The sequence below is a fragment of the Mesoplodon densirostris genome, chromosome 3, assembly GCF_025265405.1.
Source record: "Mesoplodon densirostris isolate mMesDen1 chromosome 3, mMesDen1 primary haplotype, whole genome shotgun sequence".
Classification (NCBI taxonomy): Eukaryota; Metazoa; Chordata; class Mammalia; order Artiodactyla; family Ziphiidae; genus Mesoplodon; species Mesoplodon densirostris.
In genome coordinates, this window is record NC_082663.1 from 58,754,003 (window position 1) to 59,042,360 (window position 288,358).

Consider the following 288,358-nt stretch of genomic DNA (forward strand, 5'->3'; position numbering starts at 1 on the left):
AGAGTAGGAGTTATGTCAATCCTACAGTCTTTTGTTTTGGGTGCCTCATATATCTTTAATATTTCACTAGTCTTTTACAACAAATCTTTTAATGAAGCTGTTTTTGGAATTTTAAAGTCTTTTGGAGGCTTCTGCATACCAATTAAAATAGGTATCCCATTCTGTTTGTTTGATATGGGAACTCTTACTTTTTTTTTAACATCTTTATTGGAGTATAATTACTTTACAGTGTTGTGTTCGTTTCTGCTGTATAACAAAACGAATCAGCTATATGTATACATATATCCCCATATCTCCTCCCTCTTGCATCTCCCTCCCACCCTCCCTATCCCACCCCTCTAGGTGGTCACCAAGCACCGAGCTGATCTCCCTGTGCTATGCAGCTGCTTCCCACTAGCTATCTAGTTTACATCTGGTAGTGTATATATGTCAGTGCTACTCTCTCACTTCGTTCCAGTTTACCCTTCCCCCTCCCCATGTCCTCAAGTCCATTCTCTACATTTGTGTCTTTATTCCTCTCCTGCCCCTAGGTTTATCAGAACCATTTCTTTTTAGATTCCATATATATGTGGAACTCTTACCTTTAAGTGCACTTTTTAAATGATCTTATCCGATTGGAATATTCTTCACAGTACCCATTGTAATTCTAGATTGTAATTCCCCTGAGAGTTAGCAGCAGTTTGGTAGGACCTCAGCCATAGACAGAGTTTAACCCGCATTTTTGTCCAGCCATATCTAGATGCAAGTGGGGTGCAATCCACATCTCTGTCCAGCCATATTTTGGGACCCCCAACTTTATGGTTACCAAGTCAAATTTTTGGGAGACAAAATTCTAGGTTGTCTTTAGTAAGATTTTGCCAATTTTGTAGGTATTTATAGCTTTGGGACTACAGTTTTCAGACATAAAGTAAGTAGGTGTGCCAGAAGGTAGCACATTCAACTTGAAACCATGCCCCATAGGGTTAACAGAAGCCGGTGTCTTAACAGAAATCCCCAAGTGTGTCTTATAGAACAGCAGATAAGGGAACAGCTTGTTAAAAACTCCTCTGCTTGTAACCTGCCTTTACTGATTAAGCTTGCTTGCTTGCTTGCTTGTTTTTCTTTCTTTCTTTAATTGCATACCCTCCAAGCTTCACATAGCTTAGATAATATATTACAAGACTTTTTAACCATTAGATAACACCTCTGACCTATGGGTCACTATAATAATGGGGGTTTAAGTTGTTTTCTAGGAATTTGGAGTCAGCTCCTGTCCAGTTCAAGCTGGCTAAAGTTGGTTGGGACCACTGATCCTAAAACTGGGTCTGCACAGGTATCTGATAAATGACCTTTTGATGTCAGAGGGCTGAAAAGTCCACCCTTAAATCAGGCTAAGCACGTCCATTTTTGAGTATGTATCCCATGAAGAAGCATGTAACGCAGATACACCTGCCCAGAATGCTTGTTACCTCACATTTTCCCTACCTCCAATCTCCTTTCCCCACACCTAAGACCACCTTGCTTCTTTATCCCATCAATATCTCAAGCCCCTTGCCTTCAGGGAGGTGGATCTGAGACTTGTTCTCCTACCTCTTCTCTTGGCTGCCTTTTGAATAAACCCTTTTTCTGCTACAAACCTTGGCATCTCAGCATTTGGCTTGCTACAAGTTGGGCAAGTAAGCCTGGTTTGGTAACAAATTCTGGGTATACATGATGCCATTTCTTTTAACTAGGCCTTTGGGTTTTGTGTAGCCAAACTATACCTAAGAGAGATATGCCTGTCGTTGGAAATTGTGGGGTGTTTCAAAGTGTAATTTGTTGCACAGAAATTTCCTTGAGGCTGGTGGGAGACTTAGCATCAAAGCAACCTATTCCATAACCAACTTATCCTATCATGGAAGTCTTCTTGAGGTGGCAAGTACTGTAACAGTTTTTAAATGCTCAACCCATACCCACCAATGTTTTAGGTTTTCTGGCTTCCAAGATCCCCATTAGCAGTAGCTCTTACTGGACCCAGTCCAGTTTTTAAATCAACTCAGTATGATCCCAGCTGGTAACCAACAACAATTCTCATGGATCTTTGGACTGGGGAAAAGGATTAAACTACCAAAGGAGCCCCATACTGAAAGCCCCCAACCCCCCACAAGGGCTGTGAGCCTGCAAGTCGAGGCCACCACTGCGCAAAGCCCACGCAGGCTGAGGTCAAGCACAGAAACCCTTGGACTCTAAAACTCACATAATTTCCAAAATCCTTCTGTTACCTCAAAATTCTTAACGAAATGTACCATGACTCCATTGGGGGCCTGTTTCTTTTTAACGGGGCTGTAACATAACTGCTTGAGCCAGAGTTTAACGGGCACCAGGAGCATCCCCTGGAAGCCAGCATGTGGACAGTAGGTATAATTAGAGAGGGCTCCTAAGAGGAAGATGACTTTGGAGGTGTGGGTCACCCAAAAATTGAAGGCCAAATTGTTTAGGGGCCCCTTCCCAACAGATGATTTCCTACAAGAGACAATCTTGAATATTATTATTTCAATTTTATTTTATTTTTATTACAAAAGGTAGCTTATCCTTTAAGAAGTATACTCAAGCCCTCCCCAAATTCTTTTGAAAATATTTAATGTGAGAAAATTAAATCAAGTAGAACTTAAATAATGACATTTTTATAAGATCTAGCACCAATTAAAAATATGAGTTATTAAGAGAAGAATGGAATATTGAATAGCCAAAGTCCATCCACCCTGACATTCTGATAGGGTCAGTCATTCATCCATTCTTGCACTGAACAGTTACTGAGTGACTATTAAGCGCTAGGTATTATAGACAGTGAGTGAGTGGAATACTGTTGTTACCTATGTACGTTTTCAATAATTTCAGAATGTGTTTGGATAAGCAAGGCCTAAGCATCTGGGGCACAAATACTTTAAGGCATATGAATGAGACTACTGGCTTAGGGCCTTATCTGCACTCTGCATCCTTGGAAAGCTCACTTGAGAGGTCAGAATGTGGCTAATACCATCCCCATTCTTCTACTACACCATTTTGATTGAAGATTAGTCACCTTAATCACTACTATGAAGTCCCACAATTTAAATACCAGGCAATTACAGCATATGATGTTTTGACCCTGATGAACCTTGTAAATACCCGAAATATACAGATTTATCTTCATGGCAGGCCTGCGTCTAATATTTATGGGACCAGAGGTAAGAGTACGAAATGGAAGTCAGTGTACCTTGTGCAACTATTTTAATACTGTGCAAAACTTTCAGTGTTGGAACCACAAATTGGAGCACTAAAGCAAGGAAGATCTCTGCTAGACACTATTTTCTTATGCAAAAAAAAATACTTTGTTATGCAAGAATTTACTGCACTCAAGCTGAGAGGAAGGCTTCATAAGTTAACTAAGTTGTCTTCTCTCTTATCTAAGCACTTCTGCTCAGATTCTGCCTGAACTCCAAAGCAGTCTATTTCTAATACGGACAGCTATAGCAGCCACAAATTTTCACTGCATTTGGGATTCCACCTTTTGTTTTGAAGGTATAAGCAAGAGATAAATGTTTCCTCGGAGCCTGAATAGTGTTGGTCTTGGGAGAGGGTATTGATAAGTTATGCGTCAAGTGTTCAGCATCTGTAGCAAGGCACTCATGAGTTTTTTAATAAATTAATGTGTGTATTTGTGATCTGTAAGGTCCTTTAAAGCATGGGGTGCAGGATAGGGGCCTCTCCTGCCCAGGTCTACATGCAGTAGTGCTTAGTGATGCTGGGAATTTAATGCCAAGCTCATCGGCCGGGTGATCTAGATGGTTGTATTTTTCTCAGAATTTCTACAGCATCAAGAAAGATAATGCTGGGGCTTCCCTGGTGGCGCAGTGGTTAAGAATCCGCCTGCCAATGCAGGGAACATGGGTTCGAGCTCTGGTCGGGGAAGATCCCACGTGCTGCTGAACAACTAAGCCCGTGCGCCACAACTACTGAGCCTGTGCTCTAGAGCCCATGTGCCACAACTACTGAAGCCGGCTCACCTAGAGCCTGTGCTCCGCAAAAAAAGAAGCCACCACGAGAAGTCTGCGCACCACAAGGAAGAGTAGCCCCCGCTCACCACAACTAGAGAGAGCCCACACGCAGCAACGAAGACCCAACGCAGCCAAAAATAAATAAAAAGAAAAAACCCCAAAAGACAATGCTAGACTAATGGCTTAGACAATTGTAGAAAATTTCTAAGTTTGACTTACCCCAAAACTAGTGTAAATGATAGCATTATGAAGACTTTTTAAAGAAAGGAAAAAGCAGACATATACCAAAAAGAGGGTAATACTGTGAACCACGTTTCCATTGCCTAGCTCCTAGAATGACCAACTCATGGTCAAGCTTGTTTCATTTTTACCCCTACCCATTCCTCCTCCCTCAATGACTCATTTTAAAGCAAATCCTAGATGTCGTATTATTACAGCCTATATATTCCTAAAAGATATTCTTAAAAAGATATAATCACAATACCATTATCCAATGATTCCTATTAAACAAACACTTTACAGCTTCATCCATGTGAAAGGCACTGTCTGGTTTTTACTTTTGAGGATGGAAATAATCTGCCATGAAGAAACAGTGGTATAGTGTTCACCGTGTTTGAAGTCACAAGACCCGAGGAGGTGTGATGTGCATGGACAGTTAAAGCTACACTAAATCTATTTGTCGGGCTTGGCTTCAAGAACTGCATATTTTGGACCTAGTTGATCTGGTTTAATTTTTGCCCCTTAACCTCTGGAAAGTAAGGCGTGGGAAGGGGATTTAGTGTCTCTGTTATGCCGAGGCGTGTTTGAACTTGTTTCTTTTTCCAAAATGTACAAGTTGCTAGGAGAACCATGGATTTATATGAACAAGTCCTGCAAGAGACTTTACAACAACAACAAAAAAGGCAAAACTGGCTGAGTTAGGGAAATTCGTTGGTTTCGGGTCACGTTCCTGCTGTCGGCAGTCCCGGCTGGTTTGCTCCGGGCGTGCTAGAGGTCAGCGGCCTCGGCCGAGGACTTGGTGCCTGGGTCTCGCGCAGCTCCCAGGGCTCTCAGGCGACAGGGCGTTTCCTCCTTTTCCGGCCTCGGAAAGTTTTGTTTTGGTTCTTAATTCCCTATCAAGGAAAGGCACCCTGTTGACCATTTCTCAGCGTCTCCTCCTGTTGGCCAGAGGCCAAGTTTCCCCCATTCCAGCTTGCACCGACTTGGGAACCTTCGAGATCCTCGAAAGCTTAGGAAGCGAGTCCTGAGAGGAGGAAGAGAGAGGGCAGCCTGGCTGTGGGTTCCACTGTTCCTGGCCGGCCCCTCTCTTCGCTCCGTCCCTGAGCCAGTACCCATCGCACCGCGAAGGGCGCGAACAGTCTCCCGGGTGACTGCTCCGGTACCGGGTTCTCCACCGTTCCCAAGAAAATACTCTTTCTCAGACGTGCCCGGGCTGGAGCTGGAAGGAGCGGACTAAAACCCGGCAACGGGGCCCGAGGCGCATGCGCAAGCCAGCCTAGGCGTTTGAGTGTTCGCTCCGCAGCGGCGGCCGCTAGGTGGCGCATGCGTCCTGGAGGGTGCGGGCCGGCCTCCGGGAAGAAGGCGGCGGCGGCGGCGGCGGCGGCGGCGGCGGTAGCCGCGGCGGCGAAAGGCGGGGGCGCCGTGGGGGCCGGGTCAGTGTTTACGGAGCGGCGGGAGGGCGCGGACGCGGAACCCAGCGCGGCGGCGGCAGGATGGTCATGGCGCATTTCGTTGAGAATTTTTGGGTAAGAGAAGGATTTTGGACATTGTGTGGGTTTCGGAGTCCGAGGGTTTCTGCGCCTGACCTCGGCCTGCGTGCGCTTCGGGCGGCGGCGGCTCCACGGGCAGGGCCGGCGTCCTTCGACCGCCGCCTGCTGCGTCCCGCCTGGATGAAACCCGTCGGGCGATTCGCTGGCTTGCCGCCCTAGCGGGGGGCGGGGGCTGTCAGCGCGGCCCCTCAGCCCGCGGTGGGGACGCCGAGGGGCCGCCCGCCGCCCGCGCTGGGACAAAGCGCCGGATGGGGCGGGAGACGGCACCCGGCCCCGCCGGAGACTCCGGGCGCCGGGCGCGCTCCGCGGCTCGGACGCGGACGACGGGCCCGCGGCGCGGCCGCCCCCAGCTGCGTGCTGCCGGCGAGCGCGGGCTGGAGCCGGGCGGAGGGGCTCCCCTCATTCCCGCTTCGCAGGCCCCCATCTTAGCCCTTTGGCCCCCCACCATTTCCCCACAAATTCCCGGGCGGGCTTGGGCTGGATCAGCACTTCCTCTCGGCCTCGCAGCTCGGCTCGTTGGTCTGCGCCCAGGACTTTGCCTCTGGGCCTGTTCACAAAGCGTATAAAAGTTGAATTTAATGGAACTGGATTCCTTGGGCTTAAATGCGCCGACACGTCTCCCTCTTCCCCGTGCACCTTCCCCTTCCTCATTCTTTCCACACCCTCCTTTTAACTCGGTATTAGCGTTAGGTGGTTCTCTGAGAATGAGTTCCCAGTCTCCCTGTGGAGTGTTTTTCTGCAGTTATTGTTTGCTGTAATGGGAAGCACAGTTCAGCCATGTACAGGAAAGTAGTATGTGTACTCAGGTATCTCAGGAATCCCATTTTATGGCCTGACAGTTGCGAGTGCCACAATTCCATTTTAGTTAAGACGTAGAAATATTTAAAGTGGTACTCTTAAAGTGAATAAGGTATGTCTTAAGTTCTTAATTTCTGAGTGTTTCAAGCATGGTCTTGCTTAGTAATGAAATCAGTTCATAGTTATTTGTTTTGAATGTACCTTGTTTTCCACAATCGACATAAATACTAGACGTTAGGGTGTTTTTTTTTTTTTTTTTTTTTTTTTTTTTTTGCGGTACGCGGGCCTCTCACTGTTGTGGCCTCTCCCGTTGCGGAGCACAGGCTCCGGACGCGCAGGCTCAGCGGCCATGGCGCACGGGCCCAGCCGCTCTGCGGCATGTGGGATCTTCCCGGACCGGGGCACGAACCCGCGTCCCCTGCATCGGCAGGCGGACTCTCAACCACTGCGCCACCAGGGAAGCCCTTTTTTTCCTTTTTTAAAAAAACAGATTTATTGAGGTACAATTCACCTGCCGTATAATACACCCATTTAAGTTAACAATTCAAGGATTTTTCGTCTGTTCATAGAATTCTGCAAATGTCACTACTCTTTTAGAACAATTTCATCATCTCAGGAAGAAGACCAGTGTTCATTAGCAGTCACTCTACATTTCCTTTTTGCCTCAGTCCTAGGCAACTAATCTATAGATTTCTGCCTATGTAGATTTGTCTGTTCTGGACATAATCATATAAATGGGTTCATACATGTGGTCCTTTGTGACTGGCTTCTTTCACTTAGCATGTTTCCAAGGTTCATCCAGGGTGTAGCATGCAGTACTTATTTCCATTTTATGGCCAAATAGTGTTCTATTGCATTGTGTGGGCGTGTGGGTGTCTCTCTCTCTCTCTCTCTCTCTCTCTCTCTCTCTCTCTCTCTATCTATCTCACATTGTATTTATCCATACATCAGTGGTAGACATTTGGTTGGTTGTGCTTTTTGGCTATTATGAATAATGCTGCTATGAACATTTCCGTACAAGTTTTTATGTGGATATATGTCTTAAATTCTTCTGGGAATGGAATTGCTGGGTCATGTGGTAACTCTCTGTTGAACGTTTTGAGGAAGGGCCAAACATTTTCCAAAGTGGTTGCACCATTTTACAATCCCACTAGCAATGTCTGAGGTTTCTAGTTTTTCCACGTGCTGGACAACACTTGTTGTTATCTTTTTTATTGTAGTGGTTGGGTGTGAAGTAATATCTCATTGTGGTTTTGATTTACAATACATGATTTTATAAGTATTTTCTCCCATTCTGTGGGTTGTCTTTTTCACTCTTTTTTTTTTTTTTTTTTTTTTATTTGCGGGCCTCTCACTGTTGTGGCCTCTCCCATCGCGGAGCACAGGCTCCGGACGCGCAGGCTCAGCGGCCATGGCTCACGGGCCCAGCCGCTCCGTGGCATGTGGGATCCTCCCGGACCGGGGCACGAACCCGCGTCCCCTGCATCGGCAGGCGGACTCCCAACCACTGCGCCACCAGGGAAGCCCTTCACTCTTTTTGATGGTATTCTTTGAACCACAGAAGTTTTTAATTTTGATGAAATCCAATTTGTCTAATTTTTCTGTTATCACGTATGCTTTTGTTGTCACGTCTAAGAAGTCTTTCCTAACCCAGGATTACAAAGGTTTACTTCTATGGATTTTATATGTAGTTTTAGTTCTTACATTTAGGCTTATGATCCATTTGAAGTTAATTTTTGTGTACGGTGCTGGAAGAGGTACAGCTTCATTTTTTGCATGTGGGTCTAGTTGTCCCAGCACTATTTGTTGAAAAGGCTCTTCTTTTTCCATTGGATAGTCTTGGCACTCTTTTCAAAAATCAGTTGACGATAGACGTATGAGTTTATTTCCGGATTTTCATTGGTATCCCATCATCTGTCCTTATGCTAATACCACACTTTCGATTACTGTAGCTTTGTAGTAAGTTTGGAGTGGGGAAGTGCAAGTGCTCCAACTTTGTTCTTCTTTTTCAAAGATTATTTTGACTCTCCTGGGTCCCTTGATTTTCCATATGAATTTTAGATTTAGCCTATTGATTTTAGACTTCAGGTTTTACAATGGCAATTTGTAAAACCTCTATAAGGATTACTTAAAATTTGGCGTTGTTATAATGTTTTGTATTTTTTTAATTAATTAATTTATGGCTGTGTTAGGTCTTAGTTGCTGCACGCGGGCTTTCTCTAGTTGCGTGGGGGCTACTCTTTGTTGCAGTGCGCAGGCTCTAGGCTTCAGTAGTTGTGGCACGTGGGCTCCGTAGTTGTGGCTCACAGGCTCTAGGGCGCAGGCTCAGTAGTTGTGGCACACGGGCTTAGTTGCTCCGTGGCACGTGGGATCTTCCAGGACCAGGGCTTGAACCCATGTCGCCTGCATTGGCAGGTGGATTCTTAACCACTGCACCACCAGGGAAGTCCTGTTTTGTATTTTTGGATGCATGAATGTGTTTTTGAAGTTTGCTAACTTAATTCAAAATTGCATATTAACATTTTAAGGTTATCTTTTGTGTTCATTGAGTTTTGAACATAGCCTTTTTTATGTTTTGGCTATTTTATGAATAATGCTTTATGAACATTTTTTGCAGGTTTTTGTGTGCCCTTTGTTTTCCCTCTTAGTAGAGGCATGGAAATAAATTTGGTTATCTGAAATCTAGAGAGAATCCCAAGTCTAGTTTGTGTTTTAGTGTTTGCCTTCACTTCCAATATTGAGTACAAATAGTTAAAATATACTGCATTTTATTTTACTTCCTGGTTGGGGGTGAAAGCTCTAAATTGGATCTTAAAAAGCTCCAAAGGAGGGCTAAATGAATTAGGAAACCCTGGGAACTAAATAACTTATCAGAATTTGTTAGCTGTCTATTTAAGACAACTTAAAAATTTACCTATTTCTGAATCATTTATAAAAAATTTCTTAAAATAGAGAATTTGTAATATTAATTTCACTTTTCTCCCCTAATGTTTAAAGTGGCACTGTCAAAACAAAATAAAACTTGTCAAAGTGAGGTAAGGGGAACCTTTAAAGTTTTAGGTTTCTAACCAAACAAGCTGTTAATTGTTTTTTTCCCTACATATAAAAAGACAGATTTTCTTCTTGTGGCATTTTGTTAGAGGAAAATTTGAATCATTCAAACTCTCTTCAAGTTCTTTTGGAAGCAGCACATCCTGCCTATTTCTTTATAGTTTTTCTTAAAATAAAGCTATATGCTACATTACAAATTCCTTTACCTAATACGATACTTTGAAGAATAAAAATATCCCAAACTTCCTACACAGCAGGTGTTTTGTTGCTGATAAGTCAGTTTTTGCCACAAAGTATAGTGTCACAAAGATAATCAAGTTGAAAATGTTTTTCTTTCTATTAAAATTGGACAGCAAAAATAATGTTGATGACAGAAACCCACAGTTACCTTTAATATATAAAAACAGTCCTTCAAAAGATTATTTAACTTCAAAAGGTATTGACAAATATTGCACTGAAGAAGTTTCTCCATCTGCTGCTTCTTAAAGAGTCAAGTACTAGTTTATAATACTCTTGATTATGTATGTCAGTCTTACAGTATAGTGATTAAAATGGCTTTATATATTTTTATATAAGTCCAAATTATTTAATTCAAGAGTTAAAAAGTTTTTTTTAAGGAATGGATTTCATAGCGATAATTACTTAAGGGGAAAAAACAAGAGAGCACAGCATACCTGATTTAAACACCTTATAAACTTCACTTTACATAGTAATCCCAATCTATATAAGATATAAAGTATTTCCCCAAAGACACCAGGTATTCTTTAGCATACATACATTGTAATGAAGTGACATTTTTAGTTAGGTGACTTTTTCCAAAGATCTCCATTCAGCACATCAAGAATGAATGAATAACAATTATCTTCGGTATTTTTGTTCTGAATTTTTCCTTATTTCTTAAAAAAAATTTTTTTTTTCCTGATTAACCAGTACAGAAGTCTCATACCATTTATCTATTGATTTCACTGGTATTGTCATGCTTTACTTTTAAATAAATTCAGAGCACTAGGTTATACAGTTCTCTCTTGGTATCCTTGGGAGATTGGTTCCAGGACCAATACCAAAATCTACATGATGCCCAAGTCCCTTATGTAAGAGGCATAATACTGTATATCCAAAATTTGATCTGTCATTACATAGATAAACTGGGAGGATTAAAATGTTTTTAAAAATCTGGAGTTGCTATTAATAGGACTTTGGAATGCAAAACGTTATTATATTTTTGCTTGGTTATTTAGTCAAAATTTAGTGTCCTACATGAGAGACTAACAGCGCCCCCCCCACACACATATTCTTTGGGGTTATTTATCCATATGAAAATTTTAAAATATACATCTTTAAAAAATTAGTTGAGGCGACCATAGAAACCCAGAATATAGACTTTTTATTACTTGAAATTTCCAATTATTGTAGTTTGGGGTACCTGCTTAGGATCTGATCCCATCAGATGATATACTGAAAATTTTAAAGTGTGTAGGTTTGTATATTTACATATATACAGTAATTGACAAATTTGCAAAATTTACGTGGTTTAGTATTTAAAAGGTACAAAAGGGAATGTAGTATAAAATCTCCCTTTTATCCACCCACCAAGATCTCTGAAAAGGTAATCACTGTTACCAATTTCTTTTTTTTTTTTTTTTTTTTTTTGCGGTATGCGGGCCTCTCACTGTTGTGGCCTCCCCCGTTGCGGAGCACAGGCTCCGGACGTGCAGGCTCCGGACGCGCAGGCTCAGCGGCCATGGCTCACGGGCCCAGCCGCTCCGCGGCATATGGGATCCTCCCAGACCAGGGCACGAACCCGTATCCCCTGCATCGGCAGGCGGACTCTCAACCACTTGCGCCACCAGGGAGGCCCCTGTTACCAATTTCTTATGTAGCTTTCCAGAAATAACCTCTGTATATACAAACAAATAACATACATGTTAAAATGTGTTATTGTATAACTGTTAGCCAGTTAGCCATGCCCAAACTATTTTCAACTGCAACAAGCTATGAAAATTCAAAATACAGATTCATCTAACTTGGTTCAAATAGACTTGACAGGTAGATATTATAAAACTATAGTATTTTATTTAATTTACTTTTATTATTTTAAAATTTTATTTTTGGCTGCGTTGGGTCTTCGTTGCTGCGCGCAGGCTTTCTTTAGTTTTGGCGAGCAGGGGCTACTATTCGTTGCGGCGCGCAGGCTTCTCATTGCGGTGGCTTCTCTTGTTGCGGAGCACGGGCTCCAGGCACGCGGGCTTCAGTAGTTGTGGCTCGTGGGCTCAGTAGTTGTGGCTCGCAAGCTCTAGAGCGCAGGCTCAGTAGTTGTGGCACACGGGCTTAGTTGCTCCGCGGCATATGGGATCTTCCCAGATCAGGGCTCGAACCTGTGTCCCCTGCATTGACAGGTGGATTCTTAACCACTGCGCCACCAGGGAAGCCCCAAATTATAGTATTTTAGATGGAACTAAATATTATTGTCAGGCTGTTAGGTTTTTTTGGGGGGGGGCGGTGGAAGGGTGTTTTTGTTTGTTTGTTTTTGCCTTAATCATTGAAATTGAGAAATTGATGCTGATTTAGTGTGCATAAGTTTAATTTAGGGGAAGGATTTTAGAGGACTGATATGGAGTGATAAAAATTTGCTGTCTGGGTTCTTTTCCAGCCCTACAGACTAAATCCTAAAGGTTCAAATCCTTTCAGAACTACTGAAATTATTTTGGCAAACGCATGGGAGAAGAGTATGCTTTGTGTCATCCTGCACTTTTGATTACCATAAGCCCTTTGGAAATACATATTTTATACACACATACACACATATATTTTGGAAGTAATTTTTTGAGTCATGGGATATCTCCTGAGATTATCCACATCTTGATTTTATAATTCTCGAACAATTAACAGAAGCACCCTAAGAAGTCTGTATATAAATATAATGGCATGGAGACATACAGAAAAAGGAATAAAGGCTTGGCTTTCAATTTATCTAGTGTGGAAAAATGAAAAGATATTTGAATTGGAAGAATTTTAGTAGGAATCTGGTCCAGAGAGATAAGCAAAAATTGGTCAGATGTGAGGGAAAACAAAAGCAAAACAGTAATGGAGACCTGTAATTACAGTTGACCCTTGAACAATGTGAGGGTTAGGGGTGCTGACCCCTGTGCAGTTGAAGATCAGAGTATAACTTATAGTTATTATAGTTGGCCCTTCCTATCCATGGTTCCCCCGTAACCACGATTCCACATCCGCGGATTCAAGTAGTACTGTAGTATTTACTGTTTAAAAAAATCCACATGTAAGTGGACCTGCGCAGTTCAAACCTATGTTGCTCAAGGGTCAGCTAGCTGTCTTTCTACTGGTAAAGAGGCTAGAGAATGTTGCTGGAATGGCCAGAGGCAGAGAGGATTAAATTGGGAAGTGATTAGTGAACTGTGTGATGAAGTTGAGGTACACAATTCCCTCATTTCCATCATGCACATGCTCCTTAGTGGAATTGCAGGAGTAAAATTATGGAAGATATGACAAGCATGTTTGCTTGACTTTAGGGAAAAGATAGGAAGGTATAATGTAAGTAAAGCAAATTGGTGGTGCTGGGGCCGTAAATAAGAAGTGTTAGTTTTTAGTTGGTTGAAATAACAGCCAGTGAAGATGTTTTTCTTTTTTATTTATAACTTATTATGTGATAGTTAAAACACATAAGAAAATAAAAATTACCTAAAGCCTTTTACTCTGTCCTCTAAGATTTTCTTTGGAAATATAAAATTCAAAACAGGTTCTACTATATAGTTCTGTATCTTGGTAATTTCAAATGATATTAACATCAAAGCATTTTTCTCATGTGATTAAGTATTCTTTGAAAATATTTTCAGTATAGGTTTCATGGAATGGATAAGATGTAATTTTTTTATAGCATTCCCCTTTTGGACATTTAGGTTACTTGCAGTTTTTGTTTTTTTCCATTTATGAATTATGAGGACTGGAGATTTAAGTGTTAACATGAACAGAATGTCAGATTAAGAAGGTAGCCTTGTGTGTCTTTCCAAGCATAGATTGAAAAGTTTTTGAGAAAGCTGAAATTGTTGTTTTATTTTATTTTTCATTTTGAAAGTAATGAAAACTACATTTATTTACAGAATATTACAGAAAATTTGCAAGATAAAAGAATAAAAAATTAGCTCAAAACTATTTGCTTCTGCTATTTTTGTTGTGTCTATATGGTATCTTTTTTTTTTTTTTGCGGTACGTGGGCCTCTCACCGCTGCGGCCTCTCCCATTGCGGAGCACAGGCTCCGGACGCGCAGGCTCAGCGGCCATGGCCCACGGGCCCAGCCGCTCCACGGCATGTGGGATCTTCCCGCACCGGGGCACGAACCCACGTCCCCTGCATCAGCAGGCGGACTCTCAACCACTGCGCCACCAGGGAAGCCCTATATGGTATCTTTTTAGATGGCTTGAAGGGTTTAACTAATTGGAAGAGCTGAGTTGTAATTTAAAAGATTAGGGAGGAGTATTTGAGGGGTGAGAAAATGATTTTTTTTAAGTAATAAGATTTGTTTCCTTCACTCAGTCAACAGATGTGTTTGACGAACTTTTGTTCTGACTGATGAGCATTGTTCATTCTATGTTTTAATCACTGTTTTCTGCTTTAGCAATATCTTGCCAAGAGCTCTGAAGGATAGTTTTAGTGATCTTGTGTGAAAATTTTAATACATAAATAGAACATTGATTAGAAGAGATTATAACTTGTGGTTGAATGTCCTGTTTGCCTGTAGAAAAACTGTGTGCATGTATTTTATTCTTTTCTTCCTAGCAGTTTTCAAGGTAGAAATAGACCTGGAGGGCTGTCATTGCATATTTGTTGAATTCCTATCAAAAATGTCTAGAAGATTCTTCACTAGAGGGGCCATTCTTCAAAGCAAAAAAATATCTCCAGAATTAGTTAAATGTTTCATCATGTTTTTCAGAGAAGGCAGGATAAAGTGAGATTACATCAAACACACATTAATGGTATATTTTACAGTGACTTGTCCAAGGTTACCTAATAAATGTTAGTAAGAGCTAGAGTAAAAGGAAAATGTAGAGAGGTAGGAAATGATGGTATTTATTTATTTATGTTTGAGGCAGTTTAGAGTTGAGAGGAAGCTTAGGCATGTTACTGCTGTTCACATGATAGTACCTCCTGACCCTTCTTTTCACCTTCCAAAAAAAATTTTTTTTGATTAAAAAGGAAACGAGGTAAAATTAACGTTTTAATGAATAGCCTGATTATACAGTGTACACACTTAATCTTTTGCCTATTTTTCTAGTTCTTGGACTTACATCAAAAGTGAAGAATTTCCATGTTTTTAATTTTAGTGTTGGATTTACTGTTGCCCTTAAAAGTTCTTTGAAGGAGAAGTTTCAAAGCCTTAATTAAAATCTATGGGATTTATAGCTTTGTGCTTTTACACTATTACTTTCCGTGGCTCTCTAAAACCCAGATATGTTTAACAGTTCCATTTTCATTAAAATAGGAATTTCATAGCATTGTTAATAGAGGAGTGCATTTTTTTCTTCAAGTGGAAATATTTTGTATTTTGATTGTATTTTATGTCTATTAAAATTTTTTTAAAGTATAAAGTTATAAGATCAACCAGAAAAAGATGTTTTGAGTTACCAAAATAGATTTGATGACTTAAACTTTTTAACTTGAAATTTCAAGGGTATCTCACTTGTAGACTCTGTATTAGACCAGAAAAAAATCTGTACATTATTAGTGACTTGGTGACCTTACTTATAACTTAGTTATCTTTTCAGATAAATTTCACTTTAATTGATAATTTAGATGCAAAACAATATGCATAACATGGTCTCATTTTCATATTAAGCAGTAACATTTCTATATGTATGCAAAAAGGAATCTAGACTGATATACATCAAAATGTTAATTGCAGTCATCTTACTTCAATTAGAGTATTTAGGGGACACAATAGGTACTAAGTTTGTGTTCTCTTAAAGGACCTGTATGATTCTGTATTTCCATCTTTAAAGGATGATAAAACTTTTTTTTTCCACTTTATATTAGGAATTATTAAAAAGATTTTTACACCTGTTTATATTGGGTTATAACAAGCTTTTATTTAGCTCAAGTCACATTCGGGAAACTTTCTATGGAAATGCTACCTCTTTGCAAAGTGCATTGAGATTGGCAGAGAAAAGATCCTGTCTTGGCGTAAACCTTTATTGTAATTGTCCTCCTTGGGTCAGCAATGGTGTTAGTAGCTGTTTTTGTCAGTTAATACTGAAAATTTCCCTGCTAGAATTTATTGATTAAAAAGTATAAAGTATTATTTATTTAACTTTTTTGACAACTTTATTGAAATATATTTTGTGAACCATACAGTTCATCATTTAAAGTGTATAGTTTAGTGGTTTTGGTAATGTTCACAGATACGTGCAAACCATCATCACAGTCTTAAATTACCTCAAAAATTTTCATTACCTCAAAAAGAAATCCCGTACCTTTTATCACCCCATGTCTCACCTTCACCCCACCTCAAGCAATACAGTAATCTACTTTCTGTTTCTATAGATTTCTCTATTCTGGACTTGAATAGGAGGGGAATCATATAGTATGTAGTCTTTTGTGACTGGCTTCTTTCTCTTAGCGTAATGTTTTCAGGGTTCATCAATATTATAGCATGTATCAATATTTCATTTTTTTTTCTTTTTTATAAATTTATTTTATTTTATTTTTGGCTGCGTTGGTTCGTCATTGCTGCGCGCGGGCTTTCTCTAGTTGCGGTGAGCAGGGGCTACTCTTCGTTGTGGTGCGGTGGTTTCTCTTGTTGCGGAGCACGGGCTCTAGGCACGCGGGCTTCAGTAGTTGTGGCACGTGGGCTCTAGAGCGCAGTCTCAGTAGTTGTGGCGCATAGGCTTAGTTGCTCCGTGGCATGTGAGATCTTCCTGGACCAGGCTCGAACCCAAATGTTTCATTTCTTTTATGGCTGAATAAATTCCAGTGCATGGGTATATCACATTGCTTATCCATGTGTTAGTTGATGGACATTTGGGTTGTTTTCACCTTTATTATGAGTAATGCTGCTATAAACATTAGTGTACTGATATTTTTGTGGACATACGTAATTTCTTACATGTTGATTAATGAATAAGCTAGCTGAAAATAAGCTCATCACTGATGAGTAAATACTCTCAAAAATCTAGCTATTCAGGTTTAGATTTCTTTTTGGTGTTCTAAAATTGATTGCAGTGATGGTGGCACAAGTCTGTAAATATACTAACATTTTTTGCATTGTACACTTTACATGGCCAAATTATATGGTGTGTGAATTATATCTCAATAAAATTGTTATTAAAAAGAATAAAAATTTGATCAGAATAAGAAAAAATATTGGCCGTTGATAATCAAGATTTTATATCAATTGTAGTGTACTTGGGAGAAAATCGCATTTTACAGCTGCTTGTCAGTATAGCTTTTAGCTCTGTTACTCCTGTATTAAGGACTTGACCTGTTTATTATTTTTTTTATTAGAAAGTTAACCTATGCTCATTATTCCATTTTCCAGAAATAATTTGCTGTTAATAGTTTGCTGTATATGCCTTCAGATTCTGTTTGTATGCATATATGCAACCTGTTATTTTTTCAATGGAAATGAAATTTTATGTATACTGTTTCATACCATGCTTTAAAACAAAATTTATTGAAGCACATTTTACATATCATAAAATCTACCCAATTTAAGTGTACAATTCGTTGATTTTTAGTAACTTTACTGAGTGGTGTAGCCATCATTAATTTTAGAACATGATCATCCTCCCAATAATTAGATCCCTCATGCCCATTGACAGTTAATGCTCTTTTCTACCCTCAGCTCTAGGTGGCCACTAATCCACTTTCTTTCTCTATAGATGTGCCTATTCTGAATATTTCATATAAATGGAATCATACAATATACGGTCTCTTGTGTCTGACGTCTTTCATTTAGTAAAGTTTTTATGAGGTTAATCCATAAAGTCATATGTGTCAGTGTTTTTTCCTGTTTATTGCTGATTTGTATTCCATTGTGTGGATCTACCTCATTTTGTTTCTCCATTCATCAGTTTGGGACATTTAGGTTGCTCCCAACATTAGGTTATTTTTGGCTTTTATGAATAATTACAACTTCCTTTTTTTCTCACTGACATTATGTATATCTGGGCAGATTTAAGAAATTAATACTTAAAAATGTACTGCAATTAAAAAACACTTTATGTATTTCATTGTAGGGTATACTATCATTTGTTTAACCAGTAATGTTAATGGATTTTTTTTTTTTTTTTGCGGTACGCGGGCCTCTCACTGTTGTGGCCTCTTCCGTTGCGGAGCACAGGCTCTGGACGCGCAGGCTCAGCGGCCATGGCTCACGGGCCCAGCCGCTCCGCGGCATGTGGGCTCATCCCGGATCGGGGCACGAACCCGTGTCCCCCGCATCGGCAGGCGGACTCTCAACCACTGCGCCACCAGGGAAGCCCCTAATGGATGTTTTTGAGTTCTGTTTTCTCACAGTTATAAACAGTACTGCAGTGCATATTTTTCCACATTTATCTTTGTATGTGTGTTTTTGTGGTATAGATTTCTAAAAGTGGAATTGCTGGATTTAAGGGCGTGCACATTTACAGTTTTAGTAAAATATTGAAGACCAGAAAACATCTTTAGCTGTAATTCTTTTTGATATTAAAACTCTGTCGTCAACTTACTTGTACATTTGTGTATTTTAGTTAGCCAAGAAAAAGCAAGTTCTACTTGCTTGAGTTAACAGAGTATGTTAAGAAAAAAAAAATTTTTGTGTCGAAAATGATAAACTTGTGGTTACCAAAGGGGAAAGGTGTGTGTGGGGGGGGATAAATTAGGAGGTTGGGATTAACATACACACACTACTGTATATAAAATAGATAATCAACAGGGACCTACTGTATAGCCCAGAGAACTCTACTCAGTATTCTCTAATAATCTATACGGGAAAAGAATCTGAAAAAGAATGGATATAGGTATATGTATAACTGAACCACTTTTCTTTACACCTGAAACTAACACAACATTGTAAATCAACTATACCCCAATATAAAATAAAAATTAAATTTAAAAAAATGATAGGAACATATCCACTTCACGGCCTAGCGTGATAAAATGGGTATGTAATTCAGAAATATTTCCTGTTATTTTACTTGTCTTTGAATTAGACTAAAAACATTGATGGCTATTAAAAAATTAATAGAACCTACATGGGGGTACTTTTAGTTAAAAAAAACTGGGTAATCTCAAATGGTGACAGAAATATGAGTTACGATTGCCAGTTTCAAGAGTGGTCTTCCCCATTTCCCCAGAATTTCCAGGTTTTTTTGTTTTGTTTGTTTGTTTGTTTTTGCTGTACATGGGCCTCTCACTGTTGTGGCCTGTCCCGTTGCCGAGCACAGGCTCAGGACGCGCAGGCTCAGCAGCCATGGCTCACAGGCCCAGCCACTCCGTGGCATGTGGGATCTTCCCGGACCGGGGCACAAACCCGTGTCCCCTGCCTCGGCAGGCGGACTCTCAACCACTGCGCCACCTGGGAAGCCCCAGTTTTTTTTCAGGTGAAGACACTGAAGCCAAATAGGTCTAGATCTGAGCTCCAATGCTCTTGTCTCCTACTGTATTTTTTCACATATGTATAGATATGTGTATATTTAATACACTGTCATCTCTTATCAAAAGCTGTAAAGTAAGTTTTTGACAAGGTGACAATATGCCTGGGTTCTTGGTTGGTACTTGACTTTGAAGTTTTTTCTTTTTAAAGATACATGTATATTTGTGTGAGACTGTGTGTGTGTGTGTGTATGTGGAGAGAGAGAGAGCCATTTGAAGTATTACGATTTTTGTTTAGTTTGTGCCAGAGAAAAAGTTAATGATCAGTAAATGTTTGTGTTAATAGATTTATGAAATTAAGAAAACTGCCTAGAATCAGGCTTATTACATTTTTTAGAACTCAGTAAATGAATGAATACCCAAATAAGAAGAAATGACACATGGATTTGTAATCATGCAGCGTGTTTATGTGTAGTCGTTAGTGCCTCTTGAAGCAGACCTTTTCAGCTTCACATCCTCATTGGTATTTTTCCTTCTCTTTCCAAGTGAAGACCTGAGGGATGGAATAGCTAGTACTGTTTCCTAAGATATATTATATTACTGTTACTGTAATAATATTATTATATTGAATGGTAAAGAAATTAATAAATCTCATTTCCTCTATTGGTAATTTCACGTAATATGCTATTTGCATATCTGAACTTCCCAAATAAAGAGCTTACTTTTTGAGACCTTCTTAATAAGAACCTACATTTCTGAATGTAATTTAACCTTTGTTTTTTGGCTGTGGTTGCACGGCTTGTGGGATCTTAGTTCCCCAACCAGGGATCCAGCCTGGGCCCCTTGCAGTGGAAACGTGGAGTCCTAACCACTGAACCGCCAGGGAATTTCCACCCCCCCCCACTTTTTTTTTTTAACCTTTCCTTGATTGGTTAATGTTTACAGTACTGTAACAGTGAAACAAAATGCTCAGGACCTTATTGCCCCAGTTACTAGATGATCTCCAAGTTTTCTTGTTTTCTTTAAAAAAAGAGAGATGGTAAATATTATTTCTTCTAATAGTCTGTGTGCTTGTGTGAATAGCCCTTCAGTACCAGCTCATTTCTAATTTGAATATGCATGATGAATATGCATAATACACATTGGGAACCCAGGTAACCTGACTTGTTAGAGTTATGTGCAAATGAAAACTGGTAGTTGTCAGGGGAGAACTTTGGGGACTGAGAGCTCCAGACTTTGGATTTTATAGTTTTAGATTTCAGATTTGTTTTTTTCAGGGTTCACGACTATGTTATGGGAGCTGGTGGATAGTTTATTTGTGGTTTCTTTATTATATTCAAGTAATGGAATGGATCCCTTGGAGGATTCAGGCCCTTGATTATTTTGTCTATAAATTTACTAATCTGCATGATGATGTTATTTTTGCTTGCTATAGACTAGTGTTAATGGTTATGTCAGAGAATATTATTTTGACTGGAATAAATTTGCATGAAAAACCCAGAGAAAGTAAAGAACTAAAGTTAGATCACAGATTTTTTCTTTATTTTAAACATGAAAAATTGTAGAAGCCAAATGGATGTGTTTAGATTTATAGGAGACTATAGTTTTATTTTATATTCTTTTTTAATTTTATTTATTTATTTATTTATTTATTTATTTATGGCTGTGTTGGGTCTTCGTTGCTGCACGTGGGCTTTCTCTAGTTGCAGCGAGCGGGGGCTACTCTTTGTTGCGGTGCACCGGCTTCTCATTGCAGTGGCTTCTCTCCTTGTGGAGCACGGGCTCCAGGCGCGCAGGCTTCAGTAGCTGTGGTGTGCAGGCTCAGTAGTTGTGGCTCACGGGCTCTAGAGCACAGGCTCAGTAGTTGTGGCACACGAGCTTAGTTGCTCCATGGCATGTGCGATCTTCCCGGAACCGGGATCGAACCCGTGTCCCTTGCATTGGCAGGCAGATTCTCAACCACTGCGCTGCCAGGGAAGCCCTATTTTATATTCTTGATAAATGGAAATGGATGTTCAAAATGCTAGGGATATTATTTGTATTATCTTATTACAAATATGATGTTTTAATTCATTGTATGTATAACAGTCTAATTACTTGCTATATTAGTTGACAGGTTTATTAGGGATCACTTCAACTTAGCGGGAAGTTCCTATAATATGTTTCCTGTTTTTGGTGGACTGTGGAAAATTAAGTTTCAGTTTGCATAACACTTGCTTACGGCATTGCTTTCTATTTCCAACAAATATATTCAATTCTTCATTATTGTCATTGAAGAAAAATAAAAACTGCTAACTGCAAAAAGAGTTATTGAGCTTAGTTTCTAAATAGTCTTTCATTTCACCTATAAAATTGATATTTCTGATGTTTTCTTTGTTATGACTTGCTAATTTAGCTTTATATTGGATTAAATGGCATTAGGATTTTCTAGGGTTGTGTAGTAGTCTAGTTCTGTTAATTTCCCATTAGTTGAGGACTAGCCAATGACTGTTATTGCTCTTTTATTAAAATTTTATCTCCTTTCTCACATCTCAAGTTGTTTAAGTTTATTGAAAGACTTAGATTAGTGATTATAAAGTGTTTTGTGGTATTTAGTGCTTATGTTATTAGTAAATTCTGTCTCGACTCAGAAGTCAAGATTCGGTTATTTTAAAGTACAGACTCTGAGTTAAATAATCAGGAATCCCTCAATGCAGGTTAAAGGAATTGACATGGGATTTGGTAATGTATTTTAAAAGGTCCGTGTTTATCTTTCCTAAATTATGTTGCATTTATTTATTAAAATTTCAGATGAATTTCATTAATATATCTTTATGAGTGATTATAGAGTTTGTATGTGTGTGTATATGTGTATATAATATATTGTAAACTGTATCAAAGCATATAGTATTCCTTTGATACAGTTTAAAGTTATACAGTTAGAGCAACAATGGTTAAATTAAGGAAAAACAGCTCATTTGAGCATTAGAATTGCATGGTAGTTATTCTTAAGTCATTTTGATCTCTTTGTTAAACTAAAAATCTTTTTAAATTTTAGGGGGAAAAAAATAGTGGCTTTGATGTCCTTTACCATAATATGAAATATGGACAGATATCGACAAAAGAACTAGCAGATTTTGTAAGAGAAAGGTATGTATTTTTTAATAAGTCATTTAACAATTCATTATCAAGATAACTTTCAGAATATAAATAATTGAGAAAATTTTAGTTGGATTTAGATAAAAGTAATCAGTTACACTTTTAAAAAGTACACTATAGTTATACTTTAAAGTAGTGGTTCTCTGTCATCTACACACTGAGGGCTAAATAGTGGCTGTCAGTGGCATTGATAAACTCCTGATTTGCAAATCACTGCTTGAAAATATTATCTATATATTTTTCATTGAATAGGCTAGCAAGGTGATACAGTAGAAAACTGAGGAATTTTGTAGGATAAGATATTACCATTTCTCTAAACAAATATGTCACTAAACAAACATTAAAATAATTTGAAAAGACTGTTTTCTGAACTTGTAGTTTAATTATGTATTATTATAACTTTTATTTTTAAAAAGTCCTAAGTATATGTTTTTAAATTGTGCAAATTTAGAAACATAATTTTTTATTACTCTTAGAATATAATAGTCAATTAACAACTATTAAAATCAGTATAATTTTTTTGCATTTTATTTTTTTTTATACAGCAGGTTCTTATTAGTTATTATTTTATATATATTAGTGTATATATGTCAGTCCTAATCTCCCAATTCATCCCACCACCACCACCCGGCTTTCCCCCCTTGGTGTCCATACGTTTGTTCTCTACATCTGTGTCTCTATTTCTGCCTTGCAAAGCAGTTCATCTGTACAGTTTTTTCTAGATTCTACATATATGCATTAATATATGATAAAATCAGTATAATTTGATTTGATTAAGGCTATTTTGTGGCTGGACCCACTTGTTAATTTTTATGTGAACACATTTAAAATCTTTACCTTGCTAATATAGGGATACTTTGCCTTTCGATACGATACTTCATTCATTTATTCTTGCAATATATATCCCATGTCTGCTTTGTGCTAGGCACTTGTCTGGATTTTGGGGATAAAGAGGCAGCTTCTGCTTCATGGAGTTTGTCAACTGGTAGGAATTGGGGAACAAACTACTCCATGTTAGACAAATCCTCTTTGACTTCCATCTTTCTACTGGAGTTAAAAGGGGGACCATAAAGCCCTAAGTGCTATGGATAAAGCTGTCCCTCACTGGCTCATTTTTCATTACTGGAAAGAGTAAAAGGAGAGACTCTAGAACTCTGCATCTCCTGGCACAGCACATCCCCTAGCTTCCTTCTCCCCCAATACTTACATCACTACTATAATTATCTACATTGAGACCAACAGAGCAGTGGTAATTATGCTTTTTCGCCCTATTTATGTCAGTTAAGAAGTCCAGGACTCCTGGGTCATCCCTTCTTTGCTCAGAATCTGACCCCTTAATGATTCTGTGGGCAGTGAGACAACACCTCCTTTCACTCCCCCTTCCCTACTTTATTTTTCTTCATAGCACTTAACAGCCACCAGATATAAGTGATATTTTACTTATTTTTTTGTCTGTTTCTCCCCACTAGACTGTAAACCCCACAAGGTCAGGGATTTTCTTTTTTTTGTCTTTTTTGCTTATTGTTCATTCTCCTGCACTTAGGATAGAGCTCAGCCCTTAGTAGGCCCTCAGTAAAGACTTTCTGATAGAATGAATTTCTCACATCACTGTCCTGATCCAAGCTATCAGTATTGTTGCCTGGACTGCAGCAGTAGCACCTAACTGGCCTATCTCCATTCATTCTTGTTCTCCTGCAACTTATTCTCTGTACTGTAATTGGAGTGTTTTTTTTTTTTTTTCAAACTACAGATCAGTTTGTTACTCCTCCTTGTTTAAACCGTTTCAGAGGCTTCCTATTGCTCTTAAGACAGAACTGTGTGGTCTGACCCCAAATTGCCTTTCAAGCTTTAGCTCACACTAGACTCCTCTTTATTCAGACTCCTTTTTCCTCTCCAGAGACATTGGCTATTTTATTGACAGGCTTTTTTTCAGTCCAGATTTTGTACATGCTTAGTTCTTGTTTGTACATGCTGACCTTAAGAGGTCAGCAGTGTGCTCACTTCTCCAGGGATGCCTTTCCTAATCTCTCTGACTAGGTCAAAGTCACTTATTGTAATCTCTCTCAACATCATGTATCTCTTTGTAGTATTTATAAAATGTTGTAATTACTCATTTTTATTTGTTATTGTTTCTGTTCCTTATAGGGGAACAGTATACAATATTCTGTTGTATCCAGTGCCTAGCACAGAGCCTGGCACAATTGGATACTCATATTTCTTGAAGGAGTGAATGATAAAGAAAGGAAGAAAAGACAGACATAAACATATGCTATGCACTAAGGACTTTGCATACATTATCTCATTAAACTGTCAAAACTCTTAAGTCCGGTTTTATAGATAAGAAAATTGGGACCCGGAAAGGTTAAATAACTTCTTAACTTAGTCATTCAGACTTTCTTTCTCTCATATCCTCATCCTCTCCTCCCCACTTCCATGCTCCCTTCATTTCTCCTCCCTTTCTCCTTTGCTCCTTTCTTTCTTCCCTCCCTACAGCTTTACTGAGGTTTAATTGACACACAATATGCTGCACATATTTAAAGTGTACAATTTCATACATTTTGACATATGCATGCACTCATGACCATCACCACAATCAAGATAGTGAACATATTCATCTCTCCTTTGTAATTCCTTCCTTCTGTCCGCCCCCATCCATAAGCAACTACTTATCTGCTTTTGACACTTAGGTTAGTCTGCATTTTCTAGAATTTTATGTAAATGGAATCATATAGGATATACTTGGTTGTCCAGTGCTTTCACTCAGTATAATTATTTTGAGATTGGTCCATGTTGTTGCATGTATCAGTAATTCATTCTTTTTTGTTATTGAGTAATATTCCATTTATGGATATATTGTAATTTATTTATCTGTTGAAGGAAGTTAGTTGTACCTATCTTTTGAACTTTGTAATGAGTGTATCAATTTAATCATAGAGTAGATATTTTTTCTGACTCCTGTTACTCAGCACTTTTGTGAGATTCGTGTTGAATTTAGTATAATTTATTTACAATGCTATTTAATATTAAATTATGTAAATTTACTAAATGTATTTATCTACTACTGTTGACAGACATTTGGGATGTTACCAGTTTTTTACTGTTACAAGTAATACTACTTTGAATATTCTTGCACACTGTTACAAGTAATACTACTTTGAATATTCTTGCACACGTGTCTCAGTATACACATATTTAGATTAGTGATTTACCCTGGAGTAGAATTGCCAGGTCTTAGATCATGTGTATGTTCAACTCTAGTAGTTAATGCCAAAGAATTTTCCAAGGTGGTTGTACCAATTTACACCAACAGCAGCCTTGTTGGAGAGTTCCAGTTGCTGCATGTCCTCAGCAACACTTGTTTTTGTGTGTCCTTTAATTTGAGCCATTCTGATAAGTAGTACTCTCTCATTGTGGGGTTTTTTTTTTTTTTTTTGCGGTACGCGGGCCTCTCACTGCTGTGGCCTCCCCCGCTGCGGAGCACAGGCTCCGGACGCGCAGGCTCAGCGGCCATGGCGCACGGGCCCAGCCGCTCCGCGGCATGTGGGATCCTCCCGGACCGGGGCACGAACCCGTGTCCCCTGCATCGGCAGGCAGACTCTCAACCACTGCGCCACCAGGGAAGCCCTCTCATTGTGGTTTTAATTTGTGTTTCCCTGATGAATAATGAGATTGAACATCCTTTCATATGTTTATTGGCCATTTGCATCTTTTCTTTTATGAAGTATCTCTTCATCTTTTGCCTATTTTTCTGTTTTTTTTCTTCCTTTAAAAAAATAAATTGAAGGAATTCTTTATATATTCTAGATAAGAGCGGTTTGTCAGTTATGTGTTACAAATTTATGTAAATGCGTTTGAGTTTTATATGTCATCCAGCAGCCTGGTGATTCTTGTTTATTCTGGTAATTTTATTTATCTGTACATCCTTTTGGATTTTCTGTGTGTGCAATCATCTTGTGAAAATGACAGTTTTATCTCTCTCTTTTTAATACCTTTTTATACCTTTTATTTCTTTTTCTTATTGCCCTGGCAAATACCTCCAGTGTAATGCTGAATAGAAATGGTGATTGATGATAGGCATTCTTATCTTGTTCCCAGTCTCACATTTCACTCTTAAATATTTATTCTGGTTTTCCCCCTGCTATTTATCAGATTATGGAAATTCTACATACTATTTTGTTTTCCTTTCTAAAAAAATCATGAATGGATGTTTTCTTTCTTTTTTGTTAGTCTGAATTACGTTGAATTTTGAATGTTAAACTAACTTCCCTTTCCTGGTATAAAACAAACTTTGTGGAGATGTATTATTGATTTTATACATTAGTAGAACAGTTTGCTACTATTTTATTTCTTATATTTGCATCTGTATTTATCAGTGAGATTGGCCTGAAAATTTCCTTTCTCTAAATATCCTTCTTACATTTTACTAATCAAGGTTTGTTGGCTTCATTAAAAGGGGTTGGAGAGTATACTCTATTTTTGTATTCTCTGGAAAAATTTGTGGGAGATTAAAGTTTCTTCCTTATGTGTTTTATAGAATTTGCTGGTAAATCCATCTGGGCTTGAAACTGTCTTTGTAAGAAGGTTTTATATCACATATTTAATTTTTTAAATAGTTACAGGACTATTCAGATATTGCAGCTCTTCTGAGTTTTCCTATCTCATGTAAATTTTCAAATTTATTGGCAAAAAGTTATTCTTAATATTCTTCAATGAACTTTTTTTGTTTGTTTGTTTGTTTTTTGCGGTACGCGGGCCTCTCACTGTTGTGGCCTCTCCCACTGCAGAGCATAGTCTCCGGACGCGCAGGCTCAGTGGCACGAACCTGTGTCCCCTGCATCGGCAGGTGGATTGTCAACCACTGTGCCACCAGGGAATCCCTTCAATGAACTTTTAAAAATGTCTACAGGGTCTGTACTGATATCCCACTTTTTTCCCCTGATGTTGGTTATTTGTGCCTTCTCCCTTTTTTCATGATCAGTCTCATTTGATGTTTGTTGTTTTTAATAGTGTGTACAAAGAACCATTTATGGCTTTGTCTCTTTTTATATATTTATATTCTGTTTCATTAACTTCTTTATTTCCTTCCACTTTATGTTCAGTTTTCTGTTCTTTAAATTTTGGGGGATGGATGCTTAACTTAATGATTTGCAACTTTTTTTCTCTTCTGACATATTCATTTAAGTCTATAAATTTCTCTCAAGCATAGCTCTTGTTCTACTTCACTAGTTTTGAGAAATAGGATTTTCATTATACTTTGTTTAAATTTTTAAAGTTTCATTGTGTTTTCTTTCTTGCCTCTGTGGGTTATTTAGAAGTGCATTTCTTAATTTCCAAATATGTGTTGATTTTTATTTATTTATTATTTTATTTTATTTTTATTTTTTCCTTTTTGCGGTATGTGGGCCTCTCACTGTTGTGGCCCCTCCCGTTGCGGAGCACAGGCTCCGGACGCGCAGGCCCAGCGGCCATGGCTCACGGGCCCAGCCGCTCCGTGGCACATGGGATCCTCCCAGACCGGGGCACGAACCCGTATCCCCTGCATCGGCAGGCGGACTCTCAACCACTGCGCCACCAGGGAGGCCCTGTGTTGATTTTTAGAGGTATATTCTTCCTGTTGATTTCAAGCTTAATTGCATTGTGATTAGAGAACATACCTGTATGATTTCAGTGTTTTGAAATTTGTTGACACTTTGTTTATGAACCAGGGTAGAGTCAGTTTACTAACTATCTCTATGTACCTGAAAATATTTTGTATCTGTTGGGTATCGAGTTCTATATGTATTTATTATGGTAAGTTTGTGAATTCTGTTGTTTAATTCTAATATATCCTCACTGGTTTTTGTTTTTTAATCCTGCTCATTTTATCAGTTCCTGAAAGAGCTGTTCTGAAAATCTTTCATATTGATTGTGAATGATCATCCATGTAGTTCTGCCAATTTTTGCTTTATATATCTGGGGCCATGTTAGTACATGGATAGAAATTTAGAACTATGACATCTTCAGGTGATTTGAACTTTTTTTTTTTCATTCATTATGCAGTGTCCTTTTATGTCTCTAGCAGTGTTTTTGCCTTGAAGTCTTCTTTGTTGTTATTAAAGTGTCATCTGTTTGCTTTTGGTTAGTGTTTGCATAGTGTTTGCATTTTTTTCCTTAGCTGTGTTCTTGTGGTGTAGATACGTTTCTCTCTTGTTTTTAAAGCCATTTTCACAATCTTTATTCTTTAATTGGAGCATTTAGTCCTTTACATACAGTATATTTGCAGATATATTTGGCTTCAACTTTGTTGTGTCAGAGGTTGTCAAACTTTTTGTGTAAAGGCTTTGTGTGTGGTCTGGTCTCTGTTGCAACTATTCAGCTCTGTTCTTTTAGTACAAAAGCAGCTGTAACCAACATGTAAATAAATGAGCATGGATGTATTCTAATCTTTATTTATGAAGACAAACAATTGGCTAGATTTGCTGATGGTGCTGCAGTTTGCTAACCCCTTTAGTATTTTTTTTTCTATTCTACTTGTTTTATATTTTGTCCTCCTCTTTCTTGCCTTTTGGCCTTAAAAAGTTTTTTTTTTATTCTATTAATTTTTTTTCTTCTATCACCTTAGAAGTAATAGCCTCATTCTTTTAGTGGTTATCCTAGAGATTATAACATATTTCCTTGATGTATTAATTTCTAATAATAATTGGTACTTTTATCATCTTCCTGAAGATGCAGGAACCTGAGAACACTACCACCTCCTGACTTACATGCTTTATATGCCATTTGTGTGTGTGTGTTTAACTTTTTACTCTGGAAATTAAAAGTTTTCTATTTTTAAAACACTTTTTATTGTGGAAATATACACGTATATGCCATTTTTGTTGTGTGTTTCTTTAGCTTTTTATTTGAAAAATTTCAAACTTAGCCAAAAAAATAGAGAAAGTATTACAAACCACTAAGTAATGAACTATAATATGGTTTCAACAGTTTTTAGTATTTTGACAGTCTTGTTTGAAACAGTTCCCTGACATCAAATTATTGCATCCATAGATACTTATGTATGTGTTTCTTTTTTTTTTTTTTTTTTTTAATGTGCAGCTTGATCCTATGGACAGGTCTGTAGGCCAGATAATTTTTTTTTTTTCTTTTTTGGCTGTGTTGGGTCTTCGTTGCTGCACGCAGGCTTTCTCCAGTTGCGGCAAGTGGGAGCTACTCTTCATTGCAGTGCGTGGGCTTCTCTTGTTGCAGAGCACGGGCTCTAGGTGCACGGGCTTCAGTAGTTGCAGTGCGTGGACTCAGTAGTTGTGGCTCGGCTCTAGACCACAGGCTCAGTAGTTGTGGCGCACGGGCTTCGTTGCTCCGCGGCATGTGGGATCCTCCTGGACCAGGGATCGAACCTGTGTACCCTGCATTGGCAGGTGGATTCTTAACCACTGCGCCACCAGGGAAGTCCCTATGTATGTATTTCTAACAGCTAATGACTTAGAAGACAGTAATATTACCCATCTAACAAAATTAATGGTAATTAAAAAATATTTTTAATATCTAGAACCTAGTTGATCTTTTTAAAATTAATTAATTTTTTTTGGCTGTGTTGGATGTTCATTGCTCTGCGTGGGCTCTTTCTAGTTGTGGTGAGCAGGGGCTACTCTTTGTTGCAGTGTGCAGCCTTCTCATTGCAGTGGCTTCTCTTGTTGTGGAGCACATGCTCTAGGTACACGGGCTTCAGTGGCACGCAGGCTCAGTGGTTGTGGCTTGTGGGCTCTAGAGCGCAGGCTCAGTAGTTGTGGTGCAAGGGCTTAGTTGCTCCGCAGCATGTTGAATCTTCCCGGAGCAGGGATCAAACCCACGTCCCCTGCACTGGCAGGCGGATTCATTTTTTTTTTTTTTTTTTTTCTTTTTGCGGTATGCGGGCCTCTCACTGTTGTGGCCTCTCCCGTTGCGGAGCACAGGCTCCGGATGCGCAGGCCCAGCGGCCATGGCTCACGGGCCCAGCCGCTCCGCGGCATATGGGATCCTCCCAGACCGGGGCACGAACCCGTATCCCCTGCATCGGCAGGCGGACTCTCAACCACTGCGCCACCGGGGAGGCCCTTTAAAGATGGTTTTTTTTTTTTTTTTTTTTTTTTGGTATGCGGGCCTCTCACTGCTGTGGCCTCTCCCGCTGCGGAGCACAGGCTCCGGACGCGCAGGCTCGGCGGCCATGGCTCACGGGCCCAGCCGCTCCGCGGCATGTGGGATCCTCCCAGACTGGGGCACGAACCCGTGTCCCCTGCATTGGCAGGCGGACTCTCAACCACTGCGCCACCAGGGAAGCCCGGCAGGCGGATTCTTAACCACTGTGCCACCAGGCAAGTCCCTATATAGTCATTTTTTAGATTTATTAAAATTACTTACTTTTTCTCTGATATTTTGTCCTGGATCATTTTTCTTCTCTTTAAAAAACATCTTTTAATATTCCTTAATGTGGATTTTCTGGTGATGAATTCTCAATTTTTGTTAGTTTGATCATATCTTTATTTTTAAAACTTTTTATTATGGACACTTTCAAACATATATAAAACGTACTCAGAAGTTAGGAACTTAATGTAATGAACTTCCACATTGCAATCACTGAGCTTCAACATTGTCAAATCATGGCCAGGCTTTTTTGGTCTATTCCATACCACTACTCTTTTTTTTTTAAATCATTTTTTAAAAAATTTATTTATTTTTGGCTGCATCGGGTCTTCGTTGCCGCTCACGGGCTTTCTCTAGTTACGGCAAGCGGGGGCTACTCTTCATTGCAGTGCGCAGGCTTCTCATTGCAGTGGCTTCTCTTGTGGAGCATGGGCTCTAGGTGCACAGGCTTTAGCAGTTGGCGGCGCGTGGGCTCAGTAGTTGTGGCTCGCAGGCTCTAGAGCGCAGGCTCGGTAGTTGTGGCGCACAGGCTTAGTTTCTCCGTGGCTTGTGGGATCTTCCCGGACCAGGGCTCAAACCCGTGTCCCCTGCATTGGCAGGCGGATTCTTAACCACTGCGCCACCAGGGAAGTCCCATACCACTACTCTTGAATTGTTATAAAGTGGATCTCAGATTCAGAAACATTGCATTTCATCCATTAGCATTTCATTTGTGTCTGTGAAAGATAAGGGCTGTTTAAAAAACATAACTACAGTATGTTACCTTATCTAAAAATGTAGTATTAATTCCTAATATCACCAGATATCCAGTCAGTGCTCTCTTTTTCTCGATTGCCATATACACACAACGATACACATAATTGATTTCCTGTAATCAAGATCCTAGCAAGAGTTATACACTATGTTTGATTGATGTGATTTTTGAGTCTCTTAATCTGTAGTTCTCCTCACTCCTTCCTTACTTTTTTTTTTTGTTTAAGAAACCAAATTATTTGTTCTATAGAGGGTCCCAAATCCTGGAATATGCTAATTGCATATTCATTGTTTTATTTAACATTTTCCTTTACTCCTATATTTCTTATATATTTGAATGTAGCAACTAGATCAAATTCAGTTCAATATTTTGACAGGAATACTTCATTGGCGGTGGTGTGTACTTCCATCAGAGGTGTATAATATCTGGTTATATCTCTTTTGTGATGTTAGCCATTGATGCTCATCACTTAGATCTGTTATTTTATTAGGGGTTTACTTTCATTTATATTTTTGCTGGGTATGGAATACTAGTTGGTAGGTTTTTTTTTAAGTCATTTTTTTGGAGCAGTTTTAGGTTTACAACAAAATTGAGAGGAAGGTACAGAGATCTTCCATATGTCCCCTGCCCCCAGACATGCATAGCCTCCCCCATTATCAACATTACTCACCAGAATGGTACCTTTTTTTTTTTAACCAAGGATGAACCTGCATTGATACATCCTAATCACCCAAAATCCATCGTTTACCTTGGGGTTCCCTCTTGGTGTTATACATTGTATGGGTTAGTCAAACGTATGATGACATATATCCATCATTATAATATTTTGCAGAGTATTTTCACTGCCCTGAATCGCCTGTGCTCTGTTTTAATGTCTCCATAGTTTTGCCTTTTCCAGAATGTCATATGTAGTTGACTCTTAAATAGCACAGGGGTTAGGGGTGCCAACCCTCTGTGCAGTCGAATATCTGTATATAACTTTACAGTGGGCATTTCATATCTGCAGTTCTATATCCGTGGATTCAACCAACTGTGGACCATTTAGTACTATAGTATGTATTTGTTGAAAAAAAATCTGTGTATAAGTGGACCCGCACAGTTCAAACCCATGTTATTCAAAGGTCAGCCGTAGTTGGAATCATACAGTGTGTAATAGCATTTTCAGGTTGGCTTCTTTCACTTAGTAATATGCTGAATAATATTCTATTGTCTGGATATGAATTATTTATCCATCATCTATCCATTCATCTACTGAAGGACATCTTGGTTGCTTTTGAGTTTTGGCAATTATGAATAAAGCTATAAACATACTTGTGCGTGTTTTTGTGTGAACGTAAGTTTTCAACTCCTCTGAGTATATAGGAAAGAACACAATTCCTAGATTGTAGGGTACGAATAAGTTTAGTTTTGTAAGAAACTGCCAAACTGTCTTCCAAAGTGGCTGTATCACTTTGCATTCTCACCAGCAATGAATGAGAATTTCTGTTGCTCCACTCCTTGCTGGTATTTGGTGTTGTCAGTGTTCCAGACTTGGGCCATTCTAATAGGTATGTAGTGGTATCTTGTTTTAATTTACATTTCCCTGATGACATATGATGTGGAGCATCTTTTCATATGCTTATCTGTCATCTGTATATCGATTTTGGCGAGGTGTCAGAGTTTTTGGCCCATTTTAAAATCAGGTTGTTTGTTTTCTTATTGTTGAGTTTTAAGAGTTCTGTGTATATTTGGGATAACATTTCTTTTTCTCTTTTGTCTTTTGCAAATAATTTCTTCCAGTCTGTGGCTTGTCCTCTTATTTTCTTGACATCATCTTTCACAGAGCAGAAGTTTTTAATTTTAATGAAGTCCAGCTTATCAATGAGTTCTTTCATAGGTCATGTCTATAGTGTTCTATGTAAAAAGACATCACCATATCCAAGGTCATCTAAGTTTTCTCCTATGTTATTTTCTAGGAGTTTTATAGTTTTGCATTTTACTAGATTAAAAAACAATTCTTTGAAGACCATTGCATTATCTACTGTTGAGACGTTAGCTATCAGGCTAATTATTGTTCCTTTGAAGGTAACGTTTGATGGTGGGAAAGGTTTAGCTGCTTTTAAGATTTTCCTTTTGTCTTTGACTTTCAGCAGTTTTACTATGATGTGACTAGATGTACATACCTTTTTATTTATCCTCTTAGGGTTTGTTGGGCTATTTGAACCTGTCGTTTGATATCTGTGGTCAGTTTTGGAAAATTCTCTGTCATTATCTCTGCAAATATATATTTCTTCTGACCCATTCTTACTTTCTTTACACATATGTTAGACCTTTTTGCTGTCCTTTGTCTTTTATTTCTCTTCTCTGTTTTCCATTCTTTTGTTTCACTGAGCTTTTTTTCTTTTTTTAATTAATTTTTATTGGAATATAGTTGATTTACCATGTTCTGTTAGTTTATGTTTCACTGAGCTTTAATCCAGAGTAGATCTTCTCACCTCTCTCTAGTTTATGTCTCACTACAGTGTATTGAATCTACAGTTAAACTGCATCCATTGAGATACTAATTTTGGTTATTGTATTTTTCAGATATAGAATTTATATCTTTTTCAAATTTGCTGTGCTTTCCCTCACTTTTGAAAAATGATTTCTAGCTCTCTAGTGAAATTCTTGATTTAATTGACTGGCTCCTTGAACATAATGCATAAACTCATAAAGTCTAAGCTTTATAATCTTAGCATGTGGAACATTGTTAAATTTGCTTCCTCTGGTGGTTCATCTTGTCTTGTTTCCTTATGTACCTGGTGGTTGTACGAACGTATATAAGACAACCATGCAGGATCCAATATCAGTTTGAAAATATAATATTTGCAGTCCCTTTGAGAGCTTGCCTACTTACGGTTCATCCTTAACTCCTTGTATCGTTACTCTTTGAGTCTCAGTTTAAAGGGTATGGGATTTTCCATGCTTCCCACCTCTGGCAAGTCTGAAGCTAGTTTTGTCTCCCTTACCTTGTGAGGCTTTGCTCCGCTTCTCAGGATCAGCTGCCGCTTGTAGATGCCCCAAGGGGAAAGCTGCCCTACCTCTCTGTCTCTCTTCTCTGGATAGCCTTCTCTTGGGTCTTGGCCTGCTGATTCTTAACTGCCTCTTTAGTTCTCTGATGCCTTTTAGGCACACCCACCACCTCTCCAGCTTTTTCTCATTTTCTCATTGGAAGGTTTTTGGATCAATTTACTAGTACTGGAAATGAACCATTTTTTCTTTGCTGTTAAAGTTATTCATTGAGATACTATTTCTGTATTAACTTTCTAAAAAGTATCAAAGTACTACCCTTGTAATATAGTATATTAAAAAGACACACGAAAGTTTAAAGGAGCAGAAAAAAATCACAGTGCCCTCAGTGAGAGGCAGTTACTGTTAATAGTTGCTTTTTGTTAAAGCACTAGCTTTTGTGGGGCTGGGGAAGAGTCTGGAGATAAGCTTAGTTTGGATATTCTGAGCTTGAGATGATTAAGATGTCTAGCTAGAGTTATGCTTGAGGCATTTAGTTATTAAACAGACGATTTGCTTCAAGAGCAGGGTGGAGATCTGGATTTGTTGATCTCAGAATGTTAGTTGAAGCTATCAAAGTAACTGGAAGGCAGTGGTGGTTGTAGACTGTTTCTTTGTTAAGGGTAGCACAGATTGAGAAGGGACAGGGTAATTATGGGAGAGGTAAGATAGAACTTAATTTTTGTAGTGTTGTGAAGGCCAAGACAACGTCATATTTTTCATTTGTAAGTTATGTGCCTCTAGGAAAATTTTTTCTATTCTATATTTAATGGTTTAATTTTTTTAGCCTAAAATTCTGTATGCTGAATAGCAGTTATATAAAGCACAGTATCCTAGTGTGAAATACTTGTTAGTGTTTTAGATCTAATCGCAGACTAGATTAAGTACTGAAGTTCAGGATCTCAGACTTGCTAATAATTCATACTTAGTTTTTTTTTTCATACTTAGTTTTGTGCAAATGACTGTCCTCAATCTCTTGTTCCATTAAATGTGCATAATAATGAATTCACAATGTTAAAGAATAATAAAACTATATTAACTACACCAAGGAAATATTAAACACAAATGACTTTCATACTGAATCAGTTTGTATATAGAGAGAATGCAAGAAACAGTACTTTTGTACATCCTGTTCCGATAACCATTGATACTAAAGGTAAGAAGAGGAGTGACTTCACTAAAGGTTTTTTGGTGGTATATCAATACATTATTTTAGTTCTATACCAGACTAGTTCTTTAAGTAGATGTGCACAAAGGACATTTAAAGATAAGCCAGAAATTCATGACCACATACCTACTTATTTTTAACATCTATTTTGAGTTATCTTTTTGTTTCTACAGTTGTGACTGTATTTTAATAATTTTGCTATGTGTTTGGTCATTAAACAAGAGCTATTATAATATGGAAATTTGATTTAACAGAGCTACAATAGAAGAGGCGTACTCCAGGTCAATGACAAAACTAGCAAAATCTGCAAGCAATTATTCACAACTTGGGTGAGTTAATTTCTTTGAAGAACTCTTTCAATGTTGATTTAGGCAAGTTTATGAGAATAGTAGGTTCCCGTTAAGGATAAAATAGTTCATAAATATAATAATATACAATGTGTTTATTCAAAATGCGTCTGTATGTGAATATATTCTCGACTTGATAGAAAGTATAATTGAATTTGCTGAATCAGTTAACACAAAGAAAATGAAACTTACTTTTTTCCCTTTATTAAACTACACAATACAACTTCATTCTTCCTTCTTTTTTACATATCTCTCCTCACTTTTCTGGCAGCCTCCTGTTTCTAACTCCTCCATGTAGATGCGCCTCTTCGAAAACATAATTTCTTCCTTATTGACCTCAGTAGAAGGGCCAGAAAGTAACTGGAATAACAGAAGCTAGCTTTAACCAATTGACCATGGGTTGTTTTTTTTTAACAAATAATTTATTTTTCTTTCATATACTCATTCTTTTAGGTTTCCAGTATGATACTGTAGAAATATTTATTATTTTTAAAAACTTTTTATTAGAATAGAGTTGATTTACAATGTTATATTAGTTTCAAGTGTACAGCAAAGTGAGTCAGTTATACATATACAAATATCCACTCTTTTTTTAGATTCTTTTCCCAAGTATGCCATTACAGAGTATTGAGTAGAGTTCCCTGTGCTATACAATAGGTTCTTATTAGTTATCTATTTTAGATATACTAGTATGTATACGTCGATCCCAATCTCCCAGTTCTCCCCCTCTCACCCCATCCCCTGGTAACCATAAGTTTGTTTTCTACATCTGTGACTCTACTTCTGTTTTTTTTGTTTTTTTTTAAGATTCTTTTCCCATGTAGGCCGTTACAAAGTAGTGAGTAGAGTTCCCTGTGCTATTCTTAGTTGTTAGTTGCTATTGTTAGTTGTTAGTTGTTAGTTTAGTTGTTAGCTTAGTTGTTAGTTGCTATTGTTAGTTATCTGTTTTATATATAGTCGAGTGTATATGTCAGTCCCAGTCTCCCAATTTATCCCTCCCCCCCATCCCTTGGGAACCGTAAGTTTGTTTTCTACATCTGTGACCCCATTTCTGTTTTGTAAATAAGTTCATTTGTACCCCCCCTTTTTTTTTAGATTACACATATAAGCAATATCATATGATATTTGTCTTTCTGTGTCTGACTTACTTCACTCAGTATGAGGCCATAGTTTTAATATGGGAAATTCTTATTTTTAGTTACCAGGTGGGAGGTAGAAAAAAACATGTGTTTTCTAATAAAGTTACTGAAAACATTTCTGTCTTTGGAATATGTGCCTTTCATGAATAATAGGTGATATTTTATTTTTTGTGTTAGTGTTGTTACTTAAGATTATAAAGATTTTAAATATTAATGTTTTTGTTTACTGATGCATATTTAGGCAAGAATTAAATTTTATCTTTCTGTATTTAGTTGCGTTTAGACATATTTTGGATTGGTCAATTTCCTTTCTTAGTGCTCATTGTACATTAACTTGTATTACCTGACCAGAAAAAAGTTGTGTATGTCAAACTTTAAAAAATGGAATGATACTTGAAATTCCTTAAAGAAACCTGTATTTAAAGAAATCTTATGCTGAACCTCCTTTCAGTGTAAATAATCCTTGGGTAAAGTAAAGGGACACTCTCATCTTACCTGTTTTGTAAAGTCTAGACTATCATGTATCAGGTTTACCTGAAGTGATGTACATGTATTTTGGTGCTGTAGTGAGTGGATACTTTTCAGGTGTCCTTTTTTCTCTCAAAATTTTCCATCTAACTGCTTGCCACATTTAGTGCTGATTAGATTTAAAAGTGTGAGGTAAAGATCTAATCAGAACAGTCCTATTTAAGTATTTTAATTATTCTCTTTGAACTTTTTGTTATTGCTTAAAATGATTGTTGTCAGTTAGCTTTCCTACTGGGTAGGAAATGCAGTAATTGGCACAGAGTACATATTAGGATAAGTAATTTCTTTCCCTACCCTCTTGCATTAGTAATCATTGTTGCTATTTGTTTTTGTTTTATCATAGAGCAAAGCAAGTGCTGTTGAAAATCTCTGAGGAAGTACCTGAGGAAAGCATAGGATAAAATTTTTCTTATATCATTCCCTACTGACCAAATTAGTTTAAACTAACCTTTGACATCCTAAGTATTATTCAAAATATTATAATGTAGTAACTCTTGGAAGTACTTGAACCTGTTGAAAATATTAAATTCTCAATGTTGAGAAGAAGTGGTAGGAAAGTATGTCATACGTCCTATGCCAAGTGTAGTAGAAAAGGGACTCTCTTAGTGTTTGTTGAAGTACACGGGTAAAATCTGAAACAAAGTTTCAGATAACAGTTTTAAAATAATTCTTAAATAAATTTTAATCATGAAGGCACTTAAAAAATCATGTGCAAATTTGACTTCTGCATGTTTAAATTCAGAGGAGCTTTTATTTTCTTAATTTTATTTATTTGTTTTTTTTTTGGCCGCACTGCAGGCACGAGGGATCTTAGTTCCCCGACCAGGGATCAAACCTGTGACCCTGCATTGGAAGCACGGAGTCCTAACCACTGGACTGCCAGGGAATTTGCAGGAGCTTTTATTTTTGATGAAGCATTTTAAATGGAGCACTGAAGAGTCTAAAATTTAGATTTGATAATAAGTTAGTTTTAAACAGTAGACAGTGATTAGAAAGGCTTCTGATACAAACCTAAATAACCAGATCAACTCAGAAAATGACACGTTATAATTAAGGGAGGGTCATGGCCAGACCTGTGATATGAGTTAACTCATTTCTCTGTATCTGAGGTATAAAAATATTTTAAGTAATTAACCAAGGATTAAAAAAAAATCAAGGTCAGGCTGTCAGTCGTTTAATTTGTGATTTAGTTTAATCTCATCTTTTGACTAATTAAAATTACTGAATATAACATTATTTCCATTGGTTCTATTTTGGAGCCTTAAACTTTTTTTTCCTGTTAGTAAATTATTCCCATGTTTTCTTTGCTTTAGAACATTTGCACCAGTGTGGGATGTGTTCAAAACATCTACAGAGAAATTAGCAAATTGTCACTTGGATCTTGTTAGAAAATTACAAGAATTAATAAAAGAAGTTCAGAAGTATGGAGAAGAACAAGTAAAATCGCATAAAAAGGTATCAGTTTTGTTAAAGGATTGATTGATCAGATATTGAATGCTTTGTAGTTCTGCATTTTGATGAATCATTTCATACCAAACAGACTAAAGAAGAAGTTGCAGGAACTCTGGAAGCTGTTCAAACCATTCAGAGCATAACTCAGGCCCTCCAGAAATCCAAGGAAAATTACAATGCCAAATGTGTAGAACAGGAACGTTTGAAAAAGGAAGGAGCTACACAAAGAGAAATAGAAAAGGTAATTGTAATAAAAATATTACCTCTGTGGTTTCAAAGCATTTTCAAATACAAGACTGCATTTAATCTTTAAACACTCAAGAATGATCTCATATTAAAGATGAAGTCACTGTGCCTCTGAGTGTTAGTGATTCACCTAAGTGAAACAGAAGTAGGTTTACAAAATATGTTGTATATGGTAGATAGATTAGCAAATACATAAAAAGGAATGATTTCTTTATATCGGTGACACATTTGCAGGATATTTTTATAAGATAATTGATGAGATGCTGCTTGGTGTAAGATTTAATAATGAGGTAAAATTTTTTTTGAAGCAAGACTTTGGTAGATATAGCAAGGCAATAGTTACTTGAGATAAACTTTAAATATATGTTGTGGGTGATTTATTGCTGACTTTGAGCCCATGTATGTAGTATTGTGGTAAACCACAACCCTTTCCCTCACTCTCATTTTGATTGAAAGTAGATTTTTTTCCCCTTTCAAAACAGTTTAACCATCCACTTGTTTGATGTGGTATATATCATTTAGGAATCAGCCATAGGGAGTGATAATTTTGAAAGCTTTGTAGAATATTTGAAATAGCCAGTAAAAAAAAAACTGTAATTATGTTGCAATTATAATAATTATAAAAGTGTATATACATGGGCAAAAACTAGAAGAGCATCTGGAAAAATCAAAACAGTCGATGGAATTTGGGGTAATATGTTTCCTTTAGTGTTTTGGGCAATAAATAAAAATTGGGAGGGGGTAAAAAATGAGGCACAGTAAGTTCATGATTTTAAAACGCTCTTCATTCCAGGCATAGCAGTTGAGAATAAAATATAAAAAGGGAAAATAAAGCAAAATAACATGCTCCAAAAAGAAGAATATTATCTTCATAATGAACCAGAAATGGAACAGAAACTCAAAAGGGCATGTAGAGATTGATTATGCAGGGTTGTTGGACCCAAAGTCCTAAGTTAGGCAGTGGAATTTAACTCTTGTGTGGTAAAGGGGACTAAATATTCCCCACTTGAGATGAAGCCCAAGGAACCCCACTCACGGTGAAACTATAAGTAGTGAAAAAAGACTGTTGAGCTGCTGAAGGGCTAAAGCATTATTGGAAGTTGGGGCTTAAGGATGCAGTTCTGACTGGCAGTCAGGCCAAGGAACCAGTTCATGACTGTTTCGATCATATCCCCTATATTCTTCCAGGGAATTAATTAAAAGCTACCTTTAGGGCCTCCCTGGTGGCGCAAGTGGTTGAGAGTCCGCCTGCCGATGCAGGGGATATGGGTTCGTGCCCCGGTCTGGGAGGATCCCATATGCCGCGGAGCGGCTGGGCCCGTGAGCCATGGCCGCTGAGCCTGCGCGTCCGGAGCCTGCGCGTCCGGAGCCTGTGCTCTGCAACGGGGGAGGCCACAACAGTGAGAGGCCCGCATACCGCAAAAAAAAAAAAAAAAAGCTACCTTTATAAGACTGATACTAAATTGGGACCTTGGAGGGCTGGCAGGAGATAACCTGAAACTGCTAAATGGGGATGGGTGAGCATAAATGATAAAATATAACACAATTCTAGGAGGTGGTGTTTACCTTGTATTCCATAGAGTTTTCCAGCATCACTGGTGGAGGGAGAGAGAGAAGAGAGAGGGGAAAAAACAAGAAACCTCCCACCTGAAATGAACAAAATAACATCTTAAGAAATCTAATATAGCTAATATAGCTTTCCCTGCTATACAACAGTAGAGTGTTCCTATGAAACCTTTCATAAGCCAAAATGGCGTAAGCAGAGAAGCAAGTACCTTAGAACACATCTTGCTAATGCACGCACAAAATAAATTGAGATAAAGCACAGATGCTTACAGACACAGTTCAAAGCTTTGGAGACCGATGCTGAGTGTAGATCGTGGGAAGGAGCTTGGTGGTGCCACTCTCACTGCTTCTCAGGGTGTGCGCTGCCTCTGTAATGACTCCTGCAAAACAAACGCTGAATGCTATTTTTCTTTTCACCTGTTTTTGTAAAAGTGAAAATCCTCTTTGAATGTTTTTCAGTTCGTGATAACAGGAACTAATATAATTCTTTTGTAAAAGCAAAGTAAACAAACTTGTAAGACAAACTTTTGAAAAGCAGGGGATACCTCTGCTAAGACAGATGGCAATAAATTTAACAATTAGAATAAGAATTCACTCCAAATAAAATTTAGATTTATAAAATAGATGATCAGAAATGTTCGTGTATGTTGAGGATGTTCAGATATGCAAATGAATATAAATTTATATTAAAGAAATTAAGAGAGAGAATGAAATAAGATCTAGTAGATGGGAAAACAGCTAACTAGAAAATTTGGCAATGAAATATATGGTTATTGAAATTTTAAAAAAAGCAACAGAGAAGACAAACTTTAGAGCTAATATAGTGAAAGATTGAATTTGGGCACTCACCCATAACATAGTACAGAGAATAAAGGTTACCAACATTCATCTGATATGGATTTCAGAAGAAAAAAAATGGAGAGGATGGTAGACAGGTAATATTTGAAGAGTTAACAGATCAGAATATTTCAGAATTAAAAAAACTCAAGAGTTCTTAGATCAAAAGTACATTCTGGTATTAAGCAGGTTAAATAAAGATAAATTCAGAACGAGCCACCAGAGAAAAAGAGAATATTAAAAGTTACCGGGTATATCTTTTTCCTCACATCTCTGAAATCAGAGTGCATCGTCAAATGATAGTATCATATAATCACTGTTGGCATGGTGGCATTTGTGGTGTAGTTTCACTGCCTCTGTGAACTTGGTTGTTATATACCTGGTGGCATGATTGGACAACTGCAACACGTTGATGTTTCAATTAACAGACCACTTTAAGAGCATTGAGGAAGGATTAGTTCTGACTGTTGTCTGAAAACCTTTTGTTGAGACCTGGTAAGATCAAGAAAATGTGAGCACCAATGTTTGGAAGAAAACCTGGAGATGATAGTGGAACACTTTTAAGAAATGCTCTGTCAGTAATGCTTTTGGTGACATTGAAGATAACACTATGTGGGGAAAAAAACAGACCTCAGCAGTCCCTGAATTGGAAGTAACTGAGAAGGGTCAGAACCTGACTGTGAAAAAAGATTCAGGAATATCTCGAAAGTTCATTTTGCTTTCCTTTTAATTCTGTATCACACAAGAGTAAAAATCTACTTCTAAGTAAGTCTAGAAGAGCTCTTTTAATAAATCTAAAATAAAAATTTTAAGTGATAAGAAAGCATTATTTCATGGTTTGACAGTATTTTTCTGTTTTAGTGGTACACAAGATAATGGTGTGTGTTACAATTAATGGTATATTAGAATTAGTAGTAGTCAAGCATGAACATTAAGCATAACTACTGAGAGAATAGAAGTATAGTCTAAATCTTCTAAATCAGCAGAAAGAAAAGAAGAGGAAGGGGTACTTTTTTTAAATTGTTCTGCTCAGAGGTGATATCTTTGCTTGTGATACTAGATGTGTTAATGGGTCTCTGATTTATATATATTCAAATCCAAGCCTAAGTAAATTTATTTTGGCCTGTAATAAATAAGCTCTTTATTAACATGAATGTAGATTTTTTTAAGACATAGATCTTTGAACTGTTTTTCCTTTGGTGAACTTGAAAACATAAACACTTATTGGCTATTATGACATAGTATGCTTCTCATCTTCATTCACAAACCCTTATTTTTATAAAGCACCATTTAGAAGTTACTCATATTTGTGGACTATGACAAAGTACTTATTTTATATGTATATATTTAATTCATAGGAGTTTACTATAAAAATTATAGACACTTAAACAGAAATATTTCTGGTAGTACATCAGTAAACTTATTTATAATGCTAAGGAAATGAATAAAATATAGGATTTATTTCATTATCAGTAGGTAATCTATTAAGGCCAATCTTTTGTTTATGAGAAGAAATGTAGCTATTGCTTTTAAAGCATAAGTTGCTATGCTCCAACATCCCTTTTAATAATCACTTTACAAAAGTGGTCAAGTTTGTTCCTACTGGGACATTTAGTTTCAATGAGTCTACCCTAAGAATTTACAGTTTTACTAAGCAAAGATACTATTTAGAAAGTCATTTTGACTTAACTGAGTGTTGCTGTATAGTCATTTCCTATGAGAGATGTTTCTTGCTTTCAAAAAATATATATATTCCCAATAAGATTACATTCTTTTTTTTTTTTTTTTTTTTTTTTCCGGTACACGGGCCTCTCACTGTTGTGGCCTCTCCCGTTGCGGAGCACAGGCTCTGGACGCACAGGCCCAGCGGCCATGGCTCACGGGTCCAGCTGCTCCGCGGCATGTGGGATCCTCCCAGACCGGGGCACGAACCCGTCACCCCTGCATCAGCAGGCGGACCCTCAACCACTGCGCTACCAGGGAAGCCCACAATTACATTCTTTTAAAAAATAAATAAATTCATTTTTTAATTTAATTTTTGGCTGCGTTGGGTCTTTGTTGCCGTGCACGGGCTTTCTCTGTTTGCAGCGAGCGGGGTCTACTCTTCGTTGCGGTGCGCGGGCTTCTCATTGCAGTGGCTTCTCTTGTTGGGGAGCACGGGCTCTAGGCTCGTGGGCTTCAGTAGTTGCAGCACGCAGGCTCAGTAGTTGTGGCTCGTGGACTCTAGAGCGCAGGCTCAGTAGTTGTGGCGCACGGGCTTAGTTGCTCCGCGGCATGTGGGATCTTCCTGGACCAGGGCTCGAACCCATGTCTCCTGCATTGGCAGGCGGATTCTTAACTGCTCTGCCACCAGGGGAGTCCAGAATACGATTACATTCTAAAGTGGCCTCTATATTCTTTTATAGGATACCCTTAGTTTTCTTTAAATTTTTTTGTCATTACTTAAAATACCTTGTTAATCAATAAACTCTTTTAAAAAATGTATTCATTACTAAGTACTGCTTTTGCCAGTTTTCTAAGATGCTTCTTTAAGTTGGTATGTAATTTCCTTATTCTGACATATGATGTTTACCTTTGAAGAGTGAAAGCTGATGTAAAAAATATATTAGAACTTATAAAGGGTATCTTCTTTCTTTTTTTGTAAGTGAGAAACCATTATATTGTCTACAGTGCAACATATGTGTCTACTAGGAAAAATAATCATTATAGCAAAATATTATTTGAACTTTTCCTGTTTATTAATATAATAAAAATTAAGAGTTTACTTTAAATATAGGCTATAGACTCAATTCTTCCCCTTTTAAATGGTTCATTCACATATTTTCTGATTGTTGGATTATGAATTTGTATGCCATAGTAAATAAGTGTTTTAGTTTCTACCATGTGCCTGTCATCATGCTAGATGTTATAAGGTTCTTAAAGGCTGAGTACATATTATCCCCTCTGTCTTCAAGAAGCTTCCTTCTTTTTGAGGAGCTAAGACTTATTGAATAGTACAGAACAAGAGGCTACTAGAGAAAGGTTTTAATGGTAAGTTTAGAAAGGGAGGTGTCTTATTTTGTGTAGAACCTGTAATGGAATAAATTACTTAAAAAAGTATGGACACAATCATTATAGTTATATTTTGAGGGACTTTTCCATTGTTTATGAATTTCCTTTCAAATTTCAAATACTTCTAGGAGTGATCACAGCTCATGTATTTATCAGTAGCCAACACATAAATTATAAGGCAATAACTTAATAGGCAGCAGAGAAAAAAGAGTAGTGTTAGGATGAAGAAGAAGCAAAGAAGGGGCTCCCAGTGGGAATATATCATTTTGCTAGACTGTGTCATTAAAAATCACTCCATGGACTGTGGGTTGCTTGTTACTCTTGTATAGACTGAAAATTTAGGTAGCTGGAAGAAATTCTCTTCTTCCAAGACTCTTGGCATAACAAAATCCAAAAGGAAACCCAGATAACCATGGCATTAAAATTGTTTTTAAAATAAATTCTAGCAAACTTGGTTATCTGGACTTCCCGTGAAGGTAGTTTGTAAACTCTAAATATCCATCTCATCTAATTGTTAACTGTTTGAAAGGGCAAGGATGTTAGAGGAAGTATATTAACGGTAGCATAAAATAATGTCATATGGCTAGACAATGGGAAGAGAGTTTAAAAAAGGTCCATAGGAGCAAACTAGAAAATCACTGTAGGTTTTAGACACTTACTCTAGGGGTAGAGCTTAGAACAACTCTTAGATATAATAACAGCAAAATGTAACACCAGAATATAATGATGTATGTTCCTGTTGATGTTTAATAGTAGATACTATTTATTTTGTAGTCCCTGTCCCAAGCATTTACATAAATTACATTTCATCTGTGCCAAAGCTCTAAAAAAAATATGTGGTATTTCCATTTTAGGAATGAGAGAACTGTATAAAACTCAAAGTCAACTGGGTAGTAAATGGTAGAGCTAGAAGTTGAATCCAGTTTCTTTTGGATCCGAAACCAGTTCTGATACAAGATACCGTTCTGATACACTACAAGATAAAGTGGCATCCTGTATTTATTTAAGAAGGCCCACAAGCATAAAGCATATATGTTTAATATAATATATGCAATTATATTTTAGAGAGAGTACAGAGTTGCCTTTTTAGAGAATAAGACTGTATGCATCTCTTGCCAACCCCAAACCTCCAGGTAAACCCAACTTTCTGTTTCTAATACTTATTCTTAGACTCCTGAACATAGCTGGAGATAATTACCTACTGGCTCTGATTGGCTCTGCACAAATTCCAAGTTTTGCAGCTTAGCCCTCAGTGGCTCTTTGCAAGACTTTTACTCCTGTAGTTATTACCAGTTGCATCCTCCACAACCATGGTTTGAAACTCTTTATTCTCCTGAAGTTCCCAACCCTACACTACTCTTCTTCACTCGTAGCAGACCCCCTCTTACCTCATCAAGAAAGTGGAGATCTTTTATCTTGAAATCCTGTAGCTTTTCTTTTTTTGATCTTCTTTAAACTCTTATTTACTTCAACACCCCTTCCCTTCAAACTTCCTGTATCCAAATTGATCAATCCTTTGAGAATAATCAAATTTCTTGATAGCCACATGTCTGCCCCAACCTACAGGTGACACATAGTTTTTCTTCTTCCTTAATGTCCATCTTCCATAAAATTTGTTTTTACTTCTTTGTTACTTTCCACCAATTTCTAGCTGTTTATGTATATGGGTTATACTTCTTCTATGAAGTCCCTGAAGAAAAGATCCCTATATAATTTGTATTCATTTTCGTCACTGCCTAATATTTAACGTATTATTAAGTTTTTATTGAATAAGTAACTTTGATAAAATTAGAACTATAATAATGCAGTAACAATTACTTGAAAAATAGGCAATGATTAAAAACAAATTTATAGATTTTCCGGAGCACAATGGAAACTGAGAAACCTCAAGGAAAATTGATTTTTTTTTTCAACTTTTGAGCTAGCTTTATAGCCACTGATCAGACATTAAATGGAATATCTGTTGTGGAGGGAAGGAAGACTCATAGGCGTGTAAAGGAGTGTCAAGCACATTCTGAGGGTATTGTCACAGTTTTGTTTGTTGAATTTTTAGTAACATTGTACTATTTTGTGGTTGTGTGATCTTACTCTGGGTTATAAAATGAGAGTATTTTAACTTTTTAAAGCACGTTCCATCAGACAAGAGAATTAGCATTTAATTTCTACATTACTGTGTGACTGTAACAAAAAATACTACTAAGGAGGGCTTGAAAAAAAGGTATTAGTTTTTGTCATCTTGAACTCAACATAGGCCTCATTTCTTAAAATGCACTTAAATTATTATTTCATATAAACTTATATCAGGAAATAAAAAATATTTTGTATAGTTCAAAATGTTTCTGTTTTGTTACAGGCAGCTGTTAAATCTAAGAAAGCTACAGATACCTATAAACTCTATGTGGAAAAATATGCATTAGCAAAAGCTGATTTTGAACAGAAAATGACAGAAACAGCTCAGGTTGGTATTTTTAAGGCTTTAAATCTAAAACAGGATATTTGTGTTTATTGTTTATAAATTATAATAAATTATATTAGTGATAAAAAATAATACAATTTTTCTGTCATAAAATTTTTTAGTATTAGAAAATGTTAAAATGCACAATCTCAGTGTTTTAATAATGCTGTTTTTAAAATATACATCTTGTTTTGGAGATTGAAGACCAAGAATCAATAGTTACAATATCATAAGGGATTATTCAGATTGACTAGAATGTTTAAAGAGCATTGGAGAAAATGAGGACATTGGTAGATGATGAAGACAGTAATGATTATGTATGGGTTTTAAAATTGACTTATACTTAAGAAGAAAACTGGAAATGACTCAGTGCTGAGGATATAGTGGTTAACAAAACCATCAAGAATCCCTGCTCTCATAGAACTTCCATTTTAGTAAGGGAAGACAGACAATCAGTTAAAAACAGTCTGTCTCGGGCTTCCCTGGTGGCGCAGTGGTTGAGAGTCCACTTGCCGATGCAGGGGACACGGGTTTGTGCCCCGGTCCGGGAAGATCCCACATGCTGCGGAGCGGCTGGGCCTGTGAGCCATGGCCGCTGAGCCTGTGCGTCCAGAGCCTGTACTCTGCAATGGAAGAGGCCTCAGCAGTGAGAGGCCCGCGTACCGCAAAAAAAAAAAAAAAAAAAAAAAACAGTCCAATTTGGAAGGCAGTATCATAGACCAGTGAGAAGGATGAGGGTCAGTGTGGTGGCCTTGGAGAAGGAGACAAGTGAATGCATTTGGAGATGACAGGGGTAGGGAGAATGGGAGAATTCTAAAGGGATTCAAGATCTCTTCCAGATTTTGGCTTGTAAGCCTATGTGTATAGAGATGAATGACAAAGGCTAGATGAAGAGTGGTTAGTTTGAGGGGTCGGAAGAGCATGAGATGCTCAGTTTTGAACATGTAATTTTGAGCTGCATATACCTAAGTGGAGACATCAAATGGGCAGTTTTGGAGGCTGTAAGTAATCTTGCCTGGACATAATATTCACATCCCTTATCCACAATTCTGAATTCCAAAAGCTCTGAAAACCAAAAATTTTTTCCTGGAACTCATTTGGCAGCAAAACTTGAACCAATGTGAGGCTGATTTGTAGTCTCTTTATCCTACTTAGACTGAATATACATGTTTTCCTTTAGTGTTTGATAAACAGATGCCACTGCAGATCCTGTTGGTAGTATTATGAGATACATGGTAACACCATGTTATCTTTATTTTTAAAAATCCAAAATATTTAAATTCCAAAACAACTGGTCCCAAAGGTTTTGAATAAAGGATTGGGCCTTTATAAAAGAGGGGCTGGACAGTACACACAGCCATAATGACATCACCTTTGGATAGAGTGTGGGGAAATAATGGCCAAGCTCTGAGAGGTTCATCATTGTCAGTTTGGGAGAGGAAGAGATGCTGAAACCCAAGTAGGAGAAGCCAGAGAAGGAAGAAAACTGGGAAATGGAATGTCATGGCAGCTGGGAAATGATAATGTTTCAAGAAGGGTTTACTTGTGTTAAATGAGGCTCCATCTCTAGTGAGATAAAAAGTTTCAACTTCTATAGCAACTGAGGTCATTGTAGACTTCATCAAGTTCTCTTTTATCTTTTAAATCATTAGGAACACTCATTTATAAGGCAGTTATTCTTGATTTGTTAATTTCCTATCAAAATGATTAGTTTCTATCAGTGAAAATGTTTGCCTTTCAGTTATTTAATTTGAAAAAACAAATTAGAATTTGTTAGAGTCAGTGTTTTTTTTCTTTCTTTCTGTGGCATGCGGGCCTCTCACTGTTGTGGCCTCTCCCGTTGCGGAGCACAGGCTCTAGACACGCAGGCTCAGCGGCCACGGCCCACGGGCCCAGCCGCTCCGCGGCATCTGGGATCTTCCTGGACCAGGGCCTGAACCTGTGTCCCCTGCATCGGCAGGCGGACTCTCAACCACTGCGCCACCAGGGAAGCCTAGAGTCAGTGTTTTTTGTTTGTATATATTACCTTACAAAGAATCTTCAGCACTCATCTTTTCCTCTCCTTATCTCTTTCTGCTTCCTCATTACATTTTTTCAACTTGCATTTTAACTGTTTATCTTGCCAATTCCAAGATGGAAACATTAATTTGTTTGAGCAGATGTTTAACCATGGTTCTTTTAAATAAAGATGATGGTATACTGTGCTGATGTGTATATGTGTTCTCTTTCGTGTTCCCTCTTTGTCTCTCTGTCTCTGTCACACACGCACAACTGCAGGACAGGTTAACTTTTGTTTCTTAATAGACAGTAGACTTTATTTTGGGTTATTTAGAAGGGAAAAGAATTCTTTTGCTTCTCTACTTTCCTTTTGTTCCAGGCCAAGCGGGTTGACTTAATCCTAGTGGGAAGGGGCCTGTCAATCTAGTGAGAATGAAATTTGGGTGGCAGGACATATATTTACCTGGGGTGAAAGAAGTTAGAATTTACTTGGAGTACTTGTGATGTAAGTTTTTGCATTTGAGTTGAGAATAAGCATGATTAAAATTGTGACTCTGTGCTTATGCTTTTCACCACTGTCGGTTAATGACACTTAAAAAGCTTGAAACGGTAGGGAGATTTTGTTTACTTTGAACAGTTAGATGGCTAGTTCAAGGAAATTTGAGATTTGCTTGAGCAACACCCTCAGATTAAGGAGTTTTAGTATTAGAGTGCTTTTCTATATCTCTCATGGCTGACAAAATTGTACTTTAAAAAAAAACTAATATAACAATACATGGGAACACAGTGAATATGAAATTGCAAGGAGGAAAAACTCTGATTTGTTCAAGAAGATTTATTCATTTATATTCACACACTTGATACTATATTCCCATTGCTGAATAAACTCTGAGCTTATTTCGTAGTCACTAATTTTGAGGAATTCTGATATTTAGCAGTCCTCCCACCAAAAATAAAGCACAGTTTCAAGATTGTAGCTGAATCCTGCTTTTAGTTCCTGTTTGGCTTCATGCTTCAAGATACTTCTAAATTATTGAGGATCTGACTTATTCAATGTAGGTGTTTCAAGAGAATGAGAAGAAGGCACAAGTTTCCTTGGAATTAGGGATCATCCATTTGAAATTAGTGCCTGTTTGACCAAGCTTTCCTGGATTTGGGACTACCTGTCTATGAGAAAATATCTTGTTCATTAAATTGCAGAAATTTAAGCAGAGGGTGAATTCTTATAACATGAACGTAAAATAGGATCATGCTCCTCCTGAATGTTCCTCAGTTCTTAAGAGTAATTCAGGATCTTGCAGTATTGGTATTCTCATTGGACTTGGTCAAAATTAGTCAAGACAAGCACTCTATTTTAACTCTTGTCATTTCTCATGAATAAAATGCATTTAAGTTTTTGGACTTCGTTGCATTACTGCCAAAACTAATTTCACCATAATTGATTTTTTTAGAAGTTCAGACCCTTTACACAAATATAGACATGATTATTTGGCTTAGTGATTTCTGATCACGTAACTCAGTGCTGAAGAAAATTGGACATTAAATATGGGGTGAGGGAATTTAATTTGATAAATTAGGGGAAAATAGCAAACATTTAGGCCTGCTCCTTAGAACTGATGTAATTTGTCAAGAAAGTGGGTAATCAGGTTTGTGCACTGGAAATGACAAATGTATTTTTGTTTGAAAATGACTAGTTCAGCATTTCCCAAATCCTATTTTGAGGAATATTATTGTTCTGTGAGATATTAATAGATATTCAGAGAAGAAGAAAAAAAGGGTTGTATGGTCAAAGAAATTTGGAAGACACCGGGTTAAGCAGAGTGAAACAAGTTTTGTTACTTTAGTATTTCTCAGTTACTTCAGTTTTTAATACGTTTATTGTGAAGCCAAGTCTAGCAGTGGTTTTCTTCCTAGGGAGTAAATATCAGAATAACCTGGGATTTTTTTTCCAAACAACATTCTTACCTCTTTCCAGCCCATTGCCTAAGGAGTTGTGGAGGATCTATTTGCCTTATAGTTTGAAAACATTCTCCAGGTCATCTGAATCATCTCTACCTTCAGTTGAGAACTGCTGAGACAGAGTATATATACATACAGGCTTTCCCAGATTTCTTTGACCATAGACTGTCTCTTTTGGAGACTATGTATTAACATTTCAAAATTAGACCTTTTTGAAAGTCTATGGGCTAGATTGTAAAGTCTTAAGAAGTAAACTGTAGTTTTAGCTCTGCAAACTAATTGTTTTTCAGTTTTTGAAATACTTCTCCCTTGTTTTTTTTTTTTTTTTTTTTTGCGGTATGTGGGCCTCTCACTGTTGTGGCCTCTCCCGTTGCGGAGCACAGGCTCCGGACGCGCAGGCTCAGTGGCCGTGGCTCACGGGCCTAGCCGCTCTGTGGCATGTGGGATCTTCCCGGACCGGGGCACGAACCCGTGTCCCCTGCATCGGCAGGCGGACTCTCAACCATTGCGCCACCAGGGAAGCCCTCTCCCTTGGTTTTTTGACACTATTCTCTTCTGGGTCTCCTTCTAATTTTCTGACCATGATTATAGATTTTAATTTGTGGTATCTTCTAATTCTGAAAAAGTCATATTTGCCCGAGAAATGATGTAACAAAAAGTTAACTTTTTTTCGATGCTGTATTTTTTGATGCATTGTTAAATATTAAATAATAATGATAACTTGATAAATTTGGTTAGCTGTATTAAGATGACTTCTAAAAAGTGTTTTGATTTCAGAATATAGCTATGTGTGTGTAATTTTTTATATTCGCTACCCAGAAATTTCAAGATATTGAAGAAACTCATCTCATTCATATAAAAGAAATTATAGGATCCTTGTCAAATGCTATAAAGGAAATTCATTTACAAATAGGCCAGGTACGTTTTTACTTTTATTGAACTGATTCATGAGAATTTTATGTTCACTTCTGACTCTAAAAATCATAACTCATAACATGATACTGAATTATTTCAGGTAAAGAATATGTATTTACATGTATTAAATACAAAATAACCTGGATTTTACCATCCTATCAAGGATGATAATTTAAATTAATTATGGAGTTAAAATTCTGAAGTTAACAATTTTTGAATATTTCTTTATTACAAAGTTTTACTATTTTAAAACTTAGAATAGCAACTTCAGTAAGTTATAGAGCTTGTGCTTAGAAATTTTCAAAAAATATAAAAGTGCCTTGATGACATTTGGGGTGCATTGAAATATAGTAGAGAAAGATGAAGTCTATTATTCTTGGTTACTAAATTTCTAATACTATTTTCATTGCTGTATAAGTTTTATTTATCGTAAGATTTATGTCCCTAAAACACTCAAAGATAGGAACAGGACACTGCCTTGACTTCTAAGGCTGTGAGACCATATGTTAAGGGGTTCATGTAAAAAGTGGTTTGTATCCATAGATCTACTAACAGTGTTAGTGAGGTAACAGAGCATGTTAGGCAAATCAAAGTTCTCAAATGCTCTGGGTCAAAAAATATATATTTTGGTATAATGAATTTTAATTGTTTTGTGGAAGTTTTGTCTGAAATACAGTAAGAATATTTATGGAAAGTGAAAAAAAACTTATCTTTATTTCATTTTAATAGGTCCATGAAGAATTTATAAATAACATGGCTAACACTACAGTTGAAAGCTTGATACAAAAATTTGCTGAGTCAAAAGGCACTGGGAAGGAAAGACCTGGTAAGATGACAAACTTTGCCAGGAAACATATTCACATTTCCCATCCAGTAACAAATGTGTTTGCCTTTAAATTCCAAAATTGCAAAATGGAGCTTGGGAGATACCTAAAAATCTGTGTGAAATCTCAGATATCAGTGTCTGATGGTATGTTAGGTTTTTGTTTTGACCTTCAGTAGTTAATAATTTAGTACTACTTAAAGTGGTTATCATACCTTTACTAAATTAATATATTACAGTTTATTTATATTTTCAAAAGTAGAGTTAGCAACAGAAGGCCATTTTAATGAGACAAAGAGTGGGAGAGAATATTAAGCCCTCAGAGCATTGAGGCCAGTGGAGAACATTTCTTAAAATTTAATAACTTTTTCTTTCCTCATTCACATATATATTCAACAGATTTATTTATTGGGTGCTAATAGTATTCTGGGTACTGTTTTAGACACTGGGGAATATACCAGTGAGTACAGGCATCCTGGTTCCTATTTTATGAACAGATGATTACGGGTTTCCTTAATCTTACTTTTAATAAGCATGTTATATTATATCAAATATAATAGGCATCATTCTCTTCTCCTGCTCAGCATACTTACAGTCTTCTAGATTTCTTTTGTTTTGTTTTGTTTTGTTTTATTTATTTCTGGCTGTGCTGGGTCTTCATTGCTGCGCACAGGCTTTTCTCTAGTTGCGGTGAGTGAGGTCTACTCTTTGTGGTGCGCGGGCTTCTCACTGCGGTGGCTTCTCGTTGCTGAACATGGACTCTAGGCGTGTGGGCTTCAGTAGTTGCAGCACGCGGGCTCAGTAGTTACAACACACGGGCCGTAGAGCGCACGGGCTTCAGTAGTTGCGGCACGTGGGCTCAGTAGTTGCAGCGCACAGGCTCTAGGGTGTGCAGGCTTCAGTAGTTGTGGTACGTGGGCTCAGTAGTTGTGGCGCACAGGCTTAGTTACTCCACGGCATGTGGGATTTTCCCGGACCAGGGATCGAACCCAGGTCCTCTGTATTAGCAGGTGGGTTCTCAACCACTGTGCCACCAGGGAAGTCCCAAGTCTTATAGATTTCTTGAATCTATTAGTTACTCTACCATATTCTTGCAAGATACTTGTTTTCATGCCACAGGTAAAAACTATTCAGTCCAGTAAAGAAGTTAAAGTATAGTTTAGAATTCAGGAAGATGAATAAGTGATTTGTAGAGAAGTCTGGGAGCCATTTTTCTTCAGCGCAGTTCACAGCTAAGGCTTGAAACCTAAATCATCTGCACTTCCTTTTTCCCATGTTTCGTCAAGTTTCAAATTGTATTGATTCAATTCCATTAGTATTTTTCCCTTCAGACCTTCCTTCTTACCTACCTCATTGAATACAGCAGCAGGTTTCTAAATACTGGCACAATAGAGATTTCTCTAGTCTATTTTACATGTTGTAGCACATTAATGTTTTGGGTATATAATTATGAACTCATACTGCGTTACTCATAAATCTTTGACTTTTCATTATAGACAGAATGAAATTTAGATTCTGGACTTAGATTCAAAGCTTTTCGGGATCTGCCCTTGCCCAATCTTTTTTTTTTTAAATAGATTTATTTATTTATTTATCTATTTATTTTTGGCTGTGTTGGGTCTTCATTGCTGCACACAGGCTTTCTCTAGTTGTGGCAAGCCGGGGCTACTCCTGGTTGCAGTGCGTGGGCTTCTCATTGCAGTGGCTTCTCTTGTTGCGGAGCACGGACTCTAGGCGTGCATGCTTTAGTTGCTGTGGCTCAGAGGCTCTAGAGCGCAGCCTTAGTAGTTGTGGCACACAGGCTTAGTTGCTCTGCGGCATGTGGGATCTTCCTGGACCAGGGCTCGAACCCATGTCTCCTGCATTGGCAGGCGGATTTTTAACCACTGCGCCACTAGGGAAGCCCTTGCCCTTGTCCAATCTTTAGTCTTACTTTCCATTTTTCTTTTCTGGCACCCTCCATTGCAGCCAACCTGAATTGCTTGCTGTTTCCTATCCATACCCTGCTTTTGCCCTTGGTACCTTAGTTGCCCTTATGTCTACTCTAGAAAATGCTATATCCCACTCATTTTTCAAATGAATAAACTCTTAAAAAGCCGGGTTATGTGTTACTTCCACCATCAAACAGAGAACTTTGTACTTTTTTTTTGCATTGTTGTTGTCTACCTTAAATTTTAGTAATTGTGCTTTTATGAAGAAAAGTTCTGTTTTTGATTCATCTGTTTATCTTTATTATGTGTAAACAGTACATTTGTGTTGAATGAATGAACAGATGAGCATATATGGTAAGGTTAGGATGTTAAAGAGGTTGGAATGGATGGATTTGCTATTAGATAAGTCTTGGTGAAGGAATAGTAAATAATTATGGTTAAATTTAGTGAATACTTACTTTGTGCCATGTACTATGTCAACTGCTTTGCAGGCAAACTTTGATCTTCAGGAATTCTTTGAAGTAGGTACTGTTATTCCCATTTTACAGATGATGGAAATATTGAGAGGTTAAATTACTTGCCAAAGCTAAGTACATGCCAGAATACTGGGATTAAATTTCAGGATCCTTGACCTCAAGGCCCATGCTTTGGAGAAATTAGAGTAGAACTACCTAAGTTTACATATGTAGGAGAATGAGGATGCTGAGATACATAACTACAAAATAGTGTGAAACCCTAAAACTCATTGTAAAGATTAAAATGTAAGTGAAAACCAGTTAAGAGAGGTAAAAACAATTGAAGAATTTTTATATAGAGCATTTAGAAGTATTGATAGAATAAAAGCAAATGTGTATTGGCTGGTTAAAAATGCCTTAGACAGAACTGAATAAGGTTGATAGATTGTATCATTATCAGTATCCTGTTTGTGATATTGTATTGTAGTTTTGCAAAATGTTATCATTGCAGGAAACTGGGCAAAGTATACAAGCAATCTTGCTGTATTTCTTTTCTTTTTTCTTTTTTTAGAACTGTACCATGAATCTACAATTATCTCAAGAAAAAGTTCAGTTACTTTCTTATCTGTGGTACAGCACACTACTTAGTCCTGTGGTTTGTGGTCTATACTTTACTACCAGTGAGACCTATAAGCCTCAGTGCCCTCATCTATAAAGTGAGGATAATAATAGTACCTACTTCATGGGGTGGTTGTGAGGTTTTTATTGAGTACTTAATAAATGGTATTTTCTAAAAATTAATACATACCTGATTAATAGTTAACTACTATTGGTTATTGTTTATAAATTTAAATTTAATGGCCTCTGGCTTCCCTGGTGGCACAGTGGTTGAGAGTCCGCCTGCCGATGCAGGGGACACGGGTTCATGCCCCGGTCCAGGAGGATCCCACATGCCGCGGAGCGGCTGGGCCTGTGAGCCATGGCTGCTGAGCCTGCACATCCGGAGCCTGTGCTCCGCAACGGGAGAGGCCACAACAGTGAGAGGCCCGCGTACCACAAAAAATAAATAAATAAATAAAAATAAAAAAATTTTAATGGGCTCAATATATATGGCATGTAGAAAATTTCTGTAACTAAATGGTAAGAGGGAAGCCAAGATTGGTGGTGATGTGGGCTTTCCTAGAATTACTGAACCCAGAATTATGTGACTGTTTCAGGCTGACTGTTGACATTGTGTATATAGGTGACTGATTTTCAAAATAAGTGATCCTAGAACTAATTTAAGGGGAAAAAAGGGAGTGGTGTGGGTGTGGAATGGAAAGAGTAAGTACTACTTCTCCTGTTGACTTGCTGTGGGTGAAGAGTTACAGCTCTTTCGTACATATTCTATTTATGTCTCTAGAGGGAGTCCATTACAATGATGGAAATTTTGTGTTTCTCAGAAAAATAACACGTGATTGTGGATATTGTTTTGTAAGAAGTATTCTAACCTTGAGTTGTATATACTATTTTACTGTTAACATTTTTTTCTCCTGTTTTGTAAGGGCTCCCTCTTCTGGATGAGTTCCTCTGTAAACTGGTTTTAGGCCTACGGGATACACATTTTAAAAAGAAAACAAGAGGCCCAGTTCTTTAAAAACTTTGTATAACTGAAAGTTAACCTATTTCTCTTGCACTGAAAAATTTCTTCAGTCAGTTATCTGCTGAGCTATATAACCTCTAACTTTATGTCTCCAATTCTCCTATGTAAATCAGACACTTTGAGAGCATTAAATTTTTTTCCTGTTCATTGAGACTATTTTATACTAATTATGTGTAGTGTCATTTTTGTCATTACTTTTTTTTACTGAGATATAAGTGACGTATAACATTGTATTAGCTTTAAGGTATGTAACAATGATTTGATACATGTATGTAATGGAAAATGATTACCAAAGTAAGTTTACTTATTAACATCTCTTCCCACACATAGTTAAAAATTTTTTTTTCTTGTGATAAGAACTTTTAAGGACTACAGTTGGCCCTGTCCACATCCACGGATATGGAGGGCTAACTGCATTATGCCATGTAAGGGACTTGAGCATCTTGGAAACTTAGTATCTGCAGGGATCCTAGAACCAATTGCCTTTGGATACTGAGGGATGACTGTACTCTTTTAGCGGCTTTCAAATACATAATATAGTATTGTTAACTAAAGTCACCATGCTGTGCATTACATCTGCAGGACTTACTTTGTCTTATAACTGGAAGTGTGTATGTTTTGACCACCTTTACCCATTTTGCCTAGGGGGGGACACCCCCATCTGTTCTCTGTATCTATAAGTCCAGGTTTTTTTTAGATTCCACATGTAAGTGAGATCATACAGTATTTGTCTTTCTCTGACTTATTTCACTTAGCATAATGTGTTGTCACAAACGGCAGGATTTCCTTCCTTTTTATGGCTGAATATTTAGTTTGTATGTGTGTGTGTGTATATATACACACACACACATATATATATGTATATATAGATACACACACACCATATTTTCTTTATCCATTCATCTGTCAGTAGACAGGTTGTTTCCATGCCTTTGCTATTATAAATAATGCCACACTGAACATGGTAGTGCAGATATTTTTTTGAGACGGTGATTTAATTTTCTTCAGATAAATATGCAGAAGTGGAATTGCTAGAACATACGGTAGCTCTATTTTTAATTTTTTGAGGAACCTCCAGACTGTTTTTGTCATTACTTTTTCAGTGTTGTAGTGCCTTGCCTTCTGGAATTTGAGTCACTTTAAGTGTATGCTTTGAGTATCAAAGCACCTGTGGTCTGAAAGAGTCATGAATAAACAGGTGTTTTCTAATTTTGAATGTCTTGTTATGTTCTAACGACATTATCCTAGTATTTCTACCCATTCTCTTATGTTTTAGTTGTAAAAGGAGATTAAAATCCATATTTTTGAAATTTCCTGTCTTACAGTCATTCTGCTAATTTCACTATACTTTTCAGAAAAGTTAAGCAAGTTTCCATTTATAAGAAACAAGGATAGATAACTTAAAAAGTTGGTAGGCCATTGTCTAATATGTTTAAATAAAAGATTTTTTTTGCAGAGTTTATTTATATTTTCATTATATGATAATATAGGTTTATAGCTTCCATTTGAGGACTTCCAGGGACTATAATGTGTTTAAAGATACAAATAGAAAAAGCCCCAGAAAGGTAGACATAAAATATTGAAACAGCAAGCCACAAAGAGAAAGGGAAAAATGAGATTATTGTGGTCAGACTGGCTAAATGTGAAATTAATTTATTAGTTTAGATATTTGGAATATTCTAGCTTCTACATTAGGTATATTATTTTAAAGTATGGGGGTGGTGGTGGCAGTGGGATGAATTGGGAGATTGGGGTTGGCATATATACACTAATATGTATAAAATAGATAACCAATAAGAACCTGCTATATAAAAAAAATAAAATAAAATTCAAAAAAAGTGAAAAGAGATTAGATCAGTGGTTACCAGTGTCATGGGGATACGGGGTGTGGGACTGGGGAACTGAATGAAAGTGGTCAAAAGGTACGAACTTTCAGTTATAAGATAAATAAGTCTTGGGGATGTAATGCACAAGATGATGACTGGCTAACACTGCAGCATGGTGTATCTGAAAGTTGCTAAGGGAGTAATCCCTAAAAGGTCTCACCACAAGGGAAACAATTGGGGGGATTAACTGTATGAGGAGATGAATGTTAACTAAATTTATCGTGGCAGTCATTTCACAGTATACGTATGTCAGGTCATTATGTGGTATATAACAGACTTATACAGAGCTGTATGTCAATTACATCTCAATAAAAATGGGAAATAAAAGAAAAACAATAAAGTATAGGGTACAAGTATATAGATTAAAAAAAAAAAAAAAACTAGTGATCTTTCCAGACCCCTCAAGGATTAAGAATAATGCCAAACCTATAAATGGAACCTCCTTCCACTCCCTCCATGAAAGTTTTTTTTTTTAATTCAGAGAAGTAGAAACCCTTTCGTAGAAAGCAAAATTAAAAATAGCCAAGAAGACCAAAGACGCACAAACCACACCAGATATTTTGTGATTACTTGGTTTTTCTATTTGATAGCAAGTGGGGATGACTAGAGAAAGAGAAAAGAAGAATGGATGATGATTAGTGAAGAGGATAAGGTAGATTAGCACAAATAGGAGAGTAAAAGAGGAGAACTCCCAAAGAAAAGAACACAGAGAAGCTTCACTTTATGAAGGAGTACACCTTCACCTGTCGTGTCCTAACCGCCTAGGACAGAGGCATAGGACTCTGCCCTGTGGGACGCATATGCCTCCTGATAGCGATTATCTTTTAGAGCAGGAGTCTGCAGACTGTGGCCACTGAGCCACATTGAGCTTTGCCTCTTTTTTGAGGCCTACAGCAAAGAATGATTGGCCGGGGTGGGGGGGGGTGCGGCGGGGACGGGACAGTATTTTGTGATACATAAAATGGTAAAATTCAGATATCAGTGTCCATGAAAGTTTTTTTGAACACAGTCACACTTGTTTATGTACTGTCTGTGACTGCTTTCACACTACAACAGCAGAGGTCACTAGTGACAGACTTGATGACCTACAATGTCTAAAATATTCACCATCTTGACTTTTTACAGAAGACCTTTGCCTAACTCTTTGTTAGGGCATGTACTTCTTGTGTAGTATAGTAGCAGGTATGTCATAATACATTAGAAGTGTGTAGCTCATGACAATATGTAACCTTTTTTCAAGAGTTGATTCTGCTGTTCTTCTTGGATTCAGAAATCATTTAATCTGATATCCTGCACTAACTACATCTGCAGTTGTGTCACAGCACAGTAACTGATCATCATCATAAGAATCCTAAATTGTGAAGTAAAGATTAAACTGTTCTGAGCAGGCTTTAAGGAAAGCTTAGCTCTTAAGGAAAGCTTAGTTCATTAATTTGAAGTATAAACACTGACAAAAAAATAGAAGTAAAAAAGTAAGCCGATTACAGTTTTTACATATGCATAAGAATTAGGACAGAGTTTTAGTTTTTTGCAGTATGTAAAAGAAGTTAAATCAATCTGAACTTAAAAGGAAGTTTATGGGAAAGAAACTGAGGTATGCCAAGGATTCAAAATCAGGCATATAGCCAGGCTGCAGAAGGAAACCCAAACCAGTAGGAAGACTAGGTATCATTTTTCCTTTATTGAGTCTCTGCATTTTACTGCTTTATTTTTTTTCTTTGCAGAATAGCTTTCTTTGCTTCTCCAGGTACATGATGTAAGGTGATCTCCTAGTAATTTCTAGGTATTTTCACTTGTTCCTTAATTGTAGCCACAGCTCAGAATTAACCCAGGTTTTTATCCCTTTTCTAGACCAGAAAGAATCTGGTCTAGGTATTCTTGGATTGGGGTAACCTTCTTTCTAGTCCAGTCAGTTCTGACTAGATCGTGGCTTCTGTACCACTCGTGAAGAAGGGGGAAGTTCCCAGAGAAAAGAGATTATAGTGAGCAGAGTATAAGCCTTAAAGGTTTCATCAGGATCACAGAAAGTGAAAACATGACTCAGTCTGGGGGTATGGAGGCAGTGTCAGATTTTGGATGTAGGAGGAGATTATATTTCACTGCCAGGATGCTGTGTTTGGAGAACTAGATGAAAATTTAGAAGGTTTTACAGTGACTGAAATTCCATGGTTAAAAACCCATTCCTTTGATTTAAGACCATGGTTCCTAAGTTTGCCTCATCACTGCTTCTCAAGCCTTGGGTACCTGTGAGAATCATTCGTTGAAAATATTTTCCCTTTCCTTTTAATTTCTCTAAAAAAGAGAAATTAAAAGGAAAGGGAATTCCCTGGTGGCGCAGTGGTTAAGAATCCTCCTGCCAAAGCAGGGGACACGGGTTCGAGCCCTGGTCTGGGAAGATCCCACATGCCACGGAGCAACTAAGCCTGTGTGCCACAACTACTGAGCCTGCGCTCTAGAGCCCATGAGCCACAACTGCTGAGGCCGTGTGCCACAACTACTGAAGCCCGTGTGCCTAGAGCCCGTGCTCCGCAACAAGTGAAGCCACCGCAGTGAGAAGCCCGCGCACCGCAACGAAGAGTAGCCCCCGCTTACAGCAACTAGAGAAAGCCCACGCACAGCAATGAAGACCCAACACAGCCAATATAATAAATAAATAAATAAATAAATATTTAAAATGCTTTATAAAAAAATAATAATAAAAACTAAAAAACGAACAGCCAGTGCACTATCCCAGAAATTTTGATGTCATTAGTGTAGGGTGGATCCTTGGTATCACTATATTTTAAAACTCTGATTCTAACATGCAGCCATTGTTGAGAACCTGCAGCATTACATCACTGGATGCTTGTTATAAATGTAGACTCTCAAGCCCTACCCCAGACCTACTGAAATAGAAGCTGCACTTCAGTGAGATCCCTAGGCAGTTTGTATGTGCAGTAAAATTGGAAAAGCACTGTCTAGACTTACTGAATATCTGGCAGTGGACCCAGGGAATCCCTAGGACTGTAGTTCTCGAAGTGTGATCCTAGGACCATCCGCATCACCTGGGAGTTTGTTTAAAATGCAAATTCCTGAGCACCAACCTAGACCTTCTGTATAGGACACTCTGCAGGTGGGGCCCAACAATTCATGGTTTAACAAGCCCTCCTGGTGTTTCTGATACAGGAAGCATTGCTCTAGAAGATTCAGCTAGGACTTGGGATTTGGAACCACTGGATTGAGGAAATTGTTGTTACAAGCCCGCTATTAAAATAAATACTCCTGAAATGAAGTAGCATTGATGTTGCAGCTTACTTTCAAATGATTTAACAAGTGAAGGAAAAAAAAACACTACATGTATGAGTATGTGTAGAGGGAGAAGGAGAAAGCAAATATAACAAAAGGTATTATTATCACCCCCCATATCTTTCATAAAAATGATAAGACCTAGGTTCAAAAGGGTAAGTAACTAGTCCAAGGTAATCAGCTAAAAAGCAAGTGGCAAAACCAGGACTTGAGCTTCCGTGCCCTTTGCACACCACCACAAGTTAGACTTTGATGTTCTTTTTTGTGTTAGCTTGCCCGGTTCATCATCCCAGGTACCTAGCAATGTGCCTGTGTTGTGCTCCATAGGCCCAGGAGCAAGCTTGAAAATGTCACTGACTCTCATTGCTTGAGTCACCCTCCCCCCACCCTCTTTCTCTTTGTCCCTTCCTCTCCCTCCTCTCTCCTCCCCCTCCCCCATTATCATCACTTTTTGTTAGACTTTGGGATCTGGCCATGTTTGTATGTTTTACTTTGGCTTTTAATTAGAACCGGTGTTCTGTGGTTTTAGTTAGGTATATGCAGAAATATACTTGATTTGGGTAGCCCAGACTTCTTATTTGAGTTCTGAGGCCAGTTTATAGCTAGACAGAGTTGCAGATTTTATTGATGACCTGAGATTTGGAATTGATTCCAAAACAATGGAAACTATTAATTAAATATTTAACATTTTTTAATACTCTACCTCATTCCACAAAATACATGTAGTGATTAAAGATTACTGTTAGGGCCTCCCTGGTGGCGCAGTGGTTGAGAGTCCGCCTGCTGATGCAGGGGATACGGGTTCGTGCCCTGGTCCGGGAGGATCCCATATGCCGCGGAGCGGCTGGGCCCGTGAGCCATGGCCGCTGGGCCTGCGCATCCGGAGCCTGTGCTCCGCAACGGGAGAGGCCACAACAGTGAGAGGCCCACGTACCGCAAAAAGAAAAAAAAAAAAAAAAGATTACTGTTAAATAAATTCTTTCCTTCTGTAACATTTCTTAAAAGTTTTGATCCAAATTAGGTTTGGATGAATTGTTTAGGTTATTGACTTTCTCTTTTTCTTTTGCTAGCAATAATTTATTCCTACATATGATTAAAGCATCATATGTAAGAATTGTCTTGCTTTGGATCGTTGCCCTCTTTGAGGTCTGCTTTTAATTTCTTCTGCTTCTAATTGAACTCATCATGGCTTTTTTTGTTGTTGTTGTTTTGCGGTACGTGGGCCTCTCACTGCCATGGCCTCTCCCGCCGCAGAGCACAGGCTCCGGATGCGCAGGCTCAGCGGCCATGGCTCATGGGCCCAGCTGCTCTGCGGCATGTGGGATCTTCCCGGACTGGGGCACGAACCCGTGTCCCCCGCATCAGCAGGTGGACCCTCAACCACTGCGCCACCAGGGAAGCCCTACATTTTTAGATAATGTGTAAAAGAGCATCAAGAGACAGAGCCAAAATGGTCTTATTTGCTTTTGTACAAACTAAATTGCCCTTGCAGCCCAGCATAAAATCTAAGCACTAAGAGCACTTATTTATTTTGACAACAGGATTAATTGAGCCTAAAACAGTTGAAATTCCAGTGGTAGCAAACTGTTCTTTCTGACTCTCACTCTGGCTTTGGTACTGTCAAAAAAAGTAACTTGTCTTACGATTAAATAGCAGAATGATGGGCAGTGGACTGCATTTGGGGGAGATGGTGAATAAACTTTCTACTTGTGAAACAGTTCAGAAGTGACATGCTACAAGGGGGGTCAGAATGTGCATTGATATCCAGCTGAGCTGTCAACTGGCACTGAGCCAGGCACGCAAAGCTTTGCCATGTGAAGCAGCATGTGGAGTGTATGCCATTTGAAAAACAAAATCTTTTTCATGCATGATTTAATGGTTTTTTTAAGAGTATATATTTAGTTTTATATTATTCTAGAAACTTAGTGTTTCTGTTTTTAATAGAAAAGCTTATGTGTGGATGGAACTCAGTTAAAATTTTTTAATATATATTTTACAATTTGAAAGGATTTGGCATCTTATATTTCAAAAATGTCATTTTGAATAGCTTATTTTTATTGGATATTTTTCTATTTCAAATGGATTTTAAGAGGATGTTTTTAAAAGATAAAGAGAACAGTGATCAAGATATCTGGTATAGGAGAGATGTTTTGTGAAGAAAAAATGTAGAATTTTGTTTGAAGGGACTGATGTTTATAGAATTAATGGATGCCTTTACTATTTTCATATATATGATGACATCCAAAGATCTTCATATATACTATATATTTTTTTGATGGGTGGTTATAGTCTCTCAAGCTTTATTAGTAAGTGATAAAACGAATAACACATAATAAGCTGTTGGTAATTTAGGTAGAAATTTTTCATTCTTAATCATTCTTACACCAAGCAAAAAGTTGCTGTTTATCGGATGCACATACTACTAAAATTCTTTATCTTTATTGATCTTTCAGTTCTCATCTCTTTGTAAACTGTTAATATAGGCCTTTAAAGGATTCTAAGAACAAGCTCATTACCCTTTCATTTAATGAATTCTTAGCTTGCAGATTTACAGAGTGGACTTGAAGTCCTTGAAGTTTTAATTGGGCTGTTTTCTGACTCTAAGAATTATTTGGATGGAAGTAGTGAGGTTTTTTTTTTTTTTTAGTCATATGATATATGTCATAAGAATGCCCCAGTAGGGAAGGTATTGCCACTTAATTGATTAAGACCTTGTTTATCAACTCACATTTATGACTGTTTTATTCTGTTTATCACTAAATGTTAATCTACTCTTTTTGAATAAAAACTGGAACTGAGGAAGTAAATCTTTGATTTGGGGGTAAGAAGCAGGACATTTTAGCCAATACTTTAAATGCTCCTACTTATAGAGAAATTTTTCATGTTCATTAGTGGTTTTCTTTCATAATGGAATGATCAATGAGAACTCTGATCATGAATTTGCACATAGTTATAGTTAAGCTTAACATCTCAGAAGGACCAGTAGTGAAATCCTCTATTATCCACTGTTTGGTGTTTTTTTTTTTTTAATAAATTTATTTATTTATTATTTTTGGCTGCACTGGGTCTTCGTTGCTGTGCGCAGATTTTCTCTAGTTGTGGCGAGCGGGGGCTACTCTTTGTTGCTGTGAACGGTCTTCTCATCGCGGTGGCTTCTCTTGCTGCGGAGCACAGGCTCTAGGCACGCAGGCTTCAGTAGTTTTGGCTCGTGGGCTCTAGAGCGCAGGCTCAGTAGTTGTGGCGCACGGGCTTAGTTGCTCCGCAGCACGTGGGATCTTCCCGGACCAGGGCTCAAACCCGTGTCCCCTGCGTTGGCAGGCGGATTCTTAACCACTGCACCACCAGGGAAGTCTCTATTATCCACTTGTTACTTCAGGCTCTATTTTAAAATTCCTTGATGTAGCAGGTTGTACCAGTTACCATTAATAAGGCAGGGCTAAAGTGACCATTTAGTGGAACATAAATTTTTAGTCTGATATTTATTGAAAACAGAAACTACATGTTAAATCTCTGTGTCTCCAGTTCTGTGGTATCATATATAAAGGGTTGTCAGTAAATTGTGTTCATGATATAGGCTAGTCTCAGTTTTTTTCAGTGTTAGGCTTATTCGATTTTTAAATTATTGCTGATATTTTAATTAACACTATCAGGTAACACTGGAACACGTTTCAGAACAATTAAAAAGATGTAATGGGATCTGATGTGATTGTTTTCTACCAGCTTTTTTTTTTTTTTTTTTTTTAACCAGTACTTGTTCATGTTTTTTTCTTTTTAGGCCTTATTGAATTTGAAGAATGTGACCCTGCTAGTGCAGTTGAAGGTAAGTTGACTAGTTGTAATGTGTGACAGCTAGCTAATAGCTTCTGTTTACTGAATAGAGGGGCTGCTATCCATTGGTGTTAGCATGTCTATGGAGTGATGTAAAAAATGTGAATGTGGTTTGAAGGCCTGCAGATATTAACGTTTACTTAATAAAAATAGGTTTGCCCAAAGGAATATTAGTGTGTTAGAATATAGATTTTTTAAAAGATTAAATATAACATGTATTTGTTTTCAGATATACATTGAGATTGTTTTCTCCACTGATATCCATCTTTAAACATTCTAAGGTCATAAATATGAAACTCATCACTACATATTGATGTATACTGCTTATTCTACAATGGGTAACATTTCAGTAATTAATAAGGTTATGTATTAATGCTCATGTTACTGTCATTCAAAATAGGTGATGATTTGACTTGGAGAAAGGATCCACAACCCTTCCTATTTAAATTGATGTTTTTCATAGTATGAAACCCAAGAGATGTCTGCAATTTTTGTCATGTTTTATAATCTCACTTTGTGAGCTGCTAGAAATAATTTGAAAGCAGTCTTCTATTTTTTTCCAAGACCTGTGTGAGAATATGGAGAAATGGTTTGCTGTTGTGTGTAAGGTTATTAACTGAGCAGTCAATGAGCTCTGGGGCCTAGACTTTTTATAGTTACCATCTGTTTGACTAAGAGCAGTACTTATTTAAGTTCTCTGTACTTAAACTTTAAAAGTTCTTCAGAAGTTTAAAAGAATTTTTAAAGTTCTTTAAAAATGTTTATAATAAATAATACCTACTATGTGAGAATAAATATGTATTTATTTTTAAAATATTATAACACGCTATGCAAATAAATGGTTCAGGGAGTTAGTTTTGCATGAAAGCAAGTACATTATTCTAAGACACCTGGATAATAATCCTGGCTGTAGTGTTAACTAGTTGTATAACACTGAGTTAAAAAAACAAAAATAATACTCTGAGTTTCCTCATCTATAAGGTGAGAAGTTAGCTTAGGTGTACTCTAGTTCTCAAAGAGTTAAGTAGCTAAGGTTTAAGTGCTGAATTCTGTTAACGATTGATAGCATGACTGACATTTAAAAAACAATTTGTCATGCAAGAAGAAGAGGAAGAACTGCCATATTTGACAAAATAGAGATGGTATTTGTTCCTCATTTATGGTTGGATCCATTTATAACATTATTTGTATTAGAGATAATATATGGACAAAAGAATGCCGTATTATAAGTTTCCCATGTCGTACTGTTAATGGATCTGTTGTCAACTTTTCATTTAAAACAACACATTTATATTTTGTGACCCTTTATACTGGGAACATGATTTGACCTGCATTTATAACAAAATCTAATACAGTGAATAATGTACTTTCTTTGAAGTCTTAAGATATCTGCAAATGCTTATTTTGCCTGAGGTGATTTAGGGGAAGAGAGAGTTTCACTGATCAAATGAATGTTCTATGTATAACCTTTTGGTGAATAAAATGCTATATTATATCAACATAAGAAAAATTTAAACAGACTATGACTGATTTAAATATTAGGGTTTAGCAGTTGATACTTTCATTTCTTTAATCCAAATTTAGTATCAACAGTTATGAGCAAATTGTGTGTCAAGATACAAGATGCATTCATAAGTTTAATATATTTATCAGGAACAGTTATGTTTCTGTAACAATATACATTTATTTTAAGGTATAAGACCAAGGAAAAGAAAGACTTTCGGTTTACCAGGAATAATTAAAAAGGAAAAGGATGCAGAGTCTGTGTAAGTATATTAAATATTGTCAAAATCCTTTCTATGCTTATAAATAATTAAGAATAAGACTATTGTTATGAATTTGAAAAGAAAAAAATTCTTTTGGAAATAACCCAAAGCACATATGGCTAAGATATGGAAAAACACAAACTTTTCTAAGAACATTTGCCAGCTCCTCTAGTTTTAGTTAAAAGTGTTAACTTTTCTTATTATTTTAAAATTTCAGGATGAACGCTTTAGCGTTTTGAAATTGAAACTTTAAAGATATTCTTATTTTATAAAGTGATACATGCATATTTTAAAAAATCAAACAAAAGTACAGACAGAACTAAAAATTGTTCTAAGTCTTAATAACCTAAGAAAAATGCCATGGTCAGCAATTTGATGAAAATCTTTCAAGACAACTCTAACCATATAGTAAATTAGTGATATATGTGTACATAAATGGAAAATGTTAAATGGGGGAGAAAAAAGTCCTAACATATTTTAAACATTTATACTAATTCATCATTTTTAGATGGAAGATGGAGTATAAATGTCATTTACCTTTTTTAAAAAATAAATTGGTATACAAAGAAATATAATTAGCATATAAGAAATTAAACTAGTATTAGCTAAGTCAAGTTTTCTGCCTTGGCTATCATTAGAACTACCTGAGAAATTAAATATATCTATGCCAGACCCTGCTTCAGACCCATTAAATCAGATTCTTGGGGCATGAGGCCCCAGCATAGTTTTTGTTTTGTTCTAAGCAGCCTGTGTGATTCTTAATATACACCTGGGGTTGAGAATCATTGAACTCTGATTAACTGGAGACAAATTGGAAATAAAGGAACTTTTCTTTGCTTAATTATTCAACCCATTTAGACTGAAGAGACACTAATCAGAAGTCTTGAGTGATTTGTTGACCCAGTAACATTGACTGAAAATTTGTTTCAAATCCCTACTTCTCTATCATAATCAGCAGAACTCTCATGAGGTTTAATATTTTGATGGCCATTCATATTTTCAATATAAGAGAACAATTTGTGCTTTGGGTGGTCTTGCCTCCTCCCTGGTTATACGCTTATCATCTGAGTTTCTTGGAGTTTCTGCCATTCTGAATGTCTGTTTCTTTCCTCCTCCCTATTTGTATTGATACTTGGTTTAACAAATTAAGACTATTTGCAAAGTGATTTATGCCTATAGCTACTGTCTCTTCTGCAGATGTCTTTTTTGAGCATTGTGAAGGGAGGTATTTTGCTAAGGGAATGGAACCTAATCTCTTTTATAACATTGGAACTTGAAGTCTGAACAATTGATTTGTAAGTAAATTTTTAAAATGTAGCCAGTTTATCTGTTAGTGGCTACATTATAAAGAGTTAAGATGTTTTTATAATTGATGGTTTTCACAGCTGTTCATTTAGGGAGCTTATAATATTTTTGTATATTCCATGTTTTTAAAATAGTTTTTCATGATCAGTAATTTCCCAGTATGATCATTAGGGCACTTGGATATTGGAATATTTTAACCAATAAGAATACTAGGTCAGAAAACTAATGCCTAAATCACTGCATCATTATTGCCTTCTTTCAACACTCCCTGGCAGGAAAAATGTTAGAGTTCACTTTGCTTGAAATGTCCCAGGCTCTTGCCATGCTTCTTCTCATAGCCTGAAGGTTTTTGAAATGCCAGCAGTTGTGGACAAGGGGTCCTGCTCAGAGCTTGGTCTTCCTGGGGCTTCATCTGCAGGTCTCATACTGCGCACTGTGAAGGCAAACAGATGAGTGCTTTACCACAAAGACTGGAGAGTTCTGGCTTAAAGCCAGAGAATAAATGGTTTGGAACTCTTATACTTACTTTTATATTTAAACTTTATCTTTTTAAAAAAGAAGAAAGAAATGTTCAAACATCTTAATTGATTTGATTCTGTACAGGGATTGAATATTATTACAGTAGCTTTTCTGGATCATTTCCTCAGAGTATGCATAGGTTTTTTGATATAATATTCCTTATAAGGAAGCTCTTTTTCAAAATTTGCAATTTTAAGTAGATATAAAGACATGTGGGGTTTGCATTTACCCTGGTGCTCCCATTTGAATTAAGGGCAGAATAGTCATCTCCCTCTTTTTTCATTTTTTCAGTCTATTCCATCCTGTATTTAACAAAGTTCTTTAATTTATAGATTTCCCTGGTTTGTGCTTAGTCTTTGGATTGATACAGATTACCTGTTTATCTTATATATTAATTTAGTATTTTTTATTTTGTTCATTTGGCTCTTAAGGTGTACCTAATATGTGTTTTCAGACTGTTATTAAAATGGCAGAATCTGATACTATATGCAATAACTGTCTCAAGCCAAAGAGTATACCTAATCCAATGCCTTTTAAATATGCTCTCTGATTTTTGTTTGTGAACTTGTTTTAGAATGTATACATATATATTCTTCTAAGCTTGTTCCTCATGGCTTCAATGCCTTTAATTTTATATATCTAGTGCTTTATTTGGTTAGTTCAGAAGGTTGGTCTTCTTTATGTTTTAGTTTTACATTTAAAATAATAGTTTTCAATAGATTATGTCCAAATTTATATTTGCTTATCAGTTAAATGATAAAATATCAGTGCTCAACTGCATATTACATTAGACTAGAAACTATTCCAGCTGGAAGTCTAGCTACTCACCTACCATATTTGGAAAAAAGTGGTTTCACTTCTATATATACTAGCTTATGGAAAGTACCTCAAAGGAAATACGTTAAAAATTTTTTTTAACTTTCTCTACCTGAAGGATTAAAAGCCACTAGAAATCGTTGTAGGACTGACAGCTTCCTTGACATGACACGTGTATATTCATGGAAAAGAACTATTTTTGAAAGTAGTTTTACAAATATTTATAAGCTGTTTTATTTTGTCTTGCAGTATCAGTATAGGGGAATGTCTTTGTTTGAATTTTTAAATCATTTGGTATATTTTAATATTCATGATTTGATTTCTCTAAATATTTTTATAGAGTTTAAATGAAAGTTGTGTTTAAATACCAAGGCAAACACTTTCGATATAGTATACTTATCACATAGTTCTAATAGTTGAATATGTCTGATATTTTGTTTGTTTTAATAGGGAATGCCCTGATGCAGATTCACTTGTAAGTAGATTTTACTTTGGTATAAACAATTTAGCTATTTTCATTAGGAAATACCCAGCATATTTGGGTTGAGTTTGTTTACAAATCTTTCCAAGAAAAATACTAACCATGTTATTAGAAATTCCCTATTAAAATTATTTTACAAATGTATTTTTGGCTTTACATTGCCAGATGCTTTCCTATTAAATAGAAGGTATTTCTAACTACTTTTGAAAAGTGGACATTTTACTTTTAAAATTGGAGTGGAGCCATAGCATATTGCTTTTTCTTGGGAAATATGTCAGATTTCAAACCTGCCTACTTTATTTTAAAATGTGCTCTTACTAATTGATTCTTAGATCTATTAAAGTACTACTGTAACTGTTCATGTGTTTAAGGTTTGTTTAGGGGTCTGTCATTTTAGAAAAAGTAGCAACAACCATGGTTAGTACTTTTCTGTGCTTTTTATTTTGTTTTAAAGAAAGTTTGTTTATATTTCTTGTTTAAATATATTTCTTCATATATAATTAAAGAAGACATCAAATGGAGCTCCCTGTGGTTACAGTGAGAGAGTAGATTTACCAAATGATGGAAGTAGTGTGTAGACAGATAGGTTTTACAGATTGGTCATTAAACACTGATCATGTTGGTAAGTGTAGTAGAGTCAGGCTGTCTCTTCTATTGTTCTTGCTTGTGTAACTGTTGTTTCTTTTGGCTCCAAAACATTATGGTCTTTTACAGCATATTGGTGTACCAAAATAAAGAACTACATATTTTGTAAAACATTATGTTTTATGTTAATTAAGATAAAACTAGTATTTCTTTCATATTTCAGCTTTAAAGTAAGAAAATTACTATTCATTAATAAATTTATAGTGAAAATAAGGAAATAGACTTCTGATGAGTTCTAGGCTTAAAATCATCAGTGTTTTTGTAGTTGTAACGTTTACCTTACCACTTGCATGTTTTGATACCCTCGGTTTACTAATTAATGAAAAAGTCAGCAGATGTGTTTGGCATTTACTTTAGTGTTCATCATGCATTTTATTTCTGAATTATTTATAGCATTTGATTGCAACATTGAATAAAAATTTTAATACTTCATGTTTTATATGCACTCCTTTAAATAAAATATTTAAAATTTTCTGTTAATTGATACTATTCTATAATGATCAATATTAAACAGTTTTGAACTTCAGCCAGTATTTATCTGGAACTAGAAAAGGACTTTTAAAGAGGACATGAAATTCTACTGCTATATAAGAAATGATTGATAAATTTGACTGTATAGAAATGAAAAACTTACAGAATTAGAAAAAATACAGCATAGAAGGAGTTGAATCACTAAAGATAGTTGGGCAGAGTGTATTTGCAAGATGTTTAACAAGGGGCTAATTATTTTCCTTTGTAAAGTTTTGATACAAATTAGTTTAAAAGGTAAGCAAGCGTCCCAGTAGGAAAAGGGCATTAGGACAAAAACAGGCAATTTTCATAAGAAGAAATAAAAGGTTGTAGTGAATAATCATAAATGTTGTTCAAAATAGTAGCCTAATTCTGATGCAGATTAGAATGAAATTACTATATTCACCTATCATATTGGCAAAAGTTTTGATACACTCATACTGTTGGTAGGAATGTAAGTTGGTATAATCTGTCTTGTGGATAGTTGGCAGTATCTCCCAAATAAGAAATGTATATTCTTTTTGATTCTGCAATCCTGCTGCTAGGGCTTTACTGTTACTGCTATATTCACAAACTTTATGTGTGTGTGTGTATGCTTGACCAAGATATATGCTTATATAGAGGGGGAGAGAGAAAAGGTGGATAGGGATAGATGTTCATTTCAACATTGTCTATGTTAGCAAAAAATTGGAAACACTAAAGCATCCATTAAAATGGGAATTGGTTAAATTATTAAACATTCACTTGATGAAGAAATAGTCAGATGTTATAGATCTAGGTTGTTCATGTCTGTTGAAATGGGAAGAACTTACTAAATAAAAGCAAGTGTGATCTTTTAATTAGTTGTTTTTTAAGATAAATGTGTGTCTTATATGTGTTCTCTTTTTTTAAAAGAATGAGTTACAAGACACTGAATTGTGGTTACCTTTGAGGAGAAGGATTACAGTGGTGGTCCACAGGGAAAGGAGGCTTTCATTTTTTGTTGTTTCCTTTTATTTATGGCCTGTTTATGGCTAGTCTTACTATTACTTAAACATCAACAGGCTACTTTGGTAGGGAAATTATCCATCATTTTCTGTTCCTTTTTTAAAAGGTCTATGTATGTAATTTAAAAAAATTTATTTTGAGTGACTACATCTTTTGAAAGTTGACCAAGGAAGTGTAAATCGCTCTCTTAGTTTTAACCAATTTCCTCTCTCCAAACTGAGATTGAGAAACATACCATTGGTTTGCAAGCTCTATCCCAATATTTTGTTAAAGTTACTACCACCACTATCCACCAAAACTGCCTTTAAGATTGTTGGCTGAAGTTACTTGCTCTTTTCTTCTTCTTGTACTGCTTTTGACTTAATGCTTTGCTCCAGCAGTATGGGGCCCTAATATAGAAACCATGGATTGAATGGACAAAGATGTAAACAGGTAATGTGTAAGTTTTTATTAATATCATGAATAGTTCTAGCGTTGAAAACCTGGTACAGTGAGAATCATTGCCCTTTTTTTTAAACACACACAACAAAAAAGCATTTTATTTTGAAATAATTGTCAATTTACAGAACATTGCAGAGATAGTACAGAGCAGTCCTGTATACCTTTCATCTTGTTTCTCTTGATGGTAACATCTTGCAAAACTTTAGTACTGTATTGTACTAAAACTTTAGTACTGTATTGTAACTAGGATATTGATACTCATACAGTCAAAATAGAACATTTCCATTAACCAAGAATCTTCTTTTTTTTCCTTTCACCTATTTAACCCTCTCCCAGTGCTCACATCCCTGGAAGTCACTGATCTGTTTATCACCTCTATATTTTTGCCCTTTCCAGAATGTCATATGAATGGGATCATACAGGATATAGTCTTTTCAGACTGGATTCCTTTAGCAAGAATATTAAATATGCATTTAAGATTTATTCATATTGTTGCATGACTTGATTGTTCATTCCTTTTTTTTTATCACTGAAGAGTATCCCATTGTATAGATGTATCATAGTTTACTTATCCATTCACTTATTGAAGGATGTTGGTTGCTTCTTCTTTTAGGTGATTATGAATAAAGCAGCTTAATAACATTTGTGTGCAGGTTTTTGTGCGAAAATAAGTTTTCAGATCAACTGGGTAAATACCTAGGACTGTGATTGCTGGAAGGATCTTTCATTTTGATTGCTCCTTTTCAATTTTGTTCTGTGTCCCCCCCCCACACACACACCTCTGGCAACCACTAATCTTTTCTCGATGTCTATATATTTGTCATTTCAGGAATGTTATTTAAGTGGAATCATACTGTATGTAACCTTTTGAGATAGGCTTTTTTCGCTCAGCACCCTTTTCTAGAGATTATTCCAGGTTGTTGGATCCATGAATAGTTCATTCCTTTTTATTGCTGAATAGTATTCCATGATGTAGGTATACCAAAGTTTGCTCACCTATTGTGGGATGTTTAGTTGTTTCCAATTTTTGGCTGTTAGAAATAAGTTACTTTGAACAGTTGTGTACAGGTTTTTGTGTGGGCATAATGTCACTCTCGACACTGGTCACTTTCTTTCTGAAGTCTGTTTTATCTAATAGTAAGGTAGTCACTGTCTTTTTTGTTTTTTAAATTAATGTTTGCATGGTGTATTTTTTCTATCATTTTCCTTTCAACCTATCTATGTTTTTATGTTTGAAATGAGTTTCTCATGGGTAGCATATGGCCAGGTTATGTTTTTTTAATTCATTCTGCCAATCTGTCTTTTGTTATACATAGACCATTTATATTTAATGTAATTATTAACATGTTGGGGTTTGTCTGCCATTTAATTTTTTGTTCTCTATTTGTTCCTCTTTCTCTTTCCGTCTCAGAATATTGTTTTATTTTTCCTGCCTTTCTGTGGGTTATTTGAACCTTTTTTAGAATTTGATTTATTTATAGGTTTTTTTTTGTTATTTTGATATAACTTGATATAACTTTGTATATCTTTTTAGATAGTCACTGTGGGTCATTCTCCAGTAACTTCAGATAGTTGTTTGTTTATTTTGACCAGAGTTTATAGATGTAATCTGCAGGAGGTTGATTCAAAAGCAGTTTATTTGGTCTTACAGAAAGCAGCTCAGTATTATTTTAAATTAGTACATCATATAGTATAGTGTACTGTAAACAAATTTAAAAATAGTGTCAGTAGCAGATCCCAGATAGAATCTCTAGGAGAGGGACTTCCCTAGAGGTCCAGTGGTTAAGACACCATGCTTCCACTGCACGGGGCATGGGTTCGATCCCTGGTCAGGGAACTAATATCCTGCATGCTGCTCAGCGTGGCCAAAATAAAAAGAACCTCTAGGAGATTAAATATCTGGTATGTTCTAGGGTACCAGGAATAGGAAGAAAGTATTTTGAAAAAAACTTTTTTTATTCTGATTTCTAATGGTTTCTTTATTTTCTTTTATAATTAATTAATTAATTAATTAATTTTTGTCTGCATTGGGTCTTCGTTGCTGTGCGCAGGCTTTCTCTAGTTGTGGTGAGCAGGGGCTACTCTTTGTTGCGGTGCGAGGGCTTCTCACTGAGGTGGCTTCTCTTGTTGTGCAGCATGGGCTCTAGGAGCATGGGCTCAGTAGTTGTGGCACGTGGGTTCAGTAGTTGTGGCTCACGGGCTCTAGAGCACAGGCTCAGTAGTTGTGGCACACGGGCTAGGTTGCTCCGCGGCATGTGGGCTCTTCCCAGACCAGGGCTCAAACCCGTGTCCCCAGCATTGGCAGGCAGATTCTTAAGCACTGCACCACCAGGGAAGTCCCCAGTTTCTTTATTTTTTAAGTATTTTAAAGTGTTCTTTGCATATTAGTAAGCAGCATATAGAACTCAAAGAAAGTGCTCTACTTCTAGGGTCATAACTACATCACTTGTCATCTTTTTATCTATGGAATCTGCTCTTTACCCTATATTAGATATTTCACTTCTAAACTTTAACCCAGTCTGTTAACTCACTGCTAGCTACGTTAGACTGTTTATTCAGCTTGGAAACTGTAACTATATAAACCTTGTGCTGTGCCTGTCAGGTTAGCAATCCTTCATATTTCTCTTGCTGAGCTTTAGCAAGTGATTGTAGGAAGAATGGGAAACTCTACCAGTAGAATGATACCAGCTGCCCAGTTATATCCAACTGGTACACCCTGGCATTTCTTGGCAGTTCTTTTTTTCCCCCATTAAAAAAAAGTTTTTATTTAGAAATATATTGTAACCTACAAACAAATACAAGAATAAAATAGTATAAAGAATACTTGTATACCTTTCACTTTTTACTACATTTGCTTTAACAGCAATCTCCCTACATATGTGTGTGTGTTTATGTGTGTGTATTTTTTTCTGATCCATTTGAGCATAAATTTTTTATTCTCTTACTTAACCACAAAAGCATTTTTAGAGAAGTGTCCCTTCTGTATCCCTTCTGCTCCACCGCCCTTCCTTCTTAGGTATCCAGCTTTATTGTGTTCTGATTTATCTTTGCAGTGTTTTTTTGTTTTTTAATTTTTTTCATAAAGATAGCAGATATCTATATGGTTTTTAAATTTCCCCTTCTTTCTTACTTAAAAGGTAGTATACTATATATGTTCTTTTGTACTTGGCTTTTTTCAGTTAGCAGTATTTCCTGGAAGTCACTCCATATCAGTTCATGGAAACTTTTCTCATTTTTTTCTTTAAATAGCTGCATAGTACTTCACTTTGTTTATGCACCATAGTTTATTCAGCTATGCTTGGACATTTAGTACTTTCCAATAATTTTGAGTTACAAATAATCTCTGGTGAATAACCTTGTTGAATATGTATTTTTTAATTCTTGGGGGTATGTCTTCAGAGTAAATTCCAGGAATTTACTGGGTAGAAGGGTAAACACGTAAATTTTTTGTTAGATATTGCTAAATTTCTCTCTGTAGGAATTGTACTATTTTGTATGTATACCAACAAAGTATAAGAGTACATTTCCTCACAGCTTTGCCAACAGAGTATATTTTTTAACTTGAGTGTTTGCCAGTCTCATGGAAAAGAGGTGGTATTTTAGTGTAAATTTTCTTGGTAGTCTTTTTTTTTGTTTTTTTGTTCTCCCTATATATGTATATTTTTAATTTTATTTATTTATTTTTGGCTGTGTTGGGTCTTTGTTCCTGCATGTGGGCTTTCTCTAGTTGCGGCAAGCAGGGCTACCCTTTCTCACTGCGGTGGCTTCTCTTGCTGCGGAGCACGGGCTCTAGGCATGTGGGCTTCAGTAGTTGCAGCATGTGGGCTCAGTAGTTGTGGCATGCAGGCTCTAGAGCGCAGGCTTAATAGTTGTGGCGCACGGGCTTAGTTGCTCCACAGCATGTGGGATCTTCCAGGACCAGGGCTTGAACCCATGTCCCCTGCATTGGCAGGCGGATTCTTAACCATTGCATCACCAGGGAAGTCCCTGTTCTATATTTTTGATATGTATTTCCATTTACTTAAGCTGTCAGTCCTCTGATTTTACCACCTCTCTTCCATGGATGCATACAATCTTTTGCTTTTATTTCTTCACTTTGAAGATTTGGGTGAAAATTTGGTTATTCACAAAACTGCTGGCATGCCTAGCCAAACACCTATTCTCTTCCTTTCAGTGTTTATCCTGTTTGTTTTGCAGTGCTTTTCTCTTTCAGACGTCTGAAGCGTGGAGTGTCATTTGAAGCTAATTATCTAAAAACACATAATTTCCCAGTCTTAATAATTTTGTAAATCTGTGATATTTGATAAATGATAAAGCTCCTCGGTAATAGTTAAGGCTGTTTTGCTAACCTTTAATGTTTTTGCAGTTGGAGGCATTGTTACAGTAAAGTTTTTCTTTTTCTTTTCCCCATAGAACATTCCTGATGTGGATGAAGAAGGCTATAGTATAAAACCAGAAGCAAATCAGAATGATATCCTTTCATCATCTGGATATTCTTATGGATTGTGTTGGCATATATAAGTAGACAGTTAAAACAAAATAATCTATTATTTAATACAGACTCTTCAAATTTTTAATTAATTGTAATAAAATGTGCCTCTATGATCTTTATTTGACATGCTGTGAATAAAAGTTAGTAGTTACATTTCTGATAAAGTCCATCTTATCTCAGTTTTTTTGTTCCTTTTTATAAATGTGTGAAAAACTGGTTGTGCATTAAGATAATTTAAAAACTCAATTCTTTAACTGATACTCACATACCAAAGAGAACCATTTCTACTCATCTAGTGATTCTGATTCTGAAGATGAAGAACCAAAGAAGTATCGGATAGAAATCAAACCTATGCATCCGAATAACTCACATCACACAATGGCTTCCTTGGATGAATTAAAAGTATCTATAGGAAATATAACGCTCTCCCCAGCAATATCTGTAAGTAAGAAAATAAGCAAGTTTGCACTCATTATACAGAAGCTTTTGGGGTTGGTTTTTTGGTTTTTTTTAAGCTCATCTACCTGCATCTGATTAGTTTTAGGACTAACGAAAATTAAAACATCACATAGTAAATAGTTAAGCATGTTGGATGAGGAAATATTTATAATTTTTTCAGCTTTATTGAGGTATACAGTTTATAATTTTTATACAGGCAAATGAACTTTTGAGTTTGGTTTAGTTTTGCTTTCTTTTGAATGTATTTTAAACAAAAATGTGCAAAATGCACTATTTCTGCCATTTGATGTATTTTATAAATAGTGCTATATGTCTCAGGCAGAGTTTTGTGAACTACAGTATTAACCTTTTCCTCATCTAATGTTAAAGTTTTTCATCCATTTTTTTTGGTGAACTTTATGTAAAAGGAATTCCATAAAAATCAATTTCAAGTGAAATTAAATTATATCTTTGCTTTTTTTTCTTCTGTCGCTGTAATTAATGGTTGTTTTTCCATACTTTTCATACAGGAAAAGGCAAATAAGAGTTCTTAGTGATAGTGGTTAATTCCTCAATTCTGAGATACTAAACTTGATAGCTTTTGAGGGAGAAAAAAAATCACTCTAATCTTTCTATCGATGTCATACTCTTAAATTTAGAAATGTTAAATTATGGGAAAAAAGCATGTCTTAGAATGTCAGTTTAGTTTATCTGCACATACTTGTAGCTGATGGAGAATAAAAGTTCTCACCATTTTGTATTTTATTAATTACATTAATTACATTATTTATTTAATTACATATTTTAAGTAGACTTTATATATTTGTTTAGAAAAAGTGTTTTTCTCCCAGTCATACACTTCTAGAATTTGAGAACTTTTTTCCACCAAATTTCTGAAGTGAGGTTTTATTCTACCATTACTGTTTAACATTTTTTTTTTTTTTTTTTTCTTTTTGCGGTATGCGGGCCTCTCACTGTTGTGGCCTCTCCCGTTGCGGAGCACAGGCTCCGGACGCGCAGGCTCAGTGGCCATGGCTCACGGGCCCAGCCGCTCCGCGGCATATGGGATCCTCCCAGACCGGGGCACGAACCCGCATCCCCTGCATCGGCAGGCGGACTCTCAACCACTGCGCCACCAGGGAGGCCCTGTTTAACATTAATGCCAACATTAAATTATGGTTTATATTTGAAGTAGGAAGTTGTGAAGCCATTAAACATTTTTGTGTAAGAGCATAACTAATTTTAAATATATATATAAATAAATAAAAGCCTAGAGGATATATATATATCAAAATGTTAAGCATCTGTCTTTGGGTAGTAAGGTAATTGATGCTCTGTGCTCTTTTCTATTTTTTAAAAAAAAAGTAAACGTGTTACCTTCATACTCAGAAAATAAATAATAATCAGAAAATTTTTAATTGTTAATATTTGAAAAGAGGGGTCTTGAGAGTATATTTTATTGCCCAGTTTGCTTATTTAGCTTAAGTTGTTATTCCCTTCAACATTGTATGTGTTTTAAGGTATATAGATTTTATCAGTAGACATGATTAAGACGAGAATAGACAGATTATTAGAGCAAGGAAATATATTTTAAATTCTAAAGCAAATACTATGTTTTTCTTTTTCCTTTTTTATAAACACTATGTTTTTCTTTTTCCTTCCATGTACTACTAGAGACACAGCCCAGTAAGTGCAAGATTTTATATTTTTACCTATTGACTTAAAAAGAAAGTGTATATTTGAACGTTGATTTTCAAAATATTTGTGTTTTTAAATTAGCAAGTCATAGTATGTTGCTGTAGATACTGGTATTTTAAAGCATTTTATTGAATGATTTAAAGGTACACGTGTTATTTTTTGACTACAAAAAAGTTTTTTCTGTAACCTTTTTATGTAAATACAGTTTATAATTGAGCAGGTGTATTAAAAACAACTTAAAATTATGTTCCCAGTATTAACATTTTATCAAATATTTTATTACTGCATTACATTATTTGTTTAATGGTACTTAGTTTTTGCATTTCTATTTTAGGTGCAGATGAATCGGAATTCATCTAGTAAGTTTGACATTTAAGTTGGCTATTTAAGTCTATTAAAATTTATCAGGGAATTTGCTAAGCTTGTAGCCTAACATATGTAGTTGTAGAAATGGTCCTTTTTCATCATGAGCCATAATTACAGACTAGAAGGATACTTGTTTTGCAACAGAAGGCAACTTATCTATACTATTTCTTTTAGTTTTGTGATATGCTTTAAACTTGAATACGTGGCTACAACGTTTTTCAGAAATCAACAAAGCCAAAGAGCACCTTCTGTATAAGCATATAAAACTGTTTAACTAGCATAACTCATCCTCATGAGCCAGAAGGCACTTTAAAAAAAAATTTATTTATTTGGCTGCTCCAGGTCTTAGTTGCGGCATGCAGTGTCTTCGTTGTGTCGTGCGGGATCTTTAGTTGTGGCATACAAACCCTTAGTTGCGGCATGTGGGATATAGGTCCCTGACCAGGGATTGACCCCGGGCCCCCCACATTGGGAGCACAGAGTCTTAGCCACTGGACCACCAGAGAAGTCCCCAGAAAGATGAGTTTTAGCTTGATCTATTTTTAAGTCGTATCACAATTGCAACTTCTAATATAAGATTTTTAGTACAGTAACTCAAATTACACTAAAAATGTTTTGGGGGTGTTAACACCATTTGCAGAATCATGTATTAAACATAACAAGAGTTGTGGGGAAAATAGAGTTGAGGCAGCCCACACAAAAGCTATGCAATATTGTGAACACGGTGCTTAATAAAAACCATGACATCAATTGTAATTTAAAATTCTAGCACAATTTAAAAGACCTATTAAATTCATAATAAATACCAAACTAAAAGTAGGCTTTTACTTTCAAAACATAAATGGTAAGTAGCTTGATGATAAGGGGATGTGAGGAAAATGAGTATAAAAGGGGGCTACTGAGTTATCAAGATGAGGGCAGGGCTTCCCTGGTGGCGCAGTGGTTGAGAGTCCGCCTGCCGATGCAGGGGACACGGGTTTGTGCCCCGGTCTGGGAAGATCCCACATGCCGTGGAGTGGCTGGGCCCGTGAGCCATGGCCACTGAGCCTGCACGTCCGGAGTCTGTGCTCCGCAACGGGAGAGGCCACAACAGTGAGAGGCCCGCGTACCATTTAAAAAAAAAAAAAAAAAAAAAGATGAGGACAAAATGCAAAAAGATGACAAACACCACAGTAAGCACCATGAGGCAAAACAAACAGCTGAAATGAGCCAAATGGGAGAATGTGGTGTGAATGGGCATTATGTACACTGTTGTATTACTCATAGTTTGCTGTAATTACCCGTGTTGATGTATTTTGCATTCATCAGCTATTGCTTGGTGATGCAAAACATTAAGGTGCAATGAAAATTGCTTACGAACCAGCAGGACTTTCGTACTACTGATGCTGTTCCTCCATGTACCAATTGCTTATGAAATGATTCATGTTATAAATGCAGAAGGTAGCAAAATAGACTACCTTATAAAGAGACTATTGTTTTATAAGAATTTTATTTTTCAAAATAGGGTGTTCTTCAAGAATTAATAACTACTTTTGGTCAATAAAATAATCATTAATAATATCATCAGAACTTGAAAAATGCTTTCATGGTTCATCAGTTAAAATTCTTGAGTTATTACATACATTATTTAAATACATAAGTATTTAAACATTTGTTCTGATTTTTAAAGTTGTAGCCCTTTTTTTATGAACAGCAGTTTAATGAATAGTTGACTATTCATTAGTTTAGTTGACTTAAGTTGTTTCTTATCAAAGATATTAGAAGAAATGAATATTTAGCAGAAATTCAGCTATTATTTTTATATTTTTAAGCATGGTAGAAAACCTGTTAAAGGCTTATTTTCCTTTTCTTCATAATTGTTTATATATGTTATTAATGCCAGAATTTAAAAATTGATGTATGTGTAGTAGTTCTCTTTACATTAAAATATTTTATTACTCGGATTATTAATTTTTTCATAATATTTCAACTTTTTAATTAGGTGAAGAGTTAACAAAATCAAAGCCATCTGCTGCATCCAATGAGTAAGTTCCACGTTAAAAATTTTTTTTAATAGACTTTATTTTTTAGACAAATTTAAGTTCACAGCAAAACTGAGTGGAAGGTATGGAGATTTTTACATATACATTTTGCCTCTACATATGCCAAACCTTCCCCACAATCAGAATCCTCCACCAGAGTAGCACATTTGCTACACTGACACATCATTGTCACCCAAAGTCTATGGTTTACATTAGGATTAACTCTTGGTGTTGTATATCCTATGAGTTTTGACAAACGGATATTGATATGTGTTCACCATTATAGTATCATACAGAATAATTTCACTGCCCTAAAAATCCTGTGTCCTCCACCTATTTATTATTCCCTCCCCACTACATTTAAATTTTAAGTATCCTTCATTTTATTATCTCTGTAGTTTTAATTCCAGTAGACTGTTTTTAATCATCCTGTTTCCTAAGCTGTGAAACGTCATATAGAGTTTTTAGAAGTTTTAAATTATTTTCTCATTTGACAGTATTTCTTTCTATGATAATTTGTAAAAAATCCATTCAACTGTATTTGGCCTTGGTGTCCTCACTGCTTCTAAATAAATGATAGTATCCCAAATTCATACATGTCTATATTTCAACTAGTTATTCACGTGGAAATTCTCTCACTGTTTTCCTTCAATTTTGTCTGTGACCTTGTAAAATAGACTGTATACGTTATGAACCTCAAAATGAAGAAGTGTCTCAATTAAGTTGAAAAAGGAGAGGTCTAGAAGACATGTTGCCAGTTCTTCTTAAAAAGAGAAAAATATTTTAAGCCAGTGTTGCATGGGTCCTTTTTCACTTCTGTATTTATCAACAAGAATACCTTCTTTTAATGTTTTTTGTATGAGTAAAAGTAGGCTTAACTAAATGAATAGTTTAAAATGGAAAGTTTCAAAGCTAAGCACTAATTGAGCAGAGGGGAGGTATTCATTTGCTTTATCATTTTTAGAGATAAGTTTAGTGTTTTAAGACTTTGTTTTTAGGAATCATTTATACAGTTGTGATTCTATACTTTATCATAAGTGTGCTTCCACGTGGGTGCATGTTGAGATACTAGATATGTGCTTATAGGTAATTGTAATATTTTCATTATAGTGGGCCTGTTTTCTAGGATTTCTAAAAAATATTTTAAATAATGGTAGTTTGATACATTAGATTATTTTTAAATGGGGATTTTCTTTTTTTATACCATAAATATATACAATTTTTATTTGTCAAACATACCTCAATAAAGTTGGGGAAATTAATTTGAAAAAAGATGGGGTGGCAAAGTTCAGGTGCTCAAGATCCTAGAGATTAAGCATCTTAAAAGGGTATGACTCAAATGAAAAAGAGAAACATTTATGTTCGTATTAAAGTAAAGAGCCAAGAGGTGAATCCTGAGAGTAACTTGTTTGAAGGATTCCAAGAGGTCAGTGGAAGAAAATCTTTGGTTATGCAGCACATTGAGTTTTTTGAAACGAGAATGTTCATGCTCTTGATATTGTCCATAGTCTTGGTAACCTCTCATAAAGAGACATGTATGACCCATACATTTTGCTAGACCACCTTAGTGGCCCAGGTAGTGGATTACCTAGGGAGAATTCCTCCTATGCATGATCTACTGCAGTGATCAGACCTTTGAAAGTTTGTATAGAGTCGTTTATATACATGGAGCTTAAGCCACCATCCAAAGTACTTAAAAAGTACTTTGAAAAAAATCCTTTACCCTTTTTCTTCATCTTTGATAATAAGTATGGCCTTATAAAAATTCTGTCTGATTTCATATCACTTAAGAAATTTTCTGTCCAAGACTGGGCTCCAGATGTGAATTAGCACATCTGATGGTGCCATAGAATTAATTAGCTATGTGTCCTTAGGCAGCTCATATAGACTCTCCATGCTGCTTTTCATTTGTAAAACAAATTATTTCTATTCTGACAGCCCCTATGTTTATTAGAATATAACAAGATTTAATCAGTGGGGATTAATCTACTCTCCTTTGCAAACTTAATGTTATTGTGGGTTCTGCTTATAGCAGTTGACAAATATCAGTTTATTAAACCTGCTAATTAAGTTCTTCACATATCCAATCATATGTGAAGCACAATGTCCAACTCTTTAATCATATATATTGAGCTTTCTATGAAATAAAGATAAGTTACTATATTTTATACTAATAAAATACTCATTTGCTAAAATCCTTATTTTTAAAATGTTATGGTAGGAAAGGGACCAGTGATTTACTTGCTTGGGACCCCCTGTTTGGACCATCTCTTGATTCATCTTCTTCAACTTCACTAACTTCATCATCATCATCAGGTAAACATATATATATAGATATATATTATTTTTTTTGTAACTGTAAAGGAATGCAGTAGTTACTTTTTTCTAATTGATTTATCCATTACTTGTATGTTGTACTTAATGATCAAAATTTTAACTTGTCCTCTGATCATATTGCCATATAAAAGTGATTTTATACTGATTTTGTTAACTTACCTTAAAGACCATACGGCTTTAACAATAAAAATTCATCAAACACCAACTTTTTTTCCCTTAATATATTTATTTCTAGGCATCATTCCTATGTCAATGCCCAAATAATAACTTTTATTATTCAACTTCATAGATGTGCATTAATACAACCAGTCCATTCTTGATGGACATTCAGGTTGCATCTAGTTTTTAGTATTATGGACATCCGTAAATACAGCAGATTTTGTGCACATCTCATATCCTTATAATAATTTATTAATACAAGATTTATGAGTCACAAGATATGCCCATTGTTACTTTTTGCCAAACTGCTTTCCAGAAAGGCTTTAGCACTTCCCAACATGAAAGAACTTTATGAATCTGTTTTAGTTGTTCTTTTGGCAAGAATATATTAAATTTTTCTTTTCTTCAAAATATGAAATCCCACTAGTCAACCATCAAAGCATGTTTAATAAAACTGCTTGTTCAAAAAAGGAAAATAAAATCACTTTAAGTTGATCTTCAGCCTTCTTGGGGATTTCAGAAATGCCGTGCAGTACTTGGGGTTAAGGGAATGCTGGAATGGTGGGGAGAGAACTTGACTTGAGTTCTTGCTGTGTCTTTGCTGGGATCTATGCACGTTCTGTTTGATTTCATCTCATTAACTGCTGCATGAAGTCCTTTTTATTGTCCCTGTTTTATAAATGGAAAAAGTAAAGCTGAGAGAGATCAGGAACTTCTCTAACACCACATAACTAGGAAATGAAGCATGGATTCAAACCTGGATCTTACTAATTCCAAAATCTTTGTTCAATTCATCATACTCTGGCAGATTAACAAAACAATAAGCCATGTTGAAACATTTTACTGTTAACAATAAAATAAACACTAGTATTTAAAATTGGACTGTTTAGAAACTAATGTTTTAAAAAGAAATTATAAATGGATTTTAGGCAACCTTAACCTGAAACAATTGGGAGTTTTGAACAGCAAGAAGCAGTCATTAGGTAATTGCACGTATTCTGAAGTGGCATTATAGCCTTTTTCAATTGGCATTTGTTTACTGTTTAGTTTTAGGAAACTAATCTTACTAATAGATTTTGTAAGTAAAATAATTGTATAGGAAAAACTGAAGTCATATTAAGGTCTCTTTTTTTGTTTAGTAAAAATGTCAGAATACTGTTTTGTTCTGTTTTTAGAATGGAGAAGGTCCTAATTTTAATTTTGTTAATATTTTATGAATTGGTTTTATTAATCTTTAATAAAAATTTTCACATTGTTATCACAGAGGTTTTAGTTACATAGAAATTTCTTCATAACTCCACCCTTTGTTTCTATTTTCTTCAGCACAATCTCCTTCTTTTCAAAAAAGTGCTCTCTTTTCCTCTTGCTACCTATCTAAAGAATGTTTTGCCCATATCACTTTCAACTTCAGGTAAAACAATGATAGTTTCATTTAGTTGTCATTTGATGTTTAGTAGGTAGGGAGTGATAAAACTTTTTTTTTTTTGCTTACTTTAAAATTTATTTTGGTATGCCTTTTAAAAACTTCCTATTAAGTCTAAAAAATGTCAGATTATTTTGCCCTTCAAAGAATGTTAGTGACGTTGAAAAGAGACATTCTGCTGTGTGGTAATTATTATTAAGTCTTCACTTGGACGGAATATAATTATTGATAAAAATGATGAATACATTAAGATGATTCTCCTGTTTTGTAAGACTGACCCTAAGTGAAATTGTGAAAGTCATTTTCTCTTAAATTTTCTTTAATTTTCTTAAATTTTCACCGCTTTTTACAGTGCATGTCTCCCTTAACATCGTCTACACTGGTACCATTTTCACATTTTAGAAATGGCCAGGTTGTCAGATTATTCCCTGCTCTCCTTTGTCCCTTTCAGAATCTTAATTCATTAATCACTCCATCTCAGCTAAACCAGTCTAAGAAAATAATTCCTATCAGTAACTAATATGTTAAACCTTTCAGTGTTGTTGTATGTTTAAGAAGCATGCTTAAAGTTTGGTACAGAAGTATTTTCAGTTGCTTCTTCAAATAAACATATATGTACAATTTACATATACATAAATTATATATGATAAAGTATATGTATGTAAAATTTAATGTAAATAGCTCATATCTTCCTTCCCTTCGAGAAGTGCTAGTATAGACCATTTCTTCTCTACCCATGGGTTAATTGAGCACTTGTGCTCTGTAAAACCCCTGTAAAATTATCTTTTGAAAAATATTAGGCTGGTTTTTTATATTAACTCCAACACTGATTTAGTCTATCTTCCTATGACAGTTTTAAGTTTTATCACTAGTCAGGCACTTTGTTGAGGAACACATGTACCCAGCAGCATCACTTTGACACCTTGTCAAACCTCTTTAGACTTTTACTGACTGTTAGCATTACCTTTTGCTACTCTGAAAATCAGGAATAATTCTGGTTTTATATATTTTTGGACCTTAAATTTTACTCATACATATTTTAAGTTTCTTATTCTCATAATTATTTCCCTCAGTTAATATAAAGTTTGAGCTCATGCTCTTGTTCCATGTATTATTAAATCTTTCTAGTTTTGAGTAATTAAAATAATATTAACCTGAAATAAGAACTATTTGGCTCTGCAGATTGATATTTTAGTTTTAGAATTTTCCTGTTGCTTCTAGTTTTCAGTTTCTTTCTTCTTCTTCCACTGACCTTAGTGAACAGAATAGGAACTCTGCTTTTCTCTCCCAAACTGATTTGTCTGAGGGTGTGATAATTGGTTCTTTACTTGAAACCAGGTCAGATTTGGGGTCTAGAAAACCCATTACCAGGCTTTTCCACCAACCCTCTCTGCTATCCTGCTGTAACGACACCACCAGCGAGCACAATAAGTTTCCTTTTTCTTCATGGTTGCAGAGTCAGTGGGTTTCCTTTACTGATGAACTTGTTAAAATTACTGACTCCAGTGGAGCTCAGACGGCATTCCAGAGATTGCATTATAAAGCTGAAAATACCTTTGGGTTCCCTGGTGCTTTGGATGAGAGATTTTTCCAACAGCTGCATCTCTGAGGATCAGCGTGACCTTTGCCATGTTAAATGTTCTGAAAAGCTACTGACAGAAGAAGCTAGCAATGCTGCTGGTTTTTCTTCTGCATCATCATCATTGCTACTGTATCCTAGATTAGTCTGTGCCTTTATTCAGATGAAGGGTGGTATGGGAAACATGCTTTATCTGTTCCCCTTAGGTAGTGTCAGAGAGCAGATGTAGGTTAGCTCTTTTTGCCTGTGTTTTATACTTTACAAGTCACTTCATGTTCTTGAAATACTGCATCTAGTGGACATTTATTTGAAGTGAGCACCACCACCACCACAAAACACAATTAAGATACTTAAACCTGTGAACAGTTGTAGTCATCTCCTTCAGAGGCTTCTAGAAGCAGTATCTAATTGGCATGTGGAGATAGATTTGTTTATAATTTATAAATTTATTACTGTAATTAATGGATTCATTTATAAACAGTGATATTAATGAGCATTGTTATTACTTTTTCTCAAAAAGCAAATTCTGATTATTTGAAGAAGGTGAACTTAACACTTCTACCAGGCTTGGATTGAGTCAATCTAAATGCCATTTGGACAGGCCACTTGATTAGTAATGAAGCTTCAGGTATAAGTCTCTACCATGTTAAGCCCCCTCACAAGCTTGAAATAACTTGAGTATTGGTCAGTGCTGGTTTCATTGATAATGAACTATCGTTAAAGTAAATATGTCATAGCACAGGGAAGTGTAACAGTCTTCAGGTTAGTGTGCATTTCTTTCAATGTACAGCTTAAAGTAGGGGCGCAGCATGAAAGAACTGGTGCTGACTGGAAGAAGGCAGCAGGCTTAGAATCTAAACTTGATTTCTTATCAGGTTTTTACTGTTTTCTTCAAGCAACCTGAACGGTGCTTGCATCTTTTATCTCTTCATATGATCTGCTTTCATTCCATACCCCCATGCATTTGCTTTCACTCCGGTGTGACTACCTTTTACTTTAGGTCTCTTCCTACCACCTCCATGCTCCTTCCTTTCACTCCTCCATTGCTGACCAAGGATCCTCAGCTTTACTGTTTGTTTCCCCATGTGCATACTTAGGCCCATTCTTATATTTTTAACTTTGCACATCTGTAAACTTATAGAACTTACTGAAACATATTTCTTCACACCCATATTATATTCTTCAATCTGAATTATAGACTCATCTTTTAGAATGGACCAAAAGAATTTGAGGATCATTTTAATTAATTTAAAGATCATTTAAATGTATTTGCTTCTACACTCTTGCTTTGATTATGTTAATACATGTGTGACTTTTCATGATATACACTTGAATTTCACTCATTAATTTCTACCATGCTGAGAGGTTTTTTTTGTTTGTTTTTATTTATTTTTGGCTGCGTTGGGTATTTGTTGCTGCGCGTGGGCTTTCTCTAGTTGTGGCAGGCAGGGGCTACTCTTCGTTGCAGCGCACGGGCTTCTCATTGCAGTGGCTTCTCTTGTTGCGGAGCATGGGCCCTAGGCGCGTGGGCTTCAGTAGTTGTGGCATGCGGGCTCAGTAGTTGTGGCTCGCAGGCCTTGTTGCACCATGGCATGTGGGCTCTTCCTGGACCAGGGTTTGAACCCGTGTCCCCTGTATTGGCAGGCGGATTCCTAACCACTGCACCACCAGGGAAGTCCCTGGAGAGTTATTTTTAATTAGGAATACTGAGGTTAGTATTTCTGGTTTTTAAAATTGCAACATTTGCAAATAGTGTTAGAAAACATTGAACACTAAATTTATGTAGGAATTACGAAGTCAATATATGATTTTCTATATTTACCAAAAATTAATTATAGTGATTTGTGGAAATTTTTTTTGTAAGCTATAAAAATATGTTTGATTGTCACTAAAACATGGCACAGTGTGTTTCAACTTAACAGTGAGATTACAAGTTTAATTAAGGTAGATGCTTTTATTTAGAGTTCATGTTATTATTTTGAAGATGTTGCTTCAAAGGCTTGGTCTTGTAAATAACTGTAAAAGTAGAAGTATTGGCAATAAACTAAAGACCTTAGGCCTTAAACTGGTTTATTTTCACGAGCTTACTTATTAGATTTAATTTTTATATGTATAAATAATTGAAACAGGAATACAATTTATATTATGTCAGTTTTATTGAAAAGTTAATATTTTTTTCAGGAATATTATTGGTAGCTTCGAAAAAAGCATGCTTGATACATTCATAGCATTTCACAAATAGCTATAATTACATTTTAAAGAAAAAGAACTTCTGAAAAATGAGCTTTGAATCCTAATAGTTTCTCTGTAATAGAATGTTTTTATCTAGGGATTGGTACATACTAATGATTTTCTTCAAATTCTCTTTTTCCACCCACCAGCCAGGCCCACAACTCCTCTTTCTGTAGGCACCATTGTCCCACCTCCAAGGCCTGCTTCCAGACCAAAGCTTACTTCAGGAAAACTCAGTGGGATTAATGAAATAGTATGTACTCAGGTGTTTTTTTTAAATTATAACTGTTTTGATTTAATATGCAAATGATATTTCTCTGTATGTCCCTTTACTGCTAAATGCTTGGAATTTTCTACTCAAGTCTTCAAAGTACAGAAGAGTTTTCCCTGCTGATACTTCCTTCACTTCCCCATATTATCTCAGTGATCATACCTGTGGAGCAAGACGGTTGTTCAGGAGGAAAGAGATTTCCTGAGAAAGTTAGCACATTATAAAAATACAATTCAGTACCCATTGTTTCATAATTAAGAAGCAATTTTCATATAATTTTGCTTAAAGTCAAATTTAAGGAAAAAATGGTGGCCTGTTCTTAGACCTAGAAGTATAATGCCAGGGGAGTCCTGGTGGGCATCTAGTCCAGCTTTCTTTATTTTATACATAAGCAATCTGGAGTTCACATCACTTAATTGACTTGTAAAAGTACACATTGCTTCAAAAAAGAAAAAGGCATTGGTCTTCGAAAGTTGTCAGATAATGAAAGAAAATATATGGGTTCTATTCAGAGTCAGGCTCTCCCAAACCAGTCTTCTTTCCTTCAATCTGTTCTGGTTTACTTTCATCTTTCACTTGCCAGTTTAATTGCCAGAATTAAAATTCTAAATGTCAAGCTTAATCTTTTTCCCCTGATATACATCTACAGTGGTACACCTATAATCCACGTGGTTGGATGTTTTAGCTGAATCTACAAGACTCTTCATAAAGTTGACTCAACAACCTGCATTACCATACTAACTGTCCAGTTTTCTCCTCTTTGCAACCTAGGTTCCAGCCACTTGAAACTTTCCACTGTTCCCCAAACACATCATGCTCTTTTACGTGTCCATGTCTCTTTCGTACTCCCTCTTGTCTGAAATGCCCCTCAATTTTCTATGTAGGAAACTGCTCTCTTTAAGCCCCTGCTACATATCACCACCTAGGTGAAGCCCTCTGTGATGGTTACTCCTCCTCTCCACCCCACAGTGGACTTAATCATCCTCTGTCATTCTCTTCCTTTACCCGTACACTTGCTCATGTTTCTTTTAGTACATCGATCACATTGTATATAAAGTTGACCCACAGTCAGTTTTCCGTATCTGTGGGTTCCACATCCACAGATTAAAAATATTGGGGAGGTGACATCCAGAAAGTTCCAAAAAGCAAAACTTGAATTTGCCACACACTAGCAACTGTTTACATAGCATTTGCATTGCATGTACAACTTTTTACATAGAATTTACGTTGTATTAAGTATTGTAAGTAATCTAGAGATGATTTAAAGTGTAAGGGATGACTGTACTTTTTTTTTTTTTTTTTAACGACTGTACTTTTTTTGTGTGTGCTTCCTTCACTGGACTATGCTTTAGCCAATTTCATATCCTTACTACTTTGCTAATGCCTTAATACTTTACATAATGCCTGTCACCTCATGTCCTGTACCACCTCCATCTGTATATTTCCACAGCAACATTTTACACCTTGCTGTGTTTTTCAACCTGCTGTCCATAATAATGAGTCATCCAAAAGGCATTCTCTGGAACTAATACTTTAAAAATAATTAATTGGGGGCACAAGGGTTTACTAAGTTTAAAATATTTTGGGCAGTATAATCTAATTTTTTATAAAAGTGTATATCTATAAATTTATATTCATGCGATGTAGAGTTGAATAATTTTAGTGTATGAATGCTTATAGGGTTTTGTTGGTTGTTTTTCACCTTCTGTTTTTCATATTCCTCAAATAGATGGGGACAGAAACAGTGTCTAATTCACTGCCTTGTATCTAGTACCCATGACCTGACACAGTATAGGCACTAAATAAATATTGCATTTACTTATAACTCTTATAAGCAGGAAAAGGTTGTCTTTAATTAGGCTCAATATTCCATATTTTAAAAATGAAACACCTCAGGAAGTGTTGCTAATGTATTATTGGAACAATTAGGAATTTGGAAGGAAAAAACCATTCACCAAAGTAAAAGATAAATGAATTGGAATCATATTTTTCATATTTGTTTTTATTTTTAACCAGAAAAGTGGGAAGACAGTAGAATTAAGATTTTCTCAAACCTCTGAATGGGGTAAACTTTCTCAATGAGGAAGCATTACAATGAATTATAAGGAAAATGTGCACAGATTTGTAAATGCCAAAAGTAAAGCAATATTTAGGAAGAAAATATTTGCATCAAATAAAGAAAAGGGTTAGGGAAAGCTCAGATAATGCTAAGACCTCCCCAAACTAAATCAGGCAAAGCTAACAGACAACTCATAAAAGAGAAATGCCAATTTTATTTTTATCTCTGGAATTAGCTAAAAGTTTTTAAATTTTATTATTTTTCCTTCTTCTAAGGCTCATCTATTCATTGCTGGCAAGAGTGCAGAGAAATATTCTCATATATTTATAGGCAGTAAGGTAAAGTGAATTACCCAAATGGGAAGCAGTTTGGCGCTATGTATGAAAAGCCTTCATAATGTTTAACAGTTTAACTTCTGAGAATCTATCTTAAGCATACTTTTTGAAATACAGAAAAAGTTTTATATACAAAGATTCTCTTGACGGCATTATTTTAAAATAGCCTTTTCAGCTTTTAATATATTCTTGAAAATGATTTGACCTAGGCATCTCTGTGAGTTTTAAGAAACACAATAAATTTGGTTTAGTATTTTAAAATTAATGTTCCTGATACCTAAAAATCTTTTCTGATAACTGGGGAATTGTTTTAGCATTTTGGTAAATGACATTTTGTTTTTAAGCCCAGGCCATTCAGCCCACCTATAACTTCAAATACCAGCCCACCTCCTGCTGCTCCGTTAGCCCGGGCAGAAAGTTCTTCCTCTATCTCATCTTCTGCGTCACTGAGTGCTGCCAATACTCCAGTAGGTAAGTGATTATCATAAATTACATGCAAAATTTAACATCCAGAATATGATCAGGCTGAGGGTAGCGAAGAATTAAGCATTAGACATTTTGATTTTCTGGAAACACACCTGGCATTATCAAACTAGCCACATTTTCCTTTTCTCTTTCACATTTTATATGATCTGAATAGAGAATTTTAACCATGATTAGCACTGTTAAGAATGCATCAAATGTATAAACTACTGACCAATATAAATAGTTGAAGGCAGAATATGATGCAGTACTTTCTACTGTGAATTGGTACTTACATTCCTAAGAAAATTTCTTTTAAAAACAACTGATTCAGTGAAAGGAAGGGGTTTTGTGCTTGCAGTGTGGTCCTGGGAACTGCAGCATCTGTCTGTATCACCTGGGAACTTACTAGAAATGCAGACCTTTTAAATCAGAAACTCTGGAGTGGGGCTAGCAATCTTTGAATAGGCTTTCTAGGCAATTCTGATGCATGTTGAGTTTAAGAATCCCAGCCCTAATTAAGCTGATTTAATTATACCTAATTTGATTTGTCAAAACTCACGGAGAAATGGGTCTTTTGTATGTAGCCATTGTAAAAACGGCGTGAGTGGTATAGGCTAAAATGAGATAAATGATTTGATTTCTAAATGTCTGAACATGATGTTACCATCTTATTTTATATACTTTTGTGAACATACTGTTTTTTCCATCTTCTGACTTTACGTAAACAATATATTCAATAAGTCTTTTTGTTTGCTGTAACAAGCACCTTATTCTTACATTTTGTTTGTATATGTGGTTTTGTTACCTTTTGTTTCCACAGAATCTGTATTTTAATCATAAAGAACATAGATGGGTCCTGTTAGAAATCAGGCAGGTCTGGGTAACCAAAATTGCTTTCGTTGTTTCCCATTATCTCCAGATTATTCAGACCGTTTTCTATTTGTGATGGAAACTTTAATTTTGATTAAGTTAGTACATATTTGTTTGTAGTTTGGGCCAGTGCTGGCAATAGGAGAACAAGTAGGTGACAGTGATGATGCAGGCAGGATGTGATGTAATGTGGATTTTATACGACAGAGTTTCTTTAAATCTTCCTAAAAATTTCTTTCTTTATTGTGATGTTTATTCAGTTCCCTGTTTAGATTTAAGTTTTTGATTCTTCTTGTTCTTGAAAGTATTTTCTTTTCCTGCAATATTTTGTTTTATTTAAATATGATAGAAGATGATAATTTGATTGGGACACTCTCTGAAATTGAAAAGCACTGTGAGACTTCACAAGGTATTGTATCGAAAGCAGATGTATGTGTTAACTAATGACCCTAAAGTGTATCTAAAATAGTCTGTTATCTAATTTTTCCTTTTCCAGCAATTTATGGTGTCTCAGAAATCAAGAATAACTCTAAGGTTTAACTATCTCAATTTTGTACTAATTATGTCCAGTTTCTATACAGGATCCATTGATAGCAGTGGATAAATTATAAAAACATACATTATTTTTGCATTATCTTCCATCTCCCTCCTGCTCTTCTCTCCTTAACATTAAGAAATATCAACAAATCTTACCTCTAAAGCTATTAGAAGCAGAGAAAAAGTGATTAGGAAAGAACCAGAAAGAATATGTCAGTTAAAAAAAAGAAACTATAATATAAAAACCCCAAAGCAAAGGCTGTCAATCATACGAAAACCATTCATACAGTGAGCTGAAGTTAGAAGCAAAGAGGTAGGAAATAGTTGGGAATGAGTCCCTGTTTTTTACTCCTGAGCTGAAAGGAATTCCACAAAAATATTCACTGATTGTTACAAAGGTAGGTACCCTTTATTTCAGCTTTATGTCTCTGCATTTTCAAAACATACACAATTGTAAATATGCAACAATTAAACCAAAATTAGAGTGCATACTATCCTTATAAAGAAGAACATCCAAGGAATTTATTATTTCCAAAAAATGAGTTATTCTGAATAATATAGTATACACTTAGACTGTTTTAGGGACTTAAGCACATATTTCCTGTGTCAAACATTTTTTTGAAGGATGCATATACAATATGATCTTGGAAACAAAAATGGAATATACAAAAGGGGATATGCCAAAATGTTAAGTGGATTTTGAGTTTTTTTCCTAACTCTCCAATACTTTTTTCTTCTTGCCAATATTTCAGTAACAGGCTTAACTATTTACAGGGAAACTATTACAAGAATTCTCATTTTATATGCCCAAATTGGATAATTGAAAAGAATAACTTTGTAGGTTTCTTTTGATTTTTAATGTCAAAGTACTAGCAGACATTAATGTTACCCATGACTGTGTGTAGATATCCACTTGTGTAGGTTACCTAAGGGAAAAGATTAATTTCAGATTTAAGAGCATAGAATTTTCTCTAATAAAAGATTATTATAGCCTTCATCTTTCTCTGAAAATATGCTTTCCTGAATTTCTAGTGACCCTAGTATAGAATATATTTTTTAAAAAATTGAACTAATTTAGATTTACAGTGAAAATTTCCCACTGCACAAACATGTATTTGCATAGTTGTAATCACATATCCTAGAAACTACTGCCTCTTGATCAAGCCCTTAGCTTTCATTTAATTATCTCTCACCTGATCCAAACTTGAATCCCTGCCAAGTCATTTTTCTTTTCAATCCAGGATTCACTCTGTGTTCAGTGATCTTACAAAATGAAAAACACAATCATGTTTCTTTTAAACATTTTCAGTGGCTTTTAGTGCCAATAGGATAAAATTAAAGGTCTTCCATGTCCTGATCTGGGTTATAAACACTTCTCCAGACACATTTTCATGTCCTTTCATTGTTGCAGCCCATCACCCACAAAGTATGTTCCCGCTTTGCAGAAAAAACTACTTGTGGTTCAAAAAGGCACCATTTCTTTCATGCCTCTTTGGCAAAGTGTCTGGCATATATTAGTGGTTAGTAGATACTAGCTGTTGTGATTTTGTGAATACATTTTATTATTGAGTTTATTTTCATATGAAATTTTAAGTTGTCTTGTTTGGGAGAGTTTACTTTTCCCAGTGGCCTAGAAACAGCAGTTCCTGTTTCCGTGTATTTTTAATCACTGAGTCATTTTTCTTTTAAACTATGAAGAACCTTCTAAATCAGAATTCTTCAAAATCTTGAACAGTACAGAATCTCCTGGCCTCTAAATGTAACAAAGGCTCTTTCTCACTAGTTGTAGGAGCCCAGGTTTAGTTGTGAGGCAAAGAAAGCTAGTACTGATTTTTGTTAGAATTAATAATACTCTAGGTATCTCAAAAGTAACTCACATCTGAAATAAAAATATCTGATGGCTGTGAACATGGTGTAACATTTATGTAACAAAAAACATACATTCAAATTTCAGAGATAAATGAATAACCTAGGTCAACATATTTTTCTTTAAATAAGAATGAATAATCATAACTACCCAATTGATTTATTTTTACAAAATTTCATCATATATTGTATGTTAAATGAAATGCTCCACTTTCCAATCGATAACAATAATGGTAAGGCATAAATGGAGAGAGTACATTTGTAAAGAAAAAAAAGGCAATGCACTATTTTAAGGGATTTGTCTGTTATGAAATAAACCAGATACTTTTAGGTTTTAAAAAACACCTGAACATATACAGTAAATTTGTTAACATTTTATTATGCTTTTAAAACACTGCTCTTTCTATGATTTAATTCTAAAGGTATCATACTGAGTTAACTTTATGTCAGGAATGTTACCTCAAAATGATGTTATTAGTCATATTTATCTAGGAAGGGTAATATGGGAATATAATACAAGCATAAGACAAAGAAGAGGTAAAGGAGAATTACAGTAATAATGAGTAGTGCATGATTACATTACACTGGTCATTTAGAAATAGCTAATGTATAGAAATACCTTAAATAGAAAAATCCAGTTTAATGACCTTACGTATGTGAATTAGCAGAACCTGAAAGAATTTAATATCTGAATGGTTTTGAAGCCATATTTTAGTAATTTTAGCTCTTCAGGTGAAGAGCTTTTTCCTTCTGACATTCCTTAACCCAACCCTTCTTTGTCATTCTGTTTAAAATTGAAGTCACTGTGACATATTATCCTGATTTGTTTTTATTTGTCCAACTTGTTTTATGCTCCATTTTTAAACCAGATTTATACTTGGGGCATCTTTGAAACCAGTAATAGAGTCACTTGTGACAAGCTAATATTTTGAGTCTACTCTGTCTTGGTATTTAATAAATATCTTTCTATAGGATTTAACAAATGAATTGTATTTATTCTAGGTGTGTCACGAGGTCCCAGTCCTGTCAGCCTTGGAAATCAGGACACCTTACCTGTGGCAGTCGCCCTTACAGAATCTGTTAATGCCTACTTTAAAGGGGCAGATCCCACCAAGTTAGTTTTTAAAAGATACGTGTGTATGTGTGTGTGTGTTTCAGAGGCAGGGGGCTTGGTGGTAAATTTTAAGAGTTACATTTTGATTCTCTATTAGAGTTTTCTATTACTTGTTTACCTGCTTTTTGCTATCAATTATAGTCATTTAGATATTGTCTTTCAAATTTAAGAAGTCACTATTATCAGTAGTGATGGCTTTTTTCTAAGTTTATGTACGTTTTTGCCCAGGCTTTATGACCAATATGACACATCTGTTGTTCGACATGTCCGTAGAACAGGATTGTGGCAGCTGACGTAGATGGGGATAGAACTCTGAATCTTGGCCTAATGTTTATCTTTGGTGAAAGTGTGATGTTTGCAAGAGAGACCTAGAGTGCATGTCTATTACAGGAGACTCTTGAAGGGTTGGTTTAACCTCCTTCTATTAAGAAAACGATCTTTGGGTGAATGACCACCCTTATTTTTCTTACTTTTTTTTGAATTTTATTTTTTCATACAGCAGGTTCTTATTAGTTATTTATCTTATACATATTAGTGTATATATGTCAATCCCAATCTCCCAATTCATCCCACCACCACCACCCCACCCTTACTTCTCATGTATAACATTATTCATTCATTAAATATTTGAGTGCTTAATATGTGTAAGACTGTTATAAGCTTGCATTGTTGTGAAAGTTTCTTAGTTTTCACTTGAGGTAATGCAAGCTCTGTAGAGAAGAACTTCTGTTTACTAAAGTACCTTCAGCACTTACAACAGAGTCTTACACATAGTAAGCACTCAAATATTTGATGAATGAATAATGTTACTTAGGAAAAGGAGAGGTATTGATATATGCTATGAAGAAAAATAAACCAGGGTAAGGGGATAGACAGTTACAACAGAGGGCTACTATTTTAGATAGAATGATCAGTGAAAGCCTTTTTGAGGTTGTTTTTGAAAGACATTGTTCCAGTAAGTGTAAGGGACTGAGGTAGAAGCATGCTTGGCATAGTCAAGAAACAGCAAAGAGAACCATGTCACTGAGTAGGAGTAAACAAGGAAGAAAGTAGTCAAAGATAAGTCCACAGAGGGAACAGATCAGGCTGGGCATTGTGGACCATGATAAGGAGTTTGGAATTTATTGTGGGTGAGGTGGGAAGCAAGTAGAGGCTTTTGAGTAGAGGAGTGATGAGGTTACTTATGTTTTTGAAGTAGCACTCTGCCTGCTATATGGAGAATAAACTAGAAGGAGCCAGAGTAGATGCAGAGAGAAAGGGTTAACCACTGAAGTCCAGGTGAGAGCTGATGGTGACTTGTATAAGGGTATTAGCAGAAGAGATCGTGAGTAGTAATGAGATTCTGAATGTATTTTGAAAACAGAGTTGTCAAGATTTGTTGAGGGAGTAGATTGTTAAATTTGAAGTACTTATTAAGACAATTTAGTGGGGATGTTGAGTTGATGATAGTTGAATACATGATTCTGGAGTTCAGAGATAGATAGATAGGTCCAGGCTAAAATATTTGATAGTCATTAATTTGTACATGATACTTAAAGCCTGGGGCATTAGGGTGTAGAGAAGAGATCTGATGAGAACTTAAGTCCTGGCCCCCTTCAGTGTTTAAAAACAGGAGGATGAGAATCATCCAGCAATGGAGTTTGGGACAGCAAGCAACAAGAGAGGTGAGAAGAGAGCCAGTAGAGCAGAGTCCCAGAAACTAAGTGAATAAACCCTTTCATGAAAGAAGGTGTGAAGCTGTATCTGATGCTATCGTCAGGTCAAGAAAAATGGATCGTTAACCACATGAAGGTCATTAATGACCTTCACAAGAGTAGCTCTAGTAGACTGCTTCGAGGGCGCTCAGGAGCAGGAGATGATGCAAATATAGACAACTGTATTTGGAGAGCGCAAATGTTAGGCAATTCTTTTAGGGTATTTTGCTCTAAGTAGAAGCAGAGAAACAGGGTGGTAGCAGGAGAGAGATGGGAGAATCAGAGGAGGCTTTTATTAATTTTCGTTTTGGGGTTTTTTAAAGATGATATACATTTCAATATGCTAATGGGAAAAATCCAATATTTATGGAAAAAACTGAATGTGCAGGAAAGGGGACAATTGCATGAGTGAAGTCCTTCAGTATGTAAGAGGAGATGTGCTTCAGTACAGTTAACCTTAGGGGCATAGACTGGTTATCTGTTGAAACAGGAGGGAAGGCAGAAGGTATGGATGCCTTTAGAGTCAGGGAGATTAGGATTTTAGTAGTGAGAGTATGAGGAAGTTCTTTTCTGATTTCATTTCATCTGTAAAATTTAAAGGAAAGTCGTTGACTTCAGGTGGGGGAGGGAATTTTGCAGGTTAGAGTTAGAGGAGAAAGGAGAAGGTATGAAAAGAGCTAGGGAATGTAGTAGAATTTCCAGGTAATACTAAGGGGGCCCAACTGAGAGTTTTGGCTATATCATTATATGTTTTTCTCTAGTCATGTTCAGCCATATAGATGTAGGTGAGGAGCTGGATTTAGCTAAGACTGTGTTTTGCCAAACAAGCATAGTCAAGTGAGAGAGAACCAAGGGGAGGGTTTATGCAAAGGAGTATGTATATTGATGGACCATGAAGTCCCAAGATAGGGGGAAATGAGGATATGAAGGAAGAGTGAAGATTAGTGAAAAAGGTGGTAGGAACAATGGATTATGGAGGTTTTTGATGAGATTGGAGATGCAGTACTAGACAGAATGAGTTGGAGAAGTAGGAAGAGACTATCCGATGAGTGGGGAATCTGAGATGATGGAGGGACTGAAGTATGGCTGAGGTAGGCTGGAAGGCAGGATCATTGAAGGCAAGGGGCTGAAGAACTAGGTGACCAAGGTGTTGAAAGGATTATCTGTGTGGATATTGAAATCACTAAAAATTTATGATAGGAGTAGTTGGGCAGAGACAAACTGACAGTGGGCCAGGAGCTCTAATTTTCAGAAAATGAAAGGGAATGTTGAAGATGACTTGGAGGGTTGGGATAGCGAGTAGTATAATCTGATGGTGTGAGTTTCAGATGAAGCTGGTGGTTTTTCAGAAGGAAGAAGGAATATAGAGTTGTAAGAGGCAATGAGAAGCAAGGAGGACATCTACCACTGCCACCATCAGGCCCAGTGCTTTGTGGTGTTTGGAGGAAAAATAGCTACAGCTGGGGTCAGTGTTACCAGGGAAACAATGTCCTTATGAGACAGCCAGGGATGGTTTTGGCAAACAAGTGAAGGAGTATTATCAGTATGCTTCCATTTGTGTTTGAAATTTAATTCTAGGAAAAACTGGTGTTAGATGAATATATCATTTCACATAGAATCATTTTTTATAATTGAAAAAATAATTCATGGTAATTATGATAAAAGGTTATATATATAAATAAAGCCCTTTTAAAACTAAATATGCTTTAAGTGGAGGTTAAAATGCCTTATTTAAACTATTTAAATTTTTCAAAATGCCTACTTTCAGGTGTATTGTGAAGATCACTGGTGACATGACAATATCATTTCCAAGCGGAGTTATTAAAGTCTTCACTAGTAATCCATCCCCAGCTGTGCTCTGCTTCAGGGTGAAAAATATCAACAGACTAGAACAAATTCTTCCAAATGCACAACTTGTGTTCAGGTTTGTGTACTTTTCAGTTTTTTTTTTAATTTTTTGGCCACACTGGGGGGCAATATGGAGTCGTAGTTCCCTGACTAGGGATCGAACCTGTACCCCTGTGGTGGAAGTTCACAGTCTTAACCATTGGACCACCAGGGAAATCCCCAGGTTTGTATACTTCTGTTTTGAAGGTGAAATTTCTTTTTAAGAAATTTTTTCTTTCTTCTTCAAAGCAACAGAAATTCAATTTGAAGACAATATCACAATTATTTATTATGATTAAATAGGATTCTGCTGTCTTTGTTGTTTGTGCTAGTGGTGGTAGTAGCCATTGTTAAATCCTTCTCTACTGTACATCTTCTCATCTTTTAGGCAGCTTTCTGCTATGTTCCATTCTTTATCCCCTAAGTTTAGTTTTACTTCATCCCATCTTTTGGTTCATTTCTACTGGTCTTTGCCAGGTCACCAAATTACTACAGAGAGGCATAGGATAAAGATAAATAAATAAATATGAAAGAATAAATAATAATGAAAATATTTCTTATACATACAGTGATCCATCACAATGTGATTCTAACACAAAAGATTTTTGGATGAACATGCAAGCTCTTACTATCTACCTCAAGAAGCTATCAGAGCAAAATCCAGCTGCTTCTTATTATAATGTAGATGTATTAAAGTATCAGGTGAGTGTCATATTATAAAAATCCTTAATTAAAATATTAACAAACAGAATCTTGCATATCATTAAATGAATAATATGTCATGGCCAAATGAAGTTCATTCGAGCAATGCAAGGATGTTTCAAAATCAAAAAATCTGTTAATAAGCCTATGGAGATTTTGGCCAATTTGATCAAATCCACCATCTATCTATTACCAATTAAAATACTGAGCAAATATAAATATATGAATGTCCTTCACCTGAAAAGACCAGCATATCAGTCTTAATAATGAAATACCTAAAGCATCGAAAGTCAGGAAAGTCATTATTCCTGTTAGTGTATAAGGTTTTTCTGGATGTGTTAGTACAGTTAGACAGGAGAATAAAATAAGTGGTGATAAATATTGGAAAGGAAGATATAAAAATAATATTAATTACAGGTGACATTTCTGGAAAACTCAAGAGAATCAACTGAAAAACTGATGCAGGAGAATTTAGCAAAGTGGTCATTTAAAAAATTAATACAAAAATTAATGGCTTTCAAAACAACCAGTTAGGAAAACTAATGGAGAAAGATATTCACAATAAAAAAACTAATTAGAGCTGGAGAGGTAGTCCAAGATGGTATAGGAAGATCCTGATCTCACCTTCTCCCATGGATACACCAACATGGCGTATATACAGATAGATGTGGAACAATTCCCTCTGAAAGGGACCTGAAAGATAGCTAAACAGCTCCTTCACATCAGCCAATGAGAAAAGGGCCACACTGAGGCGAGTAGGAGGCTGAGACACGGTCTCACCATAAGCCTCAACCCCATCATGGCAACCCACCATCTGGATGGAACTCACAAATCTGGAGCTTCTCCCTGAGGAACAAAGAGTTTGTAACCCGCATGGACACCCCAGCTTTTGAGACCTACACTTGATAGACGAGTCCCTAAAACATCTGGCTTTGAAAACCAGTGGAGCTCGTATCCACAAGAACCAAAGGGCTGTAGGGATCTGAGAAACGGCTTTAAAGGGCTTGCATGCAAACTCAAGCACCCTAGGTCCTAGCATTCAAGCGGCCATTTGAGAAGTGTACAGACTATATGTGAAAGAGATTCATTTGCTGATCTTAAAGCATTGGCTTGAGGGGCCAGGGCGTGTTGAGATACTCTCCAGGGAATGAGGTGCTGGAGGGCACCTCTTTTACTTGCTCCATCTACTTTGCTAAAGCCAACAGGCACCACTTTATTTATTTATTTATTTTACTATAGACTTTTTCTCTTGGTGGGTGCCATCTTTACACTCCAACCAGTGGGCTCTCCCTCTCTCATGCTAAAGCTGGCTTTTTATTCAAGACCTCTTTCCCCCTTCCTCAGTGGGTGTCATCTTTGCACTCTCTTCTGTGACACCAGTATCTCCAAGAAGGGAGTTTTTGTAGATGTTTTGTGCCCCAGTTTTTGAAGCTGCAGCCCAGGGGACACCCTTGATCTCCTGGCTCTGGAGGCCAGGGGAGCTTGCATTTCTGGGTCCCACAGGACTATAACAATCAGTGAGACAGTTTTTGGCAGGCTACTGCCCCCAGGGCAATGCACAGAAAGCAGACTGAAAAACACCCATAGTGTTTCTGTGAAAGAGACCCATGTGCTTGGCCTGGAGCAGCAGCCTAAGGGGCAGGCTTCAGGTCTGACACACATCTAGGGGTCTACAGATATGCTTTTAGGGAACATAGGCTAGGGGAATGCAGTCAATTCACTCTCCCTCTGCCTTGCTACAGCTCACCAGTATCTCCCAGAAAGGAACTTATACACTCGTCTAGAGCCCTGATTTTTATGACTGTCACCCAGGGGACACCTCCAGATCATCTGATCTGGTGGCCAGCAGGGCTAACATTTGTATTCAATCCCATAGAACTATATGTATTTGCATACTTTAAAAGCTGCTGCTGGGCTTCCCTGGTGGCGCAGTGGTTGAGAGTCCGCCTGCCGATGCAGGGGACACAGGCTCGTGCCCCGGTCCGGGAAGATCCCACATGCTGCAGAGCGGCTGGGCCCGTGAGCCATGGCCGCTGAGCCTGCGCGTCCAGAGCCTGTGCTCCGCAATGGAAGAGGCCACAACAGTGAGAGGCCCGCGTACTGCAAAAAAAAAAAAAAAAAGAAAAAAAAGCTGCTGCCTGAGGGTCTAGCTTCCTAGTCAGTCTGAATCTATGTGCTGGCAGATTTCCTGCTTTGAAAAACTGACAGGTCTTGGCACACCCTTGACAATTAGGAGTTATTAAATATAAAATAGGCTGCTTGGACAATCAGAGAGGTTTGAGAGGCAACCAAGAGCTAAGGCGAGGTTGAACAATAAGGTTCATCTCCTACACGAGGTTACTCTTTCAAGACTGGAAGGGGTGGCTATTTCATCTAATACAAAGAAGCGCAGAAAATCAAGTAAAATGAGGAAACGAATATATTCTAAAAGAACAAGATAAAACCTTAGAAAAGCACCTTAACGAAACAGAGATAAGTAATTTACCTTATAAAGAGTTCTAAGTAATGGTCATAAAATGCTCACCTCACTTGGGAGAAGGATAAACTCAGTGAGAACATCAACAAAGAAATAGAAAACATAAGAAAGTAACAAATAGAAGTCACTGGGCTGAAGAATACAATAACTGATCTGAAATATATACTGGAGGGGTTCAACAGCAGACTAGATGAAGCAAAGAAAGGATCAGTGAACTCAAAGACAGGGCAGTGGAACTCACCTAATCAGAACAGCAAAAAGAAAAAAGAATTTTAAAAAGCGGAGATAGCTTACAGGACTTAATGGGACAACATCAAGCAAACTAACATACACATTATAATGGTCCCAGAAGGAGAATAGAGGTAAAGGGACTGAAAACTTACTTGAAGAAATAATGGCTGAGAACTTCCCTAACCTGGGGAAGGAAACAGACATCCAGATCCAGGAAGCCCAGAGAGACCCGCAGAAAGACACATTATAATTAAAATGTCAAACGTTTAAAAAAAGAATCTTAAAAGCAGCAAGAGAAAAACCAAGGGAGCTCTCATAAGACCATCAGCAGACTTTTCAGCAGAAACTTTGCAAGCCAGAAGGGATATATTCAAAGTAAACTTCTAACCAAGGATACTCTACCTGGCAGAGTTATTGCTCAGAATTGAAAGAAAGATAAGGAGTTTCCCAGGCAAGCAAAACCTAAAGGAGTTCATCACCAATAAACCAGCCTTACAAGAAATGTTAAAGGGACTTCTTTGCTGAAAAGGGTGCCAATTAGTAACAAAAGTATGAAAGTATAAATCTCACTGGTAAAGGTAAATATATAGTAGAGGTAGTGGATTAATCACAGAGTGAAAATAGTAAAAGGATAAAAGACAAAACTAGTAAAAATAACTCCAATAATTAGTGAAGGGATACACAAGATAAAAAGGTGTAAAATGTGACATCAAAAACAGAAAATAGAGGGGGAGTAAAAATGCAGACCTTTAGAATGCATTCAAACTTACGTTGTTTGCAGCTTAAAATGGACTGTTATGTAGGTTGTTATATGTAAGCCTCATGGTAACAACCAAGCAAAAACCTATAGCAGATACACAAAAGATAATGACAAAGAAATTAACCATTCCACTAAAGAAAGTTATCAGACCACAAAGAAAGAGAGTAAGAGAACAGAACAGCCAGAAAATAATTAACAATATGCAGTGAATACATACCTGTCAATAATTATTTTAATTGTAAATGGACCAAATTCTTCAATCAATAGAGTGGCTAAATGGATTAAAAAAATAAGACCTATTTATATGCTGCCTATAAGATGCTCCCTTCAGATGTAAGGACACACAAAGAATGAAAGTTGAAGGGATGGAAAAAGATGTTCTGTGCAAACAAACTAAATGAAAGCTTGGGTAGCTATACTTATATAAGAAAAACATAGACTAAAACAGAGACTGTAATAAGAGACAAAGAAGGGCATTACATATTGATAAAGGTGTCAATCCAACAAGAAGATGTTTAACATTTGTTAATAATTATGCACCCAAAAAATAATAATAATTATGCACCCAACATAGGAGCACCTAAATACATAGAGCAAATATTAAGAGACCTACCTAAAGGGAGAAATAGACAGCAATACAGTAATAGTAGGGGACCTTAATACCCACTTTTATTAATAGATAAGTTATCCCAACAGAAATCAATAAGGAAACATCAACCTTATATGACATGTTAGACCAGATGGACTTAACAGATATACAAAAAACATTCCATTCAAAAGCAGCAGAGTGCACATTCTTCTCAACTGCATATGGAACATTTTCCATGATCATATATTAGGTTAAAAAACAAGTCATAATAAATTTAACATTGGAGTCATATCAAGCATCTCTTTTAGGACCACAGTGGTATGAAACTAGATATCAGTTACAAGAAGAAGACTGGAAAAATCACAAATATGGATAGATTAAACAGTATGCTACTGAGTAACCAACGGGTCAATGAAGAAATCAAAGGAGAAATCAAAAAATACTTTGAAAAAAATGAAAATGGAAATACAACATACCAAAAATTCATGGGATGCAGCAGAAGCATTTCTAAGAGGGAAGTTCATAGTGATACATGCCTACCTCAAGAAACAAGAATAATCGCAAACAAATTAACTTTACACCTCAAGTAACTAGAAAAAGAAGAGCAAACGGAGCCCAAAGTTAGTTGAAGGAAAGTAATAACAAAGATCAGAGCAGAAATAGAGACTAAAAAGATCAATGAAACTAAGAGCTGGTTCTTTGAAAAGGTAAACAAAATTGACAAACCTTTATCTAGACTCACCAAGAAAAAAGGAGGGCTCAAATAAAACCAGAAATGAAGGAGGAGCTGTTATAACTGATACCACTGAAATACAGAGATTCATAAGATACTACTATGAACAATTATATGCCAACAAATTGCCAACAACCTACAAGAAATGGATACATTTCTAGGAACATACAGTCGGCTTTCCAATACTGAATCATGAAGAAGTAGAAAATATGAATAGATTACTAGTAAGGAGATACGAATCCGTAATCAGAAACCTTCCAACAAACAAAAGTCCGGGATCAAATGGTTTCACTACCAAAGTCTACCAGACACTAAAAGAATTATAGCAATTCTTCTCAAACTCTTCCCAAAAAATAGAAAAGGAGGGAACACTTCCAAACTCGTTTTATGAGGCCAGCATTACCCTGATACCAAAACCAGACAAGGACACTACAAGAAAAAATTACGGGCTGATATCCCTGATGAACATAGATGCAAAAATCCTCAACAAAATATTAGCAAACAAACTGCAACAATACATTAAAAGGGTCATACACCATGATCAAGTGGGATTTAGTCCAGGGATGAAAGGATGGTTTGACATCCAGAAGTCAACGTGATACACCACATTAACAAATGAAGATGAAAATCGTATGATCATCTCAGTGGATTACAGAAAAAACATTTGACAGAATTTAAACATCCATTTATGATGAAAATTCCCAACACAGTGGGTATAGAGGGAACATACCTCCACATAATAAATGCCATATATGACAAGCCTATAGCTGATATGCTCAGTGGTGAAAATCTGAAAGATTTTCTTCTAAGATCAGGAACAAGACAAGGATGCCTACTCTCACCACTTTTATTCAACATAGTATTAAAGTTCTAGCCAGATAAATTAGGCAAGAAAAAGAAAAGGCATCCAAATTAGAAAGGAAGAAGTAAAATTGTCACTCTTTGCAGATGACATATGTAGAATACCTTTAGACTCCATAAGAAAAAAAACTCAGAATACTGAATAATAAATGAATAAACTGAATAATAAATGAATTCAGTAATGTTGCAAAATACAAAATATATAAAAATCTGTTGTGTTTCTATATACTAATAATGAACTAGCAGAGGAAATTAAGAAAATGATCCCATTTACAATTGCATCAAAAAGAATAAAATACTTAGGAATAAATTCAACCACAGAGGTGAAAGACCTGTACACTGAAAACTATAAGACAGTGATGAAAGAAATTAAAGACAAAACTAAATGAAAAGATACTCCATGCTCATCGATAGAATTAAAATTGTTAAGATATCCATACCACCCAAAGCAATCACAGGTTTAATGCAAAAACTGTTAAAATTCCACTGGCAGTTTTTCACAGGAATAGAATAAACTGTCCTAAAATTTGTATGGAATCACAAAAGACCCCAAATAGCCAAAGCAATCTTGAGAAAGAACAAAAAGCTAGAGGCATCACGCTCCCTGATTTCAAACCATATGACATAGGTATAGTAATCAAAAGATGGTATTGGCAAAAAAATAGACACATAGATCAATGGAACAGAATAGAGAGTTCAGAAATAAACCCACACATACATGCTCAATTAATTTATGACAAAAGGAGCCAAGAATAAATAAACATTGGGGAAAGGACAGTCTCTTCAATAAACAGTATTGGGAAGATGTTAAAAAAATAGTATTGGGAAAACTAAATAGCCACATGCAAAAGAATGAAACTAGACTACTGTATTACACAAAAATTGACTCAAAGTGGATTAAAGACTTGAATGCAAGACCTGAAACCCTGAAACTCATAGAAGAAAACATAGGTGGTAAGGTTCTTAACATCAGCCTTGGTGATCATTTTCTGGATTTGACTTCAGAAGCAAAGGCAACAAAAGCAAAATTAAACAAGCAGGACTACATTAAACTAAAAAGCTTCTGCACGACAAAGAACATCAACAAAACGGAAAGGCAATGTACTGAATGGGAGAAGATTATTTGCAAACAATATATCTGACAAGGGGTTAATATCCAAAATATATAAAGAACATACAACTCAATAGCAAAACAAACAATCTGATTTTAAAAGTGGACAGAGGATCTTTATAGACATTTTTCCAAAGAAGACATACAGATGGCCAAAAGATACATGAAACGTTGCTCACCATCACTGATGATCAGGAAATGCAAACCAAAACCACAATAAGCTGTCATCTCACACCTGTGAGAATGGCTGTCATCAAAAAGACAAGGATGTAGAGAAAAGGGAGCCCTCGTGCACTGTTGGTGGGAATGTAAATTGATGTAGCCACTATGGAAGACACTTTGGAGGTTCCTCAAAAAATTAAAAATAGAACTACCATATGATCCAGCAATTCCGCTTCTGGGTATTTATCCGAGGAAAATGAAAATACTAACTTGAAAAGATTTTTGGACCCCAGTGTTCATTGCAGTGTTATTTACAGTAGCCAAGATATGGAAAAACCCAAATGTTCACCAATAAATGAATGGATAAAGAAGATTTGCTGCATATATACAATGGAATACTATTCAGCGAAGGAAAGCTTGCCATTTGCAACCACATGGATGGACCTTGAGGGCATTATGCTAAATGAAATGAGTCAGAAAGGGAAGACAGAGATCGTATGATCTCACTTATGTGTGGAATCTAAAAAACAAACCAGACCAAGTTCATAGGTACAGAGAACAGATTGGTGGTTGCTAGAGGCGCAGGGGGTTAGGAGTGGGTGAAATGGATGAAGGGGGTCAAAAGTTACAGACTATTGGTTATAAAATAAATAAGTGATGGGGATGTAATGTACAGCATGGTGTCCAAAGTTAATAATACTGTATTGCATATTTCAAAGTTGCTAAGAGTATATTTTAAAAGTTCTCACCACAGGAAAAAAAATACTTTGTATGTATGGTGACAGAGGTTAACTAGACTTACTGTGGTGATCATTTCACAATGTATATAAATATCAAATTACTACACTGTACACCTGAAACTAATATAGTGTTACATGTCAATTATACTTCAATTAAAAAAAATTTTTTAAAGATCTGTTACAGCATCCTTTCCTGTAGCTACAATGAAGACAAAAAATTTTTTTAAACTAGTTAAGAAACAACATCATCTCTGCTGCCTTGAATATAGTTAGAATGGTATACTTTACTTAAAGGAAGACTCGTATTCTAGAAAGCTTAGCTGTTCTAACTTAGCTTATAAATTTAATGTGATCCTGATCAGAAACTCAGTGGAGGTGTTTATATATTTGTGTCTGGAGACTTGACAGTATTTTCAAGTTCTCAGAAGAATAAAGCTCAGAAAATTAAGAAACGTTTTAAAGAGCAATGTGGAGTAATGTTTTAGTTTTAATGGGAAAACTTTGTAAGCCAACAGTATTTAAAATAGTTTGGAACTGGCACAACAATAGATGGCCAGATGAATGAAACAGATTAGAGTATCCAGAAATAGATCTAAGAATAAATGGAAAATTCTTTCTATGACAAAGTAGCATTTCAAGACAATGTGGAAATGATGAATTTTTCAGTAAATGATACTGGGGCAGCAGGCTGGAGATTTGGGGAAAAAAATTCAGCTGAATCCCTAGCTCATACCTTTAACCAGAATAAAATCTGCATGTATCAAAGGTTTAATAATAATAAATGAAGCCATAAAGATATGAAAATAAAGCATGGATGAATATGTATGTATGTATGTGGATATGTATGCATGTGTGTTGTGTATGTGTTGTAAATGTTTATTACATATTTTAATCTTGAAGTGTGGAATACCTTTCTGAATACAATACAAAACCCAGAAGTCATGCAATAAGAGAATGAGATACTTCAGACAAAAAGAAATGTGTGTTTATAAGATGTTTGGTTAAAACACCCAAACCCTTAAACAGAATCAGTATTTAATCTGAAGGAAAAGCATGTGTAATATTGTAAGACAGACCAAAAGGTTTACTCCAAAGAGCCCTTATAAATTAGAAATAAAAGATGAATAACTCAGTAGCTAACTTATGGAAAGATGCTCCATGTCAGTAGTAATCAGAACAATGAATATTAAGACAACAGTGAGATACCAGTTTTAGTCCTCATTAGATTGACAAAAATGAAAAAGACTGCTCTATTAGGAGAGGTGTGACCACTTGTTGATAGGAGTACAAATTAATAGAACCTCTTAGAAGGTAACTCTGTTAGATCATTGAGTATATGTAACCTTTAACTCAACATTTCCAGTTCCAGAAATCTGTTCTTTGGAAATCACACAAATTAGAGGGTGGGGGTGGTGGGGGGAAGGTAGAAAGGATATTCACTGCAGCATTGCTTGGAAACCATCTAAGTACACATCCACAGAGGAAGAGATTGATTAAATTAATTATTGTGGCCATTTAAAAGAATGAGACAGATCTACGTTTGCTTCCCTAGAAAATTTGGAAGTATATGTACCATGATGTTAACAGTGGGGAGTAAAACTAACACCACACACAAAAATTAACTCAAAATGGATTCGAGACCTAAATGTAAGACCAGACACTATAAAACTCTTAGAGGAAAACATAGGAAGAACACTCTGACATAAATCACAGCAAGATCTTTTTTGATTCACCTCCTAGAGTAATGGAAATAAAAACAAAAATAAACAAATGGGACCTAATGAAACTTAAAAGCTTTTGCACAGCAAAGGAAACCATAAACAAGGTGAAAAGACAACGCTCAAAATGGGAGAAAACATTTGCAAACGAATCAACGGACAAAGGATTAATCTTCAAAATATATAAATAGTTCATGCAGCTCAATATTAAAAAAACAAACAACCCAATCCAAAAATGGGCAGAAGACCTCAATAGACATTTCTCCAAAGAAGACATACAGCTGGCCAAGAAGCACATGAAAAGCTGCTCAACATCACTAATTATTAGAGAAATGCAAACCAAAAGTACAATGAGATATCACCTCACACCAGTTAGAATGGGCAACATCAGAAAATCTACAAATAACCAATGCTGGAGAGGGTGTGGAGAAAAGGGAACCCTCTTGCACTGTTGGTGGGAATGTAAATTGATACAGCCACTATGGAGAACAGTATGGAGGTTCCTTAAAAAACTAAAAATAGAATTACCATATGACCCAGCAATCCCACTACTGGGCGTATACCCAGAGAAACCATAATTCAAAAAGACACATGTACCCCAATGTTCATTGCAGCACTATTTACAATAGCCAGGTCATGGAAGCAACCTAAATGCCCATCAACAGACAAATGGATAAAGAAGATGTGGTACATATATACAATGGAATATTACTCAGCCATAAAAAGGAACGAAATTTAGTCATTTGTTGAGACATGGATGGATCTAGAGACTGTCATACAGAGTGAAGTAAGTCAGAAAGAGAAAAATACCGTATATTAACACACATATGTGGAACCTAGAAAAATGGTACAGATGAACCAGTTTGCAGGGCAGAAATTGAGACACAGATGTAGAGAACAAACGTATGGACACCAAGGGGGAGAAGTGGTGGTGGTGGGTGGTGGTGGGATGAATTGGGAGATTGGGATTGACATGTATACACTGATGTGCATAAAATGGATGACTAATAAGAACCTGCTGTATAAAAAAATTTTTTTAATTAAAAAAAGTGGGGAGTAAGAATGCCAAGAGATAAATTTCCTATTTCATATATTTATGTCTTATTTGAATTTTTAATAGGATAATTGTATTAAAATGGCTTATGTTTCTAGTAAATAAATACTTTAAAGAATAAAAAAGTGCTGCCACTTAACGTTGGCTTAAAGTTTATTCCAAGTATTTATCATTCATTCAACAAATATTTATTATTCAGTGCTTGCTAATTGCTGTGAGTAGCACAGGGAAATAGACAGTAAACATAGTAAGTAAATAATGTATGTTGTGCTATGGAGAAAGGAAAGTCTGTAGAGTAAGGTAAGGAAGAGTGAAAATACAGTTTTCAATGTAATCTCATTGAAAAGGAGTAAGTCATTTGAGCAAGGAACGGAAGAATTGGAAGGAATTGCACCATTTACTGTAGTTCATGTGATTAAAATTAAACATTTCAAGATGGAAGTATTCTAACTCCAGGCTTGCAGAACTGCGTGGCGATCCAGTTTTTCTAACTGTTTTAAGTCTGAATTCTTAAAAAGAATCTCAGAATTCTATGTTGAACGTTGAGAGGTTCTCAAACATTACATGCATAAATAAGAATCACGTAACACGCTGATTTCTGTGCCCTGTACCTAAGCAGTTGAATCAGATCTTCTGCATTTGGAAGGCAGCTATACTAATCCCTATACCACCAGTGCCTCCAGATTTTCTGCATTTGGAGCCAGTGGAATGTGCATTTTAAACAAGCACCACAGAAATTTTGATGTAAATAGTCCCAGGTCCACACTTAGGCCTTTGAGATGAGCCTGCTTCACTCCGCCTAGCAAAAGACAGCTCCCTCATTATTATTTTTGAATGTGTGAGCTCTTGTGTTCAAGTATATGTCGTTAACATGACTTGTTTACTTTTTTAGGTCAAAGGCAATTGTTTGTTTTTTTCTCTCTTTAAAGGTATCATCAAATGGTATCCAGTCCACTCCTCTAAATCTTGCAACATATTGGAAATGTAGTGCTGGCACCACAGATCTTAGAGTGGATTATAAGTACAACCCAGAAGCTATGGTGGCACCAAGTGTGCTTTCCAATGTACAGGTGGTCGTACCAGTGGATGGAGGAGTCACAAACATGCAGTCCCTTCCCCCTGCAATATGGTAAATTAAGTAGATTTCTGAATTCCCACTAAGTTTCTGTTGCAATCCCTGAGTCTTAGAACCTAAGTTCTGAAAGTTGTCTTACAAGGTAGTGTATTTTCCCAAAGAAACCATGCTATAAAAGGTACTGTACATTTTACTAGTCAAGCTACAGTAGCCGCAACCCAAAATAAACAAACTAGTCTTGCTGTCCCCACCCAGACTCGAATGATTCAATACAACTTTACCCTTAGGCAAAGTATGTCATTTCTCTAAACTTTCTTTTTTTTCGTTTTAAAAATAAAGATATTATTTTATAGGATTAAATATAGCATCTAGCATATCTATAGGAATACCTATCTGGTTAGTCTTTAGTATTAGTTTTTACATCTCTTTTAACTACCTCTCTTGTTCCCTCCATTAATATTAGTATAGACTCTAACCACTCTTCGTTTATATTTGCTTCACCGTTTAGTAATAAAACTGTGTTTTCCTTGAGTAATGAAGATACTGGGTCACCTATGCATTGTTTTCCTTTCTCTGATCAGTAGAAATGAAGAGAATTTACATAATTTGGTAAATATCCATTTATAAAGATAATAGTATTATATTTATATTACTCATAAACACATTTTCACCAGGTGATACTATTCAAAGTAAATCTAGCACCACAGTTCTAGTGAAATATTTAAAATGTATTTATTGAGTGTTAACTTATGTACAAGGTACTATTCTAGACACATTATCTGAAAACGTTTGTTCTTACAGGAATGCAGAACAGATGAAAGCCTTTTGGAAACTCTCTGGTATTTCAGAAAAATCAGAAAATAGAGGTAAGTGTGTGCATGATTTTTTCATTGTTTATAATGTGATGTCACATGGATTTTTTCGGCATGTTTATGGAAAATTTTCTCCTGGAATTTCATGCCTTCAATTCTAAAACTGACCACTAGGTGGAAGTTAATACCTTATAATAAGAGTGGACCAGTTGAGATTCAGAACACATTTTTTTCTTCTAGATTGAATGTGCTTTCTCTGAGAAAAATAATATTTTGCTATAGCTTTATAAATATTATATAAATGCTTATGTTCACATGCTACCATTAATAGAAGATACCTAATAAAGTAAATTTATAGAAGTCTAGGTAACCTGATAATTGAAACTGAAAACTAATTGATACTAATTAACACACTCTTTAGCTCATTCTTGGGGTCCTCCTGGCCTCCCAGAAATCATGCAGAAGCTTCCCGGCCTTAAAAAGCCCCTCTGTCTTTTCTCTGTCAGGAGAACCTTACCTTGGTCATTTCCCCTTATTAAAACTAACCATCAACAGCCTTTAATTCTGTGACCATTATTTTAAGGAGAAGCAAGTTAATTGCCTCCTCCCACCATGTCCGCATCTGTGTTCCCAATGCAAAGAAAAAGTCTCTGCGAGTTAGTTGATCACTCCTAGTATATCCCCTAACTCAATTTAGAATACAATTCACAGGACAGTCAAGACTAACTTTTTTTAAAAATTTATTTATTTTTGGCTGTGTTGGGTCTTTGTTGCTGCGCACGGGCTTTCTCTGGTTGTGGCGAGAGGGGGCTACTCTTCATTGCGGTGCGCGGGCTTCTCATTGCGGTGGCTTCTCTTGCTGTGGAGCACGGGCTCTAGGCGCGCAGGCTTCAGTAGTTGCAGCATGCGGGCTTAGTAGTTGTGGCTTGTGGGCTCTAGAGCACAGGCTCAGTAGTTGTGGCACACGGGCTTAGTTGCTCCACAGCATGTGGGATCTCCCCGGACCAGGGCTTGTCCCCTGCATTGGCAGGCAGATTCTTAACCAGTGTGCCACCGGGAAAGCCCAAGTCTTTAACATTTTATTTGTAGTTTCTCTTAATCAAAGGAGAGTTCTCCTGCCCTCTTTTGAATGCCTAATTAATCTCCAGTTACTTTTCCTATTCAGTAGTGTTTTTTGGCATTTCAAGTTTTGCTCAGCTTTTTCCTTCTAAACATTTTAAGCATAATGTGATCAAAATGTAAAACATATCATCAGTAGTTTTTCTCATAGGTATTTCTGCATAAAAGTCCAGGAACATACCTCGTATTGTCTGTTCATTCAGACCTGCTGTGCTGAACCAGACTTTTACTACTAGAGAACAACACATTGTATGAAATAACCTAGCTAATCTCTAGTTCCTTTGTTCCTGTTTGGTACTTAAAGGTTGCCTATTTTCAAGGGTAAACTGTACTGATTTTTTACTCTAACTGTATGGCTATGGGAGACAAAACTGAAATTCCTAGTTGAAACTGGAAGTAAACCAGAAATGCTACTTGAATTGAGAGTTTACAACCAGTTAGCCAGGAAGAAAGGGTATATTTTCCCCATATTTAATGAAACAGTATTACTGTAAATATTTACCAAGAAGGGAGTTTGTTCTCTTAAAAATAAGACACAAATTTTCTAACCAGATATATTAATAGTTTCCCTCTGCTGTTCAGGTATCAGAGTGTCTATGTGAGGAAATGGAAACATCTTATAAATGTGGTTCTGAGTTGGTTAGTCAGCCTTTAAATAAAAATCTCCAAATTAGAATACTGTAAAACAGAAATCTATTTCTATTTTGCCTTTATGCCCAGAAGAGGGACAGGAAATAATTCTAAAGTTTAAGGATTGCCAAAGTGGCTGCTCTTGGCCTGTGGTGGAACTTTCACAGAATTGAATTTTGCATATCAAGAACTGTAAAAGTTTAAGGAGGGCTTGGGCAAGCGTTAAGAATTATACAGCAGTTCATCTTCCCAATTGATCTGTGCCACCAGGTACAATAGTATAGGATGGGTCATAGTTATATTTTCTTCCAGATTTCTCTCTGTAGTGTTCAGCTTCTATGCGGGGAATCACAGAATGTCACTCCTACTGTCCAGCAGTTCTTTCCCCAGCCAGAAACCCGGGAATCCTCCTAGGCTCCTCCTCCTTTTCACCCCTTGATTTCAACTCTTAAATATCGTTCAAATTCATTCCTTTCTTTCCTTTCCCTTAGCCTAGTTCAGATCCCCTTTTCCTGTCACCTAGAATCCTAGACTATTTTATTGACCTTCAGGTGGTTTCCCTACATTGCATCTTGTACCTTTCTGCCCTTCTAAGAGACTTACCTGAAATGTTTGTCTTCCATATCTTAGGTGGTTCCTTATGGTTATTTCTTCTGGTGGTTTGTAAAGATATTTAGAGCTCGTTCCTTGCTGCCAGTCTAGTCTCCTCTTCTACCACTCTCTTCCACCTGTACCCTCTTCTCCAGCTCTTCTGATGTAGGTGTAGCTCTCTTAAATGCGTCATGCTCTGTCAGGTCTCCCATCTCTACCTGTAGTCACCTTTGCCTGAGATACAGGCCTGTCATCCCCACACCATTTTATGTGCCCATAGCTTTTTTTTTTTTCTTAACATTTAGCATGTTAAGAAAATAGCATTTTCTTAGCATTTATAATATTCATAATTATTTACTATTTATGCCACAGTTAGACTGAGTTATGCTGAATAAATGGTTATATTGAAAAGAAAGCCCCTCAGACATAATTGGCATGATGTTAGACCAGTTAAATTTTAAAACAAAGGGTGTTAGCATATGGTATTTGTTTTTCTCTTTCTGACTTACTTCACTCTGTATGACAGACTCTAGGTCCATCCACCTCACTACAAATAACTCAATTTCTTTTCTTTTTATGACTGAGTAATATTCCATTGTATATATGTGCCACATCTTTATCCATTTATACACTACCAAACGTAAAATAGATAGCTAAGTGGGAAGCAGCTGCATAGAACAGGGAGATCAGCTCCGTGCTTTGTGTCCACCTAGAGGGGTGAGATATGGAGGGTGGGAGGGAGACGCAAGAAGAAGGAGATATGGGGATATATGTATATGTATAGCTGATTCACTTTGTTATAAAGCAGAAACTAACACACCATTGTAAAGCAATTATACTCCAATAAAGATGTTAATATATATATATATATATATATAGGGGGGGAAAGAAGGGTGAATACAAAATAGTAATGTTGATACAGCTCTTCCCAGTCTTAGGTGTCTTAGCTTCTTTACCTCTCCCGCCCATGATATGGTAGTCAGCAGTCCTTTTCTTTTGACTTTATTCCCACTCATCCCTTCTAGGGCTTCCTTCTGAGCGTCCCTCAGACTTGTCTTTTGACTCATTTCAACATGCATATAGCATAGGAATCTCAATAGTAAATGCCTCTGAAGATTATTATTAATTAAGTCAAAGAGAAGCATGGATGAAGATTACTTAACGAAAATTCAGATTCACTGAATAAAGTCTGATTTGGAAACAGGACATTGATTTGTTTGCTGTACACATTTCACGAATTTGGCATAGGACAGACACAGTTCAGCTTACTTGCTCATTTGCCTTTTTTGGTGTGAAATATATTATCCTGTATAAGTTCTTTGTTCTTTTCCTTGTAGGTTCTGGGTCCCTCAGAGCAAAATTTGATCTTTCAGAAGGACCCAGTAAACCCACAACACTTGCAGTGCAATTCCTCAGCGAGGGAAGTACCCTCTCAGGAGTAGATATTGAACTTGTAGGCACTGGCTATAGGCTTTCCTTAGTAAAGAAGCGGTTTGCCACTGGTAAGTTGGGAGATTTCAAGCTTTATAATGTACATGGGAAACATTTGTATTCTAACATTTACTAAATGACTGTCAAGTAGTTTATAGTCTAAAGGCATGGAAATTTTTTCTTTGACCTTTGGTACAAGGTGCCAGATAGAGACACACCTGGGAGAGAGAGTACTCATGGTCAGTTTAGCTGAACACCTGTGATCTGATTCTAATGTATTGTAAACAGCAGATGGGAACTGGGGTTTGTATCTGTAACCACAGTGAAAATATTCTCCTTCGAGTTCATTTGAAATTATAATTGCAAAGGTCTGCTTGGTGTTTTTCAGGACGATACTTGGCAGATTGTTGATGGACCTGGGAAGGTGGTTGGCTCAAGGGAGTAGTACAAACCTGCCATTCTGCATTATCTGTTCTTTCCAAACACTATTCTAACTTGTATTATGTCTTTAAGAGCTGACTACAAACATTAAATTGCACTTTTGAAGTGAGTCATCGAAAGAAATAGCACTGAAATGATTTTCAACGCTGTAAATGATAAACTGCAATATTCAGGAAACACATTTATTCAGATTGTCAGTAAAATGAAGTTTTTATAGGCTGAAATTTTAAATTATCTTCAGTGTCTGTGGTTATAGTGTAATATCAGGCCTGAAATTTCAGGAGAGCAAGCACAAAATAATTTAGCTTTCCATAAGTTTTTAGTCAGAGATAATTTTGAAATTTTATAAGTTTTGATATTGAATGGATACAGACAGAACGTGAATTCTAAGTTTTGGATAATGTTCATTTATAACACTCAATCAAATTGAGTTTTGTGCCATAATCAGACCAGAGTCCAAGGTGTTTGCAAAATCTATAATTTGATTCTCATATAAACATATTAATAAAGTGTAAATGGCGTTTTATATGATTTTTTTAATCCTCAAGTGCAATGTGTTTTAAAATAAGCTTGCAAAAGACAGCAGAGAAATTTACTTCTGCAGTTAACTTTATAGAAGTTGTGATTGTTTTGATGAATTAATGCTGTAGATTTAATTTATTTTTATATGGATTGCATAATGTGTGCCTTGTAAAACAATAACAAAACCCAGAAATGTGCCTATCTAGTTTGTGTTCATTAATGTGCCTCACTTTTTTCCTAACAGTCTGGATCTTCTATTCGGAATCTTAAAGTAGTCAAGGATTTTTACAAGATAATTGCAATTTTCATAAATACCTTTGGCCGCAATTGGGAAGGGAGTTCAGAATAACTAAAGGACAATTTATACTTAAGAACCCTGGCTCGCTTCTTTAGTGATACACTGTAGCCACTAGAGAAATAACTAATGGCATATGTTTACAGGGGAAAAAATTACCTTCAGATATTCCACCTTAACCTCATCAGAAAGTTCTGCAAAGCTGTAATGATAAATTGGTAACTGGTATTTTAACTCTCCATTTAACATTTCCCTTCACTCTGTTATTGGAAATCTGTACCTTTATTTCCTGAATGTGTTGTGAGCATGAATTTTGTAGTAGTTTGTGAGGAACACTTTAGAAAAGATTCGTTTTGGCATTTTCAACAATTGGAAAAATTACCGATTTGTATGTTCTTGTTCTTACTTAATTGCCACCTGCTAAAAATAGGGAAATTATTTGAAATGATGGATTGGGTTAAGCATTTCTTAATATTACTAATATTAAATAGTAAAAATCCTAACTTTATAGCAAATCCTGATTAATTGAAGGAATTAAATATTTTGGACACTGTTTCATAATTTACAAATGGGAAATTTATTTGTAAGTACCAGTGTCCTGTATTTTGCATAGAAGTAATAAAATGTGTTATATATGATAATTTATATAAAACCACTAATTGTTCTGTTAAGCTTTACAGAAAATAAAACCCCTCCTACTAGACATTTATGTAACATCTTGCTATATTAAATACAGCAGAAAATCTACTCATTAGTAATATATGTAACACAATATGTGCTTTTTAATATATCCATGTTAGCCCAATTCTAAATTTAGATTTGACTAAAGCAGTACATAAGAGAATTTGCTAAAATTTTCATCTTTACTAAATAGTGGACAGAATTAGAATTTCTAACTTATATTGTACTCTTTTAAATGCCAATTACAGTCCCTTACTGGAATCTTAACTGTAACTGCTTTGCAGTCAAACTGCTTTTATTGGGCAGTTAATGTTTTATTGTTGGAACTTAGACACCATTATACTCACCATGTTTGTTTTTAATCAAGTATTACCTTACAATGTACAAACTAGTGAAATGGTTAAACTTCTGCACTTTCCTAATTACCACAGTCTTCATACCAAGTGCTGATACATAAATTTGTATTGGGTGCAGGTTACAATTTTGAAGCCATATGAGTTTATATTGATTTTTTCATTTAAAAATCCACTAATGGTGTAAAAAAGACCAATAGATTTTCAATCGGAAATGTATTTAGCAAGCTGGTTCTTGCTTATGTATAGGATAAACTTTGTAGCTGCCTCTTTAACCAAGAACTTGTAAACACAGAACTCTAACAAATGTGAGTTTTTAAGAATTGTTATTTACTACTTTGAGTTGTAATTAGAACAAGGCAAATCTTACAAAATTTTGTAAATATTTTTGATTTTTTCATAAAAATGTAAATTTTACATAAAAGTTGTGCCCTTAATAAACATGTAATATATAATTTATCAGTTGGTTTGTGTGTTCTTGTACTCTTGTTTATAGTAATAATAGCTATATCATAGACTTTAGGACAAGGCAAGCTAGGTAAGCAGTGAATAATTGGTGTTGAACTTTGTATCACCATTTAGACAGGCATATTGATTGGTCTCTTATTTAGTTTTAACTGATCATATAGGAAAACTTCATTTGGACTATAACCCAAAAGTATAGAAATTGTTTAATAAGGATTATTTTTATTTGTTTCTAAATATACTTAAATTGATGTTAAGCTTTAGCAAAGACTTTCCTCCTGACAAGTTGCTTAGGAACACAGCGTTACTCAGTTTTAAAACCATACTCTTTCAAGGAGGTAATCAGGAACATCAAGCCTCTCAGAAACCAGCACATTTAGAAAGGAGCAAAAAAAAGGAATTGGAGGGCTTCCCTGGTGGCGCAGTGGTTGGGAGTCCGCCTGCCGATGCGGGGGACACGAGTTCGTGCCCCGGTCTGGGAGGATCCCGCATTCCGCGGAGCGGCTGGGCCCGTGAGCCATGGCCGCTGAGCCTGCGTGTCCGGAGCCTGCGCTCCACAACGGGAGAGGCCATGGCAGTGAGAGACCCACGTACAGCAAAAAAAAAAAAATTAAAAAAAGGAATTGGAAAAAAATTTCATCCTAAATATTGAAAATTTTGCTAAATCTATGTCATGAAAAGGAGCAGTTTAGTTCATCTAGGTCAGGTTGGGGAACCTGTGTACCAAACAGGTAGCACTCTTACCATTCATACCATAGGCTTATCTTTTTTCTTAATTATTCTCTTTTTCCACTTGCACTGCTCCCACCTGTTCAGAGTGAATGATGCTAGCTGCTGTGATAAATAAGATCCCGGGAACTTAACACTGTAAACTAGTATGTTGCTCACGTCATGGTTCTAAGGAGGTTGGAGGAGGAGCCCTGCTCCATACAGTAATTCAAGGACACAGGCTCCCTCCATTTTTGTGACTCTGCTCAAAATCCTCTCCATTTGGCCGGTGGATGGGGAAGGAAGGAAACTGGGAGTTTATGGGCCAGGTGCAGAGCTGGCGTCATGACCTTTGTTCACATTCCTCTAGCCAGAACTTGATCTGTGCTTCCAACTAACTAACTGCAAGGAAAGATGGGAAATACATAGTGTGCTTGTGTGCCTAGGAGGAGAAGAAAGCATATTTTGACAAACACAGTAATCCTCTGGCATGCACCTGCCCTTTCTCCATTTGGTCATCTTTCGTTATTCCTTCTCCTAAATGTGCATTTAATGGTGTCTGTGGCTTTCAGTACTAAAGGTTCATTCCATCCTCTCTTGCTGTATGTACATATTTTACCCCTATTTAAAAATATATCTGATTATTTCCATATTTCTTCTAATCATATATGATATTTATGATTATTTATGATAACACAGAAACCACTGCTTATCTTCAGCATGCAGTGTTTCATCTGCCAGTAATTTTTTAACTGCAGGTAACAGAAAGCAAAACTAAGAACGGTTTAAACAGATAAAAACAAGTTTTTTTCCACATCACGAAGTCTGCAAGTTTATCTGTTGCTGGTATTAGACAGAACAAGTGATTCTTTTGGCTTTTTCCTTATGGTTGCAATATGGCTGCCACAGCTTCCAACTACATATTTACATCCAAAGCTGGGAGGGGGGCAGTTCCAGGTATATTTGTCCTTTTTGTCAGGAGATTTAAAGCTTTTGCAGCACATTTCTGCTTACTTCCTATTGGCCAGAATTGTGTTAAGAGGCAGAGAAAGCAAGTAGCCTTTATTTTTAAGTGAGTAAAGGAGAGGTGGCTGGGAATGGCTGAAGGTGAATTGGCCAGCAGGTCAGCCACCAGATTTCTGACTAGTACAGGTGTATTTCCTTATAGCATATTTCCAATTAAATCTCTGCACTTAGCCCAATCAATTTATTTGACAATTTTAACCCAGCAATGAGCAGGGTGAACTTGAGAAAGTATTCTAAATCTTCTCCATCTTTAGAAGAGTGAATCAATGTAACTTTCTTAGCGATTTGAATTCAAAACCTTTAAAAACCTTATTTATCATTTAAACTATAATTCATCACTGTTGGGAATTTGTCATAAGAAAATAATAAGAAAGCAAAGATGTGTTTATTATATGAAAAAATTGGAAGGATTAAATGAGTTGATAGCTCCCATATAGTGATATACTATGTAGGTATTTAAAATAATCATGAATAAACAACAAGGTCCTACTGTACAGCACAGGGAATACCTGTAATTAACCATAATGGAAAAGAATATGAAAAAGTATATGTATATGTATAACTGAATCACTTTGCTGTACATGAGAAACTAACAACATTGTAAGTCAACTTCAATTAATTAAAATAATCATGAAGGTTTATAGTCATTGATATGGAATATTGCCGTGACATTGTTAGATGATAAAAGGTAATTCTTTTTTGTTTTAAAGTGCATACACCTAATGCAAAAACCTTTGTAAAAAATATGCACCAAGTTGTAATTCCTGGGTGATGGGGTTTTTACTTTCCACAGGATGTTTAATGTCCAAATTTCACTTTATTTTTTATAATGGCTAGGTATTACATTTACAATAAAAACTTTCTATTTTGAAAAGTAGTTTTAGAAATAGAGTGCAAGATGAACTTTATGTTGATGTAAATAATGTACAAGGATCTCTTTACATGAGGGTCTTCCCATTTTGATCACTGCCTTAGCCTTCCACTTGGTTCTACCAATATAACTACTTTGTTCTACCAATGTAACTACTTTGTTTTGTATTGCTTATTAATGTATGGAAGTAGATTTCTGCTCTACTTTTTTCCTTTTTTGGGGGGCTCAAAGCTCAATGCCCTGATTTCTTTCTCCTAAGTGAATATAGTATCAATTCTTTTTTCTGCCCAAATTAATCTCTTTTAAAAAGTATGATCCAGAAAAGGGACAGAGGAAATATGTAAGTATGATGTGGTTAAGGCTGTCTTCAGGGTAGCTTTTGGCAAAATTAAGAGCCTTTTAAATTTCAGAAACTTGGATGTTATTGCCTCAATATCATCCCAATAAATAAGGTGGCATATAAGCTCTAGTATTTTCTATCCTAATTCTAGCAATTATCTCAGTAGTTCATATATCAAAGCATAGTATTCTGACCCCTCAGCCAATGCTTATTCTGACTACTAGTAGCAGACCTACTAACATTAGCATGAGTTGGAGGACAACCATTTAAACACCCATTTATCATTGGTCAACTAGCATCAATCTTTTATTTTCTTATTCTTTTTTTTTTTTTTTTTTTTTTTTTTGCGGTATGCGGGCCTCTCACTGTTGTGGCCTCCCCCGTTGCGGAGCACAGGCTCCGGACGCGCAGGCTCCGGACGCGCAGGCTCAGCGGCCATGGCTCACGGGCCCAGCCGCTCCGCGGCATATGGGATCCTCCCAGACCGGGGCACGAACCCGTATCCCCTGCATCGGCAGGCGGACTCTCAACCACTTGCGCCACCAGGGAGGCCCTATTTTCTTATTCTTTACTTACGTTACTCACAACCTTAACTGGAAATAATCTTCTAAAATGAAGAGTGTTTGTAGTTTATCACTCTGGTCTTATAAACCAGAAAAGGAGAAAAACCTCCCTCCAACATCAAGGAAGAAGCTCCAACTCCGCCATCAGAAATTCTACATAAACTATTCCCTGAAAGTTGCACATAAACAGTAAAATATTATTGTTATGTACCATGTCAGTATTAAAAACAAATTCTAGAGGATCCCATTGCTGTGTACTTTGTATATTAAATGACCTGCCCCATTACAATGTATTAGTACATACATACTTGATTGTATGATACATTGTATATATAATCATACACTGTTTACTCCATGTGTATGAGTACAAACTATGAATATTATATGATTATGTAGAATAAAATATTAATTGTACAAATTCCATTAAGTCAAATCAACTCTAATCACCATACTTATCACAACCAACGACTTTCCTTAATCCCAAGCTTTGAGAAATAGGCAGCTTATCCCACAAACATGCCCCTCTTCTTGCTCTGGGCCCATAAAATGGGGGTTTCTAGAACTGAACTGTATGTGGCCTCTGGTTCTTAACTTCAGGACCATCTCATCTAAAATCTCTCAAGGTTTCCTCTTAAATAAGACATCTTGATGGACTAATGACTAATCATCCCATGTGCACACATAACTGTGGTGTCATCCATTTGATATTTTTAAATTTGGGGGCATGCTGTGACCCAGCTATGGCCATCTGAGGCCTTAGCACAGTCAGTCAACATCTAGCTGAGCCTATACTGAATATTATTTTACAGCATCAACAACCATAAGGTATTAGTCAGTGCTTAAAATACATAAGAAAATTGATAAAACACGTGTACATTCACATGTCCAAATAAAAATTAGCAAACTCCCCTTAGCCCCTGTAGACCTCAAAGTGTATATATTTAATACCAATCTTGACATTTCCAAAACAAGATTAAAATATAACAGTACACAAAAGCCTACTTTCCCTCATTCTATAAGAAATATCTAAATCACAAATTAAGACATATTTTAGCCAAGATTTTTAACAAAATGAAAATTTCAAACACCAAAAATTCTGACTTTAAACCTATGGACTAGAAAAACTTACTCCCTCTCCAGTAGTTTAAAATACTTCCACTAAACACTAGCATGCTACTTAAATTCACAAAATTTTGATGGACAGGGATCCCCTTACATCTAGCTTGTTACTATAACTTAATAAAGCAAGGCACTAAAAATGCCTAGATGAGTTTACTAAGTCCATAAACACATGGGTTTGGTCCCAGTCTTTCTATTAATTCTTAATAAAATTACACATGCAAGTATTCCACATCCAAGTGAGAAAGCCCTCTGGATCAACAATGATTAAAAGAAGTGGGCATCAGGCACATTAAAAAGTAGCTCATGACACCTAGATTAACCACACCCTGCAGGAAACAGCAGTGATAAAAATTAAGCCAGAAACAAAAATTTGACTAATTTATACTAACTCACTAGAGTTGGGAAATTTCATGCCAGCCACCAAGGTCATATGATTAACTCAAATTAATAAAATTTTCAGTATAAAGTATGTTAAAGATATTCTTATAATGAAGTTAAATTTTAATTAGGCTGTAAAAAGCTGCAGCTAAAATAAACTACAAAAATGACTTTAATATTCCTGATTACACGATAACTAAGACTCATACTGGGATCTAATACTCCATTATGCTTAGTCCTAAACCCAAACAATTAGAACAAAATTATATGCCAGAGTACTACTTGCAATAGCGTAAAACTCAAAGGACTTGGTGGTGTTTTTTATCCCTCTAGAGGAGCCTTTTCTATAATCTATCGATGTAAATCCTGATAAACCTCGCCATTCCTTGCTAATACAGACTATCGCCATCTTCAGCAAACCCTAAAAAGGAGGCATAGTAAGCACAAACATCAACATAAAACTATTAGTTCAAGGTGTAGGCAGCCTATGGGGTAGAAAGAAATGGGCTACATTTTCTACTTTAAGAACATTAAATTTTACACAAAAGTGTTTATAAAATTAAAAACTAAAGGAGGATTTAGCAGTAAATTTAAAAATAGGCTTAATTGAGTTAGGCCATGAAGCATGCACACATAGATGGTCACCCTCCTCAAATACCGAAACCTATGTATACAACTTATTTATAACCCTTTAACATCTAAGAGGAGACAGGTCAGTCAGAGGTAAGCATACTGGAAAGTGCTTGGACAGATCTAAGTGTAGCTTAAAATCATGTAGTTTACACCCACTAGATTTTCATCTTAAATGACCACTTTGAACCAAAACTAGTCCAAACTAATCAAGTTCAATTATAGTATATAAATTAAACATTTATTTACAAAGAAAAGTATAGGCGATAGAGATTTTAACTAGTGCTACAGACAAAGTACCAGAAGGGAATGGGGAAAGAAGCATTTAAATGATTAAATAGCAAAGTTTACACCTTCTACTTTTTGCATAATGATTTAACTAGAACAATTTAAGAAAAAGAAGTCAAATGCCCCGAAGTAAGATGAAACCTATGAACAGTTTTTAAAGAACAAACTCATCTATGTAGCAGAATTATGAGATTTGTAGACAGGGGCGAAGAGCCTAATGAGCCTGGTGATAGTTAATTATCCAGTACAGAATTTTGGTTCAACTTTAGGTTTCCTTAAGAAACAATTCTAACATAAATTTAAATATTAATCTAAATAGGTAGAGCCCTTTACATATAGGATACAGACTTCCTCAGAAGGAAGTTATTATATTAATATTGTTATTATTAATATCATAGTTATTGTCATTATAATATCATAGTTGGCCTAAAAGCAGCCACCAAATAAGAAAGCATTCAAGTCCAACAGTTTACTTATCTTAATTCCACTAATAAAAACTAACTCCTAACGTAATACTGGATCAATGTATCAACAGAAGCAATACTGTTAATATGAATAACAAGAATTATTTCTCTTCACATAAGATTATATCAGAATGGATAATCACTGATAGTTAAATATAAATTTAACCTAATAATTATTTATTAAATCAGTTGTTAACCCAACACAGGTATGCGCTTAAGGAAAGATTTTTAAAAGTAAAAGGAACTCGCAAACACAAACCTTGCCTGTTTACCAAAACTATCACCTCTAGCATTTCTAGTATGAGAGGCACTGACTGCTCTGTGACAAATGTTTAATAGCCACTATGGTATCCAGACTACGCGAAGGTAACTTAATCATTTGTTCTTTACATACGGACTTGAATGAACGGCCACACGAGGGTTTTACTGTCTCTTACTTTTTTTTTTTAATTGAAGTATAGTTGATTTACAATATTGTGCCAATCTTTGCTGTAGAACAAAGGGACTCAGTTTTTCACATATACACATTTTTTAAAATATTCTTTTCCATTATGGTTTATCCCAGGAGATTGGAGATATTTCCCTGTGCTATACAGTAAGACCTTGTTTATCCATTCAAACAGAAATGAAAGCGGGAGTTGCAATGTATTTTACTTTTTAATTAGAGAAACTGACTTTCCTGTGAAGAAGCGTAATGACAGAATAAGACGATAAGACCCTATGGAGCTCTAATTTAGTCCAACATCCCCTCCCCCAAAATTAATGAAATCAAGGGATAACAAAACTTTAAATGGACTAAAATTTTGGTTGGGGTGACCTCGGAGAGTAAAACAAGTGATTAAAACCTAGACCAACTAATCAAAATATTTTATCATTTATTGGTCCAAAAGCTTCATCAATGGAAGGAGTTACCCTAGGGATAACAGCATAATCCTATTCTGGAGTTCATATCAACAGTAGGGTTTACAACCTCATTAAATCAGGACATCCCAATGGTGTAACCACTATTAATGGGTCATTTGTTCAATGATTAAAGTCCTATGTGATCTGAGTTCAGACCAAAGTAATCCAGATCAATTTCTATATATTTCATATTTCTCCCAGTATGAAAGGACAAGAGAAATCAGGCCTACTTTACAAAACTAATGGATGACATAATCTTAATCTTAATTAATTTACACCAGCCCTGCACAAGAACAGGGTTTATTAGGTGGCAGAGCCTGGTAATTGCATAAAACTTAAACCTTTATAACCAGAGATTTAACTTCTTTCCTTAACAATTTGGTTATAATCAACATTCTTTTATTAATTATTCCCATTCTACTTGCTACAGCATTCCTTATCCTAATCCAGTGGCTATATACAAATCTATGAAGGACCAAACATTGTTGGATGTGATGGCCTGCTCCAACCCATTGCCAATGCTGGCCAGCTATTCATTAAAGAACCATTAACATCATCAATATCTATATTATTGCATCAGTCCTCGCCCCTACATTGGCCCTAACAATATGAATTCCATTACCCACACCATATCCATTAATCAATAGAAACCTAGGCATACTATTTATATTAGCTGTATTATAGTCTCTCGTCAGGTTGAACCTCAAATTCAAAATATGCAGTAATTGGGACCCTATGAGCAATAGCGCAAACAATTTCATATGAAGTAACACTAGCAATCATTCTATCATCAGTTGTATTAATTAATGGATCATTTACCCTCTCAACGTTAATCACTACTCAAGAATACTTATGTCTAATTTTTCCATCTTGGCCACTGACCATGATATGATTTCTCTCAATCCTAGCAGAAACCAACCAAGCTCCATTCGACCTAACAGAAAGAGAATCAGAACTTGTCTCTGGCTTCAATGTTGAGTATGCAGCAGGCGCATTTGCCCTATTCTTCCTAGCAGAATATGCCAACATTATTATAATAAATATTTTTTTACAACAATTCTATTCCTATGTACCAGAACTATACTCAATTTTATTATCAAAATCATCTTCCTATCCTTTTTTCCCTATGAATACAAGCATCCTATCCACGATTCCAATAGACCAACTTATACATCTTCTATGAAAAACTTCCTACTACTAACGCTAGCTCTTTGAATATGAAATATATCATTACTGATCATTATATCAAGCATCCCACTGAACATAATATGTCTGACAAAGTTACTTTGATGGAGTAAATCATAGAGGTTTAAATCCTCTTATTTCTAGTATTAAGGAATTGAACCTACTCCTAAGAATTCAAAAATTTCCATGCCACCATATTACACCATATTCTATAGTAAGGTCAGTTAAGTAAGCTATCAGGCCCATACCCTGAAAATGTTAGTTTATATCCTTCCCATACTAATAAATTCCCTATTTTTATTATCATTTCACTATCATGTCAGGAACTACAGTTGTTATGATAAGCTCACATGGATTAATAATCTGAATTGGCTTTGAAATAAACATATTCGCTATTATTCTAGTTTTAATTAAAAAATTCAACCCACGTGTCAAAGAAGCATCCACTAAATATTTTTTGACACAAGCCATCACATCTATACTTGTTAATCTAATATATTCTGGCCAATGAACAATTATAAAAGTGTTTAATCCAACAGCATCCTTTATCACAACAGCCCTTGTCATAAAACTTGGACTTTTCCCCATTCCACTTTTTTTTTTTTTTTTTTTTTTTTTTTTTTTTTTTTTTGCGGTATGCGGGCCTCTCACTGTTGTGGCCTCCCCCGTTGCGGAGCACAGGCTCCGGACGCGCAGGCTCCGGACGCGCAGGCTCAGCGGCCATGGCTCACGGGCCCAGCCGCTCCGCGGCATATGGGATCCTCCCAGACCGGGGCACGAACCCGTATCCCCTGCATCGGCAGGCGGACTCTCAACCACTTGCGCCACCAGGGAGGCCCCCCATTCCACTTTTGAATGCCCGAAGCTCCACTAATATCTGTCCTAATTTTATTAACATTACAGAAACTTGTACCACTATCAATTTTATATCGAGTTTCATATCCATTAATCTAAACATGTTACTAATTAGAGCTATATATATATTTTTAACATCTTTATTGGAGTATAATTGCTTTACAATGGTGTGTTAGCTTCTGCTTTATAACAAAGTGAATCAGTTATACAGATACATATGTTCCCATATCTCTTCCCTCTTGCGTCTCCCTCCCTCCCACCCTCCCTATCCCACCCCTCTAGGTGGTCACACAGCACCGAGCTGATCTCCCTGTGCTATATGGCTGCTTCCCACTAGCTATTTTACGTTTGGTAGGGTATATATGTCCATGCCACTCTCTCACTTTGTCACAGCTTACCCTTCCCCCTCCCCATATCCTCAAGTCCCTTCTCTAGTAGGTCTGTGTCTTTATTCCCATCTTGCCCCTAGGTTCTTCATGAATTTTTTTTTCTTAGATTCCATATATATGTGTTAGCATACAGTATTTGTTTTTCTCTTTCTGACTTACTTCACTCTGTATGACAGACTCTAGGTCCATCCATCTCACTACAAATAACTCAATTTCATTTCTTTTTACGGCTGAGTAATATTCTATTGTATATATGTGCCACATCTTCTTTAGAGCTCTATTTTTTTTTTTTTTTCTTTTTGCGGTATGCGGGCTTCTCACTGTTGTGGCCTCTCCCGTTGCGGAGCACAGGCTCCGGATGCGCAGGCCCAGCGGCCATGGCTCACGGGCCCAGCCGCTCCGCGGCATATGGGATCCTCCCAGATCAGGGCACGAACCCGTATCCCCTGCATCGGCAGGCGGACTCTCAACCACTGCGCCACCAGGGAGGCCCAGAGCTCTATTTTTTAATCAATCATAGTAGGAGGATGAAGAAGTCTTAACCAAACCCCACTACAAAAAATCATAGCCTACTCATCAATTGGTTACATAGGTTGAATAACAGCTGTTATAGTTTATAATCCAACTATAATAATCCTATACTTATATAATAACACTCATTACATTATTTATATATAATTCATCCACCACAATGCTATCTTTCTCCTAATTTATTAAACACCCTTAATTGCTACAATTATTCTCACTATTATATTATCATTAGGAGGCCTCCCACCACTTTTCAGGGTGTTTACCTATATGAATGATTACTCAAGAAATAACAAAAAATAATATTTTACCAACATTAACAGCTATCATAGCACTACTCAATCTATATATGATTAATCTGCTCTACATCACTAACCACATCCCCGTCAATAAATAACATGAAATAAAATGACAATACGGGGCTTCCCTGGTGGCGCAGTGGTTGAGAGTCCGCCTGCCGATGCAGGGGACACGGGTTCGTTCCCCGGTCCGGGAAGATCCCACATGCCGCGGAGCGGCTGGGCCCGTGAGCCATGGCCCCTGAGCCTGCACGTCCGGAGCCTGTGCTCCGCAACAGGAGAGGCCACAACAGTGAGAGGCCCGTGTACCGCAAAAAAAAAAAAAAAAAAAAAAAAAAAGACAATACGAAAACATGAAATGAATAATACTTTTACCACCACTAATCATAATATCAACAGTGTTTCTTCCCTTATCATCAATATTATCAGTACTGGGTTAGGAATTTAGGTTAGCACAGACCAAGAGCCTTCGAAGTCCTAAGTGAGTATTATTTACTGAATTCCTGAAAATAAGGATTGCAAGACTTTATCTTACATCAACTGGATGCAAATCACTCTTTTATTAAACTAAATTCTTACTGGATTTGATGAGCTTTCATCCCACAGAATTTTATTTAACAGCTAAATACTTTAGTCAGTTGGTTTCAATCTACTCTCTCCATTCAGGGGAGAAATAGGGGAGAAGCCAGGCAGAATTAAAGCTGCTTCTTTGAATTTGCAATTCAATATGTTATTCACCACAGGGCTTGGCAAAAAGAGGCCTCAACCTGTCTTTAGATTTACAGTCTAATGCTTGCTCAGCCATTTCACTATGTTCATAAACTGCTGATTATTCTCAACAAACCATAAAGTTATAGTCACTGAGCATCTGTTTCTTGGTGCCTGTTCCAGAATAGAAGTAGTCTTAAGCCTTTTAATCATGCCAAACCAAGCCCGAAGCTTTACTAGGAGATGATCAAATCCACAATGTAGCTGTACCACCCATGCATTTGTAATAATTTCATAGTTATACCTACTATAATTGGAGGATTCAGAAACTGACTAGTTCCACGAATAACTGGAGCACCTGATATAGCATTTCTCCCAATAAATAAGTTTTTTACCTCTTCCACCACCATTTTTAGAACAGGCTAACAGGCTGAACAGTATATCTATGTTTAGCTGGCAGTCTAGCCTACATGGGAGCTTCTGTTGACCTAACCATTTTTTCCCCTACATTTAGCAGGTGTATACTCAATTCTAGGTGCTATAAGTTTTATTACCTCAATTATTAGTATGAAAACTCCAGCTATATCTCATTACCAAACACCACTATTTGTTTGATCCATCCTACTTCTGGCCACACTATTACTATTGTCACTCCCAGTTCTAGCATCCAGAATCACTTTATTGTTAATAACTACAATCTATCAATCTTTCTTTCACCCTGAAGGTGGAGGTGATCCAATTTTATATCAACATTTATTCTGATTTCTTTGGCCACCCAGATTTTTACATCCTTCTTTTACCTGACTTCAGGATAATATCACATACCATCAAATATTATTTGGGAAGAAAAGAACCTTTGGGGTATACAGGAATAGTCTGAGCCATAATGTCTCCCCAGGCTTTCTCGTATGAGCTCAACACATGTTCAGAGTAGGAATAGATGTTGATATGAGCATGTATTACATCAGCTACTCTAATTACTGCCATCCCCATAAGAGTAAAAGTATGTAGTTGATTAGCAACTAATGGAGGTGATAATAAAATGATCACCAGCCATATTATGAGCCTTAGGTTTTATTTTCTTATTTACAGTAGGAGGTTTAACAGAAATTGTCCTAGCTAATTCATCCTTAGACAGTGTTTTTCATGATACATGCTATGCACCAGGACACTTTCACTACATCTTATCAATAGAAGCAGTATTCACCATTATAAGAGGCTTTGTCCACTGATTTTCGTTATTTTTAGGCTATAGACTCAACTCAACCTGAGCAAAGCTTCATTTTACAATTAAATTTGTAAGCATTAATATAAATCTCTTTCCACAACATTTTCTTGGCCTTTCAGGACTACCGAGATGTTACTCTGAATATACAGATGCATACACAACATGAAATACCATCTCATCCATAAGTTCATTTCATTAACAGCAGCAATACTAGTAATTTTTATAATACGACAAGCTTTCGCATCTAAACAAGAAGTATCAGTAGTGGAGTTAACAACTTCCAATCTTAAATGATTGCATGGATATTTCCCACCGTATCATACATTTGAAGAACCTACTTACATAAATTTAAGAAAGGAAGGAATCGAAACTTCTCCAACTGGTTTCAAGCCAACTTCATAACCACTGTCTTTCTCAATAAGTGAGATATTAGTAAAAATTACATAACTTTGTCAAATTAAATTATGGATTCAAACCTTTTACATCTCTATGCCATATCCATTCCAACTAAGCTTACAAGACTCAACATTGCCTATTATAGAAGAACTTTTACATTTTCATGATTATACACTTATAATTGCTTTCCCAGTTAGTTCTTTGGTTATTTACATCATTTCATCACTACTAGCAACTAAACTAACTCACACAAGTACAATAGATGCACAAGAGGTAGAAACAGTTTGAAACTATTCTAGCTACTATTATTCTCATTTTAAGTGCTATCCCATCATTACAAATTCTTTATATAATAGTTGAAATTAATAATCCTTCCCTAACTGTAAAAACTTTAGGTGACCAATGATAATGAAGCTGTGAATACACAAAATACGAAGTTCTAAATTTTGATTCCTACAACAGATCTAAAACCAGGAGAACTACAACTACTACAAATATATAATGGAGCAGTCTCACCTACAGAAATAACAGTCCAAATACTAATTTCACCCGAAAACATCCTACACTCATGAGCTATTCCCTCCGTAGGCCTCAAGACAGATGTTATTGCAGGGCACCTTAAACAACCCTAATTCTACATGACCAGGCTCATACTGTGAACAACATTCAGAAATTTGGGGGTTATGTCATAGCCTCATGCCTCTTGACCTCTAATTAATTCCACTCAAATATTTCAAAAATGATCGGCATCAAATTATAAAATCATTAAGAAGCTAAAGAGCATAAACCTTTTAAGTTAAAGACTGAGAATTTTAACCTTCCCTTAAGGATATTCCACAACTAGATACATTAACATGATTCATCACTATTATAATTATAGTACTATTTATTATATTTCAGTTAAAACTTTCCAAACATTCTTATCTTTCAACTCAGAATTGAAAACAAAACATCAAAACATTACACGCCTTGAGAAACAAAATGAATCAAGATTTATTCACCTCTTTCACTACCCAAACAATAACAGGATTTTACCTATTGTTATTCCAATAGTTTCCCAAGGGTTTTATTTCCCATACCTCACCAACTAATTAATAACCGCATAATTTCTATCCAACAATGACGAGTCCAACTTACATCAAAACAAATGATGACCATCTGAAGCAGCACAACTTTCGCCATCGAGTCAGCTCTGCCACTGGGAAAATAGCGCCGGGACCCCTTCCGAACTAAGGTCCTTGCACACGCAGGGCTCCTCGAAGTGGGCAGGGACTGCGATTCACTCACTACACGATAAGCATGAGTTTGGTGGGTCACTCTGCATTATCATGCAAGTAAAGGTGATCCCCAATACATCACTTACCAATATCTTATTTATTGGCTCAAAAAATCTACTAAGCCTTCTACCACATTCATTGACACCTGCTACACAGCTCTCAATAAATCTAGGAATCGCTATTCCCTTATGAGCAGGAACAGGAATTACCGGCTCCCCCCACAAAACAGAAGCATCTTTATAGCCCATCTCCTGCCCCAAGGGACAACCAGCCCACTCAGTCCTATATAACTATCTGAACCATTAGGCTGTTTATTCAACCAACAGCCTTCGCTGTATACCTAACAGCCAGCACTGCTGCTGGCCACCTCTTAATTCATCTAATTGGAGGAGCAAGCCTCAATAAGTGTTAGCCCCACTACGGCTTTTATCACATTTATGATTTTGATCTTGTTTACTTTTCTTGAATTCTCAATAGCTTTCATTCAAGTTTATGTATTTAACTACTAGGAAGCCTTTACGTGCATGATAATACTGAATGACCCACCAAACTCATGCATATCGTATAGTAAACTCCAGTCCCTGCAATTTCCAAGAGCCCCGCACTTAAAGGAACCCTCAGCTGGAAGAGTCCTGGAGCTTTTTCCCCAGTACAGAGCTGCCTTGATGGCAAAAGTTGTTTCCTGCCACCACCCCCTTTCAAAGGACTTGACCCCATTCCCAGGGCCCCATTTTCCTGAGGGACCCGTCAAGTCACCTCTCTCCCTCAGGGCAAGGTTTCCCTCACTCTTTCTTACTCACCTCTAGCTGCCTCTTCAGTTCGTCTTCCCACTTCTCCTGGCTCGTCCTGAGATCTGTCTTCATCAACATGGAGACCTCTGGACTGTTTCTCTTTTGTTCTTTGTCATGAACCAGCTGTGTGATCTTAGGGAAGCATTGCCTTCTCTGGGTCCCAGTGTCCTTGTGTGTAGGAATAAAGGGCAGGGCAGATAGGACCAAGCTATGTTCCAACGGAGTCCAGCCCAAGATCTGTTTTACACATTGGGCCTTCCTGGTAGTCCATACTCAAGACTGAGTTTGAGTAAATGGTTTGGGGCTGAAAAAAGACTTTCCACTCCCGAGCTCCAGGGCCCTTCCTAACCCTCCGCCCTGTGGGCCGGCAGCAGAGTTGGGATTAGGAGTCCCCCTGAGCCTCTGCGCCTTTCTGTTCACTGTCTGCACGACTGGTGCCGTCTGTTTCTTTCCTGATACGAGTTCAAATTGTCAGCAGGCGGGACTGAGGGCCAAACCTGGATCATACCTGGCCCACCTTTCAAAGTCTCTGGACCAGTGAGGGTTTCTCTGCTGGGTGGGCTCCTGCCACCCCTCCCATGCCAGCAAGCATTCTTCTCTTCCACGGCCTCAGGGTAGAGGCCGACAAGGAAAGTGATCATCTCTCCGCACTCTACAGACGAGGAAAGTAAGGCACAGAAAGATGAAACAAACTCCCTGGCTCCTGCTCAGAGCCAGGATGAGACCTGGGGCTTCTGGGGCCCAGCCAATGTTCCTTTTATTAGCTCCAAAGAGAAACAAGTTTTACAAGTTTGGTTGATGCTCCCCAGCTGGTATCCCCCCTAAGGGTTTTCACATGGGAAAAGACAATGGCTCCTAAATTGAAAAGGCCAGAAAGAGCTAAGCAGGCTAAGATACAGCTGAGGCAAGCAGGCCCCACTGGATAAGTATCTACCAGCGGGGGTGGAGAGATAACGTCTGAAATGAAATTTATCTGTTTGCATAAAAGACACAGAAATGGCTCCTTCTGCAGGCCAGGGCCAAGAAGAGAGGTGTTTTCCACCCCATCACCTTCGGTGTGTGCTACTCCCGGCTGAGCATGAGTTTCAGCGTCCCTAAGCCCACCTCCCCCTAAACTCAAACACCCGAGAGCAGCCTCCATGAGTCCAAGAGACATCCTCATGGAACGGCACCTGGAGATGCCGTGAGGACTCCACTGCCCCATTTTCAAGTCCCTCCCAGGAAAGGGAGTCCACTGCCTCCCTCAGTGACTCCTTCGGTGGCCCTTGTTTGACCTGCTAAGTCCGCTAAGGTCCGTGCAGGAGAGAGACGGCAGGCAGCTTTCTGTCAGGCTAGCCTCTCCCTTTCCTCGGTTCATTCTTACGCATCCTCCTCCCACAAGGGAGGAGAAAGACATACAAGACACATTGGTCTGGTCTTCAAGAACTCAAGTCAGGTGGAGGGGGATAGGGTGGACAGGATTCTATACTACAGCGTGGCATCTGTCATTTCACTTTATATGGTCGGATTATATGTCTTTTGTAAACCAGCTTAAATCTTTGTTGAACTATATAGTGTGAATAAATCAGTTAAACTCTTAAGTGTGTGTGTGTGTGTGTGGCGGGCAGGAGGTTGGTTCCGCAGCGCCTCTCTTCCAAGTGTCAGTGACAACTCATCACTGGTCTCTGCTGCCAGGTGCCCCCTCCACTTTCAATCTGTCTTACAAGCTATCACCTGCTAACGCACTATTTATAAACTTTCAATCGTTCTCCTTTGCCTACAGAATTGAGTAAAAAAAATCACATCTGGCAGGGAAGGATTTCCAAAGTATCATCCCTTTGACTTTTTCCAAGCAAATTTCTCTCACATTTCCCCTGACCTCGTGCAATACTTTAGCCTAAACCAATCTGGTCATTGACTCCAAAGCGTTTTTCAAACCCCTGAACTTCGTCCATCACGGTCTCTTGCTCCACCTGTGATGCCTGCCCCCCTCCTCTCTCCCTCCCCACCTCCATCGCCGACATTCAAAACCCTACCCACCCAAGGAGATGCCTACTTTACAACAAATGCTGCCCTCTTCTCCCTTTCAAAACTGTCCCCAGACAGTGATGACAGTGAGAAACAGAAATGCAAATTACGCCCTTGACAAAGCTAGAGGACACGTATAACTCAAAAATCACAAAACATAATAAAGAGCTATCAGTGCAATTACAGCCAAACAGAGAATGAGGATATCCTGGATAGTCCTGCCTCTGAAGTGAGGGAAGGCGAGCTCCTCCCCCATCACCTCATTAGCAGGTGAAAGCAAATATCTCAAGTGGGAAGGGTGCTTTTTGGGTTGTAAGGGCAACTCCCAAATAAAATTGATCACACGTGCTTCTCCAAAAGCAGGTGACGACCATTCGGAGGACAAAACTAAAGAACTCTTTAGCAATGAGAACAAGTCAGTACCTTGGCAGCAGGAGTTTCTCTGACCTGATTTGTCTCCAAGAATATGTGGACAAGAAGGGTCATATGTAGAATCACATGTACAAGCCGTATTTGCACAGAAGGCTCCATCTGAGCTCTATAGTTGCAATGTGGTTGGTTTGGGGGGAGTAAAGTATAAAAGAATGAACTCATACCCCTCACATCACGTCATAGGAGAATACTTGTTACAGTCTGGAGCGCAGGCCTGTCCTCTCTCCATACATAACTCCTAAAAATATCTTGCCCATGAAACACTCACCTTATCCAAATGAGAGTAATGATTTAAAATGTCTATGTTGGGACTTCCCTGGTGGCACAGTGGTTAAGAATCCACCTGCCAATGCAGGGGACACGGGTTTGAGCCCTGGTCCAGGAAGATCCCACATGCTGTGGAGCAACTAAGCCCGTGTGCCACAAGTACTGAGCCTGTGTTCTACAGCCCTTGAGCCACAACTACTGAGCCCACGTGCCACAACTACTGAAGTCTGTGCACCTAGAGCCCATGCTCCGCAACAAGAGAAGCCACCACAATCCGAGCTTGTGCACCGTAAGGAAGAGTAGCCCCTGCTCACCGCAACTAGAGAAAGCCCGTGCACAGCAATGAAGACCCAATGCAGTTAAAATTAAATAAATTCATTTTAAAAAATAAAAATAAAAATAGATAAAATGTCTCTGTAGTGATAGTTAAACAAAAAGGAGAGAGAACAAAATATTGAGAAGCATGACAGGAAAAACAAATAGCAGGTGAAGTATAGTCACCTGAAATAGGTTTCCATGAAGCACATTTGAGAAACATGAAAAATGAGACCAAATATAAAATTATGAATTAAAAAATTTGATGAAGCTATGACCTCCATAAAACAAGAGCAAAATGAAGACAAGCAGAAGCTCATGGTAAGGCTAAGAAAGCAGGAAATGAAAGATGAACTGTCGCAGCTAAAGACAGCAGTGGAGGAACACGGAAGCCCGGCAATGAGGGACCAGTAAGAAGGAATTATTATTTATGTCACAAGCCATTCAGCCATTCACGTAAATTCATATCTAGACTCAGCCTCATGAATTCCCAGGATTCTTGATCTGCTCTGCTTGGGTCCAGGACTGGCTGGCCTGTCTTCTGTCTTCCATCCTCAGAGGCTTCTTATCCAGTTTCCTTAGAACCACCAGATCTGGTTGGCTGACTGCTGGCCTAGCTCCTCCTCCATTGTCAGGTTTGACACAGGGCATCTCCTGGTTCTGTTTCATTTCCATCTCATCTCATCATCTCATCTCACCTCGTCTCATTCTTCATTCAGCAAATATTCATTGAGCACCTACCATGGTTCTACCCTGGGAATATGGTGGGAAGCAATTTGGACACATCCCTGCTCTCACGGTGCTTATAGTCTAATAAGGCACACATATCTTTAAAACAAAACAAATACATGTAGAATTGCGTTGTGAAGGGGGCACTGGTAAAGTAAAACTTTTTTTTTTTTTTTTTAAGAGAAAAGCTGCTATTTAAGTGACTGGTGCCACTCAGTTTAAGAGGAGGAAGCACACCACATAGGACAGATCTTCTTCACTCTGGAAGAATCTGCCAAGGAGCCTCTCTCAGGTGTGAACTGTAAGGCCAGAAGGCCCCCTCTGCTGGGAGAAGGTGTCCCAGGAGCTTGGCTGTGTTGTAAAGCCTGCTCCACCTGATTTTTGGAGCGCAGAGCTCTGAGCACTCCAGGAAGAGGGTGAACAAAGGACAAGAAGGCCAAGGAGACATCTTTGCCACTACCAAAGAGAGCCCTGCCTAGGGTCACCGTGAAGTCATTTTTAAAACTATGTACCCCCGGCTCATTTAAAGTTGGCATGCAAAATTTTCATCATAAATTTAAATAGACAGAATTTCTACTTATGTCATGTTGTAAATTATTGACATTTAAACATAAAAATATACCTCATTTTTGGGCTTCCTTGGTGGCACAGTGGTTGAGGGTCCGCCTGCCGATGCAGGGGATGCGGGTTCGTGCCCCAGTCCGGGGGGATCCCACATGCCGCGGAGCAGCTGGGCCCGTGAGCCATGGCCGCTGAGCCTGCGAGTCCGGAGCCTGTGCTCCACAACGGGAGAGGCCACAACAGTGAGAGGCCCGTGTAGTGCAAAAACAAAAACAAAAACCTCATTTTTAAAGATGCCTGAGAAGATACACATATCAGTAGTTTGACACTCACTGATAAATGTCTGTGATTTATTTTAAAATTCTGCAGTTAAGTGTGATACTGTGTATGTGCTACTCAGGTTAAACTCCAACAGGTCAGCTAGGGTACCAGAAAGACAGCTAAGATCAGAAAGGCCACAGGCCAGGAGGCTTCCATGAGTGTATCTGCATCCTCATCTCAATCGACACCTGGACTCAGCTAATTAGCATAAAGGTCCGAAGTGTGGTTTTATTGGTGAAAGTAGTGGCCTGTTAACTGGCACAATGAATGTTGATGATGGGCTTTTTCTTTGGGGAATTAGAGGTATGCAGGACTGTGGGTGGCTATGATTTTAGAGGTACCCCTTACCCTAGAGTGAACCCGGGCAAGGTCGATGTGCCCAGAGGGAAGGCACCAGAGGCTCATCCCCTGACAAGTCAGCCAGCGGCCGATGGACGAGGATGGCTGATGGCCTGATGCTCATTGAGCAAAGAAAATCCTGGCTCTGGGGTGCCACCTCCAGAGGTCAGTGTCCTCACGCTCATGGGTGGGCAGCTGCATAAGCTGCTTTGTGCCTGATTGTTAACAGTGTTTAATAAGCATCTGTATGTCTCATAGAACTCGATCCGACATGTTTGAGACCTTTGCTTTCACCTGTTAGTGGGATTGTGTGGGAGCCTTCGGGTACCTCAGACATCTTTGGTAGCTAAACCTGAGAGGCGTATATGATTAAGTTGGTTTAGCTTATTAGTTCATGACATGATCATAATCTCTTAGTAAAAATTATCCAGGTTTCTTTTCTTAAATTTTAATTTTTTTTGGCCGTGTTGGCCCTGCATTGCTGCTTGCGGGCTTTCTCTAGTTGCGGCGAGTGGGGGCTACTCTTCGCTGTGGTGCACAGGCTTCTCATTGCAGTGGCTTCTGTTGTTGCAGAGCGTGGGCTCTAGGTGCGCGGGCTTCAGTAGTTGCAGCACATGGGCTCAGTAGCTGTGGCGCATGGGCTTAATTGCTCCGTGGCATGTGGGATCTTCCCGGACCAGGGATTGAACCCATGTCCCCTGCCTTGGCAGGCAGATTCTTTAACCACTGCACCACCGGGAAGTCCCAGTTTTTCTTTAATAGTAATACATTTTATATGCTTTTTGTTATTGTAAACTTTTATTTCCATATACTTCCTCCCCACAGAATTTTATCCTAATGTAATATTTTTATACAAGATCATTTCTTATTAATCACCGTACTATATTTATTTGAAATAAATATATTTTGCTTTGCAAAAATATACACCATATGTATATATTTTTCCACATCACAAAATATTCTCATTTCAAACATTTTTTCCACCACTTAAAGTGTAAAAAGCATTCTTAGTGCTGTAGGCACTTGAAAAACAGAAAATGCAGAAAGAGGCTTTCTCTGAACTCCCCTGGTCTACCTGAAGACAGATCTTCCAATCGAAACTCAGTTGTCATAAATCCCCTTTCCAGGAGTTTCATCAGTCAGGGAAGACTGACTCTTACCATAGAAGAGAAGTTCCAGAAGTCAACACCACAACCCAACAAGCTTTGTCACAAACTATCACACCTCCCATCTAGTCCTCTAAGGGCCCATTCACCCCCCCTAAAAACCATTTACTCTCCCCAAAGAAGCCACCGTTCCCCCTCCCTTTTCCCTACTAAGATGGTATTTAAGCCTGAATTCTAGGCCACCTTGGGGACTTACTCATTTTCCCCTGGGTATCTCCCATGTATCCGTGAGGTATCCATGATAGTAAACGTCTGTTTGTTTTTCTCTTGTTAATATTCTTTTATTACAGGGTTTCAGCCAAGAACTCAGGAGAGTAGAGTGAAAATTATCTTTCCTCTCTTACATCTTGCTTTTGGATGGAGGTGCTTCTGACTTAGGCCTCGACAGGAAATACCTAGAGCCCTCAAGGAAGAACTCATCCAAGTGAGGGGAGCCTAGAATGGTGACGTGGGTCCAGGGTCAGGGCAAAGTCACTGTGAAGGGAGAACTGGCATTGGCACAGCAGGAGGCTAGGGCTGGAAGCCCCTGACTCAACCTAGAAGCCATCCTACTTTAGGAACCAAGCACTTGAGAACAAATTCAAGAGCTATAACCCTGGGACCCCACGCCAGGGGTGTCGTAGGTGGAGCCCGTTTGGCCAAGGGTTTACCCGTGGTTGTCTTCTCTTGAAGAACCGTGCTGGCCAGGCAGGGATTTGGACCATCAGAGGCGTCACTGGACAGGAGGAAAAGGCTCCCTGGGTCTTGGGCCACCTGTTGAAGCCGTCGTCGGAAAGTGAGTCTAGGAGCAAAATGCGGTTGGGTCGCCAGGCACTGCCGAGGGCCCTTGGGTTTCGGGACACCGATAGCAATCGAGTCCAGAGCTGTTCTTTCACCAGCAGCACTCATCTGCAGAGGTGCAGGCTCTGAGCAAAGCACACAAGTGAGCAAAGGCCGTGCTGGCAGATGGTGTATGAAAAGATGCAGGCCTGGGAATGTAGGGCCACTGACCTCACAGGCCTTGGAATCTAACTACACAAGAAAGACACGAAGAAAGGAGAGGGGTCCGCTGGAGCAGGCGCAGGGTCCGGGCGCGCGTGCAGGACGGTAGCAGCAGGAATGGTCCAGTGCCTGCATTTGCAGGAGGAGCTGTTTCAGGTCATCCGTGGTCCAGTGTGAGCTGGCGGGAGGCATCCCCTGAGGTGGATGGACAGAAAGAACTGGAGAGGAGAAGGCCAGGTGTCATCCATGCGAGGGTAAAAGCATCCAGGATTAAGGCAGGATTTGAAATGGAGGGGAACTGAGTGCCAGGTGTCAAGACCCTAGCTAGACGACAGGAGATTTGGGAGATCAGCGATGACAGGGACAGGAAGGACGGAAGGTGACACTGGTTTAAACAGCAAAGGGTGGGGGAGAAGTGGTTTCAAAGGGATAGTAAATAACTACGCTTGTGATTAGTGCCCTGAATGAAAAATACCAGGTACTAGGAAAATAACAGACAGTGTGGGGAACCAGCGCTGCTTCAGATGACGAGGTCTCTCTGGGGAAATGACCTTTAATTGGAGACTTAAAGAATGAATGGGAGTTTGTTAGCTTGCCCTTGAATGACTCTAAACTGACATTGAAAAATAGCCATTTTACCTCCCGTGCACAGCGAGGAAGGATGCTGTGGCAGCTCCTTGAGGCTCATCCATGAGAGGGGAGAAGCTTGATGCGTCAAGCCCAGCTCAACCATTTCCTGGCAAGGCGGGAGCTGCTCACCTCTTTGTGAGTCTGTAAAATGGGGCACAGCAATACCTACCTCATCGGCTTATCATGAAAGGCAAGTGGGTAAGACATGGACATCACTGAAAACACAGAGCAGGTTTTATGGAGGGGTTCGCTGTTATCACTGTTCAGGAGGAAATATTTCTCCCCGAATTGCATCCAAGCACAAATTACAGTAGGTCTTTCTGTATTCATTTAATCCTTTCAATAACCCTGTGAGGTAGGTTAACAAGAAAAAAACCCAAAGAGCAGTTTTCTTTTCCTTCTTTTGGAATCAACAGTAGCTTTACCTGCACTCTGTGGCTGTGACTGACAAGGGACCAAGGCACTCAGGAGGTGGCTTCCTGCCAAACCACCTTGAATTTTTTAGATGCCTGGCTCTCAGGTGTCCAGATTCTTATTGCTTCACTTTCTGGGCCAGCAGTGGCTGCAGGAGAAGCCAGGGCTCAGGTGTGTGACTGTGAGGCGATGACCAGTGCCACCCAGGGAGGCTGCACCCTGCCTGCTGGACCCTCAGTGGTCAGATGGCCCGCTCCCAGGGGTCTGGGTTGGGCCATTTGGAGAGCCGTCTCTAAGTGTCTCAGCCAAGTTTCCAGATCTCATCCTAAAATGGGTAAATGACTTGAATGCATAACATCGAAAGGCTTCCAGCCTGCCCTGCACATTAGCAGCGAGCTGTTTGAACGAGGCAGGAAATACACTTAACCTTTTCTTTCACTCTTCTTTTTCTCATTAATTTTCATATTTATTCCATCTGGTTATATTTTCGAAACACTGTAAACTGATTTGAATCCTTTTTGGAATCATAAGTGGCAGCCAGGAAGTGGAGGGCGGAACCAAGGGCGCAGTGATGGGGCTGAGACGTGCAGATGGACCTGGGAGAGGTTAGGCAGTTAGAACCCCAAACTCCGGCCACGGGCTGGCTGGGGGAGCACCTGGCAGGGTCCCCATATCCCTCCAGGGACAGCAGCCCCAAAGACGCCTTCCAGAAGCTTGGGTGGCTGCACGGTCGTGGAGCAGAGGCAGAACGACAGGGCAGATAACACAGGGTGACCCCCCGGATGGCTAGTTTTTGAGATCACGTGACACACACCCGCAAGAGGCTGAGAAATAACTAGGAGACAGGCTTCAGGAAGAAGTGAGCTGAGCTGGCAATGACTCAAACCATTGCAAACTGAGCATTCGAAGTCAACACAACTCACTTTGTTCTCCCTGGGCATGCTGACCTCCCGCCTCTTCTATCTCTATACCTCCTCTGTGGATTCATCATCAGATCAACCTTCCTGAAGCTTATGGGGGAGGAACCGCAGATGGGAGACGAGGTGACTAGCCGCAATACGTCCACTGATGGCCCTCCATGTGCCAGAAACACTCCTCCAGGCATCCTTTGAGGTAGGTCGGTTTATTCCCTTATTACAGAGGAGGACACTGAGGCACAGAAAAGTTGTTTACTTGCCTGAGGTCACACAGCTAGTAAACGGCAAAGCCAAGATCTAAACTGAGGTCCGACTCATGCCCTTTTTATAAGTGCCAGGAGGAATGATTCATTCTTTGGGACCCAGTGAGCTGTAGGTGTTTGATGGAGCCAACGGTAGATGCCAGGAGACAGGAGAGCACTTCATTTCCATAGACTTCGTACTGTCAACACACTGGTCTCCTCTAGTCTGCTGCCCACATGCTGCCACCTCTGTTGAAGGGGCCTCCCTCCCTCAACAGTGTGGAGGCCTCCGCTGATAAGACCAAGTGGCAACTCTTCACTTTCAATCTGTCTCAAACAACTCCTTGTGCTCCACACCCTTGGCTCTGACTAGCCACACTCAAGCTGAGCTGTTATCAGCCACACAAAATCAACAGCAGCAATCCAGGCAATAAAATGACTGCAAAAAATTCATCTTTGCACTTGAGGTCAGCTAAGGGGCCAAATCGAAACTCTCAACTCAAGCTTGCTAAATCAGTCAATCCCACCCCAGACATAGCTCTCAGGCCCCAGGTCTACATCTGACATCAGCGTGGGGCAGATGAAAATGCCCCAGGAACCTCGGCCTCCCCCGACTGCAGCACCCTCTGCAGGGTTAGGCGGCTGGAGGGGGCCCAGCACGGTTCAAAGGCATCACTGGGAGTCCTGGGAATATTAGCTGAAACGTGGATCCAAGACCAAGCACTCGGGAGCAAGTTCCTGTACACCAGCCCCAGGGGAGGCTCAAGAAATGTCAGGAATTGGAAGAGAGGAATGCATGCCTCTGGGTGCCAAGGTTAATTGGGGACAGGACCAGAGAACAACCAAAAGAGAAATGAGAAACCAGAAGCTGGCAGACTCAACTGGTGAACTGTCTTTCTGCAATCTTGTGAATCCTGAAAAATGGCCATACTGAATTCTAGAACCCTGAGCCAATCACTTGTCCTGAGCTGCTTCTCCAGGTTGGCAGTGCCCTGGGGAGTGTCAGGCATCAGTCTGCCCCTTGCTTTATGCCTGCTTGGAGCCCTCAGTAGCCACATATGCATGTGTAAACTCTTCCAGACGATGGGCCCAGCCCCCTTGATTTTGTAATAAACGTCACTGGCAGACCACAGGAAATTGTTCCTTCCAGAATTCCTGAGCTCCAGGCCTATATGTCCCATTGCCTACTCAACTTCTCCACTCAGGTGTCTACTAGACATCTCAAAGTTAACGTGTCCCAAACCGAACTGTGAAGCTTCCCCCTCAAACTTGTCCTGCCTTTAGTCTCGGTCAATGCCAGAACCATGTTTCCATTTCTTCAGGTCAAAAACCTTGGAGTCAAAACCCACATTCAGTCCATGGAAAACCCCGTTGACTCGATCTTCGAGATGTGTTATATGAGATATATACAGAATCCAATTGTGTTTATCACCTCCAAACACAAGCCACGTTCATCTCTCTCCCAGGTTATTTATAATAGCCTCCTAAATGGTCTCTTCATCTCTACTTCCTCCTCCTCTGGCTATGCTCACCCAGAAGCCTCTGTTTTCTTTTTTAAAATAAGTCAGATCACATCACATTCAGCTAAAAAACCCTCCAAAGGCTTCTCATCTTACTCAAAGTACTTGCAACAGGGAACTCCCTGACAGTTCAGTGGTTAGGACTCTGCACTTTCACTGCTGAGGGCCCAGGTTCAATCCTTGGTCGGGGAACTAAGATCCTATAAGCGGTGCAGCACAGCCAGAAAAAAAAAAAAAAAAGGACTTACAGTGGCCCACCAAGCCCTACTGACCTCCTCCTATTCCACTCTCCCTTGCTTACCTACTCCAGCCACCCTGGCTTCTTGTTCTTCCTTGAATATGCTATGCCTGCTCCTGTCTCAGGGCCTTTGCACTTGCTGTTTTCTCTGCCTGAAGTGCTCTTCCACTCTTCCCCCAAATATCACCACAGTTCTCTGTGACAGTTCTAAAATATGTTCACAAATTCTTTGCTACTCTCCCCTTCAAGAGGTGGAGCCTAATCCCTCTCTCCTTGACTTAGTGACTCAATTCTAAGGACTAGAATAAAGCAGAAGCAATGGTGTGGGACTTCAGAGGCTGTTGTAAAAAGCACTACAGCTTCCTCCTCATTTGCTCTCTCTTGGATTACTCACCCTAGAGGAAGCCAGCTGCCATGTCATGAGAACACTCAAGCGGCTCTGTGGAGAGGTTCACATTGTGAAAAACTGAGGCCTCCTGCCAACAGCCATGGGAGAGAGCCACCTTGGAAACAGGTCCTCCAGCCCCAGTCAGGCCTTCAGACGATGCAGCCCCAGCAAACTGCTTGACCGCAGCCTCATGAGAGATCCCAAGCCGGAACAACCCCACTAAGCTGTTCCCAGACTCCTGACCCTCAGAAGCTGTGAGAGAATAAATCTTTGTTGTTTATAGCTCTACATTTCGGGGGCTTTCCTGGTGGCACAGTGGTTAAGAATCTGCCTGCCAATGCAGGGGACATGGGTTCAGACCCTGGTCCAGGAAGATCCCACATGCCGCGGAGCAACTAAGCCCGTGCGCCACAACTACCAAGCCTGTGCTCTAGAGCCCGCGAGCCACAACTACTGAACCTGCACACCACAACTACTGAAGCCCGTGTGCCTACAGCCCGTGCTCCACAACTAGAGAAGCCACCGCAGTGAGAAGTTCGTGCACCACAACAAAGGGTAGCCCCCGCTCGCCGCAACTAGAGAAAGCCCACGCACAGCAACGAAGGCCCAACGCAGCCAAAAATAAATAAGTAAAATAAATAAAAATTTTAAAAAGCTCTACATTTTGGGATAATTTCTTATGCAATGATAGATAATCAATATGCTTGCTTTCTTATTCCTCTCAAGCTTTTGCTGCATTCCTCAGCTTTACCCTCCACATTCACTTCCTGAATTCAAGATCCATCCATTTTTTAAGCTTGTTCTGATGCTATTTTTCTAAGGACTTGGCCTGGGCTGATCTTTTTTCACTACCACATGGGCTGGAAGAGGCCACCAGGTTTTAGATAGTGACAAGGTCATTCAGTCTCTTTCTTAAGAACAGGTCTGCTACAAAGACAAGCACCCTGAATGCTGGTGGGTATGTCTTTCATACATGACCGGTGATTGGTTTCCAAGGAGTTTAGTTTAGTCAAACAGGCTCCAAAAGACACAAACAGTCCAAGTGGCAGACATCCCAAGTGGAGGCTAATCTGATTGTCCTTGGTGCCAGTACACTCAAATCTGTCATGTGTGGCCAGCCTGCAGTCATGTGGCACCAGAGGGGCAGCTGTATCAACAGGTCCAGGGCAGCTGTATCAAGGGTCCTTGCAGGTCCGCACACGACGTGGCCAGAGACGGAGTTTCAAATAGGGGAGAAGGAAAGAATGATTAGGGAAAAAAGGAAAAGGAAACCCCCTCGTACAGAAAGGAATTGCTAGCCGGCCTGTGTAGGGAGGCAAATCCTATAGTCAGGGCTGCGTTCTTGGAAAGCTGCGCGCCCGCTGCTGTTGTGTGATCGCCACTGCTGGTTATTTGCTCGTTAGCTGGGCGTGCTCTGAGGCCCTTCCAGCAGGTGGTATAACCTGACACTTTGACCAGGATAGCTCCACCCGGACACAGACTGCCACAATGTCCTTGGGATACAGCGTCTGTTCTGTTGTAGGGATAAAAATGCCACATGATAAAAAGACATTTTCTGAGTTTGTGGCATTGTGTGTCCTTTGGGTGACAGATGTACCCGGGAGGAACAGTCAGCTGGGTTCAGGCCCTTGCTCCACATTAACCATCTGTGGAGGTCGCTTTACATCTTTGGGCTGTGGTTTCCTCAGCTGAAAAATGACCTTTTTAGCTCCCCTATTGCCTTCTGCCTGCAACCTTCTCTGAGTAGCTGGAGACGCACAGTGAAGAACCACAGGCTGTATGTAGGTAAAGCAGGCAACACAGAACCTGGCCCGGAGCAAGGGGTGTTGATATTCAAGATAGTAATAATCTTTGGCCGCTGGGGCAAGTGGCCCCAGCAAATCCCTCCCGCTAGACCCTGCCCAGTCTGCTTCCCTTATGAAGCCCTGTCTTACCCACCCAGCCCGCCAACCTGCAGAACCCAGGTGGACACCCTTCCCTGTTTGCCTCCCTCTGAGCCCTTTTCTGAGTCTCCTTCTCCCTTCTGTAATCAGCTAAGCCGACTCATTCTTTACTGCAGTGAAAAACGACTGGGAACAATCTGCTGTATCAGGTATGCAAGGTGTTCCCACTTCCAAAAGGTTAAGGCAGTTGGCGTTAACTCTTGACTGGGCTGATCTCAGGCAAAGTGGATAGGACTCCAGGGAGAAGTGGCAGGGATGGGAAAGGCCGCAGGGCTCATGGCGCTCCCCTCTTTGGGCTGAGCTCTTGACTCACCTTTCACAGCGCCCTGACCTCTGGTGTGGCAACTGGCACAGCTGATTCCATGTCACGTGTCACGGGGCAGGTTACAAATAGCACAGGGTTTAGCAAACCCATCCCCAAACGCCCGGTTCAAGGGCAGAGAAAGTGAGCAGTTTAAGTCCGGCAAATCATTAGCGACTGAGAACCAGGAAGGGGGTTCGATGGCAAAGCGGGACTGCGACGACCATGACGACCATACGTGTGAGTCTCGGAGCTAGGACCGGATGCCTGTACGCTTCTGGCATGGAGGAGGACCCTTGTCTCACACGCTAATGGAGCGCACTTTTCTGTGACCTGGTGTCTCTATAACCTCTTCGTCGGGGAGCTCGCGGCGAGGGTCTAGCCCCAGTGACCCCAGCCAAGGTCTCCGGAGCGGCAGGAGAACCACAGGCCCCCGGGTGCACCCGTCCCAGAGGGCGCGGCGGCGGGAACGCGGGGACCCCCGCCTGGGCGGCGATCACACCGAAGAGGGGGGCAGGCGCTACCCTTTCTTCCCCACCCCCGGTCCAAATTCTGGGCTCTCGGCCGGGAAGGGAACCGGCTCCCTTCACGCCGCCCGGACCTCGACCGTCGCCTCGCGAGTTGGGACAGCCAGGAGAACCCCAACTTGCCGCCCCGTGCCCGCAGGGCCACGGGCCAAGGAGGAGGAGGAGGAGGCGGAGGGGGGGCGTTTTCCCGGATTACTCGCGCGCACGGTCACGGACGCGGAAGCCGCCCGGTCCGCCGCCCCTCGCTCCCCACCCCGGAGCCGGGCGCGCCTCTGGCCCCCGAAGGGCAGCACCCAGCGGCGGCCAGCTCCCGCCAGTCCGCCCTGCCCTGCCCGTGCCGGCACCGCCTCCCCCGTAAACACCGCGCGGCCCGCCCTCTGCGCCGGGACACGCAGGTGGGAGTGTGCGGTGCGGCCCGCCGCCCGGGAGGCCGCGGGTGGAGGCGGGCGCCGCGCTGCCCGCCGACTGCGGGCGCAGACAGCGCCCTCGCAGGACGCAGTCTCAGGTAAGCGCTCCTGGCCCTGCGCTCCTCTGCACTCCGGGAGCCCGCGCTCTGTGGCCGCGGGGCGGGCGCTGAGCTTTGGGGTCCAGGCTGGGAGCGAGGAGCGGCGCAGCGCGGAGGAGCCGCACTGCACCTGCGCCCGCGGGGGCCGCGCGCCGAGCTCTCCGGGCTGGTGTTGCGCTCCGGCTCTCGAAACCCACCAGGCTCTTTCCCGTAAAGGACTTTTCCTCTCTTTGCGTCAGTACCCAAACACAGAGAGCTTTGGACGTGGTGACATGCTGCTGATTTGGAAACGTCCTTTGGGAAACAGCGTTGGGGAGGTGAATTTGGCTTTGGGGAAATGAAATGTAGGTTGGTATTTGGAAAAGGTTTGATCTCCTATTAGTGCAGATGTCTCTGAGTCAGTTTGTGAGCGCATCTATGGGGGTGGGGAGGGGAGAGAGAACGAACTACCCAAGTACTATTTTGGATGGGGGATTAACACCTATGCCAGGTGCTTAGTCCACTAGTCCATGGAAAGGAAGCTACAAATCCAGTTTTAGGCTTTACTAGTATTGGGGAATTTGCCTTAAGGCAGTTAAAGCCTTGTGACTCACGACAAAGTCAAGGTATCAATCCAAGGTACAATGAATTGATAGGACTTTGTGGCAGAGAGTCACCCCTCACTCATGTCTTCAGACCAGCAAAAGATATTACAGGACTCAGAATTTTTTTTAATTAGTGCAATACTTTAAATGTTTGTTTCAGCTTAATTACATCTTCATAAGTATAGTTTGTCCAAGCTTAACGCGGAAGCTTGTTTCCCACCTCTATTTCCTTCTTTCTCCAACTTCCTTCTGATTGTATCTTACTTTTTCCAGGAAAAGCACTTCCTAGCATAAGACCAGTTGTTTTCTTTCTTTACCTAACCTGACCCTACTTGGACATGATTTGGGTTTGTCAAGACGGTCTTGGCTTTAGTGACTCAATCTTGAGCTCCTTCATGTGACCATGGATGCAAGTGGCCCAAAGTATTTTAAAGTTTTCTTTCCTTGAGCAAGTGAAAATGTTCTTTACACTTGGGTTGTCTTTTTGAGTGCTCCAACTTGAAGGGTCCTGGAAAAATATTCCATTCATTAGAGTAAGACAAGATAACTGGATAATAAAGTCAGGGTGTGTAAGGTAGACAATTCTTTACCCACTGCTCGGGATACATTTAATATATGAGAGCCTTGAAGTACCGGGCTTGGGTGGTCTTATGGAAGGTGCTTTGCCACTTGATTTCATGTATACTCTTCTTTCAAAGTCAAGTTCTATTGCTGTTTAGTGTTTTGTAACTGGTGATTTTATCGGCTGCTTTTTTTTAACTGGGTCTAAACCTTTTTGTGGAAGTGGGTGGCACCACGGAAGAGGGTGAGCAAGAGGCCACCTGCCCACCTGAGGGACAAGGTGCTACCAGACCCCCCTGGGTTATCCCAGAGCCAAGTAGCCAGGCCACCAGATTTCAGGGCAGCCCCAATGTGTGCCTGTTTGAGAACTCAAGAGTCACATTTTGACAGAATTAACTTAAAATCCACCAAACTCACTGTGTTCCTGAGCCGCCTTCCCATTCAGTTGAAACTTGGATCTCCCGTAGATGTAGCCTTAGGATAAAGCACGGAATGGAAAGTTGCTGCAGCCTAAAATAGGAAATGGAAAGTTAGTTACTGAACGAAAATTTACCGACTTGGAAATACTCATAGCAGCTGTGATGAAACGTGGGATGTTTGTAAATCAGAAACAATCCCTGTGGTTCTTCCTTCACTCACCATTGTTTTTATGTTTTTGGTTTTGGTTTTTTGGGGCCTGGAGAAGTGAGTCTGTTAAGACTCATAACAGGAAAAGCCACACCCAGTTACTTTTGTTGCATGGGTTTTGATTTTTCAAGATACTCTTAGGTGCATGGTAATTGCATTTGCCCTTCTTGCATATCTTTATAAAATTACATGTTCAGGAGTTTCTGAATGCCAGTTCCTCTGACTCATGAACCAGTTCATTGTGCTACAGTGTATCCGTTGCACAAAGTTCTATTCCCTATGATTTCATCCTAGCGTGATCTGGGAAAAAGAACAGGGCGGGTCAGAAACACCTGCGCGCACTTTAATTTGGTATTTGGTTATGTCTGCAGAGTTGTTGAAACCATCGAAGGGAAGGAACATATCCCGCCCACCTCGGGGAAGTGGCCTCTTCTGGCCATGTCTCCTGCAGCTGCTGCCGAGCCAGATGGGGCCCAGGGAGACAGGCACGTCACCAAGCTCATTTTCTTCCTTTTTGTCATTGGTACCATCCTGCTGTGTGTGGGAGTCCTGCTCTCCATCTTTGGGTTCCAGGCGTGCCAATACGAAAGCCTCCCAGACTGCAGCATGGTGCTGAAGATCTCCGGGCCCGCGTGTGCTGTGATTGGGCTGGGGGCTGTGGTCCTGGCCCGCTTCCGGGCACGACATCAGCGAAGTGAGGAGCGCCTGCGAGGCAACCAGGGGGCCTCCGACCGAGCCTTCCTCTGTGGAGAGAGTCGCCAGTTTCTCCAGTGTCTCATCTTTGGGTTTCTGTTCCTGGCGAGTGGTATGCTCATCAGTGTACTGGGCATTTGGGTCCCCGGGTGTGACTCAGACTGGGCACAGGAACCGCTGAATGAGACAGACACTGCTGACTCAGAGCCCCAGGTCTGTGGATTCCTGTCCCTGCAGATCTTGGGACCCTTGATTGTGCTTGTGGGATTGTGTTTCTTCGTGGTTGCCCATGTTAAGAAGAGAAACAACTTGAATGTGGGCCAGGATGCTTCTGAAAGTGAAGAGAGACAGACCCAGAACGTGGAGCCCATCCAGGTCACTGTAGGTGGGTGGCTGTCCTTCCTGTTCTTTTTTTTTTTTTTTTTTTTTTTTTTGCGGTACGCGGGCCTCTCACTGCTGTGGCCTCTCCCGTTGTGGAGCACGGGCTCCGGACGCGCGGGCTCAGCGGCCACGGCTCATGGGCCCAGCCGCTCCGCGGCATGTGGGATCTTCCCGGACCGGGGCACGAACCCGTGTCCCCTGCATCGTGCAGGCGGACTCTCAACCACTGCGCCACCAGGGAAGCCCCTCTCCTTCCTGTTCTTGTTCATATCACCATGGCTGTAGCATCAAGGCTTCACTGAGCTGCTGCCGGGTCTGGCCTAGATTCTCTTTCTCCTTCTCTCTCTTTGTCCCTGTCCCTGTCCCTGTGTGTGTGTCTCTCTCTCTCTCTCACACACACACACACACACACGCGCACACAGATGCACACAGACACAGTTCTGCTGCTGTACTTATCCCCATAAGAATCCTTGAGCACATCATTTCCTTGCAGCAATTCCTTGTTATCTAGCAAAAGCATTGGGACATTAACTTGTGACCTTAACTAAGGTCACAGAGCAAATAAAGACGAAAGTGAGAGGATCCTTGAGGAAAGCCTGGGAGCCTTCTAAAACCTAAGGTACCTGCCAAGTGACCCTGTTTCCCCTGTTATTCTCACACCAAAGACTTACGTCACTTCTGGTTGTTGGAAATGTGGTTTCTCATCCCTGGTCATCCCTGACTGGCTGTCTTTGGAAGTCCTTAACCTCTCCTGGCCTTACTTTATGTATTTATAAAATGAGCACTGCATTTCTAAGATTCCTGTCAGCACTAATATCTAGGATTCTGAATCTGTCACAAGTCCATTGGTCTTCCATGTTTTGAGGGAGTCTTCTGTACTGTTTTCTGCATCATTCTTCTTCATTTTCTGTAATTTCATCCTTGGCTTCAGGGTCAGAGCAAGGTTTGGAAGCAGCGGCATAGACAAGGATGAAATATAACAGCACCTGTCGCTTCTTTCCTCCACGGAGTGCCTACAGAGTGTCCCTTTGGGTCCCCAGGGATCTGCAGAGGCGCTGCATCACCATTTCCCAGAGTCAGGTCCCCACAGAACCATACAAGTAGCTTTGGCCTCACGTTCACACAGACAAAGAAAACACCCCATTGCTGCTCATTTTTGCAAATCACTGTTTTATTTCAGTCTCCCACTCTGAAGCCACAGCCTCAACATGTAAAAGGCTGGGTGGGCAAAGAGGATTACAGAGCAGAAACGGTGGAAGGAACAGGGAAGGAAGGTGGCGAGTGAGATGTTTCCCGCGGGTGGGGCTGTCTGTCGAGCTGGCGGTACTCACTGTGGGGATTCCCTGGGCTGTGGGCCTTGCATGGTATTGGCCTCAGAAAGGAAGGACAGATGGATTTACAGACGATCCTTGTGTTCAGCCAGGGTTGAAGCTCCCAACTTACTTATTTGTGCGTTTATATAATTATGGTGACAACATCAATGTTAGTTATATGTTAATAATAGCAAACAAGTATATAGGGCTTATTCTTGGGCCAAACACCCATCTAGGTGTTTTAGCATGTACTCGTCAAGAGCCTGTTGTGTGAAATTCATTCACACCTACAACAATCCACTGAGGCAGAGGCTCTTAGTGTCTCCATGTTAAAGAAACCAAGGGTCAGGGATCCCAAGTCACGAACTAGCAAGTGGCAGAGCCAGGATCCTAACCGAGGCGGTGGGCATGCGTATGCCGTGGCCCTTGCATAGCGCCCTCCCCAGGCACTTGCTGTAATTCTGTTTCTGCAGGCTTCATCCTTCACCAGGCGTCCCGGGTTGTTGTTACATGACGAAAGGGCTCACCCAATATTGTAGATGTTCTTAGTTCTTTCAGGGGACACAGTGGAGTCCAAGTAAATACACTCAGTAGACACTCATGGTCTTCCACTTAGTTGCGAGCATGTCAAGGTGTGCGCCCTTTGAGTTTACTATCCGGGAGTTTTGGGGCCCAGCCTTCTTCCTGGTGCTTGGAATGGGGGGCGGCAGGGAGCAGGGCTTGTGCTGGAGTGACTCCTGGGTGGTTCTGTCCTGATGTTGGCACTGCATAGTTTAAAATCTTTTCCACATAACCGTTTAAGTCCTATCAAACTTGTGAAAATCTGGCACATTGTCTTTCTCTCCTTTGGTATTATGGAATAGGATTTGCGTTTTTAGAAATCATGCCTTTTAGCACAGTTGTTAAGACTCCAGGCATTGTCTGTCAATGGTCAGTTCTGCCTTGTGAGGGAAATTGGGGTGATCAGAGGCAGTTCTTGGCTAAGTGCCAGGATGCAGCTCTTCCCAGAATGGAAGACGGAAGAGATAAACCAAGATGCATGATATCTGCATTGTGGGCACACCTAGTGCTGGACCCTGGATGCACAAGCAGGTGTATGGTCAACTCACAGAGGACATGAAGTCTTTCAGGACATAGTGGAAGGGAAACCCCAGGGGCATGGGACTTTCCGGGGAGAGCAAGAGGGCTGGGAGCTGACCTGGCAGAGGGGTGGATAAGCCTCCGAGATAACTGGAGACTCTGAGTACTTCCTTGTCTGTGTTTGATAGGTGATCAGCCTGCTTTAGAGGCTTGTTTCCAGATCCTTTGTCCTACAATGTGTAATTAAAGTGAACATTCAACCCACCTTCCTCTGACCTACCAAGACGTTCTGAAAAAATTAAATGAGAATCCCAAGACAACCACTATGCTTTTTCCAGCTTCGGTTAGCGACGTATATTAGAAGCTTGAACCGCCATCTCCTTGCAGAAGGAGAGATGGAGTTAATGCATTTTCTGCAGGGCTAAGTTACCTCTGGGGAGGCGACTGAGGTATCAAGGTGGAGAGTGGAACCACTGGCCAGACTGCCCGTTGGGAATGTTTCTTCAGACCTGCAAATAGGTGCCACTTGCTGGTGGTTGTGAAGAAAGTCCCTTTGAGGTTGTGTTACAGTTGAGAGAGCTTGCTCCGTGCCCAGCACCGTTTTAACCCTGCACACAAATCCAGTCCTCCTACCTGTCCTCTGAGGCAGCTACAGTTACAGCCTGCCGTTTACAGATGTGGTGGCTGAGGGAGGCCTAGGGAGGGCACATAACTTGTTCAGGGCCACGCTTGGTGGGAACTGGCAAGTGGAACCCCGGTAACTCTAGAGAACCCTGCAGCTCCCTAGGTGAGCATCAGCTCTGCTACCAGTACAAACCGTCTCCTCCCTGCAGGGAAGTAAAGTCCCCTTTCCTCTTTCATTCTTCCTGAGCTGTCATTTGGTGCTACCAGCTTATCAGAGGCCACCCTCAGACCCTTTGTAGGGGTGCCCACATGTCTAGAAGGTTCTGGGCAACTCATCTGGTACATTTTGTGTTGGAATCAAATTAGAGCTTGCATCTGGTCCCCAGTTCTCCTCGCCCAAACACAGGGATGTCTTCTGGAGTGAACAGTACCAACAGAAATGCAAGAAAACCCCCCCAAAATCCTAGCTTTTCTTTGAGTTTGACTTTCTTTTGTAAAGCTCAGAAGAAACGTTGGTAGATAAAAAAAAACTCTTCAAGTGCAAAAACCACAACTATGGAAGTAGGGATGGTGGGCTGTATCATGGCTGTACTGTCATTTGTTCAGAGGGTGAACCTGCATTTGAGGAATGGAGGCACTTTATCCAACAGCTAACGTTTGAAGAGTTAAAATTATAAGTAGAAAACGAGAAAAACTTTGTAGCAACAGACATCCCAGGGGAGGTAAGGAACATTGTTAGCAAATGCTTCACAGAAATGCTTTAGCTCAGACTTGCTATGAAATATAGGCCCACTATTCTTTTTTTTAATGTGGCAAAATAGACATAACATACAATTTACCAGTTTAATCATTTTAAAGTGTAGAGTGGTATTAAGTACAGTCACCATGTTGTACAGCCACCACCATGATCAATTCCCGGAAGTTTTTCATTATCCTGAACAGAAACCCTGCCTGCATTAAACACTAAGTCCAGTCACCCTAGCCTCCAGCCCCTGGCAGCCTCTGCTCTCAGTCTCTGTAAATTGGATAGGCTCACTTTTAAATTCTGGTGTTTTGACCTTTTCTATAGATGGGCCAAATATATTATTAATTTCTATGGCTCTTGCTCATTTGCTTGCATTTAGTACTCATCTGTCGTCAATGAAATGTTGTGTTTCCTTAGGTGATGCCGTGATCATATTCCCACCTCCTCCACCACCTTACTTTCCTGAGTCTTCAGTTTCTGCAGCTACTCGGAGTCCTGGGGCTGACAGTTTGCTCCCAAGTGAAAATCCACCTTCATATTACAGTATTTTTAACTATAGGTAAGACTTTCCATTTGAACGTCAAGGGTAGGAAAGTTTAACCTTTTCAGGCCTATGTCTACATTCAGGCCAAATCAGCTTTAAGGCTATGGTAGAGGTGTAGCCATCCAAGTATGAGTATCTTTTTGGCTGACATTATGCCAGAATTATTGCCTTAATATTCCTAGTACTTTTCAGGAAACTTTGGGCAACACATAAGTTAAAAATTATAAAAGTGGTTATGCCGGGTTACTATGAAGCCTTCTCCAGGCATCTTTATGTGGTCCTAGCAGGGCTGATCCTCAAAATGCTGCACAAACCCATCAGCCATCCCAAGCGCTGGAGCAGAACTCAGGAGGCCCCTGCTAAGTTAGGCTTTGCTGCTTTAGATTGTGGGAGGGGTGAGGGTCCCAGGGGACCTCCAGCAGGTACAGAGCATTTCAGTATCTAATGGAGGTACTTGAGTGGCCGGCTAAAATCAACCTGCACCCTGACTTGACCACGCCAGGCTTCTCCCCTCAATATTAAGTTGTTCCATGGGCCTCAGAGTCTTCTCTGATTGACCGAAGAGAAATATGAGATTCCCATCCCCATCCCCCACGCTTTCCACATGCCACAAATTTGGAGGCGCACCTGGGGTCAGGTTAAACAGTGTAAATATGAGTGTTTTTCCTTGAGGCAGAGGGATATCATTGAAGGTTGTGGAGTCATGGCAACAGGATCCGAGCAGTGGTTAGCACAGCTCGTGATGGGGAAAGGCTGGGGGTGACCAGACCGGTGAGGAAGGCTTCTCTCACGGACAGGCTGAAGGTAACAGGAGCCTGGGACTGGGGTGGTCAGAAAGGGAGGAGTGTGTGAGGATGTCTGCTGTGGAGGACGACAGGGATGAAGAGCGGAGATCATGATGTCAAGGGTGAGTGACAGGGACAGGGAATGTCCCTGACTGAGGAAGACAGAGACGGGGCCTGTGTAAGTGGGAGAAGATGGTGAGCTGGCTTGCAGTAGAGGGAGAGCGAGGTGTGGGCCTTTGAGCTAGACCGGATGGGCCAGGTCTTGGGAGAGAGATGGGGTACTGGAGATTAAATGGCAAAGAGGTTGCTGAAACCAAGAGGGCAGGGCGACAGAGACCTTTGGAGAATCCACGGGCGGGGAAAGCATGAAAGGAAGGAGTTCTGGGAAGCGTCAGGGACGAGCAGGGCTGGAGGAGGCTCCGTACCTTCCCACGTGGGAAACCAGGGTGTAGGAAGTGAAGGCAGGATCACTGGAAAATCTCACAGGGCAGAGCAGGCCTCAGTGAAAAGTGGCTTTTGAGACACGTGCATTTTTTAAAGCAGTGAGAAGCAGGACCTGAGAGATGTCATGAGTGTGTTAGGGACAGGGGCTGCCATACCTGGTCATTCATGTTTCACGGCACGTGTTCTTATACTTCAAACCAGGTGATAAGCTGGAGATCTGACCAGGGATGAATGCAGGAGTTCCCCTGTGTGGGTGAAAGGGAGGTTAGGTTCTGGAGATTTGTAGAATTCTCTTAGTGAATTTTTGTATTCTTTTCTCCAATGATGAACTTCCCAGAGCCCTAAAATAAATGTCTGTTTCTACTGCTACTAAAAAGTACTCCTACTGCTGTTGCTATGCCAGAGTCTGCCTTTTCTTACATTACCTCAGGTCATTCTCATAGTTACTTAGAAGGTAGGCACTGTCATCATCCCCATTTTACAGATGAGGAAACTGAGGCTTAGAGAGGTTAAGTAACTTGCCTGAGATCAGACAGCTAGAAAGCAGCAGAGTGGAAATTCAGATGCAGGTCTGCCCTTTGTTAGACCCCATTCCATTAACCAGTACATCTTCCTTCCTTCAAGTTTTTGGCTTAATGATTTAATTGTCTCTTCGCATAAGTTCATCTATCTTCCATGAGCTGTCTCAGAAGATGAAATAGCAGACAAGAGTAACTGTGTGTGTGCCTGTTCTTTTCAGAAGGCAGCTATGTGTTTGTACTCTACGTCTTTTCAATGACAAGGGAAATGACAACAGGAGTGAGACAGTCTTAAAGTAACCATGAGCTCTAAGGACAGGAAGGGGTAAGAAATCAAAACATATCTATGCAGAATAGAATATGGAAGAAATTACTCTGGAGACCCTTGCAGATGTTTCCAAATGCATCTAATTAAACATGTGACAAGAACCTGAGAGTTAAGGCATGTGCCTGAGTCCCTCTCCTCCCTTTCATGTTCTCTCTCCTTCTTCATAGGATCCCAACTCCCGAGGGCCAAGGCGCAGCCTCTGAGAGAGATTGTGAACCTATATATACTATTTCTGGGACCGCTTCATCCTCTGAGACCTCTCACACTCCCTGTCTCTCATCCGAATTGCCTCCCAGATACGAAGAAAAAGAAACTGCTTCCACCACATCCTTGTCTCCATCTTCTGAGCCTTCCCCACCATGAGCCATGGACTCCAGTTCAATGTTTTATAGAATCAATCACTATTTAATTTGTTTTTCTAATAAAAAAATACAATAGAATCGGCTATGTCCTGACTTCCTGGTGTAGTATCAACATCAATAACAAACCTTCCAGATTAAGCTGTCAACGCTTCAGACCACAGGAGAGGCAGAGTGCCTCTGGCTGGGACAATCTAAGATGCTTCTCTCATTGAGGCCTCCTACTCTGGGAGGTGGGTGGGATCGTTCGTATTGGTGGATGAAAAAGCAGCGGCTCAGAAAGGCTCATTAACTTATTCAAGGTCACATTGCTTCTAAATGGTGAGGTTGGGCTTTGAACCCATCTAGCTAGTTTCCGAAAGCCAGGTGCATATCTCTACCCTGTGCTGTCAAAGGCCAACCAAAAGTACTGGTTAATGTTTAGCTTGGCCCATTGGGTTTCCAGTGTTCATTGCTTCTGGGGCAGAGAAACCAGATTACTTTCCTCATTTCTTTATTATTTCTTGCTCCTCTTCCCTTTCTTCTCCCTCTCCTCCTCCTTTCTCCTTTCCCTATTCCTTTTTTCTTTTTTTTTTTTCTCATTCTGAAAGAAGGTAGGGTAACTAGGTAATTTTCACTGGGACACTTACCAGCATACTGATATCCTAAAGCCTTCTTATAGTGATGTGACATTTTTGGAGAAGAAATTTCTTGGGGCACTTTGGTAACTAGATTTCCCCTGGAGAGTTTCATGAGGGATGAGTCTTTCTGTACTATAAGGTGCCCGACTGTCTGGACCACCAACTTTTATTCTTATAAAGCTACTGCTGAACAAAAGCGTTTGTATAGTTGGGTGCAATAATAAATATGTATTTACTTCTAGATATAAACCTTAAAAAATAATCACTAAGTATTATCAGTTCTACCCAGGAAAAACTGATTTTTAGAATCTAAAGTTTGTAGGAACTTAGCATTTTTGTTAACAAAATTTGATGTAGCAAAAATGAACTTTTTAGGCCTTTTACCACAAGCCATCATCCCCATAAAAATCAGTATTATCCAGCATTTAAGTGCCTGAAAGCAGAATTTAAAGGCGTTAATGCTCCAATAGTTTAACTGAAGTAATGACTGATTTCATGGGAATTGCCACTGCAGTAAATCAGGGGTAACAGTCTGTACCAGCAGGACGGATCTATTTCTAAACTGGATGTTTATTGGACTGAACTGCTCTTAAAATTCTGCTTTTTTTTCCTGGAAGGTTAATTATTCACATTTTAAAATTAGAACAAAGGGTAGATTATCACCACTTCCTTCTGCTGTTATTTGCTTAAAGTGAATAAGCTGAAACTTCTAGGTAGAATTAAACACTTACAAGTTCTCATATAAAATCAAGAGCATTTTTAATGGCTCAAAGTTAGGGTTTGTAACTGGGCATTTTACTTTTATATGCTAGTAAACTTAAATGGCAGTTGTTAGCAATGCTTAGGTGTAAGTTGGACCTTCTGGTTGGGGTAGTCTGCCTTACCTCCATCAGTCTCCGCAGTATTCAGCCAAGTGGGAACAGACGAAGCCACAACAATGAAAGGGGTCCCCAAGTATGAGATGTTTATTGCGGGTCTGAATCGTGGGCAGCTGAGCTGGGACGAATCATTTAGTCATACGAAGATGCATTCTTTGCCTATCAAGGTTCTGGCAAAAGATGATAGCTTCTGGGGCTTCCCTGGTGGCGCAGTGGTTGAGAGTCCGCCTGCCGAGGCAGGGGACACGGGTTCGTGCCCCGGTCCGGGAAGATCCCACATGCCGCGGAGCGGCTGGGCCCATGAGCCATGGCTGCTGAGCCTGCGCGTCCGGAGCCTGTGCTTCGCAACGGGAGAGGCCACAACAATGAGAGGCCCACATACCGCAAAAAACAAAAACAAAAACAAAACAAAACAAAACAAAACAAAACAAAAAAGATGATAGCTTCTGAAAACCCATCTGGTGGTCTGCTACTCATTTTCTTTATACGTGTTAACTTTTTTTTTGATGTGAAATTAATCGTATAAGATAAACCATTTTAAGGTGAACAATTCAGTGGCATTTGTTAAATTCACAACGTTGTACAGCCACCACCTCTATCAAATTCCAAAATATTTTCATCACCCCAAATAAAAGCCCATACCTAGTAAGTAGTCACTCCCCACTCCCTCCCTCCTCCCTACCTCCTGGCAACCACCAATCTGCTTCTGTCTCTGTAGATTTCCCTTTTCTGGGTATTTCATATAAGTCATATCACACAATATGTGAACTTTTGTGTCTGCTTCTTTCATTTAGCATGCTGTTTTAGAGATTCATCCACGTTGTAATGTGTATCAGTACTTCATTCCTTTCTGGAGCTGAATAATATTCCATGTATGTATGTGCCACAGTGTATTCATGAGGGACATTTGGGTTGTGTCAGCCTTCTGGCTGTAGTGAATAGTGTAGCTATTAACATTCATGTACAAGTATTTGTTGGAGTACCTGTTTTCAACCCTTTTGGGTACATACCTAGAAACAGAATTGCTGGATCGTATGTGAACTTTAAGTTTTTTTTTTTTTTTTTTATTTTACAAATTTAATCAGTTATACATATACATATGTTCCCATATCCCCTCCCTTTTGCGTCTCCCTCCCACCCTCCCTATCCCACCCCTCCAGGCGGTCACAAAGAACCGAGCTGATCTCCCTGTGCTATGCGGCTGCTTCCCACTAGCCATCTACCTTACGTTTGGTAGTGTATATATGTCCATGCCGCTCTTTCACTTTGTCACAGCTTACCCTTCCCCCTCCCCATATCCTCAAGTCCATGCTCTAGTAGGTCTGTGTCTTTATTCCTGTCTTACCCCTATGTTCTTGATGACATTTTTTTCTTAAATTCCATATATATGTGTCCGCATACAGTATTTGTCTTTCTCTTTCTGACTTACTTCACTCTGTATGACAGACTCTAGGTCCATCCACCTCATTACAAATAGCTCAATTTCATTTCTTTTTATGGCTGAGTAATATTCCATTGTATATATGTGCCACATCTTCTTTATCCATTCATCCGATGATGGACACTTAGGTTGTTTCCAGCTCCGGGCTATTGTAAATAGGGCTGCTATGAACATTTTGGTACATGTCTCTTTTTGAATTATGGTTTTCTCAGGGTATATGCCCAGTAGTGGGATTGCTGGGTCATATGGTAGTTCTATTTGTAGTTTTTTAAGGAACCTCCATACCGTTCTCCATAGTGGCTGTACCAATTCACATTCCCACCAGCAGTGCAAGAGTGTTCCCTTTTTTCCACACCCTCTCCAGCATTTATTGTTTCTAGATTTTTTGATGATGGCCATTCTGACTGGTGTGAGATGATATCTCATTGTAGTTTTGATTTGCATTTCTCTAATGAGTAAAGATGTTGAGCATCCTTTCATGTGTTTGTTGGCTGTCTGTATATCTTCTGTGGAGAAATGTCTATTTAGGTCTTCTGCCCATTTTTGGATTGGGTTGTTTGTTTTTTTGCTATTGAGCTGCATGAGCTGCTTATAAATTTTGGAGATTAATCCTTTGTCAGTTGCTTCATTTGCAAATATTTTCTCCCATTCTGAGGGTTGTCTTTTCGTCTTGTTTATGGTTTCCTTTGCTGTGCAAAAGCTTTGAAGTTTCATTAGGTCCCATTTGTTTATTTTTGTCTTTATTTCCATTTCTCTAGGAGGTGGGTCAAAAAGGATCTTGCTGTGATTTATGTCATAGAGTGTTCTGCCTATGTTTTCCTCTAGGAGTTTGATAGTGTCTGGCCTTACATTTAGGTCTTTAATCCATTTTGAGCTAATTTTTGTGTATGGTGTTAGGGAGTGATCTAATCTCATACTTTTACATGTCCCTGTCCAGTTTTCCCAGCACCACTTATTGAAGAGACTGTCCTTTCTCCACTGTACATTCCTGCCTCCTTTATCAAAGATAAGGTGACCATATGTCCGTGGGTTTATCTCTGGGCTTTCTATCCTGTTCCATTGATCTATCTTTCTGTTTTTGTGCCAGTACCATACTGTCTTGATTACTGTAGCTTTGTAGTATAGTCTGAAGTCAGGGAGCCTGATTCCTCCAGCTCCGTTTTTCGTTCTCAAGATTGCTTTGGCTATTCGGGGTCTTTTGTGTTTCCATACAAATTGTGAAATTTTTTGTTCTAGTTCTGTGAAAAATGCCATTGGTAGTTTGATAGGTATTGCATTGAATCTGTAGATTGCTTTGGGTAGTAGAGTCATTTTCACAATGTTGATTCTTCCAATCCAAGAACATGGTACATCTCTCCATCTATTTGTATCATCTTTAATTTCTTTCATCAGTGTCTTATAATTTTCTGCATACAGGTCTTTTGTCTCCTTAGGTAGGTTTATTCCTAGATATTTTATTCTTTTTGTTGCAATGGTAAATGGGAGTGTTTCCTTGATTTCACTTTCAGATTTTTCATCATTAGTATATAGGAATGCCAGAGATTTCTGTGCATTAATTTTGTATCCTGCAACTTTACCAAATTCATTGATTAGCTCTAGTAGTTTTCTGGTAGCATCTTTAGGATTCTCTATGTATAGTATCATGTCATCTGCAAACAGTGACAGCTTTACTTCTTCTTTTCCCATTTGGATTCCTTTTATTTCCTTTTCTTCTCTGATTGCTGTGGCTAAAACTTCCAAAACTATGTTGAATAAGAGTGGTGAGAGTGGGCAACCTTGTCTTGTTCCTGATCTTAGTGGAAATGGTTTCAGTTTTTCACCATTGAGGACGATGCTGGCTGTGGGTTTGTCATATATGGCCTTTATTATGTTGAGGAAAGTTCCCTCTATGCCTACTTTCTGCAGGGTTTTTATCATAAATGGGTGTTGAATTTTGTCAAAAGCTTTCTCTGCATCTATTGAGATGATCATATGGTTTTTCTCCTTCAGTTTGTTAATATGGTGTATCACATTGATTGATTTGCGTATATTGAAGAATCCTTGCATTCCTGGAATAAACCCCACTTGATCATGGTGTATGATCCTTTTAATGTGCTGTTGGATTCTGTTTGCTAGTATTTTGTTGAGGATTTTTGCATCTATGTTCATCAGTGATATTGGCCTGTAGTTTTCTTTCTTTGTGACATCCTTGTCTGGTTTTGGTATCAAGGTGATGGTGGCCTCGTAGAATGAGTTTGGGAGTGTTCCTCCCTCTGCTATATTTTGGAAGAGTTTGAGAAGGATAGGTGTTAGCTCTTCTCTAAATGCTTGATAGAATTCGCCTGTGAAGCCATCTGGTCCTGGGCTTTTGTTTGTTGGAAGATTTTTAATCACAGTTTCAATTTCAGTGCTTGTGATTGGTCTGTTCATATTTTCTATTTCTTCCTGATTCAGTCTTGGCAGGTTGTGCATTTCTAAGAATTTGTCCATTTCTTCCAGGTTGTCCATTTTATTGGCATAGAGTTGCTTATAGTAATCTCTCATGATCTTTTGTGACACATTTCTGCAGTGTCAGTTGTTACTTCTCCTTTTTCATTTCTAATTCTATTGATTTGAGTCTTCTCCCTTTTTTTCTTGATGAGTCTGGCTAATGGTTTATCAATTTTGTTTATCTTCTCAAAGAACCAGCTTTTAGTTTTATTGATCTTTGCTATCGTTTCCTTCATTTCTTTTTCATTTATTTCTGATCTGATTTTTATGATTTCTTTCCTTCTGCTAACTTTGGGATGTTTTTGTTCCTCTTTCTCTAATTGCTTTAGGTGCAAGGTTAGGTTGTTTATTTGAGATATTTCCTGTTTCTTAAGATGGGATTGTATTGCCATAAACTTCCCTCTTAGAACTGCTTTTGCTGCATCCCATAGGTTTTGGGTCGTCGTGTCTCCATTGTCATTTGTTTCTAGGTATTTTTTAATTTCCTCTTTGATTTCTTCAGTGATCACTTCGTTATTAAGTAGTGTATTGTTTAGCCTCCATGTGTTTGTATGTTTTACAGCTCTTTTCCTGTAATTGATATCTAGTCTCATAGCATTGTGGTCGGAAAAGATACTTGATACAATTTCAATTTTCTTAAATTTACCAAGGCTTGATTTGTGACCCAAGATATGATCTATCCTGGAGAATGTTCCATGAGCACTTGAGAAAAATGTGTATTCTGTTGTTTTTGGATGGAATGTCCTATAAATATCAATTAAGTCCATCTTGTTTAATGTATCATTTAAAGCTTGTGTTTCCTTATTTATTTTCATTTTGGATGACCTGTCCATTGGTGAAAGTGGGGTGTTAAAGTCCCCTACTATGATTGTGTTACTGTCGATTTCTCCTTTTATGGCTGTTAATATTTCCCTTATGTATTGAGGTGCTCCTATGTTTGGTGCATAAATATTTACAATTGTTATATCTTCTTCTTGGATTGATCCCTTGATCATTATGTAGTGTCCTTCTTTGTCTCTTCTAGTAGTCTTTATTTTAAAGTCTATTTTGTCTGATATGAGAATTGCTACACCAGCTTTCTTTTGGTTTCCATTTGCATGGAATATCTTTTTCCATCCCCTTACTTTCAGTCTGTATGTGTCTCTAGGTCTGAAGTGGGTCTCTTGTAGACAGCATATATATGGGTCTTGTTTTTGTATCCATTCAGCCAGTCTGTGTCTTTTGGTGGGAGCATTTAGTCCATTTACATTTAAGGTAATTATTGATATGTATGTTCCTATTCCCATTTTCTTAATTGTTTTGGGTTCGTTATTGTAGTTCTTTTCCTTCTGTTGTGTTTCTTGCCTAGAGAAGTTCCTTTAGCATTTGTGGTAAAGCTGGTTTGGTGGTGCTGAACTCTCTCAGCTTTTGCTTGTCTGTAAACGTTTTAATTTCTCCATCAAATCTGAATGAGATCCTTGCTGGGTAGAGTAATCTTGGTTGCAGGTTTTTCTCCTTCATCACTTTAAGTATGTCCTGCCACTCCCTTCTGGCTTGTAGAGTTTCTGCTGAGAGATCAGCTGTTATCCTGATGGGGATTCCCTTGTGTGTTATTTGTTGTTTTTGCCTTGCTGCTTTTAATATGATTTCTTTGTGTTTAATTTTTGACAGTTTGATTAATATGTGTCTTGGTGTATTTCTCCTTGGATTTATTCTGTATGGGACTCTCTGTGCCTCCTGGACTTGATTAACTATTTCCTTTCCCATATTAGGGAAGTTTTCAACTATAATCTCTTCAAATATTTTCTCAGTCCCTTTCTTTTTCTCTTCTTCTTCTGGAACCCCTATAATTCGAATGTTGGTGCGTTTAATATTGTCCCAGAGGTCTCTGAGACTGTCCTCTGTTCTTTTCATTCTTTTTTCTTTATTTTGCTGTGCAGCAGTTATTTCCACTATTTTATCTTCCACCTCACTTATCCGTTCTTCTGCCTCAGTTATTCTGCTATTGATCCCATCTAGAGTATTTTTTATTTCATTTATTGTGTTTTTAATCGATGCTTGATTCGTCTTTAGTTCTTCTAGGTCCTTGTTAACTGTTTCTTGCATTTTGTCTATTCTATTTCCAAGATTTTGGATCATCTTTACCATCATTATTCTGAATTCTTTTTCAGATAGACTGCCTATTACCTCTTCATTTGTTAGGTCTGGTGGGTTTTTATCTTGCTCCTTCTCCTGCTGTGTGTTTTTCTGTCTTCTCATTTTGCTTATGTTACTGTGTTTGGGGTCTCCTTTTTGCAGGCTGCAGGTTCGTAGTTCCTGTTGTTTTTGGTGTCTGTCCCCAGTGGCTAAGGTTGGTTTAGTGGGTTACTAGTGGAGGGGTGGAGGGGACTACTGCCTGTGTTCTGGTGGATGAGGCTGGATCTTGTCTTTCTGGTGGGCAGGTCCACGTCTGGTGGTGTGTTTTGGGGTGTTTGCGGACTTTTTATGATTTGAGGCAGCCTCTCTGCTAATGGGTGGCGTTGTGTTCCTGTCTTGCTAGTTGTTTGGCATAGGGTGTCCAGCACTGTAGCTTGCTGGTCGTTGAGTGAAGCTGGGTGCTGGTGTTGAGATGGAGATCTCTGGAAGATTTTCGCCGTTTGATATTATGTGGAGCTGGGAGGTCTCTTGTGGACCAGTGTCCTGAAGTTGGCTCTCCCACCTCAGAGGCACAGCACTGACTCCTGGCTCCTCAATTTGGGATGATTTGTTGTCTATTCATGTATTCCACAGATTCAGGGTACATGAAGTTGATTGTGAAGCTTTAATCCGCTGCTTCTGAGGCTGCTGGGAGAGGTTTCCCTTTCTCTTCTTTGTTCTCACAGCTCCTGGGTCTCAGCTTTGGATTTGGCCCCGCCTCTGCGTGTAGGTCGCCGGAGGGCGTCTGTTCTTCGCTCAGACAGGACAGGGTTAAAGGAGCAGCCTCTTCGGGGACTCTGGCTCACTCAGGCCGGGCGGGAGGGAGGGGCACGGAGTGCGGGGCGAGCCTGCAGCGGCAGAGGTCGGCGTGACGTTGCACCAGCCCGAGGCGTGCCGTGCGTTCTCCCAGGGAAGCCGCCCCTGGATCCCGGGACCCCGGCAGTGGCAGGCTGCACAGGCTCCCGGAAGGGCGGTGTGGACAGTGACCTGCGCTCGCACACAGGCTTCTTGGCGGCGGCAGCAGCAGCCCCAGCGTCCCACGCCCGTCTCTGGGCTCCGCGCTTTCAGCCGCGACTCGCGCCCTTCTCTGGAGCTCCTTTACGCAGCGCTCTTAATCCCCTCTCCTCGCGCACCAGGAAACCAAGAGGTAAGAAAAAGTCTCCTGCCTCTTCGGCAGCTCCAGAGTTTTCCCGGACTCCCTCCCGTCTAGCTGTGGCACATTAGCCCCCTTTAGGCTGAGTTCTCGCTGCCAGCCCCAGTCCTCTCCCTGCGCTCTGACCGAAGCCCGAGCCTCAGCTCCAGCGCCGCCCGCCCCGGCGCGGGAGCAGACAAGCCTCTCGGGCTGGTGAGTGCCGCTCGGCACCGCTCCTCTGTGCGGGAATCTCTCTGCTTTGCCCTACCCAGGTATGTGGGGAGTTTCTTGCCTTTTGGGAGGTCTGGGGTCTTCTGCCAGCGTTCAGTAGGTGTTCTGTAGGAGTTGTTCCACGTGTAGCTGTATTTCTGGTGTATCTGTGGGGAGGAAGGTGATCTCCGCGTCTTACTCTTCCGCCATCTTACCCGGAAGTCGAACTTTAAGTTTTTGAGGAGCTGAACATTGTTTTCCACAGAGGCTCCACCTTTTTATATCCCCAGCAGCCCTGTACAAAAGTTCAATTCTTCCACATCCTCACCACCACTTATTTTCTGTTATTATTATTGTCATCTGAGTACAAAGTGGTATCTCATTATGGTTTTGATTTCAATTTCTCTAATAACTGACAATGTTGAGCATCTTTTCAAGTATTGTTTTGAACACCAAACATTATCAGGAGCATAAGAAATCTTACTCCAGATTTTCCTCCTATGGCATTGGGAGGTATGAAAATAGTGATGAGGTCAGTAACTTCAGGTGGAACTACCCACGCCAGGTGCTACCATGCTGCCTCTACACTATGAAAACCCCTTCTTGTGATGTCTTTGTCCTCCTCTGGAGATCAGTTAAGTGGACTAACTCAATCAACAAATTCTAAAGAAACTGAAGGGACGAGGTAAGGTCCCTTTGGTATTTCTATGAGCTATGGAGGAATGGGCAGGCCAATGAACAGTTGAAAGCTGAGGGGGAAGGTAAGTATGTGTTCATCCAATTTCCATCTGAAAAGTTGGAGTGGGGTGAGGAGAAGGGCATTTAAAGTTGGTCTTTTTAACACTATCCCTATCAAATTACCCATGACATTTTTCACAGAACTAGAACATATAATCCTAAAATTCATATGGAACCATAAAAGACCCAGAATTGCCAAAGCAATCCTGAAGAAAAAGAACAAAGCAGGATGCATAACCCTCCCAGGCTCCAGACAATACTACGAAGCTACAGTAATCAAAACAGTATGGTATTGGCACAAAAAAAGACATATGGATCAATGGAACAGAATAGAGAGCCCAGAAATAAACCCATACACAAGATTATACAATGGAAAAAAGATAGTCTCTTCAGTAATGGTGTTGGGAAAGCTGGACAGCTGCCTGTAAATCAATGAAGTTAGAACACTCCCTCAGGCCATACACAAAAATAAACTCAAAATGGCTTAAAGACTTAAACATAAGACATGACACCATAAAACTCCTAGAAGAGAACATAGGCAAAATATTGTCTGACATAAATCATAGCAATGTTTTCTTAGGTCAGTCTCCCAAGGAAACAGAAATAAAAACAAAAATAAACAAATGGGACCTAATCAAACTTACAAGCTTTTACACAGCAAAGGAAACCATAAACAAAATGAAAACACGACCTGCAGAATGGGAGAAAATATTTGCAAACAATGAGACCGACAAGGGCTTAATTTCCAAAATATACAAACAGCTCATACAACTCAACAACAAAAAAACAAACAACCCAACCCCAAAATGGGCAGAACACGTAAATAGACATTTCTCCAAAGAAGAAATACAGATGGCCAGTAGGCACATGAAAAGATGCTCAACATTGCTAATTATTAGAGAAATGCAAATCAAAACTACAATGAGGTACCTCTTCACACCAGTCAGGATGGCCATCATCAAGAAGTCTACAAGTAACAAATGCTGGAGAGGGTGTGGAGAAAAGGGAACTCTCCTACACTATTGGTGGGAATGTAAGTTGGTGCTCTCACTGTGGAAAACAGTATGGAGGTTCCTCAGAAAACTAAAAATAGAATTACCATATGATCCAGCAATCCCACTCCTGGGCATATATCCAGACAAAACTATAATTCAAAAAGATACACGCACCCCTGTGTTCATAGCAGCACTATTCACCATAGCCAAGACATGGAAACAACCTAAATGTCCATCAACAGATGACTGAATAAAGAAGATGTGGTACATATATACAATGGAATACTACTCAGCCATAAAAAAGAATGAAATAATGCCATTTGCAGCAAAATGGATGCAACTAGAGATTATCATACTAAGTGAAATAAGTCAGAAAGAGAAAGACAAATACCATATGATATCACTTATATGTGGAATCTAAAATATGACACAAATGAACCTATCTATGCAACAGAAGCAGAATCATGGACGTAGAGAACACACTGGTGGTTGCCAAGGGGGAGGGGGTTGGGGGAGGGATGAAGTGGGAGGTTGGTGTTAGCAGATGTAAGCTTTTATGTATAGAATGGATATACAACAAGGTCCTACTGTATAGCAGAGAGAACTATATTCAATATCCTATGATAAACCATAATGGAAAAGAATATTAAAGAAAGAATGTGCACATATGTATAACTGAATCACTTTGCTATACAGCAGTCATTAACACATTATAAATCAACTGTACTTCAATTTTTAAAAAATTTTAAAAAAACTTAAGGTGGGCTCTGTGACAACCTTGTGTGATGTGACTGTTGGCCTTCTGGTTAATATGTAGAGGACTGAGGCCATGAGAGCGGTGGGTTTCTCCTGAAGGGGGTCATTATTCCAGGGCAGGTCACAGGAAAGGAATGCATCCAGAGATAGGAAGTAGACCTCAGAAGGCAGCCTTAGGTGGGCAGAAGAGAGATGGTAGTTTGGTTGGAACTGCAAGGATCCATGATGATAAGAATCAAGATGATTGTTGAAAAAGTTAAATTCCTGAGTCCCATTTCAGACTGGCCTAATGCATCCAAATCTCCAGGGGGGTAAAGTTTATTGTCTGGGAATCTGGGAAACACTTCCTGTGAGGACAACAGAGGGAAACTGTGGAGGCAGCACCCTGTGGGCTAGATTATCTGGGATTATGAGCTCCTTGTTTGTGACTTCAAGGCCTTCGGGAGGGTCCTGTTTACACATCCCAGCCTGTGCTAAAGGTCTTTGAGGGGTAGGATGTGGGTCCCCAGTTAGACCCCAGTGCCGATGGGGGCTTCACACAGCTGCCCAGTCCTAGCCTTCTAGGCAACTCTGCACGTGATTCATGAGAGAGCTCCAAGGGAGTGCAGAAACAAAGGCAGGGTCGTGTCACCTGCCCTTTCCTCCTCTATTTCCAGACTGGGGAAATTTGGACTCATTTTTTAAGGAAGGCATGGTTTTGTGTTGGAAGAGGTCAATGGCTACATGTCTACAACTGGAAGCATCAAAGACATTTATCAGGATAAGGCAGAGTAGAGCAAAACACTAGCTGGGTTGAAATGGAAAATGCTTGAGATTGTCCAAATGGGCAGAAGTTTGAAAACTGCTTCAGGCAGGGCCCCTTCCTCTCAGTGCCTTCCAGCCCCTGATGGACCAGTCAGTGTGGTGGGCTGGGCTCTGCCAGCTGCCACCCTGGACACAGGAAACGCAGATTCCTGAGCCTCTGGTGTAGAAGCTTCTCCAAAGGAAAGAGAGGTCGGGAAGCACACTGAGGGGGTGGTGAGTGGGCTGGAGGGGTGAAATGTCCTCTCACTGTTAGTGGGCAACCATGCATGGTTGGGCTGCTTCATGCCATGAGCCCTCCTGGGGTATTGCATACCTGGAATTCCTGGAGTATCATGCATGCTGCCACCAATCTGAGTACCCCAACAGGAACAAAGGGGAGGATATGGATGCAGCTTTTGCTAGTAAGGAATGCTTTGGTGGTGGGGGGGGGGGGTGGGCAGAGATTCCTGCTGAGCAAAGCATGTGACTGCTTGGATAGGCTATCTGTGTCTTGCTTCGCTCAGCAGGGTGCGCAGCCCTCTGGTTGGGTGTGGCCGATGCTGGGAGTACAGGGTGACTTCATGCCCTCACTCCCAGATGGGGCAGAGTGGCAGACAGCAACCTGATGAGGAAGGGAGTTAGTCAGGCGGTGATTTAACTGCTCTGCGTGTTCTCCTGGAGCCTGCTCAGGCCTGAAGGTGCGGTAGTTGGGCACGGCAGTTTGGTAGGCGTGGATGAGCCACTACTGCTGTCATGTGCCAAATCACTCATAGGACAGTTCCTTAAAGGCCTCTGAATGAGTGAGTGAGTCCTGCCTACAGGTGCTGGGTGGCCAAATGGCTTATGTATTAGGAGTTTTCACAAAGGCAGAGGCCTGTCTCTTCCACAGGATGGAGAGGCTTGGGGAGGTCCTGGTCTCTACAAGGGCTATGGTTCTTCCTCAAGCTCAGGGTCCTCCTGGTGGCCCAGACCCCATGTAGGAAGTAATCACTTCCCCATCTGTCAAGTCTCCCAGGCACCCCCAGACACTCTCTGGTGCTCCTGCCTTCCTTCAGGCCTTTAGGTGCTAAGTTGCTCCAAGATTTCCTTCCTCAGGCCCTGAAGCTCTGCTCTCTCGGCCCTTTTTGTCCAGCTGGAGTTTTCCCATAGGAGTCTGCAGGGTGGGAGCCAGAGCGCAGCTCTGCAGGTGCCAGACCAGGCTGAGCTGCTTTCCCGCTGCCACTCCATGAGCACTAACAGTTGCTTGCAATCCGCGGGTGGAATCTGGCAGAGCCTGATGTCCTTCAAAGGGTCTGTGTCCTTCATGGCTGTGTGCTGGGGCGGGAACTTCACACCTGGTTAGACGTGTGTGGCTTTGGGCAGGTCGCTGCACTGCTCCCATCCTAGCCCATCTCTGGGGTGCCCTTCTGCTCTGGAAAAAAGCCAGAATTGTGGTCCAGCTTCTATAAGGGTCTCCTCTTTCCATAGTAGGTTGCTGGCTTTGGAATTCTTTCTCTGTTTGAATTACAATTCAATATTACTATCATTAAAACTACTAAGTAAAGTAAAAGATTTTTTGAAGTTTTTAGATCCTTAAAATATATCTCACTTTAAGCACATATGTAAACTTAGAGTACTGTGTTGAAAGTCATTTAGATAATTATTGTTCTTTGCTTTTATATTACTGATTTGATATACAATTAGGGTCATTTATTCCCGTTAATATTATTAAGATTAATTTTAATTTAATTTTTGAACACATAAAACATATACTATTTGAAACAATGTGCTAAAAAAAGTCTTGGTTCTAGCCCTTTCTTATCTACCCTGTTCCATCCCCCCCTTCTAGGTCATCATTATTTTGATTAGGTTCAGGTATATACTTCCAGTGTTTCTTTGTTGATATATATGTGTATATATATATATGTATATATGTGTGTATATATGTATATGTATATATACGTACACCTATATATATATACACACATATATACACATATATATCTATATATATCTACATATATATCTATATCTATATATGTACATATATACAATCTATATTTACATATAATACATATTGCAATATATGTGCTAATATATAGTATATAATATGCTAATATATTACAATATATACTAATATATAGCATATTATATATTATATATACTAATATATAGTGTGTAATATATAGTATTTTATATATCTATTTATTTATTTATATACTAATATATGCTGCTCAGCACCTTGCTTTTTTTTTTTTACATCTTTATTGGAGTATAATTGCTTTACAATGTTGTGTTAGTTTCTGCTGTACAACAAAGTGAATCAGTTATATGTATAACATATATCCCCATATCCTCTCCCTCTTGAGCCTCCCTCCCACCCTCCCTATCACACCCCTCTAGGTGGTCACAAAGCATCGGGCTGATCTCCTTGTGCTATGCAGAAGCTTCCCACTAGCCATCCATTTTACATTGTACATCTGGCTTTTTTCATCTAATAAATACCTCCTGGCAATCATTCCATATAGAGAGATCTTTCTCATTTTTTTTTTTTGGTATTAACTACATAGTACCCTGTTATGTGACTATACCATAGTTTGTTCAACTATTATGGACATTTAGGTTGTTCCTAAATTTTATTTTCTATTTTTTGGCTACGTTGGGTCTTTGTTGCTGTGCGTGGGCTTTCTCTAGTTGTGATGAGCGGGGGCTACTCTTCATTGCGGTGCGTTGGCTTCTTATTGCGGTGGCTTCTCTTGTTGCAGAGCACGGGTCCTACTTGTGTGGGCGGCAGTAGTTGTGGCGCCTGGGCTCAGTAGTTGTGGCTCACCGGCTCTAGAGCTCAGGCTCAGTAGTTGTGGTGCACGGACTTCATTGCTTTGCGGCATGTGGGATCTTCCCAGACCAGGGCTCGAACCTGTGTCCCTTGCATTGGCAGACGGATTCTTATCCATTGTGCCACCAGGGAAGTCCCCTAATCTTTTAATATTACAAATAATGTCACAATAAATAACCTTGTGCTTATGTTGTTTTTTATTTGAGTAGGTGCATCTTCAGCGCAAACTTTTAGAAATGAGCTATTTTGAGAGGTAAATGTATACGTAATTTTGTTAGATATTGCCAAAATTTCCTCCATAAGGTGTCTGTCATTTTGCAGTCTCATTAACAATACGTAAAAGTGCCTATTTCCTAACAGCTTCATCAATAGAGTGTGTTACCCAAATCCAACTTTTGGATTTTTGCCAACCTGCTAGGCAAGATATCATATTTCAGGGCAGTTTTTTTTTTTTTTTTTTTTTTTTTTTTTTTTTTTTTTGTGGTACGCAGGCCTCTCACTGTTGTGGCCTCTCCCGTTGCGGAGCACAGGCTCCGGACATGCAGGCTCAGGGGCCATGGCTCACGGGCCCAGCCGCTCCGCGGCATGTGGGATCTTCCCGGACCGGGGCACGAACCCGTGTGCCCTGCATGGGCAGGCGGACTCTCAACCACTGCGCCACCAGGGAAGCCCTCAGGGCAGTTTTAATTTACATTTCTCTACCTATGAGTGAGACTGAGAATCTTTTCAAAGAGTTTTTGGACTATTCTGTGATCTGTTTATATTCTTTGCTCATTATTTATTGGGTTGTAGTCTAGTTTGGTTTTTTTTTTTTTAATTTAACTCAATTCTTTCTTGAGGCAAGCAAAGTAACTTTTCACTTGTACCTATTAGAGAGATATATTGGGTTGGCCAAAAAGTGCCTTAGGTTTTTAAGTAAAAATAAAAGACACATTTTTCATTTTCACCAAGAACTTTATTGAACAACGTACTCACCCTTTTGTTCCATTATGTTCTGCCATTTTTTAGGCAACTTCATAATTCCATCTTCCCAAAACTTTCTTTTTGAGCAAAGGACAGTTCCAGGTGCCTCTTACAGTCTTCCAGGGAATTGAAATGTTTTCCATTAAGAGAATTTTGTAAAGAACTAAATAAATGCAAATGAGAAGGTGCAATGTCTGGTGAATATGGCAGATGAATCAAAACTTCCCAGCCAAGCTGTAACAGTTTTTGCCTGGTCATCAAAGAAACATGCGATCTTGCATTATCCTGATGGAAGATTATGCATCTTCTGTTGACTAATTCTGGACGCTTCTCGTCGAGTGCTGCTTTCAGTTAGTCTAATTGGGAGCAGTACTTGTTGGAATTAATCGTTTGGTTTTCCGGAAGGAGCTCATAATAGAGGACTCCCTTCCAATCCCACCATATACACATCATTTTCTTTGGATGAAGACCGGCTTTTGGTGTGGCTTTTGGTGATTCATTTCACTTGCCCCACCATCTCTTCCGTTCCACATTATTGTACAGCATCCACTTTTCATCGCCTGTCACAATTTGCTTTAAAAATAGAACGTTTTAATTAAGTTTAAGTAGAGAATCGTATGCAGAAATATGGTCAAGAAGTTTTTTTTCACTTAACTTATGTGGATCCCAAACATCAAAGCGATTAACATAACCAAGATGGAGCAAATGGTTTTCAACGCTTGATTAGGATATTTTGAGTATGTTGGCTATCTCCTGTGTGGTATAACGTTGCTTATTCTCAATTAATGTTTCGAGTTGATCGCTATCAACTTCAACCGGTCTACCTGACCATGGAGCATTGTCCAGCAAGAATTCTCCAGCATGAAACTTCGTAACCCACTTTTGACACGTTCGATCACTCACAGAACCTTTTCCATACACTGCACAACTCTTTTTTTTTGCATTTCAGTTGCATTTTTACCTTTCTTGAAATAATAATGCATAATATGCCAAAATGTTGCTTTTTTCTTCCATCTTCACTATTAAAATGGCTACACAAAAATTCACCAAATTTGATGTCATTTTTTAAATGCACACTGATATGACAGCTGTCACATACAATCTAACAAAATTGTTTTGAATGAAGTTAAAGACAACTAAGTGCTACTAGAGCCATCTTATGGAAAAAAACAAACAAACCTCTGGCCAACCCAATAAAACACAAAATCAAACCAACAAGGAAACATCGCAATACTGTCCCTTGCTCCCTCACCCCAAAACTCACTCTAAACCAAAAAATGTTGGTGATCCCTTAAAATTTAACCTTTCTTCATAGGTCCTATCAAATTGACTAGAGAACTTTGGCACCAAAGCAATGTTTCATTATTTTTCAAAATCATGGCCAGTCAGCTGGTTTTGTTAGAATATGGTGTTAATGCAACAAAGATGGCAGTTTTGATACCCACATGTGCTGTTGGCTCTACATTGAGAAAAGCTGTTCCCCAGTCAGGAGTGGGGCTTCCCAGCTGCATTCCATTCAAACAGAAGTCTCAAATGAATACTCTGTGGGTAAGGAAGGGGTAATGGCATCATCTCCAAACACAGTTCACCCAGGGGGTGGATGCTCCAACTCCTGATTCTTTGGAGGTCAGGTATAGGTTTCTGCCTGGGAGTTTCACTGTGATGTCAGCAGCCAGTTGAGAAGATACATGTGTCTAACAGGAAAGCATGCAGAGCCCCACATGGTGATGTTCTCAAGCTGGCTGCCTCAAATGGAATGGCAGATGGGGCTCACCGGCACCATCCCAGCAGTAGTTCTAAAACTATGTGTGATGTCTCTAAATTATTAATTACCTATTGCTGCATAAGAAACTATCCCCCAATGAACAAACATATACTATCTCACATGTTTCTGTGAGTCAGAAATTTAGGAGCAGTTCAGCTGGATTGTTCTGGCTTATAGTCTCTTAGGAGGATGTGGTCAAAATGTTAGCCAGGGTCACAGTCCTCTGACCTGACTTGGGGGCTGGACAGCCCGCTTCCAGGATGGTCCCTCACAGGGCTGGCAAGTTGATGCTGGCTCAGTTGCTCTCCTTGGGGACAGCCATAGGGCTTCTGGAGTGTCTTCACAACATGATGGCTGGCTTCCCTTGGAGCAAGAGGTTTAAGAGAAAGCAAGGGGGAAGCTGCAGTGCTTTTCAGAATTTAGTCTTGAAGTCATACATTATCATTTCCACCATAACCTATTTGTTAGAAGCGAGTCATTAAGTCTGGCTCACTCTCAAGGGGAGAGAAGTTAATTTTTACCTTTTGAAGAGAGGTACCCCATAGAATTTGTGGCATATTTTAAAATCATCATAGTCCCCAAGGCTTGGATGCTTTTCCTCTTGTAATTGAAGGACTTCCAGACCCCTGGGCTCTCCAGTATGTCAACCTTTCTGGTAAATCAGAGGAAAATGCAGCCTCGTCCCAGGTGGATGGCTTCTCCCCTTAGGAATTAACTTTCATCACAACCTGCTTTCCTTTGACCTCTTTTAACAATGGAATTGATTAACATGCAGATTTCTGGACCTTGCTGAGAGATTTTATTTCACTGGGTCTTAGGGGTTGGTGAATCTGTATTTTTACAACTATTTCAGGAAAGTGAGCCCTTTGGCTCTGACCCAGAAAGACAGAGTGAGGCACTGGCTTTTCTAGCACTGTGCTTTTCTGTCACCTAATCATTGAGGGAAGACTGGACCGCATCACTATATCCCTCATAGCACTCAGCATCACACATGGCAGAGGGTTAGTGCACTGTAGAACTTCCTTGATGGATGGAGGATGGATGGATGTTGGATGGGTGAGTGAAGGAATTCATCAATGACTGAAGTGAAGTTGCACCAACTTAGATGATGCTTTTTCAAAAGTTAATATTCCCAACATTACCTATGAAATAATTCTTGCCCAAAAAAATTTAACCTGAGTCTCATGAAGCCCCTTGGCCTAATTAACAGTTTAGAGAAAATATAGAGGATGAAGGAATGCATTACACAGTACCTTGAGAAAATAACTAGATGAATCTAGAATTTGGGGAATTCAATAAGATGACTGGCTTGGACTCTTGAAAAAGTCTATGTCATGGGGGGAAAGGGGGCAGAAGCACTGTTCTAGATCAAAGGTTGCCAAACTATGACCAGCAGGTCACTTGCCTATTTTTGTAAATATAATTTTATTGGAACATAGTCACGTTTATTAGCTTATGGATTGTCTATGGCTGTTTTTGTGCTACAGTGTCACAGTTGAGTGATTGCAACAGAAACAGTGTGGCCCAGCAATCTGAAATATTTTCTATCCTGCCCTTCAGAAAAAGTTTAGACCCCTGTTCTAAATTAAACGAGACCAATGACCCCTCTGCTTCCACTGATGACAGAATAAGTAGTACTGGCCAGCCATTCTGCCATACACAATTAGAACACTGGATCTATGAAATAATTGTTTTTAGACATGAAGTAAATGGCAGCACAGAGTGAAAGGAAACAAACAAGGTGAACCCTACAATCATCTAGGTTTTCTACCAGAGGCATTTGCTGGATTCCCAACCCAGGCAGGGGGATGCAAACAGTACACAGCATTCTCACTGAGCTGACAAGACAGACACTGAACGGCAGGGAGGGAGGCTGAGGCAGCTGGAATTTGCAGGGTAGAACATTTTAGAGGAAAAAACTACACAGAGAAGGAATTCTAGGCCCTGGGGTTCTCTTTGAGTCTTTGGCTAAATACTAGGTTGTGCACATGTAGGGGAGACACCACAAGTTTTGTTAAAAAAAACAACTATCCAGAAAGAAAGGTTACCAGGGAGCTGTAAACATAACAATTCCTAGAGCCCACAGAGTTGGGAGATGCTAGAGTTTTGACCAACCAGAATGGAAAGGCCTCACTGAACATGGAGGGTTTTAGGAGTAGACTGACAGAAAGGCCACGCCTCAGGATTAGGGCAAACCTACTCTAGCTAAGCTGCCTCAACAAAGTTTAAAAATAAGTCTTCAAAGAATCAAGTCAATCCACATATAAATTAATTGCCTGTGAAAACAAAACTCAACAATCTTTAAAGGAAGACCACATAGATGCCTTTGACTTTTTTTTTTTTTTTCTTTTTCTTTTTGCGGTATGCGGGCCTCTCACTGTTGTGGCCTCTCCCGCTGCGGAGCACAGGCTCCGGACGCGCAGGCCCAGCGGCCATGGCTCACGGGCCCAGCCGCTCCGCGGCATATGGGATCCTCCCAGACCGGGGCACGAACCCGTATCCCCTGCATCGGCAGGCGGACTCTCAACCACTGCGCCACCAGGGAGGCCCTGCCTTTGACTTTTGATTCCAACTTTACTGAGAGTTTTAATCATGAATGGGTTTTGAAATTTGTAAAATGCTTTCTCCTATTAACCTTTAGCTAGCATCATATATTTTGGTAAAAGACTATTTCCCCCTAAGATCAGAGACAAGGAAGGAAGTGTTCTTTTACAATTTCCATTCAACATTTTGCTGTGGTCCTAGTTAGAGCAAAAAGGCAAAAAAAAAAAAAAAAAAAAGGGTAAATATTGAAGAAGTAAAACATGATTGTGACCATAGAAAATCCTAAGGATTCCACAAAAAAACTAGTAAAACCCAAAAGTGAATCTAGCAAGGATGCAGAACACAAGGTCAATATACAGAAATCAAAAGTATACCCATATTCAGCAAAAACAACTGGAAAATGAAATACTATTTATAATATCAAAAAATTGTTTTCAAATAAACTTATATATGAATATATGAACTGTGTACTGAAAACTACAATAGATTGTTTAACAAAATTAAACAATCTCCATGAAATTAAACTATCTTCAAATGAATGGACAGATTTACCATGTTCATGGATTGGAAGAATCAGTATTGTTAAAATGTCAGTTCTCCCCAACAGATTAATAGATTCAATACAATCCCAATCAAAATCTCAACAAGCATTTTTAAAAATAGAAAATGGGAAGTTTATTATAAAATTTATATGAAAATATAAAGGACCAGAAGACTCAAAATAATTTCAGAAAAGAAGAACAAATCTGAAAGACTTACACACTGAATTCAAGACCTACTATAAAGCTATAGTAATGAAGACACTGTGATATTGACATAGGATAGACAATGGACTAGCATAGAATCTAGAAGTAGACCTGTATATACATGGTCAATTGATTCTTTTCTTTTTGCAGAAGTGTCAAGGTAACAGAATGGGAAAAAAACAGTCTTTTCAACAAATGGCGCTAGAACAACTGAATATATGTATTAAAAAAACTTAACCCCCCCCAAAAAAAAAAACTTAACCCCTATCTCACACTACATATAAAAATTAACTCTAAATGGATTCTAGGCCTACATATAAAAGCTAAAACTATAAAACTTCTAGAATAAAACACAGAACAACCTTGGGATAGTCAAAGATTTGTTAGGATACAAAAAAGCACCAATCTTAAAAGAAAATACTGATAAACTGGATTTCACCAAAATTTAAAACTTCTGCTCTTCAAAAGACCATCACAAAATGAAAAGTCAAGTCACTGACTAGAAGAAAATATTTGTAATACATAAACCTGGCAAAGGACTCATAAGTGCAATAAATAAATAAAAAGATAACCCAATTTTTAAAAGGGCAAATATTTGAACAGACACATCACAAAAAGTATATATATATATATATATATATATATATATATATATATATATATATATATATATATATATAAAAGCAATAAGCACATGAAAAGATGTACAACATCTCTAGTTATGAGGGACATGCAAATTAAAATCACACTGATATACACCCAGTAAACACCATTTTTACTATCACTACACACCCAGTAAAATGGAAAAAAGTAAAAAGATTGATAATATTAAGCACTCGTGAGGATATGGAGAAACTACTCATATATTCCTCGTAAGAATGTAAAATGTTACAAACACTTTATAAGAAACTGCCAAACTGTTTGCCAAAGTTAAACGTATACTTACTGTATGACCCAGCAATTTTACATCTAGATTTTTACCCAACAAAAATGAAAACATATGTCCACAAAAAGAGTTGTATATGAATGTTCATAGTAGCTTGAATCACAATAGCTTAAAACTGGAACAATCCAGTTCATCAGTGGGTGAATGGATAAACAAACTGGTATATTCATACAATGGAATATTACTCATCAATAAAAAGGAACAAATTACTCATATATGCAACAAGACAAATGAATCCCAAAAATATGCTGATCAGGGGGAGACCTTCAAGATGTCGGAAGAGTAAGACGTGGAGATCACCTTCCTTCCCACAAATACATCAGAAATACATCTACACGTGGAACAACTCCTACAGAACACCTACTGAACACGGTCAGAAGACCTCAGACCTCCCAAAAGGCAAGAAACTCCCCGCGTACCTGGGTAGGGCAAAAGAAAAAAGAAAAAACAGAGACAAAAGAATAGGGACGGGACCCGCACCAGTGGGAGGGAGTCGTGAAGGAGGAAAGGTCTCCACACACTAGGAAGCCCCTTCATGGGTGGAGACTGCAGGTGGCAGAGGGGGAAAGCTTCGGAGCCGCGGAGGAGAGCGCAGCAACAGGGGTGCGGAGGGCAAAGCGGAGAGATTTCCGCACAGAGGATTGGTGCCGACCAGCACTCACCAATCCGAGGCTTGTCTGCTCACCCGCCAGGGCGGGCGGGGCTGGGAGCTGAGGCTCGGGCTTAGGTCGGACCCCAGGGAGAGGACTGGGGTTGGTGGCGTGAACGGTTAGTGCACCACAGCTGGCCGGGAGGGAGTCTGAGAAAAAGTCTGGACCTGCCGAAGAGGCAAGAGACCATTGTTTCGGGGGGCACGAGCTGAGGGGATTCAGAGCACTGCCTAAACGAGCTCCAGAGACTGGTGCGAGCTGCGGCTATCAGCGCGGACCCCAGAGACGGGCATGAGACGCTAAGGCTGCTACTGCAGCCACCAAGAAGCCTGTGTGTGAGCACAGGTCACTCTCGACACCTCCCCTCCCAGGAGCCTGTGCAGCCCGCCACTGCCAGGGTCCCAGGATCCAGGGACAGCTTCCCCGGGAGAACACACGGCACGCCTCAGGCTGGTGCAACGTCACGCTGGCCTCTGCTGCTGCAGGCTCGCCCCGCATCCGTACCCCTCCCTCCCCCCGGCCTGCGTGAGCCAGAGCCCCCGAATCAGCTGCTCCTTTAACCCCGTCCTGTCTGAGCGGGAACAGACACCCTCAGGCGACCTACACGCGGAGGCGGGGCCAAATCCAAAGCTGAACACCGGGAGCTGTGCGAACAAAGAAGAGAAAGGGAAATCTCTCCCAGCAGCCTCAGGAGCAGCGGATTAAATCTGCACAATCAACTTCATGTACCCTGCATCTGTGGAATACCTGAATAGACAACTAATCATCCCAAATTGAGGTGGTGGACTTTGGGAGCAATGATGTATATATTTTTCCTTTTTCTCTTTTTGTGACTGTGTATGTGTATGCTTCTGCGTGTGATTTTTTTTTTTTAATTTATTTTTGGCTGCGTTGGGTCTTCTTTGCTGCGCACGGACTTTTTTCTAGTTGCGGTGAGCAAGGGCTACTCTTCGTTGCAGTGCGCGGGCTTCTCATTGCGGTGGCTTCCCTTGTTGCAGAGCGTGGGCTCTAGGCACATGGGCTTCAGTAGTTGTGGCACATGGGCTCAGTAGTTGTGGCTGGCGGGATCTAGAGTGCAGACTCAGTAGTTGTGGCACACAGGCTTAGTTGCTCCACGGCATGTGGGATCTTCCCGGACCAGGGTTCGAACCCGTGTCTCCTGCGTTGGCAGGTGGATTCTTAACCACTGTGCCTCCAGGGAAGCCCCTGTGTGTGATATCCTTATACCTTTGCTTTTACCATTTGTCCTAGTGTTCTGTCTTTCTTTTTTTGTTTGTTTTTGTGGGGTTTTTTTTAGAATACTTTTTAGCACTTGTTATCATTGGTGGATTTGCTTTTTGGTTTGGTTGCTCTCTTCTTTCTTTTTTTATAACTTTATTTTTTTAATAATTATTTTTTATTTTAATAACTTTATTTTATTTTTTCTTTCTTTCTTCTTTTTTTCTCCCTTTTCTTCTAAGCCGTGTGGCTAACAAGGTCTTGGTGCTCCAGCTGGATGTCAGGTCTGTGTCTCTGAGGAGGGAGAGCCGAGTTCAGGACATTGGTCCACCAGAGACCTCCCAGCTCCATGTAATATCAAAAGGCGAAAGCTCTCCCAGACATCTCCATCTCAACGCTAAGACCCAGCTCTACTCAACGACCAGAGAGCTACAGTGCTGGACACCCTATGCCAAACAACTAGCAAGACAGGAACACAACCCCACCCATTAGCAGAGAGGCTGCCTAAAATCATCATAAGGTCACAGACACCACAAAACACACCACCGGAGGCAGACTTGCCCACCAGAAAGACAAGATCCAGCCTCATCCACCGAAACACAGGCACTAGTCCCCTCCACGAGGAAGCCTACACAACCCACTGAACCAACCTTAGCCACTGGGGGCAGACATCAAAAACAACAGGAACTACGAACCTGTAGCCTGTGAAAAGGAGAACCGAAACACAGTAAGTTAAGCAAAATGAGAAGACAGAGAAACACACAGCAGATGAAGGAGCACGGTAAAAACCCACCAGACCAAGCAAATGAAGAGAAAATAGGCAGTCTACCTGAATAAGAATTCAGAGTAATGATAATAAAGATGATCCCAAATCCTGGAAATCGAATGGAGAAAATTCATGAAACATTTAACAAGGACCTAGAAGAACAAAAGAGCCAACAAGCAATGAAGAACAACACAGTAAATGAAATTAAAACTACTCTAGAAGGAATCAATAGCAGAATAACTGAGGCAGAAGAACAGATAAGTGACATGGAAGATAAAATACTGGAAATGACTACTGCAGAGCACAATAAGAAAAAAGAATGAAAGAATTGAGGACAGTCTCAGAGACCTCTGGGACCACATTAAACGCACCAACATTTGAATTGTAGGGGTTCCAGAAGAAGAAGAGAAAAAGAAAGGGACTGAGAAAATACTTGAAGAGATTATAGTTGGAAACTTCCTTAATATGGGAAATGAAATAGTTAATCAAGTCCAGGAAGCACAGAGAGTCCCATACAGGATAAATCCAAGGAGAAACACACCAAGACACATATTAATCAAACTATCAAAAATTAAATACAAAGAAAAAGTATTAAAAGCAGCAAGGGAAAAACAACAAATAACATACAAGGGAATCCCCATAAGGTTAACAGCTGATCTTTTAGCAGAAACTCTGCAAGCCAGAAGGGAGTGGCAGGACATATTTAAAGTGATGAAAGAGAAGAACCTACAGCCAAGATTACTCTACTCGGCAAGGATCTCTTTCAGATTCGATGGAAAAATTAAAACCTTTACAGACAAGCAAAAGCTAAGAGAATTCAGCACCACCAAACCAGTTGTATAACAAATGCTAAAGGAACTCCTCTAGGCAGGAAACACAAGAGAAGGAAAAGACCTACAATAACAAACCCAAAACAATTAAGAAAATGGTAATAGGAACATACATATCGATAATTACCTTAAATGTAAATGGATTAAGTGCTCCAACCAAAAGACATAGATTGGCTGAATGGATACACAAACAAGACCGTATATATGCTGTCTACAAGAGACCCACTTCAGACCTAGGGACACATACAGACTGAAAGTCAGGGGATGGAAAAAGATATTCCATGTAAATGGAAACCAAAAGAAAGCTGGAGTAGCAATTCTCATATCAGACAAAATAGACTTTAAAATAAAGACTACTAGAAGAGACAAAGAAGGACACTACATAATGATCAAGGGATCAATCCAAGAAGAAGATATAACAATTGTAAATATTTATGCACCCAACATAGGAGCACCTCAATACCTAAGGCAAATGCTGACAGCCATAAGGGGAAAATGACAGAAGCACAATAATAGTGGGGGACTTTAACATCCCACTTTCATCAATGGACAGATCATCCAAAATGAAAATAAATAAGGAAACACAAGCTTTAAATGACACATTAAACAAGATGGACTTAATTGATATTTATAGGACATTCCATCCAAAAACAACAGAATACACTTTCTTCTCAAGTGCTCATGGAACGTTCTCCAGGATAGATCATATCTTGGGTCACAAATCAAGCCTTGGTGAATTTAAGAAAACTGAAATCATATCAAGTATCTTTTCCAACCACAACGCTATGAGACTAAATATCAATTACAGGAAAAATCTGTTAAAAATACAAATACATGGAGGCTAAACAATACACTACTTAATAACCAAGAAATCACTGAAGAAATCAAAGAGGAAATCAAAAAATACCTAAAAACAAATGACAATGAAAACACAATGACCCAAAGCCTATGGGATGGAGCAAAAGCAGTTCTAAGAGGGAAGTTTATAGCAATACAATCCTACCTCAAGAAACAAGAAACTTCTCAAATAAACAACCTAACCTTACACCTAAAGCAATTCGAGAAAGAAGAACAAAAAAACCCCAAAGTTAGGAGAAGGAAAGAAATCATAAAGATCAGATCAGAAATAAATGAAAAAGAAATAAAGGAAACAATAGCAAAGATCAATAAAACTAAAAGCTGGTTCTTTGAGAAGATAAACAAAATTGATAAACCATTAGCCAGACTCAACAAGAGAAAAAGGGAGAAGACTCTAATCAATAGAGTTAGAAATGAAAAAGTGGAAGTAACAACTGACACTGCAGAAATACAAAGGATCATGAGAGATTACTACAAGCAACTCTATGCCAATAAAATGGACAACCTGGAAGAAATGGACCAATTCTTAGAAAAGCACAGCCTTCTGAGACTGAACCAGGGAGAAATAGAAAATATAAACAGACCAATCACAAGCACTGAAATTCAGACTGGGATTTAAAATTTTCCAACAAATAAAAGCCCAAGACCAGATGGCTCCACAGGCGAATTCTATCAAACATTTAGAGAAGAGCTAACACCTATCCTTCTCAAACTCTTCCAAAATATAGCAGAGGGAGGAATATTCCCAAACTCATTCTACGAGGCCACCATCACCCTGATACCAAAACCAGACAAAGATGTTCACAAAGAAAGAAAACTACAGGACAATATCACTGATGAACATAGATGCAAAAATCCTCAACAAAATACCAGCAAACAGAATCCAACAGCACATTAAAAGGATTATACACCATGATCAAGTGGGGTTTATCCCAGGAATGCAAGGATTCTTCAATATATGCAAAGCAATCAGTGTGATACACCAAATTAACAAATTGAAGAATAAAAACCATATGATCATCTCAATAGATGCAGAAAAAGCTTTCGACAAAATTCAACACTGATTTATGATAAAAACTCTCCAGAAAGTAGGCATAGAGGTAACTTACCTCAACATAATAAAGGCCATATATGATTAACCCACAGCCAACATCATTCTCAATGGTGAAAAACTGAAACCATTTCCACTAAGATCAGGAACAAGACAAAGTTGCCCACTCTCACCACTATTATTCAACATAGTTTTGGAAATTTTAGCCACAGCAATCAGGGAAGAAAAAGAAATAAAAGGAATCCAAATCAGAAAAGAAGTAAAGCTGTCACTGTTTGAAGATGACATGATACTATACGTAGAGAATCCTAAAGACTCTATGAGAAAACTACTAGAGCTAATCAATGAATTTGGTAAAGTAGCAGGATACAGAATTAATGCACAGAAATCTCTTGCATTCCTGATCACTAATGATGTAAAATCTGAAAGAGAAATTAAGGAAACACTCCCATTTACCATTGCAACAAAAAGAATAAAATACCTAGGAACAAACCTACCTAAGGAGACAAAAGACCTGTATGCAGAAAATTATAAGACACTGATGAAAGAAATTAAAGATGATAAAAACAGATGGAGAGATATACCATGTTCTTGGATTGGAAGAATCAACATTGTGAAAATGTCTATATGACCCAAAGCAATCTACAGATTCAGTGCAATCCCTATCAAACTACCAATGGCATTTTTCACAGAACTAGAATAAAAAATTCCACAGTTTGTATGGAAACACAAAAGAACCCGAATGGCCAAAGCAAACTTGAGAAAGAAAAACGGAGCTGGAGGAATCAGGCTCCCAGACTTCAGACTATATTACAAAGCTACAGTAATCAAGACAGTATGGTACTGGCACAAAAACAGAAACATAGATCAATGGAACAGGATAGAAAGCCCAGAGATAAACCCATGCACATATGGTCACCTTATTTTTGATAAAGGAGGCAAGAATATACAATGAAGAAAAGACAGCATCTTCAATAAGTGGTGCTGGGAAAACTGGACAACTACATGTAAAAGAATGAAATTAGAACACTCTCTAACACCATACACAAAAAGAAACTCAAAATGGATTAAAGACCTAAATGTAAGACCAGACACTATAAAACTCTTAGAGGAAAACATAGGCAGAACACTCTTTGACAAATCACAGCAATATCTTTTTTGACCCACCTCCTAGAGAAATGGAAATAAAAATAAACAAATGGGACCTAATGAAACTGAAAAGCTTTTGCACAGCAAAGGAAACCATAAACAAGACGAAAAGACAACCCTCAGAATGGGAGAGAATATTTGCAAATGAAGCAACTGACAAAGGATTAGTCTCCAAAATATACAAGCAGCTCATGCAGCTCAATATCAAAAAACAAACAACCCAATCCAAAAATGGACAGAAGACCTAAATAGACATTTCTCCAAAGAAGATATACAGATTGCCAACAAACACATGAAAGAATGCTCAACATCACTAACCATTAGAGAAATGCAAATCAAAACTACAATGAGGTATCACCTCACATGAGTCAGAATGGCCATTATCAAAAAATCTAGAAACAATAAATGCTGGAGAGGGTGTGGAGAAAAGGGAACCCTCTTGCACTGTTGGTGGGAATGTAAATTGATACAGCCACTATGGAGAACAGTATGGAGGTTCCTTAAAGAACTAAAAATAGAACTACCATACCACCCAGCAATCCCACTACTGGGCATATACCCTAAGAAAACCATAGTTCAAAAAAGTCATGTACCACAATGTTCATTGCAGCTCTATTTACAATAGCCAGGACATGGAAGCAACCTAAGTGTCCACTGACAGATGAATGGATAAAGAAGATGTGGCACATATATACAATGGAATATTACTCAGCCATAAAAAGAAACGAAACTGAGTTATTTGTAGTATGGTGGATGGACTTAGAGACTGTCATACAGAGTGAAGTAAGTCAGAAAGAGAAAAACAAATACTGTACGGTAACACATATATATGGAATCCAAAAAAAAAAGGTTCTGAAGAACCTAGGTGCAGGACAGGAATAAAGATGCAGACTTAGAGAATGGACTTGAGGACATGGGAAGGGGGAAGGGTAAGCTGGGATGAAGTGAGAGAGTGGTGTGGACATATATACACTACCAAATGTAAAATAGCTAGCTAGTGGGAAGCAGCCACATAGCACAGGGAGATCAGCTCGGTGCTTTGTGACCACCTAGAGGCGTGGGATGGGGGGGTGGGAGGGAGACGCAAGAGGGAGGAGATATGGGGATATATGTATATGCATAGCTGATTCACTTTGTTATAAAGCAGAAACTAACACACAATTGTAAAGCAATTATACTCCGACAAAGATGTTTAAAAAAAAAAAATGCTGGTCAGGGCTTCCCTGGTGGCCCAGTGGTTGGGAGTCTGCCTGCCAGTGTGGGGGAAACGGGTTTGGGCCCTGGTCCAGGAGGATCCCACATGCCGTGGAGCAACTGGACAGGTGTGCCCCAGCAGCTGAGCCTGCGCTCTGGAGTCCACGAGCCACAACTAGTGAGTGCACGTGCCACCACTACTGAGGCCCGCGTGCCTGGAGCCCATTCTCTGCAGCAGGAGAGGCCACTGCAGTGAGAGGCCCGCACACCACAGTGAAGAGTGGCCTCCGATCAACGCAACTGGAGAGGGCCTGCGCACAGCAGCGAAGACCCAACACGACCAAAAATGAATAAATAAAATAAATCCATTCATAAAAAAATATACTGATCAAAAGAAACCAGACCCCAAAGTAATAATCCGTATTCTTGGATTTATGATGTTCTTGACCAGACAAAACTAACTATGCATAGTGATAAAAATCAGACCAGTGGTTGCCTGGGGCAGGTGTTGAAGGGGTGATTGGTTGCAAAGGTGGCATGAGGGAACATTTTCTATATTTTGATTGTGGTGTTTGTTATAAGAGTACATATATATATATGTATATCCACACATGTATATTAAACTGAAACTATACATTTAAAATGCATGCATTAAAATCAATGTTAATTTTACTTCAGTTAAAAAAAAGTCTAATAGGGCTTCCCTGGTGATGCAATGGTTGAGAGTCCGCCTGCCGATGCAGGGGACACGGGTCCGTGCCCCAGTCTGGGAAGATCCCACATGCCGCGGAGCGGCTGGGCCCATGAGCCATGACTGCTGGGCCTGCGCGTCCGGAGCCTGTGCTCCGCAACGGGAGAGGCCATAACAGTGAGAGGCCCACATACTGCAAAAAAAAAAAAAAAAGTCTAATAGACTAAAGAGAAATAATAACCAAATGCACTGTGTGAATTCCTACTGGATCCTGATTTGGTGAAAACACACCTATAAAAGATTTTTAAGATGACTGGGAAATTTTGAATATGGTCTGGCTATTAGATAATATTACAGAACAATTGTTGATAGTCTCAGGTGTGATAATGTTATTTTGGCTGGGTAGAAGCATGTCCTTACTCTTAGGAGATGCATGCTGAAGTATTTAGGATTGAAATGTCATGATGTCTGCAACTTATTTCAAATGGTTCAATAAGAACAAAAATATGTACACAAATACACACAGAGAGATGAAACAAATCTGGCAGATGTTAATACATGTTGAAAAGACGAAGGGCATATAGAGTTTCATTGTAGTTTTTTTTTTTTTTTTTTGCGGTACGCGGGCCTCTCACCGCTGTGGCCTCTCCCACTGCGGAGCACAGGCTCCGGACGCGCAGGCCCAGCGGCCACGGCTCACGCGCCCAGCCGCTCTGCGGCATGTGGGATCCCCCCGGACCGGGGCACGAACCCGTGTCCCCTGCACCGGCAGGCGGACTCTCAACCACTGCGCCACCAGGGAAGCCCTTCATTGTACTTTTAACTTTTATGACTTTTCTACATTTCCCAACAACTTTCAATAATAATAATAATAGCTATTATTACTACTGTGGGAAGAAAAGTTAATGTTGAGGTGTTATGGCTTGCCCCAAAGTCTACAAATTCTTCTTTAGAGGACACTTATGAAGACATGGCTAGAATCATAATTTTCTCCAAGTTCTTCTAAGTGCTGGTTTTTGAACAGAATCCCAGAAACTAAGAGCGTTACAAATACCTGATTGCAGCTCTGGTGGCTTTCTGGCTCTCTTGGTAGCTTGCTGGGGCAGGGAGGGTCTCGAAACATGTTGTGTCAGGGACACCCAGGCAGGGGCCACTTCTCTGCTGCCCTTGGTAGGAGGGAGGTGAATGGATAACTAGTTACCCTCCTTCCCTCCACACTGTTGAACCCTTCTCTGAGCCTGCACAGGCATTCCCCAGCTGAATCCTGCCAGCCAAACCAAGTCTCAGGGAAAACAAGACGCAGGTGGCCCTGTTTGCTAAACAGTGAAAAGCAGGTTTACGCAGGCACCGTACAAAAGGCTACACACCCCTTACAAAAGGTTACATTTTGGCATAAAAATGTCTCTCTTCAGACCTCAAAATCACCAGTAGCCTGAGACAGTGCCCAGAGCCTTGGGCAGGTGAGGTCTTGGAGCTGGTGAGGGAAGGGTATGAAATCTGGAAGTTCTTCCTTAGGAAGGTCCACCTTCAGCAAGTAGGAGGCGGAGCCAGGGAAGGGAGGAGTATGATGGGGGGAACATGTGATAAACGAGGGAAATGTTACATGAGCGTTTCTGAGGTTAAGGGCTGAAAATAGTTCACTGGATTGGGGCTGCTGGGTGGGCTTGGGGCTCAGGGCCTTAGTAATTTCCTTAGGTAAGGGCTGGGGGTAAGTAGAAGGGCTTAGAGATTGCCCAGGAAGGAGGGAAATGGGGGCACAAGGTGCAAAGGATTCTTCAAGAAGGTGGGTGCAACACCGTGCTGGTTGTGGTAAAGGGCGTGAGGTCGGGGAAAGGAGGAGAGGGTTTCAGTGTCTGGAGACCTGAGCATGCCCAGAGACCGAGTGGAGAGACTGGGACAGAGGAAGTGGGATCGTTAAGAGAGCGAACAGTTAGGGATGAGATCATAACCCACGTGGAGGGCAGTTTAGCAAGAAGAGACTTCTCTGAGACGGAGGGAGAGAAAGAGGGGGACAAAGACATGCAGGTGTTTTGAAGTCCTGGGTAGATACCAAGGCCACCCAGCCAGTTTACCCACTACACATTCTACTTTCATATCTTTAGAAATAAGAGTGACATGACATAAATCACAGCAAGATCCTTTTTGACCCACCTCCTAGAGAAATGGAAATAAAAACAAAAATAAACAAATGGGACCTAATGAAACTGAAAAGCTTTTGCACAGCAAAGGAAACCATAAACAAAACCTAAAGACAACCCTCAGAATGGGAGAGAATATTTGCAAATGAAGCAACTGACAAAGGATTAATCTCCAAAATTGACAAACAGCTCATGCAGCTCAATATCAAAAAACAAACAACCCAATCCAAAAATGGACAGAAGACCTAAATAGACATTTCTCCAAAGAAGATATACAGATTGCCAACAAACACATGAAAGGATGCTCAACATCACTAATCATTAGAGAAGTGCAAATCAAAACTACAATGAGGTATCACCTCACACGAGTCAGAATGGGCATCATCAAAAAATCTAGAAACAATAAATGCTGGAGAGGGTGTGGAGAAAAGGGAACCCTCTTGCACTGTTGGTGGGAATGTAAATTGATACAGCCACTATGGAGAACAGTATGGAGGTTCCTTAAAGAACTAAAAATAGAACTACCATACCACCCAGCAATTCCACTACTGGGCATATACCCTAAGAAAACCATAGTTCAAAAAAGTCATGTACCACAATGTTCATTGCAGCTCTGTTTACAACAGCCAGGACATGGAATCAACCTAAGTGTCCACTGACAGATGAATGGATAAAGAAGATGTGGCACATATATATAATGGAATATTACTCAGCCATAAAAAGAAACAAAACTGAGTTTTTTGTAGTGAGGTGGATGGACCTAGAGTCTGTCATACAGAGTGAAGTAAGTCAGAAAGAGAAAAACAAATACTGTATGCTAACACATATGTATGGAATCTAAAAAAAAAAAGGTTCTGAAGAACCTAGGTGCAGGACAGGAATAAAGACGCAGACATAGAGGATGGACTTGAGGACATGGGAAGGGGGAAGGGTAAGCTGGGACGAAGTGAGAGAGTGGCATGGACATATATACACTACCAAATGTAAAATAGCTAGCTAGTGGGAAGCAGCCACATAGCACAAGGAGATCGGCTTGGTGCTTTGTGACCACCTAGAGGGGTGGGATAGGGAGGGTGGGAGGGAGACGCAAGAGGGAGGAGATATGGGGATATATGTATATGTATAGCTGATTCACTTTGTTATAAAGCAGAAGCTAACACACCATTGTAAAGCAATTATACTCCAATAAAGATGTTTAAGAAAAAGAAAGAAATAAGAGTGACGATGGTTACTAATACTGTACTGCACATTTGGAAGTTGCTAAGAGAGTAGATCTTAAAATTCACAAGAAAAACATTTTAACTATGTCTGGCAACAGACGTTAACTAGACTTACTGTGGTGATCATTTTGCAATACATGCAAATATCAAATTATGTTGTACATCTGAAACTAATATAATGTTCTGTGTCAGTTACACCTCAATTTAAAAAGAGAAAAAAAAGAACAGAAAACATAAACTTTATAAACATATTTTATGTGTAGATGTAGATCTAGTTAAATCAGGAAGAAAGTCAGATGGGAGGGGGGAATAAAGAAACAGATGATTGGGGGTTTGGGACAATGAGGAAAGTCAAGTCAGGAAGTGATTGAAAGGCATGGAAAAAGTAGCAAAGCAGAAAAAGATACAAGGAAAGATCACATAAAAACGCACCAAGAGGTGGATAGTCAGGTCAGGCACACAGACCCCTCTGAAGGAAGCCCACTAGGAGTGTCCCTCTAAGTGAATTGGTGTTGCTTTTTCGCATCTCTAGGGGGAAGTCACATGGCCTGCAGTTGACTCAGGTATTCTGTCCATCTGCTTTAAAAATGTTTCTCACTTGGCTTGGATCCATTCTCTCTGGAAAGAGACTGGAAAAACAGGTAGGTCAAATTTCATTTTACAAACATGGATTCCAAAGCATCATCTTAGTGCCCATACAGATAGAAAAATGAATAAAAGAGGCTCTGTTCCTGCAGCAAAACAGTTCGGGCCTCAGGCTGTGAAGTGGGACGCAGCAGTGAGCCTGCTCTCAGAAGGGTCATGGCCGGTAGGCTTGGAGGCAGGTCTGGGGCTCAGAGGTAGTGATGACCTGGAGGGAGGTTCTTTATAGTACACACTGGACTGAGCTTTTCCTGCCTAAAGATGGGGCCAACTTAAGGCTAAAGAGGCCTGCAGGGGCTCTTGTCATCCTTACAGCCATTTACCATTAGCGGTCCTGTGGTGACTGCCGTAGGTAACAATGGTTGTGTTATCCATATTTAGGGTTATTATCCGCTTCCTTCCAGAAATACACAAATGAGGGAAATAATATTGCCCTCTTGGAGTTAAAACCCCCTCAAATCCACTCAACACATACAGGATGGAACCAAGAGAAGCACATTTACCAGAGGAGGTGTGCCAGAGAACACTGCATGCATCCCAAGAGTGTGTGCCTTTTACATGTTGTTCCCTTTGCTGGAATGCCCTTCCCTGCATCTCTAGCTACCAAAATACTACCACCCCATGTAGCACTCTCTACCCTCTAGAAGTATGTGTTTGACTTTGTTGTAGTCCCTATTTTATTCTATCTTGGAGTAGAGTTTGTGGTTACATGTACGTCTTCCTTACTAGAGTACAAACTCCTTGACCATAGGAAACAGGTCTTACTCCACACTCTGCATATCATGGGTGGTCAATAAACGTTGTTAAATGAGAAACTGAGCGAATATGGGATGACCCCTCACTATGCATTGAAAGGTCTGGAGGCCAGACCCAGTACTGCACATTCCTAGAAAGAATGCATTCCTACTAGTAGCCAATCACAGAAAAATCACACATTGATTTCAATCCATAGTATGCTATTGTTACTTACTTGCCCGAGGAAAGGTCTGTCCTAGGTTGGGATACCCAGAAACAGCCTTAGAGGTGGATTCTCGTCCTTGTGATATGTTGAGGACGTGCTCTCAGGAGAAAAGGTGTGAGGAAAGAAGGAGATGGGAGGTGGTGCGGGGACACTAAGCAAGGGTGCAGTCTCAGCTGGAGACCAGCGTCAGCCCGATCCCACGAAGCACAGGAGCATTAACTGTCCCACTGAGCTGGCCTTCCATGAAGTAAGGAGACTGGCCTTTTGTACCCCCATGTCAGCTTGACTTTGGCTGGGGGTTCCCTTGGGGGTGGGTGTAATCCTCTGAGAGAGAAGGCTGCCATTGGCCGGGGGCAGTTCTCTAGATTGGGAACAGCTGTGAGCTGTCAGCAGCCACATTCACAGCAGCCAGAGGGTGGGTGCCCAGGCTCGGCTAAGGAAATCTGGGCCAGAATTTTTAAGCCATTTACAGTGAATCTCTGGTGGTCTCCAGGAGCTCCCCTCCCCCAGTCTTCCTGTCTCTTTCCTTTTCTCCTTCTTCACTAGCCCTCCAGGGTCCTGGTTTCAACTGGCTGCTACCATGACTGATGACACTGAAAGGGCCACAGGGAATTCATGCAGCTGATGGTCCCTTATGGCTCAGGTCAAGTTCTGTGGAGAGGCACGCCCACAGAGAAACAAACATTTCATCCACTAATACCGTTCACCTTTCATAGTTTAACCTTGAACTGTCCTTCAGCTGAAAGATCTCTTCCCACTAGTGGTGAGGAGGAGGGGGAATGCAGGGGACACAGGAGATCAACCACCTCTTACTGCCACCCATGTAAAGACACCACCTTAGAATTTCCCCTACTTGGTAAAAGAGATATCATTCCTGCAACTTTGCGACCCTAGTCAGGGTTCAATCTAAGCTGTTATAATAAGCAGACCCCAAGGTTGTTGAGCAAGACAGATGTGTATTTTTCTCTCACAAAACAGCCTGGAGGAAGCTGAGGGCTGGAGAGGTGGCTCTGCCCCGTGAGGCTGTCTAGGGACCCGGGATCAGGAATGAGAGTCGCATTGCCATCCCTGATACGCAGCTTCACTGCACAGTCTGCAGTGGCTGCCCCAGCTCTTGCTGTCATGTCTGCACTGCAGCCAGGGGAGGCGGAAAGGGCCAGAGGGGTCCCTTGCTTTTATTTGTTTGTTCATTCCTTCATTTATTCATTGTGGTAACATAGAAATGATCATTTTTAAGTGCACAGCTCAGTGGCATTAAGTACACAGTTCAGTGGCATTAAGTGCACAGTTCAGTGGCATGAAGTACATTCACACTGTTGTGCAACCATCACCGCTATCCAGCTCCAGAACTTTGCCTGTTTCTTTCACGGGCATGATCCTAACTTGGCGTAGATCACTTCCACTCACCTCCTTTAGCCAGAAATTAGTCACATGGCTACACCTGCTGGGAGGGAGAGGGAACTGAATGTATTCTCTAACCAGACGATTATGTGCTCAGCTGAAACTTGAAACTTCCTTGGTTAAAGGAAACATGTGCAGCCCTACCAACCCCACTATCTCATCCTCCAAGAGGCTCTGATCCTTTGCCTGTTCTTACAGTCCTGGGTTTTGTCTCCTGTGTGTATGCTCTTTATGTGTCTGCCAGCAACAGGGCTGGCTGCGTGGGGTCTGGTGCCTAGAAGACACAGCTGCTTTAAACTGCTGGTGGCGGGCCATGGGTGAGAATTCAGCACATACCGACATGTTCCCAAAAAGTTGAGTCTAGATCAATTTTTGTAAAGAAAATGGTCTTTAACTTATTTGAAATACTTGCACATATAAAGGATGTTTTTGTGAATCATTTGGTAAAATGAATAATTATTTCTAAAAGATCGGCCACTACCTGTTCTGTCATTCATGTAAATGTGGAGTCAGATTCCTAGCTTGGTATGGGGCTATCTACTGCATTTATTTAGGTTCTTCTGGTCCTGCTGTGGCAGGTGTGCTTCTGAGGAGAGATCAGGCCACAGGTTTTATTACTTCTTCAAGGTCAGCTGATCCTGGTATCTATTGCTGTATACAAATCATCCCCAAATTTAGGGGCTTAAAGTAACAACAGTCACTATATTATCTCTTATAAACTATGGGTCTCTGGGTCAGAAATGAAGTAGTGGGTTGACCTGTCACTGCCAGCTCAGGGTGTCTCATGTAGTTGTAATTACATGCTAGCTGGAGCTGGAAGAGAGAAGGGATGAAGCAGCTGGGGGCTGACCGGGCATTGGTCGCTCTCCTCATGTAGTCTCAGGACCTCTGTGTGTGGTTTCTCTACGTGGAACAACTTAGGCTTCCTCACAGCATTGCTGCCACTGGGCAATCAGACAGCTCCCATGGCAACTAAAGGCTTCCAGAGCGAAAGCACCAGTGAACAAGGTGGAAGTTGTGTCCGATGACCTAGCCTTGGAGGTCACATGGTGTTGCTTCCACCGTACGCTGAGACGGTCACAAAAGCCCATCAGTGTCAAGGGCAGGGGACATAGACTCCATCTCTTCATAAGAGTAGTGTCCAAGTAACAATGTAAGAAGAGAACGAGAAATGGGAAATGCTATCGTAGCTATCTTTGGGAAAAACAATCTGTTGCGCCAGCTTTGGCTAATTAAGAGCTTTGTGAGCTCCATAAGATATGAGGCAGGAATCAGGAAGTCACTTGGGTTTCCCAAGTTGACATTTCTAAGTGTGCTGGATTTTGCTTGTCTCTCTCTTTTTTTTTTTTTTTTTTTTTTTGCAGTACGTGGGCCTCTCACTGTTGTGGCCTCTCCTGTTGCGGAGCACAGGCTCCGGACGCGCAGGCTCAGCGGCCATGGCTCACGGGCCTAGCCGCTCTGCGGCACATGGGATCTTCCCAGACCGGAGCATGAATCTGTGTCCCCTGCATCGGCAGGCGGACTCTCAACCACTGCGCCACCAGGGAAACCCTGCTTGTCTCCTTTTAATGTGGAAGATAAGCAGCACTGGTCTGGAGAGGATTGGCTTTTATACAGAAGAGTCATCTGCTGTAGTCTTCTGCTTGGCAGTGAAAACAGACGCAGCAGCAGCAGCAGCAAACAGAAGCATTTGGAAAGACTCTGCAAGGATCTGAAATTGGCCATGGTGGTTTTCAAGGAAAAAGCTACTGAAAGTCAGTTTTCCTAAAATATAATCAGTGCCCTCTACTTACTCAGTTTCTGCTCTTAAGTTCTGTTTACACGTGACCAATATGCAGCTCTCCAACTCTCCTTGCCCTCTCTCTATGTCATGGCGCTTCTATTTCAGCCACTGGCATCAAGTTTTAGTTTCCCAGTTTCTAACTGAAATCTGATTTCCCATGCTATTGTTTTGAACTTGGCTACACAGGTCGTAAGTCCCTTCCTGCTAGGATGACCAACTTGTCCTAGTTGGCCTAGGAATTATCTGGTTTTAGCACTGAAAGTTTTGTGTCCTGGGAACCCCTTCAGACCAGGCAAAACATGGTGGTTGGCCACCCTTCCCTCTATCTAGGGAAGGGTTGCCCTTGGATCAAATGTTCACCTTAAGAGAAGGAGACCTGGGTCATCTGGTGTCCAGCAGGGCCACAGTCTTTCAGCAGTGTGGGGTAGCTTCTCTGAGGAGGGGGTATGATTTGGGCCAGCACTGATCAACATTTCTAGTTAAAACTGTAACTGCATGAATTACTCATTAGAAGGGGAGGAATGGAGGTTTTGTAAGTACATGTGCAGTAGTTTGAATGTAGTAGGGAGAGCAGTGAAATAGGCATCAAAATAGCTGGTTCCTGGGCTTCCCTGGTGGTACAGTGGTTGAGAGTCCGCCTGCCAATGCAGGGGACACGGGTTCATGCCCCGGTCCGGGAAGATCCCACATGCCGCGGAGCGGCTGGGCCCATGAGCCATGGTCGCTGAGTCTGAGGTTCTGGAGCCTGTGCTCTGCGACGGGAGAGGCCACAGCAGTGAGAGGCCCGCGTACCACAAAAAAAAAAAAAAAACAAACAAACCTGGTTTCTGCCATTGAGTGGCAATAAAACCCCAGAGCCAAAGAATTCATCTTTATGAGCCTCAGTTTCTCCATCTGTAAAATGAAAAGATTAGACTAAGGCTTGCTTCCTTTTTTTCTTTTTTACTTTTGTTCTAGAACTTCATTCTAGAGGGTAGAATTACTCATTCTCTTCAAGACATGGTCTGGTACCATCATCGTTCCAGCAAGTTTCTCTCCTCCCCTCCCTTCCCCTCTCCTCCCCTTTCCCCTTCCCCTCTCCCCCTGCCCCGCCCCTCTTCCCTTCCTGCTTTCTCCATTCCCAGCACCGATCCTTTTTCTCCCAAGAGGCAACCACATCAATATGAAAGCTATTTATCTTTGAGTAGGTATGTAGTTTTATAACATATGAGTATTGTTTCATGTATGGATTTTTAATTTTCATATGCTATATTGTGCTGTAGACTTCATTTTATTCCTAACATTTTTTGTACTCAGCACCATTTGCTAGTCTCTAAGGCTCCTTCCACAGTGACATTTTATGAACCTTGTTTAATATCGCAGAATGCTGTTATCCAGAATTCTACCTAACTGGAACCAAATTATCAGCGAGCATTCTAGAGTGACAGAAAAGAGAACAAAGTATCTTTAATCCCCCCCAACCCCACCCCCTGCCAATTGTACCACTTGGTCTGCATGAAGGGAACCAAATGGATGAATATGCAGAGAACATTGTTGGGGAACAGAGGAAGTGTTAGAGGGCAAGAGCAGTTATGAATGCACCTCTGGGCTTCTGACTCTCTGGACTATGAGGCCTTCCCCAAACCTCCCAGATCCTCTGAACTCTCACTGGGAGAGCTCACCTCTCCCTGAGGCTGGTGGGCATTTTCCTAGGGGAGGCGGCGGAGGAGTTCCCTGGCTCTGGCTCATGCTTCACCAGGCGCAGAAAAGGAAGGCAGCTGCTTCCCTGGTGGCGCAGTGGTTGAGAATCTGCCTGCCAATGCAGGGGACACGGGTTCGAGCCCTGGTCTGGGAAGATCCCATATCCCACGGAGCAACTAGACCTGTGAGCCACAACTACTGAGCCTGTGCGCCTGGAGCCTGTGCTCCGCAACAAGAGAGGCCACGCACCGCGATGAAGAGTAGCCCCGCTCGCTGCAATTAGAGAAAGCCCTCGCACAGAAACGAAGACCCAACACAGCCATAAATAAATAAATAAATAAATAAAATTTAAAGTAACAAGCAAAAAGCAAGCCCTTCCAAGCTCATTAAAGGAAATGTTTTAAAAATTATTAAAAAAAAAAAAAAAAAAAAAAAGACCTCGGCCGGAGATCCACCTCAAAGAGCGCAGATACCTGCAAGCTCTCGCTCCTCCTTCCCGGGCTAGGACCCGGATGGCGTCCTGCCCGGAGAGTTCCTGTGGCTATTAGAGGCTATTAGCAGATCAGTGACTCGCAGGCTGAGCCTCTCTCTTGGTGGCAGTGAGGCTCCGGGCGCCATGTGTTGCCTGGGAAGAGGCTGCAGGTGGGGAGCAGCTGTGGGTATCAGCCCCTCGTGTCACTGCCTGCCGACGCCTGGACGCCAGATTCCATTTCGGGCAGCAGCAATTCACACTGGGTGGCCTCTGGCTTGTCTTTTACGTCAGCGCCATGGAGAACTACCCAGAAGACTGACAAAAGCAGAGATCCCCTCGGAGGAAAGAGGGCCTCTCCTCTCTCCCAGGCTTCTGGCTCCACAAGGCCTTCACCCTCTGGCCCCTCAGCAAGCTTGGCAAGATCTCTCCAGGCTTGGCTGGTGAGGTCCGGGAGGTCAGGGTGGGACGTGGGGTGGAGGGTGCCTTATGTTCCCCCAAGTGACACACTTTATCACCAAAACTTCATACAGAGGCACATCTGGACTCTATTCCAGGCTTAACGATTACTGCTCCTTTGAAGATACAAAAACAACAAAATACAAAACCAAAAATAAACAAACATATTAACAGGCACACACACAGACAGCAAAGACCTATCGTTTCCAGCCCTCTCCAAATTTCGGCTGATTCCACATTAAGATACACGGTTTCCACCTTGTGTTTTTTCAGCTTCCCAGAGGAGGAGATAAGTGCAGTCCTAGGAGTGCATACACACTTCACCTGTATGTCTTCCTTTGCAGTAATAGGACTTAAGCTGACTCTTAGAATCAGAGAAGATTCACTTTGGCCTTCAGACCTAGTAGCAGCTGATCCTTCATACTCAGGGAATGGCTTCAGGGCCTCCTGGCAAGGGCCTGGGTGCTCCAGCCCTACCAGGGACCCAGTTCCTCACGTACCCAAGGGGGAAGTTTAAAGAAATGTAGCAAGATAAAGTAAAGGCACCTGATCGGCGCTGAGCTTACTATGCTACATTCTCTTTCCGTGTCATCTCACTTGCCCCTCATACCCTTATGAAGTAGGTACTGTTATTAGCCTCTTTCATAAGTGTGGAAACCGAGACTCAGAGAATCTAAGCAGCTGATCCAGCTGCATATCTAGTGATTGGTGGAGCCAGGATTTGATCACAGAAAAGACTCCAGAGCCTAAGCTCACTCTTAGCCATTATGCTTGTGTAAGCTCACACGCACACACACACACACACACGTACACACGCGATGGTGTATACATGTGTACTTTGGTTTATGAAGTGTGATCATTTTGATAATATTCACAGAATCATAGGTTGTTGGAAGTCACCTTAGAGATGACCTATCTGGCCCCTCCCTGACTTTTGATTTCCACAAAAAACCAAAGTGGGGACTCGCCTTAAAAAATAGTTCTTTTTTTTTTTTTTTTTTTTTTTTCTTTTGCGGTACGCAGGCCTCTCACTGCTGTGGCCTCTCCCGTTGCGGAGCGCAGGCCCCGGACGCGCAGGCTCAGCGGCCATGGCCCACGGGTGCAGCCGTTCCGTGGCATGTGGGCTCTTCCCGGACCGGGGCACAAACCCATGTCCCCTGCATCGGCAGGCGGACTCTCAACCACTGCGCCACCAGGGAAGCCCAAGAAATAGTTCTTAATTGAGCAAGAATCAGAATCACCCGGTTGCTCTGGACCCCAACTCCAGAGCGTCTAATTCAGTAGGTCTGGGGTGAGGCCCAAAATTTGCATTTCTGACAAGGTCCCAGGTGATGCTGATGCTACTGGTCCTGGGACGGCACTGTGCGAACAACTGAGTGAGAGTGAATTGGACTCGGTAAGGACCGTAAGACCTGCTGCAGTGTTGTTACTTACACTTTCTTAGCAATGTCGACAAAACCTACATATGGTCACTCTTAGCTGAGTCACTTGTTCCTAAATAACTCTCCGCCTCTCAGCAACAGAAGCAGAATGTGGTAGGAAGAATTCTAAAAAAGTCCTCCCCCCACCAAAGCATTCCATACTCGTTGTTCCCCGAACCTGTGAACATGATAGCATTCCTGTGCCTGTGTTATGTTATACGGCACAATCCATCTAAAGAGGAATTATCTGAGTGGGTATAATTTAATCACACAGGGCTTTCAGAGAAACAGAGAACTTTCTGTAACTGTCGCAGCAGAAGAATAAGGCAGGAGGAGGAGGTAAAACAGAAGTCAGAGAGATTTGAAGCCTGAGAATGAGGCAAAGTGCCATAGCTGCTGTGACGATGGAGAGGGCCACAAGAGGAGGGACATGGAAGCAGAAAGTGACCTTCAGCAAGGAACCAGGCCCTCACTCCTACATCTGTACAGGGTCCAATTTGCCAACAACTTCAAGGAATGTGTGAACAGATTCTTCCCAGAACCTCCAGATAAGACGATGCCCGACTCACTATCAATATAATATGAGGGTCTTTGTAAGCCTCTAAGTTTGTGGTTGTGACCACAATAGAAAGCGAATACACAAGTACACAGATTCCTGGGTCCAGAAGGGAGCTACTGCCCAGTGCAGACCTACCCCATCAGAAGATCCTCAGAAGAGCTGAGCCCCTGGGAGGCTTACCTTATGGTCTGACGAAAATGTCAGGGGCTGTGACCTAAATTCCAGTCCCAGCAAGGTAGCATTCAGTTCAGTCTGAAAAAAGGTTGTCGGAGAGAACAGCCTGAAGACCGCCTGCCCCAGCGCCCCTCACAGACAGCCTGGCTCAAGAACGCGGCAGAGAGCTTGTCAGCATGTGCCTGTCCTTCACAGAGGAGCAGTTTAAAAACAGTTTAGGAAAACAGATTGTCCTCCTGTGCCGCTACTTGGTCAGATAACATACTTCCCTGTTTCTGAGATTAATCATCTGTAAAGATGTCCCTCACCAGGATATTAGGAAGCTCAAGCAAGAGGATGGGATAAATGCACAGAATCTGTACAGCAGTGATCCCTGCCCACCCACTCCTCCCCAAGATTCTTGTTATTCTTGTAACAAAGTAAAATTCATGGAGACCGTTTTGATTTTCAACATGACTATAGTACAGCTATGATAGTACAGCTCGGATTCAACCACTGTGTCTTTTTTTTTTTTTTTTTTTTTTTTTGCAGTACACGGGCCTCTCACTGTTGTGGTCTCTCCCATTGCGGAGCACAGGCTCCGGACGCGCAGGCTCAGCGGCCATGGCTCACGGGCCCAGCCGCTCCGTGGCATGTGGGATCCTCCTGGACCGGGGCACGAACCCGCATCCCCTGCGTCGGCAGGCAGACTCTCAACCACTGTGCCATCAGGGAAGCCCCACTGTGTCTTTTTATTGTAAAAGGTGAATGTAGCTCTCTGATCTCACAGTCAGACGCAATTCAAGTAAATAAAACAGGTTAGCAGCAGATAATTCCTGTTATTGAGATACTGCCAGATACCTCCAACTGACTTACAGACACCTGACATTCGTATAAGTGCAGATTCACTTCTCAGGGCTGAGGTTCCACATCTGTTCCACCTGTACTGTGCATTGATCCTCCTGCCACAAGTGCTTGTCCAGGTGCTGCTGAGAACCATATGCGGCCTTGCTCATGTTCCCTGAAGTCTGCACCCTTGGCCCTCTGAAGGCACAGAGCTGGTCGGAGCATGGCTTTTGGACCCTAGCCACCCCCTCCATGACAGCTGCCTGTTTTCCCTGCTCTAGCCCTCATGACAGGCATGTCCTGGTGGAAGTACCTGCCTTGTGTGGGACACCAGGACCAGTCTAGGCCCTGGACTTCCGAGCAGGGTCAGGAGCTGTGCGTTCTGACCCTCTTTTCCTCTCACAGCAGCTGAATGCAGAGTTGAGCCCATGGACCAGGTTCCTTGAGAACCCAATCATGCCCTCCAAACCTCTTCTGATTTTGTTGATCTTCTCACCGTTGGGGATGATGGTGGCCATTGACAGATGACAGGCCATTTTGACATTGGCCTACTGTGCAGAGCAAAACATCCAGCCCCCTTCCTGCTGCTTCTCTGTTTTCCCCCACCCCCTTCGACTCTCCCTCCCTCTCCGACAGTGTGCTAGGGGTAGGGGAAGCCACATGGTGTCATTTCTACCTAAATGTTTGGGAATAAATTCTTTCTGAATTCTGGAAATCTTGAAGGGTTTTGAGACACATATTTGAAAGCAAAACTAGTAGATTGCTATTTTCCCATGTTGTCCAAGCTCATGGTTTTGTTTTATTCTATTTTGCCTTTTATGTGCTTTGAGTGGTTGAAATATTTGGTACTTTTTTTGCTATTAGAGAACTGATGGTATTTCATCTGTAATCAAATCAAAGTGAATATGGCCTGCACTGTAGCAGAAACAGGTTATGCTACAGGAGCATGGCCTGAGCAGCTAGACTGTTGAAAGATGAATTGGTCACTTTACCAAACTATTTTTGTGCGTGTGTGTGTGTGTGGTACGCGGGCCTCTCACTGTTGTGGCCTCTCCTGTTGTGGAGCACAGGCTCCAGACGCGCAGGCCCAGGGGCCATGTCTCACGGACAGGCCTACCAAACTTTTAAAAAAAGCCATTTGATCACACACATAACACACACACACACACACACACAAATTCCACAAAGCAATTTACTCCCACCACAATGTGTTCAGTCAAATGTTTTGTTAACAAATATGTGACTGTGTTTTGTTTCACTTCCCACAAGAGTTCTCTGATAAGCTCGGAAAACTCTGTTTTTGTGGTTTTAGCGTCACTTTTCATTCATCTCTTTGTACTGTAATCATTTCAAAATTACAGTTGTTAACTAGGAGTGTGGATTGGTGGTTAAAAGTTGGAAGTTTGATGTTTAAGTCTGAAAAACAGTGGGAATATGCAAGAAACTCAGGACAAATCAGAACTCGGCGTTACTGACAACTGCTACAGAGTTGCCTGAGTAGGTCCGATCCAGAATTTGCCAGTAAAGAAGGATGAGGTTACTAACCACTGATAAGAGAATGAGTAGACAAACATGCTTGATCTGAAATCTTGGGGCATACTTGGATGTCCACATAGACAAACGTTCAAGCAGTAGCACAGACGAAACAGTGAAAAGTCAATATCCCTCTGTGGAAGACTGTACTTTCCAGAGAGTGGCAGTAATATCTCCTATGCCACATGTTCTTCTGCACTGTGACCTTGACAGTCTTCCCCTAGAGAGGAAGAATCTAATTCTCTTTCTTTTGTATCTGGGTTGACTTAGTGACTTCCTTGAGCAATAGAATGAAATGCAAGTGATATTCTGGGACTTCCAAAGCTAGGTCACAAGACGCCTTGCAGCTGCCACCTGGGACTCTTGGAACACTCACTCTTAGGACATTCCCTCTTGAAACCCAGTTGCCATGCTTGGAGAAATCACATGGAAAAGCCACAGGTAGGAGCTCTGGTAGACAACACCCATTCAACTCCCAGCAATGGCCAGAATAACTCTCAGCCGTGTGAGTGAAGCATCTTGGACGTCCAATTCAGTTGGGCTTATGGATGACTGTAACCCTAGCCAACTGTCCAGCAAAACTCAGTCAAGTTACAGAATTATGTTTTAAGCCACAAAATTTGGGGGTATTTTGTTATATAACTGGAACTTCTCCCAATTCTCTTTCTCAATTGATTATGCATCCTTTCAGTGATATTTATGCACGTACTTTCAATAACAAGTATACCTCACTCCCCTTGCAAATGGTAGCATAGTAAATACACTATTCACTTTACTTTTTTTTCAGTCAACAACACATCTTCGAGATTATCCCATACTTGTTCACATAGACATGGCTTGCTTTTAAACAGTGGCAGAAAACACACACACACACACAACCAATTGTTTGTTCCCAAATAGAAACATAAATAGGGCAGAATCGAACACTCTGTTCTTCTCTCTTCCAAAGTAAAAAAAAAAAAAAAAAAAAAGAAAGAGAGAAAGAAAAGAAAAGAGTAAAAGAAACGGAAATGCAGGGCTTGAGGCTGTACCCCCTCTTAAACAGTGGCAGGATACTCCATTGTTTATCACTGTAACTTATTTATCCAGTCCACTATTGATGGATATTTAGTCTTTTTTTTCCCCCAAAGACAGTGATTCATTGTTTATTCTGCTAAAATACTCTTTTATGCAGGTGTCTAAAGGATATACTTGGGTTACATTCCTATAATTCAATTCTATTCTATTGTACATGCATTTTAAATTTTAATAGATATTGTCAAATTGTTCCCTTCCAAAAAAGCTGTTTCAAGTTCTACTCTCACCAGTTAGATTTAAAAATGACTATTTTCCTATACTCTTGCCCCAACAGTATATTACCAAAGTTTAAAAATTGTTTACCCTGGATTCCTATTCAGATTATAGATTTTATTATAGTAGCAAAAAATGAACTTAATCATTGATTTCTATTTGATATCTTGATACATCTTGTTTGAGAAACTCCTAGATATAATTGCATCAAACAATTATTTTTGTCAGAATATTAAAAAATAAATTGTATGGATTGGGAAAGATGACATGAGCTATTAGGTAAAAAGAGAGTTAATGAATGACATAGTTTCATGTGATTCCATTTCTATGAAATGTGTAAACTTGTTGTAAGGAAAAAATAAGTCTGGAAGTATAGGTACAAAGTGTGTTAACAAGAAGCAAAGTCTATCCAAATTATAAACCACAATCAAACTAGCAATAAAACTGCCTGAAATTTCCTGCAAGGTCAATGTCATGATTGCTTCAGAAGGAAGAGGCTCTATTCTTTAGATATGGCTGAAAAAAAATTTAGGTGGAAAGAGGGAGCCAAACTCAAAAGGGTGCTCATAACAAAAGATATATATTAATGTGCTAAAAGCCCTATTTACACTGATAAAAATTTTGAAGAGAGAATAGAGAAAGAATTGGTTCTTATAAACTGATATAGAAAAAAAAGCATTTGCCAGATCAATCACTACATATCAGGCGCCAGGGGCTATGATGATTTTCTCGAGTTAAGATCTATATTTGGAACATCAACTACAATTGGAATCACGACTTGATGAATTTATAATTTTCTTAAGCCAAAGGGGTGAATTAAATAGGGATGTGATAGGTATCACCACCCCTATATCTTTCAAGTCTTTCATGACGACAGTGATCTCTTCAATTTCCTCCAGGAAAGTGTCATTGCTTCTATTTTTCTATCCTGATAGGGAAGGACTTCTACTTGGCTCTTCCTACCATAATAGCCATGTCCCACAGGTTAGAGAATTAATGTGGGGATTTGCCAGTTGCCACGTATGTCTATTCTAATTTTACATTCAGGAACTAGGGAAATAAGCACAGAGTGGTTTCACAGAACTACTGGCCCCACTGTATTCAACAAGACAAAATTCCATTTAGCACCCAACCACCCTAAGCCCCCCACTTTGACTTATGAACCACAGTGGCATTTTGGGTCCCTAGAAATAGTGTCAGTTCAGAGTCAGGGTGTATCAGTTCCCAGAGGTTTGGGCAAATGGCTCTATGTCCTTTGAAAAATACTTAGAGGAAGATTTAAAGTATATATACTTGTAGCAGTGTAGCAGGGTTCTTTTTGAAGGGGAACCAGCCTCTCCTCCAGTCACGGAGCTCCAGGTCTGTGAATGGCTTAGGTTCAAAAACTGAATAAGAAGCCTTGACTTTCTATTGTGATAATACGAGTCAGGTTTTTGGTCACCAGATCTGGAGTTTTACCTGTTATGCACACCAAGTAACATTTTAGTAGGATGCTCATCTATTTCATTCCTAGGGACATGATGATCGATTAGCCATAACCAAAGTTTATGATGGGTCAAAATATTCTGACTACTATCCTTCATCCTTGATACCCATTATGATAAATGCACTCCTCTTGTCTTTGGCTATTAAGTGCTTTCTCTTGGCCTCTAGTAGTCTGAAATTCCCATATCAGCCCCATTAAAATCAGCAGGCCCACCTTATTGGCAACATTTGTTGATATCATACCTGGCCTAGAGCCATCAGTAAACTTTTCAAGGATGTTGATGCTTTCTGCACTAATGTATTTCTCAACACTTTGGTGAAGGGATCAAGGGGTAGAAAATAAGTGTAAAGGTCAGTCATAAAAAGTCCACTCCAACATCTCTATCTCTCAAAGTCTTTGAATTCCTCTACATTATACCAGAGAATTTCTGTTATCTCAACCTCATTGAATACAAGCCACTGTAGAGTCCAAGTATCAATCAACCAACCAAGTCCACTAGTAAGGTCACTTCCAGCTATTCACATTAACATTAACATTAAATCTAGAATACATTAACATTAAATTAAACAACAATAAATTAATAACACTAACATTAAATCTAGAATATCTGTTAAGTGCACCCATATAAAAATTTACCAATCCAATATTATATTCTATTAATCCTTAGGATTAATTTCTACCCATATTCTCCACATTTCTGCTGATATAAATTTTTTAAATTTTATAATTCTTTTGGAGAGTAAGCCATTTTCTCCTGAGTCAGAATAGAGTGTACTACACCCCTAGAGTGTGCTGAAATTTGATAAATTATGTTTAGAGGTGACAAGAGGCACTTGGCATGAATTTTAAGAATAGGCACCCTTTGCTGCTTAAGGTGAGGTTATTATAGTATATTCAGGTGAAATAAGTGGGGAGAGTTGCTTCTGCTAACAAGGATGGCTCAGAATGACTCAGGGGCTCAAGATTCTCAACTTCATCTGAGCCTACATGGGTGTCCTCATTCCAAGTCTGAGGATCCCAATCCTTCAAAATCAACCCCCTAACTTTCATATTAGATACTTGATAAGGCTGTGAATTAAACTTTTGTTGTAATTATGTAATCTGAAATTTTAAATTTTGTGTTTGATTTTCACTGAGGTCAGCCCTGGAGATACTAGAAACAAGAGATTCTTTTAGGGCCCCTGTAGAAGCTCTTTGGTTTTCTGACCATTACTTGAGCTGATATTTTAAAGACTTGAGATTGCTATTTTTCTTTTTATTAAGTACTCTAGGACACTCAGAAGTGGCCATCTCCATCTCACAATTCTCATAGCCTATCATAACTATCATACTAGTTAACTGTAGCAGCCACTTGGTCCCTAAGGCTCTTCCTTCACTAGGCACTTTTTTTGCAGCCTACCACAGGTGATATTTTGATTAATTTTGATGTTACTACGTGACTTGGGTTACTAATGTCCCATTTTTCATTGAGCTTAGCACTGTATTTGAGGCCAAGAATATGACCAAACCAACTCCAGAATCCCACCTTTGTAGGTATGTTTCCTAAACCCACTGTTGGTACTACATATCAGTCAGGATCCAGTTAGGGAAACACAAACCATACTAGTTATTTTAATAGAGAGGATTTAATTTAGGAAACTAGCTAAACAGGTATTGGAGGACTGAAAACGCAAAAAATGAACACCGAGGTAACTCAGAGATAGTAAAAATAGGTTGGGGGAACAGAGGGAAGGAGCTGGAGTTACATTAGAATATAGAAGCTTAGAGAAGGGACCCCATGGAGCTGGCACCTTGCTTTCTGAATAAAGGATGCCATTCAGCTTGTGCTGGCATCTCAGGAGTTGGGATAAAGAACCTCTGGGGAGCCGCCATAAAAGCCCAAAAGGACAGGGTCCAGAGAGCTTCTAGGTTGGTGAACACGTGGAGATTTGGGGAGAGTGATGCACTCCGAGAGACAATGGGAGCTCTGTGCACCTTTCCTCATACATTGCCCAGTGCATCTCTTCTGTCTGGCTGTTCCTGAGTCATATCCTTTTAAAATAAACCACTAATCTATTAAAAAAAAAAAAAGAACCTCTGAGGAGAGAGCACTGTTTGGTAGGTGGTGGTGTTTTTGAAGGGGCACAGTGAGGCTAGCTCTGGGTGTATGTGTGGAGGGAAACTGGAAATTGGAACTGTTCCTACCAGGATGAAGAACTGCTGCTGGAGTGACACTGACAGTAGCAGCAAGCAAAAGATGAAATAGTACAGCTGACCTTGTACAATGTGGTGGGGTGGTTAGGGATGTCAACCTTCCATGCAGTTGAAAACCTATGCATCACTTACAGTCAGCCCGTGGTGTCTGTGGTTTCCCTGTATCTGTGGTTCTGCATCTGCAGATTCAACCAACCACAGATTGTGCAGTACTGTAGTATTTACTATTGAAAAAAATCCCAGTATAAGTAGACCCATGCAGTTCAAACCCCTGTGGTTCAAGGATCAGTTGTAATTGCTTTCTCCTTCCTTCCACCTTGCAGTCTCCCTCTAGTGCCTCCTACTGGCAGAGTCTAGTATGGAACCATCTGGCAAAGGGAAATATTTGTCCTTGGCAGAGTCTCAACCAAAGCAAAGTATCAAGGGGTGGGTTTGGAGCAGAGTCACAACAGCTTAATAATCAGCCTAGCTCTCTCGATTGTAACCTGGTTGTTAAAAGGATGAAATGAAACCATGTACATTAAATATCTAGAATTCTGCCTGATGCATTGTAAGTGTTCAATAAATCTTAACACTTTTTTTTTCCTGGTGTGCACTGAGATGAGCCTATGGGGTCTTTTCCCTTCAATGTAGTGTATTACACTGATTGGTTTTCATATGCTGAACCATCCTTGCATTCCAGGAATAAATCCCAGTTGGTCATGGTGTATAATACTTTTAATATGCTACTGAATTCAGCTTGTTAGCTTTTTAAAAAATTGGTATTTACTATATATATACAGAATTTGAGTTTTTAGGGAGAGAGGCAGAGTCAAGGTGACCTTGAAAGTGTAAGTGGAGGGATCTGAATTGAGAGCTTAAACAAGATGGTAGAATAGGAAGACACTCAGCTTACCTACTCTCATGGTACACCAAAGTTACAGCTATTTACAGAGCAAGTATTGGTGAGAAAGACTGGAATCTACCAGAAAAGATCTTCTACAACTAAAGGTATAAAGAAAGAACCACAGGGCTTCCCTGGTGGTGCAGTGGTTGAGAGTCCGCTTGCCAATGCAGGGGACACGGGTTCATGCCCTGGTCCGGGAAGATCCCACATGCCGCGGAGCGGCTGGGCCCGTGAGCCATGGCAGCTGAGCCTGCGTGTCCAGAGCCTGTGCTCCACAATGGGAGAGGCCACAGCAGTGAGAGGCCTGCGTACCGCAAAAAAAAAAAAAAAAAAAAAAAAAAAAAACACAACGAGACATGTAGGAGGGGCAGAGTCACGGTATAGTCAAGACATATGTCCCCAGGTTGGTGATCCACAAATGAGAGAATAATTACGATTGCAGAGGTTCTCCCCAAGGAGTGAGGGGTCTAAACTCCACACTGGCCTCCTCAGCCTGGGAGTCCTGCCTGGGGAAGACAAATCCTCAGAACATTTGGCTTTGAAGACCAGGGGGGCTTTACTATTGGGAGACCCAGAGGGCTGTGTAGAGACTCCACTCTTACAGGGCACACACAAAATTTCACACACTCTGAGACCCAGGGCAGAAGCAGTACTTTGAAATGAATCTAGGTCAAATCCACCTGCTGACCTTGGAGAGTCTCCTAGAGAGGCAGGAAGCAACTGGAGCTCACCCTGGGGACATAGACACTGAGAGGAGCTATTTTGGGGAGCTTGTGGACACTGGCAAGTTCCATTTTGTAATCCTCCCTCTAGCTTGTTAGACTCAGGACCCAGTCCCACCACTGCCTACCAAACTGTAGGCACCAGTACTGGGATGCCTCAGGCCAAGCACAGCCCCACTTGCCAGCAGGCAGGCAGCCTTAAGACTCTCTGAACACACAGCCACCCCTGGACACAGCCCTGTCTACTGGAGGACCCACAGCTTGGCCTCACATATCACTGCACAGGCACTAGACCCAGGACCCCCAGGGTCCTACACCCAGAGACCCCAGGACCCAGTGGGCAGGCACCAATCCCAGGACCCCTTGGGCCCCAGTCCTGCCCATCCATGAGCTGGATCTAACTTGGGATCAGCCTCACCCAACAGTGGGCAAGGACCAGCTCCAGGATAACCACAGCCCTGCATCCTGCCATGGCAGGACCCAGCTTACCCACCAGCAAGCCAGAACCAGGCCCAGGACCTTCTGAGCCCCAACTCTGCCCATCAGCCGCCCTACACAAGCTCAAGACACCTTGGACCCCTCAGTCAGCTGCCCTGGGATCTGGCCCCACTCACCAGTGGGTTGACACAAGCTTCAGGACACCCTGGACCCCACAGCCAGCTGTGTCAGGAATCAGCCTCACCCACCAGTGGTCTGACACCAGCTCTGAGACTCCTGGGCCCTGCAACCAGAGATTCTAGGGCCTGAACCTGCCAGTGGGCTGCCACTAGCCTCAGCACCAGGCTTCACCCACTGGTGGGTAGGCACCAGGCCCAGGAACACCTGGACCCCAACCCCACCTACCAGCAAGTGGACACTAGCTTCAGGACAACTGCAGGACTCAGCCAACATACCAGCAGGCCAACACCAGCCCCAGCACCCCTTCAGCCCCGGCTCTGTCCACCAGCAGGCCAATTCCAGCTCTAGGACAACTCAGGTCCCTGTCCCACCCACCAGTAGGCCAACACCAACTCTGAGATACATTGGACTCCTCATCCAGCCATCCTGAGATCTAGCCCCACTCACAAGTGGGTCATTATCAGCTTTGGGACACCCTGGAACCCACAGCCAGCTGTGTCAGGAACTGACCCCACCCACCAACAGGCTGACACTAGATCTGGAAATCCTGGCACCACAATTACCCACCTCAGAACCTGGCTCTGCCCACCAGTGAACCAAAACTAGCCCTGGGACCTCCTGGAGTTCACAGCCAGTCGCCTTGTGATCTGGCTCCACTAACCAGCAGCTGGCAGCCTCTGCACAAAGCAGGGCCTGGCAACTGAACAGACTGGAGGCCAGCCACACCTACCAGACTGTAGTCAGACCCCACAACAGAAGGACCCAGGCAGCCCACATACGGAGCACCCCTAGAGCATATAGCTTTGGCGACAAGAGGGAAGTGCACTGCTGGGATGCATAGGATGTCTCTTACAAAAGGCCACTTCTCCAATGTCAGGAAATGTAACCAACCTACCAGATACATAGAAATAAAAACAGAAAGTTAGGAAAAATGAGGCAACAAAGGAATATGTTCCAACTGAAGGAACAAGATAAAACCGCAGAAGAAGAACTAGGTGAAGTGGAGATAGGCAATCTATCCAATAAATAGTTCAAGGTAATGATCATAAAGATGATCAAAGAACTTGAGAGAAGAATGGATGAACACAGTGAGAAGTTTTACAAAGCATTAGAAAGTATAAAGAAGAAGCAAATAGAGCCTAAGTATACAATAACTGAAATGAAATATATATCAGAAGGAATCAGCAATAAATTAAATGATACAGAGGAATGGATCAGTGAGCTGGAAGACAGAGTAGTGGAAATCACAGAAAAAGGAATAAAAAGAAATGAAGAAAGCATAAGAGTCTTCTGAGACGACATCAAGCATACTAACATTCACATTATAGGAGAAGAGAGAGCAAAAGGGGCAGAGAACATATTTGAAAACATCATATCTTAATAGCTGAAAACTTCCCTAACTTGGGAAAGGAAACAGACATTCAGGTCCAGGAATCACAAAGAATTCCCAATAAGATCAACCCCAAAGGGACCACACCAAGACACATTGTAAGTAAAGTAGCAAAAAGTAAAGATAAAGAGAGAATATTAAAAGCAGCAAGGAAAAAGCAACAAGTTATGTACAAGGGAATGCCCATAAGTCTATCAGCTGACTTTTCAGTAGAAACTGTGCAGGCCAGAGGGAACTGACACAATAGATTTAAAGTGATGAAAGGGGAAAACCTACAACCAAGAATACTCTATCTGGCAAGGCTTTCATTCAGATTTAATGGAGAGATCAAAAGTTTTACAGAGAAGCCAAAGCTTAAAGAGTTCATTACCACCAAATCAGCTTTGCAAGGAGTATTAAAGGGAGTTCTCTAAGTGAAAAAGAAAAGGCCACAGCTAGTAACATGAAAATTACAAAAGGAAAAAGCTCACTGGTAAAGGCAAATATACAGTGAAGGTGGTAAATCAACCATGTACAGAGCTAGTAGGAAGGTTAAAAGACAAAAGTAGTAAACTTGTCTATGTCTGTAATAAGTAGTTAAGGGATACAAAAAACAAAAAGATGTAAAATATGTCAAAACCAGTAATCATGAAGGGGAGTAAAAATGCAGAATTGTTAAAATGTGTTTGAAACTAAGGGATCAGCAACTTAAAATAATCATATCTCTATCTATCTATCTATCTATCTATCTATCCATACAACCATCCATCCATCAATCTAGAAAGAGATTGCTATATATAAACCTCATGGTAACCAAAAACCAAAAATCTATAATAAATACACACACAAAAAAGAGAGAGGAATCCAAACATAACGCTAAATATAGTCATGAAATCACCAGGGAAGAACAAAAGAAGAAGAGAACAAAAAAGAACTACAAAAGCAGTTCCCCAAAATTAACAAAATGGCAATAAGTACATACTTATCAATAATTACTTTAAATGTAAATAGACTAAATGCTCCAATCAAAAGACAGAGAGTGGCTGAATGGATACAAAAACAAGACCCACATATACATATACATATATACCCATATATATAGTGACTCTACAGGAGACTCACTTCAGATCTAAAGACACACACAGACTGAAAGTGAGAGAATAGAAAAAGGTATTCCATGCAAATAGAAATCAAAAGAAAGCTGGGGTAGCAATACTTATATCAGGCAAAATAAACTTTAAAACAAGACTATCACAAGATACAAAGAAGAACATTATGTAATGATCAAGAGATACATCTAAGAAGAAGATATAACAATTGTAAATATATAGGCATCCAACACAGGAGTACATAAATACATAAAGCAAACATTAACAGATATAAAGGGAGAAATTGACAGTAACACAATAATAATAGAAGATCTTAACACACCATTTACATCAATGGACACATCATCCAGACAGAAAATCAATAAGGAAACACTGGCCTTAAATGACACATGAGACCAGAGGAACTTAATTGATAGAACATTCCATTCAAAAGCAGCAGAATACACGTTCTTTTCAAGTGCACATGGAACATTCTTCCAGGATAGATCACATGCTAGACCACAAAAAATGTATCAGGAAATTTAAGAAAACTGAAATCATATGAAGCATCTTTTCCAACAACAATGCTATGAGACTAGAAATCAACTACAAGAAAAAACTGCAAAAACACAAACACATGGAGGCTAAACAATATGCTACTAAACAACAAATGGATCACTGAAGAAATCAGAGAAGCAATTTAAAAATACCTGGAGACAAATGAAAATGAAAACACAATGATCAAAAATCTATGGGATGCAGGGCTTCTCTGGTGGCACAGTGGTTGAGAGTCCGCCTGCCGATGCAGGGGACACGGGTTCACGTCCTGGTCCGGGAAGATCCCACATGCCGCGGAGTGGCTGGGCCCGTGAGCCATGGCCGCTGGGCCTGCGTGTCCGGAGCCTGTGCTCCGCAACAGGAGAGGCCACAACAGTGAGAGGTCCGCGTACCACAAAAAACAAACAAACAAACAAACAAAAAAAAACCTATGGGATGCAGCAAAAGCAGTTCTAAGAGGAAAGTTTATAGTGATACATGCCTACTCAGGAAACAAATATCAAATAAACAACCTAATCTTACACTTAAAGGAACTAGAAAAAGAAAAACAAACAAAACCAGAAGTTAGTAGAAGGAAAAAGAAATCATAAAGATCAGAGCAGAAATAAATGAAATAGAGACAAAGAAAGAAAGAAAGAAACTAAGAGCTGATTCTTTGAAAACATAAGCAAAATTGATAAACCTTTAGCCAGACTCATCAAGAAAAAAACATAGAGGGCCCAAATCAGTGAAATCAGAAATGAAAAAGAAGTTACAACTGACACCACAGAAATAAAAAGGATCATAAGAGCTTACTTTGAACAGCTATATACCAAGAAAATGGACAACCTAGAAGAATGGGAAAATCCCTAGAAATGTACAATCTCCCAACACTGAACCAGGAAGAAATAGAAAATGTGAACAAACAAATCACCAGCAATGCAACTGAATATGTAATAATAATAATGAAAGAGCTCCCAACAAACAAAAGTCTAGTACCAGATGGCTTCATAGATGAACTCTACCAAACACTTAGAGAAAAGTTAACACCTATCCCTCTCAAACTATTCCAAAATTTTGCAGAGGAAAGAATGCTCCTAAACTCATTCTACAAGGCCAGCATTACCCTGATACCAAAGATATCACAAAAAAAGAAAATTACAGGCCAATATCACTATGAACATACATGCAAATATCCTCAACAAAATATTAGCAAACTCAATCCAACAATATATTAAAAGGACCATACACCATGATCAAATGAGATTTATCCCAGGGATGCAAGGATGGTTCAAGATTTGCAAATCAATTAAGGTGATACACCATGTTAACAAACTGAAGACTAAAAATAATGCTATCATCTCAATAGATGCAGAAAAAGCTTTTGACAAAATTCAGCCCCCATTTATTATGAAAACTCTCCACAAAATGGGTATAGAGGGAACATACCTCAATGTAATAAAGGCCACATATGACAAGCCCACAGCGCACATCATTCTCAATAGTGAAAAGATGAAAGCATTTCCTCTAAGATAAGGAACAAGACAAGGATGCCCACTCTTGCCACTTTTATTCAACATAGTACTGGAAGTTCTAGCCATAACAATCAGATACGAAAAAGAAATAAAAGGAATCCAAATTGGAAAGGAAGAAGTAAAACTGTTGCTCTTGGGGCTTCCCTGGTGGCGCAGTGGTTGAGAGTCCGCCTGCCGATGCAGGGGACACGGGTTCGTGCCCCGGTCTGGGAAGTATCCCACATGCCGTGGAGCGGCCAGGGCCCGTGAGCCATGGCCGCTGGGCCTGCGCGTCCGGAGCCTGTGCTCCGCAGCGGGCGAGGCCACAGCAGTGAGAGGCCCGCATACCGCAAAAAAAAAAAAAAAGAAAAAACTGTTGCTCTTTGCAGATGACATGATACTATACATATAAAATCCAAAAGACACCACCAAAAAACTACTAGAGCTCATTGATGAATTTGGTAAAGTTGCAGGATACAAAATAAATATACAGAAATCTGTTGCATTTCTATACTCTAAGTACAAACTATGAGAAAGAGCAATTAAGGATTTACAATTGCATTAAATAGAATAAAAATTCCTAGGAATAAATCTAACTAAGGAGGTAAAAGACCTATATTCAGAAAACTATGAGTCACTGATGAAAGAAATGTAAGACAACACAAATAGAAAGATATTCCGTGTTCATGGATTGGAAGAATAAATATTGTTAAAATGACTATACTACCAAGACAATCTACAGATTCAATTCAATCTCTATCAAAATACCAATGGCCTTTATCCTAGAACTAGAACAAATAATTTTTAAACTTGTATGGTAGCACAGAAAACCCTGAATAGACAAAACAATTTTGAGAAAGAAGTACAGAGCTGAAGGTATCATGCTCCCTAACTTCAGACTATACTACAAAGCTACAGTCATCAAAACAGTATGGTACTGGTATAAAAAACACAAAGAGCAATGGAAAAGAATAAAGAGCCCAGAAATAAATCCACACACTTATGGTCAATTAATCTATGACAAAGGAGGCAAGAATATACAATGGGGAAAAGATATTTTCTTCAATAAGTGGTGCTGAGAAACTGGACAGCTACATGTAAAACAATGAAATCAGAATATTTTCTCACACCTTATACAAAAATAAACTCAAAATAGATTAAAGAGCAAAATGTAAGACCAGAAACCACAAAATTCCTAGAAGAAAACATAGGCAGAACACTCTTTGATATAAATCATAGTAATAGTTTTTTTAAAAATCTGTATTCTAAGTCAAAGGAAACAAAAATATACAAATGATACTTAAAAGCTTTTGCACAGCAAAGGAAACCATTGACAAAACAAAAAGACAACCTACTGAATGGGAGGAAATATTTGCAAATGATATGACCAATAAAGGGTTAATATCCAAAATATATAAATGGCTCATACAACTTAATATTAAAAAAACAAACAACCCAATAGAAAAATGGGCAGAAGACCTAAGTAGACATTTTTTCCAAATGACCACTTGACCAATCAGCACATGAAAATATGCTCAACATCACTAATCATCAGAGAAACGCAAATCAAAACCACAATGAGATATCACCTCACAGCTGTCAGGATGGCTACCATCAAAAAGAACACAAATAACAAATGTTAATGAGGATGTGAAGAAAAGGGAACCCTTGTACACTGTTGGTGGGAATGTAAACTGGTGCAGCCACTGTGGAAACAGGACAGAGGTTCCTCAAAAAACTAAAAATAGAACTACCATATGACCCCAGCAATTCTTTGGGTATATATCCAAAGAAAATGAAAACACTAATTCAAAAAGACACATGCACAAAACAGAAACAGACCCACAGACATAGAAAACAAACTTATGGTTACCAAAGAGGAAGGTACGGGGTGGGGGGAGAGGAATAAATTAGGAGTATGAGGTTAACAGATACAAACTTCTATACATAAAATAAGCAACAAGGATTTACTGTATAGCCCAGGGAACAATATTCAATATTTTGTAATAACCTATAATGGAAAATAACCTGAAAATATATACACATATATGTATATAACTAAATCACTTTGCTGTACACTTGAAACTAACACAACATTGTAAATCTACTATACTTCAATAAAAAAGATACATGCACCCTAATGTTCAGAGCAGCATTATTTGAAATAGCCAAGATATGGAAGCAACCTAAGTGTTCATGAATAGATCAATAGATAAAGAAGATGTGGTATACATATATACAATGGAATATTACCCAGCCATAAAAATGAATGAAATTTTGCCATCTGCAACAACATGGATGGAGTTGGAGGATATTATGCTTAGTGAAATAAGTCAGACAGAGAAAGACAAATACTGTATGTTATCATTTATATGTGGAATCTAAAAAATAAAACAAATGAATGAATAACAGAAACAGATTCACAGATATAGAGAACAAACCAGTGGTTACCAGTAGGGAGAGGGAAAGGGGGAAGGGACAAGACACAGGAAGGGGATTAAGAGGTACAAACTACTATGTATTAAATAAATAAGCTACATGGATATATTGTACTGCAGAGGGAATATAGCCAATATTTTATAATGACTTTAAATGGAGTATAATCTGTAAAATTTTGAATCACTTTGTTGTACACCTAAAACTAATATAATAAATCAACTATGCCTCAATTAAATATAAATAAAATAAAAAGGAAGTATAGCTAGAATTTCCTCACCAGTCTGCTCTGAAAGCCATTCCAGTTTTGGATTCACGAACTGTTTAGAAGAAGGTGCTCTCTCTCCCCTGCTCTTTCAGTGTTCCCAGTTGTCGTAATTGCAAGTGGATGTAGCTAAAGACAAATACAAAACATAAACTGAGTGGTTTAGAAGAACAATTTTAGAGCCTAGCTCTTTCTAAATGCCAGGGACTGTTTCAACTGTTAACTCAGGGGTTAAGAGCCTGAAAAGAATGTCAGGCTAGCTGACCAGAATTTTTATGATTAAAGAGAAAGGTTGGCTCCCCTGGATCTCTGGTCTATCCCAGTGGGAAAGGGGCAGACCGCTCCTATTGCAACACCACTCCATCCTTGCTGCTGGAGGACACGCACGGGGAGATACCTGAGGGGGTCACCTGCTTGCTTTCCCTTCTGTTTGGCAGTGAAGTTGAAGATCACAAGCCTTGTCCTGTAGCAGGGAGACGCATTTTGGAGGGGAAAAAAAATCCCCTGGTTTCCCAGGAGCACTTGGGATAAACGTAGGGTTTCCAAAGATTTCTGATGATAAGAACCACCTGAGGCAATTACTCTCCCTTGGAAATGTTGGTTCTGTTAAGCTGAGTTGGGAACTCACATGTTGCCATTTTAAAAAAAGTGGCCCAGGTGATTTTTATCATCAGGCAAGTTTGGAAAACCCTGCCCTAGGGCAAGAGGGCAACTCTTCCTGGACCTTGAGCTCATGCCTGCAAAAGGGAGCTGATTTAACCCCTGAAGAGACACATCTGTTTGGAGAAGATCTGTCTAGGAAAGTTACAGGGCTACAGTTAACTATTCTGTGGAGGACGAAATTGGTTGGGGCTCTTCTGAAGTTCTGTAGTTATGAATGACAGATCATGTCACTGAAGGGCAAGTTTTCTTCTTGAAATCAGCTTGGGTTTGGTTGAAAAACACAGCAGACTTGTGACAAAGTGAGAGAGTGGCATGGACATATATACACTACCAAACGTAAAATAGATAGCTAGTGGGAAGCAGCTGCATAGCACAGGGAGATCAGCTCGGTGCTTTGTGACCAGCTAGAGGGGTGGGATAGGGAGGGTGGGAGGGAGGGAGACGCAAGAGGGAAGAGATATGGGAACATATGTATATGTATAACCAATTCACTTTGTTATAAAGCAGAAACTAACACACCATTGTAAAGCAATTATACTCCAATAAAGATGTAAAACAAACAAACAAACAAACAAACAAAAAAAAAACAGAGCAGACTTGAAAATCCAGCTGTTTACTTCACGATGGAAACTGGGGACTATGCTGCCACTACTGAGCCAGGGTCTGAAGTGTGTGTCCCTGAGACCCCAGGTCATACCTGATGCTCTGCCAATGACGTGGTGCATGGAAAGGCCTCTAGGGTGACTTTCCTCTCCCACAGCTGGAATTGTTCCCCAAATGCTGAAAGCAAAGGCACTTGGAGCTGGCCAGGAAAGAGCAGGACCTCAGAGCTTTGTGAGAGTTGCTATGAAAGTTTGTCATCACAACTAGAGATTCCTGGGGTGGGAAGGAAAACAGACAGTCATGAAACAGGTCTCTGTCTATTTCTAGTGAGCTGACCCAGCAGGAGGTTGGGTTAGATTCCTGAGCATGTGGTGGACACATCAAGGGCCCCTGCACAACCAGAGGCCCTGGGGGGTCCTCTGCTGTTTCTACAATCTTGGTTTGGGTAGGATGCAAACAGAGCCTTGGAGCAGTGCCTACCACATCTAAAAAAGTACCGCCTGGCACATAAGATGGGCTCAGTAAAAACTTTCTGAATGAGTGAATGAATGGGAAGAGAGAGAGCTTGTCATTGAATTGCAAATCAGAGGCCTCCAATTGTTGACAATATATGAGAAAGATTCAGCCTTCACTTCTCAGACCTTTATTCTTCTAAACAAAGTTCAGGGCTCTGCATGTTCTACTCTGTTAACCACAGAAGCCCAAAGTTCTTCCATAACTAATCTGAACCTGGGATTCCTTTGCTCTGCCCTCAGGAGCTCTCACAACCTCTTTCCCCTTGAAGAAGTGTAAGGATGACGGAGCAGGGCCGCGGCCGCAGGGAAGAGTTCCCTCTCAACGTGTTTTCGGTCACTCCTTACACACCCAGTACTGCTGACATCCAGGTGTCGGATGACGACAAGGCGGGGGCCACCTTGCTCTTCTCAGGCATCTTCCTGGGACTGGTGGGGATCACATTCACCATCATGGGCTGGATCAAACACCAAGGAGTCTCCCACTTTGAATGGACCCAGCTCCTTGGGCCCATCCTGCTGTCAGTGGGGGTGACATTCATCCTGATTGCCATCTGCAAGTTCAAAATGTTCTCTTGCCAATTGTGCAAAGAAAGTGAGGAGAGGCTCCCGGACTCCGAGCAGACGGCGGGAGGACAATCGTTTGTTTTCACTGGTATCAACCAACCCATCACCTTCCATGGGGCCACCGTGGTGCAGTATATCCCTCCTCCTTATGGCTCTCAAGAGCCCAGGGGGATGAACACCACCTACCTGCAGCCAGTGGTGAACCCGTGTGGCCTCATACCGTCTGGAGGGATGGTGGCCACCATGCCAAGCCCTCCTCAGTACTACACCATCTACCCTCCAGAGAATGCTGCCTTTGTGGATGACCAGGACTACCCTTCCTTCGTGGATGGTGGAAATGACAGGTAGGGTGTGTGCCTTGGGGATGCTCCCCTTCCAGCTGTGGCAGTCACGGTCTATGGCTGTGTTTGGTCTGTAAGGAAGGTGGTGGGAGACTGCAGATCTCCGTGTGGCCCGTTGCCAGGATGGTGGCATTGGTTCTGAGAGTGGTGCTGTGGGCTGTAATGCATCTTGTGCTTTCTGCTCCCATTTCAGGACCAGCCTTGATGCTGAGCAGCTAGAAGAGACACAGCTGGGAGATGAGGACTCTGCCTGCTTCTCTCCTCCCCGCTATGAGGAAATATGCTCCCTCCCTCGCTAGAGACTATGCGGCTGAGGGCACAGAGTTTTAGTTTCTTGCTGACAACTGAAGTGTTCTATGCTGTGACCTTCAGAAGTTAGACAACAGAGCAGCCCAGGAAGCCTGACAGATACCATTCGAGGTGGGGAAGGGGGAAATGGGAGGTAGAATCTCTCTGACTGTTAAAAATTAGACTAGGGTGGGGATATGCACTTCCGGTCGAGCTAGAAATCCCCTGGATATGGCTCAGGATCAGGAATTTCACCTGTTTATTCACCACCCACCCCTTTCCCACTGGAACGCACTGGTGTCTTAATTTGAGCTCCAGTAGCCAAGGGAAAAATCACTACTGCTGTGACTTTGGGAGTTTCCACAGTAGTGAGAATGGAGGTAGGGGAAGGAAGCAGGGAATAGAAAACTGGCTCAAATGGAGATTTCCCAGTTCCTGTTCTCAGCTGGGGGTCTTCATATGTATAAGAACTTGGTTGCCATCTGGCGTCCCTTGAGGACTCTGGCATCTTAAAGGCTGCAAAAATAAATGAATTAAATGGAATAAAATAATGTCTTCTGTTAGAACAGTATTAGATAGCTAGCTAATAGAATAGACAACTGTTGGGAACATACCGTATAGCACAGGGAACCCTACCTAATGCACTGTGGTAACCTAAATGGGAGGGAGGTCCAAAAGCGAGGGGATATCTGTATGTGTACGGCTGATTCATTTTGTTGTGCAGTGGAGGCTAACACAACATTATAAAGCAACCATACTCCAATAAGAGTTAATTAAAAAAATAATAGGACGACGATGTCAATAAATCCTTAAGTTACCATGGAGAGACACATCACAGCGACTCTCAGCTGCTGATGTTCTCTCTAGCAAGGCTGAAGCTTGAGGCGCCCACCCCAGCATGGGATTTGCGCTGGACCCAGTGGCCAACAGAACACGAGCACCTCCCTACACATAGATGGGATCTGTTAAATTAGACAGAATAGAGCTGCTGTGTCAACATCTGGAAAATCATGTCATGGAAACAATCTTTATGGTCATGATAAGCTCACCTTCTTTATAAAAAAACTTTGGTGCTCTTAATCTCCCAGAATCTGGACTGTGTAATAAACAACCAGAACAGATTCACAGGCTTTAGAAGAGACAGACAAAACTATCAGAGTTTAAAAGAAAGTATTTTCCATAGGCTACAAAGGTAGGCCACTCAAGGTAAGGGTGGGTGGCTCATCCCAAAGGAAGACCAGGATTTAGCAGTCCTTTAGAGTTTTGGTATTGTGTTCGTATATGGAGTGATTTTTACTAATCTTTATCAGAAGTATCTAGTTTTCCAAGGATATGATTAAAATAAGCTTGGTATATTATTATTGTGATTTGTATTATATCTTAGGGACAAAATCTCTTTTTTTAATTTAATTTTTATTTTATATTGGGGTGTAGTTGATTTACAATACTGTAACACACTCTCCTTTAATGGTCATTGCTACTTTTTTTTTGTATCTATATTGTACTTTATTTTTTTTAACATCTTTATTGGAGTAAAATTGCTTTACAATGATGTGTTCGTTTCTGCTGTATAACAAAGTGAATCAGCTATACATATACATACATCCCCATATCTCCTCCCTCTTGCGTCTCCCTCCCTCCCACCCTCCCACCCTCCCTATCCCACCCCTCCAGGTGGTCACAAAGCACCGAGCTGATCTCCCTGTGCTATGCGGCTGCTTCCCACTAACTATCTATTTTACACTTGGTAGTGTATATGTGTCCATGCCACTCTCTCACTAGGGATGACATCTCTTTCTATGAGAATTCATTTTCATGTTCAGTGATAGCAGGTGATTGAAAAATATGATTCAGTTAACAGAAAATAGCTTTTTGCTCAGCATATTCATGAAATACTGGACTCCTGGCTGAGGGCCATCAGTTCCAGGAGGACGTTAGGTGACAGGGACATAGTTGAGCACCACCAGTGGCGTGCCCACCGGCAATGCCTACACACCTGCCTCCCTCATCCCTCTCCCTCCTCATCCTCACCCACCGCATAGCTTTATATTCCTGGATTTGGGTTCCAATGAGCATCAAGGGTAGTTCAAAAGGGAAAGAGGTGTTAAGAAAGGACATCCATGTGTGGAAGGTGGGACGGTGGGACAGCCACTTTGTCTCAGTGACGCCTGGAGTCCGATGTGCAGGGAAGTGGCCTTGGGGGCTTTTTAGCTCTAGGCTGCAGTCATTCGGCACCAACTGTCCCTGTTCCAAGGCAGACAAAGTGCTAACACAGAGGTAATTTATGCTCCTGGAGACAGTGCACCAGAGCTGACAGCTCAAGGTGGGAGGTGGGGCTCAGAAAATAGGAATTCAGCACTTTTTTATTGAGCACGTCCTCTGTGTCAGGACCTGGGCCATCAAGGAGGGATATAACATTGAAAAACTGAACCCACAGAAAAGCAGCTACGGCTAGTCTAGAGAGAGAGACAGCTATGGATCACTTATGCCCTGACACCCAAGAGGGGTCCTGGAGCCATAAGAGGGATTTGGACTAGTCGGGAGGGTCACCAGAGCTGACTTGGGAAAGTGAAGTCAGGACCACTGCCCTGTATAACCCCGGGAGCACCGTTACATGGACAGCCATGACATCGGACTCCCTGGACCTCTGAGGCCGGTGCCAGGAGCTCAAGGAACAGTAGCTGATACTAGACAAAGAGGAAGAGGAGGGGCCAGCTGTGTAAACCTTTTTATTTTGCTGCTGCTACAGCCCTCAAACAGAGCTGCCTTCCAGCACCTGGGAAATTATATCCACCAGCTCTCTGGCTTCGAAGCAACCCCACCATGCTCTCTTTCTGTTTTCCTTTTGGGGTTGCAGGGGCCAACATCATGGGAAGCCCACCAACTGGCCCCTGGACTCTGATGCCAGGTCTTCGCTGGTCTCTTTGACCAGCGAGGACACACTTCTGGCAGAGTTTCAGGTTTGTTGTCTGGATATTTGCCTTTTCTCATTCTCTCTCTCAGTATCTTATCAGGGCTGAATGGAGGACTGGGATCTGGGGATAGTGAATTGGGGTCTCTCTGGTCCCAGCTGTGCCATCCACCCTAAGATTCCTGGTGTGGAACGTGGCCCTGGCTTTAGGCACATGCTCAAAGGTCCAGTGTCCAGGCCAGAACCCATGGGCCATTGTCGGCCTTGTTAAACATCTTAACATCTGCCCTGTTCCAAGGCAGACAAAGTGCTAACACAGAGGTAATTTATGTGTCTGCAGAGCAACTGGGAAGTCACTGAAGAGTTTTAATGAAGAGGGAGCTGTGATCTGATTCTGAACACTTCCTGCTTAGGGCAAGACCCAGAGGCACATAGGGTGTGATACTGACCTTGCTGGTAAAGTCCAGGTGTCAGTGACCGGAGCACCAGGAGACATCCCTCTCCTCTACCCTCAGGCTTCACTGGGCTGCCATGGCTGGGCATGCTCTGGCGATCTACACATCATTCAGAACAAAGCCAAAAGGTCTTGTTAATGAAAGGGAATGGGTGTCTTAAGAACTAAATGTTAACATCTCTCGGGAGCCAGTTTGGGTTGGGCCTCTGGTCTGGAAGCACTGATGACAGCTGCCAACCTTGATAGGACAGGAACGGACCCTCCAAGCCTGGGTAATGAGGCCCAGGCACCAAAGGGAAGAAACTTTCACAAAGCTCTTAGACTTCTTTCCCCTCTCCCGCTGATCTCTCGTGCAGTGTGGGTCTCGCCACGCCCTCTGCAGGGCCCTGGGAGGTAGGTAGCCTGCAGGGATGGCAATCGTTTTCCCTTTCGCTCCACTGAACCAGGCACAAGTCTAAGTTTCAAATGCAGCAAGTGGCTCTGCTCCAAAACAGCCCTTGAAGTGCTCCCCCCACTTTTTTGGGGGGTGGGGTGTACAGTGTAAAAATAAACCACTTGTTTGTGATGAGCTGGCCTTGGGTGGCCAGCTCAGCCCTCTGGGGTTCGTCATTGGCCTTGTTTACTATCAGGTCAGTGGTGTGGGGCTGAGCTGAAGGTCCACACCCCCAGGGGGCTGGTGTTTCTCCCCCAAACAGAAGTGTCTCACAGTGGTCGTGGGATAGATACCTTCTTACCAAGCGAGAGAAGGGGGCGGGCAGCCTAGTTCTCAGTAGTGTCCCCGTCTGTCACAAGCAGGCACTGTCTGCAGACTGCCGCTCACACCCTTGACAGTCACCAAGGGCCTCACGCAAAGCCCTCTACAGATGCTTGGTTCCTGGTGAATAACAAATGTGAAATGAATAAACGAAGAACTTTTCAAATAGATAACAACCACTCTAGTTCAACTTAGCTCTTTTTTTTTTCTCATTATGTAAAATTTCAAACAAGTACAAGATTAGAGAGAATAGTATATGAAACCCTATGTAGCCATTACCCACCCTCAACTCATGGCCAATCTTAACTTCTTTTATCCTCCCACCCACAATCCCCCAGCTGGATTTTTAAAAAGCAAATCCAAACCATCAAATCATTTCATCCTAAAACATTTCATTGTGTATCTTTAAAAGATAAAAACTCCAAAACATACAACACCATTATTACACCCCAAAAATTTATCATAATTCCTTAATGTCTTCAAATATTTAGTCATTATTCAATGTCTTCAGTTTTCTCTATTCTGTTTAATTTTTTACCTCTTTGTTTTGTTTGAATCAGGATCCAAATGAGATTGGCTTTTGGATAAATGGATCCTTAATTTCTGTCTATATTATACTATATTTTGGAGGCAGAGAGTTGGCAAACTATTCATGGTAGCAGAATCATATTTATTCAATTTCACTTTCTAAAAAAAAAATGTTTTTCAAGGTTTTTTGCTTTATATTTCCCTGGCAGTTCCCTGAAACTCTAGGACTCTCCTGGAATTAGAAACTTATTTTTTTCTACTTTTAGCATATTATTAGAGATTCTTCTAAGCACAGTCCTAGAAAAAAATTTACATGAAATAATCTTTGAGTGAGAAATATTCGTTGCATAATAGTTTCAATAATATCAGAAAACTAATAACTGTCAGTTTTTCTGGCTTGGTTGGTGAAAGTTTTTAGGAAAAAAAAAAGTTTTTTACTCCAGAGACCATAAAAACTCCTTTGAACATTTCAAAAGTGGGAACCAGCGTCTTCTAAGAAATAAAACCTCTTGCTCTACATTAAAATACCACCTGGTGCTATTAAACTCTCTGAGGTTATTGTCTGTGGGCCTCTTACCAATGAGTTCTCAATTTTCAAATTAAAAACGAATATATTTTCTGGTCATGCCTACAACTCTTCCTTTGAAGGTGTGTGTGTGTGTGTGTGTGTGTGTGTGCTCACCTACATCTTCTTATTATTGAATGTGAGTTATGGATTTCTTTCCCACTCACTACTTGTAAATCATCAAGAGTTTTATGTCCCAAGCAGTCAGCAGTTGGTTATAAAATCAACAGAGAGCTGTACTAAATAAACCCTTACTGCATTGCCCCTAAGAACTGATGACAAATCAGAAAGTGAAGACAATTCCATGGGAATGATTCTCACCTGCCTCTGGGATACCACAAAGGTCTCAGATATGGGGATTTTATTTGTCTTGCGCTTTTAGGAAGATTAATAACCAGATGAACTGGGAAGGAAGTCAGTTTTCTAGGTTCCAGAAGTTTTCTTATAACAAAGAATTTTTCCTCCAGCACAAAACCAACACATGTGTAAATCATAGACACAAATATGTGTGCTGGAGTCTGTGCTTACACACAAGGGGCTGGAAATGAAGCTATGTGATTTTCCTGTTTTAACCTTCCATTAGTTTAAAAGAACACATTTTTTTTAAAGGGGTATGTGTGTGCATACTCTTTTTTAAATATATAGAATATCTCTTGAAGAAGACATAAAAACTGGTAATAATCATGTCTGGGGCAGAAGATGGGAGACTTATTTTTCACTTTAATTCATGCTAATTAATAAATTTTTTACCATGTTCATAATATTGCCTGTTCACAAAATTATTTTTAGAATACAAGAAGAAAAGGAAATGATCTCTCTCCATGTGCTTTTAATGTTAACCTCATCTTCTTGAGTCCAAGGGTAAATGATTTTCATTGCCACTGCTGCTTATACATGTAACAGGTAAACACACACAAGACACAGAAACAAATGTGGTATGTATACATACATCTATGTGGACACAAGGCAATGTAATATGAGTAACACTTCTATATAGACACACAAAGTCTCTGGTGGAGAGAACAGAGCTTTCACTGTGTATGTGGAAGAATTGTCACACATATATGTTGTTGCTAAAGTCCTCTGCCCATGGGGTAAAACACTGACCAACGTCAGTGTAACGGCAGCACACAGAGTCATGAATCTGATTCCACATGGTTCTTCCTTTGATGATTTGTCTCAACCCAGATTCCTCCTTCACACTTGAAAAACTGTTCACAGCAGACAGCCATTCCCTTACCAAAGAGCCACCACCATTGTACCTTCAGAGGTGAAACAGAGCAACCTAAGTAAACTGATTCCTTATCAGAAGGAGCTCCAGGGATTAACTCTGCATGCTTCCCCTTCCTCCCCACCCCAAGTGGGTGTGAGAGGGAATCGTGGCTACAGCAGCACCCCTGCTCCTTTTCTCTCCTGTAATTGGTCAGGGGCTCCTCCTCCGGGGCCTGTGGGGCTGGTCTGATTCCACTTCATCCAGGAAGGATGCCCTCATCCCTCAACAGCCTGAACAGGAGCCACACAAACATGCTTGGAATTTTTCAGAAGGCAAGTAGGGCTTCCCTGGTGGCGCAGTGGTTGAGAGTCCGCCTGCTGATGCAGGGGACACGGGTTCGTGCCCCAGTCCGGGAAGATCCCACGTGCCGCGGAACGGGTGGGCCCGTGAGCCATGGCCGCTGAGCCTGTGCGTCCGGAGCCTGTACTCCGCAATGGGAGAGGCCACAACAGTGAGAGGCCCGCGTACCGCAAAAAAAGAAAAAAAAAAAAAAAAGAAGGCAAATAGATCGCTTTCTGTGCTGTCTACAAAGCTCAAAGAGGACAGGTTTAGGCTAGAGTGTGTCTGTGCCTCATTAGAGCCCCTTGGAGGCCATGGAGGCGGGGCTCATCCTTGGGGGTCACCTTTCTGGTCCCTGTGCTCAAGTGACATCCCAACCGACTTCCCAGGCTACCTTGTGGTCCTTGAAGGCCTGGCAGGAGGCACCATAGTTATTCACTCGTGCATTTGGCAGACATTCTCAAAACTGAGCAAAGTGAGCCTGTCACTTCAAGGGAAATAACTGACAGTATTTGTTGCCAATGATAACATTCAACCTTTCAAGTGAAAATTAGAATTTTTGAAAACTTCTATTTGTCATCGTGAGCTTGACAACTTCTCCAAAAGTGGACTTTTCTTTTGAGGTCGGTATTGATATTTTAAAATGTAATTTCTAAAAATTTATATAATGAAATGTGTCAGCATTTGAAAGGTCAGTATAACTCAGTGAACGAATATTTTCCACACGACCACTCATGATATTACAAAATCATGTGTGGGAAAAATGAACTCAGTGTACAAGATAGACCAATTTTAATGTAACAGAGTACAAAATGTTCATTGATACAATTTCAGATTCCACATTGCAACTAGCCTTTCAGAAATTACCACCTGGGTTTTGGTCTGGTATCCAAGAAGAATATCCACAATTACCTGAAAAGCTTTTAAAATACTTCTGTATTTTCCAACTACACATCTGTGTGAGACCAGATTCTCTCATACAGTTCAACCAAAACAACATATGGCAACAGATTCAAAGCAGAAGCAGATATGAGATATGAGAGTCTGGCTGTCTTCTGTTAAGTAAGATAATAAACAAATTTGCAAAAATGGAAAACACTATCACTTCTCATTTTTTTTTCCCTTTGGAAAAAATATGCTATTTAATACAGAAAGGGTTTATAATTGTAATTTTCATGGTCTAATATTTTTGAAGGTCCTGGAGCTGTTTTAATTTTTTTCCAGCTTTATTGAGGTATAACTGACAAAAAATTGTAAGATATTTAAAGTGTACAATGTGATGATTTGATATGTGCATTATAATTTTTAAATGAATAAAAAAATTTTATCCTTTTTTGGCTTTAATTTCTAATATAGTAAATGGTAAATACTAATAGATAGTCCATAAACAAAAGTTCTTTCGGTTCCTCAGTAAATTTTACAGGTATAAAAGGTTCTCAAGACCAAAAATGTTGAGAACTGCTGGCATATATTACTGGGGGGAGAGGGAGAGGTGGCAACGTTCCCAGCAAAAGACTACACTTCCCAGCCTCCTTTGCAGCTAAGTTTGGCCATATGACTAAGTTCTGGCTAACTGGATGTAAGGAGACGTTTTTGGAAGGGGCTTCCTCAAAGACTGCTTAGAAAACAGATAGCTGGGGGAATTCCTTTTTCGACTTTCTCTTTTTCCTCATTCTGTTTTTCTTCCTTGAAGACTACAACTTATATGTGATCACAGAAGCTTCAGCAGCTACCTTGAACCATGAGGTGACCTTGAGGATGGAGACTACTTGTTACAAAGATGGAACAGAAAGATAGAAGAAAGCTGGGTCCCCAATGACTATGATGTTGCCTGACTATCTACATCAGAGTTCTTTCAAGAGAACTTTTTGAGAGAGAGAAATAAACTTTGAAGTCTTGTTTAAGTCACTATTATTTTGGTTTGTCTGTTCCACATAGCGGAACCTAATTCTGCTCCTTTTAAGTGTGGCAATGTGATAAGACCAGCTACAAAGGACCCATTTTATGTGGATTATATAATTATTTCATAGGTATTTCTAAGACTGGGTTTTATTCCCATGTCAACCACTGCCTTAAGGTGTGATGTTGAAAAAGCATTATTCACGGTTAGTATTATAGGCACTTAGAAATTCATTCACATTGTAAAGCAATGATACTCCTATAAAGATGTTTAAAAAAAAGAAGTTCATTCAACTCTTTGAGCGACAAACATTTAGGAAGCCCATCTTACCGGCAGGCAGTGAAGCAGGCACTGGGTACACGTGCGCTCAGAGCCGTTGTGGTCCGTGGAGGAAATAGCCTCACTCCAGGAGCACTGCCCTCACAGCTCTGCTGCAGGCCCTACACTAGGATAACAGACTATTCTGGGTATGGAGAGAAAAGCAGACAGCTTGTCACTTAATTGGTATTTCCAGGGCGTGACTTAAAGTTCTCTTGAATAAATTTAATTGTCACTACACTCACTGAACCAGAATGGCCCAAATAAACAAAAAGACTTCCCTCTCCTTAATTTTGATGGGTTAACACATCTCACATCCCCGATTAGCCACCTCAGTTGTTGAGGGCTCTCTCACACTACATTGTCAATATTGTAAGTAACTGCCTGGATTTGAAAGTCTAGTTGTAGGAGGCCATCAAACCTTGTCCATGGAGCCACCTGTAACTTAAATCCTCTAAGCAAAGGCAACTTTCTATGGACCCTCAACAGTCTCTTCCCTCCTGTTATACAGAATCTATTACCATTTACGTGGGGTGTCACAGGTGGGGGCTAGATAAAGGAGAGACACACAGAAGTCTTACTTGCAAAGTCCAGTAGATTCCAGAAGGGGAGCATCTTCGGGGTAAGCAAATCTCTCCCAAGCTCCTTGGGTGTGGAATGGATTCAAGCTGGACCTGACCACTGCACAGCCTGCTAAGGACTAAACATAATAATATTGTTGATTAAAAACTGCACATTCTACAGAGCTGTAGTTATTGACTCATGTTGCATTGACAGGGACAGCAGTTTTAAGTAAACGCATAGGCTGAGTTAGAATACTGCCTCTGCTGCTTATTAGCTGGGTGACTTTAGGCATGTGGCTTAACCTTGCTGAGCACAAGAAATAGTTATGTCCATGTCCTCAACTCATGCTGCTCACTCTAGCAGATGGACTAACATGGGCAAAAATGTGCTGACATAGTATAAGAAATAAATGACTTTTCTATTAATTTTACCCTATCCTCATCTATCATTTAGGATTAGATTTGTTTTTGTATAAATAAAAACCCCAAATAACTTTAACTTAAACAAGATAAGTTTATTTCTCTCTCACATATAAAAAATCCAGAGGTAGATAGTATCAATACAAGGCTGATCCCTCTGTCATCAGTGGCCTCTTTTTCCGCCATCCTCATTCAGCACCTGGCTTTCCTCCTCCAAGTCATCTCATGGTCCATGATGGCTACTGAAGCTCCAGCATTATGTCTACATTCTAGAAGGTAGGAGAAAAAGAAAAGAAAAACAGGACACACCTCACACCTGATTTGATTCCTTTCAAGAAATCCTTTCTGGAAGTTCCATGTCATACTTCCACTTCTACCTCTTTGACCAGAATTTGATCCTGTGGCCATACCAAGCTGCAAAGACATCTGGGAAATGTAAATTTTAAAAAATTACTGTTGTTAAATTACAAAGGGAAAAGAGTAGGGAAAAAAATGGATACCATTGGAAGAAAGGATGAAATTGGAGGATGTACTGTAGACTATATAAAAAAGAGTAGAACAGATATTGGGTAAGCCACTAGCAGCCTCTTTCATACTTGGTTTTCTCTCTCTCTCTCTCTCTCTCTCTCATTTACTTTAGTCTGATTCAAATATCTGCTCAAGAATTTGGAACTTTTCAGAAAATGTTTGTTTTAAATCCTTCTGCTGAACCAAAATATTAACTCTGAAATGCCAAGTATAAATACACATGCCAGATGCAAGGTTTCAGCCAACGAAGTACAACTTGTAATTTTAGAAGGACAGATGTGCTCGTGGTGGGGGGAGCATCAGTGAGTTACAGAGCATCTACGTTGTAAAACAGGCGAGCTTTTGACCGAACCATGAGTCCACAGATTTGCTTGTATCACATATTTGTCTCATTTCTCTGGGTTTTTGTGGGATTTTTGGTCTGCCTCTTCGTCCCATTTGAAGGATGTTAGTTGTTATAGGAAACGGTGACTTTAAATTCAGATGGCAGGATCTGATGATATTGACATATACAAAACAAAGTGAGTTCATTCCAGAAGCTGTGATTTAGTAAGTTCAAATTGCTCAGAGTTTAACTTGCTCCCTGAGTTTGGAGAGGAGGTTGGGGTAGGGGGAGTGTGGGAAGCCAGACACCTTCGGGAGCTGCCATAACTTCTTTGGGGCATTAGAGCTATATTTATTGCAATTAAGTTGCTAATTCAGTAAAAACTGCACAGTTCCCTTGCGGCCTGGGAGAGGGAAATGCAGCTGCTAACAGTGGCTGATTTATAATCACGGAATGACCTAGGTACCAAGGGAAATAAGCCAGATTCTTCCGAGGGCCTAAATCACTCTCTCAGCCAGGCGATCAAAACAGCATGCTCACCCTGGGCAGAGCACCGGAGTTGGGTAGCCTCCAAAACCAGGCTTGAAAAATTCCCAGTTTTCAGTGGGATTAGACCCCTGCCTCTCCCTCATCCCTCAGAAGGATGCAGGAAGTGTAAGAGAGCCTTCAAAGACTCAGAGATCAGTACCTACGTTCTCCTTAACCTCAATCCTAGCCCTAGGGAAAACAAGACTCAAAAAAGTGTGTATTTAGTCTGGGATCTCTCCCACTAGCGAGTTCAGGTCATTGAAGATCACATGTGGGGGTGAGCAGGGCCAAGCTGAAGGGCTAGCAGGTTGTATACCCCACATCCCCAGGGGATGCCATTCTCAGCATAGTCTAATTCAGTGGTTCTCAAACATGGTTGCATATTAGAATTACCTGAGAAGCTTAAAAAATCTGAGTGCCCAGACTGTACTTCAAACCAATTAAATCAGACTCTCTGGAGGAGTGACCAAGACACCAATAATGTTTAAAGTCCCCCAAGTGACTCCAGTGTGCAGCCAGGTTTAAAAATCAATGATCTACCCTCAGAATGGGAGAAAATATTTGCAAATGAAGCAACTGACAAAGGATTAATCTCCAAAATTTATAAGCAGCTCATGCAGCTCAATAGCAAAAAAACAAACAACCCAATCCAAAAATGGGCAGAAGACCTAAATAGACATTTCTCCAAAGAAGATATACAGATTGCCAACAAACACATGAAAGGATGCTCAACATCACTAACCATTAGAGACATGCAAATCAAAACTACAATGAGATATCACCTCATACCAGTCAGAATGGCCATCATCAAAAAATCTAGAAATAATAAATGCTGGAGAGGGTGTGGAGAAAAGGGAACCCTCTTGCACTGTTGGTGGGAATGCAAATTGATACAGCCACTATGGAGAGCAGTATGGAGGTTCCTTAAAAAACTAAAAATAGAATTACCATATGACCCAGCAATCCCACTACTGGGCATATACCCTGAGAAAACCACAATTCAAAAACAGTCATGTGCCACAATGTTCACTGCAGCTCTATTTACAATAGCCAGGACATGGAAGCAACCTAAGTGTCCATCAACAGATGAATGGATAAAGATGTGGCATGTATATACAATGGAATATTACTCAGCCATAAAAAGAAATGAAATTGAGTTATTTGTAATGAGATGGATGGACCTAGAGTCTGTCATACAGAGTGAAGTAAGTCAGAAAGAGAAAAACAAATACTGTATGCTAACACATATATATGGAATCTAAAAAAAAAAAAAAAAAAAAGATCATGAAGAACCTAAGGGCAAGATGGGAATAAAGACACAGACATACTAGAGAATGGACTTGAGGACACGGGGAGGGGGAAGGGTAAGCTGGGACCTAGTGAGAGAGTGGCATGGACATATATACACTACCAAACATAAAATAGATAGCTAGTGGGAAGCAGCCGCATAGCACAGGGAGATCAGCTCGGTGCTTTGTGACCACCTAGAGGGGTGGGATAGGGAGGGTGGGAGGGAGGGAGATGCAAGAGGGAAGAGATATGGGGATATATATATATATATGAATAACTGATTCACTTTGTTATAAAGCAGAAACTAACACACCACTGTAAAGCAATTATACTCCAATAAAAATGTTATAAAAAAAAAGAATCAATGGTCTGACTCATGTAGAATTCCATGTGAATGGCCCCCGCTGCAGCTGTGCTGGGGACAAACTGCACAGACATATGTCACAGCCCTGGGTGGCGGTGGAGAAGAAGAGAGGTGGCAGAGGACAGTAGGGAGACGAGTATGCCCTCTGGAAAGAAAGAACTCAAAAGGGAATCTAGAAATTGGGCCTCAAACCAGCAACCTGTGACTAGGGTGAAAAATTAAGGCACTGTATGATTTGGGGTCCCTGAATGGCTTATGTGATTGCAAATTTCACTTTTAATTTGCCCCAGTTCCTGAGCTGCATTTCTTGGATATTTTCTAAGACATGTATTTTATGTCATTAAAACAGCAACCCACACTCAAGTGTCACTTCAGAGTTTGCAAAGCACTGTTTCCATACCCACCATCCTTACCGGGCTGCACACCTTGTAAAGACCCTGCCCTAGTTTGTGGAGTCCGAGCCCCTTTCTCTGTCAGATCCAGATGCCATTAGAACTGGATGGTCGGTTTTCCATTTACAGTTTCTGCTGGGTTTTTTGTTTTTTTTGTTTTTGTCTTCTTCTCTGAGTTTTCAATTCCTATGGGTAGAGGATAGAGCTTAAGGGAGAAATCAGCATTTATGATGTAGCCTCATCCTCACCAAACTTCACCTTCAAGCTGGACTCCAGGTCAAAGGGCCCTGCAGCCCCCCACCAAAGGCTAAGTGTTTGGAGCAAGGGAATTACTCAGGGATACTTGTGCAACACACGCATAGGTAAATGGTGCAGTGGCAAACCCCGCTGGGAGGCCACAGGTCAGAATGAAGGCTCTGGGTGCTGAGAGGGAAATGATATGGCCCTGGAGAAGAATGGAACATGTGTGGTTATTTATTTATTTTATTGAAGTATAGTTGATTTATAGTGTTGTGTTAGGTGTTAGTTTCTGGTGTACAGCAAAGTGGTTCAGGTTTTTTTTTCAGTTTTATGTGTATATATTCTTTTTCAGATTCTTTTCCATTATAGGCTGTTATAAGATATTGAATATAGTCCCCTGTGCTACACAGTAGGACCTTGTTTTTTATCTATTTTATATAAAGTAGTGCGTATCTGTTAATCTCAAGCTCCTAATTTATTCCTCCCCCACTGCCAACTTTCCCCCTTGGTAAGCATACATTTGTTTTCTATGTCTGCGAGTCTGTTTCTGTTTTGTAAATAAGTTCATTTGTATCATATTTTTAGAATCCACATATAAGTGATATCATATGATATTTGTCTTTCTCTGTCTGACTTGCTTCACTTAATATGATAATCTCTAGGTCCATCCATGTTGCTGCAAAAGGCAGTATTTCATTCTTTTTTATGGCTAATATTCCATTACATATATGTACCACATCTTATTTATCCTTCTCCTGTCGATGGACACAGGTTGCTTCCATGTCTCAGCTACTGTAAAGAGTGCTGCAATGAACACTGGGGTGCATGTATCTTTTCAAATTAGAGTTCTGTCTTTTCTGGATATATGACCAGAAGTGGGGTTGCTGAATCATATGGTAACTCTATTTTCAGTTTTTTGAGGAACCTCCAAACTATTCTCCATAATGGCTGCACCAATTTACAGCCCCACCATACCCTCTCCAGCATTTATTATTTGTAGACCTTTTGATGATGGCTATTCTGACTGGTATGAGGTGATACCTCACTGTAGTTTTGATTTGCATCTCTAATAATTAGCAGTGTTGAGCATCTTTTCATGTGCCTGTTGGCCATCTGTATGTCTTCTTTGGAGAAATGTCTTCTTAGGTCTTCTGCCCATTTTTTGATTAGGTTGTTTGGAACATGGGTGGTGAAACAGTTGCACATTTGGCTGAGGGTTCTTCTGGCCTCAGTCTGCCCTCAGCCTTTTCAAAGGCAATAGTCAAAGGGGCCTCCAACACTGTCCGGATCACAGTCCTGGTCCTCGGGTGGCTCTCATGCTCACCTGCAGTCGCCAGGCCTCTGGCCTGCACACAGCAGAGCACAGCGGTCAAGGGCCGACTTCTGTAGCCAAAGGCTTGGCCCCTTACAGGCGGAGTGACTCTGAGTACGCCCCCGAAACCATCCCATCTCTGTCCCCTTTATCTGTCCAGGGGGTAGTCTGGGCCTCTTAATGTTGCCCTGAGGCTCAGCATGGGCCTGGAGCCCTGGTAGGAACCCTGTGAATGGTGCAGTGGTGTCCGGGCACAGCTCCGGGGCTACAATTTCACTGCCTTCACCAGGTGAAAACCGGCAGATGGAGGCTGGTGCCCCTCTAGGTCTCCCTGGGCCCTGATTTGATGGGTGCTCTATCCCGACCATGGTGTGAGTTTCATGGGTCTAGTGAAAGCAATCACTTCTGGCAGATTACATTCAACCTCTAAGGTTGTGGCTCAGTCTTTTTCTTTAAGGACATAGAATGGTGTTTAGTAAAGCCGGTTCTGGAGTCAGAACAGGCTCATCTCTCTCCATTATTCTCTTATGACCTTTGGCAAGTTCTTGGCCCTGCTAAGTCTCAATTTCCACATCTTTGGGAATGGAAGCAACATTACTATCCAGGTCATAAGGTTTATTGGGAGAATCAAAGGATATAATGCCTGGAACATAATTAGCACCTGATAAAAAAGAGCTGATATTGCGGGGCAATCTTGTTTACATCCCCCTCCTCCCTGTGGGCCAGGTCTGGAGGGTCTCTCTGGGCCCCATCACTTCCCATGGCAGTTCCTGCCAGCTTCAGTTCTGCTCAACTCCAAGCTTCCCCAGGGAGCCCTGTTTTCCAGGAGTTTCCATTCCAAAGTATCCCCACCCGATAGAAATTCCTGATCTCCAAAAAGAGCTCTTGCTTCCTAGGGAAATAACCACTCAAGAAAATATTCTAACATTTGATCACATTGTCAATGTGCCCCATTAGGTCCCCTCTCTCTTCTCTCCCACTGCTTCTGTGGGCAGACCACGTCCTGTTTCAGCAGGGTTGCTGTATTCTAAGACATTGTGCTATTCAAAATGGACAGTTTCTCAGACCTATAGATGATCATACTAAGTGAAGTAAGTCAGACAGACAAAGACAAATACCATATGATATCACTTACATGTGGAATCCAAAAAATAATACAAATGAACTTATTTACAAAACAGAAACAGACATACAGACATAGAAAACACTTAGGGTTACCAAAGGGAAAAGGGTGGAGGTATGAATTAGGAGTTTGGGACTAGCAGATACAAACTAATATAAAAAAATAGATAGACAACAAGGTCCTACTGTATAGCACAGGGAACTATATTCAATATCTTGTAATAACCTATAATGGAAAAGAACATGAAAAAGAATATGTATATATGTATAACTGAACCACTTTGCTATACACCAGAAACTAACACAACACTGTAAATTAACTATACTTCAATCAAAACATAATAAAAAATAGGGGCTTCCCTGGTGGCACAGTGGTTGAGAGTCCGCCTGCCGATGCAGGGGACACAGGTTCGTGCCCCGGTCCGGGAGGATCCCACATGCCGCGGAGCGGCTGGGCCCGTGAGCCATGGCCGCTGAGTGTGCGTGTCCGGAGCCTGTGCTCCGCAACGGGAGAGGCCACAGCAGTGAGAGGCCTGCGTACCACAAAATAATAATAATAATAATAATAAATAAATAAAATAAAATGACACTTTCTCCCAGGTAGGCCACCACCCCCACCTCAAGCCTGGCAGACTGCTCTGGCCAAAACACAGGGCTTGGGAGGAGTGACCTGCACAAACGGACAACTCCTAGACCTAATAATAACTCGCTTCCCCTGTATTGAACTATTTTGTGTTTATTCATGGCCCTAAGCCCCACCTACACCAATCTGACATCACTGTTTCCATAGCAAATAATAATTTTCAAATGGAATAAAGCAGAAGCTGAAAGCTCCACAAGATGCAGCTGAATGAGACAAACGTGTTCCTTAAACAATGGATGCAATGGAGTGGTGTGGCGGCAAGCCTGTGTATTTATGTTCCAGATGACTTCCGTATCTCCACCCCCGGTTACCCCACTAATGAGGAATGAGGAAGACTGGCTGCTACAAAAACAATACACCACAACTTCACAAATCCCATGGGAGCATATATTTATTTTTTTGTTGTTGTTTTTTAAATAAATTTATATTTTATTTTTGGCTGCATTGGGTCTTCATTGCTGCACGTGGGCTTTCTCTAGTTGCGGCAAGCGGGGGCTACTCTTTATTATGATGCTCGGGCTTCTTATCATGGTGGCTTCTCTTGTTGCAGAGAATGGGCTTCAGGTGCATGAGCTTCAGTAGTTGTGGCACGTGGGCTCAGTAGTTGTGGCTGGCGGGCTCTAGAGCACAGGCTCAGTACTTGTGGCACACGTGCTTAGTTGTTCCGTGGCATGTGCAATCTTCCTGGACCAGGGCTCGAACCCGTGTCCCCTGCATGGGCGTGCAGACTCTTAACCACTGTGCCACCAGGGAAGTCCCGGGAGCATATATTTATACACAGAGACGTGACTCTCACATTAAAACTTAAGACATTAATGCAGCCCTGCATCTGGAGCATTTGCTACTCCTCAACATTTCAAAGGAAGTATTTGGACTGAAGTTCTCTACAGAATTTAGAATAGACCCTGGAGTCTCACTCTCATTCACTGTCTGTAGCCCTCCTTTAGCACCCAGAATAGGTTCTTTTATTGGCTGCCTAGATTTTTATGTTTAGGTGTTGAATATAAGCTCCTTAAGGCAGGGGCCCTGCCTTACAACAGAGACCTTGATGTCCCAGAATCCAGCACAGAGTCTTACACATAGAAGTAGGTGTTTCTGTTTCCTGAGGAACAGGATGATGTAATACTGCCCAGGAGAGATGGGAATCCATGTGACAGGTAATACCTGGATACGCTGAAGTACATTTTGTTCCAGGATGTCCTCAAAGGACATGAACTCATTCTCACCTTCACTTCGCAAAGTGTGGTCCACAGATCAGCAGCGGGACATCACCTGGAGCTTGTTAGAGTCTCAGGCTCCAGCTCAGCCCTCCTGAGGTAGAACCTGCATTTTAACAAGGTTCCCAGGTTTTTTTTTTTTTTCTGTCATCTTCTCAAGGAGGGTTTTGTTTTTTTTGTTTTACATCTTTATTGGAGTATAATTGCTTTACAATGGTGTGCTAGTTTCTGCTTTATAACAAAGTGAATCAGTTATACATATACATCTGTTCCCATATCTCTTCCCTCTTGCGTCTCCCTCCCTCCCACCCTCCCTATTCCACCCCTCTAGGTGGTCACAAAGCACCGAGCTGATCTCCCTGTGCTATACGGCTGCTTCCCACTAGCTATCTATTTTACGTTTGGTAGTGTATATATGTTCCCAGGTTGTTTATGTGCATATTAAAGTCTGAGAAGCCCTGGGCAGTCTGCACTATCTTCGTGTGGATGGTTGAGAGCAGTGTTCAAGTCAGAGTGTGTGTGTATAAAAGAGAGAGAGTGACAGAGACAGAGAAGCCAATAGTAACATTCTCCGAGTGCTCAAAAAGAGCCTCAGAAGTAGGTACTATCATTATTCCATTTTACTAACTAGCAAGTTGTGGAGATCGAATTAAACCTACAGAGTGTGCGCTCATAAACCATTCTGTTAGGTATCCTAGGAGCTGTGGGAATCCTGTGGCGTTCACTACCTCAGTAACACCTGGGAAGAATTCTAACTCACATTCAGGTAGCAACTTCCTCTCACAGAGCGTCTACACACTGACAGGACTTCAGGCAGCTGATATTCTTTACCCTTTAAAACATGTTTTACAAGCAATACCTGCTTACTGCAGAACAATCAGAAAATACAGATAAGCATAAAGAAGAAAGTAACGCCCAGTAATGACAACATAGTTAACATTTTAATAAATATACTTCCATATATCATTCTATGAATAGATATGAGTATCTGCATGCAGATGTATATACTCATACTTTTTTTTTTTTTTTTTTTTTTGCGGTACGCGGGCCTCTCACTGTTGTGGTCTCTCCCGTTGCGGAGCACAGGCTCCGGACACGCACACTCAGCGGCCATGGCTCACGGGCCCAGCCGCTCCGCGGCATGTGGGATCCTCCCGGACCGGGGCACGAACCCATGTCCCCTGCATGGGCAGGCGGACTCTCAACCACTGCGCCACCAGGGAAGCCCCCTCATACATGTTTTTAACAAAAAAAAAATCACTGTATCCATACCGTTTTGTGACTTTCTCTGTTTTAAAATACCTGTAGAATTGTATAATAGATTTCTCCAGCTCTCACCTTCTTCTTTTCTCTGCAACTGTTTTAATTCCCACCCGTCCTTGAAAAATTAGCTCAAGGTCCACCTCCTCCAAGAAGCCTCCCCTGGTCACCCAGCCCATGGGTACTGGTGACACTCAGCTGACACGGCCAGCTTGGCCACCCCTACCTGGGTGTTGCGTAATGCTCATTCCTAGGTCAGGTCAGCTCAGAACAGGATTCGGACGATATTCACAGGACGCTGGTCTTGTCCTCCAGCTCCCGTGCAGGGAAATGCTTCGGCCACAGCAAGCTCCTTTCTCTGGGCTCAAGGGCTCTCTTGAATATCTCAGGCCTTATCTGACCTCCGCCCTCCCCACGCTGACTTCTCCCCGCTCCCTGCACTTACCCATCCACTGTCTTAACATACCCTCTTCTCAGCCACAGCTGATGCTCTGCTGGCAGCTGAGCTGAATTAGAATTAACAAGTGAAATTGCCAATATTCTTGGTTTTGACCTACCTCAATGGCAATTTCATGAAGTTCACCTGATACTCCCCCTCTTCCACTGGATGAGACCACGCCTCTGTTTAGCTCTGACAGCTGTTCCTATTACCTGGAGCAAAGACTTCCCACCTGCCTTCCACTCCATCATTGGGGCACAAAGCAGAGCAAAGCTCTCCTCTCAGTTTCCCTCAAGCCTCTGGTAGACCAGGTCTTTCATTGAACCTGCTCTTTCTTTCAGGTGATATCACGTTCTCCTGAAGAGGCTGCCCCAGAGCCCTTGGGTGGACTGGACTAGAAGACAATCAGAGTAACCTGCAAGGGGCAGTGCTCAGAATGGTCCCTCTTCGCTGACTGCTCACCTGTGTCCCTGGCCTGGCTTGGCCTCCACAGGGGGCCACATCTTTATCAGGTCACTGCCTGGGAGCCTGAGGGGGCCAGTGCTTCTCTTGTGCTTGGTGTTACCATCACTCCAATGAGGCTGCTGCCTTCTGGCCTCACTCATGCTCAAACACCCAAAATTTCTCAGTGGGTGTCAGCTCGCACCCTTGCTCTGGGGGTTTTGTTATAATTAGCTTCCTCTTTCTACCTGCTTGGCCGGTAGCACGTGTGGGAGCATACTGGTGGGCTCAGCTGGGTTTTGAATTCTGGCTCCAACACTTGCTAGCTTGCATCAATTTCTTTGGTGTCTCGGGGTCTCATTTTTCTCATCTGTTAAAAGGAGATAATAAGAGTGCCTGGGGCTTCCCTGGTGGCACAGTGGTTGAGAGTCCGCCTGCAGATGCAGGGGACACGGGTTCGTTCCCCGGTCCGGGAAGATCCCTCATGCCGCGGAGTGGCTGGGCCCGTGAGCCATGGCTGCTGAGCCTGCACGTCCGGAGCCTGTGCTCCGCAACAGGAGAGGCCACAACAGTGAGAGGCCCGCGTACCGCAAAAAAAAAAAAAGAAAAAAAAAGAGTGCCTGCTTCATTAGGTAGTTTTGAGGGTTAAACCGAACCACCCATGAGAAATGCTTAGAGCAGTGCCCAGAACACAAAAAGCACTTAATAAAATCTAGCCTGAAAAAAAAAGAATCTAGCCTGGAGGCACTAACGATATTTCCCACTTCTGAGCACTTCGGTGTGTGCCTGAGTACATACTTGGTGAATGATTAACGCTACCTGTAAGAAAACAGAGGCATCAGTGTCTGTGTTAATTACAGGGCAAGCAGACTGTACGGGGGGAGGGTGAGCGAGGGGAGACGAGGTAGAGGAGTCTGTGTCAGAGGGACACTGCGCCCGGTCCCCTAGCTCCCGGTCACACCCATCGCCCCAAACCCCTCACCCCTGGGGGCATTTCTGTCCAGCACCTACATACACTCAGGTAACTGCAGGGGCTTCTGGAAGCCTCAGGCGGGAGCAGCATGAATTCCAGAACCTTGGGGAAAAAGTGTCCCCACCCCATAAAAAAGTCATGCACGCCCCCAAGAACCTGGGAACCAGCTGCAGAGACATCGTAAACATCAGAATCTGACGACTTCAACAGCCGATTATTCAGTGCCAAATATATACAAAGACTCCACATTGATGTGTAACTTCTGAAGATCTGTGGAAATTAAAGGCCAAGGAACAAGAGGGGACTCTGCAGGGGAAAATGCTCCAAACTGTCAGCACTAGGTGAGCGCTTACACTGGGAGCAAGCCGGGACGCTTGGGACACACGTGTTACCATTCAGGCCTCCCTGGCACTTTCAACCCCGCTCCATTGAAATCCACCCAAAAGTGCCCCCCTCCCCGCCAGCTTCACTTTCATCTCAGCTTCCTTTCTATGCACCACCATGGCTTTCACATTTAGTTTTATAATAATACATATTAAGTTTATATTTAGCTGTTTTAGACGTGTGTAGCCGACCCTTTGGTGAACGAGCATTGCTTATAGAAATATAACGGCGCAAACAAACACAAGGTGGGTATGGTGCATGCGGTGTGCAGTGGGACTGACCTGTGGTTAGTGTCCTGTTTAATTGCTCCAGGCTTCAGTGAGGATTTCTGCTCAAGTTGTAAGATTTGGAAACTTCTGCTAAGTGGGGATGCAGTGGGCATGTATTTTTGCATGACTGGCTACTAATTCATACATGACGACAAAATGACAACGTGGGGCTCCTTGTTCAGAAATTAAGAGTTTCAAGAAGGTGACAGCAGAGCGTTAAACCAAGTGCAAGGCTCTTCTAAGTGTGAGGCTCTGGGTGACTGCACAGGGTACATTCCCATATCATCAGACCTGAAGTTTAGGCCACAATGTCAAATTCAAGGAACGTCACATTCCTCTATTTCTCCAAGATAAAATTTAGCCTCCTACACTGTTGGTGGGAATGTAAATTGGTGCAGCCACTATGGAGAACAGTATGGAGGTTCCTTGAAACACTAAAAATATCAATCCCACTCCTGGGCATATATCTGGAAAAGATGAAATCTCTAATTCAAAAAGATACATGCACCCCAATGTCATGCAGCACTGTTTACAATAGCCAAGACATGGAAGCAACCCAAATGCCTATCAACAGATGTGGCATATATATACAAAGATGTGGGATACACACACACACATACACACACTCAGCCATAAAAAAGAATGAAATACTGCCATTTGCAGCAACATGGATGGACCTAGAGACTGTCATACTAAGTGAAGTAAGTCAGAAAGAGAAAGACAAATATTATAATGTATCACTTACATGTGGAACCTGAAAAATAATACAAATGAAATGAATCTATATACAAAACAGAAACAGACTCACAGATATAAAAAACAAACTTAGGGTTACCAAAGGGGAGAGGAGGAGGGGGGATGGACAAATTAGGAGTATGCAAGTAACAGGTACAAACTACTATCCATAACATAGATAAGCAACAAGGATTTACTGTACAGCACAGGGAACAATATTCGATATCCTGTAATAACCTATAATGGAAAATAATCTGAAAAATATATATATATATAACTGAATCACTTTTCTATACACCTGAATCTACACAACATTGTAAGTCAACTATCCTTCAATAAAAAAAAATTTAGCCTCCAAAATATTAGGGTGTTCCCTCTCTTAATCCTGCGATCCTACAAGAAACCGGGCTTATGTGGTGCTAAACAATGGTGGGGGTGGGAAGGAGGCCAGGAGGCCCTTGGGCCCTGGTGGCTTCCTCCTTTACCATTCCTCCGGGGGCTACAGGAAGCCACAGCTGACCGCAGTCCTCACAGGCTTTTGGGCACTCCTGAAGCTCAGAGAGGCCCTCACAGCTCTCCTCCCCACTGGCCACTGACTTGGCATCTACTAGCTACCAAATCTCTGCCTCTCCATGTTCCCTGACCCTCCCTTCCCCTCTCCAAGTCTGGGAGAAATCGGAACCCTCTCTCAGGACCTGGCTGCTTCCACTCCCCATCCCCCGAGGCATGTCCCTTCACCCTCCTTTCTAAGATGCTTCCAGATCCACCCCCCTCCGAGTGCCTTCAGGAAGACACTGCTGCCCTCTCTTTCCTAAGGAGGTAGAAGGGAAAGCAGATACCTACCTCAGTGGGGCAGATTTTTTATATGCTCACCATGATTCACCAAGATTGTGGTGGGGCCTGGACCTCACGTCTAGGTCTTCAGGTCTCTGCCATTCTCTGCATCCGCAGAGGACTGGGGAAGCCCAGCGGGAGACGGGTAGCAGGGGAGTAGGTGGAGCAAATGAAGTGGAGTAAGCAGAGACCTTACTGAATACTGACTCCATTGCCCTCTGTTGCTGTGACCTTAATTTCCCCATCTGTGCAATGGGCAGCAGCACCTGCCTCCCGGGATGGTTGAGGAAATCAGATAGAGCGCACGCTAAGCCCTTTACCGCTGTTAGTTCTCTCTTCTCTTCCCTTCCTCTCATCTTCTAACCTTGAAGCAACTCCAGGCCAAAGGAAAGGAAATCAGAGGAGTTTTGTAGATTTGGAAAACTATCTCAACGTATTCATAACAGACCATTGAGTAAAAAGGCAGGTGATAAACTAGCAGAGCCTGATTCCTTTTATGTAACATCACACACACACACATTTCCATCAGAAATTCTCAGAAGGACATTCGCCAAAACATTAGTGGCAGTTTTCTTCAAATGGTAGGATTTCAGGTGGTTATTACCTTGTTCTTTGTACCTTTATGAGTTGTTTAAATTTTTTTTTACAATGAATATGTCTCTTTTTTAAAAAAATTAAAGCTTAAAAATGTTGTAAAACACAGCTATCTAGAATAAGAGTGGTTGGTTTGGAAGATCTCTAAAGGTGAAATGCATAAGATTGTCTGTATTAGGACACTGGGCAAAGCTATGATGTAAGCTCAAAAAATAGCTGCCCCCAGCATAAACTGGTCCAGCCTCTTCAAGAATCATTTAGCAATGTCAAGCAGGACTGAAAATCTATATTCCCAACAATTCTATTTTTTGTTACACTCCCTAGAAAAACTCTCACGGCTGAGCACAAAGAGATACAGGAAAGATGTCAACTGCAGCATTGTAAATAATAGTGAAAAACTGGAAACCAGGGCAATGGCCATCGTCTTAGTCTGTTTGGGCTGCTGTGGTGTGGCTTATAAACAACAAACATTTACTTCTCACAGTCTGGAGGCTGGGAAGTTCAAGATCATGACAACTGCAGATCTGGTATCGGCTGAGAGCAGATGATTCAGCAGCACTAGTCACTTGTCCCTTCCCACTGCCAGGAGTTCTTTTAAATGAAAACAGGGCTAAATGTATCTGTAGGTTGCTATTATTCTTTACAAGTGGTCATATGTAGCTTCGTCTAAACATGGGAAATCAGATTCACGGCGTGTTTTCAATCATTTTTTAAAAAATGGGTTAAAGGATGTAATAATTTCTGAGTCTGTTTAGTAAGCTTATTGTTATGCAAAGAAACAGGAAACAGAAGCAGGAAACTACTTTAGTTGCTTAAGAAATCATTTCACTAACCCAGGCAGTGGCAATGTGCATTTCTGAAACTCCTAGGGCCCTGGACCACTGTGGGAAACTGGTATCTGACCCTACAATTTCTTCTGCTTCCACATAAGCTTATTTCTGTGTTTATTCCTGCTGCTCTCAAAGAGCAACGTCCATCCCAGCCCATTTCCCTATTTCTGCCTCCATCTAACCTTACAGATTCACTCCGAGCTCTGTTTTTCATTATTAATTTTCATACATTTAATTGTTATTAAAACATTCTGCATATATTTACAAGGCATCTTGCCCTGGAGTTGCTGAAATCCCTCGTCTATTTAAAGAACCCATCTCCCATTATGGGGCCAAGTTCTGGGCAGAGCAAACAGCTGAGGAAAGTAGTGCTCCCCAGAATCTGAACACCCTTCAGGCAACACAGTGCCAGGCAGGCAGAGGACCCTGCCTGCAGCACTTGTCATTTAAGGAACTATTACCACACTCTGACTGGGAAGAAGCCCAGTTGAGGCACCCTATGTGGAGAGCCTCCCAGCCTCCTGCCAGAGGGTGGACCAAGGCTGAGCTTGTCTTCACCCTTTGTACACTATGGATTCTGGTTCTGTCTGTGCAGCCATCAGAGCCCAGCAAAACCAGGGCTCCTCTCTCCCTCGTCTCTCTCCCCCAGGTCCCTAGGGCTGGATAATCCTCCCTTCTTGGAATCTGCCCTTCCCTGGCCCTTGTCCAGCCTCTCCTTGCATCTGCCCCTCTGTAATTGTTTCTTGGCCAATCTCCCAGCCTCCAGTTTCTCCCACACCCAGAGCCCTATGCCCTTTGCCTTACTGGGACTCCAGGAACCTCCCTCAAAACTGCAGCGGCTCCCCCTACAGGACAAAGGAGGAAACTCAGTGGGGCCCCAGACCCTTCTATCACATCCAACCTCACACCACTATTCCCGCCACTTTCTTCTGCACGGACTTTCAGCCACACTGTGACAGGGTCTGTCCTGGGTGGAAGGTAGGCAGGAGGGTCATTTGGCTCTAACCCCATTTTCACAAAGAACCTCAAAGTTAAACTTCTGAAGTGATCTGCAAATGAGGTTATGCGTAGAGTCTCAGAGATAAACTGACAGATGTCCCCATACAACTTTATCTTAGGTCCTGTTACTGGAGCACATTATCTGTGGAGAACTATAAATTAATATATTTTTAATAAATTCTGTAATATTTTGGTAATCGTAATCATAATTGTTTCTGTAGATGTAAAGCACAATTATCTAGCATTATGTTAAAATAATTAATTGGTCAATGAAGACATACTATAAAATGACCACAAAGGTTATCACTCTGTTAAGCATTTCTTTCTTATATCCTTTACTTTCTTCCTTTTTTCTGGAGAGGGTGGGGTTAGGATTCACTTCTTAGCATACAGAATCTTTTATTTTTTCCCTTTAATGGCCTGTCTTTCCTTGTCTCTGCTGTGCATGTGGCTTTCTCTCCTCCTCCCCCAAATAATCACCAAGCTCCCCCTGCCCAGAACTGTCTCCTTCCTGCTGATCTCAGGCCGGGCTCCTGCCAGGCTCAGCTGTCACCACCCAACCTCTTGGCCCTCCCATGATGGCTTAGCTCACTGAGCGGCAGTGCATAGTGCCAGCCCTTGTTTGGGCTTGGCATAAACCACCTTGAACTTCATATTGTCTTTCTTCTTGTGCAGCATGTCTTTCCAACTAAACTGGAAGCTGGGGTTGCATCCCACCCTCCCTTTTTGCATCCACAGCTCCCCTCAGTGTGCCCTGAAACCCCGTTAACCCCACAGTGAACGCCCCATAAGCCCTTCCTCAGGCTGCTGAGGGTCCAGCTTGCTGTCCCTGTTTGTGGACTCCTCTTAGGGAATGTCCTTTAGGATGGGTATTCTTAACCAGAGATCCTAGGGCAGGCTTTGGGGGGCTCCATGAACCTTGCAAAATCATGCAAAATCTTCTGTGCGAGTGCAGTTTTATGATGAGAGGGTTTATAACTTTCATCAGAGTCTCAAAAGGCCCTGTGACCTAAAAAAAACATGGTGAACTCCTGCCCTGAGGTGCTCTGGTTGCTATCAGCACAGAAGTGAATGAAAGAACTCAGTTGTCTTATCTGCAAACTGGGAGTAATAACGGGGGCTTATATGGAGGGGGTCCTCAGGAAACGGCAATTATTAGTATCCCTGACCTAGTTCCAGAAATGCCTTAGCTCAGGGGTTCCCAAACTTGGATAGTCATCAGAATCACCTGGGGGGCTTGAAAAATGCAAGTTCCTGTCCTGCATTCCAAGACCAAAGGAGAGACAGTCTCCATGGGAGGAGCTGGTGTTCTGCATCTTTATCAAGCCTCCGCCTGGTGCTTCTGAGGATCCACCGGCCAGGTCTGGGAAGCGCTGCTGTTCAGTGCTCTCCTGCCTCCACAAGGCGTTCTCAGCCCCGTCTTGCCTCTTTGTGGGAAGTACACATGTTTAAGGAAACTGCCCAAGCCTCTGAGGGAACAGCGGGCTGCACAAGTCTTTCAGAACAAGGAATTAAGTATCTTTATAATTATATCCAGGCCTATATTTAGGCCCTGGCTCATATGGCCTCTTGAACTTCAAATAAATACCTATTTTGTTCCTTGTTTAAACAGGTGTAACAATATCGGGGATACTAGATTTATCCAGGCAGGAAGGCAGCTCCCACAGCTGTCAGAAAGCACACTACCCTCATTCCTCACAAGAGGAAAAGCTAATTATACTGTCATAGAGCAAAATAAATGTACAATGTCTACCCCTGAGTTCACTGAACCACTCGGGGCCGCGCTCTGGCAGGATTCAGGGCCAGCTCGGTTGGCACATGCTCAGATATGATAGAAGCCACTGCAGTGGGGCGATTCTGGGTTGGTGAGGTCTGCTGTCCCCAGAATGCTTACACTCTCACACACACACCCACACACACTCATGCACACACACTCTCATACGGGAATGCACAACTCTCACACATACGCATGGAACACACACACACTCACACAAACACACACACACACTCACACGCACCCCTCTTCTGATGCCAGAGCGTTCCCACCCAAGCATTAGAGTTTACTCCCCGTGGACTTCTGACTTCCCATTCCCTGTCCAAATGCCAAGGACTTTCCTGATTTTAGCACTTAAAATCTCACATCTGGGAACACCCTTCTCCCCCAAAGTCCTGGGCAAAATGGGGAGGCTGGTCACCCTAAGGTGCACCTTCTGCTTTCTCGGCCGCGCGGTGTCCTGTGAATGGGGCTACCTGTTCTTCCGAGAGGGATCTGAAGTCCACGTGGTTACTGACTCCGCAGAGCTGACGCATCCAGGCAAGTATGCGCCGTGGCAGCCGGCACCGACACAGCTCCGGTGAAGGATATAACCTGCTAATTAGGGGTCCCGTGGCGGTCCTGACAGCACATTAGAGTCACCTGGGAGACTCTGACCTGCACCTTGATGCCCTGGCCCTACCGTACAGAGTGTGGTTTACGTGGCTGGGGTGGGGCCCGACGCTGCCAGGTTCTTCTAGTTTCTGAGGTGGTCTGAATGTGCAGTCAGGATGGAGAATCGCTGAATCTGGGCAAAGCGTACAGCAGTCAGGTCACGCCCTAGTGCCTTCCTCACACCTCTACGGGGCGTGGGGCTTACGAGCACAGGCCAGAAGTCCTGTCAGGAGAGAGGAGCCCTGAATCTCCTGCTCCTGCACTTTGAAATGGACATGTTATCCTATAAACCAACACACAGACCCGTGCAGTAACTGAACCTAAGGCCAGTGCCACATTAAGACTTTCTGATTATGCCTCTAGCCAAAGGCTCAGCCCCAACCTTTTTTTTGCAACTGAAAGAAATTTCCAAGCAGCAGTTTTGACTATGGCTTGCCACCTATCATGGCAGAAAAAGGCACTTCTCTGGCTGTAGGACTGAGTGTTCCTGTGGATGAACAGGATGGCGTTGAAGAACAGTGGCTCATAAGCTGCTCTCCGAGAAGGGGCATAAAGATGGGTTGCAGGAAACAGCAAAGGCTTTGGAATTAGCTGAAGTAGAAGTGGCATCCCTTCTCTCCACCTATCAGCCACTGATTGTGACCCTGGGGCAGTTGCTGTACTATGCCGAGCCTCGCTTTCCTCCTCAGTAAAAAGTGCATAACAATACCTACCACCAAAGGTTCTTGCTGGTCTATCAGTGACTAGTCCAGACCTTGGCTTGGTGTAGGTGGCAGTGGAGCAAACGACAAATGAAAACTATTGAAAAAAAGTGAATGGCGACGCCGTTTCCTTCTTTGTGTTGTACCAGCGTGCTCCCATCACGTCCTAAAAAAGTATTCTGTTCTCAAGTCACATAAACAATTAAGTTAATGGAAAGTACTGGTTTCCTGTTGCTGTTGTAACAAATTACCACAAACTTAGTGGCTTAAAATCATGCAAATTTTTTAACTTACGGTTCTGGAAGTCAGAAGTCTGAAATGGGGTTTGCTGGATTAAAATCAAGATGTCGGCAGGGCTGTGTTCCTTCTGGAGGCTCTGGGGGAGGATCCAGTTCCTTGACTTCTCCATCTTCTAGAGGCTTCCAGCATTCTCTGGTTCTGAACCTCTTCCTCGATCTTCAAAGCCAGCACTCTAGTATCTTCAAATCTCTCTCTGAAACTGACTCTTTTCACTTATGATCACCATTGCGATTCCATTGGGCCCATCCAGACCATCCAGGACAATCTCCCCATCTCAGGATCCTTGGCTTAATCACATCTGCACAGTCCCATTTGCTCTGTAAGGTAACATATTCACAAATTCTGGGGATTAGAAGGTGAACATTTTGGGAAGGCTATTAGTCTGCCTACTATATGGGGAGAGCTTTATCAATGTTAAATTTTTTATCTTCTCTGGGTTTTTCTCCAACCTTTGATACCTACTCCCAGCCACCGGGTAGCAAATGCTGGCAGAAGGTTAAAAAAAATGCCGAACAAATTAAATTAGCATCACCAGAATATTCAGAAACTGCCCAACAGAGACTTCAATAGTTTCCCTTGTGTGTGTGTGTGTGTGTGTGTGTGTGTGTGTGTGTTTGTGTGTGTGTGTGAACCTGTTTACTGGTGGTTGTGATTTCACGGTACAGTACATGCCATAGCAGGATCATAGTTTTTGCCTGTAAAATTGTCCCTAGAACATTTGAGGGGACTAATTGGTGACACGGTGCCCTGCAGAGATGACTGTGACTTTGCAGGCATTCTAACCTCTGACAAGTCTGAGGGCTGCCCCAGGGGGCTGCCAGGCTTAGAACTTTAAAAGACCACTCCTCCCCTGAGTGGGGGACCACTGGCAAGCCCAGCCAGGAAGAAAAGACTTGAACTGAATATGCAGCGAGCTCTCATGTCCTTCAAATGAGTTGAGACCTCAAATCTGAAGTTTGGATAGGAAACTGGGACTCAGTGGGAGGTCTGCGAGGGTGGAGGACGGGGGTGCTTCCAGGCTTTCAAAACACAAAACAGGTGGTTTTCAGTGGTGCTGGCTGGCTGGGGAGAGTGGGGGAGGTCAGGGGTGAAAACAAGGCAGGCAGGCTTCTGGAAGGGTGGGACCCAGGGCTGAAGCCTGGGCTGGCTGCCTGAGAGTAGAGTGACAGGGGAGGGCTCTGAACCTCCCTGCACGGGAGCGACTGCCAAGAGGTTCGGGGAGCAACCCCAACCCCGGCCTGAGAAATGCTTTTCTCGGGCTCAGAGGCCAGGGTGCACAAAAGTGGGAGTCCAGCCAAGCCAGAGGTCCCCCAGCAAAGAAGAGGACCAAGGAGCAGAGTGGTGTGAACCCGTTCTTCTAATGAAGCAGCAGTGATGTGGGTGACAAGGAATCTGAAGGCATGAGCCCAGCCAGAGGCGGAATCAGCCAGGTCTGACAGGCTTTAATTATTTTAGGGTAAGAAATCTGTGCTCGGTAAACACACCAGATGTTTATGCTTTTGTATATTTTGATTTCTTGTTTGTTTTCCTTGTTGTTGATGATGATGATGATGTTGTTTTAGTAAAACTCTAAATAAGAAAAGGGTAACGGGGTCCTTGTTTTTGCCTGGGAGGGCCCAGCTGGAGAATCAAGGAATCCTTGTGCAGCTGAGGCCCCCGGTGAGGTGAAGCATAGAAACGTGACAAACCTTAACCCCAGAAGTGGCTGCCCTCAAATCTCCCGGGGAGTCTTTAATTACCTCTTCCACACGTGGCGTGAGTGAGGGAAATGGTGATTTTAGTGACATACTGGGCATGGGGACAGCAAGGGCAGGCATCGAAATGGACAACTTAGCCATGTCCCATTTCATTCACACAGAAGGCTGGACGACAGTGCTTTTTTAAGTAGCTTGGCTGATCATGCAAAATGCCTCCTGGCTCGCCAAAGGGCCGTGGCTGCCCATTTTCCCTTTATCCTCTCTAGCCCTTATACACACAACAAAATAAATAGAAGTCTACATTCTTCCCAACAGACCTGCCTGACATCAATTAACACTAACCTCTGGCAAGTGGCAATCCTCGAGGAAGCTCCAAGATGTTTTCAACACGAGGATTTTGATGTGTTCTCTAAATGAGTGTTCTCATGGCCATTTTCCTGACAAGGCAACTGGCCTCAGGATGGTAAATGGAGACACTGGTTAAGTGATCCTGCACGCAAGGGATAAATCTGTGCACAGAATATGGTCCGAGGGCCCCCAATTCCCCTCCTATTCCATTAGACAATCAAAATCTCTCAGTCAAGCATGTAGCAAATGGGTGTCCCAGGACTGGCAACTGACTGATACGTCCCAGAGCTCACATTCTAAGCTATTGTCCAGAGAACACCCCGACTGTTCACATGTGTGGGAAGCAGGGGGAGTGGCAGCCGAGAGAAGGGGTGGGTAATTTATTCAGGAGCTGGAAGCTGAGAAACAGATTTGGTAAGCAAATACTTCAAAGCCCACTAGAGAACTCCCATAAAACACAGGCTCTCTGAAGCAACCAGGGAGTGATTTAAATCCACTTGGAATTTTGAGGGGGAAGGGGTAAGACATCAACTCTGTTCAGAGCCTCATGAATAATTTCACCTGACACGGGACACTGAACCAGCAGAAAGCTGGGATGTACAAAGGAAAATACGTTTCCAGCTAATCTTTCGTACTCAAGTCTTATTCCAAAGTGGGGAACCAGGGTGGGTGAAGCCCAGACAGGAAGTTCACCATTTTTAGACACACTATATTTTGTCCTTGTGAGAGAAGTGTTAGATGGGAAACACATTTTCTGGCAACCGAAATTGGGCTGGCTGGTTGGCTAAGGGAAAGGCCATGCACCCATGTACTACCGGGATGTAGAAGTCGTTTGGAACTCTCTCTAGGCTAGTAAAGGCAGTGAGAGAGGGGCCTTAAAATGAAATGAACATCTAAGCCCCGATCTGCAAAGGTGGTGGCTGCCACAGGTCCTCCTGTCGCCCTAAAACGCAGGGCACCGTTCCCCTACCTTCTACCTCCACACTTCATTTCTGCGATAGATACTTCAGTCACTGCCAACGAGACGACGAGCCTGGCGCTGGGAGAGGGTTCCCCCACGTTGTTCTCATTGTTGTGGACAGAGTGGGTTTGGGGGACGGTTGCCTGAACCTTCTCGATGATCCCAGGGGGTCTCGGTCCCGCGGGAATCACCTCCGTCCCCTTCGGAGCGCAGCCTGTCCACCCAGGTGCCCGCCGTCGAGGTGGCAGCGGCGGCGGCGGAGGCGACCCTCGCCGGCCAGGACCGAGGAGCGGCCGCGCTGCTCTCCCCGCGATGGCCGCAGGGGGGCAGGACAGAGGGACCGAGGACACCGGCCCGCCGAGGCGCCGGGCGCTCGCGGAGTGCGGGGCTCGCGGGGGGGCCGCGCGCGCTCGGGTCCGGAGCCCTGGGAGTGGCCGCGCGCTCCGCCGCTGCCCGACCTGCGCTGGGGGACGCTCGGGAGCGAGGGGGCTGTGCCGGCCGAGGGGTCCTGCCGCCCCGAAAGCCGGGGGACGGTCATGGCAGCCTCCGAGAGGAAGGCTGCCCTGGGAAGGAAGGTGGCCAGCTGCTCCCCGCGTCCCGTCTGTCCTCAGGGCCGAAACCGCCCTCCCAGCATCTGGAGACCCCGTATTCCCCTCACCCTCCTACGCCCGTTTCGCAGGTATAGAGGCCTGGAGGTGTCATGAGCCTAAAGGACATAACTTAGGCCGTAAATCAATTCTGCTAATTCTGAGCCCTGGGGTTCAGAAGGTTTAAATTCAGGAGCCAGGTTTTTACGTCTAATTAGATGGACACCTTTTCTTGTTGTTTTCTCCGACCGCGGCCCCTCCACGTCAACTCTTTTATCTTTTAGTACAAACTTCCGCACATTTTCAGCATCCACCCCAAGAAGTTCCGGTCATCCCGGTTCTCTTCCCTTCTTCACATAAGTCTCCATTTCTCTTTTTTCTTCCTTTTTCCAAATTTATTCCTGACGCGTTTGAGCCGAAAAAGTACTAGTTCAGAGAGCTCCGACACAAATGGAAATGGCCCCGGAAAGGAAGGAGGCGGAGCAAAACTCAAATTGCATCTTTGAGGGCACTGAGTAGGCATTAACTTGTTCAATAAAATATTCTCGTCTTTAAAAAAAAAAAAAAGCTTTATCCTAAAATGACTTGCATTGATTTGTTTCACTGATATTTATTTTGAAATGTCAAATATTCTTACAGACCCTGTAAACATTTTATGTTCATTAAAAGTAGACCTGGATTCGAAAAGCATTGTGAAACACTGCTGTTTTGACGTTTATAAACCATCGAGTTAGAAAAAATAAAAAGCACCGAGAGGGGGAGAACACTAAAGTGAAGGCCAGTGGGATTTACAGAGGAGTCCTAAAAATAGAATCTTTGTCTTCTTCCTTCCTCATCCTGGGAGTAAACGGCAGTTCAGTTGAGGAGAGCGCTTGGATCAGTCCACCGCCTTGGTGCTATGAACCCAGGGAGGAACCTCCTGATTGTAGCTTGCTCTTGTTCATCTTGGGCGAGCACACAGATGGTCACACTGGGCAGAGGGCAATGATCTGAGTGTGACAGCTTTGCAAAGTAGAACCACCCTGCTGCTTCTGGCAACTGTAGCCCAGGACTCCCAAGGCAAGGCTCCTGGGTTGCTCCTTTCTGCTAAGACTCCAGGGCCTTCTAGTTCCTCAGCGTCTGCTTTTCTAGCTTGGCAGTGGCCCAGGCCCCTGATTTCCTACTCTTCTTTCTGCTGGCCTATTTGTCTGGCAGTTTGGCTGGTTCATTAGCATCTCCACCAGAGGGTAGGCAGGGGAACGGGGAACTTGGAACTCCAGGCAGCCTTACTCTTCTTAATGGTCCTCCTAGCGCTGTGCTTGGTGGGAAAAGAGCCGTGCTGTTGGCTAAAATGGGATTTTGGGATTATCTGTGGATTTAATCTGGTCTTCTCACATCTACCATTTCCACAAATAATTAGAGGTTACTAGATACATTCAGAAGTTGCATTAGTCTTAAAGAATTTGGAGAAAACCTAAATAGGCTTAAGAACCATCTTGGAGTCCAGAATGTTAAGCTCTATGCTCCAGATAATTAACATTTTTAAGCCCCACCCTCACCCCCGGAGCTAAAATCTCTCCTAGGTAACAATTTACTGAACACATTTTAAAGATAATATTGATATATCTTGCAGGAAGGGTGAGCTGAGTAGAGAAGCAGTAAATGCAGCGCAGCTGTGTTAAGAGAGAAGGCCAGGCAGCACCGGTGATTTGCAGCTTCTCTGTTCTCCAAAGGTATATGCTGATCCTGGAGGTTTGAGAATAGCTTTCATTATTAACGTGTGGGAGACAGGCAGGTGGAGGGCAAGTCCTAGAGCCATGTCCTCTCTGTGAGCGTGAGTGTGCAAACCATCCTCCCGGTGAGCACTCTGGCCAGAGAGTCCATGGGGAGCGGTGGGTGATGCTTAGGGCGGGAGCATGGCCCTTTCTCAGTGCTCAAAGGGCTCCTTACGGGGAGCTCTTGAGTGGAGGCGGCAGCATTCTTTTGATTATTTTCTTCCCAGTGGGAATCCTACATTAGCACTGACATGAAAATGGCATCCTATTACTGCAGGATGGTTGAGAATATGATGATAATCGTATCTTGTGCCTCTGGAGTGTCTGACAGTTTTCAAGGCAATTGTATGTATGTTCTCTTATTTTAGCTTTGTAGTAACTGTGAGGTAAGAAGGACAAATACTATCATCTCTCTTTCTTTCTGATGAGGAGACTTAGCCACAGTCAGAAAGCTCGTTTAAAAAAAAAAAGCAAAGCATAATTAGAATCCAGGCCTTCTGAAAACCCCCCTCCACACACTTAAAGTTTTGTAATAAAACATCATAGCTGCTCATTTGACTACATTATTGTGCCTGCTGTATGTTCTTTAAATGTCCACTACACGCCAGCATGCTAATTTCACACTGGTTTAATTATGCAAATTATACTCATGAAAAATTTTTAAGTGTCATTTTTAACACTATGTCTCTTTTGGAATACCATTATTGTAATTCTTCCCACTGGTTGTATTTCTCTTCCCTCATAATCAGCAAAGTGTTAATCTAGCCGTGTTGGACAATTTCCCAAAGTCACTTGTAAAATATCACCTGGTATTCACTTTATCCCATGGATCTTCCTTTCCATCACTGGAATTGAGTGCATACTGAGATATTACACAAAGAAATGGGTCAAGATCACACTTTACCAAAAAAAAACTTCTGGCACAAATACAATGTTCAGTGTATATAATAACTACAAATTTTTATATCTATAGATATTTTTAGAAAGACTGATAAAAAATTCTCTGACATACCCCACATGGAGATAGTCCAATTCATGCTCAAAAAAGCATTTCAGCTTTTTTCCATCAGCACCATTCATAGTTCAGAAAACCAACTTTGCAGGGGTCTCCCCAAAGGATTTCCTTAAACCTCTGCCAACCTATGGGGACAGGGAGTGAAGATATTACATAAATATCTGCATCAAGGTCTTGGATAGAGTTGCACAATGGCCATATATGGTGAAAGGTAGATTTTCCCCTGTGACTATATTCTTGGAATATGTTAAAATGCATATGTCTCCATTTCTGCTCCCAAGAAGCTGGTGCACAGATGTTTAGTATTGGGGTGGTGGAAGCACTGCTGTCTACAGTTTACATGATGTCTAATAGGCCTCTAGAATGTGCTTAAAAGGCAGTGTTCAGAATTAGGCCCCTAACCTTCTTTGACATAATTGTCTTTCTTTGGAGTCACATCTTGAAGGAAAGGATGAAGATTTGGCAAGGGAATTAATTTTCTCAACCAGACTTACTATTTTCCCCCTGCACTTTATAGTAATCCTCTAAACTCAAAAAATTCAGCTAATTATGGATTTCTACCTGAATAATGCTGCCATTTGAGTGGTTGCATGTCACTGTTTCTGGTTTCTGAACCCTTGTCAGGCCAATTCTGCCTGATTTCACTCATGTGCTGCTGCTTTTTATAATCTGAACATTATTTCCACTCAAATGTTTCCAGCTTTACAGAGAACCTAAGAATTTGAAAGGGGGCAAAAGACCCCTCATAACTGTTATTTGGATAATTAACACTTTGAGTTATTCTGATTTTTGCTGCAAAAAGGACACTGAGAAAAACATTTGAAAAATGTTAAAAGTTTTAGTTTAAAACTAAATTTTCTAGCTCACATTTTAAAAATAGAGCTTAGGCTGTCTTTCTGGTAATTATAATATGATTTCCCCCTTTTTTTCTATGCTTAGTAAACTCTAACTATTACAATGTATTTTGAAACATAGGACATTGAGTCTAGGGCATTAAAGAAGTTAAAAGGCTTTGAGGGGATTTTTAAAGATCCAGTTCCTAATATGTAAAGTGGAACCAGGAAAGACTTCATGGTGTTTAATATGTTTTTCCCTATCTTCTAAATGCAATAATACCTAACCGCCACTTGATCGTTAGAGATTTATAGTCATGATAATTTATGTCAACTTATATCTGGGACTCTTTTTTTTTTTTTTTTTTTTACAACGTTTGGCAGCCAACTGCTGGTGGAAACTAGAATGTTTCACATTAGTCAGCAGCCCTCTTAAATTATTTCTATGAAATAATTTACTGTGGATTACAAATTCTTATATGGCATTTATACTTAATGATTAGGTAGAGAGATATATCAAAAATATGATTAGTCACATATGTACCTACCTTGCATGGTTTTAACTCTATGCGTGTTTTATAAGAATTGCTTTTTAGAAAGATATTTTAGGGCTTGTATTTTTATATGGTTTTCCAATAAAAGGCAACACGTTTTTAAAGGAAAAGAAAAAATAGATACACACGCTCTTATAAACATTCTCCTCTAATTAAATGTCCATAAAATTATTTTCTATTTCCTGATGGCCTTTTACGGCATAGGTCCGGGTGTGTGGTCTGAAACTACAAGAACTGAAACTACAAGAACTGCTAAAAATCTCTTGCAGCATCACTTGAAGTCAAGATGTACAAATACTAATGAAATTTGAGATCTTCCATGAAAATTGTAATGTCTCTTTTTCACTGCAAAGAATCAGTAATGAAGTGATGTGCCTCAACAGAACACGAAATGAAATGAAACCCAGAATTCCTCCTGCTAATCTGAGAATGAGCTAGTTCCTAACTCATTTTCATTCTTCCACATAGGCATGGTTAAGGCTTTTAGAAATTTCTTTGTTCAACTTTATTTATCACCCGGGAAAGTTAAGACGTGGAAGGATGGCTGTGAAAGTTGGGTTGAAATTTTACTTGCATGGAAGCGGCTCCCAGAGCATCTCTTTTGTATCTCAGATATCTTCTTTTCTCGTCCCTTCCTCTCCCTTTCTATTGAACAGTGGTTTGCTTTAACTCAACTATTTATGATTCATTTCATGAAAGCCTAGGTTTTCTCTGAGGGTACTAAAACGTCTTAAAGTGGTTTTAGAGACTAGCAGCAACAAGGAACTATTTTCCTTCATGCTTAAAATAAAGTCATTGTCAATAGCCTACAACCTGCAATAAACTATTAAAAAAGGAATTTATGGTGGCTGGGTATTATCCTCCTGAAATAATGTTGTTACAAGTCCGCCCTTGTCAGTCATCTGCAGGAATCAGATCTCAAACAAAGGGAGGATCTGGATCCACACAGAGGCTCATGGCAAATTACCCAGGGATGGCCTGGCCTGATAGGCCCTATGCCCTTCGTCACCTTTTCAAAGCAACAAAGTAATAGCCACACGTGTATTTTATCCTGATTGCACTAAAAGGCACCTGTTTGTAAGGTGGGGTTAGAATTGGGAATTAGGAAAATATCTGCATGGCTGGTAACAGCAAATTTTGTGGGAGTGCCTTGGGGGCATTGGGGGAGTAGCAGGCAGGACTTCAGAAAGACAGCTAGGAGCATCCTGCACACGCCTAAGGCTGCATATCAACTCTTTCCCTTGTTTTTGACGTTAACATTAAGTCCTCTTCCTCTCCTTGCCCTGTGAGCACTTTCCTTTGCTGAAGCTGGGTCTGTGTGGTAAGCCCCTTGTGGGGAGAGGAGGAGAGAGCACCCTCTGTGTGGGCAGGGGAGGTGGAGGGAGCGAGTGGTGGAACAGAATTAGTCATCAGTGGCTGGACTAGCCTGAAGTTGCAGGACCACCAAAGGCAGAGGGTCCACCCTGGAGAGAGAGCTGCAGAGAGTGAAGAATGAGACTGTGTGTGGCTGCGGAAGGACGTGAAATGGTCAAGGAGGTGGACGAGGAGGAGGGAGGAAGAGGAGTAAAGAGGAGGCAAAGGCACGAAAATGGTTTCATTGGATTCCAAGAGCTGGAGATAAAAAGTTCCACGTTCTGGGGCTTCCCTGGTGGCGCAGTCGTTGACAGTCCACCTGCCGATGCAGGGGACACGGGTTCGTGCCCCGTCTGGGAAGATCCGACATGCCGCGGAGCGGCTGGGCCTGTGAGCCATGGCTGCTGAGCCTGCGCGTCCGGAGCCTGTGCTCCACAGCGGGAGAGGCCACAACAGTGAGAGGCCCGTGTACTGCAAAAAAAAAAAAAAAAAAAAAAAAAGTTCCACGTTCTAAACCTTAGTAGTATAAATCATCATTCCCTGAAGACAGTAACAGAATTTCACTGGTAAAGCCATGGCTTTCTTCAGTTGAAAAAAATTATGTTGTGCCTGCAAATGTGAAAAAAAAAGAAAAAAAGGTTCCCAAGGTTTGGGTGTATATTGCTTAATGTTTACTGCTAAAGCAGAGAAAATTGGTTTGAAAATGAGAATAAAAAGGAGAAACTAAGAACCATCACTTCTTGGACACTAATTTACATAAGTCTACTCTAACATGCTGTGCTGTTTATTACTTGTTTTAGTAATTTATCAGAAGCATATGTTGAGTACGTTTTGAAAGCCAGCTTGCGTGGTGTTGTGAAGCGATGGCTGAAGTTAGTGCCTATGGGAAACAGAATAGCACATGTATGACTTTAATCCCATTATTCTGGAAACTTGGGAAAGCTTTGGTATCACCTGAAATGGTTGATTTTCTTATTTTGTGTACTTAGACAAGCACTAATGATTTTATTTAGGAAAAAATTATGTACATTTAGAAAACTGAAAATCAAAATCTAGAATTTAAATTGTCACTGAAATACAAAGCCCTAATTTGTAATAGTCTCCATATAAGTGACATCACTTTACCATTCCCTCATAGCATTACCTCTACAGTTTAGCAAGAGCTTTCTAAAACTCATCTCCTGAGGAAAATCTAAATTCTGCTAAAATGTTGTTACACAAATTTGCGAATGAAAGACCTAATAAAATAAATATCATGAAACAATAAATGCCATCTGCCAAAATAATGCTAATTTATATTAATAACCTGTTTGGGTTTTTTGTACAAAATGTCAGAGCAGCCACTATCCACTAACATGTATAAAATAATGGCTTGTGTAACAGTCCTTGTCCTTCACTTAATCACCCACCCAGTAAGTCCAAAGTGGGAATATTTTCAGCAACATTTATCAAACGTCACTTTTAAGTGATTGAAACTATCAATGACAGCCTTTTAGTAGACTATCTGCTTTCGGTCAAAATATGGCTAGAGAAGTCATCCCCCTCTGAAGGGCCATGTATTACGTCTGCAATCATGCTGTCAAAGTAAAACGTATTTAAGACAGAAGGAAGAGAATTTCTTAATTAAGTGTGGCAAAAAATCACAGAGGACTATGTTCGTTCTTGTAACATAGCCCTATTCTATAATTATCGGTAAATTGCCAGAGTAGAGGAGACTCAAATCGGTGGCCTTCTGGTCAGAAGATGGAAAAACCATTGAAAACTTATGAGAATTTGTCATCGTACTAGCAAAATAAAATCCAATCGAAATACAGTTTTCTAAAATATTTTTCTAATTAGCACTTTGGATCTCTGTGGTTCCGTAAATAAATAGAAAGCTAAGCCCTTCATTTCTTCCTAACGTCAAACTTAGCTACAATACTCCTAAAGGAAAACACAGTTTTCTGGTGTTGTAGATGTCAGTAGCAGTGAAGAACAGATATGCAAGAATTCTAGGAAAGGCTGTGGAGGATAGTGGGAGCAGTCACGGGTATACTGGAGAGTGTGGCCTTGTCTCAGGCTGCCACCCCTCATTCTGACCCACTCACCACCCTTTGCTAAGAGACCATGTGGGACAAGTGGAGCCTCTAATGTTGGTTCACCATCACCTGAAACACCAATGCTATCACCAATGCTGCTGTTACGCCCTGGTGGCAAGAAAATGCTGAAATGAGCAGTTGTTGAACCATAGAATGTTAGAGCTGGAAGGAACATTAAAGTGGTCTCTCTGGGTACAGTGTCCAACTAACTGGGGGCTAAACTGAGAATGGAGTAACTCTTGACTCTGAATCCACAGCTCTTTAATATGTAAATATCAGGAATGGGCTTAGCCAAGAAATTAGAGATTATAACATAATTTGTAAGGTTTATACCTAAATATTTCATGACTGTCTACATCATAAATTTGAGTCCAGGTCCTTAGAGTCCCGAATTAAACTGGGAGCACTGTTGCCCCGTCTGAGCCACAGAGACCAGTGCTTTCCAACAGAAATGTAATGTGAACCACACAAGTAATTTAAAATTTTCTAGTAGCTACATTTTCAGAAGTAAAAAGAAACCAATGAAATTAATTTAAATAATAGTGTATTAGTTATTTAGTGCTGTGTACCAAATGACCACCAAACTTAGCTTAAAACACACATGTATTATTTCTCACTTGCTATGGGTCAGCACGCACAGTGGCTTAGTTGGATAGTTCTGGCTCCGTGCTTCTCCTGAGTCTGCAGTCAAGCTAGTGGTCTGGCTACATCATCTGAAGCGCTGACTGGGACAGGAGTGTCCGCTTCCAAAGAGCATCACTCTCGCAGCCGGCGGTTGGGCTCTCCGGGGCCTCTCTTCTCCATCTGGCATCTTCAGCATGAGAATCTGTTCTTCACTGATGACTAGGCTCTGAGATGGAAAGAGAGAGAGGGAGCAAGCTACTGAGGGAAAGAAGGAACACCCAAAAGAGGCGCTGCAGTCTTTCTTTTTGTGATCTAATCTTGGAAGTTATCTCCTGTCACTCCTGCCAAATGCTATGCATTAGAATTGAGCCATGAAGTCCAGCCTACTTTCTAGGAGAGGGAATTACATATGGGCATGAATACCAGGAGGCTGGGGTCATTAGGGGTCACCTTAGAAGCATCTACTACAAATATATTTTACCCCAATATGTCTAAAGTATTATTTCACATATAATCAATATAAAATGATTGAGATACTGTGCATTCTTTTTTTCATACTAAGCTGTGAAAATCCAGTACATATCTTATGCTTACGGCATCTATCAGTTTGGACAAGCTACATTCCAAGCAGCAGTAGCCACATATGGCCAGTGGCGACTGTGTCACAGACCACAGCTAGATGCTCTGAAGCCACCTGAAGACCCAAAGACCATAATTACGGGGATCTTCCTTACCAGGAACTTAAATGATTTCAGTTATCCATCAGACCTGTATCAAGTGCTTACCATGGTGCAAAATGTGGGGAACACCAAGCCAATAAATCATAGTGCCTGCCCTAAAGGAACTCAGCCAGTCAAGCAAGAATTTAAATTCTGAATCTACATTAACCGTGCTGGACCTACCTCAGAGAGCTCTAGCCTGTGATGGGTTCTGGAATAAAGCAGAGCTCAGACTCCCCACAGCCCTGGGAAAGATGGGTGAGACGGTGTCTGTTTGGTCCAGCCAGAGCCTCCAACAATGACCACACACATCATTCACTCCCAGCCAACCTGAGGCCATGTCTCCGGCCTTAAGCTGGAGCCCATATGTTGGCCTGAAATCTGATTTGCCTTGGACATGGAGCAAGTTAAATATTTGTTTAACTCAGTACATTGTACTTTCCACCATTCTCCACAAGCGGGGCCTGTAGGGGAAGAAAGAAGCAAAGGGGTACCTTAACTATTTCAGACTTCTTGGGTGCTTTGGAGGGGGCTCTGTAGAAATGCTGGTACATCTCATGGTTGCACCAAGCTTCATACATATGTGACTAAATTTATGTGGAGAAAAAAATGTCCATAATTATTTTACCAGCCATGAATGGATTTACCATCAGGGAGAATTATTTTTAGTCTATTCTCTGTCCTAACTCTGATAATACAAATTTCTTTGCTTTTGCAGAACGTACATATGTATTTGACTTGCATCTTTTCACACAGTGTATCTCCTGAGGTGTATTTGCAGTAAGTTATAAGCATCTTGAGAGTATAACTCTGTGCAGCCAGGGCCTACTAGAAGAAATTCCCATCCCCCCCAAATAGCACTTACATGCTATTTATTAATAGTGATACACCTGGCAGTCCAGTTTAAAAATTCCAGGTTTCATTTGGGGGAAATGCAATATACTCTTCATTAGCAGTAGAAGAAAACAGCTTCTGGTCCTTCTACTAATGCAAATAGTAGTAACTAATTTTATTTTATTTTTCTTCCAGTTTTATTGTAATATAATTGACATAAAGCACTGTATAAGCTTAAGGTATAGAACATAATGATTTGACTTAACATATATCATGAAATGATATACCACAATAAGTTTAGTGAACATCCATTATCTCAAATAGATACAAAATTAAATAGAAAAAAATTTTTCCCTTGTGATGAGATTTCTTAGGATTTATTCTTTTAACAATTTTCATATATAACATAGAGCAGTGATAATTATACTTATCATGTTGTGCATTACTGCCCTAGTACTTATTTATCCTATAACTGGGAGTTTGTACCTTTTGACCACCTTCATCCAATTCCCTCTCTCCACAACCCTGACCTCTGGTAACCCCAAATCTGGTCTCTTTTTCTATGAGTTTGTTTGTTTGTTTCTGAAGTATAACTGATCTCAAAACTATGTTAGTTCTTGACACACAATATAGTGAATTCCATATTTCTATATATTTCAAAATGATCACCATGTCCAGTTACCATCTGTCACCACACAAACATATTACATAATTATTGACTGTTCTCCACACTGTACATTTCATACCAGTGACTCATTTATTTTGCAGCTGGAACTTTGTACCTCTTAATCTCCCTCACCTATTCCTCTCCCTCCCCCACACACCCTTCCCCTCTGGCAACCACCTGTTTGTTCTCTGAATCCATGACTCTGTTTCTGTTTTTTTTTTTTTTTTTTTTGTGGTACACGGGCCTCTCACTGTTGTGGCCTCTCCCGTTGCGGAGCACAGGCTCCGGACGCGTAGGCCCAGCGGCCATGGCTCACGGGCCCAGCCGCTCTGCGGCATGTGGGATCTTCCCGGACCGGGGCACGAACCCGTGTCCCCTGCATCGGCAGGCGGGCTCTCAACCACTGCGCCACCAGGGAAGCCCCTCTGTTTCTGTTTTGTTATGTGTGTTCATTTGTTTTCTAGATTTCACACATAAGTGAAATCGTACAGTATTTGTCTTTCTCTTTGTGACTTGTTTCACTTAGCATAATACCCTCTAGGTCTACTCATGATTTTACAAATGGCAAGATTCCATTCTTTTTTGTGGCTAATATTCCATTGATTGTATATGTGTGTGTGTGTGTGTGTATACACACGCACACACACACACATATATATGGAGGGATAGATATAGAGATAGATAGATAGATAGATAATCAATCTCACATCTTCTTTATCCATTCATCTATTGATGGGCATTTAGGTTGTTTCCATATCTTGGCTTTTGTAAATAGTGCTGCCATGAACATAGGGGTACATATATCTTTTCTAATTAGTGTTTTCGTTTTCTTCAGATAAATACCCAGGAGCGGAATTGCTGGATTGTATGGTAGCTCTACTTTTAGTTTTTTGAGGAATCTCCATACTGTTTTCCAAAGTGGCTGCACCAATTTACATTCCCACCAACAATGCACGAGTGTTAGTAGTCATTTATTTTAAAGTTAGAGGAAAACCCATGCCTGTCCCAATGGGAAGAAGTCAGTTTCATTCAGGTGGTATCTGGAAGAATGATCTTGAATATCTTCTTCATTTTTTGTCTTCATAAAATTATTGTTTAGAAAAAAGAAAACAACTGTGTGAAGACAGTTTCAAGTAAAGGACTACAAATAAAACAATACACCTCTTACACGTAAAGGCCTTCATCAAATTTTTATCATATATGCATAAGCGGTTTCATCAATGTTATTGTAGTTGCATCTTTAAAATCAAATGTCTTTGTTCCACAAGGTGGACACAATTTTTAAAAAAACATGATGACACATCTCCTTTCTGTGTTTAATAATGTCATGATTTTGGATGAGCTGCCATAAGCTAGGGCTCAACCATACAACCTGGAAAAACATTCAAGGGGTCTGGAACATAGAAAAATCCCCAAAGCTGTTTGGCTGGAATTTGAATGGTGAAATTAAAGCTTCTGTTCTGTGTAAATCTGTCCAGATTTAGTGTTTTACAGCATCAGGCACTGCTCTGGGAGCCAAGAACTGACTGTGTCTAAGGGTCCCTCCAAGAATAGAAGCCCCTATGCCCTGAAGTCAGATTATATTAGAGAAAGAAATGAATTTTAAACATTCCATTGAAAATATAATTTATACATGTCATCTTTTCGTGTGTAGAGTGGCTACATTCTAAAAGTACAGTTTGCTCCTGTTTTGGAGGGTCTAAATAAAAACTAAAAGAAAATAGCATTTTAATTGGCCTTTGAGAAGACCAGCATGCTCAAGTATAGCATATGTGATGGGATACATGACTGTATTTTTGCAGCTTTAGAATGCAAATTAGTCCACAGTATATACCCAAATATGCGTGTTATCTATACATGAGTGGATACACACACACGCACATAATGTGTATAAGGACAATGGTTAAAAAAATCTGTATTTGCTTTGAAAAATTATAGATCTTATTGTCATTAATTCTAACATATCCCACAAAACAGATGTTTCATTGCTGTAGTAGTGCAGGCAGCTGTGAAGGATGGGGGATATGCACTTCTTTGGGGAAAGAGGAAGACTCGAAAGTGGATAACATCTCTTAGCCTTTTCCATGCGAACTTGGGTTTGCTTCTTAAAAGGAGAAGCTGAGTCCATCAGCTAAGCCGCGAAGCTTGAGATTTGCTTTCAAACTGGAACTCCCGCCATTTAGCGGGGTCGGCGACTGCCCGCAATCTCCCTGAGTCTCTGGTTCCCCGGAGAGTTTGCGTGCCCTGGTTCGGCGAAAAGGGGGCCTTCCCAGCCCGGGAAAGATCTTGTTTGCTGCCCTCTCCCCCCACCGCCGGGCCCACCTTGCCGCACGAATCCGGAGACGCGCGCCCTCGGCGGGGGCCTTGAACCCGCTGCACCCAGGCGGGAGCAGACCCGGCTCGGGGGCTCCCTGGACCTGCGATCTTGACGCTGCGCCCTACTCCCGGGACTCGCGGGTCACAGGCTCAACTACAGCGGGTACCGACCCGCGCTGGAAGACCGGGACGGCGGGCGCGGGCTCCGGGCCGTCCGCACAGCCTTGGTCGCCCAGCGCTCCCCGGCCGCGGGGCCAGAACAGGAAGCGGGGGGGCCCGTCGAAGCCCCGGGGCTCCTGGCTGGAGGCGATCCGCGCCCGGGTCTCCCCGCTCACACCTTCCACGGGGAGCTCCTTAAAAAGTCCCAGACTGCTGGGGGACATTCGTAAATTACGCCGAGGTTCCTCACCGCCCAAGGGCCGCGTCCATGCGGAGCCCACGCCTCGTAGAACCTGCAGGCTTCCACGCAGGCCGGAGCGAGCTGGTGGCCTCCCTAGCGGGGACTTGTGGGACCAATAGATCTATTTTTAAAACTGCAAAGCGACTTTATCATCAAACTCACGAAGCTTAAACTTCCGGGTCCTTCACTTGCACTACCCCTTCCAAATCTCTGGGAGGGGCGCTAGCAACTCCGGATTCCGAGCTGTGGTCTTTATTTAACTCCCCCCCCCCCCCCGCCCCTTCTAAGCTCAGACCCGCAACTCCTCGGGGCGGCCCGCCTGCCTCGACGCTGCAGCCGCCGGTCGGGACCCGCCCTCTCCTGCATCGCGCTCTTCGGTTTTCCAGGCTGTTTGGGGTGCGTTCCGCAGGCGTAACGGTGGAGTAACTCCGCAACGCCAAGGTGACGTTTGCGGGGCATCGATTCAGATGTATTACGTCATTTTCACACCTCCTTTTTCGGTTTGTCTCGCCTATTTTGAGCCCACCGAGGGAACAGGCCCACAAGGCACCGTAAGCAGAAGTGGTGTAATTCCGAGGAAGTAGAGATTCGATGGAGGTTCTCGTTTTCCCAAGAATCTTAGTTTTTCTTCTTCTTGGTATAATAATTTAATCTCTTGGCCAAGGTTCTGAAATTGAATATTAAATTTCATGGGTTTTATATGTTGTTGAAACCAGTGTGTTGTGATGAAATATATGCAATATTAAATCTCAAAACAAAGCAAAACAAAGTGCCAAACCAAAGCTTTCTCTTTAGGGCAGCCTGATTAAGCAGCTGGAGAGAGAAGACGGAGGATTTCGGAATCACGAGACAGGAGCAGGAAGGTCTCCTTTGCTGTCATCGGAATATTCTCCCCTTCCCCCAAAACAAATAAATAAAACGTTGATTGCCTCAAAACCTGAGGCCTAACCTGAAAAGTGTGCCGCAGTCTGAAAATTCAGATAGCATCACCCATTTCTACGAAAGGAAACTTTGCAAATCAAGGCTTTAAAATTTTTTCTTGACTTTTATACTCACAGGAGGGAGGTGTGATAGCTCATTCTTTTATGGTAGAGAAACACAACACTTTCCCTCATTTAGAATCTTCCCAACTATTCTCTGGTCAAGAGAATTATCCGAAGCCTACAATTACAAAAATTTAAAAATCTACCGACAGTTATAAACTTTATTTTGTATTTAATCCTCAACAAGCTAAGGGTATCTTAATAAACTGGCAATTAGAAGTAAAATGAAAACAGGTATGCAAAAAATAGCATTTTCCTCTTATTTCTCAGCAATGTTGCTGTCGTTCGGTTTTCCCGAGAAGAAAGGGGTGAGACGAAGGGCAGAAAAATGTAAGCAAGTGTGCGTTTTGTCCGGATCTGAACCTTTAGATCTTAAAGCTCTGTTTGCAGAATAGTCCTGTCTGGTGAACCCAAGCTGGCTTTGGGTTAATGTAGGCGACCCCTGAGGGGCCTATATCTAACCCGCGGGTGCTCTATCTAAGGCCACTGTGGGAGACCCAGGTGGTCGCAGCCAACCAGGGGAGGTCCAGAGATCACCCCCGCCGCCTCCCCCAGTCCCAGGCCAACCCAGAAACTTTTAACCTTGAGCTTTATCTGAAGCACACAGTCTTTGCAAGCCAGGTGGGTCCCTTCTGCTGGGCCAGCAGGCCCCAGAGCACGTCCTCTGCTGCGTGGGGAGGGCCCAGTCGCGGGAGGATCCGTCTGGGCCACAGCTGCAGGGTCGGAAGCTCGTCTCGGACTCGGCTGCTTTCGGAAAACCTTTTTCTTGTCGGATGTGGTTTCTCTTTAATCAATTACTCATGCCCGCGTGTTCGCCGCGCCGCTTCCCCACTCTCCCTTCAGCCCCGCATATGATCCGTATTTGGAAGCGGAGCGCAGGCCCGAGAATCTGGGGACAGCGCGGTTGTGGATTCCGCCGGCCGCCCGGCTGCCAGCCGCCTTGGAGAGACCCCAGCTGGTGATACTCTGGAAGATCCACTCCCCTCTGCGGACTTTCTAGCCGGTAGGCCACGCAGGCCTCAGGGTTTCGCAGTTCCAGGCCTCGGCCTGGGTGGTCCAGGTGTTGCCGGTGGTCTCGAAGACCGTATTTCCGTCAGCTTCTCCGCCTTTTCCACCTTCCTCCCTCCCCTTCCCTCCCCTCGCCTTAGGAGCTGGCATCCAGCTGGCAGGAGCCGCTTTTTGCCCCCCACCTCCACCCCACTCCTTCAAGGAAACTTCCAGGCCTGGCTTGGCCTTTTCGGGCCCTGTGGCTTCCTGGACTACGAAGGGCAAACTAGCCAAGCTCCCAGAACTTTCGGCCCCCGGAGATTGTTAGCCGAGACCTGTTCGGTCTCCTCCAGAACGCCCTGGCCCCAAACCCCAGCATCAAGCTCGCCTCGGGATTGTGGGCCTTGTTGCCGAGCCCTGAGGCAGCGGGTGTGCATTAAGCTCGTTTCCCTAGTTGCGTTTAATTCTCTTGTCACTTCCAAGCCACGAAGGGAGGCCTCCTACGAGGGCCTTGGCTTCAAGGGCGCGGCCGGATATGGCTGGGACCACCTTGGGATTCGGGTGTCTCCAAATGGGGCGCAGGCCGCCTCACGCCCAGAGAGATGGGACCGGATATTCATTCCCATTTTGTGAGCTTTAGTGGGTCTGAAAAAGGCCACCTGGGGCTCGGGGTTCAAACTTGCGTAGCGGAGCCTCCGGAGCTCTGCCGCACCCGACGCCTTGGGCGGCTCGGGCGCCACGCCCCTGGGTCCCTGGCCACCTTCCACCAACCCGCCGCCGTGCGCTGGGCGCGGGCCTCTGCTGCCCAGCCCCGCTGCAGGCCCCTGGGCTGCAGCGGGCTTCCGAGGCCGCAAGCGCCAGGCGGAGAGACAACCCGCTTTTTCCGAGCTTCGCGAGGGCCGAGCGCGAAAGCGGACCCCGCGCGTGGACTCGGGCGGCTCCGGGCCCGGAGGCCCCCCCGCCCACCCGCGGCCAGACTCGGCCGCGTTCCCAGCAGCCGGGAGCGCTTCCTCCCTTGGTCACGGATCCTGGCCGCTGTTCCAGCTGTCAAAACAGGGGGTGTCTCTTTCATTCTGGCTCACAAAGTCCCAAAGGGGAACAGGGGGCCTTAATGCTTGTGTTTGGACACAAGCAATTATCCCTAATTATTCTTTTTCTTTTGAGCCTGCCCGTCCCGCCGGCGAGCTCGCCGAGGAACAGGCCCCGTAATCCTCCCCGGTCGGCGGATCGCAGTGGGTTCTGTGCGGCCCGGGGCTCGGGAGCTTTCATGTCACTGCGGGTTTAGAGCTGATTCAAACTCATTGCGATGGGGGAATTAACCCCGGGGCCCGGGCTTTCAGGGGCCTCTGATAAGAGATTATACGTGTTGATGGCAAGCTTTTCTTGGCAAAATGTTTTCAAAGGGCTTGGAGTTGTTAAATCAAAGCGCCATTGAATTGCTCGGGACCGCCCCCTCCCCCTCCTCTTGCCCTTCCCCCTCTCCGTCTCTTTTCCCTTCATCCCCCACACCCCCGCCCCCCATCGTCGCCCAGGACTGCCCACCGTGAACTGCCCAGCCTTCCCGGAGTTGCAAGTCACTTTGCTTAGTACGATTTTCCTTCGGTGCCTCACCAAGGGAGGATTGTTTTTGTAGGTGCTCCTGCCGCTGGGCACTTTGGTACCCCCTTCCCCGCCCTCTCTCCCTCCGCCGTCCCCTCCCACACACACTTGCTCTGGTAAAGAAAACATATCCCAGATGAAAGACTTTTTTTTTTTTTCCAAACGTACATGTGTTTTTTAGAAAACGGAGGTGACAGGGTGGGATAACGAGGAGTAAAAGAAGGGTGGTTTCCGTGCCTCCCTCCCCCCCCCATCAAAGGTCAGCGCAGTCAGAGGGGTAGCTGTAGGGTTACACAGTATTGTGGGCAGAGTTCAGATGTCCCGTGAATCTCACGGTCCTGCCCTGGGGGCGATCTGGGGCCGCCCAGAGGAAGAAAGCAAGTGTTGGGAAGACTGTGTGGGTGCCGGTTCTGTTCTGTGGAAAGTCTCTTTATTCAGGGAATGGGGGCCAACTGATAAATTACAGAGGCTTATTGGGTACTCTGCTGGGCCCCGCTAGGGTGGAGTGGGGAATGCAACTTTTAGATGGGGGCTGGAAAGGCCCTACAGGGACTAGATAGACATCTCCCCTTGAAAAAGCAAGATATTAAAAAACAAGTGCCAAATATGTAAAACTGTGTCCCCTGTCATCTTCTCTTACCCCCCTCCACCCAAATACATCACATATTCCACACTGTATTGGTCAATTTCCACAGCTAGACTTCTTGGCCATCCAGAGCTTCATCCCTCCTCTCCTTCCACCCACCCCCATCCCTACCCCTGGATTGGAACCCTGCCCTCCACCCATTTGGCTGGTCTGACACGCTGGCTGGTCCCTGCCAGGAACACCTGGGGTAGGTGGAACCGGATCCTGTTCTTTATACCTTGGCCAGTGGCTGGGGTCTTGCTGGGAATGGACTGGTAATTGGGAGCGCTGACTGCCTGACTCAGTATCCACACCGTACACTGGATTGGACCCCATGGCACACCAGCTGCTGCCTATGTTTACTAGAATTCTGCATTGCATCAGGTCTCTAGGCTATTAGTCCCCCCCACCCTCTTCCTGTTTACTTTTTCCTTCCCACGCTGGCTTTGCTAAGACCCAGTGTGCCTGTGCAGAAGCCTGGTCAGGAGCCCGACCAAGTTATAACAACACTTGGTACCAAGTTGGCACCCATTTGGTCTGCTGGCTTCCTGAAGGATAACTGGTTCCTTGATTTGTTTTTCTGTTTCCTTCATGGTTAATGAGCTATGGACCCTGTAGAAATCAGAATTCAGTTATGACTTTTTGTTTTACATTGCCATGGAATCTTTAGCCCTGTGTCTCCCAGTAGTTGGCTAATGTGTAGCTAGCTTTGTCTTTTTTTAGCTTATATTGTCTGAGGTACATATTTTTTTATAATCTTAATCTATTTCATTGGTAACATTTCATTGGTAACATTTTATTTAAATTTTTGACTCTGCATTAATAATTGAGACTCACTCAGTCTTTCTTTTCTCACACTGTTGTCTGGTTTTGGTATCAGTTACACTAAACCCATTGCATTCCAATCCACCAATATTCATTGAGTGATTCCTCTGTTCTAGGCACTCTCAACAGTGAACAAAACAGATGAGAAAAGGCAAAAGTCCCTGCCTTTATGGAGTTTACATTATAGTGGAGAGACAGACAATAAAAAACTTAATAAATGAATGACATAGCATATTGGAAAATGATAAGTGCTGTTATAACAATAAAGCAAGTATTAAGAAGATATAATAAAATATGTTGGAGGGGATATGGAAGAATTGCAACCTTCATACACTTTGGTTAGAAATATAAAATGGTGTAGCCACTTTGGAAAACGGTCTGGCAATTGCTCAAAAGGCTAAACATGGAGTTACCACATGGCCCAGCAATTCTACTCCTAGGTATCTACCCAAGAAAAATGAAAACTTATGTCCACACAAAATGTTGTACACAAATGTTTAGAGCAGCATTATTTATAATAGCCCCAAAGAGGAAAAACCCAGTGTCTATCAATAGATGAATGAATAAATGAAATATGGTATATTTTATTTGGCCATAAAAAGAAATGAAGTGCTGACACATGCTACAACATGAATGAAACAAAAACTTAATGCTAAGTGACAGAAGCCAGTCACAAAGGAATGCATATTGTATGAGTCCATTTATATAAAATGTCCAGAATAGGCAAATCCATAGACACAAAAAGTAGATCAGGGGCTTCCCTGGTGGCAGAGTGGTTAAGAATCTGCCTGCCAATGCAGGGGACACAGGTTCGATCCCTGGTCTGGGAAGATCCCACAGATGCCACAGAACAACTAAGCCCGCAAGCCACAACTACTGAGCCTGCGCTCTAGAGCCTGTGAGCCACAACTACTGAGCCCACGTGCTACAAATACTGAAGCCCGCATGCCTAGAGCCCGTGCTCCACAACAAGAGAAGCCACTGCAATGAGGAGCCCGCACACCGCAACGAAGAGTAGCCCCCACTGGCCACAGCTAGAGAAAGCCCACGTGCAGCAACAAAGACCCAATGCAGCCAAAAATAAATAAATAAAATAATAATTTTTAAAAAAAAAGTAGATCAGTGGTTGCCAGGGGCTGGAGCGGGGGTGGAATTTGGGAGAAATGGAGAATGACCATAATGGGTATAGGGTTTGGGGGGGGGGTGATGAAAATGTTCTAAAATTGATTGTGGTGATTCTGTGATTCTAATAACTAGTATTGCATTGTATAGTTTAAATGAGTAAATGTCATGGTATGTGAATTATAGCTCAAGAAAGTGCATACAAAATAAATCAGGGGATGGTGATTAGGAGTGTGATGGTGGTGGAGAGGTTGCCTGCGATTTCTGAAGAAGACCTGCTGACATTTGGGCAAAAACGTGAAGTGAGGGCATTACCCATGCAGACACCTGCGGACGAGCGTTACAGGCAGAGGAGACAGTGACGGCAAAAGCTCTAAGTTGGGAGCCTGGCTATTCGAGGAACAGTGTGTAGGCTGGGGTGGCTGGAGTGGAGTGATGGAGCAGGGGGCGGGGGGAAGATGAGGAAGGAGATGAAACAGAGATAAGTTACAGGGGAGGCTCTGCGGGTGCTGTAAGCCTTCTGCTGTGTGGGCCTGGGGAGGTTTGAGTAGAGGAAACACACAACCTTGCTTACTTTTTAGGGGATTTCTGGACTACAGAACAGTAAGGATGGTGCAGGAGGCCAGTCAGGAGGCTCTACAGGAGTCCAGGTGAGAGACAGAAGTTCAGAGCAGAGCAGTAGCAGTGGAACTAGTGATAAGTGGTCAGTTTTAGGTATATTTTGAGGTATAGCCAACAGAATTTCCTGATGTATTGGATGTGGAATATTAGGGGGAAAAGGGGTTTAGACTATAAGGTTTTAGGGCTGAGCTACTAGAAAGATGGCATCACCAACAACTGAGATGGGGAAGACGGGTGGAATAGGGTGGTGGGAGAAGGCCAGAATTTCAGCACTGGCCATGTTAAGCTTGAGGTTTCTGTTGGATACCCAAGCGGGGTTGGCTATTAGGCAGTTAGATATATGAATCTGAGGCACAGGGGAGAGGTGTGGTCTGGAAATAGACAGCTGGTAATTGTTGCATATTGATGGCATGTAAAGCCATGTGACTAAGTGAGAACAATGAAGGAATGAGTATAGATAGAGAAGAGGATGAGGATGAGGATGAGCGCTGTGACAAACCAATGTCGAGAAGTCAGGGACAAGAGGAAGAGCCAGCTAAGGAAGAGACAGCGAGAGTGAAGTGAAGTCACATAGAAGCCAAGTGAAAGGCTACCAAGGAGAAGGGAGTGATCCACTGTCTTTAAATGTCGCTGAGACTGGAAAAGGGTGCTTTCAATGGAGTGGTGCAGGGGAAATCTCCATTTCAAAGAGAATAGGAGGAAAGGAACTAAAGTGAGTGTAGACAACACTTTCAAGGAATTTTGCCACGATGATGAGCAAAGTCATTAAGTGGAGCTGGTGGCGTCAAAAGGAAGTTTCTTTCAAGATGGAGGAAATAACCATATGTTTGTTTCTATGCTAATGGAAATGATCCAGTAGAGAGAGAGAGGGAGAGCAATTGCTGGAGAGATGTCCTTTACTAGCCCTTAGATCAGAGCAAATAATACCTAGCTCTGAAGTGGAGGGATTGACTTCAGACGGAAGCATGGATAGTTCACTTATAGTAGTAGATTAGATGACAGAATATGTGGCCCTCAGACCAGAAGGAGGGTAAACTCTGTAGAATTTCTGATTGCTTCACTTTCCTCAATGAAGTGGAAAGCAAGGTTTTCAGTGGATGAGGAGGTGGGATTAGGTGTTGCAAATTTGAGAACAAAGGAAAAGGTATGAAATAGTCAAGTATGAGGAGATAAATGGACTAGGAAATATAGTATGTCTGCCAGGCAGCATTAAGAGCTCACTTGAGGTTTGTGATCCTGAGTTTAAAACAGGCCTTTCGGGCCTCCCCGGTGGCGCAGTGGTTGGGAGTCCGCCTGCCGATGCAGGGGACATGGGTTCGTGCCCCGGTCCGGGAAGATCCCACATGCCGCGGAGCAGCTGGGCCCGTGAGCCGTGGCCGCTGAGCCTGCGCGTCCGGAGCCTGTGCTCCGCAACGGGAGAGGCCACAGCAATGAGAGGCCCGCGTACCGCTAAAAAAAAAAAAAAACAAAAAAAAAAACAGGCCTTTCAGATTGGGTGTGCATTTTTCTTCTGCAGGCTCAGAGTAGGTGGAAAGTTGGATTTAACTAGGATCATGGTTTCGCCAAGTGAGTAGGACTAAGGAGAAAGGGGCAACAGCGCTGAGGAATTTCAGCTGGGTAAGGTGGGAGGGGAAGAGGACATCAGGGCATGGGAGGCAGTGAAAAAGGTGGCAGAATCAGTGGATGGAGGTCCTGGTAGGTCCAAGGGTTTTTGAATTTAGAGTACGAGAAAGAAGGACCTGGAAAGATACAAGGAGGTGGTTAGAGGTAGTGGTTAGAGTAGAGAGGGGCTGCATGAAATTGAGATTGTGCCCGGTTCCAATCACAGGGGTGAACAGGTAGAGGACAAGATCATCAGAGGAGAGAAGCTCAAAGAACCAAGCGTTCAGACTGTTGGAAGGGTCATCTAAGTGTATATTGGATTCACTAAGAATGAAGATAGGAGAAAGATTGATAGTGACACAGGAGCTAAAAGAGTTGAGAAATGAGAATAAGGACCCAGAAATCGTAGGTAAAATAATTTTGGACATTTCCATCTTTCTTTGGAACAGTTTGTGTAATATCAATACTTGGATTACCAGTTCCTTAAATAATTGGAAGTTTTTAAACTAATGATTCAATTTTTTAATGGCTAATACTCTATTCAGATTTTCTATTTCATCTGTAGCTTGGATAATTTATCTTTTTCCAGGATTAATGATCATTTTGTTGAAATTTTCAAGTTTAGTGACTTGTTCAAAATTATCCTATAATTAAAAAAATCTTTATCTTTAGGTAGGTTCCCTTTCTAGTCTCGATTTCTGTATTTGTGCTTTTTTTTTCTCTTTTTTGATCAATCTTGAAGGAAGTTCGTCTTATTTTATTAGTTTTTTTTCAAAGAGCCTATTATTGGCTTTGATGATTCTCTTTAAGTTTGATTTATCTTTGATCTATTTCTGCTCTTGTTATTTCCTTCTTTCTACTTTGGGTTTATTCAGCAGAGGTGCATTAGTGGTAAATTATCTCAGATTTTGAGAAGGTCTTTTATTTCATCCTGACTTTTGACCCAGTGGTTTAGCTGGTGTAGAATTCCAGTTGTCACCACTTTGCAGATATTATTCCATTGCCTTCTGGCTTCTGTTGAGAAGTCTGCTAACTGAATTGCTATTCTTGTAAAGATTACCTACCTTTCTTTCTGGTAGCTGTTAAGATCTTTCCTATGTCTTAAGAGTTTCTCTCTTTCATTATGATATGCCTGGGGATGTTTTCATTTTGATTTATACTGTAATTTTTGAAACAATTTGTGACTTCTATTGCTTCTTAAAATTTTTCAGCCATTATCTTTTATTAAAAGCATCTTTACTGACATAATTCACATACCATAAAATTCACCCATTTAACGTATACACTTCAATGGTTTTAGTATATTCATAGAGTTGTGTAGCCATCACCATCCATTACTGTTTTTCTTCCTTTCATCTTATTCTCTCTTTCTGGAATTCCTTTTAAATATATATTGGACTGTTTGGGCTTTAGGGGGCCCTTTCCCCCCACCAAAAGTCAGAATTAATTGAGAGGTGAGCAAGGAAATTAAACAGATGGAAATCAAAACAGTTATTGCTAACAAATGCTATATTGGGGGATGTAGCTTAGATGTGTGACAAGCATAAATCTTTCAGAACTAACCCTTAGATGACCCACACCCTCTGCCACAGGTAGCACTGAATTAGCACATGCTCGCCACATGGAACTTGTCTTGTAAAATGTGTGGCCAAGAGTTGTAGGTCAGAAAGCATGTTCTCTGTGGGCAGGCTGGCTCCCAAAAGGAGGGCAGGAGGTAGGGTCCGGCTCTACCCCAAACTCACCAATAAGATAAGTCACTCCAGCAGAAGGAAGCCATATTGTCACACTGATGGATGTTCCTTGACATGCACATGCCTGCAAAGGTACCCAGATCATTTGATGAAGCAAACACAGTTCTGATACTAAACCCAATAAATATAAACAAACAAAAACTATAGATATTTTGAAAATGCACAACTAGGGGAAACAGGATTGAACATTATATGTTGACTATAAAGAATAATATGTAAAATATCATATTTACCCCAAAATTCAAGGAGATCGTAATTGAGAGAAATTTATGAAATGTATTGATATAAGTATATATTAATATGAGTCACTAAGAGGGAATATGATCATTTTAATATAGGTTCACATAAAAACATTACAGGATAACAGAAAAGAGGATACTTTCTTAAGCCAGTAACCAAAATTATACAAAGATAAATTTGACGTGTTCACTTGAAAATCCAGAACATAGTTGGTCTTAATAACATTAATTTTATTTTGGAGGGGTGAACACGCTGTATGCTTTGAGGCAACAGAAGAAATCACAGGGGAAACAATCAACAGATTTAACTCTATAAAAGTTTATACTTCTGTAAAAATAAAAATAATTAAAATAAGAAGACATGGGGAAATACAGTTATAACTAACAGACACCAACAAAAAGTAGGGTTAATGTATATTCATATAAAGAGTTCCCTTACAGTACTTAAATAAATCATATAAAGAGGTCCCTGACAGTACAGTAAATAACCTATGTTATGTTCATACAGTGGAATTCAATTTAGTCATTAGAAAGGATGAATTGGATCTTACAGTTTGTCAAAATGTAAATAAATCTCAGCAATACAATAATGAGTTTAAAAAGAGCAAGTTGCAGGATGCTAAGGTTGGTATATTATCACTCATAAAATTAAAAAACTTACAAATCAATACAGTGTGTGTGTGTGTGTGTGTGTGTGTGTGTGTGTGTGATGACCAAAGACTAAAAATATTAAAATGTGGAATGGAAAGATATATAGCAACTCTAAGTGGTTTACCTCTGGAAGAGGGGGTGGAAAGTGGGATCCAGGAAGTTTATAAAATGAGCTCTAAGTGTATCTGTTACTTTTCTGTATGTCTGAAATATTCCAGAATTCATAAAAGAGGACTTATGAATTGTTAAGGAAAAACCCTTAAAACTCCAAAATAAATATGTGAAAACAACATGAACAAACAATTCACAGGAAAGGAAATATACACACTGAAAGATGTATGGCCTCCTTAGTAATCAAAGAAGTTAAGACTAAAATGAGATACCAATCATACTTATTAAATTGTAAAGAAAAAATTTTAAGGAAAAAACATTGTCCCACATGGTCCAAAAGTTAGTATGATGTTTTAAAATACTTATACAAATACAGAATCTTAAATTTTCAGAGTGGACGGAATGGCCATCTAGAGTAAGAAGTTCAAGCAGTGTTTGAGATTTTTCATTTGTCTTTTTCTTGTCTTTGCAGTTAAGACCACACTCACCATCACCCCTGAATATCAGGAGCAAATTTCTCTTTTAAAGAACTTCAAACTTCCTGGAAACAAAGAAGATTCGTGAAAGTAGCTAAGGACAGAGTCTGCCCTTAATGTTTCCCAAATAACCAACTCTTGATCCTTAAATGTCCCTCAAATAAAACTTCTAATTCTTAAATATCCACCAAATCCTCAAAGTTTTCTCAAAACATTCAAGGCAATTCGTAATCCTGCAAATCAAATCCAGACTCGTGTGAAGCCCCCTCTCACCGATCCATGAGCTTGCGTGTACGCACACACACGCATACACACACCAGCACTAACTTGTGGTTTTGGTTTTTAAGGTCTTGTCAGTCTGAAAGAGTACGCCTCTACCGGCACATACTCTAACCCCCCAGTGACTGCCATCAACACTTGGCTTTTTCCATTTGTTTTTAAAGCAAATGGCGGGGGGGTGGGGTGGGGGGGGCATCAGTGGAAGAGAAATGCTGAAGCGGCAGGAGGCATTTTTATTTTTGTTTTTATGTTTTCACAAGGGAGCCCTAAATATACTGAATTTCTGGCTCCTCTCAGGTCCTAAAGCTGTTTCTTTGGGATTCCACTCTTCTATGAGGTTCTTCATCCTCCCACCCCTCCAAGGTGGCTAAGAAGAGAGAGAGCAGAGAAAAAGTTACATTTCCTTTAGAATCTAAATATTGGAGTTCGTTAGTAAGCGGAGACATGTTTGTGTGACAGTTCTCACCATTCATGCCTCCTAGTGACCTCAAACTAAGATAGAAGGGAAGCTGGCAGTTTGCAGGTTCAAAGGTGTCTAACAGAGAAGGCCCAGAGCCTGTGCTGACTAAACTGGGGAGGAGCCAGGATCCCAGGGTCAGTAACCATGGAGACGGCTGCAACCAAGGCAAGCTGAACCGAGGACTCAAAGCAGGTGATTCCCATGGGCAAAACGTCTTCAGCTCAGGTAAGGGTGAATGGCAGCAATAGCACCGTAAGTGCCAACGCTCCCAGAGGCTGCGCCGTGGGCCAGATAGTACTCCAAGCACTTGACATTGCTTCACTCATTCAGCCTTCCTGAAAACCTCCGATGAAGATATCATTATCCCTCCCATTTGCTGTTCAGGACTTCCTGTCGTGACTCATGCTCATGTGCAGGAGAGCTGGGACAGGCGCCTCTCTATAGACTCTGGAGGTTTCCTTTTGAGTCAGGTGAAACACACTGACATTTTACTATCTCATCTCCCAGACCAAAGGCTTTCCTCTTAATACTTTTCTTTTTCTTTTTCTGTGAATGTATTACTAAGGATGCAGAAATGATAACACCCTTCAACTTTGTATGTCCACTGAATTCTGCCTGTAGTGACTCTCTGGTTTAATTTGATTCATGACTTCATTCTTTTCAAAGGTGATTTTTCAGAAACAGACTTATTAAAACTCAGCACTAGAATTCATCTTTAGGCTTTGGTTAACTTTACAGAACTGAACGATCTATAGGCATACTGAACAAATATATATAAAAAGGGCAATATAATTCATTTAAAAATTCAAACATAAAAAATCACTTCGAGTTCATGTAATACTTAAGGCAAATGATATGTTGACATATTTCCGTCTGAGTCATTCAGGGAATTTGAAGATGTTTTAGGATAAATAATCTTAAAGAAGCTTTAGAAGGTTAGAATGGGACCTGCTTGAATCATAAAGACTATTGCTTTACTATTTTAAACTAAGATTTCATTGGATTTATTAAATCTGGGCAATATTTAGAAACTGTTCTTTAACGATGGTAATGCTATTTTTACTTTCTTCTCACATCGCTGAGACTGTTTTAACAGTACAACTAGAGGTGGGGTGGTACAAGAGTTACATTCAAGAGAACTTCGTTTTATTTGCTCTTCTTCCCTTTCCTTCCTTCCTCAGCCCCACCCCTGCCCCCAGCCCCAGCTGCCTCTTTTACTCAGAGATTGGGCCTGAGATGATTGGGCCAAGGACAGACACCTGACCCAAAGGGGAGCCAATTTATAGGCCAGCTGAGCCAATCCTCCTCCCAAGGGCATTTACATATGGAGACAGAGAGACTGAGTCAGCCTGTTGATGGATGGTGATGGCCCAAAGGTCATATGGAGTCAGAGCTGGAGTGAATCCATGTGCCAGTTTAAGTCACATGGTGATCAACTGGCAGAAGCAGGAGCAGCTGCTCGGCAGAGGGAGGTAGGAGAGAAGAGCGGAGGCACAGAGAGGAGGAGGAAGGAGCCCCACATCTTTATTTCCTGGTTCAGACAGCTATGGCCAGATAACTCTGGTTTCCTAGTTCTGAAGGCCTGAGGTTGCTTATTGTTCATTTTATTAAGTTCTCTAGGTAGGTTTCTCTCCAGATGAAGATAACGTCATATATCAAATGTCAAGTCCAGGCTACAGAACAGTTCCCTACCTCTTCAGGATCACACCAAGTCACCCAGATTTCAAAGGTCCATGGAGCAACACAGGGAAAAATACAGGAGATAGGCAAGATACAGGAAATGGATATACAAGGGGCTTTGCCATGTGTTATAGCTTATAAATGCCCAACTCCCAGTCTGACATTTTCTTTTTTTTTCTTTTTTTTTTCTTTTTTTTGCGTTACGCGGGCCTCTCACTGTTGTGGCCTCTCCCATTGCGGAGCACAGGCTCCGGACACGCAGGCTCAGCGGCCATGGCTCACAGGCCAAGCCGCTCCGTGGCATGCGGGATCCTCCCGGACCGGGGCACGAACCCGTGTCCCCTGCATCGGCAGGTGGACCCTCAACCACTGTGCCACAGGGAAGCCCCAGTCTGACATTTTCTGATAGCATTTCCCATTAAGCTTTTTCACCTGCAACCTCTGTGGGCCAGTATGTATGTTCTGCCAAGATCAGGGCTCAGCACCCTCAACATAGTCTCTGCTGAGTCATGAGTGACATCATTCCAGCAAGGCATGCTCCTCGGCTCCTGACAGGCAGAAACAGAACCTTCTAGGGATGCCTATGAGAAAGTTTCATTCATTCAATAAATATTTATTGACTGCCTGCTGTGGCTGGGCACTGTGCAAGGTGCTAGGGATACAGCAAGGAGCTAAATAGTAAATCTCTTACTTGCATGGAATTATATCCTGGGAAGTGGGAGGAGGGACTTGTGATGAAAACCATGAAGAGCATAAATAGGGCAGCCTTAGAGAATAACTTGTGATGGGAGGGCTGGATGACAAGCCTACCTAGATGGGCTGGTCAATAAAGGCCTCTCGAGGAGGAGAAAGAGTCAACCATGAAAAAAATTAAAAATTGCGGAAAAGGTGTGCACAAAGGTCCTATCATGGGACAGAGCTTGGAGAGGTCAAGGAACTAAAAGAAGATAGGGTGCCTAGAACACAATGACAGGGAGTACGACCTGTTCTGAGGTGGGTAGGGGCCAGACTTCATAGGGCCATGGTGGGGAATTTAGATTTTAGAATATGTGTTTGTCAATCTTTTGATCATAAGGGTGATAATAGTTACCCTCTTATTATGTTTCATTATATTTTCCAAGGACCTCATGTTTTGATATGTTTTTTTCCATTCTAATTAATCCAGTCATTACTACAAATTACATCGTAGGCTTATATAACTTGGAATATAACTTAGGGTAGTATACTCCCGGCTTTTAAAGACAAAGAAAATTAAAGTTTTAATTGATGTGCTGGATTAAAGATGGCTGAAAATTGTTGATAATCTTCCTATTTCCTCTCCCTTTGAATCTGGGCTGGCCTGAGACTACTTTGACCAATAGAATATACAAGTGATATGATGCGAGTTCTGGGCTAAACCTTGAAGATAACTGTTTCCTGCTGGAGGTCTTTTGGAGCTTTGAGCTGCCATCTAAAAGGTCTAACTACCCCCCTAAAGAGACTACCTGGAAAAGGAGAGGGGCCCAGCTGAGCCCCAGCCTCTAGCTGTCCTCATCAAGGTGCTAGGCATGTGAACGAAGACACCTGGGAGCCTCCAGGTGGGCTCACTGCCAGCTGAATCCTGCCTCATGGCCCCAGTTAATGCCTGTGGAGTAGAAAAACTGCCCCTGCCAAGCCCTGCTTAAATTCCGCATAATGTGAGATCCAATAAATGGCTGTTTGAGTCAATGGTTGTTTATGTTTCACAGCAGTTTGTTACACAGCAACAGATAGCCAACATAGTTACCATCTGCGTTCTTAACAGGAATGACTAATGCATATTTATATCCAGCTTTTTAAATAATTGCAAGTAGTCCATAGGCCTTCCTTATCAGTAGAAGCCTCAGATTGGGAACCACTGATTTGTGGTCTCTCCTATATGCACCTCCTTGGTGCCATGCTGTCCCATATAATTTCCCTCTTCTTCTGACGCATTTGTCTTATCTGGATTATTTTTCCCCAAGTCTCTTAGTTGGATCTCCACAATCTCTTTCCCATTCCACCCCGTCCTCCTCTATCTCACACCTGTTGGTCCTGTCAGGCCTCCCTGTCACATCCCTGAACTATTGCAACCACCTTCTAGCTGCGGGGGCAGTGACACAGGTCTGTTCACTGTTGTAGATCAGCATCTAGTGTCTGGCATCGGTAGGTGCTCAAAAGATATCTACTAGGGCTTCCCTGGTGGCGCAGTGGTTGAGAGTCTGCCTGCCGATGCAGGGGACACGGGTTCGTGCCCCGGTTTGGGAAGATCCCACATGCCGCGGAGCGGCTGGGCCCGTGCGCCATGGCCGCTGAGCCTGCGCATCCGGAGCCTGTGCTCCGCAACGGGAGAGGCCACAGCAGTGAGAAGCCCGCGTACCACAAAAAAAAAAAAAAAAAAAAAAAGATATCTACTAAATGATTTGATGAAATTTCCACTCCTGTCTTCACCCTGCCTCCTGCCTCCCATTCTGCATCCCTATCAGCATCTCACAAGCTCTTGCCAGGATTATTGCTCTGAAACAGAGATCCAGTTATGTCACTGAGCAGCCTAAAAATCCTCTGGTGATTGGTCCCCTTTGCTAAAAGACCAAAACCCCCAATATCACCTTCAGAATTTGATCCCAATCTACCTTGTAGGCTCATCTCCCCAACACTAAGCCCAGCCATGCTGAAATACCGTCTGCTGAGATATCATTCACACCCTCTGCTCATGCTCTGCTCTCCCCACTGGGATTGCCCACCTGCCACCTTCTCAGTTAGGCTACATATTCCCCATTCTTCAAACCCCAGCTTCCTTGAATGTCCCTGGTACTGCCTTCTCCTGCTAGATTTGCCCACCGTCCCTTCTGAGCTCACATGCTTAGTCCATATTGCTCCGATGGCCCATCCCACTCATCACCCATTCGCTTGCATATGTCTGTCTCTCCCAAGACATGGCAAACTCCCTGAGGTCACATCTTCATCTCTGTGTCCCAGTTCTTAACACAGAGGCACATGTGAAATGACTAATGAAAGCTAAAATCTACTGAGTGCTTGCAATGGGCCAGGTAGTTCACACAATTAGCTCTTTAATCCTCAAAATAATTATAGGAGGCAAATCATATCGTGGCTACTATTTTAGAGTCAAGGAAACTGAAGCTTAGAGAATTGAAAAGAACTGCCTGGGGCTGCACAGGTAGAAGCTGCAGCAGAGCCCAAAGGTGAACCCAGGCAGCCTGACTCCACAGCCTGAGCAGAACTGCCACACACACTGGGTCCCAGAGTAACCCCGAGTGCTTATCACAGTCACTCAAGGAAACCCCATGCCTGGGCCCCATCTCACAACAACTGGACCACTACAGCAATGAACTTGGGCATAGGCATTTTTCAAAAGGCCCTCAGGGTTGAGAACTCTGATGACAAGTATCACCTGGAACATTTGTTAACTATGTAGATTACCATGTCTCTTTTCCAGGAAATTCTGTTTCAGCAGATGAGGGTTGGAGCCCAGCAATTTGTGGTTTAAGATGCCCAGGTAATTCTCATCTTAAGGGAAGTTTAGGAAATACTGCCAGAGGTCAGTGTTTCAGAGACATTTCAATAGGTCTTTAAATAATCCATCACTGAAAGACTCTGTGGGAGGTTTTTGGTTCTGTCTTCATGTGAATGAGCCTTAAAACTTCATCGGCATTGCTTTTGAGGGGGCTGCGCTGGAGCAGCTGAGAACACCACACAGCTACACATCCCTGTCCACTGACAGTACCTGACATGAAAACCCAGTATGTTGGCAGTACTCACTTGAGCATTCTATATGCTTTAACCAAAAACTGGAAGAGAGGCTTCGTGCCTCCTTAGTGAGTGTTGAAGGAGCTCGTGTAGGGACCAGGGAAGCAGGGCCTGAGGGCTTCTCCCCCTCCCCCTCCTCTTCTGGGGCCTCCTGAACTCCGCCTGCCAACACACACACGCACATGCACACGCACATGCACACAGGGTGGCAAAGCAGATAATGGAGTGAGACTCTCATCATCACCTTGATTTCCTTAGATGTAAACTTATAAAGTGCCTGGATTTGCCTGCCCCCACCCACCAAATAGCTCACATATGTTCGCTTTCGATAGCCTCCTGTCTTATGAATGACTCTCTGGAGCCTTGGTCAGCTCATGTCTGAGCTATTTCACAATCATCATTTTGACCAACTCCATTTTATGCTTTTTAACTGTTGCATTTACTGACCTTTCCCCAGAGTCAGAAGGAAACGCCTGCTCTTTCACACACAATGCATATAATTTGACTCCTGCAATCAAGCCAAATCTCTCCTTTGCTGCTTTCTTCTTCTCCCTTCATCACCCCAAGAAAAGTCCTGAATCTATTTGTGGACAATGTTCCAGTTCTAGAATTTACCCTGCCAGAAAATCTTCCTAATGGGACATCTAATGGGGCCTCCCACTGACAGAGGAGACCACCCCATCTGCAGCTAGGGACAAGAGACACGCCCAGCCCAGATGTAAAGAGATGCAGCAGCAGATCAGGGCCTGATGTATATTCATTGCTTATTTAATATTCAAGCACCTTTTTCTAAAGCTATTTCTATTGAACTCACTTGTGGTGTCACCATCTGGAAAATATCAAGCCTCACCCCACTGAGGTAAACCCCTATGGGGTATTTTTTCCCTTTTATGTGAGCCCAGTGGACATGGAGTGTGTATCTCTTTGTTTAGCACAGTTCCTTGCCAAGGCAGCCCTCAGGCACATGCCACTCTCTAAATAAATCAGTGTTGTATAGACCCATTAACAGCCCCTCCTAATTGATGCTAACCGAAAGTTTAAATAGGGTTTTACTAAGGAGCCTCCAAGACTTCTTGATGTGAGGTCCTTTTTATATTTTAAGGTGCTAGATTAGGGTTTTAAGAGAGAATCAGCTCTCTTAAAAAGAGAGCTGTCCAAAAACTCATTTATTTCATTGCAATCAGCTTATAAATCAGGCCAAATCTTCTCCAAAGTCTAGAATTAGACCTATGTCTAAACCTATAAATAAAGGGTTTATTTAACTCTGAAGGATACAGGCCAACAGGGTAAGCAGTGGTCTACAGACAATTCAACCAATGGAAATTGAAAATCCATCTACGTTAGACAAGAGAGATTAAGATAAAAATTTATATTTGGGTGGGGAGAGTACTCATAGCTTTGTCTTCTGAAAAGGGTTAAGAAAATTAATTTCCATCCTCTGGGTGTTCATACACTGCTGGTTTGGGGAAGTATCTCAGATGTAGTCTAGTTGGCAGATGGAAAATCTTGATTTTTA

The 288,358-nt window shown here is 40.7% G+C and overlaps 3 protein-coding genes and 1 pseudogene across 4 annotated transcripts; all 4 read left to right on the top strand.

The window, feature by feature from the left end:
- Nucleotides 1–5,641: 5,641 nt before the first annotated feature.
- On the top strand, nt 5,642–120,762 carry FCHO2 (FCH and mu domain containing endocytic adaptor 2). Of its 2 annotated transcripts, none has more exons than XM_060093033.1 (26): nt 5,642–5,740; nt 22,237–22,328; nt 35,917–35,991; nt 38,990–39,131; nt 39,217–39,369; nt 47,182–47,286; nt 52,060–52,158; nt 52,885–52,981; nt 65,953–65,997; nt 67,699–67,771; nt 70,862–70,886; nt 77,889–77,946; nt 78,233–78,408; nt 80,080–80,091; nt 80,438–80,462; nt 82,451–82,493; nt 84,712–84,806; nt 90,370–90,473; nt 93,230–93,356; nt 97,626–97,737; nt 101,200–101,355; nt 101,888–102,020; nt 113,385–113,584; nt 114,332–114,396; nt 118,020–118,184; nt 118,502–120,762. In XM_060093033.1, the coding sequence occupies exons 1-26, from the start codon at nt 5,708–5,710 to the stop codon at nt 118,522–118,524; spliced, it is 2,433 nt and encodes an 810-aa protein (XP_059949016.1). In that variant the 5' UTR covers nt 5,642–5,707; the 3' UTR covers nt 118,525–120,762. The 2 variants fall into 2 exon arrangements, with proteins under 2 accessions (XP_059949016.1, XP_059949015.1); XM_060093032.1 differs by having other exon boundaries at nt 119,321–120,762.
- Nucleotides 120,763–134,732: 13,970 nt separating this feature from the next.
- On the top strand, nt 134,733–135,569 carry LOC132486772 (ATP synthase subunit a-like; annotated as a pseudogene).
- A 17,203-nt stretch (nt 135,570–152,772) lies between these two features.
- On the top strand, nt 152,773–160,152 carry TMEM171 (transmembrane protein 171). Its single transcript, XM_060091745.1, has 3 exons — nt 152,773–153,412; nt 157,588–157,729; nt 159,957–160,152. The coding sequence occupies exons 1-3, from the start codon at nt 152,773–152,775 to the stop codon at nt 160,150–160,152; spliced, it is 978 nt and encodes a 325-aa protein (XP_059947728.1).
- A 62,087-nt stretch (nt 160,153–222,239) lies between these two features.
- On the top strand, nt 222,240–223,164 carry TMEM174 (transmembrane protein 174). The gene is made up of 2 exons (XM_060094349.1): nt 222,240–222,868; nt 223,059–223,164. The coding sequence occupies exons 1-2, from the start codon at nt 222,240–222,242 to the stop codon at nt 223,162–223,164; spliced, it is 735 nt and encodes a 244-aa protein (XP_059950332.1).
- The last annotated feature ends 65,194 nt before the right edge of the window (nt 223,165–288,358 follow it).

Coding starts and splice junctions, on each gene's coding strand:
- FCHO2 (XM_060093032.1), top strand. CDS start 5,708: ATGGTCATGGCGCATTTCGTTGAGAATTTTTGG. Junction 5,741..22,236: donor ATTTCGTTGAGAATTTTTGG/GTAAGAGAAGGA, acceptor TTTAAATTTTAG/GGGGAAAAAAATAGTGGCTT. Junction 35,992..38,989: donor AGCAATTATTCACAACTTGG/GTGAGTTAATTT, acceptor TCTTTGCTTTAG/AACATTTGCACCAGTGTGGG.
- TMEM171 (XM_060091745.1), top strand. CDS start 152,773: ATGTCTCCTGCAGCTGCTGCCGAGCCAGATGGGGCCCAGGGAGACAGG. Junction 153,413..157,587: donor GCCCATCCAGGTCACTGTAG/GTGGGTGGCTGT, acceptor GTGTTTCCTTAG/GTGATGCCGTGATCATATTC. Junction 157,730..159,956: donor TACAGTATTTTTAACTATAG/GTAAGACTTTCC, acceptor CCTTCTTCATAG/GATCCCAACTCCCGAGGGCC.
- TMEM174 (XM_060094349.1), top strand. CDS start 222,240: ATGACGGAGCAGGGCCGCGGCCGCAGGGAAGAGTTCCCTCTCAACGTG. Junction 222,869..223,058: donor GTGGATGGTGGAAATGACAG/GTAGGGTGTGTG, acceptor CTCCCATTTCAG/GACCAGCCTTGATGCTGAGC.